Source organism: Dunckerocampus dactyliophorus, chromosome 1 (genome assembly GCF_027744805.1).
Source record: "Dunckerocampus dactyliophorus isolate RoL2022-P2 chromosome 1, RoL_Ddac_1.1, whole genome shotgun sequence".
Lineage (NCBI taxonomy): Eukaryota > Metazoa > Chordata > Actinopteri > Syngnathiformes > Syngnathidae > Dunckerocampus > Dunckerocampus dactyliophorus.
In genome coordinates, this window is record NC_072819.1 from 20,156,760 (window position 1) to 20,445,117 (window position 288,358).

The 288,358-nt window shown below is 41.1% G+C and overlaps 5 protein-coding genes across 8 annotated transcripts; 4 read left to right on the plus strand and 1 right to left on the minus strand.

The window, feature by feature from the left end:
* The first annotated feature begins 1,580 nt into the window (after positions 1–1,580).
* On the plus strand, positions 1,581–20,584 carry tmem115 (transmembrane protein 115). Of its 2 annotated transcripts, XM_054785499.1 has the most exons (5): positions 1,594–1,651; positions 1,788–1,903; positions 4,632–5,244; positions 9,766–10,130; positions 18,756–20,584. In XM_054785499.1, exons 3-5 carry the CDS (start codon positions 4,753–4,755, stop codon positions 19,036–19,038), a joined length of 1,140 nt encoding a protein of 379 aa, XP_054641474.1. In that variant the 5' UTR covers positions 1,594–1,651; positions 1,788–1,903; positions 4,632–4,752; the 3' UTR covers positions 19,039–20,584. The 2 variants fall into 2 exon arrangements, with proteins under 2 accessions (XP_054641464.1, XP_054641474.1); XM_054785489.1 differs by having other exon boundaries at positions 1,581–1,903.
* A 4,003-nt stretch (positions 20,585–24,587) lies between these two features.
* On the plus strand, positions 24,588–52,749 carry rhoab (ras homolog gene family, member Ab). The gene is made up of 5 exons (XM_054772904.1): positions 24,588–24,756; positions 44,243–44,407; positions 46,397–46,517; positions 47,589–47,719; positions 50,293–52,749. The coding sequence occupies exons 2-5, from the start codon at positions 44,252–44,254 to the stop codon at positions 50,464–50,466; spliced, it is 582 nt and encodes a 193-aa protein (XP_054628879.1). The 5' UTR covers positions 24,588–24,756; positions 44,243–44,251; the 3' UTR covers positions 50,467–52,749.
* Positions 52,750–70,353: 17,604 nt separating this feature from the next.
* sema3h (sema domain, immunoglobulin domain (Ig), short basic domain, secreted, (semaphorin) 3H) lies at positions 70,354–156,058 on the plus strand. The gene is made up of 18 exons (XM_054774850.1): positions 70,354–70,953; positions 110,598–110,752; positions 116,113–116,175; positions 116,834–116,953; positions 118,544–118,637; positions 118,709–118,828; positions 119,993–120,138; positions 121,052–121,166; positions 140,397–140,466; positions 145,566–145,710; positions 148,782–148,871; positions 148,948–149,077; positions 149,142–149,230; positions 149,460–149,501; positions 149,804–149,961; positions 150,400–150,461; positions 151,610–151,752; positions 153,719–156,058. The coding sequence occupies exons 1-18, from the start codon at positions 70,854–70,856 to the stop codon at positions 154,163–154,165; spliced, it is 2,289 nt and encodes a 762-aa protein (XP_054630825.1). The 5' UTR covers positions 70,354–70,853; the 3' UTR covers positions 154,166–156,058.
* A 4,831-nt stretch (positions 156,059–160,889) lies between these two features.
* Positions 160,890–177,640, plus strand: borcs6 (BLOC-1 related complex subunit 6). Of its 2 annotated transcripts, none has more exons than XM_054781375.1 (7): positions 160,890–161,132; positions 161,817–162,334; positions 164,105–164,294; positions 164,591–164,773; positions 172,192–172,355; positions 174,217–174,300; positions 176,991–177,640. In XM_054781375.1, the coding sequence occupies exons 2-7, from the start codon at positions 161,825–161,827 to the stop codon at positions 177,114–177,116; spliced, it is 1,257 nt and encodes a 418-aa protein (XP_054637350.1). In that variant the 5' UTR covers positions 160,890–161,132; positions 161,817–161,824; the 3' UTR covers positions 177,117–177,640. The 2 variants fall into 2 exon arrangements, with proteins under 2 accessions (XP_054637350.1, XP_054637341.1); XM_054781366.1 differs by having other exon boundaries at positions 160,892–161,132; positions 161,814–162,334.
* On the minus strand, positions 177,372–211,773 carry si:dkey-72l14.3 (Glyco_hydro_56 domain-containing protein). Of its 2 annotated transcripts, XM_054781348.1 has the most exons (7): positions 211,380–211,767; positions 193,951–194,573; positions 184,841–185,089; positions 184,125–184,271; positions 183,299–183,385; positions 182,360–182,554; positions 177,372–180,126 (listed from the first exon to the last, which is right to left on the minus strand). In XM_054781348.1, exons 2-7 carry the CDS (start codon positions 194,545–194,547, stop codon positions 179,788–179,790), a joined length of 1,614 nt encoding a protein of 537 aa, XP_054637323.1. In that variant the 5' UTR covers positions 194,548–194,573; positions 211,380–211,767; the 3' UTR covers positions 177,372–179,787. The 2 variants fall into 2 exon arrangements, with proteins under 2 accessions (XP_054637323.1, XP_054637329.1); XM_054781354.1 differs by lacking the exon at positions 182,360–182,554 and having other exon boundaries at positions 211,380–211,773.
* Between the last annotated feature and the right edge of the window lie 76,585 nt (positions 211,774–288,358).

Consider the following 288,358-nt stretch of genomic DNA (forward strand, 5'->3'; position numbering starts at 1 on the left):
TGAATTTCTCTTGGAGATGAATAAAGTATCTTGCGATATATCTACTGGACAAGGTTTATGGTGTCATTACTTTAACTCCTAATTGCTTCTTGATTTTTTAACACCATCCTTCATACAGGAAGTGGAAAAAAATGTTAATGCTAAATGTCAGAAAGAGAAATATTAAAAGTGTCAACAAGTAAAAGTTATGGTGTGAATGACTTATCAGTAGTAGGTGAGGGGTAGGATTAAGTATAAGGTCTACTTCTTCCTACTCTTTTTCAGACATGTTGAATTGTGCAAATGTAACCATGTGATGATGTTCCTTTGTGTAACTTGTTACACATGTCTGAAACAAATAAACATACCATACCATATCATACCATACCATACCATACCATACCATGCCATGCCATGCCATGCCATGCCATTTCCAGCATGTTCATGTTTTTTTCATGTCATGTCCAATCAAGGAAAAGGCTTCTTGAGACGTCATCTGTACTTCTGTGAAGAAGGTGTCGGACGTTTCGCTCCTCATCTGAAGAGCTTCGTCAGCGAACTAATAAGTGCTGGTAGCCTAGGCCTTAAATACAGTAAGACTGGGCGGAATTGGTGTGCCAACACCCTCCTCCTATTGGTTCCTTACACTAAGCCTGGGCAGAGTAGTGGTATAATCCTATGTCATGTCCAATGTTAATCCAATTATTTTATATGTTTTATTGTTACATTTGTTATATTGTTTTTTTGTTGACTGGTACATGGCATACTACAATACTAGAATTTTGAACTATTTTGGTGCTTCCCTGACTACACTTCACGAGCACAAGATCAGAACAGCTTGCCCCCAACTTTAACTCAGATAGGCGAGAGGTACAGATTCCTTGAAATAAACTAGTTACAAGTGCTGAGTACTGACAGCTGCTAGCAAGCCAAGCTAACTGGCTAAGTTCAAAGCGGTTGCCTAGCAACAATGTCAAACACAAAGTAAAATGATACCGGCCCTGGAAATCCGGATTCAGAATCAGAAGAAGGGCCAGTCTGGCTGTTGGATGAGGAGGATGGCGCCTCGAATGTAAAACCAGTTCCGGAATTTGACGATATTCTTGAGAGCAAAAATTTAATTTTATAACACATCCTCACAGGGCTCCGAATTTAATTAAATAAGCTCCACTTTTTCCTACTTTTTTTCGGACATGTGGAATTGTGAATTGTAACATGAAACATTCAATGTAAACTGTGTGCATGTTCGAAATAAATTAAACCGTTACCATTACCATTTATTTGTTTTATTATTTGATACGATAGTTTTCTTTGATGTTTTGAAAAGGAAAGAATGATTGTTCATTTAGGACTAGTCCACTGGAAAGGACACCCCATAAATTAATAAATACTGTAACGCCACACAAGTCACAGATATTACAATACATTATCTGAAAAATACACTACTGCGTCATATTGAGTTTACTCAAGACAATTATTTAATTCTCAAAAAATGCAAGTCAAATTTAGTTTATGAAGAAAAATATGTGCAAATTATTGGGCAGTTTACCGTTATGGAACACCATTTCCCAGTTTGCTTTGGTGTTACGTGACTTGACGCTTTTTGTGGCAGCAGACTGTGCAGGTCTGCTACCCAGTGCGGTTTATGACAGGAGGCGTACTTGTCAAGCTGGTATTTATATTTCCACCGTCATTCAAGAGACAAATGACATATTAAATAAACAAATAAGACCGAGGAAACGTTAAGAATATATTGACTACACCACCATTGTCGCTGGTTTTCAAGTGTGTCCCGCGTTGTTTTGAAGGCCTGTTGCTGGCTACGGGGAATCCTCGGGCTTGCCAGGGTAGATGTCGCCGGGCCGAGAGGGCGTAGAAGACTACGACCGGAGCTCCGTGGACGAGTTGGTTCCACCAGGATAAAGTGAGTTGTTTGCTTCATCTCCTAACTTAACTAAGACGTAACATTGTAGCCCTCCATGGCGGACAGCTCACACGCTCACTTAGCCGACTAGCTAACATTAGCTTCCCCCTTATTGACGTGCTAACTCTTTTCAAGATAGCTCAAGAACAAGCAGATTTGGAACTATTTTCCATAAGTATTGATACCTGTGCTCGTCACTACATTTTTTTAATTTTTAACTTATTACTGCTATTTGTTCAAAAAGTGCGACTATTAAGGTGGCAATCGTACGTATGGTAAGTTACATTCACATGATGTTTACACTGGCACAAGTCAACCGAAAAGGAGTAGGAAGAAGAAGAGCTTATTTATCCCTATGCCCCTTCTCCATGTTTGCAGTGCATTGACAGATAGTGTAGATACTTGCTGTGTTTTAACTTTAACGTGTTACCATTTTGTAATAATTGGGAATGAAAAGAACAATGAATGTGTAATCGTTGAGCTAGCAAAGTTAGTACCTAGCTTATTCAGCAGGGGCTCAACTAATGATTATTTTAAGAGTCGACTACCAGCGATTGTTTTGTGGTTTAGTCGATAAATGAAAGGATTACTGTTGACCTGCTGTACGCGTTTGAGTCCACGACTTCATTTTAACTCATTGTCAATTTTAACTCATTGTCAAAACCTATTATAATAAATTATGACAAAATAAACATAAATTAATTAGAAAACAATTGATTATAAATAGAGAATACGGTATAAAACCACAGTGGAAAAATAAACAAGCAGACTTAAAGTGCAAAATGTCTTGTAAACATGACAGACAGTGCAAAAGAAGCTGACAATTATTGTTTATCCCATATTGTTAGGATTATTTAGCTGCCATTGTTTACATAAATGAATAAAAGTGTAAACATGAGCATTCCTTATCATAGCCAAAGCATTAACAGCCTGCTTTATTTTTTAGCTGCTATTATTTATCAACATATGCACAATGCATGTAGAATAGTAAAAGTAAAGTAGATGCTACTTAAGAGACGCGTTGTTTATTGTCTGGATCGTTCCGCGACCGGGATGAGAATCAGCCCCTCCAAGTCCGAGTCCATGGTTCTCGTCCAGAAAAGGATAGAGTGCCATCTCTGGTTCGGAATGAGATCCTGCCCCAAGTGGGAGTTTAAGTACCTCATAGTCTTCAGGGTTTCCCCTACGATTTTTCGAAGCTGTGGTGGTGGTCTGCATGGGAGGCGGACCGCCGCTACTCCGTCATGCCACTGTGGCAGGAATTAAAAAAAAAAATAATAATAATGTATTGTCGGTAATAATGTCAACATTAGGTTCATTTCCACATGCTTAAACAACAAATGCATTAATTAACTTAAAATGCTTTTCTTGCTGCCTTTTCTTCCACTCCTTATCTGTCAAGTAATTCCGGCGCATGTTTTTCAAAATAAAGTGTAGTGAAACATTTTTCTGATATTTGATAGATATTTAATTTCAAATTAAGTGTGGTCAACATGTAAATAATATTCTATGCAAGTATCTCTATAGCACAGGGGTGCTCACATTTTTACAGTCTGAGGGCTACTTTGTCCCAAAGATCTACCTCTTATAAACATACAGAATATATATGAGTATTTATGTACATTGTACACGTATATCAGGGGTGCACACAATGTACCTCTTACTATGAAAATCACACACTATAAAACATATAGCGTATATAAAATCTAAGCAGTAAACTTTGCAACAACTATACTAAATACTAATGATTAGTATTTCACATTCACAGTTTCAAAGTTTACAGGTCATCAATAGTTGATATCATTCAGTAATTCACATTTCAAACCAATATGGCAGTAATGATAATTACATAATTGTGTACATAAACTGAGTAATATGTATGTGAAAATAGCTACGTAGCGTTCATCATTTATAATGTCCAGTTAGCATTTGCTATACAACATTACAGATACTGTATACGCAAAATTAAAAGGATTATGCAAAAGACAATGCAGCCGTAGTCAAGGCAACATATTAAAGAGCTTTCAGCAATGGGCACATATTCCAGTTCATTGTGAAATAGTAGTTTAACAAACGAAAACACATATTGCTATAGTCGTAGAGATAGGACGTGAAGCGCAGCCATGAAACAAGACATTTTTTTTAGCCGCTACAAGTGAACGGATAATTTTTCTTATAGATATAGGCATCTTAATGCTGAGTTGGTTTATTCCTAATCGGAATAATAAAGATGAAAGTTGCATTATCCGTGTGTGCCTGCCGACATCTGTTGTCCACTTTTTTTTTTTATGCCGTGCCGTGGCACAAGGCGAATGAGGAGGGGGCTTAATGTCACCTGATTGATGTTATATGACATCTACAAAGTGACAGTTATGATGCAGGTGTTGCTAGGCCGTAATGGGCACCCTTAATATATCATATATGTCCATGCTTACACTGTATTACTTAATATTATTTTCACGTTTAAAACAAAAAAATAAAATTCCAAGATGTGGCGGCATTTACTGAGCCGTGGTGCCCCGCCACGATCCATTATATGTAGCGGAAACCCTGGTCTTGTTCACGAGTGGGGGAAGGGATTGAATATATTGTATATATTGTATATATTTGGTTATATCACTGTAGTCTGTGTGTCATGCGCCTGTTAGTTTTCCCCATTAAAGTGTTTTCTGTTTAACAATGTAATTAAATTAGCTTTACAGCTAACTTTGTAATTTGCTTTCCAAAGGTCTCTCCCAGAGAAATGAGGCTTGTGATGGTGTCTGGACCTTCAAGTCTCACTTGCCTCACCTGCCATTAACCTCATTCCAACGCCACTTGATCATCTCTGGAGGGATCTTCCTCAAAAAATGAATCGTTACCTACCTGTGGCGAGACAACACTTTCTGGCCACACTAGCCAGCACTAGTGTGGTTGTGAAGGCCATAAGTGCCCTGGTGGTTCTCCTCTACCTGCTCTCCTGGGCTGTGAACACGTCGTATTCACTGGGGGTCACCCCGGGTTATCTATTTCCTCCTAACTTTTGGGTGTGGACACTGGTCACCCATGGGCTCGTAGAGCAGCATGTGTGGGGTGTGGCGGCCAATGTGGGGACGGTGATGGCTTGTGGGCGCCTGCTGGAGCCTTTGTGGGGCGCCCTGGAACTGCTGATCTTTTTTGCCGTGGTAAATGTATCAGCAGGCCTTCTAGCGGGCCTCTCCTACCTCCTCACCTACGTGGCCACCTTTGACCTAGTCTTCTTGTTTGCTGTCCGTGTCCATGGAGCTGCTGGCTTCCTGGGAGGCGTCCTCGTGGCACTGAAGCAGACAATGGGGGATACAACTGTGCTCAGAGTTCCACAGGTGAGGCCATCAATATCAGACATACCCTGATGCTAATTGCTTACAGGAATACAATTAACAAAATTTCTCAATTAATTTCTCATATGGCATGTTCTAAACTCCTCTTTCTGTACCAGTGTCCTGCTGAGTAGAATTCATTCAGTCATTTTCTATACCGCTTAATCATCACCAGGGTCGCAGGAGTATGCTGTAGCCTATCCCAGCTGACTTTGGGTGAGATGTAGGGTACATCTTGAACTGGTCGCCAGCCAGTCGCAGGGCACATATAGCCAAACAACCATTCACACTCACATTCATACCTATGGACAATTTAGTCTCCAATTAACCTAACATGCATGTTTTTGGCCATGTGGGAGGAAACCGGAGTACCCGGAGAAAACCCACGAATGGGGAGAACATGCAAACTCCACACAGAGATGCCCAATGGAGATTTGCACCCAGATCTTCCAGATCTCCTGAGTGTGGGGCCAGCATGATAACTATTTAGCCACCGTGCCAAAATACCCATGGATGTAGCTTAACTCCCCACAACTGACATCATGTCGTTCTCCTTTATATTGCAATGATAATTAGTTAACGTTGAATTAACAGCGCCTCTGTTGGTTGCAGCCAAGTAATACACACCATTTTGGCTCTAATGTTTCAAAGCACAAATAAATGAAGTGTGCACTATTGATAGAATTGAATTTTGTTGACTTGCACACAAACAAAAGTAATTAAAACAAACCCTCCTTGATAATTTATGGCAAAAACGGTGTATCATATATTCCGCTCATTAAGTCGCACCAATGCATAAGCCGCATCTGCTAAATTTGGAGAAAAAACATATTGGTACATATATAAGACGCACTGGACTTTAAGCTGCACGTGTCCAGGCCACAAAAAGACATATTGTGGCGAGCACGAGTCTGTGAGGCATAAGCAGCTCTTTATTTGACAGGAGCCAATCATGAGCTATGAGAAAACTCAACAAGTTTGTCCACCCATCGGAAATCGCAGGAGGTCTAACTATATAAAACATATAATGTAACGGTCTGGCTTATGGTGCTATATCTTAGATAAAAGGCTAAACTCATCACACAGTAACTTAACACTTAAAAGGTATACCTGTGAAATAGATGAGTACCAATTAACATTAAAAAAACTAACTATTTTGACATCTTCCCATAATGCATTATTCCCAGCGAGTAGTTAATTGGCCAATGACTGCCAAGCTGCCCAGCAGCACTGTTGCCAACTTTTCAGTAAGAAAACTAGCTATTGGCTGTCCTACCTTTTCTTTATTAGTTTTATTAGACCTTACTGCAGCATTTGATGCAGTTGATCACCAAATCCTAATAGGGAGATTAGAACATGCCCTTGGCATGAAAGGAACTGCATTAAAATGGTTTCAGTCCTACTTTTCAGATCGCCAGTAGTTTGTATCCATTGGTAATAAAGAATCCAGACACGTGACGGTCTGTCAAGTCATACAACAGGGTTCTTTGCTACGACCTGTATTGTTCAGCCCATATATGTCCCCCCTGGGCAATACCATTAGAAAACACTCCCATCAAATTCCACTTCTATGCGGATGAAACACAACTCTATTTATCAATGAAACCTAACCAAACTATCAGCTGTCCAAACTCCAGGCGTGTCTTTACGACATAAAGAGCTCGATGACCTCAAACTTTTTACTGTTAAACTCAGATAAGACTGAAAGCATAGTCCTTGGTTCCCAGCACCTTAGAGACAAATTTGCAAATGATATTACTACCCTAGGTGGTCTTGTGCTCACCCCCCACAATACAGTGAGAAACCTCGGTGTCATCTTTGATCAGGATGTTTCCTTTAGTTCCCAAGCATTTTTCCATTTATGAAAAATGAAGAAAATCAGAAAATTCCTGCCACTACCAGATGCAGAAAAACTTGTTTATGCTTTTGTGGCCTCCAGGGTGGATTATTGTAACTCTCTTTTAATAGGTTGCCCTAAGAATATTTAAAGACCCTTCAATTAGTCCAAAATACTGCCGCACAAATCTTAACCGGAACCAGACGAAGAGGTCGTGTCTCACCCGTATTAGCCTCACTGCACTGGTTACCTATAAAATTTAGAAAATTCTCCGTCTTAGATATAATGCACTACACGGTCAGGCACCGGTATATCTCAAAAGATCTCCTAGAACCCCATCAATCCAGGAGAACGCTGCACACCCAGAATTTACAGTTACTTGCCACTTCCATCATTTTTAGAAGTAGAATGGGAGGTAGAGCCTTTAGTTGTCAGACTCCTCTGTTGTGGAACTATCTCCCCTACTCAATGTGAGGGGCAGACACTCTCTCTCTAAAGCAAATAGTTAGAACTGACCCCTGTTATGCTGATATGCAGAGACACTCCTCTATGTTCCTTGGACTAAGACTAAGACCTCTGGCTTGATCTACCATCTAACCCGCTACTCTATTTTCATATCTTAATCCAACCGGTCGAGACAGACACCCGCCCCAAAGAGCCTGGGTTCTGTTCAAGGTTTCTTCCCCAGAGTGGCCAAGTGCTTGCTCATGTGGGGTTTCAGTTGGTTCTGTGCTTTCATTTATGAATGTGACCTTGATGTGTAAAGTGCCATGAGATAACTGCTGTTTCAATTCGGCACTATATAAATTAATTGAATTGAATTGATGAAGAAAAGATTCTTTGGTGATCTACTCAAAAACACCTGGTGAGCTAGGAGGCCCCTGTGATGGTATCACCATGATAAGGCTGGACACACTATCTGTTTACGTATGTTCATTAGACAATGACACAGAAATAGTGTTTTAAGGTCAAGGCATAATTAGTAAAATGACAAGACAGAGAAATTGGGCAGTGACACTTGAAAAGTTAGTACATAGCCCATGAACACCGTGTGACAAAAATGAGCTCAGACCTCATCGCATTGCTTGCTTGTTTTAAAAACAAAATGTCACTGGTAAAAAATCACATTTGGACTCTGAAGATGAGAGGCTGGGCAGATAACTGCAGCTAGCTAGCTAGGTGCTGCCAGTGACGGCTAGGCAAAGCGTGTAAACAAAGATGCAAGAAAAGTCGAACAGCAATAGGTTTGATAGGGGAGTTATCAAACACGCTGGCATCAATTGGCGTAGCCAGTGTCAAGCTGTCAAACTTAAGCCATTGAGGTTTTACAGCCTAGTTTTGATTCTCGTGGCAATACGGGACAAAGTGTGTCCCTTGTCTGCTCAATACCGGTGGTGGCAACCCTTCGTGACGCAGCACACATTTAGAGTTTGCACACCGATAGTTTTTTGTTATACGCTTTGAAAGGCATTTAACGGCATATGGCGATCACGTTTTTTACGGAAATTGTCCAATATTAATCGGTGGCTGATTGATCGAATCATCCCTAATAAAAACATACTTTTTAAAAAGAAATGTCTTACTGCAACCAAGACACAGAATGGTATGCTAATTTCAATTTATAGGTCACATGAATATAGTGTCATCTTTGCTCTAGCTAGAGCAAGGATCACTAACCTGTCGATCACGAGCTACTGGTCGATCTTTGGGACTTTGCCGGTCGATCGCGAGAATGTTGGAAAAATGTTGGCTTTGCCGCCTTCTAGGCAGCAAGCTGCAAGCTACAGCCAAAAGCCCAGTCCCCAAAACCTGGCTGGAGATACTAGTACACCGGCTCCCCTCGTCACACTGCGCAGAGTGAGACACGTGCAGAAGGGTTGACCGAGAGGGAAAGACCGAGAGGAGACAGCGCAGTGATGTGCTTGAGCACACAACAGTAGTTGTTGCATGTTAATATGACTCAAAACCTGCCTTTGCTACCTCAAAATTAGGGCACGTCTCCATAGACGTGGGAGACAGAGTGGAGGTAGCAGAGATGAAGATGCTGAGGTTCTCTCCGGGAGTGACCAGAAAGGATAGGATCAGGAATGAGTACATCAGAGGGACAGCACATGTTAGAGGTTTTGGAGATAAAGTCAGAGAGGCCAGACTGAGATGGTTTGGACATGTCCAGAGGAGAGATAGGGAATATATAGGTAGAAGGATGCTGAGTTTGGAACTGCCAGGCAGGAGGCCTAGAGGAAGACTAAAGAGGAGGTTTATGGATGTAGTGAAAGAGGACATGAAGGTAGTTGGTGTGAGAGAAGAGGATGCAGAAGACAGGGTTAAATGGAGACAATTAAGTCGCTGTGGCGACCCCTGAAGGGAAAAGCCGAAACAATATATATATATACACACACACACACACACACACACACACACACACACACACACACACACACTGTATATTTGGTTTGGGGGTAGATCTAGGTTCACGGCCAAGCCCAGGGATCTTGAGCTCAAAAAGGTTGGTGACCACTGTGCTCGAGAATGTTAAGTGGAAGTCCTGCTTCTGCTATTTAGTTAACTTGATTCTTTCTCTATTTCTAAATCTTTATTGAATTGAAACCAGCCTCTTTGCTTGTTAAGCTGCCACATCCTTGAGCAGTCCTCATAAGAATTCTAATCTTTATTGTCTCAATTACCAGATAAGGCTCAAAGCAGCACCAGCTTTGGTCCTCCTCCTCCTGGCCTTACTGCGCCTCTCGGGGTTGCTGGAGAGCTCCGCCCCCCTGGCCGCGTACAGCTACGGTGCCCTCTCTGGCTGGGTCTACCTGCGCTTCTACCAGAGGCACAGCCGGGGCCGTGGGGACATGTCGGACCACTTCGCTTTTGCAAGCTTCTTCCCTGAGGCACTGCAGCCGGCAGTGGGTCTGCTGGCGGGGTTTGTCCATGCCGCCCTGGTCAAGGTGAAGGTGTGTCGGAAGATGGTGAAGAGGTATGATGTGGGGGCACCATCCTCTATCACCATCAGCCTGCCAGGGACGGACCCACAGGATGCAGAGAGGAGGAGGTGAGGAAACGTTACTCCTCTGCATTTACAGTATCTCCCAAAAGTGAGTACACCCTCACATTTTAGCAACAATTTTGTTATATTTTCTCAAGTGACAATACTAGACAGAAATTAAGCTTGGTTATAACTTAGGGTTGTCAGTGTACAGCCTTTGTTTACTATCCTTTGAAAATGACTCAACGCACAGCCATTACTGTTTAAATAGCTGCACAAGTCCTTTTGAGAATGGAATTCGCCAGAGACGATAGGTTGTTACTTTAATTCTTTTCCACTCCTCGATGGTGACATCACTGGTGGATCTAGTGCATGTTAGACTACATGCGCTCCTCTACCTTCCTTCCTTCCTTCTGCTTGAAGATGCCCCCCTCCCCAGGTGCTCAATTGGGTTCATGTCTGGAGGAGACATACTTGGCCATTCCATCACATTCTTTCAGTTTACTTCAGCAAGGCACTTGTCATCTTGTAGGTATGTTTAGGCTCCACGTCATGTTGGAAAACTGCCTTGTGAGATGGTGTCTGCTTAACAATGACGTGTTGGAATTAATGTTTCCCTCAATGAACCACAGCTGCCTAATGCCGGCAGCTTTCTTGCAGCCCCATACCATGACACTACCACCACTGTGCTTGACTGGAGGGCAGAAAGATTTATATGGCTCCTTACTTGTGTTGCCAGCTATTTAGATGACAATGGCTGCGTATTGAGTCAGTTCAGTGGATAGTAAATCTATACTGCTCTACAAGCTGTACACTGACTACTCATATCTTTGGTATAGTATTGTCCCTTGAAGTTGTAATAAAATGCTTGCTGAAATGTTAGGGCCTTACTTACTTACAGTGGTGTGAAAAAGTGTTTGGCCCCTTCCTGATTTTTGCATGTTAGTCACACTTAAATGTTTCAGATCATCAAACTAATTTAAATATTAGTCAATGACAACACAATTGAACACAAAATGCAGTTTTTAAATGAAACTTTTTATTAAGGGAGAAAAAAATCCAACCCTATATGGCCCTGTGTGAAAAAGTGATGCCTAAGTTCCCCCTAAACCTAATAACTGGTTGGGCCACCAGCAAAAAACTGCAATCAAGTGTTTGCGATAACTTGGAATGAGTCTCTTACAGCGCTGTGGAGGAATTTTCGCACATTCAGGGGCAGACCTACCATTAATGCAAAGTAGGCAATCTCCTTAGGCCCCCAACCAGCACAGGCTAGGGCCACCACAGCCAACAGCACCCCCATACTATATTCATTTATAATTATGTTAGCATACTAAACAAATAACAGAACAAAAAAGAAAGCCATTTCAATATAATTGCATAATTGATTTCTTCCAATTTCCATGCCTTCCTCCTGACACTGTATAGTTATGTCTGTTGGCATATATTGTTTAGTAATTGCTTTTGTTACATTCTAATTGTTCATCTTCACCCTCAATACATACAACGCCCTCCATAATTATTGGCACCCCTGGTTAAGATGTGTTCTTTAGCTTCTGATAAATTTTTTTTTTTCTAAAAAATATAGGACCACAATGAAAAAAAGAGAAAAATCCAAACTTTAATTCAAGTGCATTTTAAGAAAATAAAAAAAATCACACTTTAAGAAATAATTATTTTACATCAAATCATGTGAGCCACAATTATTAGCACCCCTGATGTTAATACTTTGTACAACCTCCTTTTGCCAACAAAATGGCACCTAATTTTCTCCTGTAATGTTTCACAAGATGCAAGAATACAGAAAGAGGGATCTTCGACCATTCCTCATTGCACAGTCTCTCTAAATCATCCAGCGACCTGGGTCCTCTCCTCTTCAGCTCACTTCACAGGTTTTCAATGGGGTTGAGGTCTGGGGACAGAGATAGCCATGGTAGGAGCTTGATTCTGTGTCTGGTGAACCATTTCTGTGTAGATTGGGCCACATGTTTAGGGTCATTATCTTGCTGAAAGACCCAGTGATGACCCATCTTCAGCATTGGGCAGAGGCCACCAGATTTGCTTTAAAATGTCCTGGAATTTCAGAGCGTTCATGATGCCATGCACCCTCACAACTTTCCCAGGGCCTTTGGAAGAGAAACAGGCCCACAGCCTCCTCCGTGAATCACCACCTTACCGTGGTGGAGGGGTTTGTGTGCCCGAGTGATCCTAGGAGCTATGTTGTCTGGGGCTATATGCCCCTGGTAGGGTCTCCCAAGGCAAACAGGTCCTGGGTGACGGGCCAGACCAAGAGTGATTCAGAAGACCCCTATGAATAAACACACGAGGAGAGACCGCACCTCGCCCGGAAGTGGGATACCGGGGCCTCACCCTGGAGCCAGGCCTGGGGGAGGGGCTCGCAGGCGAGAGTCTGGTGGTCGGGCTTTCACCCGTGGGACCCGGCCAGGCTCAGCCCGAAGAAGCCACACGGGATCTCCCCCCCGTAGACCCACCACCTGCGGGGGCAAGCATAAGGGTCCGGTGCATTGCGTTTTGGGTGGCGGTCGAGGGCGGGCACCTAGGCGACCTGGTCTTCGGCGGCAAAATCTGGTTCTTGGGACATGGAACGTCACTTCTCTGGCGGGGAAGGAGCTCGAACTTGTGAGAGAAGTTGAGACATTCCGACTAGATATAGTCGGACTCACCTCGACCCACAGTTTGGGTTCTGGATCCAAACTCCTCGAGAGGGGCTGGACCTTGTTTTACTCTGGAGTTGCTGCAGGGGAGAGGCGGCGAGCTGGTGTGGGCTTATTAATAGCCCCCCGGCTCGGTGCCTCTGTGTTGGAGTCATCCCCGGTAAACGAGAGGGTCATTTCCCTACGCCTTCGGGTTGGGGAAAGGGTCCTGACTGTCGGTTGTGCGTACGCGCCAAACGGCAGTTCAGAGTACCCAGCCTTCCTGGAGTCCATCAGAGGGGTGCTGGAGAGCACCCCAACTGGTGACTCTGTCGTTTTGCTGGGAGACTTCAACGCCCATGTGGGCAATGACAGTGTGACCTGGAGGGGCGTGGTTGGGAGGAATGGCCTCCCCGATCTGAACCCGTGCGGTGTGATGTTGTTGGACTTCTGTGCGAACCACAGTTTGTCCATCACAAACACCATGTTCCAGCATAAGGATGTCCATAAGTGCACATGGCACCAGGACACCCTAGGCCGCAGGTCTATGATCGACTTTGTAGTCGTATCATCAGACCTGCGTCCGCATGTTTTGGACACACGGGTAAAGAGAGGGGCTGAGCTGTCAACTGATCACCACCTGGTGATGAGTTGGATTAGATGGCGGAGGAGGATGCCGGACAGACCCGGGAGACCCAAACGTGTAGTGAGGGTGTGCTGGGAACGTTTGGCAGAGTCTCCTGTTTGTCGAGTCTTCAGCTCTCACCTCCGGCAGAGCTTCTCCTGCATCCCGGGGGAGGACGAGGATATCGAGTCCGAATGGGCTCTATTCCGTGCCTCCATTGCTGAGGCAGCCGATCGGAGCTGCGGCCGCAAGGTGGTCGGTGCCAGTCGTGGCGGCAAGCCCCGAACCCGATGGTGGACACCAGAGGTCAGGGCTGCCGTCAAGCTGAAGAAGGAGTCCTATCGAGCATGGATGGCTTGTGGGACTCCTGAAGCAGCTGACGGGTACTGGCAGGCCAAGCGGCACGCGGCTTCGGCGGTGGTCGAGGCAAAAACTCGGGTGTGGGAGGAGTTCGGTGAGGCCATTGAACACGACTTTCGGTCGGCCTCGAAGAGGTTCTGGCAAACCGTCCGGCGCCTCAGAAAGGGGAAGTAGTGCCTGGTCCACACTGTTTACAGTGGGGACGGGAGCCTGCTGACCTCGACTGAGGATATAGTTGGGCGGTGGAAGGAATACTTTGAGGCCCTTCTCAATCCCACTGACATACCTTCCATAGAGGAAGCAGAGACTGAGGATACGAACGCGGACAGTTCCATCACCGTGGCTGAGGTATCTGGGGTAATCAAAATGCTCCCCAGTGGCAAAGCTCCGGGGGTGGACGAGTTTCGCCCTGAATTCCTCAAGGCTTTGGATGTTGCGGGACTGTCTTGGCTGACACGTCTCTTCAACATTGCGTGGAAGTCGGGAACAGTACCTCTGGATTGGCAGACTGGGGTGGTGGTCCCCCTTTTCAAGAAGGGTGACCGGAGAGTGTGTTCCAACTATAGGGGGATCACACTCCTCAGCCTCCCTGGGAAAGTCTATTCCAGGGTGCTGGAGAGAAGGGTACGACCGTTAATCGAACCTCGGCTACAGGAGGTGCAATGTGGTTTTCGTCCTGGTCGCGGAACACTGGACCAGCTCTACACCCTTGCAAGGGTCCTGGAGGGTACTTGGGAGTTTGCCCAACGGGTCTACATGTGCTTTGTGGACCTGGAAAAGGCATTCGACCGTGTCCCTCGTGGTGTCCTGTGGGGGGTGCTCCGGGAGTATGGGATTGGTGGCACGCTACTACGTGCCATTCAGTCCTTGTACAACTGGAGCAGTAGCCTGGTTTGCATTGCCAGCAGTAAGTCGAGCTTGTTTCTGATGAAGATTGGCCTCCGCCAAGGCTGCCCTTTGTCACTGATTTGGTGACTGATTTTGATGGATACAATTTGTAGGCGCAGCCAAGGCGTTGAGGGAGTCCAGTGGGTGGTGGTGCATGGCCGTTCTCAGTTGGTGGAGCGATTTGTCTGGTTAGTTCCGATAACGAACGAGACTCCGGCATGTCATTCATAGTAGCGATTGAAGATTCAAGAGTTTTATTGTCATATGCACAGTAAAACAGGTAGTTCTGCTATGCAATGAAATTCTTGTTCTGTTCATTCTCCCAAAGAAAGAAAGAAAGAAAAACACAAGAAAATGAATAAGAACAGAAGAAACATTAATACCAATAAATTAAGCAACAACAACAGAAGAGACATTAGCTTTTCCAAAATGGGGACTTGGAACAGCCTTCAAAGCACCTTTCATCTTGCTGTAGACTTGGTACAGGATGCTACTTGCCCTCGTGGGAAAGCCTACATGCTGGTAACATTCGGGGAGAACAGTCCCGATGCTCTGTGTCCACAAGACATTGCCAGCAGTAAGTCAAGCCTGTTTCCGGTGAACGTTGGCCTCCGCCAAGGCTGCCCTTTGTCACCGATTCTGTTCATAATTTTCATGGACAGAATTTCTAGGCGCAGCCAAGGTGTCGAGGGAGTCCAGTTCGGGGGCACTAGGATCTCATCTCTGCTATTTGCAGACGATGTGGTCCTGATGGCCTCATCGGGCTGTGACCTGCAGCGTTTACTGGGACGGTTTGCATCTGAGTGTGAAGCTTCTGGGATGAGACTCAGCACCTCCAAATCCGAGGCCATGGTTCTCAGTCGGAAAAGGGTGGATTGCTCCCTCCGGGTTGGGAATGAGGTCCTGCCCCAGGTGGAGGAGTTCAAGTATCTCGGGGTCTTGTTCACGAGTGAGGGAAGGTTGGAGCGTGAGGTCGATAGGCGGATCGGCGCAGCGTCTGCAGTAATGCGGTCGCTGTACCGGACCGTCGTGGTGAAGAGAGAGCTGAGCCGGAAGGCAAACCTCTCAATTTACCGTTCGATCTATGTTCCCACCCTCACCTATGGTCATGAGCTTTGGGTCATGACCGAAAGAATGAGATCGCAGATACAAGCGGCTGAAATGAGTTTTCTTCGTAGGGTAGCGGGACTCACCCTAAGAGACAGGGTGAGGAGCTCGGTTATCCGGGAGGAGCTCAGAGTAGAGCCGCTGCTCCTTCACATCGAGAGGAGCCAGCTGAGGTGGCTCGGGCATCTAGTCCGGATGCCTCCCGGACGCCTCCCTGGTGAGGTGTTTCGGGCATGCCCAGCCGGGAGAAGGCCCCGGGGAAGACCTACAGTAGGACACGCTGGAGGGATTATGTCTCACAGCTGGCCTGGGAACGTCTTGGTGTCCTCCTGGTGGAGCTGGAGGAGGTGGTCGGGGACCGGGAAGTCTGGGCTTCCCTACTGAGACTGCTGCCCCCGCGACCCGGACCCGGATAAGCGGAGGAAAATGGAATGGAATGGAACAGGCCCACAGCATCACCTATCCTCCCCCATACTTCACAGTGGGCATGAGGTGCTTTTCTGCATACTCCTCTTTTGCGTTACACCAGACCCACTTAGAGTGTTTGTTGCCAAAAAGCTCTATCTTGGTCTCATCTGACCAAAGCACACGGTCCCACTTGAAGCTTAGCAAATTGCACATGTTTACATTTATGATCGGGAGTGAGAAAATGTTTTTTCCGTGTATGTCTCCCAAACAGCTTCTTGGCATGTAGATAGCACCTGGTGGTTGTTTTGGAGACTTTGTGACCCCAAGATGCTACCATTTGTTGCAATTCTTGAACAGTGAGCTTTGGAGTATTTTTTAGTTCTCTTACCATTCTCCTTACTGAGCGTGGTGGCAAAATAAACTTGCATTCTCGTCCAGGCTTGTTTACCACTGCTCTAGTGGTTTTAAACTTGTTAATGATTCCTCTGACAGATATGGGCAGGTGCAGGTGAGTGGCTATTTTCTTGTAGCCATTGCCTGACTTGTGGAGGTCGACGTAAGTAAGGCAGATGTGGCCTTACTTAAATGGTGTGTTCCTTTTTCTTTCCAACGTTGAAGAGTTGATAAGAGAAATGGCTTCTGTGTCACGTGATACTTATACCCCAAAGAAACAGGAAGTGATGAATTACTACAGTAATTAAATGTTCCTCGATACTCTGATCAACTTTGTAAACTACTGTAGAAATGACAGAAATACTTCAATTGCATTTATTTCCTAGGAATTGTTAGGGGTGCCGAAAATTGTGGGATATGTCATTTTATGAAAAATTATTTCTTAGTCTGGGATTTTTTTATTTTCTTAAAATTCACTTGAGATGAAGGTTACATTTTTCTCTAATTTTCAGTATGGTCCTATATTTTTTAGAAAATAAAATAAAATTATTAGAAGCTAAAGAACAAATCTTAACTAGGGGTGCCAATAATTCTGGAGGGCGCTGTACACAGTCTCTTTCTCTCTGAAACACACACACATGCAAACATCTGTTGTGATGATGTCTGGGTTGGTTTTGTTCAAAAATAAATATCTGGCATTTTGACATACACTGGTTTTATATCTGAAACTTTAATATTCTCTCATTCGGTTCACCTCGTATTTAGTGCAAGGTTGTGTATTAATAGGATCCTTTGAGGCTGCCTCTCCTGCTTTTTTGTGTTAAAAGAACATATGACGAGGGCCCCTGGCTATGTTCGCCTTAGGCCCCCAAATTCCGCCACTGGCCACATGGGGTTTTTGAGCATGAACCACCTTTTTAAGGTCATGCCACAGCATCTCAACAGGATTCAGGTCAGGATTGACTAGGCCACTCCCACGTCTGCATTTTGTTTTTCTTTAGCCATTCACGTCTGCATTTTGTTTTTCTTTAGCCATTCAGGGATGGACTTGATGGTGTGTTTTGGATCATTGTCCTGCTGCAGAACCCAAATTTGTTTCAGCTTGACATCATGAACAGATGGCTGAACATTCTCCTTCAGGTTTTTTTGGTAGACAGCAGAATTCATGGTACCATTTATCACAGCAAGTCAAGAGGAGCCCCAGACCATCACACTACCACCACCATATTTTACTGTTGGTATGATGTTCTTTTTCTGAAATGCGGCGTTACTTTTACGCCAGATGTAATGGGACACACACCTTCCAAAAAGTTCAACTTTTGTCTTGTCAGACCACAGAGTATTTTCTGAAAGGTCTTGGGCATCATCACAATGTTTTCTGGCAAAATTGAGACGAGCCTTAATGTTTTGTTCAGCCGTGGTTTTCGCCTTGGAACTCTGCCATACAGGCCATTTTATGCCCAGTGTCTTTCTTATGGTGGAGTCTTACTTTGGATGTTGTTGTGGGGTCTTTTGTGACCCTTGGAGGAGTCGTCGCTGCGCTGTTGGGGTATTTTGTTTGGCCGGCCTCTCCTGGGAAGGTTCACCACAGTTCCATGTGCCTTTTGTGGATAATGGCTCTCCCAAAGTTTCAGAAATGGCTTTATAACCTTTTCCAGACTGATTGATCTCAATCTCAATGAAGTTATGTTTGAACGGGGGGGGAGCAATCAATTTTTCACACAGAGCCATGTAGCTTTGGATTTTTTTTTTTAATTTTCACACCACTTTATGTGAGATTCTGAATATGTAAAGGTACGTCATTCAGTGATGACTGAAAAAATTAGATGAAGTGTTTCTGGTACGATAGGTGGCTAAAAGCAGATTTTTTTCACATTTTTAGGAAATAGTGTAAAAGTGTTTTTTATTGTTTCAATAAAAGGGGAAATTTGACTGCTTGTGACAGCGACAGTTTGTTCTTATGTGATGCTCTACAAACAATGGTCTTTATTTCATGTTTTTATGAGGTTAGCTCACATGTACTGAACACCAAAGGCATCAAAATGGTACTGCGCTGTTGCTAATAGTTAATCTTCTTTGCATGTGTACAGGCTTAATGTCCTAATGACGGGTGGGGGATTTACTCACTTTGTCTCTTTGCAATGACAGAAGCTCTCGTGTGTTCTTTGTTTTCCCACGTGAGACTTGGCAAACTGAGGCCTGCAAGTTTTTCTGGTACGAGTGAAGAAATAACCGTTTCTGTAATCTTCCTCCCAGACAATTGGCCCTCAAGGCTCTGAACGAACGTCTAAAGCGTGTGGAAGACCAGTCCACTTGGCCCAGCATGGATGATGAAGAAGACGACGAGGACGACGAGGTCAGGGCAGACAGGCAGCCGCTCCTCCCAGGTGACCCTCCCTCTTCTATACCCAGATCAGGGGGACCCATCGGCATGTCCCTCTCCTCCACCCCCCCGTCCTCCATGTTGCAGAGCGCTGGAGCACAGTCCAACCCGGAGTCAAGCATCATCAGCTTTGAGGACGCACCGTCCAGATCGTAACCTATTTAATGCACATGATTGCGCTGATTTAAGGGAGCATCCCTGACTGGGATCTATTCAGTGACATGTTGGACCTGTTTATACACTCTCTGAATCTGTGTCATCGTAAAAACAAGACACGGGAACGTTGAACATTCAGTCTTTTCACTTTTACACGTGTTGGATGTCAATTAGTGTCATCATTTAGGCCAAGTTGACACAAGTCCTTCTTCCTTGGAAGTAAAGCCGACTGTATCCTCCTGGTTTAATTCCAAGTGGCAGGAGGTGTGTGGACGGCACCATGCATCTCCTTCTCTTGCTTTTTCAAATAACTAGCAAATTGGATGTACACTTTCTGTCTTTTTCAGAGGAGCCACAAGAGAAAGCTTGTGCCAGAGACTCCCTCCCAAAAAGACAGACTTTGCGCTTTGACTTGGTGTTTTTTGGTGATTTGGCAACACAATGAAGAGTGCAGGAAGTAAAGGAAAGAGAGATGCTGTTGCTGTTGAACTATGACTAACAAATGTGCCAGCTGAGAATATTCTGGACCAAGTCTCCTTTGCTGCCTGTTCTCTGGAGAGGCAGGCTTCAACTAAACCAGGCACCCTTCACTGTCCTTCAACAGAGAACTGCTTGTGTTTCTTTTGCTCTAAGTTTGTTTACCTGCTCCTGGACAACATTTTAGGTTGACTCCATGTCTAATCCTGGACTATGTTCCTGTGTGCTCAATGTTTAAGCTCTTTAATGGTGCCAGATTTAGATAGAGCTGTGTGAAATATTGCAGCCCTTCTCTGTCCATTTACAGTTTGTTATTTTGGCTTAATACAAACACGGGAAATGAAAAGTACGGTTGCATTTTTTTTTTTTTTTAAACGACGGATTTAGTTGAGTCTTTGATAGAGAGCTACACTGATCACTAGTCAGCCTTGTTTGCTTTATTTGCACTCGTTCATTTGTAAAGTTACAGTGCTAGACAGCTGGTCAATCATGTTTCAGCTTCTAGAATATACACTGTTCCATATGTGTGGAGTGCAGGCTGAAACTGATGTGTGGTAAGGTTAAGGTTTTACCTCTGACAAACAGATACATGTAGAAATTTGATGGGCTGTGCTCTGATCTAACTTTCTAATTATGATTTTCTTGGTTTTGTTTGCTTTTTCATTAGAATTATGTCAGGTTGAAAACGGACAGGGGTCGGCAAAAAAAAATAACTAAAGCCACATGTTTAGCTTTTTTAATGGTGTCGTGTGCAAAGAAATTCAGATTGCACAAAAAGAAGAAAGGCTCTCCATTCAAAAGTATCCTATCCTTAATAGTTTGAAAAGTTTTTTATTTGGGATTTTGAATGTGTGCACTAGAGAATGATGTTTTTTGTTTTGTTTTTTTTGGTCAAACTGACTTTTGATCATTGTTTTTTTTTGTTTTTTTCCCCCATGGTGAACAACTCCATCTTAGGAATTCTGGGGGAGAACTGTGGACCTTTTTTTTGTCAGATACAGCCACAAGCGCTACTTGGAAAAACATTGTTAAACACTGAAATGAAATAAATTGTTTGGACTGATTTAAACATGAGGGAGGATATAAGCCATTGAAACTGTTAAGTCGATATTCTTGTTCAACCTCCCGAATTTGCTGTGCTTTTTTGGCCTGCAGAGAAACACACTGGTCATTGTTTATTCATGAACAGTTGCCCTTTTGTATCTTCTAAAATGAACCACCAAGAGCTAATGGAGGACGTATTAATGGGAATGTGTCTAAACAGACCCAACAACCTTCAGTAGCAATTGCAGTTCAATTGTGCCAAGTTTTTTAAATATTGCGTGATGTTCATGAGGTAATTGGTAGAAAGCAATGTAATTTCACTTCTCTGTTCTGGATTTCAGTGGAAAAACAAAGCAATGCAATCACATACCATATATTTGAAAAATAATGTACAAACACAAAGTTGCTAATAAAGGGAAAGACGACTATCCCAAAGTAAAAGGCTTTCATTGTGATAAAGCAGTAAGAGGCTTATGACACTTCATTTGCATTTGTTGAAAATTGAAAACCACAGCAAAGGACGTTGTGTCTTAACAGTTATTTAAAGGTGTTGTATGTCTTTGGCTCCAAATTAAAAACAATTTTCAACCAAAAAAAATAACACCACCGGCCAGCGTATGTTACCAAAAGTGGTTTAAGAGAACAAATAGTACAAATTGTCTATATTTTTCACAATTACGAGTTCAACCACATCAAAATGGGCATAAATTGTCATTCAGCCCGAATAAGATGATTGGTCACTTGACTTCCTGGAATTCATGTACGTGTGTAGAATGTGCACACACACACACAACAGCAGTCTCAGAGAACCATCCATCCATTTTCTATGCCGCTTGTCCTCACTAGGGTCACGGGTGTATGCTGGATTAAACTTGGTGAAATCGCTATCATTACCTGACAACAATGTAACTAGTGCGCGCAGGTGTGTTATGTCGGGCTAGCTTACGTACTCAAAACAGGAAGAGGGTGGGATATAATGCTTGCAGTACATTGGAACGTGAGCGCCCCCAGGGCAGCTGTGTAATCAAGGCTGATGGCGCTTTTGGGGATTTTGTATGTTGGCTCATCAAACCAGCATGGCAACAGTGCAATATTGGGTAAGGGAAAGTTTTTCTCATCTCTGTCATGTTCACCACAATATTTTTAGCAGTTTTAACTGTCATTTTCCTATCTGCATCTCACCTTAATGGCAGTTTATCTCTGTGTGTTGCACACTTTGCAGTTTTAGTTTACGATATATTTCTGTATATAAAATAAAAAGATGATTGTATAAGATGTGTGTTGCAGTTTATGTTGTGTGGATTGCACAGTGAGGACACACCTTATGCAGTAGTACAGTATGTTTACCTTGAATTAAGCATTGTATCTGTTTGAATGGCACTATATTTTTGTTGTAGGCCCTGCATTGACAGACCCTTGTTAATCCTTATCACAATGCTATGTTCTTACTGTAGCTGTCCTCAGGAGGACACATTAGTACACTGTGTTCCAAATTATGATGCAAGTTATATTTTTCTCTGATTTTGCTATATCGTCAATATAAATTACAGTCATAATTTTCAAGTCATCAACCTTTAGAGTACACTTTGAATGGTATTGAACAAACCTCCCAATGATAACGGTATTTTTTGTTTAAATAAAAACTTAAAACGCACTGTTCCACATTATTATGCACAACAGAGTTTCAACGCATTTCACTGGTTGCTAAGAACTGAAAATGGTAATTTGTTGAATTTGCCCCATAAGGAGGTCATATTTACTGAATGCAAAAGCTATTTCAATCACTAACATTTTAACAGACCAAGTTACATGTTAACATAAGATCCCTTACCTTCACAATTCTTACATTGTACTTGTGAGTTTTTGGAGTGTTTCTGCTTGAATTTCTGTGCAAGATGTCAGAATAGCCTCCCACAGCTGCTGTTTAGCTGTGATCTGCCTCCCACCCTCAGATGATGCTCCATAGGTTCTCATAGGTTGAGGTCAGGAGAAAAAAGGGGGTCAAACCATGAGTTTCACTCCTTTTATGCCAATACCAGCCAATGACAGAGAGGTAGGTATTCTGTACATCATGAGATGGTGCATTGTCATGCATGAAGGTTATTTTGCTACAGACGGTATGGTTCTTCATACTGTACCATGGAAGAACGTGGTCAGTCAGAAACTCTACATACTTTGCTAAGGTCATTTTCACACCTTCAATGACCATAAAGGGCCTACCAGCTCTCTCCCAATGATTCCGATCCAAAACATGACTCAGCCACCTCCTTGCTGATATCACAGCCTTGTTGAGATATGCTGGCCATACTCTACTTCATCCATCTGGACCACACAAGGTTGCACGGCCCTCAGCAGTAAACGGGATTGTTTGAAAATTAATCTTCATGTATTTGTTGTCCCACTGCAACCGTTTCTGCTTGTGAGTATTGGTTAGGGGTGGCTAAACAGTAGGTTAATGCATAACTGCGAGCCTGTGCAGGATCCTACACCTTGAGATTCATGGCACTTCACAGGCACCAACAGCTTCAAATACCTCTTTGCTGCTTTGGTATGTTTTTTAGCAAGTGCTCTCTTGATTCCTTAAATTTGTCTGGCAGAAACCTTTGTCATTATGCCATTATCGGCACAATCTTGGCTGTCATTTGAATCAGCCACAAATTTCTTCACCGTACGAAAGTTTTTGTGAATTATTGAACGTTTTCATGCCTTGTCCATTGCATTGCAATATTTGACGCTTTTTTGTCAGCAGAGAGATCCTTTTTCTTTCCCATATTGCTTGAAATCTGTGGCATGTTTAAGAATGTGCAACATCATTTTTCAGTAGTTTTCTTTTAAGTGGGCTCACCTGGCAAACTAACTATGACAGTTGTCCGAGACTGATATCAGTAATCCAAAGAGCTCCGAGACACAATGCCATCCATGAATTTCATTGAAAAACAAAAAAAAAATTATGTTTATGATACTAAAATCCTATTTGCATAATAGTTTGGAACACAGTGTACAGTAACCCTTTAGATAGAGCCAAGTGAAAAAATTGAGACACCTATTGAAAATCTTTGAAAGACTTGCTAGAGTACACGGTATATGGATATCTTCAAAGTTGCACAGTATAATGACTAGACAAATAGTCAATGACTTATGGACAATTAGTAGCTAAGTGCCACCTGTGTCCCTGCAAAGACGTTCTGCTTGGTGGTGGCCATGTTTTTCAACCAGTCTTGCTCAAATTGTACACACGTGCTTGTCAGTGCCCTAAAGGTATGAATTTTTTGGTGAGTTGGCTAAACACCCTAAAGTTATAGTGGGTTGGGTTTTTTTTCAAGTGCATTGAACTGCGTGAGAAATTTCAAATTAACCCAACTTATGGGGTCAAACTTTGGGAACCAATTACAGCATATGTCAGATAAATAACAGCACAAGCAACACATTAAGGGTGCATGTTTTGACAAATTTTGATTGACTGGTGATCAGCCTAAGGACTTGTCTTCCTTTTGCCCGAAATCAGCTGGGATAGGCTCCAGCTCACTGTGACTCTGGACAGGATAAGCGGTATACAAAATGATATTACATTACACACTTTAATATGTTCAATTATAATAAATAATAACTGTTTATTTATGTGGCGATTTGTGGTGAATTGTGACTTGAATAAACAAATAACATTGAAATGAAATATTACATTTAATTAAAATTGAAATTGCTTGCTTTTTGCACCTGCTTCTATTGCCAAACTTGATTTAAAAGTGACGTTCACTGAATATTGTGAAAAAATGACCGATAATGACCACCAGGTGGGGCAGTAAGCTCAAAGTTAAAGTACCACTGAAAAAGTTACATTTGTTCTGGTAGGAAATACAGAGTATTTTTAAAAGCCATTATATTTTAGTTGTTTAGAATATACGGTATGTAACAAATAAAATAGATGGACACATAATCATGATCGCATTCGAATAGTATAGTTTTAACGTGTACGAGCGCCTTCACCATCGTCAACTTTATCGTGCTCGCGCAGGTGTGGCTCTTGAGCGCGTGCCCGCCACCCCTCCCCCCACCTTCCGAGTTCGGAGTTTCAAACCCTTGCTTGAGCGCTCGCGACAAGCAGTTCAATTGTATCACAGTAGTGAGTGGGGCTGGTGGTTGGCAGCAGCGAGCGACGCTTCTCCATCGAACGCACAACTTTGTCCACACAAACCGCAGGTAAACTTACTTTCACGATAATTTGGAGAGATGGGTATTTGTATTGTCGTGTACAGAACAGGAGGGGATTGCTGTTATGCGAGGGCTTTGTAAGCCTCGGCTAACCGATGCTAACGTCGCTAGCTCCCCACCGAACGACCTCCATTGCTAATGCCGCTTCCGCACTTTCCAGCCAGTTATACTCTTGGGGGAAAGCTGCTCTAGTTTGGATGCCAGACCCGCGGTGACCTAAACAACATTTATTCAAATAAATAAGTGTGAAATTGTATTTAATTTTCGGTTGTAAAATGTAATTTGACTGTTGGCCTAGATTGGCGAAACGACTGTAGCCAAACAAAGAGGCTCTTTTCTCGACTGAACAGGCGGGTCGTTGACTTTTCGCTAAAGTCTAAAGTTACATTCAAACTTAATTTTTTCTGATATCAAACATAAATCCTATTCTTTAAATCCTGACAATACAGGATGGCAATCGGCGGTGAGGCCAACTAATATTTTTAAATGTAACGCCTGTCACATGTTAGGCTTGCTGTCCTAAGGTTGCCTCCAGTTGGTAATAAGTCATAGGCGTGTTTAATGTGGCTTTCTTCGGGTGTTGAATTTTAATTGAGGCCACCCACACGTTCTTCCACTGCAGACACACTAACCATCTGTTGCCTCTGTGATGACGCCATCTTTCTGGTGACCCACCCAGTGGCAGGCTGCTTTAAAAACACTGGTTTATACTGGGAGCTCTCCTAGGATGAGACACACAGTTCTCTCTCTGTGCTACAGACCACTTTTTTGACTTTAAATCTGCGCTATGGCAGACTGGGTAGTGGATGAAATCATCGGGAGTGGATTGATTTTTTTTTTATGTATCAGTGGTTGTCAAACAATGGACACCAATTCAAGTTCAGACTACTAAAGTCTTCCTTTTGGACAGCATAGCCTTTTGACGTAGTGTTGTTTACAGTAATACAGTGAATTTAGGAAGGAACAACATGGGTAGCTCGGTAAGGCAATCAAGTCTTACATTGGACTGGTTATACATAACATAGTACAGTTGACTAATAGTGTAATATTGTTGGAATGTCATAGATAAGTCAATGCAAATGTACAATATTGTGTATTCGACTGAAAATTCCTTTGATTATTTAAGTAATCTGATAAAAACGTTTTTGATTGGTTAAAGAGCAATTATAAATGCACAAGAGAAAATAAGACAAATTAGGATAAGCGGCATAGAAAAAGAATGGATGGATGGTGTATGTTAGAGGTGGACGATTTTGGCAAAAATCTAAATCACGATTAATTAAACCTCGATTTCGGTGAATGTATGATTATTTCACTCAACTATTGAATATTAAATATTTGTATAATTTTGTATCATGTTAAATGACTATGCACCAATGAACGATTTAGGGTTACTTATTGGAACAATGGACCTGAAAACTAGTAGGAACGTTAAAACACTGTAATATGCACTCTAAAATTTGTGTGAAAAAAAACTAGACTGTTCTCCTTGACAGGCCCTGACAGCGTGGCACTAAAGTGTAGTGTTATATTGTTTTACAAAGCCACAGCTGACCATGGTGTAAAAAAGAATGCAGTTTCTTCAGCCGTTTCTCTCTTATTCTCTGCTGCAGTCGAGTGAGTGAGACAGAAAGAACTGCGCCTCGCTGTGCTTGTGTGTGAGGGGAGGGACCAGGTACTCGGGCAGGGAGCGACAGAATCTCTGTGCAGCCAAAATAAATTAATATATCTGTTACATATTGACACCACTGCTGAACTGTGAACAAGGCAAAATTACCGAATCAAATTTTGAACGCATTGTCTTTTGTCACAAAGTTGAGCACCCTGGGGAGAGGGGGCCAAAATAACCTACACGGCAGCTTTGTCGATTAGAAGCTCTAAATGTCGATTTCGGTTATTTTTCAATTAATCACCCAGCCAATTGGTCACTTGTTGAAATATCATGTTTTTTGTTTTTTATAATTGCTCTTTAATCAAGCAGAAATATTACTTGATTAATCAAAGGGATTTTCAGTAGAATACCCAATCACTAAAATATTTGATAGCTGTGGCGCTTAAGGAAACTATACCCCACATGCGTAAATAGATCTGTTTTTCTCATACCTACTTTAATGACTATTCGGTTTGAGTAATATCACTTGTTCAAGCATTTTCTATCATTCCACATGACAATAAGTAATAAAGTATGTATGATTCGTGCTGTTATCGGATCAATATTGGTATCGGCTAATATTCAAGGCTACAATATTGGTATTATTGGAAGTGAAAACGTTGTATTGAGACACCCCTAACCTCAGGCATCCTCTTCAACATGTATGTTAAAACAGGTTGTCAACATGTCAGATAGTGCTCAGATCTTCAGCTTGTGTCCACAATAGTGCTTGCTGGTCACAGTACATGCTATACAAATGAATATTAGGAGCACCCGGGGCAAGAATCTGCCTTGTTGTCATCAATTATTGTGTCAGCATCATGCATTTACTTGTAGATTAGAAATTGTTAAACCCTAGGGATGGCTGATATTGGCATAAAAATAGGACATCGGATCGGATCTATCAGTTTTTCTGCAAATATTGATATTGGCGTGCAAGTAAGACCTCATCACACAGCGCCATGCTCCACAGAGCAACAAAGCTTGCTAACGCCATATGTCCTCAATCTAGAATTATTTTGAAGTTTCGCCTTTCAATTGTAAATGTACAATTTATAATGACTATAAAGGGCTGGTTATGCGAGGGGGGAGTAAGGCGTCCTGGCTGTGCCCACTTTATAATTTCACTGATTGTAATAGTCTAGAGAGTTTCATACTTTGCTGTATACTTTGTTTTTGTCCAGATGTTTGTGATAGAAATGTGCAGCTTTTCTGAATTGTATCATTGCTGTTGATAACAGGACATGTTATAATAGTTGACTATTGGTCATGATTTAAATGACTGTTTTGTTGAGACCAAATGTTAAGATAAATCCGGCGCTCTTTTCCGTATTGCTGTATTTGTCTTCTGCAGAAACGTGTTTATTTGTGAAATGCATCAAGTGGTATCACAGTAAAAGAAACATAATGTGTTCATTTATTACACGGCATTAGTTTGACGAAAGAGCTGCTGCCGTTATCGGTACGTGACCTCAAATCTCACAAAACGCTCGGCGTTATGTCTCCTGCCGTATCCCTGCGCACTGTCGCCTATGTACTCAAGTGTGCTGTATGTGACGAAGACACAGCATCATCTTCTGCTGTGGAACACATATACGTAAACAAGATGACTGCGGCATTCCGTCACGGAAGTAGATGGGAGCGTCTTCGTCACATACACAAGAATGCACAGGCGAAAGTGCGCAGGAATACGGCGGGAGACAAATATGATGCCGAGTGTGAGGTCTGAATTTTTTGTTTTTGTTTTTTGAGAAGGCATATTTGTGATGCAAATGTATTAATCTTTTGAACCCATATTGTTTTGAGAAGCCAAACTCTTTACTTACGGTAATTGTCCCCAGCAACTAAGCGGAGCTGCGTTCTTCATCACAGAAATCTGACCAGAGCTGGACTTAGGAGACGTGGGGGCTAAGTCGCTGTCAATGGACTACAATGCTGATGGGGATGTTATACAAGTTCATCCATCCATTTTCTACGCCGTTTCTCCTCATTAGGGTCGCAGGGGTATGCTCGAGCCTATCCCAGCTGACTTCGGACTGGTTGCCAGCAAAACACTAGTTGTGCACCTGAAGGGTTTCTGGTACATGTAATTGATGGTGGTTGTGCACTACTAAAAAATAAAAGCCGCTAAACCTTAAAAATGAGGGTGCTTTTAAAACTTGAAAACAATTTTAAGTAATATTGTATTAATGGATATTTTTGCTATATAAATACATATAGGTTATTATTTATGCACTTATTGAGCACAATTATTTTGCAAACAATTTAAAATATCATAAAACTGTTTCACTGTGCTTTATTTTGATAAGCATGCACCGGAAATGCCTGTCTGCATTGCTGGCACATGCGCACTATGTGACCAGACACGCGAAACGTCTTGTGTTGACTTTCCCTTTGTTTCGTCATACTTATGGCTATCTTCAAAACACTGGTTGTGTGTCGAAGTTGTTCAACAGAAACACGTAGTGTACAGGGAAGCTTTAGACGGTGACGATTGTAAAAGTGCAATTTAAATGCTGGCAGTCACATAAAACACAAATACCTCACCTTTCTTTTTGTAAAAGTAGCTTTAATAGTGCTTCAAGTTGGATACACCTGTGCTATCATAACCCTGCACTCTGAATTTATGCTGTTTATGCAGGATATATTTCTGTATTTAAGTTATTTTGTTAATTGTGTTATTTTGAACTAAATTTATTATTGAACAATGAATTTACTGTGTATTCATATTCCTTAAAACCGGCATCAAATTAAATGTAGGTTTGTATCAAGTAGTACAAAATGTTGTACTTTACAAATAGTCACATTGTATTATTTGACTAAATAGGTTGAGTAATAAAAGAAGGCTCAATAGTTTAGACTCGCTTTAAGTGCTCTCAGCAACTTTGCCATTAAATTAAAAGTTTTGCAATGTTCTCGGTTCATGTTCTGCTGGTTGTTTCAATTAAATAAGTTAATAAATAAATAAGTCATAAAAAATTGCTATTTCTAATTTTTTTAAAAATGCAGACGCAGCAGCGGCACGATACAGCGTTGCAGGCCCATGCAGCCTGCCACCACAGCTTCAAAGAATGCTCGGGTGAAGTGTGTACCGCTTTCGACAGTGACACTATAACAGGAGTCTCCAACTAGAGGTGGGAATCTCTGGCCACCTCACGATTCGATGAGATTACGATTCAGAGGCCTGTGATGCAATGATAAAACGGTTATCTATGCATCTCGATGCATCATTTTATGTGTAATTTTTTTTACACAATTTAAAATAGATGAATATACTTCCATTATCTTAATAATTGGATGGTTACATCTACCAACATATTGCTCATTGTACAGAACCATTAGGAAAAGTAAATTGCGCCACTAGCCGCATGTATAAAATTAACACAAACTTCAGCATATTCTGAATAACCAACATAAAAAAATCTGCCATTCATCAATAAATAACAAAATAAATGACATATTTTTGTTGTTTAGCAAAGTCAAAAACAGCTTTCATGCAAAACATAGTTTTCTGTACTGTCTAGCAGCTCTCATACATGAATAATGCTTGCAGACTTCAGTATATTATGAATTACCCAAAAAAAAACAGGCTGCTTTATTAACAAATACAAATGAATAGGCCACAACAAATCTGCATGCCTCTGCAACATTATTTAACAGCTCAGCCATATTCACACACATATGGCTCTCATTCACTCCTCTCGTTTGTAGCACATGAGACGCTAGCTTCCAGTCATTAGTAGTGAAGTGCGCTGTTACGGTGACACAACAGCGTCTTTTCCGAGTTGGGTGGAAAATTAGTTATCACCTGCTCGATGGCTCTCTTGCCGGCAGCAACATCAGCTGGCTGTTTTTCCTTCTCGTTTGAGTGGAAACGTGTTTTTCATATTTGTCGTGTCCAAAATATTTTGAGCTTTTATGACCAAGCTTGCATAGCTCATTTTTACCTTCAACTATGTGAAAGCCAAAGTGCTTCCATGCGCTGGCTTTAAATGCTGATGGTGTGGGTCGGAGTTTACGCTCAGCCGTTAGGTAGTGTCTTAGGTGCACCACCATAAACTATCCGGGCGGCACTTCTGCTTTCCGTCTTTTTGTTCCGTCTTTTTGTTTTGTCAGCATCGATTATCGACATTGATGAATCAATTAATAATCGTCAATGTCTGCATAACGATGCGTATAAGAGTAGATTTACCCCACCTCTATCTCGAACAGGCAGCTCCTATGCTAGCAGTAGCTCACCAGCTGATGTGGAGTAGTTTGCCAAAGAATATTTGATGAACGCTACGTAGCTATTTTCAATGGCAAATTACTCAGTTTATGTACACAGCTATTGAGGAATTACGTGTAATTATCTTTACCATATTGGTTTGGATTGTACTTAATGATATCAACTATTTTGATCTGTAAACTTTGAAACTGTGACTGTGAAATACTAATCATTAGTATTTAGTATAGTACTTGCAAAGTTTACGACTTGGGTATTATGTATGCTATATGTTTTATAGTGTGTGATTTGCAAAGTAAGAGGTAGATCATTTTGATTGTGTGCACCCCTCATATACATTTACGATGTACATAAATACTCTTATTTATAAGTAAAATAAATAAATATATATTGTCTATGTTTATAGTAGGAATTAAATCTTCGGGACAAAGCATCCCAAAGGCTGAAAAAGTGTGAGCACCCCCTGTGCTAGATAGATACATGTACAGCCTATTTTAAATATTGACCACAATTAATTTGAAATGAAATAACTGTCAAATGAAAAACATGCACCGTAGTGGAAGAAAAGGCAGAGAGAAAGGCACTTAAAGTTAATTAATGCATTTGTTCAAGCCTTTAAAAACAACCCTAATGTTGACATTATCACAGACAGTAAATTTAAATACAGTAGACTCCTCAACAACGTAAATAATTCGTTCCGAGAACCTTTATGTTATAGGGATTTTATGTTATACGAATTGTAAAATACATGTAAATCCGTTCCAAGATCTTCCCAAACTCACCCCTTTGGCACTTCAAAATAATCAAAGTCCATCAAATATGGTAGGAAAATATAAGAAAACGTTAGCATAAACATAGTACAGTAACATTCCAATATAAAATAAGGTAAAAAAAATAAGATTACTGTAAATGAATAAGACTTAAAAACAAAAACAATCTTACCGTTCACGAGATGTCTTGATCAGGAGCGCAAGTGGAGGCAGGAAGGAGGAGGAGGACTAGCCTGAGTCGAAACGCGACTCTAAGAGTCAGCTGGTCACACAGACTAACGCACACGCACTACATGATAATGCTGTGTGCAAAATTTTAATTTGTAACTTAACTTAATTGTTTAAGTTAGTTTCAGGGGGACTACGAAGAGGAAGGAGTTTGAAGGGACAAGCCTGTCTCTCTCAAACACACGTACGTGCTGTATAACTCCGCCAATGAGATGAGAGCGTAGGCGGTGCCCTGATAATCAGCCAATGAGATGAGAGCGGAGGCAGTGCCCCGAAAATCAGCCAATGAGAGCGTGATGCGTCAGAAGGCGTCACCAAGTGTTAGTCTGAACTTGCACCGATTTGAAGCATTAATAAAGTTGATTGGAGAAAAAAAAAGACTTGCACTGACTTGACGCTTTGTTATATGGAATTTCTTCTGTAATACGAAGCAAAAACTTTACATAAATTCTTTATGTTCCATGGAATTTATGTAAAAGGAGGTTTATGTTATGCAAGGTACTACTGGATAAAAAAAATCCTGACAAAGCAGCGGCAGTTCGCCTCCCACGCATCCCACCACCACAGCTTCAAAAAATCCTAGAGGAAACCCTAAAGTGTTTTATTCAAACATGACACCTGTATTTAATGACAAATGAGCACACTGAGTGGAGATGTGCTTTGTAAATAAACTACAATTAAATGTTGGCAGTGCTCTCAGCAACTTTGCCATTAAATTAACAGTTTTGCTATGTTTTTGGTTCATGTTTGGCTAGTTGTTGAAAAAAGTTAAATAATAAATAAGTCATTTACAAAATTGCTATTTGTCAATAAAAAAAAATCCAGAGGCAGCAGTGGCATGACAGCAGCTTCAAAAAATCCTAGGGGAAACCCTGCTATTGTTCTCCAGTTTGTTGTTATCACTATAACTTGCCTTTCAAGATGAAATGTCTGTTCTTGGTCTTTGATTTTATAAAACAAATTTCCTCCAAAATGTGACTTATATATGTTTTTCTCCTCTTCATCGTGCATTTTTGGCTGCTGTAATTTATACTCCGGAGCGATTTATAGTCTGGAAAATACAGTACTCTGAAACAGTCATCAGATTAAATTCAAGTTTGTGTCAAATAGTACATTTATTTCACACAATCAACAAGGTGCACCTTATTTATTTTTACAGAAGTTGGCAATCTTACCAGTTAATTTGCCAATTTTATTTAATCATTGAGTATTTGTTGTTGCTGACAAACTTGTGCTCCACACTTCAGCCCATTAGTTGAGTAACGTGCAAATGAGCTAGTTTGCCAACCCACATTAACTCATGAAGAGGAGGAAAGGAGACACGCCAAAGGAAAGAGGGAACGAGGGAGGTATTTGAGTTATAATGTATATGATGCCACCAATGAGGCCTTCCAGAAGCTAGGTACAGAAACAGGGTGGATAGAGAAGACAGTTGCCATTTATTGTTTATTTATCAGTAATACAGTGAAAACGATAGGAAATGTGAATATTTACTTTGTAAGTCGATTTCGGTGTGTGTCCCTGTGTGCGTCACTGTGCTCAGAGTAAAAATATGTATATGTATGTGTATATATATATATATATTAAAAAGTTTGTCTGAAGTCCTTTATATCTGTATATCGGATATTGGTATAAAGGCAATCATCTACAGGTATATTAAGCTTCTAAAGACTTCAGGATGATGCTTCCTTTTTGTGGAAAGAACAGACTAGTTGTCTGCAAAATGTTCTGATACCTTATTAATCTTACATGTGAATTTGACACGTCTTTACCTGCCATGTGTAATTTGACCTGGTTTTTGTCTTTGTCATGTCTTTGTCGACTTTAAGATTGAGAATCTTGGGCTGAGATTAAAGTTTGGGAGGGAAATGACTTGAGTTCAGACACAACAAACTCCTTTGTTATGATAATGGTCATTTTCCTGTTGCCGCCTTTCTTGTGTCATGCTTTTTCTTGTGTGTCCTGTGCTGCCTCTTTTCTGTTAACACAAAACCATGCAGATTGACTGGTTACAGACATTGATAGTCACCTTTTATAATGCCTTGTGGCGTGCCTTTCCTCAGTATTCTTATCAGCTCTAAGGCATGCATTAGTGTCTAATGACTTTCCTTTCAGCAATGAGGTGGCATTTGTTAAAGTGAGGGCACATTGTTAGCTAGACTTTTTACCCGGTGGCTGGTCAAACATTGACTGTGCATGTGCCTCCAGGCGGCCGCTGCCCCATTTTTTTGTCTTTTCTTCTTCAAGTCATCCAGGGAATGGGCTAATATTTTTGACAGCACTGTCCTACTTAGATTATTCATTGACCATTTATAGGACGCTTGCAGCATTGCACAGGGCTTTTCGTAATGGTCAGTTTGTTGGAGAGGGGGGAATTTAATCGTAAGATCAGAATAAAATATTAAAACTGTGCAGTATAGTAGTATAGAAAAGGAAGGATGCTAACGTGCACATCCACCAAATTTGGTTTGGTTGATAATGTTGATAATTATAAGGACACACTACAATACACTAGCAAATAGTTGAGTGCACTGTAAGGGGATGTCCTGCAATCAAACAGCTAACTTGCTAAACATGTTTCTGTATTCCGGGTTTCCCTTAGGATTTTCTGAAGCTGTGGTGGTGGGCTGCATGTGACTGCTGCCACTGTGTTGTACCCCTGCTGCATCTGCATTTTTTTTTTTAAATTATGACATAATTTTTATGACTTATTTATTACCTTATTTATTCACCGTTTTTCAACAACCAGCAGAACATGACCCTTGAACATGAATAAGCTTTGCTTTTGCCTACTCCTTTTTGGACATGCGAAACTGTGAATTGTGCTATGTGACGTGCTCCAATGTAAATATGCACGTTCAGGATGAATTAAACCATCACATTACCATTGCAAAACTTAATTTAATGGCAGAGTTGCTAAGAACACTAAAAGTGAGTCTAAAATATTGAGCCTCTTTTTGTTACCTGACCTATTTAATCCAAGAGTACTATGTGACTATTACAAAAGTACAACATTTTGTACTATTTGACACAAAACTACATTTCATTTGATGCCTGTTTTACAGTAAAATTAATACATGAGAAATGTAGGCCTGTAATGATTTGTATTAATAATTATTTGATTTGTATCACGATTCGTGGTTGCCGATACAATTCAAGGACGATGTTGGTTCATTTAGAACGATAAGATACGAAACGATTCAGTAACTGTAAATCGGTTCCGTAACTTTTTAGCCAAAAATTCAACCAGTGTGACTGTGAAATAAATACCTGGATCCTGGACAGTGCAGGTGAAGTTTCCTAGATTCCCGTTGTTTTTTGTAAGGGAATCCGGTATAAATTATCAATAATGCTGACATACTTAAGAATAAATTATCAATGAGTACAAAAAATCAGTTAAAAATGCAATACAAAATTAAGGATGAACAGGATGGTATAACTTGTCATGATTCATTATTTACTTTACATAGTGCAAGCCGAACCTGCACTTTGAGAGGACGTTATGCAAATTCCAGAGCAAAATGTGGTATGGTATCCTCAATTAGGTGTTGAAACTTTCTCGCCTGTATGGGCCAAATGAAATGTTATAACGCATGCTTATATTACACTTAGTCAGTCACCCAGTCACTCAGTCACATCTTTGCTAGTACAAAGTGATGTCAACTATCCCGCATTCTTAATCTCATCACTCCACATTTGTTCTGCCAGCACTGTGTGTGCCTGTGTATGCGTGTGTGTCATGACTGACATGTTTTGTGTATGTGCACATGTGTACGTGAGAGTGTCTGAAAATAGTGACACAGTGGGAGATGACATTGAATGAATTGTGCGTGGAATTGTGCACTTTTCCACAACGTCGACAAATTATGCTCTCAAAACGATGTTATAATGGCCAATTCATGTAGTCTATGGGCCAAATACTATCAAAGGTAATTGTTAAGTTTTACCTGTAAAAGGTTATTCCCTGGGATTTGGTTTGGGCGGTAAAACGAGTTTTGCCACAGCCAGTATGGCGGCGATGTAGACGTATGGCACAGCGTGAGAAGAAGCAAATCAGCTGTGTTTCATAGGTCCACTATAACTCCCATGACGATGACGTCACAGACAGGCAGACTGAATCAAGTAACGTTTAATGTCTTTATCATGAAAAGTACGAGGAAAAAAAACACATATGAAGCCTACCGTGCTTAAATCCAACGCTTTATTTCATAGTGTTGATTGAGTCGATTGATTACCTTTAAATGATGTTAGATCGATATACTGTATATGTCGTCCTGAATGGAAACTTGACAACCCAGAGCAATGTAGTTGAATCGTAGGAATATAAAGCAATGCATTGATGTAGTGAATGAATCGTTATACCCCTAGAGGAAGTAATTGTTCAGTAATATATTTTTTAGTTAAAAATAACACAACAAAATAAAAGAATATACAGATATATACAGATTTCTAGAAGAAAAATATTTTCTTCTAGAAATCTGTCCTGTATAAACAGTTTAAATTCAGAGTCCAGGGTTATGATAGCACAGGTGTATCCAACTTGCAGCATTATTAAATCTACTTTGACAAAAAGGCACCACGTTTGAATAGAACACCTATAAAAATACTAAGGTGACGCTAGGGCTGGCCAATATACCTATTTTTAGTATATCAATATTTACTTTAAGCATGATATCAAAAACAACCATATCGTTCATAACGATAGAGACTGGATTTGCGCTGTATCCCCTCATCTCTCTGTACTGCGTGTGAGCTCCTGGCCCGTTCCCCCTTCGGGCATGCAAGAAGAGGGAGGAGGGGTGAAGCAGAAACCCAGCTGCTCAGTCGAAGCGTCTGCGATGGAAGAATTAGTCAGAAAGTGGCCCTAATACTTCGTCGTAGCTCAGTAATTTTGAGGTACTTCGAATTCTGAGCATTAAAAAAATCTTTTTCACCTCCTTAAAACTTGGCACAAACTCCAATACAAGGAATGTGTGAAGCTGCGCACTGGCTGCACAACTCTTGCCACAACACAAAGTGGTGTCCTACCACATTGCTAAAGATATGATTCCCGTTGCATCAGTGAAAAAAATGGCTTTAAAAACCTGCTGAAAACAATGGACTCGCGATTTCCAGCAAGCTTCGCAATCACAATTATTTACTGTAGCACGACAAGCTCGACCACAAATGTACAAGGAAGTCCCAGTTGCAAAGCCTGGGACCGTTGCATACTTGGCTTTGATTTTGTCTAAACTCACGTTGTGGAAAAAATATTGGGATATGCAGTCATGGAAATAAAATATTAGACCACCCTTGTTTACTGATCCATTTTAAAGCCTGGTACAACTAAAGGTACATTTGTTTGCACAAATATAATAACAAATATAGCTCATAAGAGTTGAATTTAAGAGCTGATATCTAGCAGCTTCCATGGTTTTCTTAATAATAACCAAAATCATTTACAGTAAGTTGTTACATGAATAACTATAGTGTTGCACTGCCAAAAAATGTAACTCTTATGAGCTATTTTTGTTGTCATTGTTATATTTGTCCAAACAAAGGTACCTTTAGTTGTATCGGGCATTAAAATGGACAAGAAACTGAAGAAACAAGGGTGGTCTAATCATTTTTCCATGATGGTATATCGTATATCGATATTCAACCTTATTATATCGCGATATGAGTTTTGGTTGCCCAGCTCGGGTTGAAGTTCTTTGGTAAACTATCCAACATCAGCTGGTGAGCTACTGCTAGCTTACAAGCTACCTGTTGGAGACCCCTGTGATAGTACTGTATAAAGCTGGACACACTACGTGTTGTTGAACAACTCAGACACACATCTAGTGTTTTGAAGACAAGCCATAAGTATTATAATGATAACAAGAGTGCAAGATTTTTAAGTGACACTTGAAAAGGTAACCATCGAGGAAAAGGTTTCTTGAGACGTCATCTGTACTTCTGTGAAGAAGGTGTCGGACGTTTCGCTCCTCATCCGAAGAGCTTCGTCAGCGAACTAATAAGTGCTGGTAGCTTAGGCCTTAAATACAGTAAGAGTGGGCGGAATTGGTGTGCCAACACCCTCCTCCTATTGGTGCTGGTAGCCTAAGCTACTAGTTCGCTGACAAAGCTCTTCGGATGAGGAGCGAAATGTCCGACACCTTCCTCACAGAAGTACAGATGACGTCTCAAGAAGCCTTTTCCTCGATGGACAACTCCTGTACGACTGAGAGCCTACACAGACACTTGAAAAGGTAAGTTAGCACGAACACGATAGCCACTTCTAGCTTGCCTGTGATGTAGCTAGATACTGCCAGAGAGCCAGTGCGAAATGGGTTAAAAGACACCAAAATGTCAAATAGGATTGAAACGTGATTGATCACATACGCTGGCATAGATAGGCTTCGCATGTGACAAGCTGTCGTCAATTGACTACATATTTTACATATTTTTTATTTACACCGTAAAAAGGAACAAAGTGACGTCGACACAACATGCATACTTTTTTCTGGTCACACGTGAGCAAGTGCCAACACGGCAGACAGGTGATTCCGGTGCATGTTTATCAAAATAAAGCACAGTGAAACATTTTTGATATTTTAAATTGCTTTCAAACTAATTGTGGTCAATATGTGCATAAATAATTATCTATGTATCTACATACAGTATATCCATTCATACAATATAATATATATTACTTAACATTGTTTTCAAGAACAATAATTTTTAAGGCGGCTTTTATTTTGTAGTGGCGGGCCGCCACGATCAATTATATGTAGCGGAAACCCTGATATTATAATCGGGTGATCACGATACCACAGTTTCAGTTGTTGATACCAATACCTATGAATTTCCACCATTCTTGATACTGGTTTTATACCTTGATAAATATGCACTCAACAAAGAATAGCAGTGGCCTGTAGCCTCCCAGTACAGTGATGCATTTTTCTTGTCATTAATCCATTCCAGAAGGTCCAACTAAAACGGACTCTAACCAGATTTTCCCATAGAAAATAATGTAAATTCAATTAATCGGTTCCAGAGACAAACATAATGACGAATGGACAACTGAACAGTTAACATCGGTTTTACCTAGTTTTGCAAACTGAGGGGGGTGGAGGTTATGCTTGGAGGGCAATCTTTTCTTTTCTTTTTTTTTAAATAACTGTTTCTGCACTCATGCCACCAAAAATCTATGCAGCGAGGTCTGTTAAAGGCTTTTTAAAAAGCACAGTTTTACATTCAAAACAATTTCGCAAACATGACATGAAATGGAGAAGTGAACATTTAACATATTACCTGTGGACCAGTGGACACCCTTGGACAAAAAAAGGACAACAATTTAACAACAACTTGTTCACCAAAAACACAATGCTGCTGTTAAATTTGACTAATGTAAAATACATAAAAGCGCCTCATTGACATGAATGGATTAACTTTTGCACCACCTCTTGGAGCAAGCCGGGGGGGATTCTCAAGTAGGTCCTTTGCAAATAATGGAATTAATGAAGCTAAGGATAATGCCTGCTGTTGCGTGGTGTCACAGCCGGGACACAGCATCACTGAATAACAGCGCTACTGCTTAACGGATGTGGGAAGTGGTGGCGACAATGCATACCGATTCGGGAACAATGGCCGTTGTGTGTACTATTGTCGTGCGCTAGACATGACAAGGTGCGGGAGCGTGATCATTTCGTGCTGAAACAGCGCGGCTGTGTGTTGTTTACATACCTCTGAAATGACGACTGCTTTCTCTCTAAGCCGCAAAATTCAGAGGTCTCGCACCCTTGTCTCCATCCATCCTTTTTCTATGCCGCTTATCCTCACTAGGGTCACGGGTATGCTGGAGCCTATCCCAGCTGGCTTCGCACGAGAGGAGGGGTACACCCTTGCCTGGTCACCAGCCAATCGCAGGGCACATATAGATAATCATTCACACTCACATTCATACCTGTGGACAAGCACGCACGGGAAGAACATGAAAACTCCACACAAAGATGCCCAACGGAGATTCAAATCCTGATCTTCCAGATCTCCTGACATGCTAACCACTAGGCCACCATGCAGCTCCACCCTTGTCTCTTTGCGATCAATTGCCTTTCTTTTTTGTGCGGTCCATAAGTTTTTTTTTACGCCGTGTATTGCTCTACAACTCTGATATAAGCAAACGGTGTTGCTCTAAAATGCCGCCTGTGGCCCATAATGCATTTGCAAGTACCACAAGATTTTGGCTTAGTTGCATGGTCCAAGATTGCGGCGTAAACAATTTTTTGTGCACTAAACAAGCAGTTAAGCGCAATCCAAGGCAAAGTTTTAGATTATAAAAATTCAAATCACGTTGGGGGGGGAGGGGGACCTGCCGTCCTTTTAAGCAAGCCAAAGTTGCCTCTCACCTTCTCTCCATGGAGCGGGCTGCACTGATGCTAAACTTTGAGACATGGCCACAGCATTTGGTGTCACAGCCGCAAATGGTCCACCGGCAGCGAGTTTGAGGAAATGTTTTTTTTTTTTCCAAATAACACAATCTCATAATGTCACGTCCTGCATAATGACTGTATCATTACTTTGTTAATTGACCGTCTTTGTTAACGTAAGCGACCAAATGAGTATTGCAAGCCTTTACAAACACAGTAAGCTGCTTTTCAAGCCAAAAAACACAACATATATTCAGGTCATGTATAACTTGACACAAGTAATAGTAAACTGAAACGTACTCATCATGAATTCTTTAAACAAGTTGGGGTATCTGTCTTGTCTTGGCACTTGGTTTTTCACAGCGGCTGTGAGATGGGCGCGTATGGAGTCACATATCAACAGGGACAGTGACGCGTGGGAAAAAAAAACTTCCGGTGTCTTTACGTACACGTCACTTAGCCATTTCCTCCTCGTCCATCCAGCCCTTCTGATTGGTCTTAACGATGACTCCAGCTGGAAACTTTTCTTTAGGCAGCGTCTTCCTCTTAAAAATCACCACAGGTGGCAGTTTCTGGCCATTACCATGGCAACCAAGCACAACAGTAAAAGCCGACTTCTCGTGCCTCGTTGTGTGTACCGCTACCGTGCTGGTCCCCTTCTTCTCTACAGTGTGGGTCACCGTGATGTCGAAAGTGAGCAGCACGTCGTCCATGTTACCTTTTGTAGTTGGGCTGGATGTGTTTGTCGGCATTTTTTTTTTTACTGCAGTAGGAGTTGCTGCGCCACGGCAGTCCTTGCCCGGATGGATAGATGGTGCCGTTTCGTTGATCTTGAATTCTCCTGCGGCTGCTCGATTCCTATGTTCCTCCGCGTAACTGATAGCTTGCAGTTTAAACTGTGCTTTATAAGCCTGTCTCTTTGTAGGTGGCATTTTCGTGGGTCCTTAGCCAAACCGATGTTTTTTCATGTACTACCTACTGGGGGCGTGCCTTTAGCGTCCTCTTTCACGCCCACCCTTCCCCCTTTAACGTCCGCATGCTGTCCTCAGTCACGTCCGCCTTTGCTTTGCTGTCCTCGGTCACGTCCGCCTTTCGTCTATATAAACAGCGTGTTGGCAAGAAATGCTTATAGTGAGTCAGGCGGAGCGCTCATCAAAGTCACACAACATTAACAGATTTTGGAACTCGGTGCACACATAAAGCGCAGCGCATTATAAGACGCCCCTCCATTTTGGAGAGAATTTAAGACTTAAGTGCGCCTTATGGTCGTGAAAATACAGTAGTCTAAATCTTAGGTTCCCAAAGTGGGGTATGCGTACACCCAGGGGTATGCCAATTGTAATAGCGGTATGTCAATAAAAATGAAAAACAAGTGCACCTGAATGCCTCATGGCACAAGGAGAACGGTATGGAATCACAGGAGTGCCAAAATTAAAAGGGAATACGTGCGGAAATACAAAGAGAATCAATAATACAAAAATATACAAATGTGGAAATACAAAGAGAATCAATAATAAAAGAAAATATACAAATGTAGTCATATTTGTTACTATGTTTTTGTTTTTTCTGTATTGTCTTTGTTCTTTCCAATTTGCCGTTGTTTTTCCTGTTTTGTATTTGTCTTTTCCACTTGCGTTTTGTCATTGCATTTGATAATACCATGCAAATGCAGAAGAAAGTAAACGGCGGAAATAAGATAAAATAAGGCATTTACCTCTTAAAGATTGCGCCACACAGCTTCATCCATATCTACATTCATCTACGCAGATATAGCCTTTAAAGACTTTTTTAAAATCAAAACTTTCCATGACATTTTCCACCAACCAAGCAATTTGCTCATAATTCTCGTTGAACACCTCTTCTCAATTCGTCCACGTCCACCATATTTAAATTTCCCCGTTTAGTTTTGATAAACATGTACAGTCAAACCTGTCTTAGTGGCCACCTGTATAGAACGGCCACCTGCCTATAGCGGCCACTGGAAGAAAAAAAAACCCCTTTAAAAAGCACTTTAATCCCTTTATTAACAGCGGTTTATTAACCTAGTAGTTCTTTACAACTTCTATCCGCAGTCCCACAGTGCCCTCTACTGGTCAACATGTAACAGTATAATTATATGTATCTGCAAAGACAACAAGCTTCTAATCACAGACATGTTAATATGTGCGTGCACAAATTCAAAATGGCCGCCAACCTGTCTATAACGGCCACCTGCCTATAGCGGCCACCAATGCGAAACGGCAAAAGTGGCAGGTTTGACTGTATTTGCGTCTACTTTCTGTCCGTGACATTATTTCCGGGCTCCTGAGCTTCCTTAACTACATAGCCACTGCAAGCAGAAATCGTGTAATCACGTATGGAGTAGTCATCATCCTGGCAGAATGACCCGCCCACAGCCTTTGCTGGGTCATTCTTCTGCATTTACATGGTATTATCAAATGCAATGACAAAATGCAAATGACAAATACAAAACAGGAAAAACAACAGCAAATTGGAAAAAACAAAGACAATACAGAAAAAACAAAGACAAAATAGTAAAAAAAATATGAGTACATTTGTATATTTTTTTTATTATTGATTCTCTTTGTATTTCCACATTTGTATATTTTTGTATTATCGATTCTCATTGTATTTCCACACGTATTGCCTTTTAATTTTGGCACTCCTGTGATTCCATAGAACGCAGCAGAAAAGATACACAGCACAATGTTGGTAATTGCTCAGTGTGCATCATATGAACAAATAAGTACCTTTGATTATTTTGTGCATTAAGAGTGTTTATCTTGAAGATTTCATTTATTGGTGTTCCAATCCCGCATGGGGACTGGAACTGGACACTGTGAGGCTTTATCGCTGGTTGTATGTATTTTTGTACTTTAGTTACTGCTTTATCATGATTATTAAACTTTCCCCTTCAATTTGGTATTGAAGGGATTGTTTGGATTTTTTGACATGAAGTTGTATGACATCCCCATCAGCACTGATCAGTGTACTACACCAACAGTGACTTACCCCACAATTTGTCCCGCGAGTCCAGTTGTGGTCGGAGGTCTGTGACGAGGAACTCCACACTCTTTTAAAGAGTGTGGAGTGTCAAAACAATATGCGTTCAAAAGAGTAATATATTTGCATCACAGAAATGCCTCCTCAAAAAAATCAGACCTCACACAACGCTTGGCGTTATATTTTTCTCCTGCCGTGTCCCTGCGCACTGTTGCCTCTCCATTCGTACGTATGTGATGAAGACGCTCGCATCATCTTCTGCTGTGGAACACACGTGAACAAGATGGTCGCGGTGCTCCGTCACGGAAGAAGAGTGGCATTACTGCAACTGTCTTCATCACACACACACATGTATGCACAGGCAACAGTGGACAGGGATACGGCGGGAGACAAGTAAGGGAGTACATGGCTTCAGGTCTGATGTCTGAAGGGGTATGCAACTCTAAAGTTTTGGAAGCACTCTTCTAAATCACACCACAAATGTATCTATAACCATGTAAAATGATTATTCCTACCCTAAAAGTGTTTTGCACACCCATTTTGTCCAATTTTAACCTATTATTGGATGGATCTGGTATTAGATTAGGGACCTGACTCACAGAGGTTTGTTAGAAAAGTCAAAAAATATATTGTCATGCTGTGTAACAAAAAAGTAAATACAGCAATACTTGAGTTGCATTATTTTTAATGCTTTGAAGAGCTATTTTCATAACCTTATTCAATTTCACAAGTTCATGTTTAACTTAAGCTTGTTTAAGAAAGAGCATCAGGATCAAATCGCCAAGTCTATTTAAAAAAATAATAAAAAATTGGATCGGAAGCCAAAAATGTGGATCAGGACATTCCTAGTTATAACTTTTTTCTGCCTGTAGTTACATCAAATGTGATAACTTCATTTGTCAGTGAATCAGATCCGTGTGACAACCCGTTCCTTTGAATAATTGTCAAGATTGAGTCAAATTCAAGAGAACCATACATTTTCCCAATAACTTCCTCTTACTTTGTTGCACAACTCACTTCCTCAAAGCTACATCCACTGTAGTTGGTACGTAATAACCATGAGAATTTTCCTCCCATGTTTTCTATCCATATGCTCTAGTTTTGTGGCCATTATATCACAGGAATGCCTTGAGGAAACGGTGTCCCATTTCATGACCAGGTGTGTTGGCGGCATTTGTTTTAATATATTGCCATGTACTTTCCCCAGCCTGTCGGGATGGCAGCCATCCGTAAGAAACTGGTCATAGTCGGGGATGGAGCTTGTGGGAAGACCTGTCTCCTGATTGTCTTTAGCAAAGACCAATTCCCTGAGGTTTACGTCCCCACAGTGTTTGAGAACTATGTGGCTGACATAGAGGTGGACAGCAAACAGGTAAGAGACTTACTTCATACTTACTACATTATGTCACTATTGCACACTGTTTGTCATGTTGACAGAAGGTACAGTGGAACTTAATGACGTTAAACAATTTATGCTGTACGATATAATATAAATACTGTTATATTTATTTTATGTTCCCAAGTGACCATAAAGCAACTTTTATTCACTGTTCAGCAGGGCTTTTTATATGTACTCGGTGTACATATACAGTAGTTCTACGCTATTCGCAGTGCGTTAGATTCCAAGATCAGCCAGGAATAGCAAAAAAACTTAATGCTGCTATATTGAGGTGCCACTGTATTGTATGCTGGCTACTACTAACACTCCTGCTAGTTTGACGTTAAATGTTCTCCGCCGATTTTGGATTAACATTTACAGTTAAAAGGATGTTGTAATTAGGGATACTCTATCATCCAGCAATCAATATCGGACGATTTCCATAAAAAAATCACATGATCTGCATATGCCGGCAACGCCGATCACCTATGGCTAGCACTATTGTAGCCCACAGCGACCCTTTCGTGCAGTTAAGTGTCTTTCCCTAACTTAAGTCTTTGACAGTGTCGTCCTCCTTAGCCATTAAAAGCTTTTATACGGCATTTGAAGAACACTTGACAGAATTTGGTGAGTTTTAGAGGCCCATGGTCACAGCAGCTAACACTCGCATGTGTGTATCTGACAGTCAGACGGCTAAGCTAATAACCCGAAAAATAATTGATTTAATCGGATGAGATGAGCAGCCTTTCTCAGCCGTGTAAGACACGAGGTTTGCCAAAGTCTCCTTAAAGAAGACATTTCATCATCTGAAAATTTCAGAGTGCTATATGTGGTCTTCAAAAAGTAAGTAAAATATGTTTTTGTCTAAATGAAGGTGATTTTATGGTTTCTTTTTTGCATATCATATAGCTAGTAGCATATGTGCAGCCGGGAATTCTGGGACCCATGGGGAAAAAAAATAATGTCATGAGATTCAAACCCAGATCTTCCCGATCTCCCGACTGTGTTGCCAACATGCACTCGGCCACTGTGCGGCCCAAGTTCAATTCATTCAACCTTTTGATTGATTGATTGATTACACCAATTGTAATCGGGGGTACATGACTAAAAATGGAAAAATAATTAGCGCCTAACACTCACAATTACGAATGCGCCTGAACACCTTCCGTCACAAGGAGAACGAACAGAAAGGAGACGGAGCATTAAGTTAATTGCTGTGTGTGCATTATATGAACAAATAAGTAAGTTTGATTATTATTTTGTGCATTGAGTGTTTAATCTTGAAGAGTTCATTTGTAATGGTGTTCCAATCCCCGCACGCCGCAAAAACCTGTCACGGTGAGTGAGGAATCCACTGAAAATGAGGCTTTATAGTTGGTTGGTTGTATTTTTGTGCTTTGGATACTGCTTTATCTTGATTGTTAAATGTTTCCCTTCAATTTGATATTAAATTAATTTAATTTAAGTTAAACCATACCCATCGTGAGTGGACAAAAAATGTGAAGCTCATTCAACCCATTCATACGGAAGGATGTCAACATCAGACTGGATGATTACTTACCTATTAGTATGTGAAACTATCAAAGTGCTACCATGCAAAATATACATTTTAACCCCGGGGTACATGGCTTCACAAATGTGTGAACGGGTACGCGACTGCAAAAAGTTTGGGAACCACCGACTTGCCATAAATGCTGTAATTAAGCTGTTTTTTATTTCCTCAACTGGTTGTAAACTGGACTGGGTGTTAATTAGAAACACTGAAGTTATGAAAGATTTCGGCGGTTGTTTGCTTTTTTTGACCACTCATCCTGTGGCTATCGGTGATACCGAGGTTAATTGAATTGCGGCATTAATATAGCATTTACAGTATATGTATGTTGCAGCGTAATTTAAAAAATATTAGTTCTAAACTGACAGCAGACCACAATCTTTCCACTGCCTTTACTGTATAACTGTATTATACATTGATGTATGTTTCAGGTGGAGTTGGCTCTGTGGGACACAGCTGGTCAGGAGGACTATGACAGGCTCCGACCTCTCTCCTATCCAGACACTGATGTTATTCTCATGTGCTTTTCCATAGACAGCCCTGACAGCTTGGGTGAGAGCGAACACCACACACACAGTCATACGTAACAATTAATCACGTATACTCTCCTTCTTTCCCGCCATTTTGATAAGTAAAATAATGTGTAGTTTCTGGGCTTTTCAATTAATTTTTCTGTGCGGTCATTCATGGAGCCACGGTAGTTGTGCGCTTGCAGGCAGTCACTCAGCAAAATTATACATAATGCACTTTCTTTTATTAGGATTATGAACGGCTCTTTTCCTCGCACCATGGGAATGGGTTCGCATAAAATCAGGTGATAAAAGTGCAGGATGATTTAAATGCCTTGCATTAATTTGATTAAATGACAGCGAAATGTATTAATAAAACAAAGGCTGAAGTACTGTGCTATGTTCCTGCTCTTTTCTTGACCAATAAATGTCAGACTTTTGTTTGCGAAAAAGAATGGGAGCATTTTGTAATGTTTAGCACAATGATGATCTATATGTCCAATCTTTAAGTGAGCTAGCTTTACACAGGTGTTATTTTGTGAGCAACTGTGGTTTTTCAAAGGTGCCACAGAAACGTCCCGTGTCTAATAACACACACTCACACCTATATATATATCTATATATACACACACACACACACACACACACACACTCCTGATGAAAATCTTAAGACCAGTTGAAAAATTGCTAGAATTTGCATTTTGCACATTTGGATCTTAATGAGGTTTTAAGTAGACCTACAATATCCAAAAGCAAGAAGGGGGAGTGAGACAAAAAGCACTTTTGAAAAAGTAATTTATTGAAAACAATTAAACTGAAATAGGCTGTTTATCAGCTGATCAAAAGTTTATGACCATCGCTAAGTGATTAACAAGAACGGTGGAGCTACTCATTACTGAGTCCTACTGAGAACATTTTTTGTTCTGGTTTGGAGAGTTTTTTTGTTACTTTTTGAGCGATGTTCTTAAACTTTTGATCAGCTGATAATGCTTTAAGCAAGTTTATCTTATATCAGGGAACCCCATATGTAAGTGTTTATGAAAATGGTCTTATCGAACACAGATCCAACTGACAGATGATCTCTCGCTTTCTCTCTTTCTTTTTTTTAACCCAGAAAACATTCCAGAGAAGTGGACACCTGAGGTGAAACACTTCTGTCCCAATGTTCCCATTATTCTGGTCGGGAACAAGAAAGACCTGCGCAATGATGAGCACACACGCCGCGAACTGGCTAAGATGAAACAGGTACAGTGATAAATAAAAACAGACAAAAATAAAGACAACCCATGGTTTAACTCCTCTACTTTTGATACTGTATCTGTGCACAGCCAATTGCTGGGTTTCACGTGATGCCACATCCTGTTACTGGCAAAGTTAAGTTAAAACTTGTTGGAACTCGAGAATGTGAAACGCAAAAAGAATTGCCTCATAACAGCAAACTATAGATTACATTTCCTCATGCCGCTTCATCTAAATGCTCCAACTGTATATCGTAATTTCCGAACTATCGAGAGCACCGTTATGTATTTAGCCGCACCGACTAAATTTAAAGAGGATAAAAAGATTTGTGCATATAGAGGCCACACCTATCTGTAAGCCGCAGGTGTCCATGTCATAACATGGGATATTTAGTGTACAGAATGATGTTCCACTGAAAGATTTCTTTTTTTTTTTTTTTTTTACTTTTCATTGCATAAATGCTTTTTTCCAAATGGTGCGTTGTAACATGGTTAGGTAAACAGTGTCGAACAGTGAGTCTAAGACGACTAATCAAACAGTAGCCTACCAGAAAAGTAATTTATCGCCGTCCTCCTGGGAACTAAAACCACTCAAGTCGTCTTGACAAGCATCACAATTGAACAGCCTCATAATTCCTGCATCACACTCTGTCAGTCTCGCTCTGTCTCTCTCTCTGTGTCTTTGTCTCTCTCTCTCTCTCTGTGTGTCTCTGTCTCTGTCTTAAAGCAAATTAGCCATTTAGCTATCCTCTTCATTCGGTCCAGGCTTTCGAAACCTGTGATACCGGTGATAGCGGAAATGTCCAAGTAGTTCAAACAGAAGCTTCTAGTAATTCAACACTTGTTCAAACTTACTTAACACATTAGGCATCAGAATTTCAGTATTGACATTACTGTTTGAAAATGTTGTAGCTTGAAAATGGTAAAGATAAAGACACATTGTAAATTTGAAAAATATCATTAGTTGGCAGTAGTACCGTATTTTCATGACCATAAAGCGCACCGTATTAAAAGGCGCAGTCTCAGTTACAGGTGCTATTTTTGTATTTAACACATACTCAAGGCGCACCGTACTATTGGGTGCAGGTATGAACGCTACAACATATAGTGACGCTCAGAAGTCAGTGAGGAAGCGACAATGCTTTATTTCTTTAGATAACTTCAGAGCAGAACTCTCATTCAGAGTATCAAAGCCACTTGAAATCAGGATGGTCATCACTCAACACAACAGTTTGTCATGGTGCACAACTAAAAACATCACACAGCAACGCAAACACAGACAAGACACTACCGCTACTTTTGCAGAACAATAACTAACAACTATGTAGCTCAAACATGTAACTTTAAGAGCATTTGCACCAAAACAGTACCACAAAGCACGCTGGGGAATAGGAAGTGCTCCCAGCGACACTACAATATGCTAGCATGCATGCTATTGTGTGGTTTTAAAAAGCCAGCGAGAGTAAAACTGAGTTCGGTTGTACTTTAAGTATTTAACAATGTACTCACGTTATTTTTGATCAATTCTCATCCACAAATCCATCAAAGTCCTCATCTTTTGTATCCCAAATGAAGAGCGGGGCAAGTTCTCCATCAGACACGCCAGGTTTCCTGTCGTCATTGTCAGTCAGTCTCGTTGCCGTGCGGCGCCTCAGAAATGATGCTGGCTTTTGTGAAGGCTCGAACAGTGCATCAGACATGTTAGCCCAAGCATCCACAATCCATTAGTGAAGCTGTGTTCGCTGCCTGTCATCTATCGCTCCCACACTGCTGGCAACTTAACTTTGAACGCCGTGTTTACATCCATTCACAAATAGTGGCGAAACTCGCACGGCGCTACCTCCCAGTGTTAGTGAAACTGTGTTTGCTAGCTGTCATCTATCGCTCCCACGCCGCTCGCGACTTCAATTTAAACGCCGTGTTTACACCGATGTCCAGCGGTTGGAGTCCCCTCATCAAGCCTCCCGGAATGATGTTAAGCTCCAAGTTCATTTGCTTCATTTGTGGTGACGCGCGTGAAAAAAACATCTAATCTCTTTCCATACACGTCATTCATTCATCAGTCATTTTCTCATCGTCCTTCCAGCCCCTTTGGTCCAGCTGGAAACTTTTATATTAACTAACGTCAGGCTGACACTGCCGGTGAGTTGTACAATCATGGCAAAAAATATTGGGACTTTTTATGCATTCAATAACTTTGCTTTATTTTCATGTGTTAACTTTGTGTTTTAATTTGAAAGTTTGCTTTCTGAGTTATATACTTAGGTACATGGCAATAGCATTTGACTACCATGACGTCTGGAGTGTACTTTTCCAGTTTCTTTTTGTTTTTTGTTTTTTTAACCAGTCCATTAAGAAATTTGACAGAAATTAGCCCGTCTGTGGGCTCCAAAAGGTTGGGTACCGCTGACTTAGTCATGTGAAATACGATTTTCACACGGCTGGACTTACTTTCCTTTTACGCATCCTTTTTTTACATAATTATTTTACATGTTGCTTTTTAGCGTGTCATATTAGCATTTTAACAAGCTTTGGACAGTGCACTGATTAGATTTGTAATTATGTCACATTTACCAACAGGAGCCTGTGAAGTCTGAGGAGGGCCGGGAAATGGCGGTCCGGATTGCAGCTTTTGGTTACATGGAGTGTTCCGCCAAGACCAAGGACGGCGTACGAGAGGTGTTTGAGATGGCCACAAGGGCAGCGCTGCAGGCTCGCCGCGGAAAGAAAAACAGCAAATGTGCGCTGCTGTAACGCGGCGCATATCTTGGGACTGTTTGTGGGAATGGAGACATTACTAGACGGGAGTGGGAGGGAGGGATGGCCGGGGGAAGAAGAGAATGCTGTTAATGACCATCAGACTGAATTTACCCTGGTTGGTTTGGGCGGCTTTGGTGGAGAGGGATTGGGGTGGGGTTGGAAATGTAAACCATTGGACTCTTTGTGGGCATGCCACAAAAAGTGAGCAATGCATACCAGCCAAAGACAGGTACAGCATATCTGCCCCCTGACCTCTCCTTAGGGCCCATAAAGGTCATTAAGAGATTCATGCTTATTGAAGGTTAGTTTCCTTCCTGGATGACTTGACAGGTCAGGGTGTGTGCTGTGAGTGTCGTTTAGAATGGCTGTGTAACTCCAAATGTGTAACTAATCACATTTAAATTCAGTTTATGAGCCTAAGTGGACAAATTAATGGAGATCCAAGATTGGGACATGTTTGGGGCTTACACCTAGAGTTTTGATACAAGATTTGTCTGTAAACCTTTTTCAAGTCTTTCTTGGGGTTCTCTTCTGCTTCAGGTGTGAGGGTCTTACGTGTAGTGCTCAAATGTCTGAGAGCCGAGAAGTCTGTCAGTGAGGCTAATGTTGTGCTTCCAGACTCAGTATGTCTGTGCACTAGGCCCTCAGCCCATGCTGCAAGCCCTCTTTCACCTACACTGCTATTACTCAGTTATTCTATTTTTCAATTGACAGATCGTTATCATTTAATGTTAGGATGCAACTTCCATTTGAACCCCGCAGTATAATAAGATATGCTTTTACAATGGGTGTTGCCAATTTAAAGCTATTAAATCACGACAACCTGCCTCAAATCTCTTCTCATGGCCCCGTCCCTCACACCCATCCCTCCCTTCTTTTCCACAAGTCCGACTACTGGTGCTGATCTCCTGGTTTTATACCTGGATCAACAACAAGGAGAGGAGAGTCTTGCATTTACACGCACACCATTGGTCTCTTTACCCAGGAGGATATCTTTGTTTTCATTTCTCCAAAAACTCCAAAATTGACAACCTGGTTAATTAAAAAAAAATGCTAATGGTGGCCTGTTAAGTAGTCAGGCTCTCTTCCAATTGTTCTTCATCCTGGCTGACATGGAGCAGTTTGATCCAGAAAGCTACTCTTGTATTGTTATATACTACTTTAAAAATGTCCTAAATATGTCTGTCAGTATTTAAAGGTGTAGTTCGGATTTTTTGACATGAATTTGTATGACATCCCCATCAGCATTGTAGTCCAATGACAGCTACCTACCCCCCCACTTGGTCTTTTAAGTCCAGTTCTGGTCAGATTTCTGTGATGAAGAAGGTAGTTCCGCTTAGTTGCTGGGGACAATTAAGAGTTTGGCTTCTCAAAACAATATGCGTTCAAAAGATTAAAACATTTGCATCACAAAAATACCTTCTCAAAGTCAAACCTCGCAAAACGTTCAGCGTTATATCTGTCTCTCGCCATGTCCTTGCGCACTGTCGCCTGTGCGTTCATCTGAATGTGACGAAGACACTCGCATGTTCTTCCGCGTCTTCGTGACATACACATGAACGCACAGGCGACAGTGCGCAGGAATATGGCGGGAGACAAATATATCACACCAAGCGTTTTGTGAGGACTTTTTTTTTGAGAAGGCATTTTAGTGATGTAAATGTTTTAATCTTTTGAATGCATATTGTTTTGAGAAGCCAAAGTCTTTACTTAATTGTCCCTAGCAAGTAAGTGGAAGTACGTTCTTCATCACAGCAATCTGGCCAGAACTGGATTTAGGAGACCAACTGGGGGGTAAGTGGCTGTTATTGGACTACAATGCTGATGGGGATGTCATACAACTTCGTCAAAAAATCCAAACTATCTCTTTTAAGGGGGGGGGGGGAGCAGGAATTGGGACATGAGTTGTTTTTGCTTGCTTTACCTGAATTTTCCTGAGATTTACACTTGTTGGCCTGTCAGTCATCCCAGGAGAAAGACTGGATTACTGGAAGGGCCAAATTTTTGTTTTGAAACTGAAAAGACAGAAGGGTTTTTTTTTTAAGGCCTCCTTACAAATCCTTGTACAAATTACTTTTATTTCTTGTTTTATTGAATGTTCAAAATCTTAAAATTTTTTGGATGCTGAAGTTGAAAAAACAGGAAAACCAAGCTGTATGCAATGTCTGTAAATATGAATTATGGGTTTTGTTCCTACTTGACTACACACATGCACAGGACTGGAAACTGTATTTGTAAACTTGCTTTGGTTTGTGTAATAAATTACTTTCTATAACACCCTGCTCTTCTTCATGATGTGAGTCGGGGATGGGAAGAGGCACTAAAAGTCAGTCAATGTCCATGCAAGTCATACCAGTGGAGTGATGGATGAGAGGATTTATGATGCTGCAATAAAATGTTCCCTGTGGAGGCTGATTGAATAGCAACTGAAGATGCAAAGAAGAGAAAGGGAGTCTCAGTGGAAGGAAAATATTTATTTTTGACCCATAGTACACCTTGGTTCACAGCAGAGGCTGTAAAATGTTGAGCCTATATGGGGAAATTAATCCACTGCATCCTCCTGGTTACAGTTCTACCTATTTAATTTTTCTGGGGTCCTGAATTGTCCTTACATTTCCCCCTTCACGGCGCCCTGGATTGGTGGCACAACCAGTGCAGTGCTTGCTCAGGAATGGCAGCAGGCAGGTGTGAGTGAATCTCCTCGCACAGTGAGGCGAGACTTGGAAAATAGCTTGGTGTCAAAAGGGTGCATAAAAGCCACTTCTCTCCAGGAAAAACATCAGAGACAGACTGATACTCCGCAAAAGGTACAGGAATTGGACTCCTGAAGACTGGGGTCAAGTCATTTTTTTCCTGATGAATTGCCTTTCAGATTGTTTGGGGCATCCAGAAATAAGCTTGTCTGCAGAAACGGTGAATGCTACCAGTCTCATGCCAACAGTCAAGCAAAGGTATCCGAAACATTTACAACACTTGATGTCTAAGAGCTCAACAGATCATCAACATTAAAACATGGGGAGTTTTCAAACCTAATCCTTGCCATAAACTCTGTCCTTGTGCTGTCATTAGTCTTCCCTGAACAACTGCAGACCCAACTGCTGGTTTGGGTTTAACAGACAAGTCAAAGAAAACACAAACACCCTCAGTAATGATTAAATTAACATTAACATTTCAAGGACAGCAGTGAGTTCTTAAGCATGCCTGTCATTCGATACATCCACATGCACATTGAAGTCCCTTGTAATGACCAAACAGTCAAAATCAGTGCACACAACAAAGTAATTTGGTAAAATTGTCAATAAAGCAAATCTGTGGTGTTTTGTAAATCCGGGGGGTAGACACCCTCTCTCTATTTTAAAGTCAACTCAAAATTTACCTCTTTGCTATAGCATATAGCTGACCCCAGATACGCTGATATGTATCAGAGACACTCCTCTATGTTCCTTGGACTAAGACTAAGACTTCTGGCTTGATCTACCATCTACCCCTCAACTCTATTTTTATATCTTAACCCAACCTATCGAGACAGATGGCCGCCCCACAGAGCCAGGGTTCTGTTCAAGGTTTCTTCCCCAGGGGGAGATTTTCCTTGCCTCCATCGCCAAGTGCTTGCTCATGTGGGGTTTCAGTTGGTTCTCTGTTTTCATTTATGAATGTGACCTCCAAGTGTAAAGTGCCATGAGATAACTGCTGTTGTGATTTGGCGCTATATAAATAAATTGAATTGAATAGAATTAAATGGTAAAATAAAGTATAGAAGTATTTTTTAACACCATTTTGAATGACACATACTCAAAAGAATAAAAATGCCCAAATGACAATTTTCGGGTGTCCCTGAATAAGGCACAAAGATCCCCACCCCTCTGGTTTTGTCGCGTTTCAGATATAAAGTTGAAATAAGAACTATTCTCAATCAGGACGGCATTAGCTGTGCTTTTGTCGAGCCATGTCTCATTTAAAAAACATAAAAACAAGATTGTAAAAGGAAATAAAGCGATTAATTAAAAATGATTTGTTACTTAAAGATCTGACATTGAGTAGAGCATGTTTAAGATTAGCTAGAGTTGAACTGGGCGCTGTGTTCTTGCAAGGGATGTGGATTAGATTGCTTTGATCAGACAGTCTAACTGTCTGTCTCTTAACTAATCGATGTGGTTTGACAGTATTTATTTTTTTAGGCGAGAACACTCCCTCCCTGGCCTCTGGTTGATATGAGCTTTAGCAACGCAGAGACCCTTAGTGTCCTAGACAACAGCATTGACGGTGCTGGGAATAACAGCTACGGGCACCAATAGTGGAGCTTTGGTTGGTGGAGTGGGCTGAGGAGGGAAGAGCCCGTTTCTTTTTTGGGGATAGAATCCTTGATCTTGCCATGTCCGTAGTGAGGGGAACCATTTTAATCCCTGATTTCACTAAGCTTTCAAGATGGTCAAATCTCATAGGTAATGGTGTAGGCAGGAAGAGTAGTGAAGCATCTGTGGAAGGTGTAGATGCAGCAGGTGGGTCCCAGGCCTGTGCTGAAGGTGAGGGAGGAGCTGCTGCATCTGAAAACTGACTTCTGGATTCTGGAGGAGCGGCTGTGGTTGCTGTGGCTGAATCCTTTGCTGAATCTCTCCTTTCTTTCCGCCATCTTGTCTGTTTACGCCACTCTTAGGCTTCTTAAAATTCTCCTCACCACTCCTAACACTTTGCCACTTTGTCAATGAAATGGGCATGTGAATGAGGTACGATAAAACATTTTGAAACTCAGTCATAATTAATTTAATTTGGAGTTTCATCGTCGTGATCACAGTTGCGCTCAGGAACTTCCTTAACCACTCTTAAGCTCTGAAGTACAAGGAAGAAGACACCTGAACCACTGTGGACATAGAATGCTATATCTAACCAGTTTTACATTGACGAAAAACTCTTCATTTTCGGTGGGAACATTCTCTGTACTCACTCACCATCAAACTGTGTCTCTGTCAACTATTTCATCAGCTATTAGCAATTTCTTACCATGATAAAGTCAGTTGTACATTGAACAAATGCATTGCGACTGATGTGAAACTGATGAGGGGTAGCATTAAATAAGCTTTGCTTCTTCCGACTCCTTCTTGGACATGCAGAATTTGGAATTGTGTTATGTGATGAGCTCCACTGCACGTTCAAGATGAATAAAACCATTAACGTTACCATTAGCTAAGATTGGTTGCAAGGAATTTTCATTTGACAGCCCTAATTATTACACAACTTCCCTTGCCTCTGTCGCCAAAGTGCTCGTAAATCTTTACCTGCTGCATATGTCACACCATTGCAGTTCCGTGTTCAGTCATATTCATAGGCCCTACATGTAAAATGGAGTTATTTTACAAGCCTGAAGAGTGTAAGAAAATAAGTGACCACAGACAGAGAAGGCTTTTATCAGAGGATTTCTGCTTGAAGAGCATAACGAAACACCAGCGCTCATGACAGTGGCCTCCTCGCACTATACGTCACTGCACTACTCTGTGGGATGCTGAGGTGAGCCAATTTGCTCCTGTGTGGTATGCTTGGTAAGGATACAGTAATATCTAGAAGCTTCTGGGAGGAAGGGAGCGTGTGCAAGAGAGCGTGGAGTTACAGGTGTTTTAGAAGACACCACAAGTGGACATACAAGTATGATCATGACACATGGAGGCCTTCTCTGTAAAACCACAGTTTCCACAATATGGATAAAGTTGGATTCAAGGGCATAACATGCAGACTTTTAATTATGACCCATTAGATCCTACAGAATGGGGATGTTTGTCATTCTTCCTAATCGGCATTTTATACTTAATACAGAGAAGTGATTTACTTGAACAATATGTTCATTGGACAATGGGGCAGTCATGATAGAGCCCCACAAATTCTGCCAATAGACCAAGCAAACTTTGAACTTTATAAAGGATTTTTTTTCAGTCCGCGTTTGATTGGTCATTTGTTGCTAGGTAGAATTCGTTGATGGTTTTACCACCACATGGTCCTTACTGGGCTCGACTCGCTTATGTCGCTTTTACATCGGCATACGGTCCAGCCACAGCATGCTAAGCCGGTTGAATAGATTTGTAACTTTTGAGGACACATACTGTAGCTAGAAATGACAAATGGACACAAATGAGAAGATCAGCTTACCTCGAGATGGTGCAGTACTACACTCCACGGTCTCCACCCTCAGTCTCCTCTCATATAACTGCATAAACTACCTTTTTTTTGTTTTACTTTTTTTTTTCCGAGTGATGCATTCAATGCACTCTCCACTTTGCTGTTTTCTGGCTGCTGTCCGTCTCCTTTTGGATGGCTACTGCATGCAACTTCTCCTCAATTGGTGTTGGTTATTGGCGAGTTGTTCCCATTGAGGTGTTCAATACAGCCTCTACCGGACTAGACTGGAAGGGACGTACCTGGCAAGAGGTCTGCTGTCGATACTCGAGCTTTTGAACTATTTTGGTGTTTTCCTGACGACACTTTGGGAAGATCAGAGCAGATTGCTGACAACCTCAACTTGAACTCGGACAGGCGAGCGGTACAGATTCTTTGAAATAAACAAGTTACAAGTGCTGATAGCTACTGGCAAGCCAAGCTAACCGGCTAACCAAATGCGTTTGCCTAGCAACAATGCAAAACAAAAAGCAAAATGATACCAGTCCTGGAAATCTGGGTCCACAATCAGAAACAGGGCCATTCAGGCTAATGGATGAGGAGGATTTGATATTAGATGCCGCCTCGAAGAATGTAAATCTGGATTAAGAAGTATACAAACATGTAGATGACAAATACTGGATGTTATTTCTCACCTTGAAGGAGGAGATGAAAGAGCAACAGGAGGAAACTGTAGCACAAATAAGGCAAAATCTAAGAGGCCTGCTAACACAGATTTGAAATGTAAGGAGGAAATATAGAGCAGGAGGAAGGAGGAAAATAGAGTACTGTGCAAAGGATACCAAGGCACTACGAGATATCAAGGTACTACGAGATGATAATGCTGCCTTGTACGCTGCCCTTAAGGAGGTTATAAATCCTATGGAGGAAAAGAGAGCACTACGGCAATGATATGAAGGTACTACAGGATGATATAAAAGTACGACCGGATGATAACACTACCTTGTGCACCACTCTTGAGGAAGAGAACGAAGATACCACTGAGCAAATGAAAAATATAATTGATGAGATGGATCAGAATGCACAAGTGAATGTTGTGATCCTCACGGGGCTTCGAATTATACCCAGGACAAAAGCCAGGGCAGCCCAGAACAGAGAACCAGATGAAATGGCGAATGGTATAGATCCGGACAAGGGAAAAGAAAAAACTTTTTTTGTGTGTTTACAAACGAATGCTTTTATTGCATGGAAGAATAAAATTAAAAAAAATTTTTTTTATAAAAATAAAATAAAAAATTAAAAGAATAAAATTGTGAATTAGTGCATGTTGAATACATTAAGTGAACAAATGTATTAGCAATTGATGTGAAACAGAGAGGGAGTAGGATTAAATAAACTTTGCTTCTTCCTACTCCTTTTCGACATGTGGAATTGTGAATTGTAACGTGAAACATTTCAATGTAAACTATATGCATGCTCGAAATAAATTGTTCCATAACAATACTTTGCTGCCATGACCTGTTTTCTTGCTTCCTTCTGTGCCCTCTCGGATAACTAGACAACCTATTCCCCATTTTTGTTGTGTGTTAGCGAGTTGTTCACACTGATGCATCCAGTGCAGTCTCCGTTTTGCTGCCCTTTGTATCCTCTCAGATAAGCACACACATAGCAAGAAGTAATTACAGGGGACCCTCATTCTTCTCAGTTGCTGTTTTTGCTTGTTAGTGAGATGTTCCTATCAATGCATGCACAATGCCACGTTGCTTTTCTTATAGTATACTATTTATTCTGTACTGTAGTACATGGAAGTTAACTATTGTGTTGTCCCCTACTTTCCCTTGGGTGTTTAAACTAACTCAAGTGGTCAGTGCCCCACCTTCCCACACCATATGGAAACACCACTTAATGACTGCTAGATAATAAAGATAATTCATAAAGACTCCTCAGTCCTTATCTACAGGAGCCAGTGTACATTCTAATGTTGTACTAACAGAAATGACTGAGGGCTCTTACGAGTTGAAACCACAGTCAGGAAGGAAGCTCGTCACTGCCTACTCCACCCAAAGCGGTGGCCAGACACTGTAAAATAGGCAGCACAGCCCTCCTGAGTATAGAGGGGAGGGAACACTGCAGAGATTGCTGTGTTCATTTTTTTTAAGCTTCTTTTTCGTTCTCTTTGCGCCTCCTCCTCCTCCTCCTACTCGTCATGCTCCTGCTTGTACTTCTTCAGTGTGCGGGTCCACATGCTAGCAAACGCCGGGTTTATATACCGCTCTATTTTTAGCCCGGTGGTAGCCAACTATTTTTAACCAATATGTGCTCACCGCATGCTCGAATCATCCAATGAACTAAGATCAACTGGACACAAACAGACCAATGGAAAGGCGGAGAAGTAGAGAAGGGGGCGGGGGTTATAACAAACTGCAATTGGAAAGAAAAAAAAATCGCTGTTTGAAAGTCTGAAAATATGACATATCACTCTGCTGTTTTTCCAAGCTCGCATTAATTTAGACACATTATATATAATTTGATAAGACTCAGTACAAGACGTTTTATTTAACATTTTATGTTATTTATATTTAATGCTGCTGTTGCAAAAAAAGATTTACCGAATGTTTTAATTGTAATTGTGCACGTCCACTTTCACAATAAACGATCTTTGACGATGACGTGATCGATGGCCCTCCAATATGTCTTTGTCGGAGGCATACAGAATAGTACAGTCGTGATGGAAATTTCAGCTCTTTTTAGAGAGCTGTCTATTTTAGCTCGGCTCACTAAAAAGTGCTGTGTCTTCGGCTCTCAAATGGCTGTTCTGATTTTTTTTTTGTCTTAAATTAATGTATTACCAAATTATGTGTATTGTGTAAAATGAATTACTAATGTAAAATTACATGATATGTTGTTTATTATTATTATTATTATCATACATATTTTTTATATTTATAATTGAAATGGATTTATTTAAACCTCAATGAACAGCTACAAAAATACATTATAATGTTATATTATCAATAAAATACAAAAACAAAGAGCCATCTCAATAGAAAAATTAAGTCGAAATAGGTCAAATCTGCGGTGTAAATTTGTAAAAAAAAACCAACAAAAAAACAACCCTAATCGGCTCCCCATTGGTCCCCCAAAGACGCGAGCCGGCTCTTGTCGTTCATTGCCGGTTCTTAAAGCCGATTCGTTCGCGACCGACACATCACTATAGTACAGTATTAGTTTTGTTATGATTTTGCGTGAAGACTACAACAGGGACTGCCCACGTGTGTGACTCACCTCTACACCCATCTATTCTGTTGTTTCCCAACGTGTTATTTTTAGGCTTTATACATACCGAAACACAATTAACGCCACCAGCCTAGTCTGTGTTTAGTCGGACAAGATACACATTGGGTTTCCCCTCCATCCCAGATTTCTTATCAACTATGCAACGGTTACTCATCCACATAAAAAAATAGAGCTCAACATAAGCAAGGTGCAATCTAATACTAAAAAGGAAGAAAGTCGGTCATACGAGGAACAGATTCAATTATTAACTCCACTGTGAAATAACTTTGTTTCCAAAAAAACACTAACGAGAAAAACACGTTGTTAATTAATGAATTAAATGGGAGTTAGGAAAGAACAGCATTTTCTAAAAGTAGCATTAGATAGCCAAAATGCATATTAAACAACTTCAAATTACATCATCTTGACAAACCTGCCACTTGTCCGCGTAAGCTCACGTTATATTACATTTTACATGACACTACACTGACCTCTAGCGCTACAGATGGCACATTACATAACAGTGCAGTCAACGTAAATGATGTCGTCACATTGCGGAAGCAGCACCGACATATGGCGTAAGATGGCAGCACCGGTTCACCTGTTAGATCATCTTCTTGCTTTTTAGGAGACAACTTAAGGATTTTGGTAAGTTTTCACGTCGCACAGGAGTTATGTTTCTTGACCAATGCATTTCTAATAGCCCTATGATGCTATGGTAGAAAAAAGATAAATTATGTCGTTAACTTAACAGTGTGTTCCCAGTAGAACCGACTAAAATCACTCAAAACTGTTAAAATTCCATCATCAAAGCTAGAACATCTTCTTATACACTATTGTAGGACCTCTGAGACTAGAAATGTGCAATATAAATGATGTACACTCCTGAGCAAAATCTTAAGACCAGTTGACAAATTGCTAGAATTTGCATTTTGCACATTTGGATCTTAATGAGGTTTTAAGTAGAGCTACAATATGCAAAAGAAAGAAGGGGGGTGAGACAAAAAGCACTTTGAAAAAGTGATTTCTTGAAAACAACAATTAAACTGAAATAGACTGTTTATCAGCTGATCAAAAGTTTAAGACCATCGCAAAAAACTCTCCAAACCGGAACAAAAAATGTTCTCAGTAGGACTCAGTAATGAGTAGCTCCACCGTTCTTGTTAATCACTTCAAAAATTGGTTTGGGCATGCTTGATGCAAGTGTTTCCAGGAGGCTAGTGGGAACATTGCTCCAAGTGGTGAAGATGGCTTCACGAAGGGCATCAACTGTCTGGAACTGATGGCCATTTTTATAAACTTCCCTTGCCATCCATCCCCAAATGTTCTCTATGGGATTTAAATGAGGGGAACATGCAGGATGGTCCAAAAGAGTGATGTTATTCTCCCTGAAGAAGTCCTTGGTCAAGCGAGCATTGTGAACTGCAGCGTTGTCCTGTTGAAAAACCCAGCTGTTACCACACAGACGAGGACCCTCAGTCAGGAGGGATCCCCGCTGCAACATCTGCACGTAAGCATCCACCGTTTGACGACCCTGCACCACCTGAAGCTCCAGTATTCCACTGAATGAAAAAGCACCCCAGATCATGATGGACCCCCCTCCACTGTGCCGGGTAGAAAACATCTCAGGTGGGATCTCCTTGTCATGCCAGTAACGTTGGAAGCCATCTGGACCGTCAAGGTTACATTTTTTCACATCAGAGAATAAAACTTTTTTCCACCTTTCAATGTCCCATGTTTGATGCTCCCTGGCAAAGTCTAAACGGGCAGTTTTGTGGCGTTGAAGGAGACGAGGTCTTTGAATTGTTGTTTTGTTTTTTAAACCCTTTTCCCGCAGATGCCGTCTGATGGTTATTGCGCTGCAGTCGGCTCCAGTAAGGGCCTTAATTTGTAATAGTGGTAATAAAATAAGGGTGTCTTAAAAATAGCTTACATTAACAAAACGATTGCAATTGCATCTGCAACTACATCGTCTTTAACCACAAGCACCGATACGATCGTTTGTTGAGGATTCTGTAGCAATGAAAACTAAGAAAAATATTAGGCAAAATTGTCCAGTGATGCATTGCATCAATAAATGTAAGGATTTTTGCATTTATCTATTCATTTATTGATTCACGGACACAAGTAAACACACAATGTGTGATTTGGTTTGGTTTGGTTTAATTTGATTTGAACATGCATGAAGGTTACAATGGAATACATCTCATGAATCATTTCACAGTTCCACATGTCCAAAAGGACTAGGAAGAAGCAAAGCTTATTTAATCCTACCCCCCATCCATTCCACATCTTGTACAGTACATATTATTCACTTCCTGCATTCCATGGAATATTATTTCATATGTCATAATAAATAAATAAAAAATAAAAACAAGCATGACAGAACAATCAGTATAATGATCAAGACTCTTCTGCCTTATATTTAGCAAACATCAACTGCTTTTATTGGTTTTTATTTTATTCACTCATCTTGGTACATTGTTTGAGTTCCTTAATCAATCCGTTCCATAATTTAATTCCACATACAGAAATGCTGTGGGTTTTCAGCGTAGTTCTCGCATATAAATGTTTTAAGTTTAATTTTCCTCTAAGATCATATTTCTCCTCTCTTATAGAGAAATACTGTATAACATTTTTGGGTAACAAGTTATTGATAACTTTATGCATTACTTTAGCTGTTTGAAAATATAGTAAATCAGCAAATTTTGATATCTGTAATAAAGCGTTTGTATGTTCTCTATACTTGGCATTATGAATGATCCTCACCGATCTTTTTGCAGTACAGTGAGTGAGTGAAGATTGCTTTTATAATTATTACCTCATATCTCCACACAATAAGTTAGATATGGTAATACCAAAGAACAGTAAAGAGTGTGGAATGATTTTTGATCAAGAACATATTTTGCTTTATTCAATACTGAAGTATTTCTCGCCACCTTTTGTTGTATATTTTTGATATGAGATTTCCAACTCATTTTTTCGTCTATTATGATCCCCAATAATTTATTTTCTTTCACTCTTTCAATGTCCACTCTGTTTATTTGTATTTGACCGTACGTGTCCTTTTTGCTATTTTCAAATAGCATTATTTTAGTTTTACTTAAGTTCAAGGATCATCTGTTTTTAATCAAACCATGACTTTAATATGACCATTTCATCCTTGACCTTTTAATTAGTTCTTGTGTGCTTTCCCCATCACAAAAGGCAGTGGTATCATCCGCAAATAATACAAACTTTAAGTTCTTTGTCACTTTACAAATGTCGTTGATATACAAATTGAACAGCTTTGGTCCCGATATTGACCCCTGGGGTACTCCACATGTGATATTTAAACTCCCAGATGTGTATTCTCCTAGCTTTACAAATTGCTTCCTGTTTGCTCGGTAGCTTTTAACCCAATTAAAGACTAATCCTCTGATTCGTACCTTTCTAATTTTGTTGTTAAAATATTGTGATTAAACGAAGGCTTGTATCGAAGGCTTTTGTAAAATCCATAAATACTGCAACTGCACACCTTCTGTGGTCTATAGCATTAGGGATTTCCTCCGTGATTTCAATCAGTGCCATAGAAGTTGAAATGTATCCATATTGACTACCTGCTAGTAATTCATTGTTATTAATACATTTGTCCAACCTGTTATAAAGTAGCTTCTCCATAATTTGGGGTTAATAAGAAAATTGGGGAAATAAGTATACTGGTCGGTAATTTGTAAATTGATGTTTATCTCCATTTTTGAAAATTGGAACCACTTAAGCTATTTTCATTTTGTTATGAAATTTTCTAGTCTGAAATGATAAGTTACTAATATATGTTAACAGTTCTACGATCTCATTGATGACCCTTTTAATTGTTTCCATTTCGATTCCATTACAATCAGTTGATGTTTTTGCTTTAAAATTTTTGACAATGTCAGTGATTTCCTTTTTAGTTACAGTGAGAAACATGGAATTGAGATTCCTATCTTTGGTTTCTTTCCATTCATCCATTGTCCACAGTTTTGGAATTTCTTCTTCCAGTTTTGGTCCAATATTTACTAAATAATTGTTAAACATTTCAACTACCTCATTCATGTCATCCTTCTTAGTGTTTCCAACCATCAAATAATGACGGTAGTCTGCTTTCTTACTGCTGTTCCTTATATTACTATATAAGATAACCCAAGTTGCTCTAATGTTATTTTTATTCATATCTAAAAGATTATAATATTCCCTCTTGCACGCTCTCAAGATTGTTGTCAACTTATTTTTATAAGTCTTATATGTTTTTTCTGCTTCTTTAGTTTGTTGAATGATGAATGTCCTGTATAATGTATTCTTCTTCTTGCAGGCGTTTTTTTAGTCCTTTTGTCATCCATGGCTGGTTGTTTTTCTTTTGCTTCTTGGACTTTTCTTGCCAGGGACAGTTCTTATCATAGAGCTCCATATAAGTGCATAGAGAGTGATCATATGTTCATCCACATCTTTACATTGTAGACACTCTCCCATCTTTGATCTTCTAGATCTTTCTCGAAAGTGCTGACGCTGTCCTCTGTGCGCAGACTTTGAAAAGTCTTTTTAGCCACCACCTGTCTTTTATTATAATGTTCTTTGTAAATTGTAAACACTGGAAGATGATCACTGATCAACAGTCCACTAGTTGTGTTATTATCAAAGTCATTGGTGAATATATTATCGATGAGGGTGGCACAGTGGTCTGTTATTCTACTTGGTCTAATAATTTTAGCATATAAACTCAAACTGTACATTGTGTCTATGAAGTCATCTATTTCCTTGTTCTTATGTGGATTCAAAAGATCAATATTGACGTCTCCACATATAAAAATAGTTTTTTGACTTATGTCTGTAAAGGTTGTCTTAATCCAGTACTCAAACATTCCAATCCTTGACTTTGGAGTTCTATATGAACAACTTATTAACACATTAACACATGCATGTTAGGTTAATTGGTGACTCTAAATTGTCTTATTAAATTATGAATGCGAGTGTGAATGGTTGTTTGTCTATATGTGCCCTGTGATTGGCTGGCGACCAGTCCAGGGCGTACCCCACCTCTTTCCCGAAGTCAGCTGGGATAGACTCAAGCATGCCCTTGCGACCCAAATGAGGAGAAGCGGTACAGAATATGGATGGATATTTATATTACATAAAAAAATAATAAAAAAGGCTTTCTTGTTAAGTATATTTGTTCTGTCCATTTTGACAGAAAGTTTTTGTACTGAATGAAATTGGAGTTTCTTATTTTTTTGTTGTCAAACCCCATTGAAAATGAATTACATAATAGTTGGATACTCGATACCTTGACTCTGATTTCAGTGTAAGTAAATAATGTTAGTAAATAATCAACTAGAAGAAGAATCAAAGTAATAACTGCAGATCAAGTAGCACTCAATAAACTTGCACAATCAAAGTGGAGACTTTTGGTTTCATATCAGCCCAAAGCAGAGACACAAACCTCATGCTTCTGAACAAACAGAATAACTCGGTGACAATGACGGCTCATTAACTGCAGCGTTCACACTCAATCCATGCAACACAGGGCCACCAGTGTGCACTGTGGTGTCATGCAGAACGGGACCGGCGAGATGTGAGGCTGGTAATGATCTCTACGGCCAGAACTCACACACCAGTTGACTAGTGGACATCACTTGTCAGAGAGAAAATCAGAGGCTTTTTGTTCCAGATAGTAGGGAGGTTTTTCTGTTGTAATTAAGAGGCCCCGCTGGTCAGGTCTCAAATTATCCTGCCGTGATGACCCTGATGGCTAAGGAGATGCTAGTTCCACAGCCCAAATCTCTCTCCTCTCCCTCCGCAGGTGTGGGATACTTATGGCAACTGGACCATCATGATATTGTTGGAGCCTCTCCATAAAAAGTACCTTAGTGTGAGATACTGATTTAACCAACTTGCATTTGTGAAGTTGAGCTGCTATCAAGAGCAATGAATGAGAACTTTATGCATGAATCAGTGAGCAAAATGGAAAAACTGCCCCGGCCTTTGACCCATTCATCAATTTTCTGTATTGCTCGTCCTTGCTAGCGTCGTGGGTATGCTGGAGTCTATCCCAGCTGTCTTCTCGCAAGCAGCACAGTACACCCTGGACTGGCCATCAGTCAATCGCAGGGCACATATAGAAAAACAAAAATTCACACTCTCATCTTGCATGCGTATTTTTGGAATGTGGGAGGAAGCCAGAGTACCTGGAGAGAAACCACGCACGCACGGGGAGAACATGCAAACTCCACACAGACATGTGATCTGAACCCATTGTCTCCTAACTGCTAGACCAACATGCTCTGGCCTTTGACCACTTTTTACAATTCCAGATAATGTAACGATATAACTGTTCCGGCCGCTGGCACAGGTGCCAGGTATTGTGGACCCCAGAGCAGAGACAAAGGCAGGATGGTGTAAAAAGGTATTTAACAAAAACAAAAAGCGCTCACGAGGGAGGAAAAACAAAGTAAACAGAAGACGCTGGTGACATATGGTCACCGGGAAGTAAAAAGTTACAAACAAAATACAAAGTAGCAAATAAGATATACAGAAAATGCTCAACAACTTACTGAACTGTAGTTGGCAGCAGGGCAAAAGCCATACAAGGAATTCTAGCCATGTGGCAGGAGGAAAATGAAGCGTGCGTGATGCTGGCAAGGTCAGACAACAATCTGACAAAGGATTAGCTAGACCGCATGGCTTAAGAAGGCCTAATTGCAGATGTGGTGCAGGTGTGCTGGTCAAACGAGCAGGAGAGAGGAGTCCTCTGCAGGACTGTAACGAGACAGCAGAGGGCAGCAGACAAAGCAGAGTGCAAATCATGACACTAACAAGCTATGCTCTAACCTATTCAGGTCGTTCGTTTTTCTCTGTCCTCAATAATAGCGTTTTAAAGCATTTGTACGCTGTCAAGCAAATGTCAGTGCAACAGAAGGTGGCGCTACAACACATATTACCAAGGAAGGTCGTTTCAGCCAATCAGACGCCTGAAGAAAGTTATCACTGGAAAAACAACATGAACGGCAAAATAATATTGACTGATAAGTGGAAACTGGACAAGAACATTTGTAATTATACTGGTATGTTTTTTATTGTAACCGTACAACTGCATTGCATCATCCATCCATCCATTTTCCATACCGCTTCTCCTCTTTCGGGTCACGGGGGCATACTGGAGCCTATCCCAGCTGACTTTGGGCATAGAGAGGTGAATTGTGTACCTACCACACCAGTTATGAGCATATTGCAATATAAATACCTCAACCAAAATCCAGCATTATTATCTTTGTTAAGGGAGAATATTTGATACAGCTCTTGTACGTGCTTCAGTAGCATCTTACTCGCTTTCCTCACAGGAGTAGACTTAGCAGTCTAATGGCACAGCCAGCAGGCAGCCTCTTCATCTGCTCTTACATCAAATTCATTTCATTCATGAGGAGCTGCCTTGCCCGGGATCGATTCAATGTTGTCTGGACTTCTGTACACACCGCATTTTAATTGGAGAATATTTGGGACAAAACAAGCAAGCCTTAATTATAATACAGCAAATAAGTGTGTTGAATAAATCATTCGTGATTCAGATGTCTGTGGCGAGAAAGAGCATATACTTCTTCATTGGTACGCAACCTAAATTCATTATTTATCCCAGAGAATTGAATAAATTCTCCCTGCTAGCCTGTGATTGAACTTGAAAAAAAATTATTAACAACCCCAGCCCCCCACCCCCCCACCCTCCGCCCCCGCAAAAGAGATGGTTTCTAATGGAAATAACAGCAGCAGAAAAGCAGGCACAGGTTTTAATGATTGCATTTGGGTTAGCCGCAAACATGGGGTATGATGACAAAAACACTTGTATTGAATTCAAACAGGGGCAGCATGGTGGAGCAGTATTTAGCATATCTGCCTCACAGTCAGGAGTTCTGGATTCTAATCTCTTTGTGCAGTTTGGAAGTCCTTCCAGTGCTTGAGTGGGTTTTCTCCAGGTACTCCAGTACTTCTTCCCAAAATCTCCAAAACATGCACGTTCGGCTAATTGGAGACTCTAAATCGGGTGGGGTTTGCCATTTGCAGCCCATGGCTCATTTTTTATTGGCCCCTGGCACATTGTAGTAATGAAATTGAACAAAAAAATGCATAAAAATGGGAAAAATGGAGCACAATGAAAGAGAAAAAGCTGAAATGTTTATGCCACCTTGACACTAGCACGAATTTTGCCTCCACATCGTCATGGCAATGCGTGTCATTTAGATGCTATGCCTGAAACGTGAAACGTGAAGACTATTTTGCGCACTGTTTACACATAAGTTAGGCACTCGGCACGTAATTCGTGGTGTGCCTTGGCACGGAATGCCACACTCCCGCACGACTTCTTTACATCTACAGTAAGGGGCTATCCACACGGAAATATTTTTAAGTCAAAATGGCCGCACGGTCGTTAGCATGTTGGCCAACACAGTAACAGTCTGGAGATTGGGAAGACCTGGGTTCGATTCTCCCTTGGGCATTTCTCCCCGTGCGTGTGTGGGTTTTCTCCGGGTACTCCAGTTTCCTCCCACATTCCAAAAACATGCATGTTAAATTAATTGGAGACTCTAAATTGTCCATAGGTATGAATGTGAGTGTGAATGGTTGTTTGTCTATATGTGCCCTGCCATTGGCTGGAGTCCAGGGTGTACCCCGCCTGTCACCCAAAGTCAGCTGGGATAGGCTCCAGCATGCCCCAGCGACCCTAATGAGGAGAAGCGGTAAAGAAAATGGATGGATGGACGGCAGAGTATTTTATGGTTTCAGCCTGCCATCCATTCTGGGTGACCTGAAATGCTATTTTTTGAAAACGGCTTCCAGAGTGGGGAAATTTGTGAATGACGGCTTGTCGTTGCCGTGTGTACAAGCAAGACGAAAACGATGAAGTCACCGACTCACCGCCGCCCCTTCGCCGTCGACATTTCCCTGATATTTTGTTACTCCATAACTACTCGCAGGAGTAATTCCACATCTCGTAAGTCTTGAAAAGTGGAAGACGACAGACTTATGCGCGTGCGTTCTTTCTTCTTCTATGGTTTGGTGTGTCACTTGGTTTCGCCCTCGTGTTTGTTCACATCGCCACACGTACAGTATGTGTGATTGTGTATTACATCGTTTTCACTCAGTGATTTGTTTCAGTCTGGAGGCAACAATTTACTAATCCGGCACAGTATAGACAAGACTTTTTTTCAACACACCAAAAAAAAACATAGGAATGTTCCCGTGTGGACAGGGCCTAAGTCCAGTACTGTTTACGTCTAGTGTACCACATGGTATTGGGTACTGCACTGGGTTTGCATTGTCACCATCACTTCCTGCATCCGTAAAGCAGTGGTGGTATTATTTGTCCCATGTTGTTATTATTGTTCCTCATGACGCCCTGCAACAGCAGGCATCACCCCTAGCTTCATTACTTCCTCTATGTGCAAGGGACCTCCAAGACGTTGAACTCCAGAGAAGACGCTCTCACAAAAGAAAGCACGGACAGTTTGGGTATAGGAATTGCTGACTAGAAGACATTACTGTGGGCATTATGACCAGTTTTGAACAGAACTTCACGAGAAAGATCCAAGAGGCTACAGAAATTACTTGAGAATTCTTCCTGACTTATTCCAAGAGGTGGTGGAAAAGTTAACCCATTCATATGAACGAGAGATGTCTTAATACGCACCGCTTGCATTGGTTGCACATACGTTGCGGTGCATTCACGTTGGATTCACGACTAGTTCACGAAGATTATGTGTACCAGAAATTTTGAACATTTGACATTTTTCTTTGCGCACTGGCACACCTCCCTGCACGGTTTACAAATATCAAAGTCACCGCAAGATTTGATTTTTCAGTATGTGACCCTCAAGGGAAAAAGTTTGGACACCCCTGCTCTTATGGTGCGAATGTGAATGCTTGATTTTCTGTATGTGCCCTGTAATTGCCTAAAGTCTTCTGGGATAGGCTCCAACTCACCCACGACCCTAATGAGACAAGCCCGGGAGAAAATGCAAATGCAGAGTGGGGAAATGCAAATAATTTCAAGTGTGGGGGAAAAATATAAAAAAATGAAACTACCCTCACATTTGGACTCATACGAAATGTTGCAGTTTCTCACAAAACTTCGGCTCAACAAGCATGAAAGGATATTGGGGGTTTTTCTTGGCTTTTTGCAACTTTTGTAACTACTCCTAACGATGACACGTGGGAAATGTATGCTTTGTGCTGGTGTCCAAGCTTGCTGATCACATTTGCTTTTACAGTTTCATGAATTATTGAGTTATTTTTACAGTGACCCTTCTTGAATTTCTCTGCAAAGCTTTTAGTTTGGACAAGTGCACGACATGAGAAAGTTGATTAAGATTAAGAATATGCTATGAAAAGAGACACTCAACTATCTTCTCCCAGAGCCGTGAATGGGCATGATCGTTTATCTATACACATGTGTGTGTGCGTGCGTGTGTGCGTGCGAGAAAGAGAGAGAGAGAGTGTGAGTGTGAGTGCGAGAGCTAGAGAAAGCAGTCACATGCAGAGAGGAGCTGGAATGAGAGACAGAGCAGAAGAGAGCTGTCAAGCTGTAAGGAGGCAGTGGAGAGACGACTTTTGTTTTCTTTTTTACCCCTTGGAATACATTCTCTTCACATCTCCTGACACCCACCGACACACTCACAATTCAAAGACGCAAACCTCACAGATGGTGCTGCTCTACTGCTTTCAAGGAGCGCTAAATTATTTTCAGGATCTGGACTCTCGCCCTGCACACTTGGACTGGTTTAATTTAGCATCTTCGTGACTTGGACTCCCATTCCTTTTGGATTTGTTTTTATATATATTTATTTCTACAGTGCACCACTTTGCACTACACGAGTGTGCTGCAGCGTGTGCACCTGAACACACCATCAAGACAGTGTGGCTACTTGTAAGTTGCTGGAATTTGTCAAATCTTGACTCAAGACTCAGTGGGTGTCGGTGTGTTAAAAAGAAGAAGAAGGAGGATGTGTGGGCCAGTGACAGTTGTGCTTCTAATCCACCTCGGAGCCACCTTAGGAGGGGCCTGGAAAGCATCTCAGCCAAGACTGCAGTTCACACACACTGGTAAGAAGAAACACAACTCTATCAAATACATCAGCCATTCCCTCACTACACAAAACACTACTTGATGATTTTTTTGTTTTACCTCTCTCTTACTATTTTTACCACATTGTTAACCTTTTTAAAAAATGTTTTTTGGTCTGAATTCATGTTTCTTGGAGTGTGTTGGAGTTTGAAAGCTTTGTCTATAAACACTACCTTCTCCTGGCAATATCACTATTATTATTGGTTATGAATTAAATTAATTGAAACCTGCTTAAAAAGTCACATTTACACTTGCACAATTCAATGCAGATCTTATTTAATAGTACCCCTCTCAATTACTAACGATAATTTCACTTTAACGTGTACCACTTTTTTTGTTTGAAGTAAAGGAATGATGAAAGTGTAGTAGTAAAGTTAATTTTGTAGATAACTTATTCAATATTAAAGAAAAATTGTCTTCAGCATTTCAAAGCAGCTGCATGGTGGCCGAGTGGTTAGATCTGGAAGATCTGGGTTCGAACCTCCGTTGGGTATCTCTGTGTGGAGTTTGCGTGTTCTCCCTGTGTGGGGGGGTGGGGGGTGGGGTGGGGGGTCATCCTCCTCCGGTTTACTCCCACATTCCGGAAACATGCATGTTAGGTTAATTGGAGATAGGTATGAATGTGAGTGTGAATGGTTGTTGTATGTGCCCTGCGATTGGCTGGTGACCAGTCCTGGGTGTACCGAGCCTCTCACCCGAAGTCAGCTGGGATAGGCTCCAGCATACCCACAAGACCCCAGGAGGATAAGCTGCATAGAAAAAGAATGGATGACATTTCAAATCAGGATCACAAAAATCAGATTTTGCTTTCATTTAATTCATATTCTTTTAGCAATGATGCTCGACACCCAATGTCTTTTTGACAGCTCCCACACACCTTCAGGATTCAGAGTCAAGCGTCTGTGACCATTTCAGAGCATTTGACAAAGAAATAATTATCTGATGGCACAAATCCCAGCCACAGATTGCCACCAAATTCATTATTTCTTGGCCCCATGCCCTATCCATAACACTTTGCTGCCAAAGCCCAACGGAGGGGGATGCGCAATTGAATCTCAGACCCAATGCTTTTGATCAAGCATGTCAGACACGAAACCACATGTTTTTTTTGTGCCAGTGTGTTGCATGCTGCACAAGTTGTTGAATCATCATGCGGGTGTGACCCAGAAGAACATACTCCATTGGTTGAACTGTAGTCCAGTGTTCCCTGGAAAGTGTGAGATGTTGCTGCATACACATTTTGCAACCTTGTGCGAGCAATAACTGTTCGGTTTGGGCGCCGCTTGCCAAAAGATTTAAGTGGAGACATTTGAGTGATACAGTCATTTCATCTTGCAGTTATGTTGACGCTCAAAGGACCGCCTGTGATTTGTTGAGCGATGGATAAGCAACCTTGCGTTCTTCTGATTAAAATTCAATGTGATTTATGTTGTAATCTCGGTTCTATTTGTGTAAATCAAATAAAAACTCATTGATTAGTTGTCAAGATAAGCTCATCGTCCTTTTTCCACACCTCTTGTAGATGTCTTTACCAGAGCCCCCCTCCATGAGTAATTAGTTGGATTTTTACAAAAAAATGTTTGGATTACAGTGGAACCTAAAGTCCAGCCGGTCTGTTCCAGGATTATAGTTGAATTCCAATTCCAGAATAATTATAATTTATAGTTTTACATGCAGAAAACAATGTGAAATAATTATAAATGACGAATGAATGCAAGTTGCTGTTGAGGCGGACTTCAATAGCGTTTCTCATCTTCTTTATCAAATTGCAGGAATCTGCAACTGTATTTGGCCCCATGGCGGGTTATTTAGCTGTCACATTAAACTAGAAAAGCCCTCGGCGAGCGCAGACCTCCGCCAAGCGCCATAGTCCCCCCATATTGTGATTCACACCATAAATATTAGTCCTACATTTACTTTATCTACATAACGTAGTCCTTGACCATGAAAACATACCATTAACAATTGGATTCATAGTGATATCAATATTAGTCCAGTAGTTATTCACAAAAATCGCACTTTCCGTAATGGCAGTTTTTTTCTGGATCTATCGCCGTATCTTTTGAAGATACAACAAATCCGTTGGCACACCCCAAATTCCACAGTGTCTAGCATATATAATTTATACATAATGGTGTTTGTTGCATGTTTATAGCTTCATTTGTTGTCTTCCTATCATGAAAATTCCAAAGTCCCCATTTTTTTCACATTCTGGATCTGGAATTATTCCATTATGTGGATCAGTCTTTGATATTTTTTAGAACCTGTTGGAAACTTTTTTGTCCAAGTGCTCTGACCATTTTTTGAGTCGTTATATGCACAAATGACGAAAATGGTCCTATCTCACAATGTTAAAGAATCCTTTAAAAAATTCCTGGATCCTGACGGTGATGCGGATAACCCCTAAAATGTAATCAGTTCTCCCATATCTCATTTCCGACAATTCCTGAAAATTTCATCCAAATCCATTCGGACCTTTTTTACTTGGTGGAGGTAAAAATGCAACGAGCCAGCAATGCGTAGAGGTGCTTTGTTTGGGCACTCGATTTCACGGAACGATAAAGTACAGGGCAAACCGACTAGCTTGTTACTTGCAGCACTGTAAGAAAACTGAGACAGTGAATTAACTTTTTTACAAAAATCCCAATCATACAAAAACTGGGGCGTACGAAAACTGAAGCTTGACTGTCATATAAAGTGCATTAATTTGTTCCAAAATGAAAGAGTTGCTATGTAATGTTTTCATGAACACTTTAATTGTCATACAAGTGTAAAAACTAGATGAAAGATGTAAAAGCACTGAGCCTTGTCAACCAATGTCAAAGGTGTAATAATTCACGCCTGTCACAATAAACTCATCTCCTGGTCGGCATGTTGGACTTAGACATGTATTACACATTCTCACACAAACTATAAACACAAAGAGGACGGCATGTTAAGGAGTCAGCCAGTGGTGACCTAGAAAGAACTGTACGTAGGGATGGTTAGGTTCTCCCACATGGGAATTAAGCTTTAATGAAACCTCAATGTGAACATGAACATGACGCGTGTACATGTCCTCCAGTATAAGTGGGGTTGAACGGAGTGTGTGTGCACATATGAGCTTGTGTATACATACAGTATTTTGTGCCCACTGTGCTCTTTATTGTAAATAATTATTTTTTTGAGTGACTGGTATGTGTGTGAAACAAGTGAACTCATCTTTGCAAAGATGACAAGTAGAGAATAGATGTTGTGATTTGTGTTGGCATAGTTGAGTGTGTGCGTGTGTGTGTGTGTGTGTGGGTGTGGATGTGTTCTATCACTCTCTGTGGGAGCTCTATGTTGTGGTCATTTCCCTTCCCATCATTGCTTTTCGTTTCATGCTTTTTCCCTCCAACAAATGGAATATATTTTTGTTGGGGATCCACAGTAATTAGTGGACAGTTGCAAGACTTTTAGATTCTTTTTTTGCCAGACAGGGGATACATTTGGTTATTTCTCTAAAACACTTTCACCTTATGAGAAGCGGCTCCTGAAAGGCTGTGGTAAGCAGAGACCCAACCCACAGCAGCGCATTCAAATTGGCAAAAGCCAAATACCAAACACTGAATTGCAACAGTGATTATCCCCCCTGTACACATGTGAACGCATCCAATGCAATGCTTTTCATATTCACATTTTCTTTAGCTGACCACAATGTCAAAGAAGAATGTTAAAAAACACAAAACATTCGTGAAAATGTGAAGTGTGTCAAGAATGAGACATTTTGCACCTGCCTGCAGCAGGAAACAATTGAATCCTGAAAAACTGCAGCAGTTGGAAGTGGGATGGGACTTTGTAGAAATCAGGGATTTTACTAGATTCAGATCATGTCAGATAAAGTCATGCTGATGTGATATTTCTAATTAATCTCTGCAAGTGATTTAGCGACCACGTGACCATGTAGTGACAGGCACATGTAGCAGCAGGCACTTTCATGATAACATGTAATATTTACAGTATGTTGCTGTATTTTGTTCATTTTATGCATTACTGTAACGTCTTTCCTGGGCACATTGATTTAACAGAGCCCATAGCAACGAACGCTACTTCAGTCAACAACAACAGCATAGAAAGTGCATTTGCTACTGCTAATCATGGCAGACTTTGTGAGAGCCAACGGCGACTACTACTTTTTTTATTTCACTTCCCCTTTGGTGGAGAATAACGTCGTTAAATGCTATAGTGTAACGCCAACCCGTTCTTGTAGCGTTTTCCTGTCACACTACTGTAGTGCTCAGTGGTTTTATAGGCGGAATTGGTGAAACCTTTTTACCGGCATTGTTAGCTGCCTCGGGCTAGTAGTTTTTCTCTATGTAGAACGCACAGAATTCGGAAAGAACATGTGTGTTCATATCTCATATAAGAATTGTGGATGATGGGCAAAATAAAAAAAAAGTGCAGTTTTCCCTTAAGCAGGCTGACTGTATTTGAATTGAATGGGTGCTATAGTTTTATACCGCACATTGCACAAGAGAAATGGAAAATTCTCACAATTTGTGGATGACAATCAACAGAGAGAACATTCCCAGAGTAATGCGGCGTGAAAACCTTTTTGTGCCCTGGGCTGCCCATGCCCAGGTTAAACCACAGCGAGGCAATTGAGGCATTTCGTCTACCCTTTGTTCACGACAAAGGTGGAGCTCAATTGTTTCTGGTTATATTGCTAGTTTCGTCCTGATCTTCGGGAGACAGAAACTTGAGTCCGTATAAGACCTCAACAAAAGTGTGCGTTCCAGCCCAAACCATCCGTTTTCTCCAGACCATGACCATCTCGTGGATGCAGTGGAAAACAACATCAGTATGTGGAGTCTTCCAGCAAAACAATCAACCGCAGCACGGAATGTAAAGCAACCATTCAACTAACAAGCAAAATATGTGGCGACAATGGCAAACCTCCCTGCAGTCGAGTTGAAAGTTGAAAACACTCACATTTCAGAGCTACTTGCTTCTTGACATCCTTGTTGGTAAAGTTTACATAATTGATTACATCACATGAACAAGCATACACACAGAGCTTCTTCACACACACAATGTGCATTTCTGTGCCACGTCACGTCAATGAGAAGCTCCTATAGACACACGCACAGATCAGCACAGACTCCATGCAGACACACAAATGCACATAGAGGAAGTCCTGCTGATTACAGGCATCGCATGAGAATATAGTGATGACCTCAGCATTTCTGAAGAGGTTCATTAGGATATTCATTATTTTGTGTCCGTTAAAATAATCCTGTCACCCTTGACCTCCTGTCTGCTTCTCATGCAGGTGCTTAAACTAAGCCGGTGGTTTGTTTGCTCGACGCCCAAATTTGCAATGTAAATGTAAATGAGCGATTGTGTTCTGTAGCATTCAAATTGCTTGGGCAGGATGCACGGTGGTTGGGTTTGAGCTCTTTTCGTTCACAAGCGATTCTTGTGAAATTCCAATTCTTTGATATATCTGCGTCATTTACCGAGTAATGTCATTTATGGATAAAGTCATAATGGAGGTATAACATAGCTTTAGAGAGACCAACGTATGGAAGAAAGAACAGCTGCTTCCATACATATACACAGCACGCCTACAGATGGACTGTTGTGATTAAGTAGAAGGACTTCATGAACTTCTCTTCTCCTTGAGAGCAAACCTGTCGGACACACAACCCAGCTGCTGTCTGCTGATTGTGGCACCATCACTAAAAATGAAACCAGCTCCATCACATACAAGTCAAATATGGAGTCAAAAATAGAAATGAATTTGCATTTAAAAGAAAACAGGACCAAATTTCACATAAACAATAAAACGTTTGACTGTGCAAACAACGAATGAACACGGAGGCTTATTTTTAAGTTAAATAAAACTGCACCGGTTTCTGTGAAAAAAATAATATTCAATAACATTCACACAATAACATTGGCTCATTTTGAGCGACATCACCGCGTTTGCTGTCACGTAACCGTAATAACTGAAGTAATTACGGCCGCAAACTGCGATCGCTCCGCAAGCATGATTATATGTTATCATATTCCCATTCACTTTAATAGGTCATGGGTCCGTAAAGGGCCATCACTGTGTCCGGATCCAGACCAAGGTCCACCATTTGCTGAGTACTGATCTAAAAGATTAACCCTGTCAGTGCCTTTTGCTCTTTCTTTGGCCCTTTTGTGTTGAACAGGAAGGGCTCTAAATACACAGTACGTTAGCAGCAATTAGTAGTGATACTTTCGAAATCTAGCGGTAACTGTACAACGTGATGGTATCACACTGCAAACACCATTCATTTCCCTATTCCTTATGTGTTAGTACTTTTATTTGATATTAGTTTGTTTAGTTAGTTATGAATCTATGGTAGTTGTGTTGACATCTGGAGGTTCCGTGTAATTGTGATTTTTATTCCTAAATACTTCAATAGGGTAATTGGATTTGAAGATATCTCTCTGAATGTTCTATACTCCTGTTTTCGTGACAGTATCACATTCAGCTCGATACTTCCCAGAGGAGTAATACCACAGCAGAGACCTAACAGAATTCCTTACAATCAATTAGTTGATTATTATACTCATACCTAATAGCATTTTGAATTGTTTAATTCACGTCTCCATCATTGTCCAAGCTCTTCCCTGTGTCTCCTATTAAGGCACAAAAGCTTTCAGAGTGTATATCAAGTCGTTTCATTATTCATTTATTCTTTCAGATGTGTTTCTATCTAGGCCACTTCTTCGCAGGCTCTGTGCTGCAAATGACTGAATTGCACAATTGACTTGGATGGTGAAGTGACACCGCAACATCACCAATACACAACTCTCTATTATTCATTCTAATGGTTGCAGTTCCTAGTCGCACGGGCATCTCTCATCCCAGTTGAAGTGCCCATTCAAGTCCAACCCAGCTGTTGGCTCAACACAAAAGTTATGTAATGAAGACGGCCTCGTTTAGAGGATGTCCTGTACTTGTATAACCAAATACAAAATGTAGAGACTCTTGTTATAGTGAAATCTCTAAGGTCAGACACAATCTGTTCCGGGACGTTGGTTGACCTCTGACTTGTTCAAAACCGTTTTCCATTCATCCAACCATTCATTTTCCTCCGCTTATCCGGGTCCGGGTGGTAGGGACAGCAGTCTCAGTAGGGAAGGCCAAACTTCCCGGTCCCCGGCCACCTCTTCCAGTTCCAGGCGAGCTGTGAGACGTAATCCCTCAAGCATGTCCTAGGTCTGCTTTCTCCTGGCTTGGCATACCTGCAACACCTCACCAGGGAGGCGTCCGGGAGGCATCTGGACTAGATGCCCGAGCCACCTCAACTGGCTCCTCTTGATGTGAAGGCGCAGCAGCTCTAGTCTGAGCCCCTCCCGGATGACCAAGCCCCTCACCCTATCTCTTAGGCTGAGTCCAGCCACCCTATGAAGGAAACTCATTTCAGCCGCTTGTATCCGTGATCTCGTTCTTTCGGTCATGACCCAAACCTCATGACCATAGGTGAGGGTGGGAACATAGATCGACAGGTAAATTGAGAGCTTTGCCTTCCGGCTCAGCTTTCTCTTCACGACGACGATCCGGTGCAGACGCTGAGCCGATCAGTCTTACGCTTCAACCTTCCTTCACTCGTGAACAAGACCCCGACATACATTTCCGACTGAGAACCTCAGATTTGGAGGTGCTGAGTCTCATCCCAGAAGCTTCCCACTTAGCTGCAAACCGCCGGAATGCAGGCGAACCTCTGCCGGAGGTGAGAGTTGAAGACTCGACTAACGGGAGACTCTGCCAGACGTTCCCAGCACACCCTCACTACTCTCACTACACTTTGGGTCTCCCAGGTCTGTCCAGTATCCTCCTCCACCATCTAATCCTACTCAGATTAGATGGTGAAGTCCAGACTTCCCGGTCTTCAGCCAGCTCCACCAGAGGGGACACCGAAGCGGTCGCAGGCCAGCTGTGAGACATAATTCCTCAAACCTGTCCTAGATCTGTCCTGGGACCTCCTACCGGCTGGGCATACCTGGAACACCTCGCCGGGGAGGTGTCTAGGATGCATCTGGACTAGATTCCTGAGCCACCTCAACTCTACTCTGAGCTTCTCCTGTATGACTGAGCTCCTCACCCCATCTCTGTCATTATGCCACTTTTCTTTGTTGTCATCACTACTAGCCGTCCATGGTGGTATTACAGAAACACAAAAATCCAAAGTAAAAGCAAACACACACTTGTGGATGCTCACTGAACTGAAGTTTCACAGTGTATTCTGGCAATAGTTGACCTTTGTAGGACTTTTCAGGCTTATTTTTCAAGAAAATGTTGTTTGAACACCAAATTGCATGGTTTTAGGGCCATTTAACAAAATTATTTTGGAACCCTTTTTCTTTTTCCCCCTATTCATTAGAAACACTAAGCATTAAGCGTGACTGCACTCTTGCTTTGGCAACAACAACCTGAGACAACAGTGGACATGCTGTAAATATACACTGTGGAGCTGTCTGGTGTTCATATTGGAGGCTATCTTTAGCCTGCAGCATGTAATTAAGAAAAATCTTCACGTTTTTTCAGTTTCCTTATGTATCAATTTAGTACAACCCCCACCTCGGTAATCTTGAGTCCACCTCTTTCTATCTCCAGTGCTTTACAAATTTTTTTTACTTCTAAGTCAAAGACTTGACTGTAAACAATGGAGTGCCTTTTTATATTCATATTCATATATTTATATTCAGTCATATTTTCCATGGCCTTACAATGCAACAGAGGTAAATGCTAATAGAAGTGATGTATTTAAAACACCGCGGTTGCAATCTGTGATCTGTTTGTTGTACAACCTCATCTTGCAAATGCAAATCAGATCAGTCTTTTCCCATTTGGTTCTCTGGATACATAATATTTTTGCGAAGCAATATCAGAATTCTGCTCACTTTAAAGCCAAACAAATATTTGCTCGGATCCATTTAAGCCTGAGAATACCAGTAAATGCCAATCTGACATTCCTATGTCTGTGTAAACACCAGGGAACTCTCAGTGATGGCAAGATCTGCCAAGTGACACAAAAGGTTGGAAGTAGGAGTTCCCTTTCCTGTTTAAAAAGAGACCAGTTTATCAGAAGTTGTAGTATACAGTGATAGTGTTTTTTTTATCTAGTGTCTTTTTAAAGCAAACATTCATAATAATCGCTTTAGTTAAAAAAAAAAAAAAATCTGACCGACTACAGTCTTCATTCGACAGCTTTGCAAATGTCCATGTAGTGCACTATCTCGCTCTCGCCCTCAACTGTGCTTTGAGGCTGAGCCAAGATGTAGATCATTATCACCCTGATAGCTGCGGGTATTCATGTTTTTGCTCTTAATAGCGTATAAACATAGAGACAAGATGAGCCATGCTCCGTTAGGATGGAACGTTCACCTCCACAGTTTGTGGGCACACGAACACATTTCTCCCACACCAGTGTAAAATGTCAAAATGGACCAAGTACTTTGGAACCTCGGTGAAACGTTCCTTCCTTTACATTAAAATCCTATTGAAAGAAACTTACTGTGCTACAATGTCTTTCTAGAATTCAATAGTGGTTGTCACTTTATTTATCAAAGCTCTGTTACTTGCAACTTTTTTTGCAGCCGTATTTAATAAAAAGAAGCACGGTGGCTTAGTGGTTAGCATGTTGGCCACACAGTCAGGAGACTGTGAAGATCTGGGTTTGAATCAACGTTGGACAGCTCTGTGTGGAGTTTGCATGTTCTCCCCGTGCGTGCGTGGGTTTTTTCCGGTTGGTCCGGTTTCCTCCCACATCCCAAAAACATGCATGCTAGGTTAACTGACGACTCTAAATTGTCCATAGGTATGAATGTGAGTGTGAGTGTGTTTGTCCATATGTGCTCTGCGATTGGCTGGCGACCAGTCCAGGGTGTACCCTGTCTCTCGCCCGAAGTTAGATGGGATAGGCTCCAGCATACCCACACGACCGTAATGAGGACAAGTGGCATAGAAAATGGATGAATGAATGAATGATATTAATAAAAAAAAAAGCACAGATTTATCTAAATCTGCAGAGCTCTTGAAGGCCTCATTAGTGTACAGTGCACTGTGCTTATTGGAGGAAGGAAGGCACAAGGTGTTCATTATTATGAAAAAACTCAAAACCAAGACATATCTTTCTTTAGCAATAATTTTAGTCCAAAACCCGAATCATCACATTTCACTGTGCCTCCTTATTATGTACGTATTGTATTCGCAAGGGTTTTAATAAGTGAGATGCTCCCACGCAAGCCCATATATAGTATAACCGTTACTGTGTGAGACAAAGAAAACAATACGTGTTCTTCCTCAACCTCCTCTTAGATACACAACAGATACCCTATAATGCAAAATTTACTTTGTAATGGTGTTCTAACAGAAATATGTGCCCCTAGAGCCTGTTTATGAGCACCAAACATGACACAAATGTACCTTCTCCTTGACCTTTTGCTGTACTTTTGAGATAATGGGCTCCCAAATGGTTGCTTTGGAAGTACTGAGTTTTCATGATATCATGAATAGGCTACAGTTTTATAAAAAAAATCAGGCATCACTACACATCTTAAAATAAACCCTGGATCTCTGCCAACTATCCGTCAGTCATCTGCAGACATGGAAGCTATAAGTTTGATCATTTTGTTTGTCCAGCGTATAGGCTAACCTAGCAGGATGCTATGCTTAGTCTATTGCAGTTTTTCAAAAATAAATAAGTTAATAAACGTTTGCAGTTTCGTGGCTGAATATGGCCTATTATTAGTAAAAAAAAAATACATATTTAAGCAAACTGTATGTATTCCTGGCCTAAATTAAGCAATTTCAAGCATAAAAATGGCTAAATGAACGAAAATACAAATATAAGGCAATCAAAAGATGTGATCTGTAGTGTAATATCTGTGACTTGTTTGTGCCTTAAAAGAGTGGGGCCTGGGAAGTGGCGTGTGTGACTTCAACTAGCTAGAGTTCACTGTGTTAGCTGAGTGTTACCAGTGTGGAGAGTGCAGTGACTGGCGTGAGTTGTGACCGACAGCAGCTACTGTGTGAATATTCACTGCATATCTGTTCTCTGCTTGTTAATAAAGTCATTGAAGTGCATCGTGAGACTCGCCTTAACCACAAACAGCATGACAGTACTATTATACACCGGTCACTAGGTGTCAGTAACATTACATTAATGAGACAATAGCCACCGCAGGAGTGCGCTGTCAATGCAAAGATGTCTTATTTTCCATTGTTACATTTACTATATTGGGTAATACGAGTGTGAAAGTGACTATAGGGGTGTTATTTCACGTATAGAGGGCTCTACTACTGTAATGCTAAAAAACATATTTAGAAGGTCATTAACAAAAAAAACCCTTTCACACATACTCACAAATACACATTCCACACTTGCGCGCACATATCTGCAAATACACGTACAGTCAAACCTGTCTTAGCGGCCACCTTTATAGAACGGCCACCTGCCTATAGCGGCCACTGAAAAATCCCACCGCAGAAAATGTACGTGTTATAGATCCTGTGTATAGCGGTCACCTGTCTAACGCGGCCAGCGGCCACCCATTTTGTATCCCTTGGTCAATATCTGACCGCATATAGCGGCCAAAATGCCGACTCAAGCAGAAGCTTCATGCACAAAAAAGTTTTGTTTTTTAAGCAATGAAGCCGTCGTGTGTAGACTTTAATTACTGAGTCTTAGCTCAGTCACAATCATTTACAAGATCCACACAAACTGTCAGTTGTTTGACATAAAAAAAAGTCCTCTTCTTTGGAGCTTGTTGCAGACAGTGACACCATTTATTTCCTGGTGTGAGACAATGTGCACTGGTCAATCGCTTTATTAACAGCGGTTTATTAACCTAGTAGTTCTTTACAACTTTTATCCACAGTCCCACAGTGCACTCTACTGGTCAACATTCAAAATGGCCGCCAACCTGTCTATAACGGCCACCTGCATATAGCGGCCACTTTTGCCGTCTCCCTTTAGTGGCCGCTATAGACAGGTTTGACTGTATACTTTTTCTTATTAAGGGAGACAAAAAATCCAAACCTACATGGCCCTGTGTGAAAAAGTGATTGCCCCCTAAACTTAATAACTGGTTGGGTCACCCTTACCAGCAACAACTACAATCAAGCATTTACAATAACTTGCAATGAGTTTCTTACAGCGCTGTGGAGGAATTTTGGCCAAATTATCTTCGCAGAATAGTTGTAATTCAGCCACATTGGAGGGCTTTCCAGCATGAACTGCCTTTTTAAGGTTATGTCACAGCATCTCAGTATAATTCAGGTCAGGACTTCTGTTTTTCTTCAGCCATTCAGAGGTGGACATACTGGTGTGTTTTGGATCATTGTCCTGCTGCAGAACCCAAGTTGGTTTCAGTTTGAGGTCACAAACAGATGGCCGGACATTCTCCGTCAGGATTTTTTGGTAGACAGCAGAATTCATTGTTCAATTTATCACAGCAAGTCTTCCAGGTCTTGAAGCAGCAAAACAGCCCCAGACCATCATACTACCACCACCATATTTTACTGTTAGTATGATGTTCTTTTTCTGAAATGTGGCGTTACTTTTATGCCAGATGTAATGGGACACACACCGTCCAAAAAGTTTAAACTTTTGTCTCGTCAGACCACAGAGTATATTTCCAAAGGTCTTGGGGATCATCAAGATGTTTTCTGGCAAAATTAAAATGAGCCTTAATGTTGTTTTTGTTCAGCAGTTCTTTTCGCCTTGGAACTTTGCCACAGAGGCTGTTTTTGCCCAGTGTCTTTCTTATGGTGGAGTCATGAGCGCAACTTTAACTGAGGCAAGTGAGGCCTACAGTTCTTTGGATGTTGTTGTGGGGTCTTTTGTGACCTCTTGCATGAGTTGTCGCTCCTGGGAAGGTTCAAAACTGTTCCACGTTTTCACCATTTGTGGATAATGGCTCTCACTGTGGTTCGCTGGAGTCCCAAAGCTTTGGAAATGGCTTTTTTTCCTTTTACAGACTCTCAATTAATGTCAATTAAGTTATGTTATGTTATAATGGGGTGGGACAATCACTTTTTCACATCGGGCCAGGTGGGTAGGTGTTTTTTTTTCTTCCTTAATAATCAAAAGTTTCATTTCAAAACTGCTTGACTAAGAGTACAAAACATCTAAGTCCTGCTATGATGGCACCAGATGCCAGCTTGACCTGTCAGCCACAAGGACCTTCGTGATAGCCTTCTCTTGCTCGAGCAGCAGTTGAATCATCCTCTGCCTCGACCCCCATCGGGTTACTGATTCAGTCACTAACTTGTGCTGTGGAAGGCCAAATTCATCTTGTACCTTCCTGAGTGCCCGCCGTCTTTTCCAGCTATGGGAGAATCCACCAACAAGTTCCCACAGTTTTGTCTATCCTGAGATCCTTCATGCTTGTCTCTGCAAAACAAAGTGAAAATAATTGTAAAAATACTTTAACCCTACATATAATCTGCTACAGCTATTGTTATCCAAGACTATGGCTGTAAGATGTTGCCATTTTTGTATACTTGTGTTTTTATTGTGTCGTCCAACTGAATTGTATTTTATATACTCAACTATAGCAAAATGCCAAAACAAATGTATAATTTTATCTAAACTTGAAAAGTAAAACATTCATATATTTCAAAATTACATTCATATATTTCAAAATTATATTCCTTATTCCTTTCTTTTTTCCTCTTGTTAGGTATTTCTAATGTGTGTATGTTATATGTAATTTCTTTTATTTTGTAATTGATTATTTTGTATCAAAGAATGCCAATTAACTATGACAATTGTGACAAGTGCACTTATGTTCATGACAGAAAAGTGAGTTTGCCTATGGCGCTGCGTAGAGAGTGTCCAAAGCCAGCCAGTCTATTCCACTTGTTCAGGGCAGCTGCTTTCACAACATTAGAGCCAATGTCAGTAGTTACACACGCTTGCTTTTTCTCATTCCTGGAGAAACTCCTTCAACTCACTTGCAATGTTTTCACCTGTGTGTTCCTCTGGAAAAAAAAGTTGTCTGGAAACAGGACGACTTGAAAGTCCTGTTGCTGGGTATGTAGTGGACCGTGGAGCTAATATGGTTGAGTCGGTCGGCCTCTCCACATGTCTGTAGTCGAGGCAAAAAACTCCACTGTAGTCATGATGTTTTCAGTTTTTCACGGAAGTCCTGATACAGGGCTGGTATTGCGGTTTTTGAGGAATACTTGAGGAATAAGGCATCGTGTATCTTGGGTCAAATATGCGGAGGAGGCAATTAAATCCTTCCTTTTCGATTGACTATAAAGGCAACAAGTCTTTGGCTAAATAATATGACACTACATCATTCAGGTCATGCCATTGTTTACTTTTCTTGTCGTAAGGAAGGCCATGTGCAAAAGCGTTTTGTATTTTTGACTGGGAAAGTGTACACGTGCTCATGCTTCATTACACTTGGTACTCAACTGTGTGTTTGCGCTACAGATGGTAGAACTCATTTGTCATGTTCCCACCTTTTGCCGTCACCGTTGCTTTGCAAACTTTGCATATTACGGTCTCTTGCTGCACATCTGCTCTATCAAAACCAAACCACCATATTACAGAGGTACCTCACCGTTTAGCAATAATTTCTTCGTTTATAGTCTCCGCTTCTCCTCCGCCTTCAGCCATGCTCATTTTCTCTCTTTTGTTGTCTCTGCTCTGCCATTGCTGGACCATGCTGGGGTACACGTGAGGCACTTTTTTGTGTTTTAAATGATCATTTATACCAGTGCAAGTCATTTTCTTATCATTGGAAGGATTAATACCGGTATACTGGTATATAAAACTTATGTCCCAACCCTAGAACATATGCAAACTCACAATAAATATGTACATCCACACATAACGCTTTTGTATTGTCATGTTATTTTCATTATAATGATGGTGATGTAGGCAATAAGATTATTAACAGTTATTGTTAATGTTATTACTGTTATCAGGCCTCTGCAAAATTCAGAATTTCAGAATTATCCTCACTAGGGTCGTGGCTATGCTGGAGCCTATCCCAGCTGACTTGCTGACAGTCCAGGGTACACCCTGTGATTGGTCGCCAGCCAATCGCAGGGCACATATAGACAAACAAACATTCACACTCACATTCATACCTATGGACAATTTAGAGTCTCCAATTAACCTCAAACTCCACACAGAGATCCCCAACAGAGAATCAAACCCAGATCTTCCCGATCTCCTGACTGTGTGGCCAACATGCTAACCACGAGGCCACTGTGCAGCCCTCAATTCAGTTCAATGAATGAATTTGTATTTGAATTTGATTTTAATTTTGAATTTGAATCCACCCCACAGGATGTTGAATTGCATTTGGAATTGAATTCAATGCAATTCAGAGAAATTCATCCTCATCACATATCAGTGGACAATTTGATACTTTTAACATACATTTTTTGCAGACTCGTAACACTAACACTCCTTAATGTTGGGCCTAGCCTGGCTCTCCTGCTCGGGATGCCCACCGTCACTTTCCGTCACTTCCTGATGAACTAAAACTGTAATGACACTTTGCCGTATAAAAAGTAAAATATAAAAAACAAGCGTAAGACATTAATTACTAGCACAGCTTTGTTCTGTGGGTCGTGGATATATTCTATCAGTTATTATTAAGCCTCTAGCTTCCTTTTAGTAAGTAAAAACCTTGGCTATGATTGCACTACATTGTCATATAGACCTACAAAGTACACTTGGAAGAACAAGAGGTGAATAAATGTATTGCAACTGATGTGAAACTGATGAGGGGTAGGATTAAATAAGCTTTGCTTCTTCCTACTCCTTTTTGGACATGCAAAATTGTGAATTGTACTATGTGATGTGCTACTGTTGTTGTACTCATGCATGTTCAGGATTAAAACCATGAACCATGATAATAACAAGCCTAGTAGTGCTGAACTTTTATCCGCAGTCCGCAGTGCCCTCTACTGGTCAACATTATTATTATTATTATTTTCCCTTTTTTTCTTTTTTTTCCTCTACTGGTCAACATTCAAACTGGACACCAACCTGTCTATAGAGGCCACCTGTCTATAGCGGCCACTTTTGCAGACTCCCTCTAGTGGCTGCTATAGACAAGTTTGACTGTATATTTAAAAATTTTGTAAAAAGTTATTATATGTAAATTGACAAATACAAAGTATTGTGTTATTATTAGCTATTAGCATCAGCATTTCACATTCATCTATTTACATTGTGCCTTTTTGCTCTATTTTTCCCATTATAGTGTGTGTTGCGGGCCAATAAAAATGTGCTGTAAATGGCCGCCGGGCCACACTTTGGACCCGTCTGAATTAAAAATTGTTAATATGAAAACCTAAAAAAATTGACAAAAGCTTCTTGTCATTCTTTAATCATAATCGATAATCGATATCGTTAACTTGTGATTAAAAAAACAATTACTAAACTATCTACAATAATAAAGTGTTGCGCACATAAAGTCCATGCAATCATATTTTTGATAAAATTCATGTTTTAAATATATACTGTAAAGCTTCATTGTAACATACACCTTAATTATGCATCATGATTTTCTTTGAATTCCATGGAATTTCAGTTCTACTCATAATTCAAATTCAAATTCAAGAGCTGAATTGGAATTTAGAGGTCATTCTCAATTCAGTTCTGAATTTTGTACAGCCCTGGCTGTTATGGTTGTTATTTTTATTATTACTATTACTTCCAATAAGTATTACTGTCTCAATAAATTATTATCTGCGGCTGTTGATGTTGTTGTCGTCTCTTTCCCTAGCATGTCTCCCTTCTTGTCCACACACTCCACCTTCTGTTTCTGTTTCTCGTCTTCTCTATCCTCTCCTGCCACTCCAAATGCGCATCATAATAAAACATCAAATAAAGCCAAATACAAACTATATAACAGGAAAAGAGTATCTTGCACTTTTCCCGAGCAGAGCAAATCTGTTTAGCGTGCAAGGGCATCTACATCAACAATACTATTTGTCCTATTGGCTGGACAGGACAGGTTAAAAAACAAGGTCGTAAACAGGTTTTCTACGCTCTATACAGTATATGACAATATTCTTTTTATAAAGAAGGAATCCTACTTTGCGGGAATTCACTTATCATAGTCGGTCTGGAACCAATTAACTGCCATAGACTGCATAAACTGCATAAGGGAAAATAGTGGAGTGCACAAAAGCACTTTTTGGAGCCACACACACTGTTGGAGACAGGCGTGGACAAAAACAGCTTAACATTAAAGCAACTAAAAGCACTTTTAAATGGTCTAAATTCGGGCATCAAGGCTAGATTTTAGCCAACACATTTCCATAATAGACTGTTGTGGGACCTCTCAGTCTTACTTCAAATTGTTGAAAAATACTATAATATGGGACCTTTAAACAATAATTAAGACTTAGAGTAAACTTTGTGCAAGTGTATGAAGCTGGATTGGGAGCCAGCCTGAGCCTTGTGATGATGATGATGATAAATAATCATACCGGCTGAGGTTAAAGTTCAAGCTGTGCACATGGGTCTGGTCTTTTGGTGACACAGCCCAGATGCTGTGCCTGTTGGTTTTTACTTCAGTGTGTGCGTGTGTGCGTGTGTGTGCACCGATGTGCGAATGTTCTGAGAGTTTTGCTTTTGCAGGACAGTAAGAACCAATCAGTTGATATCCTGCAGTTTTCTTATTTCTCCTTATTTCCTTGTTTTGCTCCCTTTCCTCTTACTTTTGTTGAACTCAGTGTGAGGATGGGCACAGGACTTCAAAATGCATCATGTCGGCAATTAGACGGACATTCAAAGCATTGCACGTACAGAGAAACGATCAAGCTTTGTTAATGTTAGTCTTACATAAGGCAGCACTGAGCAAAACAAATCGGACAGTTGAAACGGCGCTGCAAATTTTGCAAAAATGGAACTCAGCAGGATGCCAGTTAGATAGGCACAACAGTCCTCATGTGAAACAACACATTCATAGATATCGTATATACCAGTGGTCGCCAACCTGACCATCGTGAGCTATTAGTCGACCTTTGGTACTTTGCCGGTCGATCACGAGAACATTTTGGAAAAAAATGCATTACTACATCAGTGCCCTCACCTCCCGGAGAGTGACCAACAGGCACACATTTTGTCCACTGAACACGTCCTTACGCCTTGCCGCTATCCAGCAAGGAGCCCAGTCCCCAAAAGCCGGAGGTACACTAGTACACTGGCTCGCCTCGTACACCGACTCGCCCCCCCACGCTAGCAAAAAGGTTGAGCGAGAGAGGAATGGAGTGACAGAGCTCATGCAGCGATGTGCCTGTGCACACAACAGTAATTATTGCACGTTAATAGGGCTGCGAATCTGCCTTTGCTACCTCAAAGTTAAGGCACAAATATAACACCATAGACGTGCACCTCCAAAAAAAGTCTTTGAGCTGAGATGACGCCGCCCATTAAGGGCTGACTGTTGTAGTGCTTTATTACATATTTTATATAAGAATACATTTGTGTTTCGCAGTTTCACATCCATCCATTCAACATCATGGTCTCAAAAAGGTTGATGACCACTGGTAATATACAAACCTGAATTTTTTCATTAAGATGCGTGCCCTTTTTTTGGTCCATGTCCTTCCCTTTTTTGGTGTAACATCATTGAAAAAAGCCATAGAAGTTCACTGTAGAGTATTTACTAAATGTACTGTGTATTGGTGCGTGGCCTACAGTATGTTAAGCAATTGAGAAGGTCCACAGACAACATTCCCAAGCTTCTTCTGCAAGCCTTCTGTTGTAATTGCTCTGTTAATAGCCAAGTGATAACCCCATTTCCACAGGAAATGTGCCCTGGTTTCCTCACCCCTGCTACTAGTACCCCCTTAGTAGTGGCGCAGCCAACAAATTCCACCCCCTGGGAACGCTGCACCAAAGAGTTAAGTTCCCTCAGGCTCAGTGAGAAGACAGACAAACAACGACATGGAGGCAAATACACACACACACGCACACATAAAGTTAAAAATACTGAATGTAGTTACTCTAATTTCACTGATTAGTGATAAGTGTGTCTGCACAGATGTGTAAAACAGGAAATAGGAAGTCCTTGTGTCTAAAGAAGTGAATCATTATATATATACTGTATATATATATAGACAGTATACAGTATATATATACAGTATATATACTGTATGTATATATATGTGTATATATATGTATATATATTTATATATATATATATACATACTGTATATATGTATACTGTATATACATATTTTTTGCCTAAAATTCAACCAGTGTGACTAAATACCTGGATACTGGACAGTGCAGGGGAAGTTTCCTAGATTCCCGTTGTTTTTTGTCAGGGATGTCATGTCATGTATAAATTACTAATAATGCTGACATACTTAAGAATAAATGATCAATAACTACAAAAATGTGTTAAAAATGCAATACAAAATCAGGATGAACAGAGGGTGGCATAGCTTCTCATGATGAATTATTTACTTTAAAAAGTGCAATCCAAACCTGAACTTTGCACCCAAAGGTGAGGGATGGTATCTTCAATTAGGTGTTGAAACTTTCTCACCTGTGTGGTCCGATGGAAGCAGGGCCTTTTTTGGGCTGACAATCCTGATCAGAGCAGCCATTTGAAAGAATGGTGCAGCAACGAGCAAGAATACAATGACAGAAGTTTTGCAGCACACATATGTTAGGAATGTTACAAAATGTTGAAATATGTAAAATCAAATGTGTGAATAATTCTGTCTGATGAAATATGACTTGAACTTTAATTTGATACCTCATTCACTTCTCTACCCCAAATATCAAATAAGTTAGAGCAGAGTTTATAGTGGAAAATAGTGCCTTTGGTTCTCATTGCTTTAACATTGAGTCAATACAAAAGCTGTGATCGACCCACAGACCTTGGCAAGTACAACCATACTAGAAAATATATCATAACTTAGGCCGTGACATTTGTTTTACAAGTCAACAATCACATTTTAATGAAATTTCATCTGCAGATAGACATTAAAATGAATTTATATCCTGCATCCCTTTTATCTTGTCCAGAAGCTCCGATCTATGAGTTTGAAAGGCTTAAAGTTGGACTTAACTTTTAAATATACGAATGAAAATACACCCGGTATCATATGAAAAATAACATTTTTAAGGACGTTCCCACGGATTCTCCTAATCAAGCGTACACACACAGTGTTAGATTTTTGCCTTGCTAAAATACAGGGATTGTATATAGCCTGCCGTGCTTAAATCCAATGCTTAATGTCCTAGTATCAATTTAATCGATTGATTACCTTTTAAATGGTGTTGATCGATATATATGTCATCTGGAATGGAAATTTCAGAACTCAGATTGATGTAGTTGAATCATAGGAATGTACAGTATATCAATGCAATGATGTAGTGAATGAATTGTTACACTCCTAGTAATTATCATGCAACTTTGGAGGTTCTCCTGCTGGTATTCCCTGTGAAATTTCCTAAAAGCTCCTATTTATGTTTAGTTGTCCATTTCATGTACCTGTGTGTCACTTATGAAACCCCCTGCAGCTGGAGAAAAACTAGTCTCTATCTTTCTAACTTATGTTGAAAGGTGTCCTTTCTGATTCAGTTGCAAACTTTCCGCCCTAAAATGTGTCACTGTTGATAAAATCAAAAGGAATGGAGCATTGCCAGCCCGCTAACCAAATTAGGAAACAACCCACTTGGTCTTGACTGTGTTGATAAAGTCGTCAAATCAGCTTTGATGCGTTCATGCGATGCCAGCATGGAAAAGCAGTGCTGACACTAGCCATATGCTTTATTTAGATTCTTAGCCCAGTTGTTTCTGCCTCATTGCTTTATTATTGCCATCGCTGTGACATCCCTTCACTTTGACTACCAGCATCTGCATCTGACAGTCACAGATGACTTCCAAACTTGTCTCAAATAGAATTGGATATCATTTACATAATATCTGATAATCGTGCCAAATCAGTATTTTTGAAACAGTGCGGATGCTTAAAGGTGCCTGAACTGTTACTTCGATACTAAAAATCTAAATTGTGAGACGCAAACTGAACAGATTATAGATAATTTCAATACTTTGATAATATCAATAAAATGATATCTACATAATAAATCCACCACTATGAAACAAAATTCACCACAAATTGTCATAAATATGACAGCAAAACCAGTACGGATTATGCAAAAAATAGTACTTTGAGTACTTTGAGTGCATGCATTCTGCACAATTCGAATAAAAATAGATAACAGATCAACAATTGTGGCAATGTGAGGCCCTATCCACAAGGGAACGCTCCTGGTTTTTTCTTGGATTGAAAAAAATTAGTGTCAGATCAGTAAATAGCCACATCCACACGGGAATGGATGACTGAGTGAAAACGATGTAATACATAAGGCGCACCTACATGTGACACACCATGTGACACACCAAAACAATAGAAATGATAAAATACTTCACCGTGTGGACAGGCTCTTAGAGTACTGTTACAACCATTTTCTACTACTACTACAAAATGAAGTTATTTACACATTACTTGCACAATATCACCTTCAAGTACTTGTTGCGGGTGTCTGAGTCTGCATCTTTTTTGCCTCATTTCAGTGCCACTTTAATAGTAGCTTCATTTAACACCGAAATGAGGCACCATTAGCTGCTTAGTTTTTCAATCTGTTTAGTACCGTTTCCAACAGCACTGGTGCCATTATGGTACGGAGTTTTGGTACGCATTCCTAGTCAATGTCAGCCTTTATGTCAGAGGACTAAAGTACTTCACATTACGAAGTGGGCTATCTGCTTCTTTTTAAGGCAGTTAGAGCTCTTTTATTTCATTGGAATTTACAGATATTCTCATGTATGCCATTTCTGTAATGCTATTGTAGAAAGTTTGCTTGATAGAAGTTGCAAACCCAGCAAGTGCTGCCATCTTTAACGTCAAGCCTGGCCAGTAATTTGCGTTGCCTTCACAGACCTCATTACACAGAAGAGTATTTGGTGGCATCCTGCAGCTCTCACAACTAACTTTTATGATTTTTTCTTTTTTAAATAACAGTTGCTATGGTTACTTGGGTTACCTTTATCCTAATGTAGGCTGAGCAAGTGTTTTCTCTCACCTGAATCCATCTGCCGCAGCAGCCTTAAGCTTGTTTATCTGGACATTAGTTTGACATAAAGTTGACATGGTGGACCATACGTTGACCATATTGTGGTCATCATACAGCCTTTAACTCTTGCAATAACATTTGGCAATAACTGTCCTGCAAGTGTAAAAATAAATTAGCCACTAGTGTAATGTAACCTTGTTGGTGGTTATCGCTAGCCATCTACTACACTGCCCAACCTTGTCAGTCTCTTGAGCATCACAATCGGTAAATGGAAAAAAAGCATACAGTAATCCCTCGTTTATCGGAGTTAGTTGATTCCAGAACTGATCGTGATAAGTGAACTTCCGCAAAGTAGGATTTCTTATTTATAAATGGAATATTTTCATAGTTAGAGCTTAGAAAACCTGTTTACGACCTTCTGAATATGTTTTTTTAACATTAGTGGAACCCTCTAGTAAAGGCCGCAAAAGTAGACCGTGTTTTCATTCGGGATTTTTATTAGGGATTATTGTGCCTGTTGTGAGATAATGCAAACCTGCAATAAAAGACTGTTGTTCCAATGATCAAGTCAGGTGCTTATGTGTCTCACCAAACATTCCAGTAACATTACTGACACCTAGCGACCAGAATACTACATATCATTCACAGCGTCTTTGAATGTGTCTTCTGAATTCGTATTTTAATTCGTATTTTAATTCATTTGGCAATTTTTATCCTTCACAATTTTTAATTTAGGCAAAAAATACGTAACATATCCTTAAATATATAATTTTTTTTACTAATAATAGGCCGCATTCAATTACAATACAGTACGATTTATTGCTTATTATATTTTTGAAGAACTGCTAAATTTGAAAGGCGATGTGGCGAGGGACAACTGTACTGAGGTTTGAAGACATTTAGCGAAATCTTGCATGAGGTCTCTTATGGTGATGATTGGATCTTGTTGTCCAACCTTAGAGGCATATTTTCCTCAGATATTTTTCCAAATTATTCAACCAAACTTATTAAAAATAACGTGTTGCCTTACTATTTTTTTTATACTTTTATACGAATAAATGCTTAAAGTCAACCCATGTCTACTGAATTTTAGTCCACCTTTTGCCAAAAGTCAGCTGGGATAGGCTCTAGCTCACCCATGACTCTGAACAGGGTAACAGTGAGTTCTTGTCAATTCTAAAGTCATGTAAAGTAAATGTCGTGATGATGTGGACATGTTGTCTGTCTGGTAGAACTGTAATTGACCAGCTTTGTGACTGATTAGCTTTACATCATTGGTAGCCCTGTCCTCTCACGCAGTCTTATCTGGGATTGATCCTGGCCTTCCGCAACCTTGCCCAGGTTTGTCACGATAGGTGATGGAATGGTGGCTCTTGGGTGTCATGTGTTTGATGCGGTCAATGACATCATATCGAATTGAAATCATTGTGTCATGCCCTTGTAGAGAGTCTTGGAACATAAGACTTTTTTGCCAGCATCTGTGTTGTGGGATGAGCACAAACCAGGAGTGTCATTTGAGGTCAGGCAGCAAGTGCAGATTTGTTTGTTCCAGAGTTGAATAATAAAGCCAAGAGCCATAAAACCAAGAGCCATAATCGAAATAGCGGTCGTGCAACATGTGACGTAGTGGACTAGCAATAGAAACAAAGCACTGTTGAGCCACTTACACTTGCAAATCATCTTTACCAGAACAGGTTTTATTTTCAATAAAAATCAATGCCATAAAAATGAAAAACACTTTAGGACAATATTACTTTAGTTTTTCCTTCAGAATGCCAACAGTACTTGTGTGTGTGTGTGTGGTGGTGGTGGGGATTTGGGCGGGGGGGCGTGTGGTGTGTGTGTACGCCATGCAGGAATGCTCTTAGCTGTATCACACGCCACACATTTGCTCTAATCATGTCGAGGCCCATCAAGAGTTCCCATGACCAACAGTCAATGATACCCAAGGTTAAAAATATTGACCACTAAAGTGAAATAAACACACATCACACATAGAAACAAGTGAGCATAGCGAAGATACTCATGGAGGTACACATAGACAGGGACACTTGAACGAATATAAAGTGGCCATTCATGCGTTTTCCACTGTGTCTGTCTGCCTTTTGTGTGCTCGCATGTCCTAATAGGCGATTGCCTTTGGGATTATGTCTCGCTGCGTCTGTTCTTTTATATCCCAGCTTTGATTCACATTGACAGGGGTCGGAGGCCAATTGGCTCGGATCAGAGGTCATGGCCCTCATTGACCCCGCTGTCAACTTGAAGCTGATAAGAATGGCTGCACTTGCTGTGCATATTTGTGTGGAGTGCGAGCAGACAGTCAGTTTGGTTTGTGTACATACACAGTACATCCACGCTTTTTGTTGGGTTACGGTCTGGGACCACCAGCAAATAATTAAGTAATTGCCCATAAAAAACATATTTTTGACACATGGCTCGTCCACCCAAACTGTCCTGCTAGCTTGATGCATAACATTCTCCGCAGATTTCAGCTCAACATTTGCATTAAGAGTGACTGCTGTAAGTATTAGATTTGATTCAACTCCAGATCCAGCTCTCTTCAATATTTCTCACATACTGTACTTATTAAACTGATTTTAAGATATAAAAGGTATAGGTAGTAGCCACTAATGAATGGTACTGGAAGATAATCAACGAACAGACTGAATCGGAGTGATGGTGTAGAAGTTATATATAAGTTCAAATTTCGCGTCTCACTCCATGGTGCGTTCAAAGACACCTAACAAAGTGTGAAATCTCAACGCTTGATGAAAAACATGATCGAAGCAGAAAGACACAAACATGTAAAGATTGCGGGCGGGGTTTAACAGTGTATGCTGTATATTTTACCTTTATTATCATAAATTATTATAAATATCATACAGTATATTTAGAATTAATTACTGACTTATTGTGAATGAGATTATTACTTAAATAATCAAAATAAAAAATAACAATTTGACCAGAAATCCACAAATTTTCCTGGCCGTGAATGCTGAATCGTGAATGTCCCGCAATCCTTTTTTTTTCATGTTAACTCCGTCAGGTTTCTGTTAATTTTGTCTGTGTGCAAATACACTTACTCAAATAACTACAAGATAGTATGAGGATAGACTACTGCTCCAGATAAACATACCTGACCTTGTTTCTTACGTTAACATTTCTATATTTGACCTTTAACCCAATAAAACCTTGAACCGTGCTCTAAATAGACTTAGCGAGTCTTGTGACACTTCAACTCACTTAGTATCTAAAGGATTAACTCCACAAGTGTTTATGCTTTTTATTTGGCTTTTTTTGTAATGCCGCCCGTGACGGTTACCAGTCATGGCAAAGAGGAAATGTGTGATTATAACCATGGACCCAGAAATGTGACATAAGAAAGGTTCTGTCTACACAACAAACTCTACAATATGAGCAATACAAGTAGTTCAACATCAATTAAATATGCAAATCAGTTTTACCAAGCAGATGGTAATGTATTTAGCATGGAGCTTAAATCATAATAGTTAATATGTCACACTCCACATGACAACGTTCTTTATTGGAAGACGTGTAACAGGTGGCAAAACAACAACACACGAAAAACTACTTCCACAGTTGCATTGAGGTCCCATCTGGAATATGAAAAGGGAATACTGCAACACACTCCCGGAACACGACAGTACTTGAACCTACCCGTTTCCATGAACTTCACTCCTTTCTGGGAAAGGGCTTGTTTAATATTACTGAAGGAGGCTCGTTTCTTAGTGGTAGCAGCACTGAAGTCCGAGTACACACGCAGCGTCGCCACACCATATTTTAGCTTGTGTTGTCGGGACAATCAAAGCACCCTCTTCTTCTTTCGAAAACTGTGGAAACATATCACAAACGGCCTAGGTTTCCCACCCGAACCCGGTTTTGGTACAAGGGAGCCATGAGCTCCCTCGAGCTCCGGGGGCCTGGGAAGCTGGTGTAAGGCGGCCATTAAAGTCATTCACCATCTTGGGGAAGGTGTCCACCGAAGGCTGCAAATGTTTAGCAGACTTTTGGATTAGTAGTTACATGTCTTTCCTGAGCGAGAATTGTTGTTTCTCCATCTCGGCAACCAGTTGTCTCATGGATAGAATGTCTGGAGGGGCCTCGGCAGCAGCCAGTGAGTAGTCAGCATCGGAGCCAGCGGTGGCCATTTTAGCATGTCTGCTAGCTCCAGTAGTCGTGCCACCATGAGTAGTTGGGCGGCTCGTTGTGCACCTTGAGCTATTCATTGGATGTCCACATAGAAACTATACCTTTAGGGTGTCGTCAAGTGCACTTTTCTGCGACAGTTGTGGTGTTTATAAAGGAAGTTGAAGGAAAGTAGTTCAACTGGGAGCCACACCACACACGACTTTCTCCTACATCATCCACACCGGAAGTCCAAGAGCTACTCATTTTTGTAACATTTATTTTCATAGCTTATTTCACAGTCCCGTGTTGTTAGATGTGTGCTCGAATGTTTATAAATAAATAGTATATATATATAGTTTATATATTTAATTATTTATTTTTAAAAACATTTTCGTCACTTCTTCCGGGTCCGCAGGAGGCGGAGCGAGTAACGTCTAAACCAGACGGTTGCACCCAGACCTTCCTCTTCAATAAAACGCGTTCCCTGTTCTGCTCCAGTCTTCTGTGAATTTCTGTTGTTTATTATGTATTGCTTATAGTATGCGCGCTCCTTTTGTTGACAGCTTTTGCTGGAACACTCGAGGAGACGGGGCAAGCTTGTTTCATTTCTAAAAGACACCATTTGCCTCGTCAGATGATCAGCAAACTTTGGGGACAAATGTTTTAATACTGCCCCGCAGATGGAAATGAAAACTCAAATAGCCACAAGACGTTCAACTGTGGAAAAGCGTGCCAACTTGGCAGTATGTCCATTCACATTTCTCCTGCTAATAGCCACCCTAGTGTTCATGGTGGCTAATGCAGTGACTGCTAGCTGGGTGACTAATGTGCTATCTATTGTGGCTATCACTGGCAGTAAAACATATCATACTCGTCACAACACAATATTAGTAAATGTTATTATTGTTGTGAATATATCACTTTCTTTATGTGCGTTCATAGCTGTGCTTGTTTGCACCTGGTTGCCGGTGTCACCCGCAAGTGTTTTCAACATGTTGAGACTTGTCGCTCTGTCTTTCCAGCCTATTTTGCAGTCAGTTTGAGTAAGTAAATCCATGTTTTTTTGACTAGATCTATTCTAGGATTATAATAATATTATGGCCTTTAATTCCAGGGCGAAATAATCAACGATCACTGCTCACATGCCTTTTATTTTGCAGCTGTGTGACTTACTGACAGTCAACAAAACATTTATGGCCATTTTTTGTTGCGCGTTATATCATGGTCATGAAATCACAGTGAATGTTATTATTGTGTTATTGTTGTGAATGTGTCACTTTCTTGGCTTTGCTGTGAGTTCATGGCTGCATGTGTTTGAATCTGGTTCCAAGAACGTATTCTGGCAGCGACGTCACAGCCAAACTGCCGTTGGTTCAGAAAACTTGCCGCGGTCGTGTTAAAATTGTGTCAAAATCACCTATTCATTTCAGTCCTATTTCGTCCTTAATTATTTACATATGACAGCAGTATGACAGCAATCTTTTGTTTAGTGATTACTTTCATTTTGTTATTGTTTTTTAATTTTTTTTTTGTGTCATGAGCACTTTTAAGAGCTGCGCTGGACAATGAGTTGACAGGCCGGGCTTTTATAGCTGATTTGTCTAGCGTTGCTCAACTTAAGTCTCAATCAATCAATCCGTCAATCAGTGGGGATGTGTGGTCACTGGTTTGAGCCCGGCATGTGCAGGGCTGGACTGCACGGCTGACCCTTGTTAAGGGTTTATTGCCTCTCAGGTGGTTTTCCATTTAAAGAAGGACAACATGATGTCAGCTATGGGAAGCTGAGTGCATCACACTATGGCACTCCATGACACGAGAAAAAGGAGTTCAGAACATTCAGAAAAGAATAATATTAGGATACATATCCAAATGTCATCTATATTTGCCAGTGCCTTGGAGGCAGATTACATTTTTTGTAACTTTAAATATATGCCGTCCCATTTCTTAAGTAAAGAGCTTTGATGTCTTGTAAAAGCACTCAATATTCCAAACAGTGTTGATGGGAGGTGTTGGAGGTCAAATCCTTCATCTCATGCATGAGAGTGTATGCATGTGTGTTAAGGGCTTGGGGAGGTTTTGGGGGGCAAGGGAGGGAGTTTGCAAGACCAAGAGACACCCTTCGACCCACCATACACACACAGACACACACATGCTCACAAATTATGCCGGCATGGCTGCTGTTGCCACGGCAACTTTCCCAAGAGTAAGGGTGGGGCGGGTGCAGCTGGTGGTTTTGCGTCTGAGTCAGTGGCGTGTGTGTGTGCGCAGGGTGGAGGAAAGAATGTGTTTTTTTCTTTCTGAATAAGGGCCATTCATGGTTGGGAGCTTAAGATGGGAGACATTTGAGCGAGCCAAATTGTTGTCTGAAATCTGTGTGTTTAGGATAAAGAGGGCCAGTCGGATCGGAACCAATCAGACAAATTTGGCTCTGGCTTGTGTCCGATACTAAGATCTGAATGTATTCTTGGACATGTGGACACTTCAGTGGACATGTGCTTCTGACTCACTTTGGCACATCTCAATGCAGTACATACTACTGTACAGTGGATCCCTGCACATTTGCGATTCATCATTCACTGTCCCGCAAATTTACGGATTTTTGGTCCGAAGGATAATTTTATTTCTGTGTATTTTTGTATTTGTATTTTTATATATTTGTATTTTTGTTTTCTCTGCATCTCTGTGTGGAGTTTGCATGTTCTCCCCGTGCGTGCGTGGGTTTTCTTCGGGTACTCCGGTTTCCTCCCACATTCCAAAAACATGCATGTTAGGTTAATTGGACTCTAAATTGTCCATAGGTATGAATGTGAGTGTGAATAAATTGTTAGTCTATATGTGCCCTGCGATTGGCTGGCGACCAGTCTAGGGTGTACCCCGCCTCTCGCCCGAAGTCAGCTGGGATAGGCTCTAGCATACTACCGCAAATTTTCTCTGCAGAAAACTGAATCTCATTCACTCTAAGTTGGTAATAATTTATAAATATGATAATTAGGGCTATCGAATATTTTAGTATTCAACTAAAAATGTTTTGATTAATCATATATAAAACATATTTTTGCTTGGTTAAAGAGTAATTATAAATACATAAGGAATTAAAATATTTCACTAAATAATGAATGACCAATTGGTTTAATTTTTTAGATAATCAACCGTTTTATTTCTTAAATTCACATTTCTGCATAGGAACAAACTGTATTTTCTTGGGTCTTATGGAATACATGATGGTGCTTTTGTAGATGAATTTCTCCATCCCAGACTGTAACTATTAGGGATGAGCGAGTACACCACTATATGTATCTGTATCTGTTCACCCATCTAAATGATCTGTATCTGTATCTGTACTCGAAGTGGGTGGGGCATAAACCGGAAGTGAGTATGGTTTAACCAGAAATGGGTGGGGCTTAAATCAGTACATTATTTTAAGTCTGAAATTGACATGGATTGATCAGAAGTTTATATTTATTGTTTATTATGCAGCTATATGTGTACTGTGTATGTGTGTAAGTGATCTGTAAGACTTTATCATTTAACTATTTCTAATGAGCTATGTGAAGTTGGCGATTCATGCAAACATCCAGTGATGGCAAACAGGGAAATAATCTGTCAGCATTGGGTACTACGAGCAAAGTTTTCCAACTGACTTTATATCACCAGCCAAATTAGAAGCAAGCAGACGAAAAAAAAACCCACTGGCTGTGGCCAACGCGACATGAGCCGTTTTCAACTCTGTCTTGTCAAATGCACCGCATACGTACAAGTACTTTATACAAGTCTGCCAACTAACTTTAAATATCATACAAACCGAAATATAGCAAAATAGAGAACGTGAGCGAGAGTCGAGCCAAGCAAGCAGAGAGTTACTGTGTCTGTTGTGTCTGTGTGTGAAAGAGTGACAGGCATGGCTCCTCTCTCTGGCTGTAGCGAGTTTGTCTAGGGAGGGGCGGTCGCAGTGTGTGACTGGCCAATCACAGAGCGTGAAGTGTGAATACATAAGTAGTTACGCAATGAGGATTTTCCTTCATCACGATTACGGATAATGATGAGCTGTACTCGTTTTATGCTCGTACTTGGCAAAAATGCATTAAAAATGTGGATACTCTAAAAACTTTCACACTCTAAAACAAGTATCCGGCTCATCCCTAGTAACTATTTACTGGAAAAGGAGAGAAATAATAATTACTAAGGCATTACTATGACTAAATTACATATTACATTATGGTAATGGCTGTGCATTTATAAATCCTAAACTTAGACAGGCTGACTAGAAATATTCAAATATTCTTTATAAGGTAGAGTTTTGGCAGTAAAATGAAGATCCTGCCATGTAAACCCTGCGAAAAGCGGGCTTCTTAAATTACAGACAAAAGGATTTGTGTTATTTTTGGGAGCCAGGATTTTATTCACTTCAGTTAACATTGACAGTAAAATAATGGGCCTTTTTCAACAGGTTTATTATTTTTTCCCTTAGTTAAGGATGCATGTTTATTCAGGTCAAATTCAGGAATATCTTGCTGCGCAATAGAATAAGAATGATCGTGTTCCACAGGCTTAGAGGAAACCCTGCACATGTTCAGCCATCCTTTTCCAAAGGAAATGGCTAATCAGTGGTATCTTTTTCCAGAAGATTTTGATCAAACTCTTATTTGTATGAATGCCTTGCAGGCATTCAACGCCATTCCGCGATATACAAATACATTTGTCTGTATTGACAAAGCCATTTCTGTCACTTGACTTGCCATATTGCAGTTTTATCTCACCCATTAGGATTTTGTTGTGATATTGCTGATATTTCCACTGCAGTGGTGGTTTCAGGTTCGATTAAGCCGAGCTTTTATATCGAATAAAGCAAGGTCATGCTGCTCTTGTGGCATTTGCATTGTAATTCAGATGACTTGCTGGATGCTTGTGTATTCAGATCCACTATGGTCCCCTGTCAAGAGGATGGCTCTCATAAGTGCCTTCAGATGGGAAGGTGAAGCTGTTCTGAAGAATAGGCTTTGGTTATTGAAAACAGTGGTGACAGTCAAAAAAAAAAAAACTGTACTCTTAATGGAAACTAGTAACGTCTGAAAATACCAACAAACTTCAACATTTGACTGCAAACCATGTTGTGACAGCCAAAAAAAAAACCTGTACTCTTAATGGAAACTAGTAATGTCTGAAAATACCAACAAACTTCGACATTTGACTGCAAACCATGTTGTGACAGCCAAAAAAAAAACCTGTACTCTTAATGGAAACTAGTAACGTCTGAAAATACCAACAAACTTCGACATTTGACTGCAAACCATGTTGTTTACCAGAAAGAAGACTGTCTCCAGCCCATCATTATGCTGTTTTAGGTTGAAGTGTTAAACATGCTGACTCACTGACATGACTTTGGCTTGCTTACTTATACCCAAAAGTGAACGAAGCCATTATAAATGTTCCACTTGTGTTTATTTCCTGCTATTACAAACAGTCTCTTATGGAGAAGGCCTGCTTGAGCATATATTCGTTTTGGGTGGGACTCCATTTCCATTACAAGATGGTGATTTATTCTTCGAAGGCAATTGTCATCACCATTTATTGGTTAGTTTGTGCAATTAGAGTTGAAATAGGCGATGAAAAAAAATGCTTTGCAGGTTTACTAAGGTCAAAATTTGAATACGCAGGAGGTTGGTATCTATGACGGTGTATGGTATCAACAGACTTATGAATAGGGAAACATTGTAAATTTTTTGAGTCACAGTACCAACACTTTTTCATTGTGCTGCTGATTCCCCCACTGAGCGTAATGAATCTGAAACAGCGTGCAACCGAACAATTTACCTCTCTCACCATTTGCTAGAGTACCCTGCGAGTTTTCCCCCACTGAGCTGAAGAAAAGCATCTGCTACAGTATATAGTTTTTCTCTCTCTTTATCTCTCCATTTGTTCTGTCATCTTTGTTACCTTATTTATTTGTGCTTGTTATTACAGTATATCTTGGATGTGATTGTAGTTGCACTATGTTCTCAAAGAAACTGATCTGTGATGATCCGAACCTCACCCCCTTTTAGGTGGTCTCAGACCCAAGTTTGATAACTGGGTTCTCATCTGACCAAATGAACCACACCGACAACTAAAGTTTGGTTTGAAAGCACCCTAAATTAGCAGAATTATGCAAAAGCGACATTGCTATGAAACTTTGTGGAAGCGCTACACATGTGACCAGGAAGAACCCATTTAAATATCTTGTCCATCTATTCTTCATATCATTTTCCATGAACCACAAAGTAGTAGCTAGCAACAAAATAACAAACATATACGAGTGACGCGCCAAGGTTTTTCGCTTTGTACAGTGGAACTTGTCTTAAGTCGACCAACTCATCAAGTCTTGGTCCACCATGTTTTTCTTATTACTAAAATGTTCACCTATATTGTTGACTGCTTTTGTTGCCATAAAATGAGAGAACAAAAAAGGTCATTTCTTAGTAAAATTGGTCCATCCATGGCAACATATGTATAGCATTGTTAACTTCATCATTATTGCAAAAGCAGATTTGTGGTTGTCAAAATCAATAAAAAACAAACAAAGAATGGTGAAAGGGCAACAGGAAAGTAACTGCCACTTACCTTAAAAGCTTTGGCATAGGACCAAAGGTCCTTTCTTCTTTTGCCGTAGACTTCTCAGCTGTTCTTTTATCCCCCTTCCCATAACTAACAAAATGCACCCATTAAAATTGTGCAGAAATGACAGAAATGGAGGAAAAAAAGGTCAACAACCTGCCGTAGGTTATTGCTCATTGTCCTTATGTCTCTGGCAAAAATGTGCAAGCAACGCCTATTTCAAATTATGTCGACAGCCGTTTATGTCAACATGAGTCAGCCAGCCAATTGGAGGGATGTCGACATAAACGGGTTCCACTGCATAAAGGAACACAGAACAACAAACACTAACATTGCCTTCCAGGATAGTTTGGGGTAGTTTTTGCTGAAAGGCTGGACCTAGACCAACACAGAGTCTGGGTTTCTTTCAAGGTCTCTTCCTCAGAGGGAGTTTTTCCTAGCCTCCATCACTAAAGTGCTTGTTTATGTGAGGTTCAGTTGATCTGCCTTGAGATGTCGGTTGTTAATTGGCAACAAAGAAATACAACTAACTTGACTTGACTTGTAGAGGCCTGCGCTCCACTGAGTGCCATCCTGGTTTTGTTCTGTTATGAAAATATGTTTTTCACTTCCTTCTGCATTATGTTTTGTCACAAAGTTTCCCATTTCTAACTTTTTCTAGCTTTTTGTATCACTTTTGTCGTTTCCACAATCATTTTATCCTTCCTCACCTGTCATCCATCCAATCATCCTGCCATCTTATCATTTCTCCCACTCTCACTTTTATGCCATTTCATTTCTTTATCAGCCTTTGTCCGTCCCTCTCTTTCTCCTACCCAATCTGTCAATCTATGCATCACTTCCTGCTCTGTTATTACCCCACAATATCCACCCACTGTTCGTCTTTGGCTTCATCCCCGCGGTTCCCCTGTCCTCCTCAATCCATCTCGACGCCCATCATTCCGCTTCATGGTATCTCCTCCACAATAACCCTGTCATCTCCCATTCCTATCCAACCAGCTCATCGTTATCCATCACTATTTCATCATTTCTCTCATCAGGATTGCTTTCTCTTTGCCCGTCCTCTCTATCCTCCTTCCCCTCATCTGCCCATCACCGTGTCATGTTTTGACATCCTACCCATTCCCATCTCATAACTGCTTCAACCATCGGACCAATTTCATCTGGCCGTCACTTTTCTCCTGCCATTTTTCTCATCTTCTCTCCCTGCTGTGTCTCCACCTCCTCTTGACCCTCCTCTTGAATGCATTTCACTCACTTTTATGAGCACAATGACAAAAGAGGTGCGCACGTTTTTGACATAATTTAATTATGAAAGACAATAAGCAATTCCCATGCTTGGTTCAATCACAGAAGATCTAAAAGGAAATTGTCGACTCCCGCAGGTTCTGATTATTTATTCTGTGAGTGACAAAATTACATCACAGCTAGGAATAGTAAACAAACTCACATGGGCTCACAGCTTGTGGCCGCTTAATTGGACGGAGATGTGGAAGTCTGTCTTTCCGCCACGTTAGACATTATGATGGATTTGGCAAGGTGTCTGGCGATAACAACTATTTTAAGCTTTGTGAATTAACTTGAGCTTCACGTTTTTGTTTTGATAACAGTAGCAGTTGAATAAAGAAGTCATCCGTGACAATGCAACAAATGAACAAGTGGACATCCAACCTGCAAAGAGCAAGCAATGATATTTGTTACTGCTCCTTTTTTAATTTAAGACAATATTTCATATGGAGCAATCAGTATCAGATTTATGAATTAATGGTGATATTTATCATGCACCCAAATTACCCCAAGAAGTTTGTTTTCATCGTCATTTGTTTGGTGCTTTTAGTTAGCAGGGTTTATTTATTTATTGTTTATTTGATGTGGACATCACAATTACATTGGACAGACCAGATGCATTGTTTGCGTGTTTAGCACAGGTGCTAATTCGCGACACTTGTGCACAGGAGGCTTTTGAAATTATAATGACATTAAAAGTATTGAGTAGAAAAAGAGAAAAGAAAATAGAAAAAGAAAATACAGTGTGCAATAACACTACAACACTAAAAAAGAAGCAGATTTTATATTTTTTTATTTTATATATATATTTATTTATTTATTTATATTTTATTATTATTATTATTCTTTTTTAATATTTATATTATTATTTGGCATTTGGATGCTAATCAAATTGGAACAGTTTGACCTTATTTGCAGCCCACACGCCTGTCTACCTATTGTCTTTCTGGAATAAACCCGAGGCATTTTCCAATCAATATTTAATCCCCCCTGTATGCCCTGCTTTTGCCCTAAAGGTCTCCGTGTACAAATAGGCCCTTGTTGTCTATGAGGGAATACATTCTAGAAGAGAACAACTGAGAGAGACAAAAGTAAAAGTGTTCCCACAATGTCGCTATAAGTCTGAAATCAATTATTGTATTTCATATCTAGCGTGTCATTTTTGTTTCTTCCTTAGGTGTCACTTACTTTTTTCTCAGATGATCAGATCAGTATTCCCCATCTCTGATACATTATATACCACCTCTCCATCTCTGTCAATCTCTCACATATTTTTTTCCCTTGTTCCTCTGTCGTCATTTTGTCATGTCTTCTACTGTAATTGAATCTACCTATGTTAAACGCATGCTTGCAAACCCTACATACAATTCTGCTAACGCTGTTAAACGATGTTGTGTGTAATTGTTAGGGCGTGAGTGTAATTATTAAGAGCGGTAACTAATTTATTTCATTAATTATGTTAAAATGTTTTAGTGTAATTAACACATGTGCATCATGTCAAGCCAAACCTCTCTGTTATGATGGCAGACGGAAGAACAATAACATCCCCACACAGAGGCTGACACTCTTTTACAGTATAACTTTATTCTGACCAGAACACATCAACAGCAGTTTAATTCCAACACCATATACAGACCTGATCAAAATCTTAAGACCAGTTGGCAAATTGCTAGAATTTGCATTTTGCACATTTGGATCTTAATGAGGTTTTAAGTAGAGCTACAATATGCAAAATCAAGAAGGGGGAGTGGGACAAAAAACATTTGGAACTCTCAACAACAACAAAAAAAAAGTGAAATAAAAACTGAAATAAGTTTATCACCTGATCAAAAGTTTAAAACCACAGGCTATAAAAACCAAAGTCTGCTCAAAATGTTAATTTTTGTGTCAGGCATTCACACTGTCATGCCCTCCTGATGGCTAAAGCTAAGAAGCTTTCTCTTTTTGAACATGGTCGGATTGTGGAGCTGCATAAGCAAGGCCTCTCGTAGTGTGCCATTGCTGCTGAGGTTGGGTGCAGTAAATCAGTCATTCTACATTTTCTGAAAGATCCTGAGCATTATGGAACAAAAAAGTCAAGTGGTAGACCCAAAAAAATCACACCAGAGGATCCGATTGGCTGTCCATCAAGACACAGGGCGGTCTTCGACCCAAATTAAGGCCCTTGCTGGTGTCGAGTGCAGTGCAATAACGATCAGACGGCATCTGCGGGAAAAGGCTTTAAAAAACAAAAACGAATTCAAAGACCTCGTCTCCTTCAACGCCACAAAACTGCCCGTTTAGACTTTGCCAGGGAGCATCAAACATGGGACTTTGAAAGGTGAAAAAAGTTTTATTCTCTGATGAGAAAAAATGTAACCTTGACGGTCTGGATGGCTTCCAACGTTACTGGCATGACAAGGAGATCCCACCTGAGATGTTTTCTATCCGGCACAGTGGAGGGGGGTCCATCATGATCTGGGGTGCTTTTTCCATTCAGTGGAACACTGGAGCTTCAGGTGGTGCAGCTTCGTCAAACGCCGGCTGTTTACGTGCAGATGTTGCAGCGGGCATCCCGCATGACTGAGGGATGTCTCGTCTGTGTGGTAACAGCTGGGTTTTTCAACAGGACAACGCTGCAGTTCACAGTGCTCGCTTGACGAAGTAAAATAACATCACTCTTTTGGACCATCCTGCATGTTCCCCTCATTTAAATCCCATAGAGAACATTTGGGGATGGATGGCAAGGGAAGTTTATAAAAATGGCCATCAGTTCCAGACAGTTGATGCCCTTCGTGAAGCCATCTTCACTACTTGGAGCAATGTTCCCACTAGCCTCCTGGAAACACTCACAACAAGCATGCCCAAACCAATTTTTGAAGTGATTAACAAGAACGGTGGAGCTACTCATTACTGAGTCCTACTGAGAATTTTTTTTTGCTCTGAGTTGGAGAGTTTTTTGTTATTTTTTGAGCTATGGTCTTAAACTTTTGATCAGCTGATAAACAGCCTATTTCAGTTTAATTGTTGTTTTCAAGAAATCACTTTTTCAAAGTGCTTTTTGTCTCACTCCCCCTTCTTGTTTTTGCATATTGTAGCTCTACTTAAAACCTCATTAAGATCCAAATGTGCAAAATGCAAATTCTAGCAATTTGTCAACTGGTCTTAAGATTTTGATCAGGAGTGTATGTATCTCCAACTCACAACATATCTCTCGTCTGCTCGTCATTACAACGGTAGTTCTCATTGTCACCAGACGACCGCAAGGTGCGTGCGTTCATGGACTCTACGAACAACACAACAATGTCTATTATGCTTGTTTGTGTGGTCTAGGTAAACAGATAGACAAAGAAAAACAGTAAGTGGATATTTTTTATCACTCACTAACGTATAGTAACTCTTACTGTGGAAGTAAAAATTGCTGCATTTAAGAATGCTTGGAAATCCCAGAATATACATCTACACTCAAAACGTGAATTCACTTTAAATTACGTGGCGTCTTTGAATGCAACCCCTCATGGCTCATGGTAACACGATTAAAGTGTGAGCCAAATGTTCTACTTATTAAAGAGACTAATGTTAGGCAAATAGGCAACATTTCTCTTGGAAATGAATTAAGTAGTATTAAGAAGTATCTATCTAAATACATTTTCAGACATGTGCAGTATCTTTTAGCTGTTAAATTTTAGGGTCATTTGGAACTGTTAATATGTACAAATGTTTTATCTTTCTGCACATAAAATACAATAAAAATTTGGCATATTTCACACATAGTTTGAAATGGTGATTAATCATGATTAATTAATTTGAAAACAGTGATTAATTTGATTAAATTTTTTGACAGCCCTAGTAATTATGTGATCTATAAACCTCTCACTGCTATGTGGAGCTGCTAGGGCCTGGTGAGGTTATCGAGCTTATGTACCATACATGTAATTTTATGCTACAGTGTTACATGCTGATGCCAAGTGGAATATGGTGAAAAACACATAGTAGCGGATATGTAAAGTGGTAAAGTCTACACAAGACAGATGAGTGGGCCACTCCTGCCCTCGCCCTGGTAGCAGCTGAACTCCAGTGCCATATTTCTCATAGTTGGCATGGTGCAAGAATCCATCATGTCCAAAAGAGGAACAAACACAGCTGTGTGGAGATGTACTGTATACTGTTTTGCCATTTGTGTTTGTATCATTATAATGGTTTGCTTCACAAGGACAACATACAGCAATGACTGTATGTATTTGTTTGTGCAAGCTCAGTCTTGTGCTCATTAACCGCTGCACACAAAAGGGTTAACATTTGTCAAGATGTGCACCCCTACTGTGTTGTCTGTGCTGTTATTTCTCTGACAAATACACTATATGGTGGTGCTGTTATTAAACCCCAAAGTTTGAGCCCATGAATCGGATTGACTTGAAATTTCTCACACAGCTCAGTGCGTGCTACAAAACTAAACTCACCCACTGTAACTTTAGGGTGTTGAGCTGAATCACCGTGGAATTTGGGCCACACCTTCAGGGGAGTGACAAGCATGTGGTCGCCATAAAGCAAAACACTGTTGCAGAGACATGGGAAGGAATGTAATTGTCTTTAAGTCATTGCCCATTTGTCTAATAATTATAAAACTTTGAGGATATCTGTAATACATGGATAATAGCATGTCTTCCAAAGTATTTCTAGCACATCCCATAGGGGGAACCACAAATGTCAAGCATGTGAAAAAAGCCATGGTGCCCCAGTCTATTGCTTTATGACATTTTTGGTAGATGTCAGAGATGTGACACGTGACTTAAACCCAAGTCAGACTAGAGTGACAATTTTGATGACTTTGGACTCGACTTGACAATATCATGAAAGACTTGCAACTCTACTTGGTCTTTGACATCATTGACTCGGGTCTTGACTCGGACTTTAGTGTCATGACTTGAAACTAATATGTCCTCATTCAAAGTATTCAACTAACTTGACCATTATTATATCATTTCCAGCAAGACAACAACTTTTCCCACAGAATCTACCGCATTGAATGCCTCTATTAACGTCCAATCATGTTTAAGAACGAACAATGAGGGTGGGGCTTTAGAAAGTTTTGCATGCACTCACTGTTCATAAGGTAAAATGAATATATCTTAAATGTCTTCAGAAGTTCATTTGTTGTTGTCCTGTTTTGCACTGACTAAATCCCGAATGGTATGTTAGCACTCTTTTTCTGTGACTAAGTCTTGTTAAAAAGACAAAATTTCAAAATGCATTCATTGTATTTGTCAAATTTAATAGATTCTTACATTGTTAAAATTGCATTTTATTTGGTAAACACTGTGCTTATGACTTGTAAGGACTTGAACATTTCAAGCCTATGACTTGGGACTTGACCTGACCTGTCTTGCCTTGAGACTTGACTTGAATTTGCACATTTGTACTTGAGGCTTGACTCGAGATTTGGGATTAAAGACTTGAGACTTACTTGAGACTTGCAAAACACTGGCTTTCTCTCACCTCTGGTTAATGTCATTCTCTTCCTTCTCCTACAGAACTGATCCAGAATGGTCGCTTGCTAACCCTGCCCCTGGTGGCGGGAGACCTACACTCCCTTCTGCCCGATGATGACGGCATGCGCCTGTATGTGGCCATGAAAGATAATTTGCTTTCTACCAGCATGGATGACATCACGCAGAACCCCCGCAAGGTATGCACATGATTTTCTATAGCAACTGGTTGTTTACATTGTAATGTAGGATGACGCATGCACAATCATGCACACTGACTGCAGATTTAAAATAATGTGTGAGTCAGGACTTTGACGTATTGATTTGATTGACCTTCTGACTAGTACCATTTTTTCTCCAGTCATCAATGTTCTGTTTCCTGCTGTCTTGTTTGCACATTCTACATAGTCATAGAAACAATATTGATTGTAGAATTCTTGTGATGTTTTTTTTTTACATTTTCAGCTTTCCCGCTTGGCTCCCAGTCATCTTTGACTGTAACAGTGTTACTGTTTCATAAAATGATGCCTGGTACCAGTTGTGGTGCCTCTTTTGATCTGTTTTTCTATCTTTAGAATGCACAGAAAAGAGAAAGATGTGTGTTCATGTCTCACATAAGGACTGTGGATGATGGGTAAAATTCCCAAAAAGTGCACTTTTCCTTTAAATATGAATGTTTTTGGACTAATAATGGGCCATATTCAACCACAAAACAGCATGATTTATTAATTAGATAGATAAATCTCCGCGTGTGTGTGTGTGGGTTTTCTCCGGGTACTCCGGTTTCCTCCCACATTCCAAAAACATGCATGTTAGGTTAATTGGAGACTCTAAATTGTCCATAGGTATGAATGTGAGTGTGAATGGTTGTTTGTCTATATGTGCCCTGCGATTGGCTGGCGACCAGTCCAGGGTGTATCCCGCCTCTCGCCCTATGTCAGCTGGGATAGGCTCCAGCATGCCCCCTGCGACCCTAATGAGGAGAAGCGGTATAGACAATGGATGGATGTCTTGCTAAAATGAATTATTAAGATTTAGATGTTTTGCACAAGCGTTGATTTATTAATTCATGTCCACACCCACATTTGGAATAAACTAGAAACAATTCAATTATTTTTCAAGTCTGTGAATGTTGTTGTTTATTTTCACTGATTTGTAGCTTTTCTTTAGCTTTACTAAAATATTGCACGTACAACCTTTGGGGCAATATTTTCAATTTCAATGAATGATATGACACCAATAGTGTACATCCTAACACCCTTTAGACAGGAAGTGCCGAGTGAGCCCTGCCCTTTCCTGACTGAGATAGGGAAGATCACATTCCTCTTTCTCTCACTCATGAGGCTGCACTAATATCATGTCACCATAGATCTGTAATGCTATGACCCTATCAAAAATTTACACAAAGAGTAAGTGCACCAGCAAATGAACTTTGGGCTGACATCAGTTCCACTTGACAGTTATATTTGTGTCAATATTTAGCCTTATGCTGCCAAATCGCAAACATAGCAGACAGACATTGTGATGATGGCTGTGCCAGCCCGTCTCGATGAGTGCAGGGTCACATCAAGGACAGAGACGATGCTGCACTGTCCCATCCAATCAATACATTCATCAGTGAGACGTGCATGCGGGCGGAGGGCTAAGCAAGCAGGTAGACAGGCAGCAGTTACTGTAGCTGACCAGCCACCCACTCTGCCAGGCAGCCAGCCAGCACCCGGACAGATAGTCACATTCAAGACATAACTCAGCCCTGTGCTGCCTAGAAAGTCATGTTCCGTATTTATAGTCTGGTACTAAGATGTTCCAACTTGTCTGCAGTAGTTTTTTCCTCCCTCCCATATGGCAGGGTGTTTTACTGTTTATTTTCTCTGCTAACGTCCAAATCTTTTAATCTCTTCAGACCACAATGAAATGATTGCTGCTACTTTTTGCAAGATGTGCAGTTGATCACAAAACAAAGAAACTTTCATCTGAAATCTAAAAAGTAATAGTTCAGTTTTTCATCTCCATTAAGCAGGCTGAGTTTGTTTGTTTGGGAGAAACATTTTTTAATTATAAAGATGGAGTTTATAAGATGTGTAGGTATTCTTCTAGGAATGGTTCCATTCAGTTTTGATTAGTATAGTAGAGAGAGAAAATTGCAAATAAATAAAAAAGGTCAAAATTATTTTCTATCTGTGATTTGTGAAATGTATTCTAATCTGATTTGAAGGACCTTTTATTTTAAATGTTAAATCAGAGTTCATACAAATCTGACGCAGATTAGAAATTAGAATCGAAATACTTGGCGCACAGGGTGAAATTTGTTGTATTATAATGACATATATAGCGCATGTAATATATAATTTAATATATATAACAAGGTGAGGCTAGTACCCGGACCACCAACACTGGCACCCCCCAAGGTTCTATACTCTCTCCACTGCTCTTCTCCCTCAATACTAATGAATGCACCTCAGGGGACCCTTCTGTGAAACTCCTGAAGTTTGCAGACGATACAACAGTCATTGGTCTCATACGGGACAGTGAGGAGTCTGCATTCAGATGGGAGGTGGACCAACTGGTCCTCTGGTGTGGTCAGAACCATCTAGAACAGTGTCTAATATGGACACTTTCAGGTTTCTGGGAACCACAATCTTTCGGGACCTGAAGTGGGCCTTCCACCCAGTCACTGTACAGAAAAAGTCCCAGCAGAAGTTGTTCTTCCTACAACAACTCAGGAAGTTCAATCTGCCCCAGGAGCTGCTGATCCAGTTCTACACCACAATTATTCAGTCTGTTCTGTGCCCTTCCATCACTGTCTGGTTTGGAACTGCAACCAAACAGGACAGGAACAGACTCCAAAGGACCATCGAGTCTGCAGAAAAAATAATTGGAGCCAACCTGCCCTTCATATGTGACCTGTACCGGTCCAGGGCCAGGAAGCGAGCAGGGAACATCACTGCAGGGAGCTCACACCCCGGACACAAACTGTTCAAACTCCTTTCCTCAGGTAGGCGCTACAGAGCACTGTAAGCCAAAACAACCAGGCACAGAGACATTTTGTTCCCCCAGGCCATCGGTCTGATCAACACTTGCCATTAGTCCATCAGTCTGATCAACACATCAGTGTTGACCCCCCCCCAAAAATAAAAAAAAAATCAGTGACTATAAATCCTGTTTTTTTTTTTCTTCTAAATACTATCTTTTGTATAAATGCATATAATGTCCTGGTTTATTAATCACACACCCACTTACTTTAATTGCACTGTCATTATATTATTATCCCTTTTGCACATCTCAATCTTTAATTACTTCTTAATTCTTTATGTATTTCTTAAGTGTTTTATGTATGTACAGCGAGAGCTAATTTAACGGACGTTTGCGTTGTGTGTTTGTGTAAGCATACTTGGCCAATAAAGCTGACTCTAATTCTGATTCTGATATTCAGCACCAGCCAAACATTTTGTGACACGTTCTCATGTTAATCAATAACAAAGTGTGTCCAAACGTTGGACGGGTACTGTATAAATAGTGTAAAATACTGTAGCTCAAGATAAAATCAATTAAAATAAAAAAACAAATAATGAAAAAACAGTTTAATAATTTAAAATGAAATATAAAATGAATAAAAACTTACAAATCTGAATTGAATATACTATACAAAGAGTAACTACATTTTACAATACTGATTTGAAAAGGAAGCTGTTTTGCTGGTCATGACTTCAATTTTTGTGTGTAATGAATGATAAAGTAGTTCCGCTGACAAACAATCCATACCTGATAACAAGACTATTGACATATGGTGTGAGAAATTCACATTCAGAAATAATTTGGCAGCTATATAAAATTGAACATGGAAATGACCAGTAAACATTTTCGAGTCTATTTGGTACTTGTTGTGCTTATGTTGGATCTTAATACATTTTGTTTCTTTAGATAATTACTAATTTTTTCTGGTGACAAATGCTCCCTACGGCCTCTTCTTTAGCTCTGTTAACTATAGTTTGCCACATGCTAGTCCTAGTTTACATTGACAAACAGCCTTTTTCATAGAGAAGAACATTTCCATGAAATGAAATGTTGACATGGTGAGAATTCTTTGGCGGTGGTCCATGCCTGTTCCTGTCAGTGTGTGGTATTTGGAGATAAGGCTGACTGCGGTTTCTAATCTAATCTGTTATACTCATCAGGCACTGACTGCAGTAGGCACTACTACATCAGGGAACCATTACTTGACATCCATCGCTTGTCATGATGACGTCACTTTGGCTACATTTTCTGTTGTTAAGATGATTTTTAAAAATGAAAATCCATTGATGGTGTTGAGCAAGTTACTGTTCTTTACTTGCTTATCTACACATATAAAATTATTTACAGCACTCGATTCTTCTTTTAAACTCATTTGTCTCATATGTATATATCATGTTGCCATGTAAAGAAATGTGAACCATAGACTTCTGTGTAGTTAAGCTGTAGCACAAAAACATTAAATCAGCCAACATTTTTGCTTCCAGGCCATACAAAATTGAATTCCACGCCGCCTTGTGTCCAGTGAAATATTATCTGCATGACTTATACTAAAAACTTGTGGCAAGTAATATAATCTCACTTAACTTACCTTGAGCTCAGTCAGGTTCCTTCTGTTCTTGCTATTCTGTATTTTATTTTTATTTTTTTTACCCCGATTACTGTTAAGATTTAGAAAGTGCTTGAATTGTGAGTAAACAATGACATGCTTGAAAATGTAACTTCCCTGAATGACAAATAGCATTCTGCTTGGAATAACTCACTTCTAAATGAAGAAGTGGCATCATTTGTTGCCAAAAGTTTGCATTTTACTAACTTTGCTGCTTTTATTCCACTATACATGCAAAACAATAACATGTATGAAGGACTTTTATCGGAAAGTACATCAACTTTGTGCAATAACTCAATATTTACAATGTTGACAAGACAGAATTGTTGTTGTTTCATTCATTCAAATTCATTCAAATTCATTTAACAGTATGTTTATTATTGCAGTTTGTTGTCTAATATTTTGGCTCGTGGTTAATTGAGGTAACCAAAATATTACAAAGTCTCACAACGCAAATTATCACCAAATAATAATGCTTCTCTGATCCTCAATCATGTTTATCTTTGTAAAAGTAGAATTTGTCATACAGCTCTTGCATTGGATCTCATTGGATTGTGCAGGTAGTCGTGCTGTTGCGGCTAGTTAGTGTATGCAAAGCACACAATTAGAATGACTAATTAGAAATAATGTAGTCATTAATACACACAAAGAAGTGTTGATTCAGTATGTGATACTTGAAGCAAGTAATCGTAATGAGCCAATTAGTCAGTGGGGCCAGTCAATCAGTAGATGAATTAGTCGTTGCTGCTGGGACAGAGTTGGCTCTCAGCCCTGCCTCTCCTCCTCCTGACCTCTTTCTTCGAGATTACTGTTCCTCTTATGCTGACCCCCCTCTCCCCTCCCCTTTTATAAAGCACCTGCCACTGGCCCGGGCCTCTTATCTCAAATGTAAAGTGAGCAGTGAAAGCGGTCGTTAAATCTCTTTTTCACTCTCTACAGTTGCATTGGCCTTCCAGTCGAGACCGAGTCCAAGAATGCCTCATGGCTGGAAAAGACCCAGAGGTGATTCAGCACACACGCACGCACACATACATAAAGAACAGTGTATACATTTTTATTACTTACCGTTGCTTTTACACACTCCGGTGCTGATATGAATCAAGAGTCGCTTGAGATATTTTTCGTCTTCGCACTTTTTTTCCCCCCTAATAGTAACACAGAATATCTAAAGTTTCAACTGTATTCAGGAAGAAAAACAACTCCTGAAGTGCTCACAATAGGGAATTAAAAACAGGTGATGTGCCTCCGCTCTTTAAAGCCCCTATTCATGTGAACTGAAAGGTGAACATGCATTATTGTATGAAAAACATATGTTATTTGATGATAATATATTATTTTAATAACAAAATGTCCACATGGCTCTCTGCTTTCATTTTTCCCCCAAAGTTTATTTTTGGCTGTTTGAGGTCAACAATTTTACTCAGTAAAAGCTCTTGATTGTTTGATCAGATAACCAATCACAGGAGTCAATTCACAGGGGGCCCCTTTACATAGTGTCACTGCTGTAAACGTTCAAAGTTTGTCAGCCCTCGGAGGCCCCCAACTGGACTGGGGCCCCAAGCATTTCCCTGCCTTGCCTGGTGGAAAGCAGCGCCCCCATATGTGATGAACCAGAGAACACGCCACATCAATGTCTCACACTCTCTCTCCCCCTGTCCAGACTGAGTGCGCTAACTTCCTGCGAGTCCTGCAACCTTTTAACCAGACTCACCTGTACGTGTGCGGTACTGGAGCTTTCAACCCCAGGTGTGCTTTCATTGCCACCAACGTTTTCCAACAGGTACTACTGCGCACACACTCTGAATATTGTTATTGTTTGACACTGAGGCTTTCTACTCCTTTTTTTAAACCCCAGACAGGAAATTTCCTTCTTTTATTTTTAGTGGTAGGAATCACAGAGTAATATACTGTATAACATTAGAATATAATGCCTAAAATGGCGGTAGTGTCATGATATACTACACCACATATAATCTGCACATGCATTTTATACAAAACGTGTGGAATTGAAGAAGGAAAACCATATTTTTTTCTAAAATAGAAACACCTGTATCACACTTGGCCACTTCTCTCGGACCATGGGTTCAGTTAGCTTCCCTGTCCTCAGTCCCCTGCTGAGCCACACTCATGCAACGCTGTCATCACTTCATGACACAAAACTTCATTACTACAGCAATTTTGTGGCTTATTATGAGTCATTCTCTTTATTTTCTCATATGTAAGGTAATTAATATTAATAAATCATCTTCCAAACTTGTTGTGTCCAGGGAAGTGTACCATGCTTGATCATGGCTCAGAGCGCTCACAGTACAGTAGTCAGATTTTAGGTGTACGGGTGGCGTGGTTTGCCACGGTCTAATGGTGTCCACCATTAGATTTGTTGTTTTAGCAATGAAGAGCAGTAACTGTGCACAGACCTCCACCAAGGCAGAAATTGTTGTTTTTTTTCAAAGCAGGTAGTCAGGGTATCTCATTTTCATATAACTCATTATTTTAAAAGTTAGCCTAGTAAATAAGGCAACTTAATACAAATTACAGCGCATTACATTTTGAGGTAAATCCTCATGAGAATGGGTTCAGCTATGATCAGTGTGCAGATGTCAATGATGATATTGTGAAACCAGCTTTATGTAAAGAAGTTGACCCCAGCAGGCTGTTTTTTTGACAAACGATGTGAAAGTGAGCCCACCCATAATTGGGTATCATCGAGTGTGTGTGGGTGTGTGTGGGTGTGTGTGTGTGTGTGTGTGTGTGTGTGTGTGTGTGTATTCTGTCTCCGAGGCATGGCCCCTATGCACAGGCCTTTAGTAAGAGTGAGTGTGGTGTCTGCCCCCATGCCCATATATGTACCAGAGTTCATCCTGTCTCAGCGATCAGTAAAATAAACAATGCGCCCACCATTTTTATTTGTGCATTACAGTGTGACAGTTACTCCCTTACTCCTTGTGTCTAATTTTATGTTATACTGTATTCTGGCGTCTCATAATTCACTCACAAAGTAATGTGATGTTTTTACCCCCTTTTTGATGGAAATGCCTTCCTGCGTTTTGTGATTTTCTTTAGGTTGCATGCAGGCCTTTCGGGTGTGTGCATGTGTGTGTCTTGTAACAGCTAATCCTCTGAAAGGCCAAGATCAGAGCAGGTGTGTAGACGTGGTGCTTAGAGGAGCTGGTGGCACTGGCTGGCTTAAGACTGGACTTAACACGTTTTCAAATCCCTCCACTTCAGTCTGATTACCCTCAATTTGACATGCGGGAGGTTGTGTGTGTGTGTGGTATATGAATCAGTGAGTGAAAACAAACCAGCCACTTCCCAAAAACACCTCTCATACATAGAGCTGAATTTCACATGTCTCCGTTTTGGTCCCCAGTTAGGACACCAGACCCTGTCCTATAGCCAGACAGAATGTGGAAAGGGCAAATGTCCCTACGATCCCTTTCAGAAAACAGCATCTGCAGTTGTGGGTAAGTTAGCCCCTCAAACCACAAATTCAAATTATAGATGTGATTTCAATCTTTTCTTTTACGTTGTGCAGATGGAGAGCTCTATGCTGGCATTACCTCAGACTTCATGAGCAGGGACTCTGCCTTCTTCCGTAGCCTTGGCAACCGTCATGTCATCCGCACAGAGCAGTACGACTCCACCTGGATGCAGGGTAAGAGGGAAACTGTTCTAATTGTGTCTGAGACACACTTGAGATCTCGAAGACATTCAATGTAATTCAAAAGGCAGTTAACCATTTTATTTTGCGCGCCTTATTAGTGGAATTGTTTTGTTTTTGAAAAAGTTTTATGATACATGTAGCATCACAATCAGTTGGCAGATGCTCGATGGAGTACGTTGTCGTCATCTACAGCCATGCATTTTCGGTTTTATCTGTCACATTTTTCTTCTCTTGTATGACTTCCATGTTCATGTTATATTCAAGTGTAATATGCAGGAGTTTGGCCAAATGTATGAATCTCTTTTTTTCTCCCTAATTAGTCAATGCTGTTATTATACCGTTCACAGAGATGGCTTTCTTCAGGCTTCTGATTGGGTGAAATAGCCTCACGGTTTGGCATTATAGTGTCAACTGTTGCTGGAAAAGCTTTTGTTTTTGTTTACCCTGGAATGGAGAAAAAATACATACTGTACCCCAAGAAAAAGTATAATATAGCCAAATAAAAATGGTCACAGCAAGATATTTGATGCCATTAATGGGCATTCAGATGCAAGACACTCTTCCGAGGCAAGAATACTATCTAATCCGTGAGGATAACCACTAATCAGCCCGGCTAATCAGAAAAAAAAAGTTTCTGTTTGTAAAGTAATGTAAGGCTTGAACTCTGAAGCAATGGAAAAACCTCGGTAAGACAATGGAATAGTCCATTCTGACCATGATTCAGTGGTGTGGAGGCCTAGGTTCATCTATATTATGTGAAACCACAAAAAAGGTCAATACAAGATTTTGGCAAAACGTCTATACCACTCTTGAAGTAAATTGCTGTTGTGCTATTGCATAAGCTTATCCAAACATTGCCATAGGAACATTTGAGCTCCAACCATTGTATTCATCATCCACTGCGCATCAGATATTGAACGTCCTATGGGATGGAACGCATTCCCAGAGCACCTCTTGAATGATGTTTGGTGTTATATTGTCTGCGCCTGGTAACATAAGATAACAACATACATGCTGAGCCTCTGCTGCGTATGAACCAATCCTCTCTCATCCCGTCTTTTGCCTGTGCACTCTTACATGTACCTGTGCAATCAGCAGCAGGTTGCACAACACATTTTAGCATTTTGCTCTGCTCACACCCTCCTCGTTCTCCAGATGCCCAGTTTGTGCGGGTCGCGCCGCTGTCTGAAACAGATAACCCAGAAGACGATAAGGTCTACGTGTTTTTCACCGAGCGTGCTCAGGAGGCCGAGGGGACTGCTGGGAAGGTGCTCTACTCCAGAGTGGCCCGAGTGTGCAAGGTAAAGCTGGTGTTTGGGAATGTTTGTGCCCTGAAAAGATAGATGCCAGCTGTGTTAGCTTGCATGTTGATGTCAGACTGAGACCTGTCTGCTTGTAGTTTATTTTAAAATGTGTGCCTGCACAGGTAGAATACGTGCTCATCAGTGCTTGCGTGTGTTTATGTAGAGTTTTGTTTGGACATTCCTGACGCATCGTATAGATAATCACTTGCGCATTGGGACTGTTTATGTTTGTCACTATCTCTGTGTCAGCCGCCCCTCTGTGGCTATTTAATGTTGATATTTATGTATGCAGACTTGTATGGTGCAGCATGACAATGTTAGCTTTTTATGAATACAGTAGAACCTCTGCTCGAGGACACACGTCAACCTCTGATTTGTTCATATTTTGTTTTCTTATTGGAAATAACAGAAAAATAATCAACCTGATGCCATCATAAAACCTTTATAGCTGTACAGGCAATGCTTTAAGTAACATGCGGTTTAATAAAACTTGAAAACAAACATACAGAGGGAGGATTACTGAATTTTCCCGGAAGGTACATTTCTACATAAAAATAAATGTAATAAATGCAAATGTACATACTTTCTTCTTCTTTTAATATTACTGATATAAACTTGCTGTCAACTCAGCCATACAGTAGCAACCAGGACGGAGATGTGAGAACAGCCCTCTAAAGTTCCATTTGTGGTCCTATGGCCATCAACACACTTTTTTGCTTTGTCATCACTGCCACACATCTCAAATACAAAAAAAGTCAAAGAAAAAAGCAAAAAGAGTCTCAAGAGATTTGCTGAAGTCTTCTAAGAGCTGGTGTCTTGTTGCAAATTAAGAGGTGTATTTTCCTTGAAAAATGTATATGGATTTGAAATTGTACATACATTTTATTTTACGCTTTTTCGGTGTATGTAGAATGACATTGGAGGCCAGAGGAGTCTGGTGAACAAGTGGAGCACTTTCCAAAAGGCTCGTCTGTTGTGCTCAGTCCCTGGACCAGATGGCCTTCAGACACACTTTGACCAACTGCGTGAGTACAAAGGCTCATAAAATCTTATAGAAAAACCAGCATTTGTCAGACCTCGACCGCTTCATCACTTTATCATCTGCGTCATCATGACAGGAAAAGTCATGAAGAATGTTGTTTTGTGTGTGTTTATGAGCGATTGAGGAAAGCAGCGCTTGAAAGAACTGTACAAGTGCACAAGCACCAGCCCCGGTGTGTCTGAATGGCTGTGCTGTTACCACGGTGATCAACAACCCTGTCGGTCACCTTGCGTCCTTCGATGCTCCTCAGCCATGGTAACCATGGCAACTGGGCTCAACAGTTAGTTGCTGTGGGTTTGTTCATTATCAAAGGTGTCCTCCGGGTGTGTGTGTGTGTGTGTTGGGGAGCGTGTCTATGTTGGTGTGTCTTCACTCTGTAAAGTTCACTTCATATTTAGAGTTCAGTTCATTGCGTGTGCGGTAGAAGTGAAATAAGAACATTTTCTAGTTTTATAGTTGGCTGATTGGTTGCATGTTAGTCCCCCAAATGGAACTCAAACATACAATCCTTAACTCAGAAGGGAAATTACGCTTGCACATGCTTGCTTCTCACGCTTGCACGGTTTTATTATGAACTTTGAGTGGGGATTTCCACGGTTACTACAATAGCTCTCGCACATCAAAAACCATAGAATGAGCCATATTTCAAAACAAGTTAGGAGTACTAACTGCTTACATGGAAGGTTGGACGCGATCAGTTGCAGGGAGCTGCACCGCTTTGTTTCGATTTGGAAACAGATTTTCCATAACAGCCATGCAATTGGAACTCAACTCCAAATTACAACTCCAAGTTGGGAGTTGAGGGAATTGAAGGGGTTTCCAAGGGAATTGAAACCCCTCAAATATGGCAACAGTTACAGTGTGCCAATGGAGCTTAGCTGCTGAGTATAATTATGACTATAACGTGACATTTTGGATGGTTACATTTTTTTCCTATGGAATGTATGATTTGGAGGTTTCAACATCCATTAGTCAATGCACCTCCATAAAGTCTTTCAACTTCCTTCAGGGTGTCTTTACGAGCCACTATCTGCCAATAAAATACTTAACCTGAAATCTGGTTTGATTCAATCAGGCTTGGAAGAAATAACATACACTGTACGTCATACCGTATAGCAGGAGTCACCAATGCAGTGCCCACGGCATCAGGTAGCCCCCACGACCATGGGGCACCCCAAGCCTGTTTTCCATTTTCAGTCAATAATGTGAGATACACTAGAGAGAAATACATTTTGAAATACAAAATGCTGATGGACATATTTGTGTTGATGTTTTAATACAAAATGTGAGTTGGTGATACCAACATTTTGTTAATCTTCTGGTAAAACGATTAGTTTGGGTTGAAATTAGCTATGAAATGAAATGTTACAAAAATGAGTAACTCTCGGCCAATTTCATTTTGTAAAAGTAGTTCTCACAACAAAAAAGGTTGGAGACCTCTGCTGTATAGCAAGTTTACATAGCCTTCACTTTGAACCTTTTTATACTGTGTCATTCGATTGCTTTCAAGAAGCACACTCTAGTTTCATATACACAGATTAATATCTGATTAATGGCTGTCTTTCAATAAATTTAAGTATCAACTTTAAGACTTACATATTGTATTACTTATTTTAGGGTAGCACTCAATAGTGACTGACTCGAGTTCTTATGAGTGACTCAGTGAAGTGATTTGGGTACGTGATTATATCTATACCCATCCATCTATTTTCTATGCCGCTTATCCTCACCATGGTCGCTGACTTCGGGCGAGAGGTGGGGTACGCCCTGGACTGTTCGCCAGTCAGTCGCAGGGCACATATAAACAAACAACCATTCACACCTATGGACAATTTACCTAACATTTATTACCTACCTAACATGCAGTGTTTTTGGAATGTGGGAGGAAACCAGAGTACCCGGAGAAAACCCACGCACACACGGGGAGAACATGCAAACTCCACACAGAAATGTCCAACGGAGATTCGAACCCAGATCTTCCCGATCTCTTGACTGTGGGCAGTTAATTTTTTTGTTTTAACAAATTGATCCTCAGTGTCTCTCTCTCTATGTGTCTGTCGGCCCCCTATGCAGACATCCTTGCCCTATTGACTCGCCCTAAACCTGCAGATTCAGGACAAGACAGTGGAAACATGCAGATAGAGAACATGGGAATATTGAGAGTGTGGAGTCAGGACTGGTTTCTTATCGCTGCTGTTTTTGTTAACAGAGGATGCACAAAGTAAACAGTGGGACCCCTCTGTTTGTTGAAAACTGTAAACGTGCCTGCACACATTCACACTCTCGCATAGTTACCATGTGAATGAACATGCTGTGTGCATTAAGACAAAGAATAAATCATGGGTCTGTTTTTTGCACATTGTCAAACCCTTATGTGGGCATGCTTCTAACACAAGTGATTTCTGGACTTAAACCCATTGCATTACTTCTGTGCAGTTCACGGTGTATACTTGTTCGAAACAGTTCTTCCCAGCAGGCATGTGGCTTTGTTTTACACATCTGATAAGCGTGTGCTGAAATTTGTTTGTGAACACACAAAACAAACACGCAGACACACTTGCAAAAATTAAAAAAACACATATCCCAGGTGATGAATCCTGTCAGTGCTGTGTTTATGACACGCTTGACCACACAGAAACTACTACAAATCCCACGAAGCCTTGAGGGTTCTGGGGGTCCCTCATGGAGTGGGTGCGGTGCTTGACACCTGGCCATGTGTGCATGAGTGGAGTTGTGTAAGGTTGTGAGGTGGTCAGGTGGCACAAAACAGTCAATCATAAGAATTCCCATAACTCTTTTCTTCAGAAGTCAAGGTCATTAGCATGTTAAGGCCATGCGGGCGAGCCACACTTTTAAGTTTGTTTCCCTAATAAGTATGAACATGTCTAAAGCCAATGTTTGAAGTCCTCTTACTTTTAACGACACTGTCAACCCTCCCGGGTTTCCCTTAGTTCTCACAGTTTTGGGGGTTTTCACCTTTGCATGTGTTAATTGGTATTTGCATGCGCTTCACCATTATTATTTTCACAATAATTAACTGTCATACAAAAACTTATTTCTATAATGGAATAGGACTATTTTAAATGTACCAGAGCATCACTTTAAAAAAAAATCCACCCTTTAAAAAAATATATCTATTTTTCCCATACATAATAATATATTGATTTAATCCATTCCTGAGCCAAGAGGTCTTATTTTAAGTAAAAATTTTAACAATTTAATAATTAATAATAATTTTATTTCTTAAATGTCATACAGGTGTTAAAGTTGAACTGTATAAAATTAAAAAGTAAGAAATTATTTGAAATTGGAAAACGAAAGAAAAAGCAAAACACACTTGAGGAGTTGATCGTTTCGATGCTGCCAGAGTTGAAATTTTACGAGATAAAATTGCACACAATATCATGTGCTTTGAAGTCTTTAGAGCCACATTCGATATACAGTGTTCCCTCGCTATAACGCGGTTCACTTTACACGATCTCGCTATTACACGGACATTTTGTGTGCAATTTTTTACAGTGTAGCATGTTTTTTACAGTGTATGAACGCGTTGTGTTCTGCGTACCAATTGGCAGAATACGTTCAGATTGCCGAATTTGCATAATTGTTTGATCGCTAGCAGTGTGGCTCTTTAGTGCTGTATGTTTGCAAGTTTGCTCCCCGGCAAACCTCACAATGTTGACGAAACAACAAAGGCACCAACAAAGCACCCAAAAGGCAGAGGAAGATGCGAACGATTGCACACAGAGTTGGAATTCTGGACATGCTGATGGAAGGTAAAACTTACACAGCTAGGGCGCTATTACAGAATAAACGAATCTTCGATTTGTACCATAAAGAAGGAGGAAAATAAAATAAGGAGGTAATACATTTTAACAACGATGCAAAAAGGGCTTTGCTGGGGTAGAGGCATACATAAACAAATTTAAAGCCATCATCAAGGAAGGGGGATATAAGCCTGACCGAGTTTTTATTATGGATGAGACAGGCTTATTTTGGAAACCCCATGGACCAAGGCCCTGTATATGCGCAACATATATATTTTCTTATGTGTGAAAAAAATGTATAAAGTGTGTGGCTTGTGGGGTTTTACAGCCTTAATACATATATAATAAACGAAAAAACATATCCTGTAAACAAAAAAACATATACACTAAGTCCCCAACTAACGAACACAATTGGTTCCAGACGACCGTTCTTATGTCGAATTGTTCTTAAGTAGCGGAAAAGGTAATATTACCAATGATATAGGTACTACATGTACGTGTATACATATACATTTAGCTTTATCTCCCCAGCGTCTAGTCTAATTCTCCCTCTGTTGGTTTCATTAGCTCTAAGGCTTCCTTTGTTGGTCCCATTAGCAGTGTCACAGTGCCCTCTACTGGTCAGGCATGTACAGTAGCAGTATAAATACTGATTGAGCGACTACAAGGCAAAATAAAATAAAATATAGACCAGTCGGCTTGTGTTCGTATCCGCGAGTGTTCGCTAGTCGGATGTTTGTAAGTTGGGGACCTAGTGTACTCTAAACGAAAAAAACATATACAGTATAATAAACAAAAAAACATATTCTGTAAACAAAAAAACATGCAACTCCCCCCCCCAAGAAACATATATAATAAATGAAAAAAGATATCCTGTAAACTAAAAAATATATAATGAACAAAAAAAACATATATAAAAAAACAAAAGAAAAAAAAAACTTCTACGACACGGATTTCACTTAACACTGGTATTTTTTGGACCCTAACCCTCGCGTTAAACGAGGGAACACTGTATCCCTATTTTACCGAAAATTTGGGTCAAATAACTAGGGCTGCTAAAGTTAATTTTAGCGTTACTAGCGCGCCAATACAAATTCTGTTCAATGATACACATTTTTTAAACGCTCTACTACTGCTTACGTGTCCTATATTGGGGACAAATAGGAAGTCTTGCAGTCCAGAAGTCTGGAACATGTGCAATAATTGTAAGTTTACTATGCAAAACTTGCGATTAGTTGTGATTTAAAAAATACAATTGATTGATTGCCCTACAAATTACATATTGTACAACTTCAGGGGAATTTGAATTTCACGGTTCAACTGTATTTTGTGACGAGTGGAGATGGGGTTGGGGCCCCAGAAGCAGAGGCAGGGAGCTTTAGACGTAGTTTAACACTTTAATGCAAGTGTGCAGGCAAAATCCAACAGAGTAACAGAAGGCGATGGTGCAGAAAAGGCAAAACTAAGAGTCACCATGAAATAGTCCAAGAACACAATAGAAGGAGCTGGCTGGGTAGCTGGGTAACAGCTGGGCTAGCCTGGCTAAAAACCAGAAACAGGGAATAGGCTGGCAGCGTGGTAGGAGTCCACGTGTGAGCAGGCGGCGGTTGTCAAAACCAAAGAACCAGCAGCGTCCAGCTGTAAGCAGTCAGCTTAAATGGATGGCGAGTAATCAGTAACAGGTGTGCCCAGCGTCCCCGCCTCCAGCCCGCTCAAGGTGTGACTGCAAGGGAAAAAAACACAGGCCAGGAGAAGGCAGGAACTAGAGCAACATAGAGCACGAAGACCGGTCACTGACGAATGTGACAGTACCCCCCCCTTAATGGACGCCACCTGGCGGCTTACCTGGCTTCTCAGGGAATTGACTATAAAAGTCCGAGAGAAGAGTGGGGTCCAGGATGAGAGACCGGGAGATCCACGAGCGATCCTCAGGGCCGTACCCCTCCCAGTCCACTAAATACTGGAAACCCCTGCCCCTTCTTCTCACATCCAAAATGGCCTTGACCGTAAATGCTGGGTGGCCGTCAACCAACCTGGGAGGAGGAGGAGGAGGCACCTCCGGAGGGCTAAGGGCGCTGGAGGAGACGGGCTTCAGGAGGGAGACGTGGAAAGCCGGGTGTATCTTGAGGGATTCAGGGAGGCGGAGCAGGACCGAGGAGGGGTTCAGGACACGTTCAATGGGGTAAGGGCCGATGTATCTGGGTTGAAGCTTCTTAGATTCGGTGTGGAGAGGTAAGTCGCGGGATGATAGCCACACCCTTTGTCCCGGCTTGTACTCAGGAGCAATCGAGCGGTGGCGGTTGGCTAAACGCTGATTGCGTGTAGAAGTCCGTGCGAGGGCAGCTCGCGTGTTGCGCCAGGCCCGGCGAGCGCGGCGCAGGTGTGCATCAACGGAGGGGACTGCCACTTCCGACTCTAGCGAGGGGAACGCCGGGGGTTGGTATCCATAAGCCACGTGAAATGGAGAGAGGCCCGTGGCAGCGCTGATAAGGGTGTTGCGTGCATATTCGATCCATGGTAAGTTGAAGGACCAGGAGGCGGGTTGTAGATGGCAGACGCAGCGGATGGCGGCCTCCAAATCCTGGTTGGCTCGTTCAGTTTGACCATTGGTCTGGGGGTGATAGCCTGAGGACAAGCTGGGCGAGGCTCCAAGGGATTTACAGAAAGCCTTCCAGACTGCCGATGTAAATTGCGGTCACCTGTCCGAGACCACGTCCAGGGGGATACCGTGGAGTCGGAAGGCATGGGAAACAAGTAGGTCCGAAGTTTCGAGTGCTGAAGGGAGCTTGGGGAGTGCGACGAAGTGAGCCATCTTGGAGAAGCGGTCCACTATAGTGAGGATGACTGTCTTGCCGTTGGATGGGGGTAGTCCTGTAACAAAATCCAGTGCAATGTGGGACCAAGGGCGGGAGGGGATGGGAAGCGGCCGGAGAAGGCCCGCCGGGGCCTGGTGAGACGACTTGTTCCGGGCGCAAATGGGACAGGCGGCCACGAATTCCCGGACATCAGCTCGAAGGGAGGGCCACCAGAATCGCTGCGACAGGAGGAACGTGGTGCGGGAGACTCCAGGGTGGCACGCCATCTTTGACTCGTGTGCCCACTGAAGGACATCGGGGCGAAGTTTCGGGATGACAAACAGCCGGTTAGCAGGGCATCCTTCAGGAGCAGTGACTTCCTTGATAGCGTTGGCCACCTGCTTCTCAATATCCCACTGAAGGGCACCAAGAATACGGGACTGTGGGATGATAAATTCCTGGCGGGGTTCCTCTGGGAGAGGAGAATGTAGTCGGGAGAGAGCGTCTGGTTTGCTGTTCAGAGAGCCCGGGCGGTAAGTCAGGGTGAAGTTAAACCGGGTGAGGAAAAGGGCCCACCGTGCCTGTCGGGGGTTGAGGCGCTGGGCCGCGCGCAGGTATGCCAGGTTCTTGTGGTCCGTGTGCACAATAAAGGGGAGCTCCGAGCCCTCCAGCCAGTGCCTCCACTCCTGCAGCGCTAAGATAACGGCCAATAACTCCCTGTTGCCAATGTCATAGTTGTGTTCCGCAGGGGTCAGGCGACGAGAGAAGAAGGCGCAGGGGTGCAGCTTCTGGTCGGTGGTCGAGCGTTGGGAGAGGACGGCCCCTACGCCTGTGTCAGAGGCGTCAACCTCGACGACAAATTGAGAAGAGGGGTTGGGGTGAATGAGCACAGGAGCAGTAGTAAATAAAGATTTTAGCTTAGTAAATGCTGAATCAGCCTCTGGGGACCATGTAAAAGGGGTTTTAACAGATGTGAGCTTCGTCAAAGGTTCTGTGACACGGCTGAAGTTTCTAATGAACCGACGATAGAAGTTGGCAAAGCCTAGGAACCTTTGAAGGAGCTTCCTTGATGTAGGAACGGGCCAATCGACCACAGCCTGAATCTTGGCCGGGTCGGGACTAAGTTGACCACGTTCCACAATGAAGCCCAGGAAGGAAACTGTAGGGGTGTGGAAAGAGCACTTTTCTGCCTTGACATATAATTTGTTTTCTAGTAGCCTTTGGAGGACCAACCGAACGTGTTGAATGTGTTCCTCAAGTGAGGAGGAGAAAATGAGTATGTCGTCTAAATAGACAAAAATAAATCGGCCAAGCATATCCCGAAGGACATCATTTATAAAACTCTGAAAAACGGCAGGGGCGTTGGTGAGCCCAAAGGGCATGACTAAATACTCAAAATGTCCGAGGGGAGTATTAAACGCAGTTTTCCATTCATCCCCCTCTCGGATGCGAACCAGATGGTAGGCGCAACGGAGATCGAGCTTGGAAAATATTTTAGCAGTATGAAGGGGGTTAAAGGCAGAGTCCAGTAATGGCAGAGGGTATTTGTTCTTAACAGTAATATCATTGAGTGAGCGGTAGTCGACACAATGTCGTAGAGATTTGTCCTTTTTATCAACAAAAAAAAATCCAGCAGCTAATGGTGACGAGGAGGGGCGAATGAGGCCGGCCGCAAGAGAGGTGGAGATGTATTGCTCCAAGGCTTCCCTCTCAGGTTTGGAGATGTTATATAGCCGAGCGGATGGCAACGCGGCACCTGGGAGGAGTTCAATGGCGCAGTCATATGGCCGGTGAGGAGGAAGTGACTGGGCTCTCTCACTGCTAAATACCTCCCGAAGGTCGTGATAAACAGGGGGAATGGAGGAAAGGTCAATCTTTTCAGGTGGCCTTACATGCGCGGGCGAAGAGCGTGGGCATGCGGATTTAAGACAGTGAGAATGACAGAAAACACTCCAGTTAATAATGGTAGACTTAGCCCAGTCAATGTGTGGGTTATGTTTAAGTAGCCATGTAAGCCCGAGCACAACGGGTGCCGCGCGGGAGGGAATGACGTAAAAGTGCATAGATTCAAGATGATTACCTGAGATACGGAGAAAAAGTGGAACGGTTTGGTGTGTAACGGTCGCTAGGTGGCGCCCATCAAGGGAGTGCACTACTTTGGACACAGGTAATTTAGTTACAGGAATGCTAAATTGTGTAACAAAGGACTCGTCAACAAAGCTATCATCTGCTCCGGAATCAATGAAAGTGTAAACATCTATTTGTCCGTCAGACCAGGAGAGTGTACCTGGGAGTTGTAGTCTGCCCGCCGTGTCCGATGAGGAAGTAGTGCCAGGGGGCGTGTCCATGGGAGAGCGTGGAGGGCTGGGATGGGAAGCTTGAGTGCGTGGGCTGTCGGGGCGGACGGGACAGCGGGAAATGGTATGACCATCCTGGCCGCAGTAGATGCATAGACGTAGAAGTCTACGTCGGTTCCTCTCGGCGGGTGTGAGGCGACTTCCTCCCAGCTGCATGGGCTCGTCAAACCTTGGTGCCGGAGGAGAGTCGAGAGTGGACTGCCGAGGCGGGTTCTGGTGAGCAGGGTATCCGCCATGGCCGTGTCCAGGAGTTGAGCGTCCCTTGTCCGCCTTGCGATCGTTGAGTCGCTTCTCAATGCGGATCGCCAACGCGATGAGGTCATCGAGGTTCGCAGGAGCCTCCAGAGGGATCATCTGGTCCTTGATGGTGTCGGCGAGCCCGTCGAAGAAGACGTCTAGCAGAGCAGGGGCGTTCCAGTCGCTCTCCGCCGCGAGCGCGCGGAACTCGATGGCGTAATCCATTGCGCTGCGGCGTCCCTGCCGTAGGCGTAGCAGAGAGCGCGCCGCTTCGCGGCCGGGGGGGGTCCGCTGGAATACCTGTTCCATGGCTTTGGCGAAGGCGGCGTAGGATGAGCAGATGGAAGATCGGCGACTCCACTCCGCCGTGGCCCACGCTCCTGCCCTTCCGGTTAGGTGGGACGTGACGAAGGCGACCCGGGCTCGCTCGGAGCGGAAGGCTGCCGCTTGAAGCTCGAAGTGTAATTCACATTGAGTGAGGAAAGATCTTACGTCGCCAGAATCTCCGGAGAACCTTTCAGGCTTGGACAGCAGCGGGCCGCATGCAGGTGAGTTGGCGTCGGACGTGGGTGGGAGGTCGGTGGGTGTTTCTGAGTTAGCTGGCGGCGCCGTGGCTGAGGCGTCGTGTTGCAGGACAGTCAAGACAGCGGAAAGTTGAGCCTCCAGAGCATGCATACGGGCGTCTTGTCTGTCTGACATGTCTTTTACACATGCACCCAAAGCGTTTAACTGTTCTTCCTGCTTGCCCAGGCGTTGCGCCTGGTGGCGTAGTGCCAGTTTTACGGGCTCAGACTCTGCGGGGTCCATAATCCTCTTGGCTGGTTCTTTCTGTGACGAGTGGAGATGGGGTTGGGGCCCCAGAAGCAGAGGCAGGGAGCTTTAGACGTAGTTTAACACTTTAATGCAAGTGTGCAGGCAAAATCCAACAGAGTAACAGAAGGCGATGGTGCAGAAAAGGCAAAACTAAGAGTCACCATGAAATAGTCCAAGAACACAATAGAAGGAGCTGGCTGGGTAGCTGGGTAACAGCTGGGCTAGCCTGGCTAAAAACCAGAAACAGGGAATAGGCTGGCAGCGTGGTAGGAGTCCACGTGTGAGCAGGCGGCGGTTGTCAAAACCAAAGAACCAGCAGCGTCCAGCTGTAAGCAGTCAGCTTAAATGGATGGCGAGTAATCAGTAACAGGTGTGCCCAGCGTCCCCGCCTCCAGCCCGCTCAAGGTGTGACTGCAAGGGAAAAAAACACAGGCCAGGAGAAGGCAGGAACTAGAGCAACATAGAGCACGAAGACCGGTCACTGACGAATGTGACAGTATTTTAAAAAAAGGAGTATTTATTTGCGTTAATTTACATTTTATGTCATCTTGTGAGTTCTAATTTTGTCAATAGTGTACTCAACACAAACCATACATTAGCAATTTTAATTTCAGTACATAGTATGGCAGCAAGGTGGTCATCTCAAAGTTTCGAGCTTTATTAGCATTGGCTATGTTCAGGAATGATCGCCCCTTTGACTCATAAGACAGGATTGCTATGAGTCCTCCCGCATTCATACTGCATGCACTCACTTTCTTGTGGTTCATGTGGTGTTGATGCAGCATGTGAAATTGGGAGTCATTCCTCAGTGAACCATAAACAGACCTTTGGGTGTATTTACTTGTTTAATGTCTTGCTGCCTTTTCCTATATACTCTTCTTCTGGATGAAGCCAGCAAAGACAAAGTTGTTGTGGAGATATTTTATGTAGCCTTTGGAGTTGTTTTCAACACGGTGTGGCGATATGAGCTCTGTCAAGTCTGACAAACACGAGTGTAATGGTGAAACCAAGTCAAGAAAAACAGAGCTGTAATGTTGTGATGTACAGTACTTACCAATGCAAAGTCCTCAATTCAACTCCAGAACAGTGAAAAACACCCTAAAACCTGAATACACAAAGATTCTTATTTCATGTACTGTATACTGTTCTATAGGAACATTTGATTGTTGAATGAATGACCAGCACAGGGGTAAAAAGAAATCGAAATCCATGAGTTTCCCGTGTGGCTCATCCGATGTATGACGCCAAAACCTGTCAGATTATTCAGTCAAGTGTTTAATGCTTTATTACCTCAGCGACTAAACACCATCCACATGAAGGAGACATGAAAAGATGCTTTGTTACAAAGAAGATTGATTGCCCTTGAGGCCTCCATTCAGCTTCTCCTATCCATCATCTTAGCAGAGTTTTTCAGAGGGCAAAGACGAGCATAGAGGGATGGAAGAAAGAGGAGGATGAGGAAGATGGCAGATTGCCAGAAGAGGAGGTGAAGAAGGGAAACAATGAAGCAGGACAAGAGGGAGAGGGCGGAGGTTAAAGCAAGGGGTGTTGACCACACCAGAGGAGGAAGGAGGAGGGGAGATGAGTCAAAGCTTTAGTGGGGGATTGGAGAGGGGGTATGACGATGAAGTTTAGGGTGGGGAGTTGAGGCTGTTATCTCCGCTACACAGTGATAGAGGAGAAGGAGGGGAGAGCTGATTATGTAGCGGGTCAGCAGTGCAATCTAACTTAAGACGAGAAGAGGAGGGATGGATGATGAGGACAAGGTTAGAGGAGGGAGGGGGTGATAAATCAAGAAAACTTTGTAGATCTTCCAAAGTAGATGGTGAGGAAGAAACCACAGTGAAGGACCAGGATGAAAGAAGAGGTTTGAAAAGCCAGACAATGCACCACCCACATTTTCCCCTAAAATAACACAGTGCGAGAGGTGATGGTGAGGCGACAAGGGGTTTGGACTTCATTGGGACACAAGCTGGAGCTAATGTTGAGGAACAAGAGAACAACAAGGAGATGTTATGGTGGAAGTTAGGGTGATAGTACTTGGGCATAACAATCGGTTAAATCATCCCGAATCATTATTTATGATTGATGAAGTGCACTCCTGGCTGCAACCAGAAGAGATGCTATCATATTTGTTTATTTATATATTATAATACATTTACATATGATCACATATTGTCGTTACGCTATGGCATTTTATCTCTAATTTGCTTTTCTCTTTCTTAAAATCAAGGAATTTAATTTGATTGAATTTTCCACAATGGAAAAAAATTATAAAAAATTAATTGGACAGAAATCATTATAAGAAGTAATATCAGTTATTTGGACAGCAACTGTATTTTATATTTAAAAAACAAAACATTGGACCATTACAAAGGTTTTACCTAAAATTTGGCCCTATTTAAAAAATTGGAACTGTTATGATCCAAGGGTTGATGAATATTTTATGATTAGAATAAAAGTGACATACTTTGAGACATAATACATAAGAAACACTTTTAGACCAGCTGACTTCCTCAGCTCGCAGTCTGTATTTTATTTTTTGCATTTTTTGGCTTTTTTGTGTGTACTCTACTGTGACGATAAGAGGAAAGAGGTAATAATTATGACAGACCTTTTAACGTAAAAAATAATAAGGTTCTATGGGTAGCTTTTATAGTTTGGATATTTTATTCTTACTAGGTACTCGCATAATGTTTTTTTACATGGCAATCTGTACTCAATAGATTTATAGATTTAGTTAAATAGATTTATTTTTAAAAAATTCAAAATCCATTAATCCATTTTTATGGTCATAATGTATAGAAATAAAAAACGACAATAATCATACAGCCTCATGAAACTTGTATCAGTTGGTATTGGTATCCTTGGGAAGTGGTCTGAAAGCTAGTGAAGGTCATGATTAGGAGGATGTCATTGATGGCCACAGGGCACACAAACGTGTCAGACAAAAAAGATTAAGCAATGGAAGAAATAAGGCCAATAGCCAGGAGGGTTCAAGGAGCAGACGAGATAGAAGTGAGACTATTAATGGAACAATAAGACAATGGGAGCAAGCATTAACAGCGTGTTCACAAAGGTGACAAAGGGAAGAAGGTATGTTGGCATTCAGGGTTAGAAAGAGGATGAGGGGTCTTTGCCTTGGGGGCTATGGCGAGACAATTATGAGGAGAAGGAGGAGGAAGATAGGGGTCGATACTGCAGGTCTGCGGGCTAGACAACACTATCTTCCCCTCAGGGGGGGAAACTGGCTTTTTTTTTGTTTAGGGAAGAAGACACACACAATCCTCTAGAGAAAATAGGCCAGACAGACAGATGGACGGGGGTGATAGAAGGATGGAGACAGACAGAGAGGAGCGATGGAGGACACAGTGAAAGTGAGAAACAAAGAAAAACGAGATCAGCCCAGAGGGGTCCTCAGAAGCCCAGGTGGGTTCGAGCAGGAAGGGATTGTGGGCTGAGTACCTGATCAGAAGATAATGAGGCAGGAAGAAAAAGACTGAGAGAAAACTCTACTGAGGGTGTCACGCTCCGTGCTTCAGCCAGTGTGACAGCTCGTTCATTTTCCCATATAGGCCTTAGTTCCAGTTTCCATGCCCTTATTTTGTTGTACTTCCTGTTTTGTTCCATCTAGTTTTCTGCTGCCTTGACTGACACTTTCGCACACCTGCGTCGAATTTGTGTTGGGATTATTTAGTTCAGCCGTTGACGTCTGCCTTGTCGGAGCATGATATATTTTTGGACGTTGTGCATGTCTTGCATGTTCTGTTGGCTGCTGCATGTATTAATTAAAAGATTCTAATCTGCACTGGGGGGGTCCCGTCTCTGCATCCTGGGATCGTCGCCACAACAACACCATGCCACGTCGTGACAGAGGGTGTACAAATATACGCTGTGGAACATTAGGTATGCTTGCCCAATCTAATAAGAGCAAATGAAAAAGCTTTGTCATAAAAATATGCATATCATTGTGGTAGTATATTGAAGTAGTGTATAGGATCATAAAGCAGACATGTCTAATATTTTTGACCGCTCATGTCACTAAATTATATATCCCAAACATTCTCTGTTTTCTTTTTTCTCATGCATTGCCGTACACAAATGGATGGGACGATGGCAAATTAAAGTTTCATCAACCTCAGTAAACTTTTATAATAAGTAACCTTATATTGGAACCTGATTGCAGTTGGAGGTGTCTAGTGGGATACACTGATTTCCATGCAATTTCAGTTATCACTGTAAAAGGCAGGATTTGGGGAGTTTTTTTTAACATTTCATTTGATTGTGGAAGTGTGCCTAATAAAGTGTAGAAATTGCGTCATACTGTATATGTATCACAAGCTACAAAACAATGACACATTCACTGGTCCACTTTTCCGATTTATAAGACTGAAGCAAAAGGACTTAAAATTCAGACTTTGCGATGAATGTCTCTGTGTGTGTTTAGCTTTCTCTCCTTTAAGGGTTATGGACATTACATTTAACTTGGCTTTCATAAATCACCGGAACGAGAGCAGAGGCAGAACTCAGGCAGAGCCGCACTAAATCAGTCTTGATTTTAAACTTATCACACGGTGATAAGTGTTTTTTTTTTTCCAGACTGAGCTGTAAATAACTGAGATGTCTTCTTCAAAGTCTGAGAGAGAGAGAAATGTGGTTCTCCCTGCGTCTTCCCAGTTGAATGCACAGGGAGGAGCGGAGACTGAAAGATACATTGAAGCAGCTGAGATGTTCCTTTCACTTTCAGGGCTGTACAAGTTTACACAATACAAGCAGATGTGTGTTTACTTTTTTTTTTGTTTGTTTTTTTACAGTACTGCCGGCTTCACCACTGGACTATAAGCATCTCATTGTCGTACATGTAGTTTCATTCCTCAGCAAGTTGTGCACCTTTAAATTCATGCAGTGTGACACAGGAAGTACTTAAGTGCTTTACAATTTCAAAGGGTTTTATAACAAAACATTCTGACAAAGTAAACCTAGGATTAGCCCTTATCAAAGCTAAGATAGTGTGTTCTGTTGATTTTAGGTTTTGTAATCTGCATATGAGTTGATTTTAGGTTTTGTAATCTGCATATGAAAAGATGCATGAGACACATCTGCAAACGTTCAAATTAAATAACAAAAGACGCCATCTCTCCTTGGCTCCAAATGACACTAATTTCACCAAAAAAAAAAAAAAACAATACCACCACTGGCTACCATATGTTACCAGTAGTAGTTTCAGGGAACAGATTGTACACAAAAATTATATATTCTTCGCAATTACGAGGTACAGCACGTCGACAAAGGTGCTATATAAATCCAATCAAGGATTTATTTATTTTTTTCTTTACGTCTGTGGCCAAAGTCAAAAGTCAATGTGTACGCAATGGCTATTGTCAGTTTTGATTTCGGTTATGGCAACAATCGTTAATTTCGACATCGGTCAGCCTTTCCGAGGGGAATATACGACTGTAGAAATATACATAAATGGATTGTACTGTACATCTGATGTTTCAGATGTTTCAGCTGATAGTCATCCTAAAAACATTCGACAGTGGAACCTGGAAGGTCAAATACAACAAACAATTTATTTGGATTTGAAAAGCATTTTGCCCCTTAGAAATAAAGGAAATAGAAACTGTGTCATCACATTGTTGCCATCATAAAACTTAACTGCACGGGCACATCAAACAGGTGTAAAAATAAGATAACCACTGTTAAACGTAATAATAATAATAAAAAAAAACACTGTCTTAATCGCACTCGTCTTAAAAGTGCTGTCTGCCGTGGTTAGGAACTGCAATGGGGTGCTAGCGTTCAAGCGTACTATATCCCGCCCTCTTCCTGCTCAGCCATGACTAATTGTCGATAGCTTCTCTAAGACTGTGTATGTGCCTGTGCATGAGCATGCATGATGAAGTTACTGTAGCAACACTACAACACATGTCATCATGAACTGAGCCATTTTTCATAGAAATGACCCCTTCGGGTCTCAAATGTTATGTTGACTAAAGCGGTATATGTATGCCACGTATGTTTGTGAGCTGACATCAACTTAAGTGGGCACGTTTTAGTAATAAGAAGAACATTGCGGGCCAGGACTTGATGAGTTGGTCGACATAGACGTGTTGTTGACATGAGCGGGACTGACTTAAGTGGGTTTCACTGTAATGCACAGTTGACAAGATTTTCTGAGTCAAAATATTATGATTAGAATTGTCTTGCCATGTTTGTAGAGTATTGATGCAGAAGTCACAATAGTCACACCCCCATTTTGCTGGTCATATAGGCCAGATAGAAAGTATTGTAGTACGTAATTTGTGAAACAGCAGTCATTTATATTTACATTTAGTGCATACACCCTACAATTTTGCTCCAGAGCTTTACTATTAAATTGAACTTTTCAGCCATGGTAAAGAAGTATGTAATGCATGTGTTAGTGTGGACACCATTATTATGGCAACTTGCATCATCACTGTGTTTGTTAAAATAGTCATATATGGATACAGCATGTGTGGCTCCACTGTTTGAAAACATTGGAATGCCTTTGATCTGGTCTTTGGTTTATTTGATCCCAACCTAGATGAGGTAAAGCGAGTCTGTCTTTCATCCGTACTCTAATGGACTCCATCGTACTGGTATGTGTGTCCGTATGTAAACTCCACTTTAAGATAGAAATCTTTCCATGTCCTTGTTTGACTCTTGGAAAAATGGAGAGAGGGAGAAAGTCAAATGATAAGAGACGCGAGCATGAAAGAATTATGACCATGAGCGACCAAAGTGGAGAGAAGGCATGAGAGGAAGATGGAGGACAGAAACATTTGCCTTGACGTTGTTTGTGTTTAACAGAAAATCTAATGAGAACGTAATGATGGAGTGTGTGTGTGTGTGTGTGTGTGTGTGTATTCAGATAAGATTAGTTTTAATGCAGGGGCATAGTACCATGGAGGCTACCTGAAACAGAAGGAACGACAGGAATGCAGGGAATAGTGATGCACTGTCTCCCACGGGGGGGTGGGGGTGCGGGGCACTTTTGAAATACCTCCAAAAACCTCCAACAGGGTTTTATGGTTTTATATACATGCTGTGACCATGTAGTAACAGCTGGATGATGGGCAAAACTAAAATTAACTTATTAAGTGTGTATTAACTAATTGGTAAGCAACATGAAAGGACAACATACAGTAACTACTACAGTACAAACAGTAACTATTACATGGTGACCTGTTCAGTGCAAAGTAAGCTTCAAAATAAAACATGGCAGTATTAACGTGGACTCTACCACAGCATTGCTAACATTAGCATGTTAGCAATGCTCGCATGATAACAATAGCATAGCAGCATTTTTATCCATTTTCAAAGCCAGACACGTGTATAAACACTTACCACTATTATGCTAGGTAATGTTAGCATTGCTATCATGCTAAGATTAGCAATATAAATATGTAGATAAAATAAATGTAGGAATAATAATTATGGTGTGAATCACAATATGGGGGGAACTATGGCGCTTGGTCTGCACTCTCTTGAGTGCTTGTATTTTCATAAGAATATTAAAAAAAAGCCAAGAAACCAATAAAATTGTCTCTTTTCTACTAATACTAAAGTGCATTGTTTTTGTATGAAATCCTACAAAATTCTGGTGAGAACAGCTTGCAGGTGTTGACAGGCAGACAGATGGAATGAATGTAAATGTAGTGAGAACAACATGTCGATCGACTTGAATCCGCTGTGCTTGAAATGAAAAGCGAAGACCGAGGTGTGGTGCCAGCGCGCGCGCGTGTACGTGTGTGTGTGCGTGCGTGCGTGTGCGTGTGTGTGTGTGTGTGCGTGTGTGTGTGTGTGTATGGCAGCAGGTGTTGGTTCTCCTGTGGTGGCCCTGGCGCTTGGCTCACCCACTGTGGTTGGATATTAATGGCCACAGATTCATTCCAAGTATCATTAGTCACACAGTCAGACTGATAGATAGCACACATAATGAATAGCAAATGCCACCATCACCACCCGCACACACACTTTCACATACAGACTCACAAACATGCTTCCCAATATACGTTTTCAACAAACAAAACATTTTTCCCCATAGGAAATAATGGAAGGAGTCAAGCTGTCCCATCATAAAACCTTTATTGACTGTCTAAGCCAGCGGGGTCCAAAGTGTTGCCCGAAGCTCATTTTTTTAATTGGACCTTGGCATATTCTGAAAATAAATTCATAATAATTCATAATTTAATTATTAATGAGATACATTATTAAATGTTACACAATTTTACTTGGTCACCTATAACACAAAGTTAAGCTGTTTGCTCAGATATGTTCACATCTGTTGACCTACAACAGATTTTCAATTAGTGTTCGAAATGTATCACAGTGGCCCCTCGCTTCTTTCAACTTTTCTCTATGCAGCCTTCGGTGGAAAAAGTTTGGACACCCCTGGTCAAGGCAATGTTTGGCCCCTCGCTTCTTTCAATTTTTCTCTATGCAGCCTTCGGTGGAAAAAGTTTGGACACCCCCGGTCAAGGCAATGTTTTAAGTAACTACATGATATTTGTAACTGTCATACAAGTGTAAAAACAAGTTAACCACTGGGGGAACCACTATCAAAATCTAAAATTAAACTTCTTTTCTTTTCTTTTCTTTTTTTTTTTTTTACGAATAAGGCAAATGTGAGTGGCTTGGTAGATGGGCATCACATATTGTTTTTATCTCGATCTGTAAGTGCAAGAAAAAGTTAACCACCGTAAAAACAACAAAACACCGACTTCTCATGTTCTTCTCTCAACATCCCTTGTTGAAGTGGCTCTGTCTTTCCGAAGAAGTGTCAGAAAAACTAAAGAAAAAGCAAACCACAGGCGTAGAGTTAATCCTTTAATGCTCGCACCACTGAGCTCTCGTGAAGTACACTGACATTTTGCATGATGCATGATGCATGATGCATGAAGCATGAAGCATGATAGCGTTTGTACAAGTCTATGGGAAGGATTTAACAACCAAAGTGTGGTCAAATTCTGAATTTTATGACCTTGGGTGCGTTTGATCCATGACGTAGACAATAAGACTGTAGCTGAATCCAATTATTGCAATACTTCTAAGTTAAAATGCATGACTGGACATTTCCATCAATGAATTCGTATTTCAAGAGTTGCATTTATATTGAAATTCTTTACCTTAAAAACATGCAGTAAACCAGCTGCCAGTTGAGATTCGAGTATTTTTACATGCTCTGCTAACATTGCTCTTCTTCATTCTTTCACTGCAGAGGACGTCTTCATTCTGCATGGCAAAGACAAGAAGAACCCTCTCATCTACGGCCTGTTCACCACGTCCAGGTTAGCAGGCGATGCTGTTTTGTAATGGTGTTGAGCAGCCATGTTGGAAAATGCCAGCATGGTGGTGGGTGGAAGGCAGCAGGGAAATCACACTGGGAGGCTAGATCTAATATTACACATGGTAGAAAGAAAAAAAAAACACTCAGTCATGGTATTGATCTGCTGCTGCTATTATATTTAGCCTGAGATCAGGACCCTAAAAAAGAATAAATGTTGAAGAAAACAATATGACAGTAGAAGAAATGAGAGGAGATTTGTAGGGGGAAATAGGACACAGCATTGGAGTCAAGTATCATTTGTGGCACTTGAGTGTCTGTGACACATGGATGACCATGCAACATATTGTGGGATCACGCCGGCCGCAGGACCTTCTGCCACTGTGACTCGTGAATGGAACACATTCACGCTAAGAGATGAGGCTCACATGAGTTTTCATCATCTTATCATGACTCTTCCTGCTGTGAAACACTAGCTTTTTGTGATCACACCATTTTGCTTTTGCAAAAGTTATTCTGGGCATTTGAATCAGCTACCGTAAATTCTGGACTATTGAGCGCACCTGAATGTAAACCGCACCCACCAAATTTAAAGAGAAAAAAAAGTGTATAATTTGTACCGCACTTGTGTATAAGCCGCAGGTGTCCCTGTTGTAACATGGGATATTTACACAGGTAGACACACTGTAAACCTTGCAATCCTACCTAAACTCCCAGTGTCACTTGTTAGCTCCGATGAGTGAGACTTGAGATGCTTTTTTCCATCAGCTGAGTTCAACTGCTGCCGCAGTCCAAGCAGAAGCTGTAGTAATTCTACACTTGATCAAACTTTGTGAAGATTTGTCAGATCAAAACATGATCACTGCATAAACTTCAAAACGTGGTATTAGCATCCACTTGATTACTCCAATTCACTTCCTGAATTGCACTCTAAGCATCATGGGAACTGTTCTTTTAGCCATGAATTTGCTTTGTCATTGTTTAAGCCGCAGCGTTCAAAGTGGTATGGTATGGTTTAATTTATTTCGAACATGCATACAGGTTACGTTGGAATACTTTGTTACAATTCACAATTAGCAATTAGGAGTAGGAAGAAGCAGACCTTAATTAATCTTAATTAATCCTACCCCGTCTTCGTTTCACATCAATTGCTAAGACATTAGTTCACTTCCTGTGTTCAACATGTACGCTTTACCAAATGTGAAATAACGTAACATAATTATCATGATGTATTGCAATGTGTTCCGGTAGAGTTAAGGTTTGTGGATCAATTTATTGTCACACTTAAATGTTTCAGATCATCAAATAATTGAATAATTGAAATATTAGTCAATGACAACACACCTGAACACAAAACTCAGTTTTTAAATGAAACTTTTTATTAAGGAACAAAAACAAGTCTACACCTACATGGCCCTGTGTGAAAAAGTGATTGCCCCCCTGTTAAAACATAACGTAACTGAGATTTATTGAGCTCTATCAGTCTGGAAAAGGCTATAAAGCCATTTCTAAAGCTTTGGGACTCCAGAGAACTACAGTGAGAGCCATTGTCCACAAATGGCGAAAACATGGAACAGTGGTGAACCTTCCCGGGAGTGGCTGGCCAACCAAAATTACCCCAAGGGCACAGGGACAACTCATGCACAACTGCAGGCCTCACTTGCCTCAGTTAAGGTTAGTGTTCACGACTCCACCATAAGAAAGACGCTGGGCAAAAACAGCCTGCATGGCAGAGTTCCAAGACGAAAACCACTGCTACCAACACCTTTGGGAAAGACCTGTGGTCTTACAAGACAAAAGTTGAACTTTTTGGAGGGTGTGTGTCCCATTACATCTGACGTAGAAGTATTTATTTTTATTTTTTACTAAACCTTTATTTAACCAGGTGAAACTTATTGAGATATCGAATCTCATTTTCAAAAGTGACCTGGCCAAGAGGCAGCAAAAAGTAACAATGCTGCATTTCAGAAAAAGAACATCATACCAACAGTCAAATATGGTGGTGGTAGTGTGATGGTCTGGGGCTGTTTTGCTCCTTCAAGACCTGGAAGACTTACTGTGATAAATGGAACCATAAATTCTGCTGTCTACCAAAAAATCCTGAAGGAGAATGTCTGGTCATCTGTCCGTGACCTCAAGCTGACACCAACTTGGGTTCTACAGCAGGACAATGATCCAAAATACACCAGCAAGTTCACCTCTGACTGGCTGAAGAAAAACAAAATTAAGACTTTGGAGTGGCCTAGTCAAAGTCCTGACCTGAATCCTTGAATCCTATTGAGATGCTGTGGCATGACCTTAAAAAGGAGCTTTAGGCTGTAAAACCCTCCAGTGTGGCTGAATTACAACAATTCTGCAAAGATGAGTGGGACAAAATTCCTCCAGAGCGCTGTCAGAGACTCTTTGCAAGTTATCGCAAACGCTTGATTGCAGTTGCTGCTGCTAAGGGTGACTCAACCAGTTATTAGGTTTAGGGGGCAATCACTTTTTCACACAGAGCCATGTAGGTTTAGACTTGTTTTTTCTCCCTTTATAATAAAAACTTTCATTTAAAAATTGCATTTTGTATTCAGTTGTGTTGTCATTGACTAATATTTCAATTTGTTTGATGATCTGAAACATTTAAGTGTGGCAAACATGCGAAAAGATAAGAAATCTGGAAGGGGGCAAACACTTTTTCACACCACTGTACAATTTAACGTTCCCTCGGTGTGACGTTGTGTGCCGTTGTTTCGGCCGTACAGTGGAATGCAGGTTTCGACCTTCTTTAAGTGTAGAAAATTGACAATTTGTTGCTCCGTTGATGCAACATTCATTCATTCATCATTCATTTCTCTGTTCACGACTGCTCTGGCATTTGACCTGCGTATAATTCAGAGACCCGTCAGGATCACATCGTTCGTTTGTGCATTCTGAGCAATCTCATCAATTGTATTCTTCATTTGCTCAATAATTTTTTCCTTTGCTTATTTCTCTTCAAGAGAGCAGCATGCAAGGCAGCGTTACCATCCTGTAGTACCTTGATTTTATTGCGCAGTGCTCTATTTTCCTCCCTAAGGTTTTTAGCTGTATCATGGATCTCAGAGAACCTCCTCTTGAAGCTTGAAGTCATTCTGTAATTGTACATTTCCAATCTGTGTTTACAGGCCTCTTTGATCTTGCCCTGCTTGCGGCTGTCAGCACTTGTAACTCGTTTATTTTAAGGAATCTGTATCTCTTGCCGGCCCGAGTTCAGTTTGAGTGTGTCAGCAAGCTGTTCTGATCTTGTGCTCCCGAAGTGTATTCAGGGAAGTGCCAAAGTAGTTCAAAACTCCAGTAGCGACAGCAGAAAAAAAGAAGTGGCGTATAGTCTGGAATTTACAGTAACTTACAGTACTTTACAGTAATTTACAGTATCTTATGCTGTTAAATGAGAGGGTGTCTCCAAACTTTTGTCTAGTCATGTAAGTGATGTTTTAATGTTGTCACGGCAGTTTAAGCACTAAAAATGTGTAGTTTTCTTTTGGAAACGGTCATTTTCACAGGTCATGTTATTGGAAGAGTCCAACAACTAGATGAAGAATTGAGAAAAAAAAGCTCTCATTACAGTTAGCTGTTGCTAATGTAACATTTGGCACCTGGCTGAGCACTTGTTGCACTTGATACCGCTCCAAATGTTGGGGGTTTGAGGGTGTGTTGTCCAGTCAGCCTCCCCCAGTCTATTTTTTGGCGATTCACATCTCACATCTCAACTTTTGCACTGGACATGATGTGTTGGAGGATCTAGCAACTAACGTTATACTGTAACTGACAACACATTAACAATGTAGAGCAGCCCTAAAGTAGACTCAAGTCCAAAGACAGCATGCCTTTTGTTATTTTTTAGAAGAGGCTGAAGTGATGACACAAACAAGCTGAACTTCACTCAGACATGAGAAGCAGACATGAGAAAGTCACACGTGGCTGAAATGGTGCAGCAGCAAGATGATCTCTCGTAATTTCTGTCATTGACTTAAAAGTACTTCATTGTAACCGTGGGCCATTCTGATCTGTGCTTCTTTCTCCCTCAGTTTTCTCTCACTCATTCTTAGAATTAACAGTAGCAATCACAAGTGTGAGGACAGGTGACGCAGGGGGGGAAGGAGTGGGTCTGTTTCAGGGGTTTTGGAGTGGAAGCTCAGCAGGATTTGACAGAAACCGGAGTGGAACTGTATCGCTTCAGGAAGGTTATTGCGTCAGTTGAATTGAAAAGTCTTTATTTATGCCCATACACACACAGTACATGAGTCAAGTGAAGGGTTGGCGATCACATTTGTATTTATTTATATAAATAATTTTTACATTTTTATATCTCTTAAATAATGCAACCAGCTAATTGTGCAACGTTTATGTTGTATATTTTCCCCAATGAATTGTACAAGTTGTAATTTATATATAAAGTCATGAAAAATGATTAGACCACACATGTTTCTTAATTTTCTTGTCCATTTTAATGCCTGGTACAACTAAAGGTACATTTATTTGGACAAATATGATGACAACAAAAATAGCTCATAAGAGGTACATCTTATGGAGTTAGAATGCTGTAGCTCTTAAAGTAAACCCTTATGAGCTATTTTTGTCGTCATCATCATATTTGTCCAAACAAATGTAGCTTTAGTTTACCGGTTATTAAAATGAACAAGAAACTGAAGAAACAAGGGTTTCCATTACTTTTTTCTATGACTGTATATGTAGACTGTATATATTTTTCATATAAATATGCAATTATTATTATATATAATTAGTATTTATTGTACATTTTGTATTTATTGTACAATTTTGTTATTTTGTCCAATAATTTTTTTGCATTACAAAAACCTGGTGTTTTAACAGAGGTGTGTTCACTTCCTACAAGCATCAAAGGTGAAACGCTCGTTGTTTCTGGCTCCTGTGCCCATTAAAACGAATACACTGTCCATCCTCCCAATATAATTGCAGCTTAATAGCCACATTGTAGACTGATGTGTTGTAAGTAGAACCCTGCTTTCAAGGTTTAGATTCAGTGGATGCCTTTAATAATGTGTAAAAATACTGCAGCATCTGATCCTACTTTAAATGTCATCTTTCTTTCTTTGTTCACAGCGATATACTCAATGGCTCGGCCGTGTGTGTTTACCGAATGGAGGATGTGGTTCGGGCTTTTAAGGGCAACTTTTTGCACAAGGAGGGGCCTCAGTACAAGTGGGCAGAGTTTACTGGCAAGGTGCCGTACCCACGTCCTGGAACTGTGAGTTCATAGTCCAAAACCTCAATCCTCATGTAGCCATCATATAATTAGAATGCCACTCAGTAAAGTTCAGACCTCTGCCAAGGCCCAACAACCCTAATTCAGATCAGTGTCAAAGTGTTGATACCCTCTTCCTTTTTTCTCTTTTTTTGTATATCGCTGTTCTGTGTAAAGTTTCCAGAGGTAGAACCAAAGCCGTAACAGAGGCGGGACACCACCTGTGTTGTCATGATGCACAGTTAAGACAATATCCTGCTTTGATGGGTTCTGTATAGAAACACAGGCAAACAAATTGACTGTTACGCCTCAAATTTGGCTAATTTGTGGGATCACTGTGTGAAAGTGTATTATTTAGTGTCTTATATTCACTAATAACCTTTTCCTTTGCATAGCTCGCAACAACTTGCTATATAAGCGTCATATACTTTTCATTTCACTTTTCATTTGTTTATTTTAGGGGCGGACTCTAACCGAAACAGATGCAAACCGAATCAATTTTTCCTATAAGAAATAATGTAAATCAAATTAATCTGTTCCAGAAAGCCAAAAATGTTAACACAAAAGATGTTTTTTAAATTTTACAATTATAGTTTTACATGCAGAAAACAATTTGAAATGCATGTAAATACACATAAATGATGAATGAACGGGATAAATTAATGTTTAAGTTTACTTTTACCTTAATTGAAGATGTGATTCTTGATGTGACTGTTCCCAAAGACACAATGTGCCATTGAGACAACACACGGACACCACCTTCCTCTTTTGCCATGAGTTATTTCTTGAATTCAATAGTGTTTCTCTCCTCACTAACCCAAAATGGAGCCAAAGACGTGCCAGCATTTTGATAAAGAAGATGAGAAACAAAAATACCAGTCTTCAATGAAGGTAAAAGTAACTTTACATATTCGTTTATGTCTTTCATTGTCATTTATATGCATTTACAATTCTTTTATGCATAACTAGAATTGTAAAACTATAAAAACATTTTTTGTGTTAACATTTTTGAGAGTCAACCACTGATGACATCATAGACGGGCGATGTAGCTGACTTCCTCTTCTGGTTGCCATCTTGTTTGCAAGCTATGTTAACAATGACATTTGTGCTAAAAAAATGTATAAACATATATTAAAACCACAGTTGGACTCAGGCAGTGTAGTAATAACAAGACAAGACATGCAGCAAAACCAAATGTATTGTTTGGATCTAATTTGTTCACGAGTGTTGTTCCTGATCTGGGCTCTCTTGCCCCCTATTGTAAACCTGTGGTTTAAGTCGTGTTAAGTCGCTGCAGTTAGAGATGTAATGCCCTGTATGCTGATATTAACTAGTCTTCAATCAACCGTCTGCAACTGGTACAAAAATACTGTAGTCCAGTTTTGCGGTTTCTGCACTGGCTTCCTGTCCGTTTTAGAGTTGATGTTAAACTTTTAATGTTTGTTTTTAAAGGAAAATGTATTTTGGAATTTTGCCCATTATCCACAATCCTTATGTGACACGTGACCACACATGTCTTTCCCTTTTCTGTGTGTTCTAAAGAGAGAAAAACAGCTAACATGTGGGAGCTAGCAATGCATGTAAGGGGACACGCATATTTTGAATATAAAGCACTAAAAAACCCCTAAAAAAAACACTAACAATGTTCTATTCACATAACTAACGTTTATATAAACCAAACTATAACAACATTGTTATTGTAGCAGCTAACACATAGAATTATTTTTCTGACTTAGTGACGCAGCGCCTCACAGTACTACCGAGAGGTAACGGCCCACTGCAAAACAATACAATAGGACACCAATTTGTACTGACTTGGAAACAAGAACAAGCATGTTAACAACTACGAATACATTAGCCCACATTCCATGTTTTGTTTATACACAGCTATATGGACTGTGTATATTGCTGTGATATCAAGCACTATGTGCAGCATGTATCAAAATCAATATCATGGGGACATACTCGATGGACAGTTGTCCGGCTTGTCCAGCTGGCCTGGAGTGTCTTTTCCAGTTTATTTTGTGTAGGTGTTCTTCGTTCATTGTGAGGCAGTCTCTCAGCGGTGGTGGCCCTGACAAAGTTTGCCATGATTAGTAGTTGCAAACAGACACAAGCTTTCTATGCTATTATTGACTGAAGTAGCGTTAGTTCCTGTCCATGGGCTCGGTGAAATCAATGCGCCCAGAAAAGAAGTTCCTGTTAAAATGATAAAAATACGCAAAACACTAAGTATTATTAAGTTATCATGAATGTACCTGTTATTGCATGGTCACAGCATGTATATAAAACAAAATGTTGTTGGAAGTGTTTTAGAGGGCTTTATACTGTTGTTGAAATAGGTGTGTCCCATTATGTGCATTGTTAGTTCCCTCATGCTAACTGTTTTTCTGTCTTTAGAACACACAGAAAAGGGAAAGTTCATGTTACACAGAAGAATTGTGGATGATGGGCAAAATTCCCCCAAAAGTGCAGTTTTCCTTTAAGGCAATTCATGGTACTGCGCCTTATTTATGTGAGCTTTTACACAATCATCGCCCAAGCAGAACTTTATGGTCTGCCAACCAACAACTGCGTGAGGTTCCACGGCCCAAATACAAACTGTGGCGTGATTGGTCCTTTTCTGTATATGGTCCTAGGCATTGGAATGTCTTACCTGTTGAATTGTGGACTATAACAGACTTACAGTACATTTGTTCAAGACTAAATTTAAGACTAATTTATTCCAAACTCCTTTTGCCACATAAGAGCACCATGACACTTTTGTTGTACATTTTAATTATTGTTTTATCATTTTATTATTTTATTGTTTTACTGTGTGCTCTGTTGATCTTGCACTGTTGTTCATCACTTTGGTTCAGCTATAGCTGATGTAAGGGGCTATATAATTCAAGATTGATGGATTGAAAATTTGTTTAATAGTATTTAATAGTATTTAATAGTATTATACAGTATAGAGACACACATGGACAAAACATTACCTTCTTGGCAGAGGTGACGAGTAGAATGTAACCGTTTAAAGAGTAGAAGTGATAAATGGGAATCTATGACCTACCTTTGTTTGCTCCCTCAGTGTCCCAGCAGCACATATGGAAGCTACAGCTCCACCAGGGAGTACCCTGATGATGTCATCTTCTTCAGCAGAACTCACCCGCTGCTGGAGGTTCCGCTCATGTTTTATTTCAGTACACTAACTCTGTTTCACATCAACCCACCATTTTAAACTAAATCTTTTGTAGGAAAATGTGCTGCCCCTGGGAGAGCGCCCCCTCCTTGTCAGAGTGGGCGTTCACTACAAGTTCAGCAAACTGCTGGTGGACAGAGTGGAAGCCGTGGACAGCACATACGACGTCCTGTTCATCGGCACAGGTACACTGAACCTCATCCCTTAATGTCTGCACTTGATGTTTTTAACATGGTCTTTCCATTGCAGACTCTGGCTTGGTCCTGAAAGCCATTCATCTGCCCAGAGAACATGATCAGAGTCAGGAGGTGACGCTGGAGCAGCTGGAAGTCTTTCAGGTACTACACAGAATGCCAATATGTTGCTTTTTTTATGTTCTTGCAGCTAAGCACTTTCCCATTATGTGCTGCCATGTCTGCTCAATTTAACAACATAACAGCCTCTTTTCACCCAGCAGTCCAGTTTAGTCCAATTTGAAAAAGAAATGGAGAAACATTCGGAGACTGATAGGAAGCAATCCTTTCAAAATATCTCTCTCATCTGTTTTATTTCCTCTGCTCCTCACAGCACAAATCCCCTGTGACGGCCATGACACTCTCAAAGAAAAAGGTAACAGATGAGATAAACTTGAAACTTGATGACAGAATCTTGACACACACACACACACACACACACACACACACACATACATACACACAGATACATGCACAATGTCACCGGCATCTCTTCACCTCCAAGGACAGTTGCTATGGTTACCCAACCCGAGTCACAGCAGTCATAAAGAGATGACACACACACAAACACACACACACGCACGCACACAAACATTACTAAAGTAATGTGTGTTTGCTGCAAGTCAAAAGATGGTTCTAAAGCCTCACAGTGACGCTACCTTGTCGTCGCCATTGCAGCAGTGGCTGTTTGTGGGCTCCAGGGAGGGGGTGTCCCAGCTGGCCCTGTACCAATGTGAGCTCTACGGTCAAGCCTGTGCCGAGTGCTGCCTGGCCAGAGACCCCTACTGTACTTGGGACGGATACGCCTGCAGCCCCTACATGCCCACCGTGCGCAGGTACGAGCGAAACCTACAATCTTGTCTGTATTTAAAAAGCAAACAATATTCTATTCAAAGTCTGATGAGCAAAGGAGAAACACATGCTTAAAATCCAGACTTGGTCTTATGAAGCATGGTTTAGATTAGATCGCTCTGCTTTCCCATCACCACAGACCTCCTCCCCTCTCTGCACCCCCATCTTAACTATCCTTGCACTTTGCCAACTCCCAATCTAATAATGTAAGAGGGCTGTAAAAAATGTGCTGAGCAAATTGATGCTCCTGATGCGACCTCCTCTGTCTCCCCCTTGGACTCATCTAGCGCCACCATGAGGTCACACAGTACACGCCAATCAACTCAGGCCTCCAGGAAAAGAATGGAATGGAGAATGCACAAATACATCAGTAATTCCCAACCTTTGGAATGTCCTTACTATTGTTATTGTTCCTCTTCCAGGAGGAATGCTCGTCATCTTGGCGAGGATGAGGATCCGTTAACTCAGTGTGTCAGGCAAGGAGGTGAGACTCCAAGTCATGTTGAGTAAACATGCAACACATTAGAGTAGAACCCCTTTAAGTCCACGCCAGTTGGACTGGCTCACTCATGTCGACATAAGCAAAATTAAAATAAATAAACAAACAATATATTTCTTTATTTAATCAAGACAGTGCACATTAATGAAGAATCATACTTTTGTACATGTAAATGCAGTCCGCATTTAAGGTCATGCCACAGCGTAAGGACCTTGACTAGGCCACTCCAAAGTCTTTTTGGTTTTTTTCCGACATTCAGAGGTGGATTTGCTGGTGTGTTTTAAATTATTGTCCTGCTGAAGAACCCAAGTTGGTTTCAGCTTGAGGTTACGAACAGATGCAGATGGCCGGACATTCTCCTTCAGGATTTTTTGGTAGACAGTAGAATTCATGGTTCCAATTGGGGGTTGGATTTGTTTTTCTCCCTTAATAATAAGTTCAGTCAGGTTGTCATTGACTAATATTTAAATTTGTTTGATCTTAAACATTTAAGTGTGAAAGAGATGCAAAAAAATAAGAAATCAGGAAGGGGGCAAACACCACTGTAGGCATCTTATCGCTGAGTTAGGTTACACGTAATTGAAATAATAAAGATGAAAGTTGCATTACCCGTGTGTGGCTGCAGACGTCTGTTCTCCATGAAGGCACAAAAGCATATCAGGATGGATTAGCTGACTGATGTCATACGACAGCTACAAAGCTGGCCAACATAAACTCATTGTCAATATAAGCGGGACCGATTTAAGCGACCTCCACTCTATGTTGTTAACTGTAAAAACTCAGATTGGTAAAAGACAGAAATGCAAACCACCGCCCCCTACAGGACTAACGTGGAGCAACAGCTTACAACATTCACAACTACAGTAGTACTGACTTTGCTGTTAACCAATGAACACATTTAAAGCTTAAACTTTTAGCAAGAGGGAAGCCTCATTTACGGTGGGTTTTGAAAAGTATTAGTAAGTAAGTAAGTGGCATTAAAATATAAAAATATAACTATCCAAATACCCTATTACAGGCCAAATTCATCTCTTGTCATCTTGCCAGAATTGGATGCAGACACAGTGCTGTAGATCTTATAAAACACCAACCTTATTTCACCTTTGAACACCTTTTGCCTTGCTTTCCGTCAGCCGGGCTGCAGGTGGAGGCGGAGCATAGGGTGATGATGGTTGCCGAGGGCAACAGCACCTACCTGGAGTGTCTCCCCCGATCCAGACACGCTGCTGTCACGTGGTACAAGCAGGCTGGAGAGAACAGTCCTGAGCTAAACCAGGTACACATGTTCGTCAACTTGAAGAAATACAGTGGAATGTCCAAAGTCCAATGTCAACATTTTCTAGAAAATATGCCTCAAAAGTCGCACTAAAAAGTCGCACTAAAAGTCACACTAAACAAAACAACGTAAACCATATTCGTGCGTGTATTCGCGAAGAAGAAGGCAAAGTGTGATGATAGCCATGGAACATGAAGTGGAACTTGCGCAGAAAAGTAGTCCACACAGTTGCTTAGTTAGTTTAGTTTAGAGCAGCGATTCTCAACTTGTGGCCAGACTTGCCAAAAAAAAATTTCAATGATTTCAGCCAAGCTTGAGCAGTAGGGGAAGGACATCGAGTGTGAACTTAATGTGCCGTCCGTCCGACACACCGCTAGATTGCCGTTATATCTGATGGAGGAGAAAGGACAATAAAGACACGTCTCACCTCTCCAGCACACATTGTGTTGCGTGGGGAATCCCGCCCAGGTATAGTTTACAATAAAAGTTACAGTTTTATGTCCAGTTTGATCGATTGATGCCCATTTAGATCTACTGACCCAGGCACAAGGTACAGTGGTGCCTTGGTTAACGTCATGAAGCCGTTCCAGAAGGTCTGACTCAAACCAAAACGGACTCTAAGCAAAGCAAATTTTGCTATAGAAAATAATGTAAATCCAACTAATCCGTTCCAGGCACCCATAAATGTTAACACAAAACAATTTTATAGACAATAATTATAGTTGTACATGCAGAAAATGATGCAACAATAATTAGAAATGATAAATGAATGGACACCTGAAAATTTAACATCACTTTTACCTAATTTCCCACAAAACCAACAATTAACAAAATAAACACATTATTCTGCTACAACCACAAGTTGCTAAAATGTAAACAATATCTCAAACTAAATATCAATGTTCTAGAACCAATAAACATGTACCTTGCCATTTATTATAGAAAATGAAACAAAAAGTGACGGAAGTGACGTGTGCTATGTTTGACTGTGGATGATGCAAACATGCTGTGAACATGCTACAGTAAGTTTAAATAGTTATGTGTAGTTGTTGGAAGTAGAAATGAGTGTTATGACTGTAAAATGAGACAGGCAGAAACGCTGAGTGTCACATGCATGCATGTGTGTGTGCACGCAGCCGATGACTGAGCCTCGCTGCCACATTTACATACCTCTGAAATGCCGACGGTCGTCTCTTTAAGCCGTACAATTCTGAGATCTTACATCCTTGTCTCCGTATGGTCCATTGCCTTTCTCTTTTGTGCGGCCCATGTGTTAGTTATGTCGTGTATGTCTCTACAGCTATGATACAAACGTCCTAAAATGGCGCCCGAAGCCCACAATGCATTGCAGAATCACGTGGAAGTATCGCGACGTATCCGGCGGCAAAAAACTAACTGGACAGTATTTTGGACACTACACACACAAGGAAAAATGTTTGCAAACATTTTGGTTGTTAACCGAAAAACGTGCTAACCTGGGCGGTTGTTAACCGAGGTACCACTGTGTAAGATGTAAACACACACATAAGACACGCCGTGTCGTGCATCCATGTCTGCTGCACATTGTCAAGTTAATGTTGAGGTCATCAACTGAGTTTTACCCAACAGCACTTGACTTATTTTTACACTTTTATGACTTCCAAGATTGTGTAAAAAAACCTGATGCACAAACTTCGCTGGCCTTCTGCAATCCTCTTCTCTTCTTGCTTCCTTGTTTGTTGGGCCTGTGTCATATGATGGCTGCGGTTTGACCCTGGAATGGATTATATGAATTTCTATTGTAGTTATGAGAAAGAATTGTGTTTAATGTATTTTAGTCTACTTTGGAGGATCCACTATATTGGATGTACTGATTAATATGCTGTCACCATGAATGAGGGGAACACCACTTTTCTCCTCCACAAGTGACCTTCGACACTGGAAAGCTCTTCCTCCTACGTTGAGTAATACTAGCCTCTCTGTCCAGGTGCTCACAGGTGAGCAGGTGGTGGTGATCGAGCGAGGCGTCCTCATCCGTCGAGCCGAGCTGTCTCACGGCGGTGTCTACCACTGCCAGGTGGAGGAGCACGGCTACCACTGGACCGCCGTCACCGTCCACCTGGCGGTCTGGAGCCCCTACCCCAGCCGACTCATAACTTCCTGGTCAGGCTCTCCCCATCCGGGTGCAGCCGGAGGCCAGCCTTGGCACAGAGACACCATGGCGCTGGTCCACCCGAGGAACCTGGGCCAGCACTGCCGCGCTCTCGGGTACCGCCCGCCTCGCAACCACCGACGCCACAGCGACATGGCGGTGCAGGCCGACAAGGAGAAGGAGAGGCACAAGAATGGTGGGGGTAGGGGAGGAGGGGGAGGAAGGGTAGCTGGTAGGAAGAGCAGGAGTAAGCCTCAGCAGAGGGCGCCAAGGAGCGCTTGAATGTGTCATTGCACACACATACATGTCCACGCACACACAAACCCACACACAAACACACACACATTGTAAATAGAAGCCATCCGCATGCACTTATTGTCTTTTTATTACACTTCAGTGTCAAGAACATTTGTACAGCAGGGTGGTGACAAAACGTTATGGTGGGCAAGCTGAATGAAGGACAAAAAGATATTCCACATGTACAAATTCCACCAAGTGTTTGCTGCCTTCAAGGATCAATTATTGTGATTTTGCATGTTCTCAACTCATTTCCACACTTTCATCAGAGACAATCAGACTGGACAGCAGAAGTGTTTAGCTTGGTCACATATAGAGCGTATGATGCAACGCTAAAATGTAAGCACCATCACGGTGAACATTGCTGCTTATATTGTTTCTTGTCTTGCAGTCATAAGCCCATGTAAATATTTAAAGGTCTCCTATTATGAAAAAGTGACTTTTTAATGATGCTCGAACAGTATGTGTCCCTAGAGCCTGCTTATGAGCATCATAAGGGAGAAAAATATCTCAAAACCTCTCCCTCACTTGTTTGCTCCACTTTCGAAAGAAGAGGCGCTCAAACAGGCATATGCAGGCTTCTCTTCACATCTTAAAATAAAGCCTGGAGCTTTGCCAGCTATCCGTCAGTCAGCTACAGATGTGGGATTTGTATGTTTGATCATTTTGTTTTTCTTCAGTGAATAGGCTGACCTAGCATGGTGTTGCTGTTAAAATGTGAGTGTAATGTTAGCACTGTAACTCACATAGCGATGCCAGTGTTGCTAATGTATGTGTCCTCCTGTCCCACTCCTTAATGTTACGTTGCTGTATGTGATATGTGGCATCTATTATGCACAATGAATAGTGGATAAAGTGCACAGTAGCACTTGTTGGAGACACACTCTGATGACAAACACAGTTCATTAGTGTTAAAGCTACGGACACACACAATGCCGAGTTCCCAGGAGGGCTTACTAAAATCACCTTTAAGCTAAATTCCAGCATCACGGATAGATTTTTGCCAGTCAACTTCTATTACGCTGTTGTGAGGCTTTGTTGAAAATAGTATAATATGGGACCTTTAAAGTGGTGACATGCTTGACTGTGATTGACTGTGTTGTGGATGCTTGATTTTTTTTTTTATCCTAAATTGAGGAGCCAGAAGATCAAATCCAACAATGGCTTACAGGGGAAAAACAAGAGCTATGGTTCTTTAAAAGGGATTTAAATGTGAGAACACAAGCAGAAAGCACTTCTGTCTTACTGTTTGTACTGAGGAGTATTATTTCAAGGCACTTAAATAAGGTGCATTGAAAAATACCTTTTTCAAGAGGGCTTTCCAAGATGTGGACTTTGTACAGAACATGCATGTTTCTCTTACTCCTTCACACATTAAAAAAAAAAAACCTTCCGGCAGAGGAGGAAACAAAATCGCTAGTCATCCATCCAGTGTACATTTTGTAAAAATAAAGCAGTCTTGTTGTGATGGAACCCAGAGAGGTATGACATCATTTACAGTGGCACTTTTCTCCAATTTTAAAAAGTGTTAAACCAACAAACGTCTCTTTTTTTTGCCAAGGTAATTATTTCTCTGTTTTGGAAAGGCTTCCAGTTCTTAATGAGGTCACCAACTGGAAACTTATTCAGCACACAAGCACTGTGTTTTCTCGTAGGGAAGCAAAGAGACATTTTTAAAAATATCTTCTGTTTTCTGGGATGATTTCTCACATGTTAAAAGAATTTAAATGTACGGTCAGTAGCTGAATGCTTTCATTTTATGTTTGGGACTGGACTTGACTGGACTGGACTGGACTGGACCAGCAGCATTCTGGGGCAGGGGGAGGAACGCTTCTATTGTGAATAAAACATTTAAAAACAGACAAATAATTTCACGTCTTCACATTTTTATTTTTATTTGCCCCCAAGAGAACCTGCACTCAAAAGGTTTAATATATTTTTTTGTTGGAATATTGCATTATTTTAAAATAGAAAATGCTTTTTTGAATTCACACTTGCCAAAAGCGATTAAGAATTTTATTTTTCACGGACATTAAATAAAGAAATCTGCCATTGAATACATAAGTAAATTGATTAAGAACGACATAAATAGGTTGAATACAAAAAATATTTCACAAATAATAAAAAAAACCCATTGATGTCACATATAATTACAATTTGAATGACTTATTTGACTTTATGAAATTGTCTTCCTTTTCACCGTGGTACAATATAAATGTGTTTTTCATGATAAAATCAAATAAAAATCAGACCCAAATGCGCTTTACATTAAAAAAAAACCCTTATTTTAACTTGAATTTATATTTTAATTTCACATACAATTCACATTCAATTAACAATTTTTTTTTATTTTTAATTAAAATGTATTTAAAAATAAAATAAAGTGTCAATTATGTGTAATTGACTTACATAAATTAATAAAATCAATAAAAAGTAAAATTAGAACTGAGGTTTATATTAACAGTGATACCAATTGTCCTTAATTTCTGGATTGTAAATTCCATATTTTAATGAAACCTTTTAAATCAAAGCTGTAAGTCCACACTTTAATCACATGTTGATGGTGTTCTTAAAAACCAATTGTGGTCTTAAACGCTTTCTTCAACCTTCCTTCCATGCTGCAAACTTGGCCATTGATAGTTTTTTGGCGGGGTGGAACTGTGAAAAATGATTTATTGGTCCTATTTGAGAGCTCTAATTGTGTTTGGTTAATAGTCGCAGGCTTTTGAGGCTTGTCAGAGAACTGGAAAGAGAGCAAATGGGATCGAGTGGTTCTTGGTGTTCTCTCATACAGACAGCTGGGTTACATTAAACATTATCACAAGGCCTTCACATGTGGTGACATCCTCCTCGTCTTCAGTCAGGGTGACCACAGACGCAGGCCCAGGCTGCACGATGTGCCAAGCTGCTCTACGCCTGCTTTCCACTCTACTTGGATCACAAATGATGTCATTCAGTCTGATTTATGGTGTGCACACATGTAACTTATTTCAAGGAGCTGATGGAAGTTATTAAGGCAGCCATACTTGCTATGTCACATAAGGGGGAGTTTATGGCTATAATTATTATTTACACCTCTTATTTTGGGACTCAACAGCCAATCATCAGTTCCGTATATTGCAAGGTTGAAGTTATTGTGCCATTGCATTCTAATCAATCACACTGGAATGATGTCATCCTAGCTATGGCACAAACAGTGATGCACTAAACTGTACAGAAGGAGAAGCTGAGTGCAAACATTTCTCTCCAATAATTACCACCCCAAAATGCTGCATTTGACATATTTATCTTATAAAACAGTGTGATTTATCATCTTGTTGCTGTAAAGTGAGAATTGTCCGTTTTTGTCATAATACAATAGTAAAGTGGCGCGTCTGTATTTTTAAAAGTTATTGCATGTGCTGTGTCAGTACTGCCACACAGTGGTCACATTGTAGTACTGCATTATTACTTGAATGAACGCTTTCTAAATCAATGTACAATTGACGTTTGGAAATACAAGGTAATGAAAATGTAATAATAAGAAAATAATAACATAATAAGTAGATAAAGAATAAGGTTTTTTCTCCCCTCAAAAAAAAAATGCGAGCTGAATATATTTAAAATTAGAATTAGTAGATCATCCATCCATCCATTTTCTATACCGCTTCTTCCTCATTAGGGTCGCGGGGGCATGCTGGAGCCTATCCCAGCTGACGTCGGGCGACAGGCGGGGTACACCCTGGACTGGTCGCCAGCCAATGGCAGGGCACATATAGACAAACAACCATTCACACTCACATTCATACCTATGGACAATTTAGAGTCACCAATTAACCTAACATGCATGTTTTTGGAATGTGGGAGGAAACCGGAGTACCCGGTTATGTAAATATCACAGACAGAAAATATGCACCACTTATGAACACATTCATGATTAACATCCCAAGAATGTTATCTCAAGATCTAGTTGTAAAATTATTTAAATGTGATTACATTTCACGTACACATGATAAAAGTGTGTGTGGGGGGGAGGGGGGGTTACATGTCAACTTTACTTGAACGTCATATAATTATTTTATGTGTTTATTTTAGGAAAAGTTTTTTTTATGGAATTACATTTGTAATGGACAATATTTACGATTCCATAATTTCTTGGCTAATTCGATCAAATACAGTCAAACCTGTCTTAGTGGCCACCTTTATAGAATGGCCACCTGCCTATAGCAGCCACTGAAAAATCCCCCCCAGCAAATTTACATGTTGTAGACCCTGTGTATAGCAGTCACCTGTCCAACGCAGCCAGCAGCCACCCATTTTGTCTCCCTTGGTCAATATCTGACTGCATATAGCGGCCAAATTACCAACTCAAGTAGAAGCTTCATGCACGAAAAAGTTTTGTTTTTCAATCAATGAAGGCGTCGTGTGTAGACTTTAATTACTGAGTCCTAGCTCAGTCACAATCATTCACAAGATCCACACAAACTGTCAGTTGTTCCACATAAAAAAGCCGTCTTCTTTTGAGCTTGCTATTTCCTGGTCAAACATGTAACTTTAAGAGCATTTGCACCAAAACATTACCGCAAAGTAGGCTGGGAACAGGACGTGCTCCCAGCGATGCTACAATAAAAAAAAAACATATGCTAGCATGCATGCGGCAGCGGGAGCAAAACTGAGTTCGGTTGTACTTAACCGAAGTATTTTATCAGTTATCAGTTATTATTAAGCCTCTAGCTTCCTTTTAGTAAGTAAAAACCTTGGCTATGATTGCACTACATTGTCATGTAGACCTACAAAGTACACTTGGAAGAACAAGAGGTGAATAAATGTATTGCAACTGATGTGAAACTGATGAGAGGTAGGATTAAATAAGCTTTGCTTCTTCCTACTCCTTTTTGGACATGCAAAATTGTGAATTGTACTATGTGATGTGCTACTGTTTGACTCATGCATGTTCAGGATTAAAACCATGAACCATGATAATAACAAGCCGAGTAGTGCAGTACAACTTTTATCAGCAGTCCGCAGTGCCATCTACTGGTCAACATTATTATTATTATTTTTTCCCCCTTTTTTTCCTCTACTGGTCAACATTCAAACTGGACGCCAACCTGTCTATAGAGGTCACCTGTCTATAGCGGCCACTTTTGCAGACTCCCTCTAGTGGCCGCTATAGACAAGTTTGACTGTATTGTTCATTTGGGGGTACGGGTTGTTTTGCCACTAGGGGTCACCCGTGAGTGAATGCCAAAATAACAATACCAACGAAGAAGTTCCATACAGCGGAGGAAACTTGGGGGACGACACAGCGGGAAGCAAGTTTTTTGGGTCAGCGAGATGTGTTGAGTGTAAAGCCGGACTTGAAGGTAGCTCTCGTTTAAGCAGCTGTATCACCATGGTAACTTACACTAAACTCATAAGGCTTTCTTCTTAAAATGGGATAAAGTGCCACTGTTTCACCGTTTACCTAATTCGGAGATGGTGTCACTATTATTGGGGACATGGAGAAAAAGGGAAAAAAGGGCATTCCCTAATGATACTGTATTATCCATCTATAAGAGAGATAGAGTATCAGCTGAGGGAGTACGCTAGATATGATCACGTGAGCACAAGGAATAAAATGCAACATGAAATACTAATTCATGCAAGCAAATGTAAATATCACCGGAGTCCTTGCGTGAGTTTTCAACCAGTTAGTCTTCTTTTATTTCAATATTTTATGGAGGAATAAACACTCTGAGGCAGCAATCAACTGGAACAAAACACTTGTTTTATTATAAAAAGGAAAACATGTTAAAAGTCACCACAAAACACGTCACTCGCAGAACACTGCCATCTAGTGGTCACAACGAGATACAGCAATTTAAAATATTTCATGGAAATATAACGTGAAAAATGAAAGTTGTTGCTCCAATTTATTTACTTTTTAAAATAACTGTTAATATGTCAAAGTTGTGCAATGTTGAGTGTCTATAAATCAAAAGACTAGTAGAGTATAATTAGTGTAGTAATTAGTGTTAACTTATGCATTCACACGCTGCATGCTGGCATGCCAGCGGTCCACCCTCGCTCCATTGGCGGCGACAATGTTGCTTTTAGCAGTCATAAGCTTTTGGGAACTCTTCGTAACCCTCCATAGTAATTACTTGCTCATTTTTTGTAAAATACACCATCCGGGATGACTACATTTTGGAGCGGAAGCAGAATAATATGTCAAACGGCGCCTTTCACGTGAACGCACGCTTAACACAAAGCCGAAAACCAGACTTCACAACGTAGGTTGATAACCACCGTTGAAGTACCGTTCAATTTTGTTTGTGGAATTTAGGTTTTGTTGAGTTGCATCTTGAGCACAAAACCTGGGTCAGTTGAGCCACTTTTGCAGAGTACCCCCTAAGCAGTCATAATCAAAGACACTATAAGGTCGTTGGTTGTAATACAGTAGTAGAAAATAAAAGAACTACACAGTACACTGTTTTTTACAATAGCAGTAAAGTACTGTAGTAAATACTATTCTGTATTAAAACTGTGCTCGTACTGGCAGAAATGTTATACTGTCAGTATATTTATATTGCTTATACATTTGGAAAAGTGTAAACAAACAGCGTTAAATTCATAGAAAGTAACATTTCGCTGCCATCTGTGTTTCCGGGTCGAACTCCAGGTTCAATCACTTCCGGTGCATATGTTGCGCCGTTTTGGAACTCTGAGAAATTATTTAAATCACCGTTTTGACGTGTAATGCTTTCAAATGTATTTCAGTACACATTTTGTTGTATTGCTTCTTTCAACTGTTTTACCACCATTCATATATAATCGGAAACATGTTTGCATGTTTTAAGCGGAACCACCGTGAGTCTCTTCGCGGGGAAACATTTTACAAAGGGACTTTACGTTTGGTCACAGTTTTGTTTTGAAGACAGCGTCAACTCTGAGAGTGATTGTTTACCCTGTCGAATAGAGTGCAGAATTGGTATGTACACGTTTTAATATTGTCATATACGCTATAGAGAATGCACTGTTTACCTAAGTATGTCCCGCAATCCAAGGCGAGTTTTAAAACGGTTGTGTTGTGTAGGCCTTTGACAGCTGAGCTAGAGCTGCTCACTGAACAGCACCCACGGTTGACAGGCAGGGAGCTAGCAGGGCGGCTACATTGTGTGTATATATACATATTCTACAATTAACAGTCACTTTTTTGTGTTCACGTTTCCCTCCTAATAATGCTATTCTTTCACTCATCGTAGTTTTTATTTCACCTGTTTGTTTTTTTTTTTACTTGTGTGCGTGCCGGAGGATATTGTGTCATGTGATTTCATGCTAGTGCTAATAAAGTTGGCAGTATTTAAAATAGTGCTTAGCTTAATAACAACTGGCACCTGTAAAATAAAAAACCTAAAAAAAAAATCAACACTGTCTATTACAGTAGACTAGAATTAAGTATTGATAACTACACGAAGAGCATGATAAATCGTTGTTAAATCGTTTTGTTGACAATTGGGCGGTTTCAGTTTTACAGTTGTTACTGTTAGGTAGGAAAACATCCAAAGTAATTTAATATGATATGATTGTCGTATATAATACATTAGCAAGTGGGTGAAAGTACTTTCTATAGTACATATATTACAACTGTAACATACTGTCCTTCCTCCAGCAGGTGGAGGGATGAGTCTCTCCCCTGTGGTGGGCACAGAAGTGCCAGAAACAGCAAACGGAATAGCGACACTTCCTTGTTCGGAAAACGGTCCTCATGTTCCAGTCGTGAAATGTGTAGGAGGGAAAGAGGATTTTCCAAGAGAGGATACCTACCTCAGACACACAGAGAACCGCCTAGGTGGAGAAAAAACAGTCCAAGATTGCCATTTTTTGGACACAGAAATGGAGGACAATGTGAGAACAAGCAGTTTGTCTCTATACCCCTCTCATGAGATGGCCCTCTCGACCTCTGAAGACTCATGCACAGCAGACTACTCAGTTGGAGTCCGTCCTGGAGACTCGAGTAGGCCTGCAGGTCTGCAGCAGGACTTGCCGTCCAATCATTCTTTATATAGGAGTGGACGCCCTGTTACCACAGACTTTGACAGTGGAGAGGAGGAGGAGAAAGAGAAACAGGACAAGGAGGAGGATGAAAAGATGTGGCGGACTGAGGTTGCTGGAGAGAGAAAAGAAGTTGAGGTGAGTGGACAGCATTTACCCTGAGATTCCCAGCCCTAGTACATAGTATCATGAACAATTGGAGCAGTCCTGAGGCCTGTACTACGAATCATGCTTAACTTATCCAATTAATCCAAACATTCAAGGTGTGGGATAAGTGGTACTACGAAGCTGGATACCAGCTTGATTAGTCAAGTCAGGATTTTCTAGGCTTGTCGTGAGTGCGGTCACGTACAAGGGGTTAGCAGCAGATGACCAATCACAAACATGAACAATCTACTGGCAGCACAGCAGCTAACTTCACTCAGGAGGAACCATGATATTAAATGTGAAGATGAAACATGACTGCAGGTGCTGAATGCAGGAAGGAAGACTGGCACCAACTAAATGCGTAAGTTTGCCACGTCATTAACGGCACACATTGACACACTGTACATGCAGAATGAACTACTACAGTACTTTATTTAATTGCTGTAGTTGACTGTTTTTGTTTACTTTTTTCGGCTGCAACCTGGGTGGTGTCAGGTGAGCATTGGAGCAAATAAAAATGAAATATTAAAATATTTAAAGCTGTAAGTTACGTCATATGAGTACGATGCTTAAGTGTGTCCGTGGTAGTGGTCACACTTAAATGACATGTACATTGATGGAGCTAACAGAAATATAAAATAATAATAAATAAAAAAAAATAAATACCCTGCAGCACTGAAATTCAGAGAAGCTTATGAGCTGCCAAGACAGCAGTAATGAGGAGCGACAAATGGAAGAGATCTGAGTTTCATTTCAGTTTTGTTAACAGAAACAACACAACAGATACTGCATCTGTAAAAGAAAAAAGAAAAGAAAATACTCGAAAAGGAAACTAGTGTCTGTCCTTTTTATGGTCACTGCAAGCACAGCGTGTCACTTTAACATACAACCCCAGAAGCTGTTTCCAAGTTTTGGTGAAAACTAAATGGGTTTTGCAGCCCAGTCTTGTCAAATCCTTGCTTTTAAAGCCTGAATTAGTCATACTATCTGGGCTGAATCGGTGTGGTCGTGCGGTAATTTTCACACAACTGATTGGTGAGTGGCCGCATGTTGGTCACACAGTGAGGAGAACGTGAAGACCTCGGTTCTGCTTGGGCATCTCAGTGTGGAGTTTGCATGTTCTCCCTGTGTGTGCGCGTGCGTTTTCTCTGGGTACTCCGGTTTCCTCCCACATTCCAAAAACATGCATGTTAGCTTAATTAAAGACTCTAAATTGTCCATAAGTATGAATGTGAGTGTGAATGGTTATTTGTCTATATGTGCCCTGCCATTGGCTGGCGACCAGACCAGCCTCTCGCCCAAAGTCATCTGGGATAGGCTCCAGCATACCCCCGCGACACTAATGAGGATAAGCGGCATAGAAAATGGATGGATAATTGGTGAGTGGGCGGGGCTTTTATAGGTTGTGGTCTCTTATTGGTCAGTGGGCGATACTGTTTTTGGCTCTTATCTTGTATCTCAAAACCTATCCTGCTCTTGAGCAGGTACGCTCCGGCGTATGAGTTACCGTGGCCATGTATCCTCTTAAAAAGTGAACTAGCTTCGTAGTACGGCATATCCTCAAGCCCATCCAGGAGGAGGAGAAATTCCGCTTCATAGTACAGGCCCCTAGTGAGATGCGTTATGGTTGTCTATGACCATACATTTTTTTGTTTTTCTTTTCCCCCCAGTGTTTTTGTCAGTGTCAGTGCAAGTGATAATTTTTTTTTCAAATGTGACCAGCTAATTTCACTTTTTCTCCCTTCTCGGTTGACCCTCCAGTCTTTACGTCACTACTCCTCCTCAGCGCCAGGTCCTAGCACCTCCACCTCATCCTCCTCGCCGCCACCTCCTCTTCTCCCCTCAGATGATGCCCCCTGCCCCCCGCACGTCATGGCCCAGGTATGGGTCCGCAACGTCCGAGGGATGCAGGACAGCAAGAGCCTGGATGAGATCAGCCAAGCGTGTGGAGGTTGACAGTGGCGCTGATGTGCCAAGATTTGTATCTAATGCAGTACATTTCATGTTTTACTATCACATATTTATAAACTATTACCAACTTGGGGCATATGAGAAGAGGTCTCTGCCAAAGAAAACTGTCTATTTTTGGAGCCAAAAAGCACAAATGGGCAGGTTTTCCCACAAATAAAAGTATTTTTTTTAATTAAAAAAATGCACGAATTTACTGAATTGCAAATGCAGAATTGTGAATATGTGGGATACATTGTAATTGAACAGACCTTGTGTGTTGGTTACACTTGTCAACAGGTGGAGCGGGGGCCCGTGGAGCAGGCAAAGGGGGGCAGTCCGAGGGAAGACGGGCAACGATCTCCTCGGCCCTCGAGCTGGAGGGCACGGTCAGCCATGATGGAGACCTGACGAACTTCATCACCAAGAACCTAGAGCAGAAGATCAAGATGAGCTCCAAGCCGAGTCTGGACTGCAGTGATTGTGAGTACCAGAGTGAACTAACAAGTTATTTTTCTTTTAGCTGCTCACCAGAATTTAGTTGGAAATAGTGGAAAAAAAAAAAAGTTCTGCAATTTTCTATACTGATGTACTACTGAGGCGTGGTACATCCTGTCACCAGTCAATGACAGGGCACATATAGACAGGCAATTTTATTTATATAGCGCCAATTCACAAAAAAAGTCTCACGGCACTTTACACATAAGCTTTATCTATGATCATGCACCTCATAAATGAAAAGAGAAACCAACTGAACCCCACATGAGCAAGCGTTTGCCGACAGAGGCAAGGAAAAACTGCCTCTGGGGAAGAAACCTTGAACAGACCCCAGGCTCTGTGGGTTAGCTGTCTGTCTCGACCGGTTGGGTTAAGATATTAAAAAAAGAAAAATAGAGTAGAGGGATAGATGGTATGTCAAGTGAGAAAATAGGAGCGTCTTTATCTTCGTCCAAGGGACAAGGAGGCGTGTCAGGAGAAAGGGGTCGGTCTAACTATATGCTTTAGCAAAAAGGTCAGTTTTGAGTTTACTATTAGACAACAAACAACCATTCACACCTATGTACTATTTATAGTATACAATTATTATGCCTAACATTCATGTTTTTGGAATGTGGGAGGAAGCCGGAGTACTCAGAGAAAACCCCCACATGGAGAAAAATGCTCCACACAGAGATGCCCAGGCAGAGATTGGAACCCTCAATCTCCTGCTTTTGATGCCAACATGCTAACCACTTGTCCACCATGCGGCCACTAGCTCACACTACTGCGTGAGTAAGCAACCGTATGACTGGAACTATAAATAACATAATGTCATAACATGACACTTTTTTTTTTTTTTTTTTAAGCATGCTACCTGACATCTCAAAATAGGCTTGCAATTTTATGATCTCCTTTGTTAATTTGACAAAATGTGTGATGGTTTTCTGCCAAGGTGTAACTAATTCATCAGTTTCCAGTAATACTGCACATGTGCATGTGCATGTTCATTTTCAGAGAACGTCCAGTGGCATACTACATAGATTGTGGTCAGCTACAATCACACATTTCATAATTTCGTCATTATCTGTTATTATTTTCCTTTAATCAAAGACTCAGAAACAAGTCAATGTAGCGCATTCCTTTTTTTGGTACAAAATCTGAGAATATTCTTGTGAGAAAAAGAGTGGCTTCTATATAAAGTGAAAGCTCGTCATCTGCTAAGCATGCGTCGCAAGCTAATAGTCCATGTATTATGGGGTCAGGGGCCTCTAATAGATACACTTTTTATCGGTTGCGGTGGTGAATGTGCAGTGTGTCAGACAGTAACATGCATGTCTTTCCTATCTGCGGGGCCTTGAAGAGGTGCAGAAAAACTCTGTACTGATCCCAAATGCATAGCCTACGACTTGTGCACACAATTACCAGTAATGATCTTTGTAATGAGTCTTTGTGCTATCTTTAGCTAGTGATCTCATTGTCCTCCTGTTAGAAGACTTGATGTCTGCCTCACCCTGCAGTACAGCAGCACTTTTGAGTCCGTGCCATCTCATCTCATTTTAAGATTGTCTTTAAAAGTGCAGTGGAGCTAAGCGTGGTAACTATTAACTATGTTTTAAGGTGAGATAGGTGATGGTATTATGTTTTTTTAAATTGGCTTTTATGCATATTTTTGAGTTGTTAAATGCATTTTGAAGCATAGCATATTAATTGTAGAAACATGTTACAAGAAAATCCTTGCTATATCGGCTGAATCCCATCCGGCTTCTTCACTTTCTCCTCTCAGTGATATTCTTAGCTGAATAATTAATGTGTCGAGGCATCACTCTCCCTCCTACCTTTCTCACATTTCTGCCTCATTAAACACACAGCTGCCCATCTTCACTCTAGACATAAACCCTCCTGGATTAAACTGGCCTACTGCTTTAAACACAGGAAGATGTGGAAGTTGTCTTCCTGTTCATTCATTTAAGACGGTTGAGTCAGACTTAACAGTCCCACTGCTGCTTGAAACCTAATAGGAAGAGGTTACACTCACTGGCCTTTGTTAGCTACCAGCTATCTGTTTATATTGTAAGAGTCAATTACTTTATTGATATAGATCAGGGGTGTCCAAACTTTTTCTAGTGAGAGGATATTAAAAAATGAACATGAAAAATGAAAGGATGAAAGGGCCAAGAAAAAACTGCATCTCAGCTTTGTGATGGAAATGAAAAAGCGTAGTATTAGTATCAACTTTACTCTTTGCTCTTTTTTTTCCCATTTTTGCAGTTAAAAATTTATATTTCAGCAAAATCTTCACAAGATCTGGCAAGATTAAAACGTGACTAGATTTCACGTTCAGAAAAAAAAAGTCTCGTGGGCACTCGGCCTGGGACAATAATAAATACATTAATTAATCACATCACACAATAAATGAAAATGAACTTGATCATTTTGTCGGCCTCAATATTTTGCCATGTGCATGCGTGTCTCTTTTCCTCGGCTCTCGCCTCCAAACAGACAGGAAGAGGTTTCAATCTGTGCATTGGTGCAAATTGGCTTTAAAGAACAAGGGCTTCAATGGCGTAAGCCCTTTTGTCAGTCATACAGTCTCTTTGTCTCGGTGGGTGGAGATGGGGCCCATAGCATACACGAAGTGCAGAAGAGTGTAACATAATAGAAATTAAATTAGTAGATTGAATTGTATTGTCATATTTTTTTCATTGTACTTTTCTTAAAAGTAATGTTAAAATGTCATCTAATTTCGTAGACCCAATCTCGTGTATTGTCTCGTCTCGTGAACTCATGTCTCGTGTCACCTCTTTTCTTAAATAATCTTCGTAAATTTTTCTTTTCGTAATATAACTACTGTATTCTCATAATATTTTGACTTTAGTGCCATAACATTATAACTTTTTCCCCAGCCTAATATTCCAAAAATTACAACTTGGATTCTGTTTTGTTTGTTTCTCATCATTTTAAAACTTTTGAAAATAAAATATATGTATTTTTTTTATATTTCAACTCTGTGCAACTAAAATGACATTTTTTCTCATAAAAGTAAGAGTTTATTCTCGTGAAATTACGAATTTTCTTCTCGTTAGAATACACTTTTTTTCTCTTTATTTTGACTTTATTCTTGTAAAATTACAGCTGTTTTTTCAGTTTTTTAAAAAATTTTCCAACTATTTCAGCTATCTGCTTGTAATTTTTTTTTTTGTAATTATGACTTTATTCCCATAATATTTTGACTTTATTCTTGTGACGTAACTTTTTCCGCAATGTAATTTTCCAAAAATTTTGTTTCTCATAATATTACGACTTAAAAAAAAAAAGATCTTTTTTCTTCAATATTTCAACTTTTTGCTGCTAAAATGACATTATTTTTCCTCATATTATATTATTCTTGGAAAATTGTATCAACTGTATCGGCAACTTTTTCTTAAAGCGATACGCGCACCGACACGGGGCTTCGCTCTTTGAGTTCGACACATGCACCGATGCATCGGTGTTCCTGGACCCATCACTACCGAACGCTTCTCCAGAATTCTGAGTCTGAACACCTGGCTTCTGTCCGCCTGCATAACTCGACATATTGCCGTTCTAGACCTCTTCAATCTGTTTTGGAACCGCTTCTCTGTGTATAAGCAAGATTGTATCCATCCAAACCACAAAGGACGCTACATGCTACCAGCTAACCTTCAGTTTGCCATACAAAGCCACCTGAACTAACTGTTTACTTCGGCTAGCCACGCCCCCTCCTCTCTCTAGCTACCACGTCATGCACTGCTCTCCTCTGACAGCGCCCCCTGCAGGATTTGTTTTATGAATTAATAAATTAAATTAATTGATTAAAAATAAATTTTGTAAATATAGTTAATAATAATCTTATTGAGACTGTCTGTTCTCCGGCCCTATAAATTGATACCTTTTATACTCGAAAGAATACGTTAGCTTAAATGAATCCACTCCTCCCATTCACATTAACTTCCACAAGCCCAGAGAATCTGGTTGAGGAGAAGGAGTAGAAGCCATCTTTGACTCAACTTTACCAGTATACCACAATACTGGTATACAACAGTATACCACAATACACATGCCAAAATTGCATCCATATATTCCCGCCACAAGGCATTCTTGGTAGCTTGTGGTACTCTCTCCCAACATTTTGCCGTGTTTGTCGCATTTTTGGTTGATTGCAAAATATGTTCAGGAGGTCATCAGCCAAATAAACAAGGAGGGACATTATCATACTCTTGATAGTAGTTCATATTTTTGTTGTTATCACAAGGCTACCCAGCATGCCTTGCTGGGTGATAAACAGCAACTAAGCGCTAAACATATCACCCACGTAGAAATAGCAGTTGATTTATGTGATGCGTTAACTTGCTGTGGATGTGTTGTTTTCGTTTTGGTGCACCGTAAGTACATTGTACTGTTTGATGACCACCTATATATAGACAGCTCCTCGTACAAATTTTTAACCCAATGTGGCCTGCGAGTCAAAAAGTTTGCTCGCCCCGGTATAGATAAAATAATCATAGTGGATGACTTTAACATTCAGACGGACGCAAACATGGACAGCCTAGCCTCCTCATTTCCTTCACTATTAGATGCAACTGGGTTCTCCCAGGTAGTGGGTGAAGTTACCCACTGTCATAATCACACGCTTGATCTCGTCCTGACATATGGTATTGTTGTAAACACTTAACAATATTTCCACAAAATCCTGTTCTGTCTGACCATTTTCTAATCACATTTGAATTCCAAATAGATAACTACACACTAGTAGACAAAACCATACTTACCAGATGCCTATCAGATAACAGTATCAATAAATTCAAAGATACTATTGCCCCCCTCCTCAACTCACTGCCCTTCATTAACCGAATAAATACTAATTATAGTCAAACACAGATTGATGAGCTTGTAGATAGCACTACCTCCCTCCTACGGGAAACTCTCAACTCTGTCGCCCCGTTAAAACTAAAAAAGAGGAACCCAAAGAAATCTGCCCCATGGTAAGATCCCCATACCCATGAGCTGAAACGTAAAATACAACATTTTGAAAGAAAATGGCGTTCCACCCACTCACAACAAAATCGTTCAGCCTGGAAAGAGAACCTTAAAAATTATATAAAGGCCCTGTGTAATGCCAGAACAGCTTACTACTCATCTTTAATTGAACAAAGCAAAAATAACCAAAAATTCCTCTCCAGCACTGTGGCTACATTAACAAAGTGTCGTAGCACCATGAACCCATCCAACCCTACCACTCTTAGCAGTGATGATTTCATGTCATTTTTTTGACAGTAAAATTGCCACTATTTGACACTAAATAAACCACCTCCCCCATTAACTGATGTTGTACATCCCTCCAACATGGTGGCCAGTTTTTACTCAAAATAATCAATATGTCGCTAGTGACAGGCTACGTACCACAAGCATTCAAAGTGGCTGTAATCAAACCGCTTCTTAAAAAAACCTAACCTTGATCCACGTCTTAGCTAATTACAGACCAATATCCAACCTTCCATTTTCTCCAAGATCATAAAGAATGCAGTTGCCAATCAGTTATACCATTTCCTTCAAAACAATCATCTACTTGAGGTCTTTCAGACAGGATTTAGGATGCACCACAGTACAGAAAGCGCTCGTGAAAATTACGAACGACCTCCTCGTTTTAGTATTAGTTTTATTAGACTTTGCAGCAGCATTCGACAGAATTGATCACCAAATCCTAATATGGAGATTAGAGCATGCCCTTGGCATGAAAGGAACTGCATTAAAATGGTTTTAGTCCTACTTGTCAGATAACCTGCAGTTTTTATCCATTAGTAATAAAGAATTCAGACATGTGACGGTCAGTCATGGCATCCCACAGGGTTCTGTGCTAGGACATGTATTGTTCAGCCTTTCTATGTCCCCCTTGGGCAATACCATTAGAAAACACTCCATTAACTTCCACTGCTATGCAGATGACACACAGCTGTACTTATCAATGAAAGCTTACCAAACTAGTCAGCTGTCCCAACTCCAGGAGTTTCTTAACGACATAAAGAACTGGATGTTTTTACTGTTAAACTTCGTTAAGACTGAAATCGTAGTCATTGGTTCCCAGCGCCTCGGAGACAAGATTGCAAATAATATTACTGCCCTAGATGGTCTTGCACTCACCCCCCACAATAGTGTCAGAAACCTTGGTGCCATCTTCAATCAGGACGTTTCCTTTAGTTCCCAAATACGATAAGGGTTTTTCCATTTATGAAACATGAAGAAAATCAGAAAGTGTCTGCCTCTACCAGATGCAGAAAAACTTGTTCATGCTTCTGTGGCCTCCAGGTTGGATTATTGTAACTCTCTTTTAATAGGTTGCCCTGAGAAATCTTGAAAGACCCTTCAGTTAGACCAAAATACTGCTGCACGAGTCTTATCCGGAACCAGAAGAAGATATTATATCTCATAGAATTGAGTGTAAAATTCTCCTCCTTACATATTAAGCACTACACGGTCAGGTACCAGTATATCTCAAAGATCTCCTAGAACCCCATCAACCCAGGAGAACACTACACTCCCAGAATTTACAATTACTTGCCACTCCTATAATTCTTAGAAGTAGAGTGGGATTTAGAGCCTTTAGTCATCAGGCTCCTCTGTTATGGAGCCATCTCCCCTACTCAATCCGGGGAGCAGACACCCTCTCTCTATTTAAAAGTCAACTCAAAACTTAGCTCTTTGCTAGCATATAGTTAGAACTGACCCCTGTTATGCTGATATGCAGAGACACTCCTCTATGTTCCTTGGTCTAAGACTAAGACCTCTGGCTTGATCTACCACCTATCCCTCTACTCTATTTTTTATATCTCAATCCAACCGGTCGAGACAGACACCCACCCCACAGAGTCTGGGTTCTGTTCAAGGTTTCTTCTCCAGAGGGAGTTTTTCTTACCTCTGTTGCCAAGTGCTTGCTCATGTGAGGTTTCAGTTGGATCTCTGTTTTCATTTATGAATGTGACCTTGATGTGTAAAGTGTCATGCGATAACTGCTGTTGTGATTTATAAAAATATAAATATAAATAAAATAATATAAATATATAAACTATATAAATTGAATTGAATTGAATTGAATCGTTGCACCCCTATTTCATATTTTTATTTTTTTAAATTTAGTAATGTGAGGGTAAAAATATTGTTAAAGTGCTGTTATCTAATGTGATTGTATTGTTTCTGGAAACAATTAGTAGTCAGCATGGTAAATGCATGTACAGTATTTCCAATTATTGTTGGGTAAACAGTACTAAAGTACTGAGCGGCAACAGCAGAGGGTGCAGATAATCCAGGCCCCAAGCAATTTGCTCACCAAATGGGATGCAGTCATAATTACAATACAATGCTCCATATTCATATTTTCTCCATCTAATCTCTGGATTGTGTTTTCCCAGCCGACTGTTCAGGTCCCATCTACCACAGTAGAGGATTGTCACGGAGACCAGCAGATATCCCGCCCATTGATCCTACCGTCTTGGTGGACCTGCAGAGGCACACCCAGGAAGTGGCACACAGTGTGGAAATGATGATGCGCAGCCTCAATGGAACCATCCAGAATGTAGGTCTTCACAAAACGGTGACTTTACTGTTTGTGTGTGGTTTTTGTGTTCCTACACAAAACATCTTTTATCAGCATCTTTCCTTTAGTTCCCAAATACAACAAGTGTCAAGAACCGCATACACCGAACACTGTGCTCCCAAAAAGTAAACACACTGCAACTCCTTAAAGTTTTAAAAGTAGAATGGCAGGTAGAGTCTCCTCTGTTATGGAACCATCTCCCCGACTCAATCCGGGGAGCAGACATCCTCTCTATTTAAAAGTAAACTCAAAACTCACCTTTTTACCAAAGCATATACCGTATGCTTCCGGACTATAAGTCACTTGGGAGTACAAGTCGCACCAGCCTAAAATGCATAATGAAGAGGACAAAAAAAACCATATAAGTTGCACTGGACTATAAGTCGCATTTTGGGGGGAGAATTTATTTTATTTTAAAATCAGGGACCAAGAACAGACATTTCATCTTGAAAGGCAAGTTATAGTAATAAAAATAAAATGGTGAGCAACAGGTTAAATAGGCGTATGTTAATGTAACATGAATAGGTGGTATGTTAACATAACATGTAGTTATTCAGATAACTATAGCCTAAACAACCCGCAACGTCATCTACTGTATATTCATCGCCATTGCACCTACAGTACCTGGATGTGGAGACGGAACTGCACTGTTGACGAGCCTCTCCCGGCAGCACGTTGTTCAAGCACCCATTTGTAAACTTGTTCCTCTAGCTGTGGCCATCTAGCCTTTAGCTCATGATTAGCTCTGTTTGTTTTCTTCATTGTAGTTTGAGTATCCTCCGCTTTTTGCCAATCCCTCACAAGTTTCTCGTTTACTCCAAACTTTCTTCCTGCTGCTTGATTACCGCTTTCTTGCAGCTTGTAATCTGCAGAATATGATTTTCTTTTTGGGGGCATTTGTTTTCCGTCTTTCTCAGTCTTTATAAGCCTCGTATGGCGCTGTGAACATGCACGCATACGGAACCACGTGAGACGCCAAACCATACAAGAAAGAACGGAGGAGCATAAGTCAGACGTCTTCCGCTTACTAGAAGTGGAAATATTCAGATATTACAGTATGTTGGCTTGTGGTCAGAGCTCACTTCTGGTCACATGACGGCGACGAGGCGGTGGTGGGTCGGTGATGTCATCGTTCTTGTATTGCCTGTATCAACGCGCACTCTGGAAGCCGTTTTCAAAAAATACCTTTTCAGGTCACCCAGAACGCTGTTTTCCCGTGTTGATGAGAGGCTGAAATGATAAAATACTTTGCCGTGTTGACCTGAAAAAGTTTTCGTGTGGATAGCCACTCAGTTGTCTTTATAAGTTGATGTTTACATTGTAAATTTTCAATGGTACAGAAGAGACAGGAGTAGCAGATACTGGCACACAAGCCTAGAATGCCCTTTTGTGGCTGTCAGTGGGAAAAAAAAACATGTATCACTCGCTCTGGAGTACAAGTCGCAGGACCAGCCAAACCATGAAAAAAAAAAAGTGTGACTTACAGAAAATACGGTAGTTAGACAAACCCCTTTTCTCTCCGAATGGCCCGTTTGTCCTGATACGCCTCCTTGTTCCCTGGACAAAGACTTCTGTTTTCTCACTTGATCTACCATCTATCCCTGTACTCTATTTGTCTATCCAAACCCAACCAGTAGACAGACAAGTGCCCCACAGAGCCTGGGTTCTGTTGGGCTCAGTTGGTTTCTCTTTTCATTTCTGAGGAGCGTGATCATAGACTGACCTCATGTGTAAAGTGCCTTGAGATAACCTTTACTGTGATTTGACGCTATATAAATAAAATTCAATTGTATTGAATTACATGGCGTTACATGATGCCTCTTTCTGCTTCTCTTACCAGATGACAGCCTTGAGTGTGGGCTATATTCAGACCTACAGAGACTCTGTGGACAGTCTGGGAGAGTCTGTGGATATGAGTATAAAGGTACCAGACTTATGGACATCCATATTGTCACATGACATATTGCATTATACAGTGAAACTTTAAGTCTTATTATATTTTGGTACTACATGTGATGGATCAGGGAATATTGTACTTTTTGTACAATTGTTTTGGCCTTCTGAAAACACTGTGTGTTTATTTGGACAGTATTTTTCTGTTAGAATTAATCTGGGTAACATCAGTTGTTGCTTATTGGGCCGTAGTTTGCACTGTTAGGCTTTCAGGGTATCTTTTAATGCAGTAGCCTACTATAATGTATTTATGTCAGGGGTGTCCAGATTGTTCCCCCGCATTTTGGCCCTCGGCATATTGTAAAAATAAAACTAATTCATTATTACTGTTGAATGTATCATGTGATACATTATTAGATGTTGCGCTCATTGTCTTTGTAACCTATGGATGTTGCATTCAGATACCTTTAGCACAGGGGTGCTCACACTTTTTTAGCCTGCGAGCTACTTTTAAAATGACCAAGTCCCAAAGTTCTACCTACTACTATAAATATAGAAAGTATATATATTTACTATATTTATTTGAAAAAAAAAATGCATACGTATTTCTGTACGTATATACACTAAGTACCCAACTAACGAACACAATTGGTTCCAGACGACTGTTCTTAAGTCGAATTGTTCTTAAGTAGGGGAAAAGGTAATATTACCAATTATATAGGTATTACATGTACGTTTATACATATACAGTATATGCATATGTATGTAAATATGAGTTTGGATGCAGTAGTAATATTAAACGAGGATAATTAATGAAAAAAGACAATAATAATAAAAATTATATAATAATACGTACTGATAAATGTTATTTACCTTTTGAAGAGGAGTGGTCGAGCATACGTCGTTGGTTGTGGTGGAGGAGGAGGAGATATTGGGGAAAAAAAGGACAAATGGTTGTCATCGTTAGACTCTTCTAAAAGAGGTAGTGTTCTGTGGGTGCTGTAGAATTAAGCAGGCCCATTACCTCTTCATAAACTTTAATCACACGCTCTGTCCGGGTTGTATCATAAAACTTTTGTCTTCCTGTATCTGTTGGTCCCAGTAGCAGTGTCACAGTGCCCTCTGCTGGTCAAGCATGTACCAGTACCAAGGCAAAACACATGAAAATATAGACCAGTCGGCTTGTGTTCGTATCTCCGAATGTTCGCACGTCGGATGTTCGTTAGTAGGGGACTTAGTGTACATGTATATCAGGAGTGCACACACTTTCTCAGCATGCAAGTACAAGTCAAAATTATCTACCTCTTTCTATAAAACATACGTATACATTATACAAAATGTAACCAGTAAACTCTGAAATTCTGTTGTAAATATTAATGATTAGTATTTCACATTCACATTTTCAAAGTTTACAGGTAATCAAAGTAGTTGCTGTCATAATTCACTTCAATATGGAAATAAAGATAATTCCACATAACTCCTAAATAGTTGTGTACATAACCTGAGTACTGGTAATACGTCAGTCACATTAGCTATGTAACGTTCATTAGGGCACACACTTCATGTATTACATCCAGTTAGTATTTGCTATCAAACATTACCGATATACCTGTACAAGAATTTAAAATGATGATGCAAAAGTCAATGCAGCCGAAGTCAAGGCAACATATTGAAAAGGTTTCACCAATGGACACATTTTTAATTTCATCATGAAATAACAGTTTAAGAAGCAAACGTGTAGAAAACACTGATTTCTGTAGGAGAGTTCATGACGCCAAGCAAAGCCAGCAAACAATACACGTTTTTTCTACGTAACTCGCCGCTACAAGTGAACAGATAACTTTTGTTATAGATATAGACATCTTACCGCAGAGTTAGTTCATCCATAATCACAATAATAAAGATGAAACTTGCATCTTCGTGTGTAGCTTGAAACACTGCAGGGGAGCAAGCACGAATCAGGAGGGAAGCTTAATGTCAGCTGACTGATGTCACATGACAACTACAAAGTGACGTTTACGCAATCTACCCAAACTACCTTGGCGATCTACCGGTAGCTCGCGATCGACGTAATGGCCACCCCTGCCTTAGCATATATTGATCTACAATGGATTGGTTTAACACCTTGAATGCACAAAATCTATCAAATCCCTGGTTGAAATATTATGCACAACATTCTGGAAAAATGTGTTATTCTTCTGGATGATTTACTATAATAAAACGACTGTAATTGCAGTCTGTAATTGTCTGCTCCTGGATTATAGTAATGTGAAAAAATACCTCTAAGATAAAAGGGAACCGGGAAAAAAACCCACTCAAAACACAATTCATTATAAGCATGAAAACTTGCAATCCATTGCAGTTTAAATTTTGTTTTTTTTTAATTACTCAGACAGCCCTAGTTTTTGATTAGTTTTAGCATTGGTTTTCAGACATGTTTAAGATTGTACCTTGATTAGGATCTGTACTAAGGAAGGGCCAAAAAGCATCCCCTGCATGTTTCCACTTCAGTGTGACTGGTTGATACAAGGCAGCATGTTTTTTTAAATGCCAAATGTTGACCTTACCACTTGAATGTCACCGCAGACTCAAAAGTAACGGGACCGTACAATGGTCTTCCAAACTGTGACAGTCTTTCAACTTCCAGAAGGCAGACATATAACCACACATTTCATTGTGTTGTTTCATTACAGACGTCATCTTTGTGCTTTCTCCCTGCAGGGCATGTACACACTGATGGCTCGATGCGAGGAGTTGGACCGCTCCATGCAGCCCATAAACGTCTTAGCGGCACAGATCCGAGACATCAAGCGCACCCTGGATGCACTGGAGGCCATTTGCAAGTAACCCCCTGCCCATCACTTTTTTGTAGTGAAGACACGACAGTACCAAGCAGGTCATCTGCAAGTAATCAGTACACTCTTTTTATTCTTAACCCCTGGGTAAATTACCAGGCATACGGGATTATTCCCCTCATCTCATATGCTTGTATGTTATTTAAAGATGATTTGTGTTTTGTGTGTCATTCATTTGATCGATGGTATCCGTCCAGCCAGCTTTGATGAGGGTGCACTAACCTCTCCTTCCCACATGGTGGCGATGTTTCTTTTTTCCCCACTGTACTGCTCCAAGGACTTTTTTTGGGACTGAAACAAAGTCTATTTTTATTAAAATGCAATAACGGCACATTCTTTCATCGCTGAGGGAAGGTGAGCATCGTGTATAGCTTCGTGTATAGCATCTTTTATTTATCTTTTGTTATTTATTTGGTTACTCTGCAAAATTGTGGAACATGTTGCGTGATTGCTACATGATGGACAAATCAAAACTAGTGGTTCATGTTACCTGTTTATTAAATTGGCATCCCTGGACTTTGCTTGTTTATATTTTGTCAGTCAAGGACCACAATTGTTGCAGCCATTCACCACTGAAACTGTCAAAAAAGGGCAGTTTATACAACAAGTAGACCACCCCTTTTTAAACTACTCAGCTACGTAATATAAATTGCAGTGTCCCTTTGGTTAATTGGTCATTAACTTCGAGTTATACAGTAGGTATTCAGAACTGCAGAACTGAAAGACACAAGGGCACGAGGCTTATTTTCCCTCATTATATCTACTATATTGGGTAATGTGTGTGTAAAGGTGACTATAGAGTGCTCTAATAATGTAAATATTCAATGTAGAAGTCATAAACAGGTTTTCTATCCTGTAACTACAAAAATGTCACTTATTCAGATTGAATCCTATTTGGCAGAAATTCACATATCCTGGTCGAGTTTGGAAGCAATTACTCGTGATTAACGAGGGATTACTGTACTTATGAAACAAATGATCATGAATAGGGATGCTCCCATCAGGGTTTTATGCTGCCGATTCCAGTACTGATCATCCATGAGTGAAATCGTCCGATATCGAGCACATGGATTAATTATACATTTTTCTATTTATTTATGATGAGTGCTATTGGCCAACGGTGCTGTATAACATGGAAAAGTCAGGACAATTCCAAGGTCCCCTGACTGCCATGGAACCCAAAAGAGAGGTAATTGTTAATACAAATTAATATCTAATGGGGGGGGGGCTTTTATTTTTATTTTTTTTCATGGGGCCCAGAATTCCTGGCTGAACCCCTTCTATTGGCAAAATGATATGATAAAAATAAAGGAACCATAAAATGACCTTAATTTAGACAAAAACTTGACTTCCTTTTTCAAGAGAAAATACTGTATAACAGGGGTGTCAAACTCGTGCCATGGAGGGCCGAGACACTGCAGGTTTTCTTTCCAGCCAATCACTAAAGCAGGTGATTTTAATGATCAACACCTTCAGTTTGAGGGAAGGAGCTCATCAATTAAATCACCTGCTGAAGAAACTGGTTGGAGAGAAAACCTGCAGCGTCTCGGCCCTCCAGGGCACGAGTTTGACACATGTGGTTTATATCATTGGTCAAACTTACAGAGAATGAGACGCCTTCTGCCGTTGACTGATGATCACACCGTGAGCCTCGAAAACAAGTGTTTGTTCTTCAAATGCTTTTTAACGTGCTACGCCGTGAGATAATTTTCATGGCATGTGTTGGCAGGTAAGTTCCACATGGCAGACATGCTTGTTTTTGTTTTGGCACGTAGTGTGGCGCAGTGTGAAGGAAAGTGGGAGGAGGACGTTGCCCAAGATGTTAGGATAAGACACTACACTGCACACAGGGATCGCTATGGGCTGCAAGTAGTACTAGCCACAGATGATCGGCGTTGAAAGGCATTTATTGGCATAAGCCAATCGCATGCTTTTTCACAGAAATCAGCTGATACCGATGGGTGGCCGATCCATCGGAGCATCCCTAATCATGAATGATCAGCGTGCTGAGCGGTCAACCTGCAAATAGTTTTTTTCTGTTTCCTGTCACTACTATGTGGCCTAAGTGGCATTAGGATCTCTTCAAGGTGGGTCTTTCATTGCACTCGAGGTTTGGTTAAGATCTCACCTTGTGTAAGTGAGTTATGTTGAGTTTTATGTCAAAGTCAAACTTAGGCACTCTGCTCAGCCCATGTCCTATTGCGTAGGCAAAACTGCTTGATAATCTAGCATCACCCATATGTCTATTATTCATGGCTCAAATTTAGAAGCAATTCGATGAAAAGCTTAGGGCGAGTTTATAAATGTATTTAACATGTATATATTAAAATGCTAAAATAGTTTGCACTCTCAGCCTTTTAATGTAGCGATAACAAAATTCACAAACCTACAAAAAACTTGGCTGACTGCAGGTGGGCACAAACTGCTATTATATGATGTTTATAATGTCCTTTACTGTATGTAAAGCTTGCTTGTAAACCAATTTACAGCAGTGGAATTCCCTAAAAGTGACAAGTGTTTCAGCGCTGCTGTGCATTGGCACATCCAGATAACATTCTATGCAGACTTGAATGACATCAGCAGGCCAGAGGTTATGGTACAGAGCAGCACTGGTCAACAGTCTCTTCCTCAAAGGCACTTCAACAAGGGTCCAAACGTGTGCTTTAGTCCACAGTCAAACAAGCAGTCACCAGCAGCAGCAGGATTATGTAACGGTTCGCAGCCGTCAGTGCCGAGCCGCTTCCGCTTGGTTTGATCACAGAGGCACCTTTTGTTATGGAGTCTACTGTAAAAGTGGCTGAAGTCCCTCTTAGATCTGTGGAAATTTGTTCTAGCATCCCACCGACAGAGGTTCCGTCTTTGGGGGACTGCTGATCTGAGACATCCCTGTCTGTTGTCTTGTACCACTGACACTGGAAGTCTTTCTTCCATATCTCGGCTGGGTCCGGTTCAGCTGCCTTAGCGTCAGGGTCGGGCTGGCTTGTGGCTTTTACTGCTTCCGCCTTCAGGGAGGAGAAAAAAATGTAATGTAAAAGTCAAGCAAATGGAAGGCTAACAGTGCTTAGTATGCTATGTGCTATGCGAATACCCATTTAGAATAGCAATGGAAGTTAGCAAAAGAAAAGTGTTAGACTTGCTAAAAGATGCAAAATACATGTACATCCCTTCTGTTGTTTGTTCCTATGACTGCAAACTCCAAAGACAAAATAAGAAAATGGGACAGTGAATTTATGTACCCTCTATCATATTTTGGACAAATTTGTGGTCAAAATCAATATCAATTGTGACAAATAAACATAGCAGAAAGCGGCATATCATGTCGCTTCTTCACTATAGAAGCCCGTTTCCATGGCGGTGACATTAATGTACATCTAGTAGGGGTGTCATAATGCACGAGACGAGACAATATTTTAACCTCACTTTTAAGAAAACTACAATGAAAAAATATACTAATGGACAAACGGACTCTTTTATTTAACTGAGTCTCAAAACAATGCAGGTACATTTTTAAACGTTTTATGAATTTTAACTGTCAGACTTCTTTCCACAAATTGAAAGAAAAACTAAACTATAAAGTGATAAAAGTTCAAATAATGACAGCAGTCATACCTGCTGCTAATAATCATTTATGTTGATGTGTTATGTGAAGACACATGTAAAATAGATTTCAGATGGCAGTAGATACGTTTTATGTTTACACGAAAAGAACTACAGTTCCCACTACTTCCTGGTTCCATGATGCTTACATGGAACAAGGAAGTAGTGAATTTCCGAAATAGTATCACATGTTATGACGTCGATCATGATGATCGATCTTGTTTGATCTGACAAGTCTGAAGTTTGATCAAATGTAAAATTAACACCGCGACAGCTGTCTGACTGTTGAGAGAGAGAAAAAAAAAAAGCATCTGCCAAGTGACAGTTGACGTGCGGGAAACACAAGGCCAGCTTGCATTACAATGTTTCTAGTGTGCTTAAAGCACTTAAAAGGAAAACTGCACTTTTTGGACACTGGTGAATTTCAACTAAAAACGTCATGGTTGAAAAATGACGTCAATTGAGGCACAAATAATAATAATGGATTCGATTTTTATATAGCTCTTTTTCAAGGCACCCACAGCGCTTCACGATGAAGTGACCCCATTATTCATTCACTCCTCCATCACACACTGGTGGTGGTAATCTACATCTGCCCAGGGCACAGCTGCCCTGTGGTAGTCTGACGGAAACGTGGCTGCTAATTTGAGCCTACAGCCTCTCCGACCACCACCAAACATTCAAACACCTGTGTGGGCACCACTGGAGGCAAGGTGAGTGAAGTGTGTGGATGGAGGGAGCAAGGATGGAACTACCAACCTTCGGATTTCTAGACGCCCTGCTCTACCTCCTGAGCCATTGCCGCCCAAAGACTTTCACTGACTCCTTCTTCTGCCAAGACATTAGGCCAGCATAGTGACCTGATATGTCAGCAGATTTTGGGAAAACTGGGGTCAAATTCAATCTCGATTTAAAAAGAAATAAATAAAATAAGAAGCTTGGCATCGAGTCTCAACTGTAGAAGCATATCTCTAGCCACACATTGTGCATGCAATATGACAAAAAGCGAGACATAATGAATTTAATCTACTCCGTCCTTCAGCAAGGAGCATAGCATGCATTTTCTTGAAATGACCTCTTTTTCCCATGACAACATCCGTATGTATTATCTATATTGCAAACATGTGATCTGACCTAAAGCTAGTTCGCATGGCTTCTATCTACCCCTTTCGTAGTTTTACCACGCAACACCAGCAGAGGGTCCTAATTTGTTTGCAAAGTTGGAGCCCAAATTAATCCAAATTTTGAAAAAATAGGCCGATCTTCAGCAAGGCATAGCAGCAACATCATATCATGCACTCTCTTGACCATCCATCCATCCATTTTCTATGCCGTTTATCCTGACTAGGGTTGCGGGTAATGCTCCAGCCTGTCCCAGCTGACTTTGTGTGAGAGGCGGGGTACACCCTGGACTGGTCGCCAGCCAATCGCAGCTATCTAAACTAAAGAAGCTTATTAATCTGTTTACTCCATCAATAAAATAATTCTTATTAAGAGCCAGTGTACCATCACAGTGAACTGGAAGATTTAAGATATAAAAACAATGGTTCCCTTGGTGATTTTTCGATGTTCTATTTTGGAATCTATTGTTAGTTGATGGTCAAGATTAAAACATAACTGTGTGTAAACATCCTTCACCTTCTCTGTCACCTTCTCCGTCATGTCAGGCGGCGGTGGGAGATGGAGGTAGGCGGAGCTGTCTGGATTTTGACGAACACATCTGCCTTTTCCCTGGCAAAGGGAGGCTGAGCAGAGCCTGGTTGCCGTGGTTACATTAATGGAGTAAGGTCCCAAGACCTTGCGGATGAACTCTGCCAGGTCTTGACATTCTCTCTGGGAACAGGCAGACAAACATGTCAGCACACTCTTCCTTTTGTATTCTTTTATTGAGTTACTGGCTTTTCAAACCGATTCCATGCACCTATCGGTATTGATCAAAGCACAAATTGTTCATTTGTAGCGCATCACCAGTCACAATATCCAGATCTTCTTAAAAATGTTTAGGATTTGTTTTTCCTACAAGGCAGGAACTCTACTGATTTCCAAATCAGAGAAGTTTACAGATATTTTTGTTTTTTATTGTCCCACACAGGGTGTTTGAGGTAGCAGGGTGTTTTGTCAAATCAAATAAAGTTATTGATTTCATAGGACGACCAAAAAACAAAGCAAGATAGCTGAGGTAGATGAGGTCAAAAAAATCAATTTCACCCTCTCTTCAAAACGTGGTTCACTCTAGTCCAAATTAAAGAACTCGGTTGATTTTATAGCATGTTCAGAACAAGATAATGGATAATGAGGTCCTTACATAAGTAACATGTTTCTTGTTAGCACAGTGTCCCTTGTCATGGCTTAGTTTCGCAAATCACACCTTTAAGGAGGTCCAATAGCTCATGTAGATTAGGTCTAAGGTTATATCTTCTAATGTTCATGCTCGCCGTTCCATCTCAAAGCAAATAATTCGACTGATTTTAAAGAATGTCCAACATGATCGTACATTACACTTGTCAACACTTTAAAAGTGATTATTATTGGTGTTGGAGCAATAACCATATTGATAAGTGAGAGACAATGTCTAACCTCTGTCTTGGTGTCAGTTCTCTGCCAGATGACCACTCCAGCTGTTCCCATGGCAGCGCTCTCTCCAATGCTGCTTACCAAGTCTGCCTGGAGGAGGACAACGTGTGAAAATGTCTCTCGTCTTGGATCACTGAGCACCTTTTGTTTCCCAGTGGAGGCAATACATGTTCCTTTAAAAGTACTGTCCGTAGGTAGCGAGCTACTGCTGGAGAGTTTATCTAAGCTGCAAAGGGGATGGGATGTTAACTGGAAGCAGGAGGTAAACTGGAGAGATATTGAAAACTCATTATAGTATATATGAAAGCTAAATATAATAATTTATTATATTACAACAGAACCAATGTTGTAATAGCAGTGAGGAGCAAACTACTCAGCCAGCTTGAATACAATTGATGAGTTCATTGTAAACAACAGAATGGCAAGTGAGTTTTACACCAAGAGCTGAGTAGCGCAACCAGCATTTTAAAGCGCAAGCCGAGGTAGATAAAGCTGCTGGATGCTGACCACTCGTGATACTTCAAATTTAGCCTGCCATCTTGTGGCATGAATAAATTACATCTGGAGGTTGCCTCTATCCACAGCTGCTAATGCCAAAGTTTTTTGACTCCTAATTAGAGACCCTGGTGGTTATTTGCTTTTGGAGACAATACACCCGGTAACTATAGGAGACTTTGCTGTTAATTAAATAGATGCATTAATTAAAACATTGACAGTATCTGCAGATCACCTCACACTGTTCAGCTCGAATTACAAAACAAATAATTTTTAACAATTGTGAGTTTATGACCTCGGTGCTAAGACGCCAGCAAGCACACTCATATCCCACCTGTGACAAGAAAGTGTTGGTCGAGGCGTACACACTGTTGACCAGTGGGAATACGGGAAGATTGAACGCTGCTCCAGCCAGAGAAGACACTCTGAGAGCTTCCTGGATTTCACTGGACAAATAAAGTCTCCCTCCGGATGTTCCACCCTGTAAAAAACGGGGTCAGGACAACACAATTTTTACCTGCGTTTGTGGTTAGGCTATGTCCTGTTTTTGTCACATGACATGACAAGCTAGCATACGTGTACAAATATTCACAATGTTTTATAATCATAAGGCAAATGGTCCCACCTGTGCCCATGCAAAGCTGTTTTATGCTGTATGGCATGTTTTTCAACCAATCTTACTCAAATTCTACAAACGTGTGCTTGTCAGTCCCCTTAACGTGTGTACCAAATTTTGCGGTGGTTTGTCTAAACATCCTAAAGTTACAGTGGGCGGTATGTCGAGTGCGTTAAACTGTGTGAAAAATCAGACTTGTGGAGTTGAACTGTGCGGCCTTGTGGTGTATTTGTCTTAAAAATAATACCACAGGTAACACAGTAGCGGTCCATGTCTTGACAAATTTTCACCCTTTTGTGTGCAATGGCTAAGGACTAGAAGAGTTAGCTTTCACGAACAAATACCTATAAATGTGAACAAGTGATGACAGCCTAATTACTCTAGTCCTGCTGAAGACATTATGGATAACACATGTCCCAAGTAGTACCACCCACCTGTAGCTTCTCCAGGGACAGTAGAGGGTAAAGGGCGGAGGATCGTCTCCACAGCCACAAAAGCTCGTCATTTAGAGCCTTTTCAGCAGGAGGGCACTGGCTGGTGTAGTTGGCGAAAGCAGTTTGGGCGGCATCCCCGTTGTAGCAGCTAGGGTAAGGAGAAACGCCCCATAATGCTTTGGGACGTAAGCGTTTGACCTCCCTCAGGGTTTCCATTATTACTGACTGTGCAGCTGCCTCGAAGTCCACCTGGGTTAACAACATAGAAATTAATCATCAGTCGAGAGGTCCAGAGAAATCCTGGACCCCTTGCAGTCTTTTGTTTTGGTTGGTGCTTGCGTGCTGAACTTACTGTGTTGAATAGCTTAACAGTGGTGTGGTTGTGGTGTACAGCTTGCATTTGGAGGCAAAGTAACATTTGAGTCAAGACCTTGTATGTTCTATTGATTGCCGCTCTGCCGCACTAAAGACTGGCTTATTTTTGTCACATATTGAATGTATGACATGTGGCTGGTTGGACGTCAATTCCATTGTCCCAGAAATAAGCTTACTTAGTGAACACACTGGATGATATTCTGTTTACCGCTGTATGCCTTGATGAAAATTACACATTTATGACATGATGTTGCCTGGCTGCAGGGTCTTGGTGATGAAGTGCCACCAATATTGTCATCTATGAGTGAATAGTACACTCAAAAATATAATCACAGCACTTTTGTTTTCCCCATTTTTCCTGAGCTGAACTCAAAGATGTAAAACTTTTTCTATGTACACAAAAGGGCTCTCTAAAATATTGTTCACAAATCTGTCTAATTCTGTTAGTGAGCACTTCTTCTTTGCCGAGATAGTCCATCCACTTCACAGGTGTGGCATATCAAGATGCTGATGAGACAGCATTATTTTTTCCCACAGGTGTGCTTTAGGCTGGCCACAAAAAAAGGCCACTCCGGTTTTGTCATACAGCACAATGCAACAGATGTTGGAAATGTTGCGGGGGCGTGCAGTAGGCTTGCAGACTGCAGGAATGTTCACCAGTGCTGTTGCCCGTGAATTGAATGTTCATTTCTCTACCATAAACGTTGCAGAGAATTTGGCAGTACATCCAAATGGCCTGGCAACCACAGACCACCTGGAACCACACCAGCCCAGGACCTCCACATCCAGCATCTTCACCTCCAAGATCGTCTGAGACCAGCCACTTGGACAATCGGAATTCGGAATCGAATTTCTGCACAAACTGTCAGAAGCCATCAGCTCGCTCATTGTCCTCATTGGGGTCTCGGACTGCCTGCAGTTTGTTGTTGAAACCAACTTGAGTGGTCAAATGCTCACATTTGATAGCGTCTGCCACTTTGGAGAGGTGTTGTCTTCAAGGATGAATCCCGGTTTTCACTGTGCAGGGCAGATGGCAGACAGCGTGTATGACGTCTTGTTTGCTGATGCCAACGTTGCAGATCAAATGGCCCATGGTGGTGGCGGGGTTTGGCACAACAAACACAGGTGCATTTTATTAAAGGCAATTTGAATGCACAGAGATAGCGTGACAAAATCCCGAAGCCCATTGTTGTGCTATTCATCCACGACCATCACCTCATGTTGCAGCATGATAATGCACAGCCCCAAGTTGCAAAGCTCTGTACACAATTCATGGAAGTTGAAAACATCCCTGTTCTTGCATGGCCAACCCCATTCAACAAAACTGCATATTTTTGGAGCGTTCTTATATTGTGGCCACACCTGTGCTGTAATCATGCCGTTTAATCAGCATCTTGATATGCCACACCTGTGGGGTGGCTGGATTATCTCGGCAAAGGAGAAGCACTCACTAACATAGATTCTGACAGATTTGTTGTTTGACATCTTTGAGTTTGTTGATATTTCGTTGATATTTTTGGGGAGTGTATGTACAGTATATAGTAGTATGTCCCATTAACATTAATAGTACTACCGATTAAAATAATGACTGTTGATTATGTATAAAAGGCAGTGGTCAGGGGAGGCAGGTGAGGCTCATGAAAAATACCACAAAAAAAACACCGAAAAATTATAACATAAAATAAATAATATTTTCTTTTGAACTGTGTTATAAATGTATTTTCTTTATGATTTCAATTATTTTTGCTTAAGTTAAACTCACTGAATTTGTACATTTCCAGAACAAATTCAGGGCGGAAACCTGACAAAACTCTGCTCTCTTCTTAAGTGCACATTTGAGCAACTGTCTGAGTGCACCTCACTCAGTTCACTGAAATCCCATTTCTGTTTTTCAGCGTATCGCCAAGATAACGTCCTTGATCAAATGCAGAGAAATCATGTGGAGAGGAGTGCAGTTCCACTTCAGTGCCACATGTGAGCTGGCAGGTGCTTGTTGCTGCTGTCTTTCTACAGCGAGGTACAGCTACGGCGGCCCGGAAGTGCAAAATCATATTGCGAAGCAAATGACAGACTATTCAAATTTGAGTTTTTCCTGGAGAATGGGCACTTATATAAATATAATGTAAGACCACACATGATTTTCAGATTTATATATAAAAACATGTAATGGGTTTCAGAAGGACTTGAAAATGTTTTTATCTAAAGTAAATTCTTTGAGAATTCTTCTATTCTTGTTCTTGTTATCCTCTCAATGCGGAATTTATGTTCACATTAAGTAGTGCACAAAAACGTAAAGTTAAACAAAACAAAGTCAGTGCCTCACCAGCCATTAACCTCACTGCACATCCCAAAACCAGATGGATGAATTTACTTATTTACTCACTTCCAATTTACTTAGTGGGAATGCTCATGTAACTAACCCTGCTGAAAAAGGCTGCATCATGAAACAACGCCGACCTGCCTGTCAACAAATTAAATATATTTTGATCCATAAAGTCAAAGCAACTTTTTTCCTTTCCCAACTTTTTTCCTCCTGATACTCTCTGTTCCAGTGACCTCACGTTTAATTTTGCAGAGCCAAACAGAGATCATCAGATAACGGGATCAGTTTGGATTACTCTGCAAGGTGCCGGCAGCGGAGAGACAGACTTTTCTCTAAATAACCACTGTGGGTAGACTTTGCACACACACACACACACACACACACAAACAAAATGAAGCTGAGCCACATTTACTTGAATGCATATTTGTACCGTGGTGTCTTGCTGCATAAATTCACATTATGCAAATTATGTATTATTTTGTATCAGACCGAGTCTTGTTGACTTTGCCATTATGCGTATTGTTTATATTATAATTTCACAACTGTAATTTCAACACACCTATTTGTGACAACTCCTTGTGTGCTTTCTGCCACCTTTTTATGCTACAACACTAACATGGGCTATTAGCACAAACAGTAAGGAGTTTGCAGACAAGACATTAGATACACAAAATAATGGCCATGTACACGTACTGTACCACTGTTGTATTAATCACAGGGGAATTAACTGAAGAACCTAGAAATGAGGACATTGTCATAACACATCACAAGGCTTGTTTTTATGTCAGTAATTGTAAAAACTTTTTGATAATTATCATTCAACGTGATAATTACAGTATATACAGTGGAACCTCAGTTAGCGTATGCCCTGGTTTGCATGTTTTTCGGTTAACGTTGCAAATTTACACCAAAATGTTGCCTTGGTTTGCAGTTGTTTTTTTTTGTTTTTGTTTTTTATCACAAAATGTCCTTGTTAGCAGCTTGTTAATACATGGAAACAGGAACTGGAAGTCGCCCATCTATGTTGTCATCAGCAGCTGACTCTGTAATTCTTTGCTAACTAACACAGTTTACGTCACAAGGCGACGTGATTGTTGACAAAAGACACGATGTGCCAGCGAGATCAATATAGTGTTTCTCATCTTCTTTATCAAAATGCCGGCACTTGCAACTTTCTTTGGCTCCATTTGGGGTTATTTTACAGGCGTAATCAACAGACAGGTTGACTCATTCGATAACATTTATTTTCATAGCTTATTTCAACCAATAGAAACTGATTTTGCTTGTTTGACCAGAACATTACCAAAATGTTGGTATTAAACACTCAAACGTATTAAAACCTCTTCATTTTGTATTTTCAAGATGCATTTCTAAAATCCTAAATGAAAACCAGGCTTGCGGGTGCCTCGTTTTTGCAGGGGGACTACCAGGTGTTCGTGGGCACCACGTTGATGACCACTGAGCATAAGTTACCAAAAATGGTTCCTTACCCTAAAAAGTGCAGTGTCATTATTACATAGCACCCATTCTGTGGTACAAAAGACTTTGGAGTGTGCCTCCATTATTTCCATTTGCATTTGTCCTTTATTTATTATTTATTTGTCCTTTTTTAATCTTATTGATTTTTTAAAATATATAAAAAACTGAACAAGCTATCTATAAACCCTGTTGAATTTACTACTACACATTGTATCCTTTTATCTGACTAATAAAATAAAAATTAATACATGTTAAACACAGGAAGTGACATCGAGGGAAAGGCTTCTTGAGACATCATCTGTACTTCTGTGAAGAAGGTGTCAGACGTTTCGCTCCTCATCCGAAGAGCTTCGTCAGCGAACTAACAAGTGCTGGCAGCCTAGGCCTTAAATACAGTAAGAGTGGGCGGAATTGGTGTGCCAAAACACTCCTCCTATTGGTTCCTTACACTAAGCCTGGGCGGAGTTGTGGTCTAATCCTCTCCTGCCATTAGCACCTCTGATCAAAGGGAAGTGTCGCTCCCTGTAGTTGGGTATGAATGACTCTGATACTGGCTCGTTAGCATCTATTGTTCTGGCAAGACTAAGAGCTGTGGGTTTTGGTCTCAGTAACCTGCTGAACACAGGGTCCAAATTAAACCTCAAACCACCATTCCGATTCAATGATGGGTTCTGTTGTTTGACAAAAATAGCTTTCTTTACTCTTTCAAACCATCTGTTCTCTTTGGCCAAAATCTTTACCTCGCTGTCCTCAAAAGAGTGATTGGTTGCTTTAAGGTGTAGATGTACTGCTGATTGAGGACCACTAGAATTGTCCCTGCGATGTTGAGCATTGCTGAAAGTACAGAGATGTTACGCAGACTCTGATCGCTGGTGTCAAGGGCAGTGTTGGCGCTCTGGTTCAGCACCTGGCCAGCCGAACCAAGAGCAGAAGATACAGAAGCGGAACTTGGCTGCTGCGTGGTGTGATGACTCGGCTGGAACCCATGCTGAGGAGGAGGTGTCATCCACTGGTATTGAGGTTGCTGCTGATGGTACCGTGGCAGCAGTGGCTGCTGCATGTACTGCTCCACATACTGTAGTCAGCGCTCTGCAAACCCCAGAGTGACGCAGCTGGTGCCTTGTGCCTCCACATGTGGGGAGGTGGCTGGTACATCTCTGAAGCCGTGGGGGTGTAGGTAGCTGGTGCTGAACTGCATCGCACGGAAGCACGAGGAGAAAAGGTGGTGAATCTGGGAGGTTCTTCCTCATCACTCTCCCCGTCCATCAGTTCACTGAGGATGGCGTTGATGCGCGACCGTGCCTTCCGGAACTTGCGCTTGGACATGCTGACCAGGCTGTCACGCATGTAGTTGGCAAAGGCTGCAGTGGCTGTGATGGGCTGAGGCTGTGTGAGACCTTTGAAGATCTCCCCAGACTCATGCAGCCTCTTCTGGAGTGACTGCAGCAACGGGTAATCGTCTTGGCCACGCTTGCCCTTGCCCTATGAGGATGCAGTGGGGACTGGGGAGGGTGTGCTGTCGTCATCAACCACGATGTCTGCACAGGCAGCCTTGGCGGCCTCGATGTCCCCGCTATGAGCTCCAATGGTTGCCTTCACCTGCGATTAATGACAATTGATTAGTAAAAAATACTAAGGCAAATTCAATAATTTGCAATCACAATAAAAATAATATAAACAAATATTAATATTAATGTTTGTTTATACTTACACTGTTGACGGGCTCAGGGCGATGGCGGACCACAGGCTTGAGGAAGCAGAAATTTGCCTTTACCCACTGCTCCCTCTCTGTCAGTTCCGGGGCGCCGTCACCGCGCCGTCATCGCTCTTTTTCTTGTCAAGATGGGTGTGGGTATCTCGCAGGGATATGAACCACCCTTGAAGGTGCTCGACAGTCTTCTCCATGGCTTTGGCTTGATCCTCCCAGAGCTTTGCCTTCTTGTCCACTCTCCGGTAGTCAGTCTTCTCGATGTCCCACAGAGGATGGTGTTCTCACTAAGGAAATCACACATCAGCTGCTCCTCTTGGACATCGAGACAAACCTGGGTCTTCTTTGCTCTCTTCCTGGCAAGGGTTGGCTGAGAGCACATGGAGGCCACTGGGGAAGCAGCTACCGACAGCATTGACGATGCCTTAAAGGCGTTTGAACCCGCGTCGCCATCAGAGTGAGAGTGGGAGGGGGAGGCTATGGGTGGTGATGGATCCTTCTTACGTCCACGTCCTCGCCCTCCGTCACTGCCCTGATACTTCTTGGCAGCGGTCTGTGCAACTTTCTTCGGCATGATGGTGATGCTGACACTGCGATGTCTAGTGAGGTTATGACTTGAGTCATCAAGTGGCAGCCTTTTTATAGGCTACGGCACGTGATCGTCGGCCATACGCTGCCGCGCGGTTTGCATAAGTTAGACTGGTGTTGGGCATAAGTTGTGAACGCCAGCAACACACTATGTTGGTATAAGTTGTCTATAAGTTATAGAAACGTTCTATATAAGTTACTAATACGTCATGTATATGTCAAACTCTTTATGAATACGCTATGTATACGCCCAAAATTGAAAAAAACGTTGACAGTTCAATGTATGCCATCAAAATGAATGGTCGAGCATGCGCTGGCTAAATCAACAAGGTGTGACAGGGCCTTTACACTCCTCCACGCTCTCTCACTTCCTCCTTCCTGTCATGTGTGATTCTTCCATTCACATGACGCCGAGCTCTTATCAAATGCACTTCTACCACCTTGTGGCCGTTTTTATGGCTTAAAATAGCTCTGAAGTGAAACGTATTAGCGCATAGATGCGTCATCACCTCTTTTTCATCATCACTTCTCGCACAAAAAAATGTAAAAAAAAGTACAAATACGTTGTTGGGATTGGGTGTTCGGGTTTATAAAAACGTATAACTACGCCTTTGGTATTGGATAAGTTAATAATTACCTATTTTTGGGGGCCACTGTCAATTGTCCTAACTTTCCCCTTACCATTACCTTTACCATAATTTAATCTATATTTAGTTATCTGTTATATGGACCTTTTCACTTCACCCCTGATTTTTTTCAGCACTTGGCTTAGGTAATGGCAAAGTGGTTGTCTTTTAGCCTGAAGGTTTTGGGACTGATCCCCACATCCTTCTGTCAAAGTGTCCTTTAGCATACTTAACGACTAGTTGAGTGAATTAGCTGTTAAGTTTCCCTCCATGGCAACACACACCACCTCTATTAATCACTTTGTGTGCTACAGCCTGAGTACTATTCTAGCACAGCCTTAAGCTTTGTTGTTACATGAATGTCATGATTTATCTGCTGGGAAAATCATGCAAACACACACTTTGTCACAAGGTCTTCTTTCCCACTGCTGTGCTACCTGTGGTGCATCACTCTGAAGTCACATCACAATAGAACAGCAGATGGGACCACAGCAACATGAAGAGAATGTATACCGTCATGTGGAAAAGTGTTTGCCTCCTTCCTGATTTCTTATTTTTTGCATGTTTGTCACACTTAAACGTTTCAGATCATCAACAAATGTAAATATTAGTCAATGACTACACAACTGAACACAAAATGCACTTTTTAAATGAATTTTTTTATTATTTAGGAAGAAAAAATTCAAACCTATGAGGCCCTGTTTGAAAAAGTGATTGCCCCCTCACCCTAATAACTGGTTGAGTCACCCTAAGAAGCAACAACTGCAATCAAGCGTTTGCGATAACTTGCAATGAGTCTCTTACAGCGCTGTGGAAGAATTTTGGCCCACTAATTTTTGCAGAATTGTTGCAATTCAGCCACATTGGAGGGTTTTCCAGCATGAAGCACCTTTTTAAGGTCATGCCACAGTATCTCAATAGGATTCAGGTCAGGACTTTGACTAGGCCACTCCAAAGTCTTCATTTTGTTTTTCTTCAGCCATTCAGAGGTGGACGTGCTGGTGTGTTTTGGATCATTGTCCTGCTGCAGAACCCAAGTTGGTTTCAGCTTGAGGTCACAAACAGAAGTCCGGACATTCTCTTTCAGGATTTTTTGGTAGACAGCAGAATTCATGGTTCCATTTATTACAGCAAGTCCTCCAGGTCATGAAGCAGCAAAACGGCCCCAGACCATCACACTGCCACCACCATATTTTACTGTTGGTGTGATGAACTTTTTCTGAAATGCAGCGTTACTTTTACACCAGATTTAATGGGACACACACCTTCCAAAAGGTTCAACTTTTGTGTTGTCAAACCGCAGATATTTTCCAAAAGGTCTCACGGATCATCAAGTTGTTTTCTGGCAATTGACACAAGCTTTAACGTTCTTTTTGTTCAGCAGTGGTTTTCGTCTTGGAACTCTGCCATGCAGACTGTTTTTGCCCAGTGTCTTTCTTATGGTGGAGTCATGAAGACTGACCTTAACTGAGGCAAGTGAGGCCTGCAGTTCATTGGATGTTGTTGTGGGGTCTTTTGTGACCTCTTGGATGAATCGTCACTGCACTCTTGGGGTAATTTTGGTTGGCTGGCCACTCCTGGGAAGGTTCATCACTGTTCCATGTTTTTGCCATTTGTGGCTAATGGCTCTCACTGTGGTTCGCTGGAGTCCCAAAGCTAGAAATCACTTTATAACCTTTTCCAGACTGACAGATCTCAAATGATTACAGTTAAGTTATGTTTTAACAGGGGTGGCAATCACTTTTTCACACAGGGCCATGTAGGTTTGGATTTTTTTTCTCCCTTAATAATAAAAAGTTTCAATTAAAAATTGCATTTTTTGTTCAGTTGTGTTGTCAATGACTAATATTTACATTTGTTTGGTGATCTGAAACATTTACGTGTGGCAAACATGCAAAAAGATAAATCAGGAAGGGGACAGACACTTTTTCATACCACAGTATTTGCATGATTTTACCAAACACTTGATTCAAACTTTTTCTTTTTGTTTTCTGCCAGCTTTATTCCTTACCCTTGACCACTTCTCCACTTCTTCAGGCGTCCAGTTAGGGAAGAACGCCTTCAGGAGGTTCCTGGAAGCCTCCTGATACACAGCCTTCTTCTCCTTGTTTCTCAACCACTGGGGAAGCCACGCAGACCATCTTAGCACCCCCAGCCCGAGGTACCTGGGGGCAGGCAAACCTGCATCTAGGTCCAACTGAGTTTTCTGAAGATGGTTGTCCAACCGTGTGTGTTGTGGTAAACCCCCATTGATCCTTGTGTCTTTGTCCAGGAAATATGGGTAGTTTCCTAGTGTGTCCTCGTAGAAGACCACCACCCGGCCTTCACGTTCCATCCCAAAAGATCCAGGATCTGGCCTGGTGGCGCAGGAGGAATCTGAGATGGCCCAGAAGATGATAAAAGGCTGTCCGGACAGGAGAGGCGGACGTGCTGGCTGGGGTGGACCAGCTGTGCTGAGGCCAGCAAGCAGTAAGACAAGGAGGCTCAGTGGAACAGTCGAGCACCATGTGACTGATAGCTTAGTCCTGCATTTACAAAGTGTCACTTTTGGCTTTAATGGTGGGATGCTCCACGCCATTGAAGCTGATAGCTTCAGCCTGTCACTCATTCAAGTCCCAGCCGGCAATCATGTTTCTGAAAAATAGGAATACAAAAATTTTAAATTGCAGTCATGATTAAGGAATTGTGAATAATGCACCAAACATGCAGTGCCACTAGCATTGTGGGTCATTTGATTGTGATGGAGTTGATTCATGCAGGACTGAAACATTTCAATCACAAATAGTCACACACTAAAAGGCCAACTGATGTACAAAAAACCCCCAGCAGTAAAGCCACTCATCGTTGCTACTGTACATATGTCTGGGCCAGGGCTGCTGCCAGGAATTCTGGACCCCATGAAAAAAAAAAAATCACATTGCCCCGCCCCTTGGCAGCTGTGGATATGGTCACCACATCTCTATTACAGTTGTTCTAATTTATACGGTGCCCCTCGTCTGGACTGTTCATCTGGCTTGAATGTTAATAGTAATTCTCCATCAAACACAAAACACAACAAATACAAACACATTAAAAACACCAACAAAGTACTGGAATGCAAACCCAAATTAAATACCTCTACTATTTTAAAAATCAATTTGTTTATTTATTCATCAAAAAACAAGTTATATCAATTCTTACCAATAACAAACAGGTTGGACATTTCGAGGGCATGCGATTGACAGGGGATAGCACAGTACCGGTACTTGTTTTAGACAAAATAATGTGTAAGTAACTGATATTTCATCTGGAATAACATCTGTTATATCAATGGAATATGTTGATGTCGACAATCCTGTCTTGGTCTGTCATTTGTAAAAACAAATATCAAACTTGTGCATATTAAACGAATGAAGATGTAAGATGACTGTGACAAAAAGAAGGCCGTATGTCAACAAATTGTCCCCCAAAAAGACGGGTGAAGTATGCGAGTATAGCACAAATTAAAGCCTGTTACCATCATGGCTAGTGTGTTATAGACTAATGGCAGTTTTCACATTCTTGTTAAACAGCAACTACAGATGTAATGTACTGCATGTATTTGTGTTACAAGTTACTAAATAACTTGTCAATTTCCCTTTAGTACCATAAGCAAAACAAGCGTTATGTATTCACACCATGGCAAGAAGAAGGTGAGCAACATCATGTTAGGTTAGCATCATCATTAAGGGCTTGGTCATGTCATATTAATACTATTGTGTCACCAGTAAATTCAATGTTTAAATTACCATTATTTTCACAGGAGCCAGTTACGATAATATAACAATAGCTGGTAAGACTGACAGCAAAATAACAACAACAACACAGAGTTCCACAAGACTTTGTAGATCGGTGGTGCAAGGAAGTGCCTCTTCGATTTTGGTGAGGATGTGGATAAAAGTGCAGCTACAAGAATAGATGTACTCCTTTTGAGTCACCTCAGTACCATCAACGGGACAAACCAAGTGAGGAATATTCATTAGGAGGGTGTACGTTTTGGCGTGTCAGATGCAATCAGTGACAAAGCAGTTTCTAAGGAAGAAGAAGTAGAATTTTGTTACATTTGGATGGATTCGGATGGATTCTGATCAGTCGCAAGGTGTGGATTATTATCACATGATTTGCCCCAGTGAAACCCATTACGCTCACGACATTATCCCTTTAGATCATGCTCTGAAAAATGGCTCTGGACACACAAACTGCTTTTTACCTGCAATAGGGTTTGCTTTTCATTGACTTCCCTGATTTGTGATTTAGGATTTTTCTGTGCTCTCTAATGGCTCGCCACGGGATGAAAATGTAATTTTTCCATGCTGAAAGGTGATTTCAAAGACCACATATGATTTAGTAATTGCGGGGGACTGTTTATTTTTATTCCCTTGTTCTTTTATTTCTGAATTGTGTAGAAATAGTCAAAATGTCATCCTGGCATGAAATGGAGCTTAGTTTTATGCAGTGGTTGTTTTGACCTTTTCTCTCATGTACAGCGTTCTTACAAGATGGACTTTCTTTAACTTTCAAAATATTCTTCAACAGTCGCTGGGAGTTTAAAGCACCAGTGTATGATTTCAAGTACAATATGTGCAGGGAGATGACGAGAGACTTCAGCATCTTAAAGGATCTATCCTGCTCATTTCAGGCTCCTTTAAAATGATATTGGATCCCAGCAGGGCACTAGTTTAAGTTTCTTTTAATAAAAATACTCCATAAATCCCAAATTGTTGTGTACAGGGTAAGCCTAGCTCATATGAATATCAAATATAATGAAACCTTGCACATCACCCTATTGTTTCAACAATTAAAAACAATTCTCTTTAAAAGAAAACTGGACCAAATTTCACATAAATAATCCGATGTTTAAACAGAGATGCAAAATGAACTTTATTTAATATTTTGTAAATGTGTGAATTTTATAATTCAGGAATTGTTTTGCATATTTAGAATTTGATCTCAATGAGTTCTTTATTCTTACCTCCGCCAAGTGCAAGCAGCAGAAGTTATGTTTTTGCTGGCATTTATCTGTTTGTTTGTTTGTGTTCAAAATAACTTGTTGGAAATGGGATATGGAAGAATTGATTACATTCTGGTGGTGATCCGGATCACCGTCTGGATCCTGGAATTGTTGAAATGATTCTTTAACATTGCGAGATAGGACCATTTTCTGCATTTGTGCATGTAACTCCACAAAAAAATGGCCAGAACACTTGGGAAAAAAATACAGGACAAGTTTCCAACAGGTTCTACAAAATATCAAAGACTGATCCAAAAAATGTAGGATTATTTAGGATTATTTTGGGGTGAATCACATTACAACTATGGAGCTTGGTGGAGGTCTGCGCTCTCCGAGTGCTTTTCTAGTTGTTAATTTATTTAGTCAGGTTTATTTTCCTTGTATTTTACTTTATTTCATTCTGTCCCTTCTGCTGCTCCCGCAAAATAGCAAAATAGGAGACTTAAGAAAAATAAGAAAATAGAATAAGAATAAATAAATATGTAACAGATCACTTCAATTTAAATAATGCATAATAAATAATACTAATACACAATTATGTATTATTATTATTATTATTATTATTATTATTATTATTATTATTATTATTATTATTTATGTATCATATGTATTTATCATACATAAGTTAAGTTAAGTCCAGTCCTGTGTATGTTTTTACCACTCCTCCTCTGTTGTGTTGAAAAGTCGCATGGCATGGGGAAGGAATGATCCGCTCATTCTATCAGTGGAGCAGGGCGGGAGATGATGCTGTGCATTGGATGATGCTGGTTGTCCATGATGGAAAGGCGCCTCCTCAGTGTCCTTTGCTCTGCCACACATGTCAGGCTGTCCAGCTCAGTGCCAATCACAGAGGCTGTCTTCCTCACCAATTTGTCCAGGCATGTGGAGTCCTTCTTCTTGAGGCTGCTCTCCCAGCACACTACTGCATACAGGAGGGTACTAGCTACCACAGTCTGGTAGAAGATCTGTAGCAGCTTCTTGCATACATTGAAGGACGCCAGCCTTCTGAGGAAGTACAGACGCCTCTGCCCTTTCCTGCACAGAGCATCTATGTTGGCAGTCCAGTCGGGTTTATCATCCAGATGCATTCCCAGGTATTTGTAGGTGTGAACCACCTTCGCACTGTCACCTTAAATGAGAACAGGCACTGGGTGTGTCCGTTTTCTCCTAAAGTCCACCCCCATTTCCATCCAGCCCGTCGCATCAGTTGACAAAGTCCTGGATCAGTTTTCTGTACTCATACTCCTGTCCATTCCTGATATATCCCTCAGAGAGTTGTACTGAAAGTCGGACGTGTACAGGGTAAACAGAACAGGAGAGAGCACAGTTCCCTGTGGTGCTCCCATGCTGCTGGTCACAGTGTCAGACCTGCAGTTTCCCAGTCGCACGTACTGAGGTCTGCCAGTCAGGTAGTCTATGATCCATGCCACCAGGTGTGATCCTACTCCCATCTGTGTCAGTTTGTCCCTAAAGAGCTGAGGCTGGATGCTGTTAAAGGCGTTGGAGAAGTCCAAAAATGTAATCCCAACAGCACCAGTATCTCTGTCCAGGTGAGCGAGAGATCGGTAGAGCAAGAAGATGATGGCATACTCAGTTCCCACTTTCTGCAAACTGCAGAGGGTCAAGTGCGTGGTGGGCCTGTGGCCTCAGGTGATAGAGCAGCAGCCATTTCCTGGTCTTCATCACATGTGATGCAATGTCAGGGCTACCGGCCTGAAGTCATTCAGCTCAGTAGGATGTGGTGTCTTTGGGACTGTAACAATGCAGATAGCCTTCCATATCTGTGGAACCTTTCCCAACCCCAAGCTGAGGTTGAAGATGCGCTGTAGAGGGTCTCCTAGCTCCCACTCGCAGGCTTTCAGTAGTCGAGGTGATACTCCATCCCGACCTGCTACTTTGCTGGGGCGCAGCCTCCTTTGCGAGTTGCTGTTATTGTGGGTTGTGTAAGGGGGGTTCGGTGGGGGGTGGGGGGGGGCCTTGGGGGGGGGTTGTCCGTGCTGGTGACTTGTGTGGGGCCTGATGTGTGTGGGATGGGCTGGTCAAAGCTGTTAAAAAACTGGTTTAACTGGTTCGCACTTCTCACATCTCACATGTGGGCACCTATCTTTGAGATGCAACCCCTGATGGTCTTCATTTCCTGCCATACCTCCTTCATGTCATTGTTCTGCATCATCTCTTCTATTTCCCTTGTGTACTGCTCCTTTGCTTCCCTTAGCTGGACTCTTAGTTCTTAGATAACTTAGTGTTATCCAGGGCTTGTTGTTAGCAAAGCAATGTACAGTCCTTGCTGGCACAACAACATCCATGCAGAGGTTGACGTAGTCTATGGTGCAGGTGATCATTTCTTCTATATTCTAGTATTCTTCCAAGATGGCACTGCGGACGGCCGCCTCAGTGTTTAGTTATCTTGTGCTTTTGGTGTCTTTGTCTATCTGTTCTGTTTATTGTGAGCCCTCACTGCTCAAATACTTCAGAGAGGAACTTATAAACATCAGACAGTCCTCTGCTGGAGTTTTTTTGCCGTTTTTCATTGATCTGGAAAGTTTTGTGGAGATTCTTGTTGGATGCGCAGAAGCTATCTATGGGATGCATAAGAGACGGAGACGGGGTAAGCACATAGGAGCACTCGTCAAGCTGAGGCAGCGGGGATAACGCACGGCGCTTCCATCAATACATCTAGCAAATGTCCGCTCCCTGGCAAACAAGATGGACGAACTGCTGCTTCTCCTGAACTCAAAGATCAACACAGACTTTCGTAGATCCATCCATTTGTGTTTCACTGAAACCTGCGTCAGTGAACACATCCCGGACAGCCCGCTACAGCTGCCGGGCTTTCAAATTTTACGAGTGGACAACATCACGGAGCTCTCTGGGAAGACGAGAGGTGGCGACATCTGCTTCTACATAAAGTAGCAGTACAAATGTCACAATGTTAAAGAGATCATGCAGCCCCCATTTAGAGTTTCTTTTTTATTAATTGAAAACCCTTTTATTATCCACAGGAGTTCTCCTCGTATGTGCTGGTAGGTGTCTACATTCCACCTCAAGCCTGCGTATCGGAGGCACTACAACACCTGGCTGATCAGATAACAGACGTGGAGGAAAAATATCCGGACTATCTCACCCACAAACTACCAAAATACAGACAGCACATAAAGTCTCCCATCAGGGACACTAATGTATTTAGACCACTGTCACTGTAGGACTCTCTGATCACTGTCTGCTCCATCTCATACCAACCTATAAGCAGAAATAAAAAGCTTCTAAGCCTGTGGTGAGGACTCTGTGACACTGTGACATCCTACAGTTTTGTGAGGACATGTGTGTGCAGACCAAGACCTTCCGCCCATACAACAACAACAAACCCTGGTTCACACCCAAACTCAGGCAGCTGCGTCAGGCCAAGGAGGAGGTCTACAGAACTGGGGATCGGATCCTGTACAGGCAGGCCAGAAATTCCCCGACAAAGGAGATCAAGGTAAGAGGAGCTACACTGAGAAGCCAAAAAGCAGCCAACAACCCTGCATCAGTTTGGAAAGGCCTACAGGACATCACCAACTTCAGGAGACCATCCCTCCACTTTGTGGAAAACCCCGACTGGCTAAGGACCTTAACACCTTCCACACCAGGTTTGAAAGGAATTCTTTCACACCCCTCACCCACTTACCAGCAAATGAGGCTGGTGGGCATCACATCTAGCACCCGGACCAACACCACTGGCGCCCCTCCAAGGGTGTGTTCTCTCTCTACTGCTCTTCTCCCTTTATACCAGGGGTCACCAAGGTTTTTCCTTGTGAGAGCTACTTTTACAAAATGAAAATGGCCAAGAGCTACTCATTTTTGTAACATTTATTTTCAGAGCCAAACAAAGCGAATACCGCACAAACAAACCGCACTTTTTTTCCACTGGTGAGAAGCAAAAAATCGGGGTGCGGTTTATACACGATGACAAGTCTGTAACCAGACTTGGTACGGGGAGAAATTGACTAAAAGCCCATTTTAGAATAGCCCTCTGTGGGTCAGACAGTTGCTATGACTTTAGCGCCCTCTGCTGTACAGTTGCTGAAAATGCTTGTGTATGCAACTAACTTATCTGACGGCTGTCTGTATTTTCACACAGTGAAATGATCTCTATATACACTGAAGCTAACCTAAGCTTCCATTAAAACATTGCAAATGTAAAATACAATACAACGTCTGAGTTTATTCAAATTCACACTGAAGCAATGCAGCGTTATGTGTTATGTACAATACATGGATAACTGATCCGCATGCGCAGAACGCCGCTCTATCACCGCTCGCGTCACCACTAAACCAACATTCGCTACCGTTAAATCAAGGCTAAAGCAACACCGGCTTCAGTGGTGCACCGCTAGGACAACGCCCGTGTTTTCTATTTTTTTTTCCATTTTGTGCGCGGTGACGAGCGTTGTCGAAATTCTGCCCCCTCTTCCTACCGTTCAAGGGAAGCTACAGCAAAGTTTGGGCGGTGTGACCGGGCCTGTACCCTCTCAAAATGCCACGACGATCTTTCACCGCAGCGTTCAAACTGTCCGTCTGCTGGTATGCAGAAGACTTTGGGTACCGGGCAGCAGGACGGCAGCAAGGTGTGGACGAGTCAGTCATCCGGCGTTGGAGAACGAACATCATCGGCAAGTTGACGGCAAACTTTTCTTACATGAATTCCATTGCAGATGAATTGATGGACGGCAGATTTCTCCTTTCTTCTTCTTTTTGAAATTGCTTAGTACCTTTACGCATGTTAATTTGAGATGAAAGAGTTGGCAAGCATTTATGAACTAAAAAAAAATTTTTCCCCGCCGTGAGCCTGAAAATGGGGGTGCGGTTTATACACGGGTGCGGTTTATACACGGTGATTTACGGTATGCTTGTTTTACCAGAACATTAACAAAATGCTGGTGTCCACAACTCACATTTTGTATTTCAGAATGCATTTCTTTCTACTGTTCTTTCATTATTAACTGAAAACCTGAATGAAAAGCAGGCTTGCGGGCACCTCATGTGGTTGTGGGGGGCTACCTGGTGCCCACGGGCACCACGTTGGTGACCCCTGCTCTATAGTAATGACTGCACCTCAAGGGACCCTTCTGAGAAACTCTTGAAGTTTACAGACGACACAGCAGTCATCAGTACAGCGAGGAGTCCGCATAAAGACGGAAGGTGGACCAGTTGGTCCTCTGGTATGGTCAAAACCATCTAGAGCTGAACTTTCTCAACACTGTGGAGATGACAGTGGTCTTCAGGAGAAACACCCCTGCACCCCCCCTCCTCAAAAACCTCAACGGCACAGTGTCTAATGTGGGCACCTACAGGTTTCTGGGAACCACAATCTCTCAGGACCTGAAGTGGTCCTCCCACAAAAAGGCCTACGACAAGGAAGTCCAGTCTTCCCCAGGAGCTGCTGATCCAGTTCTATACTGCAATTATTCAGTCTGTTCTGTGCACTTCCATCACTATCTGGTTGGGATCTGCAACCAAACAGGTCAGGAACAGACAAAGACAAAGGACCATCAAGTCTGCAGAAAAAAAATAATTGGAGCTAACGTTCCCTCCATATGTGACCTGTGTTGGTCCAGGACTAGGAAGCGGGCAGGGAACATCACTGCAGACATCTCACACCCAAGACACAAACTGTTCAAACTCCTCCCTTCAGGTAGGCGCTACAGAGCACTGTACACCAAAACTTTGAGGCACAGAGAAAGTTTGTTCCCCCAGGCCATCATTCTGATCAACACTTGAACACATCTTGTTTGTGTAAGCATACTTGGCCAATAAAGCTGATTCTGATATTGTCACTGTGGGGTGGTAGGTAGTCTAAGTGCTAATGTTGCTGCTGCTGCTGTGTTGACATTCACGCGGAGTGAATCAAAAATGCAACATTCATTCAGCATTATTGCATGCTGTGCATGCAAATGTTTCTGCATATTGGTAGTATTTCCTCCTTTAATGAAATAACCACTTGGCAAGTATTGCAACTTAGCGTGTTGTCATCCCGTCTCGTGAAATGTAATCAAACTTTTGAGCGTTTATGTTGCTTGGGTGCACATCAGTGCAGCCAGAAGGAATCGATAAGGGAATTGTTTGCAAAATTGCCAAACAATTCAATGGAATTGAAACACTGGAAACTGGTTCTTGTTGAAGAGGATTTCAGAGGCAACCTGTGAAAGCTTTAGCGAACTCACAACAACAAATGAGCTAAGACAGTCTTGAAAACTAACTAGTAATCAGAAACCTACAACACAGAGCTGCTAATGTTCCCACCAGTCCACAGGCCAAAAAGAGAGCATAAGCACCAGAAGAATGCCCTCAAAACATAGTGGGTGTGACTTATACACCGGAATTTACGATACATATTCTGGACAGAGAAGATAGACAGTTTGTCAGTGGAGTGAGGAAGGCCATCTATGTTAAAGTTGAGAAACCATATCTAAACAGAAGGAGAGGGAGGACCACGACATAATCGCTCCCTCACATACAATGATGGCCTTTCATCCTTTTCTAAAAGATTCATTCAGATCATTTAGCTTCTAACAGGCACAGCTCCCTTGGTTTCAGACATGCCCATGATCATGATTACATCTGAATGGAATGCTAAAGAGGGTGATACCACCCAAACGACTGTCGGTGGCTGGCAGAGGCCCCACTTCATTGCATCTGAACGACTGTCATTCCTGTCTGGACTGGCTGACAGCTGACATTTGCTGTTCAAGTGTTTATCAGCAATACAGTGAAAATGAGAAGAAATGTAAATATTTACTTTACAAGTCGATTTCATTGTGCACCCCTAAATTTCAGAACATGCAGAAGACGTGATGTAGTGTAACATTTGAGACTTGTTGTGTGCGCCTTTAAAGAGCCTGGAAAGTGACGTGTGTGTGACGTCAGCGAGTTTAGCCGAGTGTTAGCAGCAGGTTGGCAGTGTGGAGAGTGTAGTGACTGGCGTGAGTTGTGGCCAACAGCAGCTCCTGTGTGAAGGTCCTGCATATGTGTTCTCTATATCTTCAGAAAGCAACTGAAGCGCACGCAAGTCTTTCCTTAACCACAAACAGCGGCATTACTGTAGTATTATACACTGGTGTTACATTGATATGACAATAGCCATCGCAGGACGTACACACTTATTTTCTTTTATTATAATAATAATGGATTACATTTTATATATCACTTTTCAAGGTAGCCAAAGTGCTTTACAGTGAAGTCAATCCATTATTCATTCACTCCTCAGTCACACACTGGTGGTGGTAATCTACATTTGTATCCACAGCTGCCCTCGGGTAGACTGATGGAAACGTGGCTGCCAATTCACGTCTACGGCCTCTCTGACCACCACCAAACATTAATTCACGGTACATACAGTATGTCTACTACAATGGGTAATTTGAGTATAAAAGTGACTATAGGAGTGTTGTTTCATATCTAGATGGCTTTAATAATGCTAAAAACATTATTTAGAAGGTCGTAAACAGGTTTTCTATGCTCTAACTACAAAAATATTCAATTTTTAAGAAGGAATCCTACTTTGTGGAAATTCACTTACATGATCTGGTCTGGAACCAATTAACAGGGATAAATGAGGGATTACGTTATTGGTAAATTCGCCATGTTGTGCTTGCTGTGCTAAAGTAGTGTGTTGTTTTTTTCTTCTTTGCTCGTTTGCTATTTTCTTCTTCTTTGTGTTTTCCAGTCAGTATCAGCATCCTAGTTATTTTGAAGGCGGATGTTTCTGAAGAAAAATATAGGCAAAACCAGACTGCGACTAAATGGTGGTATTTTGCGACTAAAATATTAGACATGGCAAGTGAATTTTTCATCTACTCGCACATGTGCAACCAGATAAAAGTATGTGTCCTGTATTGAGTTGACAGGGGACGTCCCTTGTTGCTGTTAGAATGAAAAATAGTCTGTGAAATGTGGTCAATTGCGGAGAAGTTGTCACAGTCTAAGCCTATCGATGCCAGCGCTCACGTTTGACTCGCATTGAAGTTTAACTATCCTACCATCTTTGTTTACACATTTGTCCTGGCTCAAACCTGGACATTCAATTTATACTCTTTTTATATTAAGCAGGACAAATTTCTATAAGAAAGATATTTAAATTGTCATTTTATTCTGGTAGTTGTGTTATTTTTAACTAAAAAAATATATTACTAAACAATTAACTTCCCATGTATTAGTATTACTCTAAAACAGGCATCAAATTAAATTCGGGTTTGTATCAAATAGTACAACATTTGTTTCAAACAATTGAAGGCAAAAAAAACAACAGGCGTGTTGGTTGGCCCTGCCAACCTTACCAGTTAATTTGCTGATTTTATTTTATTATGATTGACTATTCTTTGGAACACGCAAATGAGCTAATTTGCCAACCCACACTAACTCTTGAAGAGGAGGAAAGGAGACAAACACCAAAGAAAAAGGAAAGAGGGCGGTATTGGAGTTATGATGTATATCCTAGGTTCCCAAAGTGGGGTACGTGTACCAACAGGGGTATGCCAATTGTAATCTGGGGTACGTGAATAAAAATGAAAAACAATTAGCGCCTAACGCTCTTAATTACGAGTGCGCATGAACGCATCTTGGCACAATGGAGAACGGAGCAAAAAGCAGGAAGGAAACCACACACAATGTTGTTTATTGCTCTGTGTGCATCATATGAACAAATAAGTAAGTTTGATGATTATTGTGTGCATTCATAGTTTAATCTCAAAGATTTTATTTATATCAGTGTTCCCATCCCCGAAGGGTGCAGCGGTGAAAACCTGTCACCGTGAGTGGGGCTTTATCGTTGGTTGTATGTATTTTTGTACTTCAGATACTGCTTTATCGTGATTGTGAAACTTTCTCCCTCAATTTGGTATTACATTATTATGCAGATTTAAACCGTAGCCATCATCAATGGACAAAAAAAGTGATGCTCAAATTCAAGCCATTCAAACGGAAGAATGCCAACATCAGACTGGAATAAAAGATATGTAGGATGATTACTTTTTCATTTATCAGGGCTCATGTGAAACTTTAGCAAAATGTAACCATGCAAAATACGCAATTTTTGATACAAAATGACTATAAAATTAATACCAATTAATTGTGTTCAATATTTCAAGTTAATTAATATCAAACGATGTAGTGTGCAGGAGTAGGGGGTACATGGCTTCAGGTCAAATGTCTGAAGGGGTACACAACTGTAAAAGTATGGCAACCACTGATGCATGTGATGCCACCCATGAGGCCTTCCAGGAGCTAGGGACAGAAACAGGGAGGATAGAGAAGCCAGTTGTGGTTGTTTGAGTATTTATCGGTAATACAGTGAAAATGAGAGGAAATATGAATATTTACTTTGCAAGTCGATTTACATTATCTGCTTGCGCTCCTAAAATTTTAAGTTAGGGGTCACTGTGCTCTTAGTAAAAAAAGTTAGTCTGGAGCCCTGAAACCTAAAAAAACAATCCTTATCCATGCATTTAAACTCCTGTTCCTTAGGCCTGATCCACAGGGGAATGCTCCTGAGATTCTTTTTTTTGGCGTGTTGAAAAAATTTTGCATCCACACTGTACCGGATCAGTAAACACTTGCATCCACACTGGATCGGATCAGTAAACACTTGCATCCAGACGGGAACGGATCAGTAAACACTTGCATCCACACTGGACCGGATCAGTAAACACTTGCATCCAGACGGGAACGGATCAGACGGAAAACAAGGCTCATCTAGACTTACGAGAATTGGAATTACTTCTGTGAGTCATTATGGAGTATAAGACAACAAAATATCAGGAGAATGTCGACTGGGGTGACTGGGTCAGTCAAAACATGAGATAATATGTTGGCTTGTCATCAAAGCTGGTCAGGGTTGGTGACGTTTTCGTGTCGTGTAGACAGCCGACAGGAACACGACAAGATGGCGTTTTCCCACTTTTTTTCCCACTCTGGAAGCCATTTTTGAAAAATACAGTTTCAGGGCCACATTGAAGAATGCCGTTTCCGTTTAGATGAAAAGCTGAAACGATCAATACTTTGCCATTTTGGCCTGAAAACATTTCTGTGTGTATAGCCGCTTGGTGTCAGTAGCACTTAGTCCGATTCTGACTGTTGGGAAGAAAAATTGTTAGCTTTCGAAAGAGCCACGCCGCTATTACAAATGATTCAAGGACAGCTTTACAATTTACTTTAGGTATGACTTTTTTTTAGATGTTTTAGCTACAAAAAAGTTAAGGATTCACTTTATAAACTCATCCTTCTAAGGTATTGACAATGTTTCTGCTTTTTCTTTGGCTTTTTTCATTTCACCACAGCAGGGTATCAGTGATGGCAAAGAGGAAAAGGCTGATGTTGACCCAAAGAACTTGAAATGGTACTTTTTGCGCCTCTGACCTGGCTGCTCAGTACAGTATGACGAATGCAATAATAAGTCTGCTGGAAGAATGTCTTTCTGCGCTGTGTATATTAAAGGTTCAGCACCTTGACTTAATTTAAAGTATTTATCTGATGAGTTTAACCACGGTGACTTCTAAAGAACACCTGAATAATCTCCCAGATCACCTCCTCGCTAATTCTAAGAGGGTTAAAGGGCGTGGAATGTATAGTATTTTGTAAGGAAAGGCTTCTTAATCCTGAAGCATATGTGCCAGACGGAAGAGGTTTCCTATTTATTGCTTTGTTGCTTGGTTGCTGGAATGAACACAATCATTTTGTGAACTTTCAAGTGAACACCACTGTGACTAAAGCAACGGTGTAAAGTGATGCTACTGTATAAGGTTCAGTATTTTGGCTTACTGTCTGCGCTTTGTCAGGTAACGCGTGATTAGTCAGGTTCTGCTAATTACGCAGCATTGCTTTTTGTACCAAATTGTACGAAGAGACTCATTTTATTCCAGAGAATGAACAGAGAGGTCTGACGAGAGCACAGATCATCCAGTGTGTAACTGAAGCACTACAACAAACCGGTTTTACCCAAGCATAAGTTGCCATTCTTCATTGGTCTCTTGATCTGAACTGAATGTACGATGTCCAAGTGAAATAATCAGCTAATATCTTTTGGATATAGTCATAGTCCCTGACTCTACGAGTGTGTCAGAGGTGAAAGGACAACGCGATGGCTGCTTAATCTGTTGAGACGAAGCTGACGGTCAGTGTTTACATGTCTGTCTGGACTGAGGCTCATCCTAAGCCCACCTCTCCTCCTCTACTTAAGTCAAAGCAGACACTTATCTACATATTGCCAACACAAACCATAAACTACCAGCATCAAGTTTTTTGTGTGGGCGTTGCTGGATTACAATGTTATTCCGTTTTCTCATGCTTTGATGGTGCTGTTGGCTGCCATTATTAATTGATGCTCAGTGATGTGCAGTTAAGGAAGGCAGGTGAGGCAGAGTGATAAACGGAATAACATTGTAATCCACAATCCAGTCATTGTAATGAACAAATGATAACATTTGGCGTTATCAAAATAGAAACAAATAATGTTAACATCAAATATTATCATTTATCCATTGAACTGTATTAGGAAATTATTTTCTGTATGATTCCAATCGTTAAACATTTTCTGGAGAAAAAAAATCAGTGAATCGCATATTTCCTGATCAAATACATGGCAGAAACCTAAGATGAGGCTGCGCGAGTGTCTCTTCTCGGCTTAGTGCACACGCCCTGCCGGCTGTCTCAGTGTTGGAGAGTTGGATCATGGTGCCTGCCACTTTCTGCTTGTCAGCATGTCGCCATTAATATAATGTTGCAGAAATATTTATCAGAAACTTTCTACAGCCTGTGTAATATCTTTAGTATAACTGTGACATCATTATTCTTGCTAATTGACAATATATATATATATATATATATATATATTTTTTTTTTTAAAAAAGCTAATTGACAATAAAATACATGGAAATGTCGTAAGGCAGTGGTTCCCAAACTTTTTACTGTGGCGAACCCCGTCAGACATTTGACCTGAAGCCATTTTACAATTGGCATACCCCTGGGAGTACACGTACCCCACTTTGAGAACTTTGATCATAAAGAGGGAAAGGCTTCTTGAGACGTCATCTGTACTTCTGTGAAGAAGGTGCCGGACGTTTGATCGGACAACAACAACTGATTTTCAAGGTGTGGCGGCTTTTATTTTGCTGCAGCGGTCCGCCACGATCAATTCCATGTAGCGGAAACCCTGCCCAAGTTTACCAGGACATGATCAGACTTTTACAACACAGTATCAGAGCTTTTCCTGGGGAAGGAGAAGGGGCATGTACTTCACATACTCACAAAAGTTAAGAACACAAATGTTTTTCAGTTAACAGAAATACATAAACGGGACTAACAAGTACTGAAACAATTGAAGTGAAAACAATTTGAAAACCTTTTTTTTTTAACCAAAGTGAACTATTCTCTTGATTTTCTTGTCATCTTCTTAATGAGCAACCTGTATTAACATGAAGACTAACTCCCAAGGAGTCAGTGCCTCACCAGTCATGAACCTCAGCGCACGTCACTGGTGTTGCTGCCTAATAGACACACATGTTGGGATCCAATCAGGAAGTGAGATTAGCACGATAAGTACTGTATGTCACACCAATCTGATTCCCTGAAAAGTGCCCATGCTGACGTGGTACACCCGCAACCTCGTATGTTTGCTTCATCTGTGCGTCCCTTCATAATGAATGCGATTTAACCTCTTAAACCCCAGTGTAAGAGAGCCATTTTACTCAAAAAAGACATATCCAAAATAAGTAACATTTATCTCTGCATCTACAAGGTGTACAAGGATGATCATAGTACTGAAGTAAAGCAGAGATTTTTAGGATTACCATAGAATGTGTTTTTATTTATTTTTACATGCAGTAACGATGCTGGTGGATAACTACCAACTTTGTTTATAAAGCCCTTTAACAACCACAGATTAGCAAAAAAGGGCTGTACTGTACATCCAGAATAAGTAAAATATAGGAAAAACATTAAAACATACTGTAGTTAGGAAACAAAAATAAAAACACATGAATTAGTGCAACTGATTATTGACATTCATCATTTAGTGAAGTTAGCAGTCGAGGAACGATACTTACGTACTGTGGGAACAGCTTTTAAATGTTGCCAAGTTTGTTGCATTAGTCTTTTATTTTTTAAATTATTCATGAACATATTCTGGTCTCTGCCCGTTTGCTTATTTTGTTCATGCGCCCATTTAAGTGCTTGGGTTTTTAATTGTGCCCTATTGCCCTGTACTCTTATAGATTTAAGTCAAATTACATGAGGCTTCCTAATATTAATCAGCGCATTGACTGAGCATTTCATGGATGTCAAAATATTATGGGTTGACTTAAATGAAACCATATTTTTGCACTGATGAGGATGTCGACATTACAGTTTTTACCATAAACAATACATCTTTGGTCACCGAGATTTGTTTCCCTGACTTTCACAAGTATAGAGTGAATTTTCTTTAGCTTTAATTAAAAACCTTAGTTATTTACTTTTCCTGTTGGCGGCGTCACGGTCAAGACTAATTGCTACTGTACACTCGAACATCTAAAAGCCAACACAATTCACTCTGGAATTCTGGTCGACCTGAAATCGTTGTTTGTCATACAATTAATGGTAATACAAATGACCCATTCGAGGGTCAAACTGTATTCATCATAGAGCTTTTATTCACTGTAAGGGCAGTATTGACATTTAATTATTTGTATTGTTAACTGCTACACAAGTGTAAAAAGAAGTTAAGCACTCTTTATGTTAAAATGTCAAAACAAACCCAATTTAATGACAAATGAGGGCGTACTGTTTGGGTGATGCACAGATGAATGTCATGACTGTAATTGTGTTTAGCATTCTTGATGGTTACACAAGTATAAAAAAAAAGTTAAAAAAGCAAACCACTAGCTTTTTATAACATGTAGACGGTCAAGCCATGACTAGGACTTCCAGATATTGTTGATTTGTGGGGTATAGTCTCCTTTTCTTAAAACGTATTTTGTAAAAAAAAAAAAAGTGTCACAAACAAAGAAAAGGCAAAAGCAAAAAAGTTATTCTTGCGATGCTCGCTGAACAGACTTGTCATGAAGTATGGTGAGGTCTCATGTGATAGGCTGACCTCTCTTGTGACGTTGTCCATGATGGCAGTCCATTTTCTTTTGGCTGAGAAAGCCACAAAACATCCAAAGAAAAAATGTAGTGTGCCCAGAGTTCATTTTTTTTACGCCTGCTGAGCTGAGGTGTGACGTCATTCACGATGGTGGTTCAAACTACTGAAATTGTTCCACCTTGGTTGCATTCAAATGTAGTTATTTCAAGGCATCTCCTTACATACTGTATAGAACGTATAGCTCAAAACCTTAAAAATAAACCAAGCAGTCCAAACAAAACCTTAGTAGCCGATGTCAAGAGGTTGCGAGACTTACCGAAGCCAAGCTGGTTCTCTCCTCACTGTCGGGACATTGTTTTTCCTCCCGCCTGCTCCATCAATCCTCGCTTTACGAAAGTCAAGAGTGTTACCCTGGATTTGTGAAGGCATGGAAGAGCTGCACACTTACAAGATGTAGCAAAAGTAGCCTAACATCCATAAGAGAGAGGGGAAGGGTGACAGAAAATGAAGGTTGGCAGAAGAAATGAAGAGACAGAAAGAAAGAAAAAAGAAAGAAAGAAAGAAAGAAAGAAAGAAGAGGAGAAATTCAGAATAGCTGATAGAAGAGGTGGAAAGATGTGTGGGCAGCAGTGTGTGTGTGTGTGTGTGTGTCAGGCTAAGCTTCCTTACTGCGAGATGCTAAGTGAGGTCAGCGATGACCATGGCGGCTCACATGACCATCGACACCGGCCGTAATCCCATAATCCTCTGCTCTACCGCTGCTGCTCTTGTCCAAACACTTGACATGTTGGATTATCTCACCTGCCCTCCTCTACCTGCTTACACTCACTTCCTCTTTCTCTTCCTCTCTTATTCCTCGACTTGTCACCCTCTCTCTTCCTAACATGTTATTTTTAATCTACACTGTATGATTGCCTCCTCTTCTTTTTCAGCCATCATGTGCGGTCTTTCACCTTTGGTCGTCTGCTATGTTGATCTACTCAATGATCAATTCGGGGTTGGCCCACTTTAGCCCCCTATTTTACCAAAAATGCATTCTCATTCTCATTCTCATCTAATCCTGAACAACTCCACAAAAAAGGGTGAACATTTGTCAAAATATACACCGTGTTGTCGCTGCTATTATCCATCCATCCGTTTTCTATACCGCTTCTTCCTCATTAGGGTCGCGGAGGCATGCTGGAGCCTATCCCAGCTGACTTCGGGCGACAGGCGGGGTACACCCTGGATTGGTCGCCAGCCAATGACATATAGACAAACAACCATTCACACTCACATTCATACCTATGGACAATTTAGAGTCGCCAATTAACCTCACCTGCATGTTTTTGGAATGTGGGAGGAAGCCGGAGTACCCGGAGAAAACCCACGCGCACACATGGGGAGAACATGCAAACTCCACACAGAAATGCCCAGGGGAGAATCGAACCCAGGTCTTCCCGATCTCCAAGCTGTTACTGTGTTGGCCAACGTGCTAACCACTAGACCACCGTGCGGCCGCTGCTATTATTTTTCTGACAAATATTATTTTAATATTATTCAATTTGGGGTTATTAAACCCCAATTTTTTACCCCATGAGTCAGACTGACTCCCCTTTAGGGGACTAACAAGCACGTCTGTCAAATTTGAGCAAGATTGGTTGAAAAAACATGGCTGCCATCAACCAAAACGTCTTTAGGGGCACTGGTGGGATTTAGTACCTAATTGTTCATTGACCATTGGTCTAATGATTATAAAACTTTAAGGATATCTGTACTACATTTATGCTAACACATCTTTGAAAACATTCTAAGCACAACCCTTTTTTTGTAAAAGGGCCAAAGACTCTCAACAGTATATGATAATGCAGATTCATCCACATTCTGCAGAAGACTCACGAAAATTGCTCTTATCTACCATCGTCCCGACTGATGTTAAAAATCTCTCGGATTGTGATTGTGGATCTGTGTAACTTTTGGTCATTTCATAGTTTTTTTTTTTCATGACTGGGAATTAAAAAACAAAAGCAATTGGCTTATTCAGATTTAATTTTAACATACAAAAATAGCATTTAAATACACAGTGTTCCTTTTCAGTGTCAAAAAACAATAACTAGATATAAATACACAATATATACAATACAAATCAAACCGATTTTTATTGTATATTTCATATAACAAAAAATAAGTCTACAGAAAGGAAAAATCTGACCATATTTGGACACTGGAAGTTGCCATTTAAAAAGGAAAGACCGCGGACTGGCCTGGACGTGATGCTGTACAACAATAGAAGAGTATTTGTGGGAGATTTCTGTATATGTTAGGCCTTTGGTTGTGTCTAAAATCGTTTCTGAGTCAGGCTCCAAAGACATTTTAGCCTCCAAAACCACAGGCAAAGCTGTGTTGTAACCAACTTGGAGTTTCCTGGCTTGCTTTTATTTTGAAGACTGGACTTTACTGGATACAGAAAGAGTTGTGCCAAAATGACCCATTTGCTGCCGAACAGACCTGGAGATCGCTGTTGTTGCATTGAGTTGCGAATCATGAAAGCTTACATGTGCAATACGCATATGAGAAATACGACACAGGCGTGTATGTAATCATTCACCCTCTTACTTTGAAAATAAAAACTTCCAGTATCCGAATTTGAAAATATATTATTCTTAAGATGATTTTGGTCTGTTTTTTCTTTTTTGTTGACTGGTGTTTTTATTGTTTGTGATATGAAATATACCCTTTTGTCCGGACGGTGAAAGGATGATGAGGAGGTACGCACACACACACACACACACACACACACACACACACAAACACAGTGAATCCCCCTCCTCTTTCCATGCATTCCCTGAGCTCATCCAATCACCAGTCAGGACTCGGCCTGTTTATGTTCACAGCCTCACAGACGGTCAGAAATTAGAACTCTAATGGCATGTCCACACGAATACGTATATTTTCAAATATGTACATTTCCCCCACTCCGATGCAAAAAAGAAAAAAAACTCCATCCACACAAGTGGATTTAAAAACAAATGTCCACATAAAAACACATTCACTGGCTGTCATGAACATTTTGTCCAACCAGAAGGCTGAAAAAAAGCAACCACAGCTGACTTGCTTGCACATTATAAGGCTTCTGTTCATCATTAGTGATATATTAGATGTACTGTACAATGATGTGTACATTACAAAATCACGGCACACTTCCACAGAAGCCAGAAAACATCATGAATGTATTTTTAATTGCCCGTGTGTATTATAAGGTCTGGTGATGATATTGTTATTGTTCTTGACAACATCTGGTCTCCAATTCCCTCCCAAAATCAATTCTGCACTAACCTCATCTTCTCCTTCATTGTGTGTGCCTTGTCTCATTTGTCCTCATACACTATTTCTACCTTTCCACACCTTTTACGTTCTATCTCTTCCCTGCAGAAGGCCTGTCATTTTTCCCATTCGACCTGTCACTCCACACTCTATTTGGTCAAGGAATCACACCTGTACCCCTGCATTTCTTTTCCCATACATTTGCCCTTTCCTCGGTGTTGTTTCTTCAGAACTCTTCCACCTGCAGCCACCGGGCTTCCTCTTTGTGCTGAATGTAGCATTTTATGTTTATTAAAATCAAGACTGTGATGGATGAATGCGGCCGTCTATTTTTGAGTATCCTCTACATATTCCTCATGCTGATGATTCATAACAGTGTGCAAACCATTTTAAGATGTTCAAAATCCTTTTATCCCTGCATGCCTTAAAGTGCATCGTATCTCCACAGGAAGTTCATGATAGAAGCATCTGCTGCGTGCTAGGAGGCTATACATTGCATAAATACTTGATTTACCTGTGCTCGACAGCATCACAATGGTCCCTGCATGACTTCTGCTGTACTGTATCATCTTGAAAATAACTTATAATTATTTCCAGGTGAAATTAGCCAGTATACTTTAAGAGTTTCTACATTTGGTCTTTAAGGGGAACCTTCACGTGGAGATGTGCTTGTAGGGATTTATATGGGCGTTGCAACACTTGTTTTGTCTGCTGCTTTTGTGGGCTGGTTTAAGTGGAGCAGATGGAACATACAAAATAGGTGGATTAGCAAAAGGTCAACAAGCACATGTTTATGGTAAATATATTTGCATCCACACCAACACAATAGAAAGCTTATACCTTAAAGTCATCTGATGTGCTCTGAGGTCCTGTTTCCCCTGAAACAGATGAGCAAGGGCTTTTGAAGATGCTAGACATATTGTTTAGAAGGTGATAAAGATTATTGATTATCTACACAAAAGTTAGGCAGTCAACCCCTAATGTGATCAGTCTATGTGACAGCTCCCTCTAATGGCAGGAGAAGAAAAAAAGTGCCTTGCCACACGCTCTAGTAAGTGGTATTACAGTTTGGCTGACACTGCGGCTCTGAGCGAAAAGATTTGCAATGTGAAAGCACCTCTTTTGTGCTCCGGGACAGTGTGACAGTATCCGACAGGAATGTGCCGCTTGCACAGGCTGCCCAAAGGGATGGCCCCTGCATTGTTATCGCAAACTGACCAAAATTGAACCCAAAAGTTGAGAGAGAGTCTGAAAGTGTTAAATAATGCATAAACACAATCAAAAGGTGTATGTGATTATCTGCAACTTTTATGCTTTTTTATAAAAAATTCATTTACCAAGGTCAAATATGTGAATTGTGTGTGTGTGTCTGTGTTTATTGTGTTTGCACGCAATGGGGGTTTCTTCATTGCAGAGGCAAGACCGCAAAAGCTCTGAACAGGATTTGAACTGGTCCGATAATCCCCAAGACTCTTCAGGTGGCTTGTCCCCATGGAAGCACTGTGTGTGTGTGTGTGTGTGAGTGGGTACATGCGTGTATGTGTGTGGGGCTCACTTGGTTTCAGTGGGAGGGGACATAGTGGACAGGCCATGAAACCAGAAAACAGCTCCTAAGAAAAGATGGCGAAAAGACAAAACAATGGGACTGACGATTATGGAGGGGAGGGAGTATTTGTGTTACTACAGCCTCTATTTGTGTGGGTGGTGTCAGGGCCATGTGTGTAAAGTTACTTTCATTAGTAGGGATGCACGATAATTATTAGGAATGATGACCGATAAATTCGATAACACTAAAAAAATGCTCCGATGAGGCGAGATTACACGTACTGTGCTCTAGGTGGGTTAACGTGAGCAAATTAAGCGCTCCTTTTCTGTGACATTTTGCAGATGGCCTGTTGTATCTTCCCCTGTGGTCTTTTGTAAACATGCCGCTGATCGTGTGGGATTTTTCGCAGTTTCAGAGGAAGACATTTTGCCAAATGCTCCGCAAACAATCCACAATGAGGGAAAAAACAGTGACCTTCACCATGTCAAACCTCATCAGCCACCTGAAACGGCTGCATCAATACGACGTCCAGGGCTTGTTCCTTTCGCCGCAGCATTTGAAAATTGCCAAAAAGCTTGCCAGAGGCAAACCAAGGGCTCTAACTATCCGTGATGTCATCATGGAAATGATGGCACTGGAAGACCAGCCCTTTACCATCATTGACAATACCGGTTTTTGTCGGCTAGTAAACCTTTGTACTTCTGAGCCACCGCTATTTTTTTTATGTTTTATTAATAGTGGTATCATGATATTTGGTAAGGATAAATCTACACCTAGTTTGTCAAATCCAACTTTGAGTCATTCTTACCTCCAGGTGGGCACAATCTACAGTCAAACCTAAATTTAAAAAGCAGACACAAAAAGTTATCATTAACAGTATCGGTCTTGTGCATCCCTACTTATTAGTTTTCGTTTTCCATAAATGAGTTTGCTAATTTTGTTTTGTTGTGACTCACTATCACTATCGCTAACTAATACACAAAATTAGTACCTAACACTGTAATAATAATATTCCTACTGGTCACAAGTAAGGGCAAATTCTTCAGCAGGATAGCGCTGCTTCTCACACCTCACCCTCCACATCAAAATTCCTGAAAGTGAGGGTCAAGATGCTCCAAAATTGCCCAGCCCAGTCACCAGACATGAACGTTATTGAGCATTGCGTTTAAGATGGAGGACGTTTGGAAGATGAAACTAAAGGATCTTGATGAACTCTGGGAGTCGTGCAATACTGCTTTCTTTGATATTCAAGATTTTCTCAAATTATTTGAGCCATTGCTGAGATGTATGGATGCAGTCTTCCAAGCTCATGGGAGTCATATACCATATTACCGTAATTTCCGGTGTGTAAACTGCTACTTTTTCTTAAACTTTGAACCCTGCATGATACACAGCGGTGTGGCTAATTTATGGCTGTGTTCTAATCTTGTGACATCTCCTTTACTTCAGAACTACTACTAATCGTTTAAATACTGTGCCGCTCGCAAGTCAATGAGGAAACGGTAGCGCTTCCTTTAAAAGGATCCTATCACGAGCTATAAGGGAACTCACGATGAGTTTGTCAAAAAAAAAAAAAACGTGGGGGGTCATTACTCAATATAACAATCTGGCTCACGAGGTCATCTTAGAACAAAAGCTAAAATCATCACACAGTAACTTAACACTCAAAAGGTAGCTAAGAAATATACAAGAAAAGTACCAATACAAGTTTAGAATAAAAAACAACTATTTTATCTTCTTCCCATCATGCATTGCTTCCCAGCAAAGCAGTTCATTGCAATGATTCATGCAGCTGCCTGTGAATTTTGAGTGTTAAGCTGCAGTGTGATGATTTTAGCATTCTTCCTAAGATGACACCGTGAGTCAGACTGTTATATTAAGTAATGACCTCCTGCAATTTCCGATGGATTGATAAGGTCGTTGTGAGTTTTGTCATAGCTTATGATTGACTCCTGTCAAATAAAGAGCTACCTGGACTCATGTGCGCCACAATATTCCATTTTATGATGTGGACATGTGTGGCTTATAGTCCGGTGCGGCATTGAAGTCCAATAACAGCGACTTACCCCCCATTTGATCTTTTAAGTCCAGTTCCAGTCAGTCCAGTCAGATTTCCGTGATGCGGACAATTAAGTAAAGACTTTGGTTTCTCAAAAACAATGCGTTCAAAAGATTAATACATTTGCATCACAAAAAGTGCGTCTCAAAAAAATCCGACCTCACAAAACGCTCGGCGTTATATCTGTCTCCCGCCGTATCCCTCCGCACTTTCACCTGTGCGTTCATGTGAATGAATAAGTATAAAGAAGAAAAATAACTGAAGCACAGTCTATCTACTATCATTATGAAAAAACTTATTATGGGACAGGGGTAGGATCAGACAACTTCTGCTTCTTCCTACTCCTGATACGTTGATATGTATGAGAGATTTTATTGTGCTCTAAATATGTTAACATGATCTAAATAAACCACACAGGAAAATGTCCAACCTGTCATGTGGAACATGGCACTGAACGCGAAACAGAAAACGCAGAAATGCAACAAAATGCGTAGATGGAGCCTTAGCGTATTCAAGGGGCAAAAATGCGTGCAGAGTACGAAAATGTGTACATGTTGGCGGGTCTGTGTTTACGAGCGAGATCGAATAAGTAGGCCAAAATATATGTGGCGGTCTAAATTTATTGGTGGTGGCCTGCCACAAATAAATAAATGCATGGGAAACACTCTATATGGGCCAGTTATGTTCGGATTGTTTCTTGGTTGTTTTTTTGGCTAATTGGTTAGCAGGATCACGCATTATCTACACTCAGATTGCCATAAATCTATGTAGATGCATAGTGGAAAGAATAACCCGTTAAACTTTAATGCAGGTCCAGATAAAAGCATGGAACACTTGCATGGAACACTTGAACAAATAAAAGCATGGAACAAATTGAACAGACATTTGCAGGGATGGTACTTCCTCGAGTTAAAAGATACTTTTCCCTACTTTATACAACGTGAAAAATGTGTGCATCCTTGTATGTGTGTTTGAGTGTGTGTGTGTGTGAAGGTCTCAGCAGATGTACTCTGAGGCCGGCAGCCGAGTGGGGGTAAGGACAGAGAAATGTAGGTGTAAACGTGGTTTAAAAAAAAAGTCTGGGGGGAAGAAAAAAAGTGTGCCTCAGGAATTTACAAATGAAAAGAGAAGGTTTTTCTCTTAATGCGATTAAATTATTCCATTTCGCTGCTTTTCCAGCCGCCAGTTTGAGCTCCTTCAGAGCGCACAGTGGCAGCACAACAGGGCGGCGGGGGGTGAGGACGAGGGCGAGGGAAACAGTAATGGCAAGAAAGAGAGCACAAGAAAATGGGAATACTTTTTTATGTTTCATAATACATCGGCACGTTTTTAAACTGATGTAACCGTTCTCAATGGCCGAACTGAGGCCAAATATGAAAAGTCAAATCTACCTGGAACTTTTTCACATTGGCTGTATCACAAGTACTGCAATCACATTTTAGCCATCAGTCAATAGATTTGTAAATGCAGTATTGCACTATGAAATCTATGCAAAAGGTGTTAAGACTGCCGCAAGCCAATAGTTGGACCCCAATACAGAGAGTACAAAAGACCAGGTGTGAATAAAAAGTTAAATACAAAAAACAGCTCTCCACTAGAGCGAGAAAAACATACAGGAAACACTACAAAGTACAAAAAAAATAGTCGGGCAAAGTCACACAAAAATTAATAACAAAAAGCGCTGCTGAAAAACACAAGAAGGGGAAAAAAAAGTCAAAAAATAATACAGGAAACAGAAAACGCTGCTGGAGAAACCAAGCAGGGAGGAAAAGCTAACTGCGCTGCTCGAATCTAAAGGAGCTGCCTGAATATGCCAAGCAGGAACTAGTACCCACAGAATACTAGGAGTGCAAGTCACCAAAAAGCACAACACAAGGAAGTAGTTGAGCAGGGAGCGAGTGAAGTCCAAGAAAACAATCTGACAACGAGTGAGTCCCACAGCATGGCTTATGAAGGTCTGATGACTAATTGCACTCAGGTGTGCACAGGTGGCTCTGCCCCGGCAGGACCAGCAGTGCGCTGCAAAAGACAACAGACAGGCGGCAGCAGCAGCAGAACATAACAAAAGATAAATAATGAACTATTAATTAACTAATGAATGTTATTGTAAGGATGTGACGACTATTCAGTGAGTCACACACTGAAAAGAAAAATGACGGAAAGTGCCATTTAAAAAAAACCCATTGCACCCCGATTCCAGGAAGTTGAATTAGTTAGGCCTGGTGCATGCCACACAAACAAACCAACAAATTTCAACGTCATTGGCAAAAGTACCAACTACCAAAATTAAACCCACACAGGTTTCCAGCATCAGCGCCATCTTTTTTTAGTAAATGAACCACTATATTTCCTTGCATGCCTCTTGTATGTTTCCAGCAGCGTAGACACAGGAGTTTGAGCTCATTGTGTTGCTGAATTGAAGGTGGCTCTCCATTCCCAACCTTATTAAAATCCACTTTTGGCGGTCAGCAGAAAACCCGTGCAGCACTCTTGTTTGTAAGAACCTCGTTGGTCATTTTTCCCCAACCTCTGCAGTTTTGGACACTGCGCCCAGCTCTGCTGTTAGATCGAAGCCACTTATCTGTCAAGTATAATGCTGTGTTTTTGTCAGTTTTTGGTGATCACAAGGTCACATGGGAAATATAGCTACCCTCATCTTTTACCAGTGGGCAGGCCTTTTTGGATTCACATAAAATAACTTCCAACTTCAGTTTTACTCGTATAGTCCCAATTTATAACAGGTTTCCTGTCATATTAAAACAGTTGAGGACCACATTTCTTTGAAGGGGCTGTTTATGTCACATTTTTTTGTCTTGGCTGTTGATTAAATGACAACTGTTTACTGCAGAGAACACATTTCGCTGTGCATTGTACATGTGGTAATTACGAAAATGCTTTTCTTTTTTAATGAAATCGCTGTTCAGTGTAAGCAAGACAGCAATTGTGGACCACAATGCATTCGTGCTTTTGAATCTTTTAGTGTACATTTACTATACTGCTACTGCTTTATTACAAGGTAGGTCAGACACGAAGAAGCTAACAAGTCGAGCATGTGATTGTGTAAATCCACTTGTTGGCAGTGAAGCTAGTGTGAGCAACTTCCATCTTGTTGTAGAAGCGGCAAATGTTGTATGGGACTTTGACAGCTTTCTAAAGATTCTTTGCTCTTTACAGCCCAGCTCAGAGCGAGGAACTGGGCACAATCCTCTAATTACAAACAGTCCAGTTTCACGCCAGAATATTCTGGCACTCTTCATGCTAATCAGTGTAAGCGCCCACACTTTGGCTTTTGTAGCATCATGCATCTGCCATCTTAGCTACAGAGTCCTGCTCTTTGGATGTTGTTCAGAAACGTCAGTCTCTGTGTGAGGAGAAAAACGCATCTTTGCTGCCAGGAATTTGTCGATATTGTGAAGTGTTAGGCTAAGGCTAAAACATGCTGCTGCGGAACAGCACCGGCGTAAGTGACATTGGGTGACTCCTCCCCTAACCCTCCAACCCTCTGCTTGATGCGCACCTCTCAAAAAATTCAGACTTTGACGTGGATCGCAGAGCTGTGATGGGTCGCCTTTTTTTAGTACATCATTTTGAGTTTTTCCCCTTGCAAAAGAGCCAATAAGTCCACCAAAACAAAAGAAACAACGGTGTAAACCGAGGAGCCTCTCAGTGAACAAATATGCAAATTAGGGCTGTCAAAGTTAAAGCGATAATAACGAGTTAGTGGAAATTGCCTTTAATGCCTCGGCCCACACCGTTTGAGAAAAGGCAGCGGTGACGCAGTTGATGTTGAGCTACAAGTGTAAACAAAGAAACAACAAAGAAAAGAGTATTTTAAATGGTAAGTTTAGCCTCAAAGCACTGGCAAATGGCTCTCTCAACAAGACTGGTTATTTGCTTCTACTGTTGCTGTCAGTTGATTTGCCACCGGAGTATGTCGAGTCTCAAATGTCACTTGACTGAGTACTGAAGGTATGTTTTATTGTCTTGTATATAGTGGTACCTTGGCATACAAGTGTCCCTACTAACGAGTGTTTTTATGTACGAGCCATCCCCCGGCTGATTTTTTTGCTTTGAGCTACGAGCTAAAATTGAGATTACGAGCTGCTAGTTACTGGCAGGCATAGCCAAAGACAGCTATTTGGAAAGCTTGTGACACCTTAGTATGTGGGGACAAAGGCGGAAGTGAGCAAGCACACACACAGCGCAAATTGAAATGGCAGTTATTATTTATTAGCGATTTATTAGCATTTGTGTTTGAACTGGTGTGTTTGTCAAAGAGGACAGAATAAAACATGCATGTTGTGTCACACTTCCACGCTGTTCAAGTCGCCAGACCAAGAAAAGTGTGATGAAGTGTGTAAAAGTGTTTGTGTGTATGTATGTGTCTGTAAAAGACTGTTTCAAAGAGAAGTATAAGCCTGACTCAGGCGCACCGGCAGGAATTCTAAATTTAGCGAAAAAGTCGCCAAGTTGGCAACACAGTGAGGGAGGGACAACTGATTTTATAATACATGGTAAACATTTACCTGTGCTGATTAAATGTTGGTTAAAATGGAGTGAGATGTAGGCTAACACAACATGCTAACACTCTGCTATCCTATTTCATTGTGGACATTTAAGCTAACAGGTTCATTTCTGGGTCGCACGGCAGCCTAGTGGTTGGCCACACAGTCAGGTGATCGAGAAGAACGAATTTCAAATTGCCGTTGGGCATTTCTGTGTGGAGTTTGCATGTTCTCCCCGTGCGTGGGTTTTCTCCAGGCACTCCGGTTTCCTCCCACATTCCAAAAACATGCATGTTAGGTTAATTGCCGACTCTAAATTGTCCATAAGTATGAATGTGAGTGTGAATGACTGTCTCTATGTTCCCTGCGATTGGCCGAAGTCAGCTGGGATAGGCTCCTGCATACCCGTGACCCTAATGAGGATAAGCGGCATAGAAAATGAATAGATGGAGGTTCATTTCTATGACACAAAGCCTGGCGAGGCTACAAAAAAAACGGGTCACACATTGACACCTTTTTTGTTTGCCTTTCCTCTCTCTCCTTTATCTCTTTCCTTTTTTCAATCCCAGACATTATTTTAGTAGGCACTGGCAGCATTGTTTTACTCTGCTCTGCCGCAACTGCCGACTGACAATCAACACGCTGCAGCTACAAAGCACGGTGAAGGTAGTAGTGGACCAAACCATTTCATGTAGCTATGTGTGGTCAGTCAATATGGAAGTTTACTTTTGGTCACTGTGGATATTTAACCGTTTTATACATTGAGGTCTATTTTGTGTTGAGCCCTTTAAAAAAACAGAATGTAAACAAACATTTGCATAAAGCAAACATATTATCCAGTCTCATGTTGATAGGTATATTAAACATTTTTAAATGATCCTCAATGTTACACTTATTATAGATAAAAACTTCGATCTGTGATTAATTGTGATTAATTAGTAGTTAACATGGACAAAATGTGATTAATCATGAATAAATATTTTAATCAATTGACAGCCCTAATGCTAATATAAGCAGTTATATAAATATGATACTAATTTGAGCGGTTTCATAGCAACACTAAAAGTGACTAATGTGTCATGTTCTGTAGTGCTGCTCTGCTGCCGCCTATCTGTGCTTTATTGCAGCACACCTCTGGTCTGGGGGGAGTCACCTGGTCACACCTGCAGCCAATTAATCCTGGGACGTCTTTAGCTGTGCCTGTTTGTCACTCAATTGCCAGATTGTTCCCTGCTGCAAGCATGACTCCTGTAATCCTCTCCCCTGTACTTTCTGGTCCACCTCGTGTTACCCTAAGTCTTGTTTCTCCCTGCTTGGTTTCCCCAGCAGTGGTTACCCAAGCTAGTTTAGCTCTTATCCTGCTCGTTTTCCAGCAGTGTTTTTCGTTTTACTTCTAGTTTTGTCCAGCACGCACCAGCTGTGATTTTTTTGTTACTGTTTTGTCGCCTGCGTGTTTTCCCTGCAGTGCCCTGTATATCTTTTCTGCTACTGTCCTGTCTAGCAGCTCTTTTAGTGTATTTTCTCCCGTGGCTCGGCCCGGTGTATTTCTGTTTGTATTTTTGTCCACTCTGCATTTTGGGATCCTGTACTTTGGCACTGGCCACCCGTGACATGATGTTCCACATCAACTAGTTCCAGCTCCAACAACGATTTGGATGTGACCTCAGTCGCCATTGTTCACTACTACTACTGTGGTTGCTCACTCTTAGGAAAAAACTGCCCCTAGTTTGAACCTGTCCAATGTCAGTGGACTTCTCGCTGGCTCTGTTTAGGGATTGCAAGTTACTCGTTCAGCCCCGGCCGAAGATAACAGGCTAAAGATGTCATTAGAAGGGCCGGTGTCGGGACTTCGCTGGAGCATAGTTCAGCCTTTTGTATGTCTTCTCGCTTTTTCAGAAAGTTTCAATTTCTATTCTGTTGCTTCGATGGTTCGTTTAATGAGTGTAACTAACAAAAATTGATACAATCTGGACCGCACAGAGTGACCAGAATTTAGAATACGCAGAAATTGTTTCCGCACGGCTGCTGCAATAAAGCGCACATGAGCGCGATGGTGTGGGTGTCGTGTTCTTTGCGGCGAGGAACAGCGGAGAGTGGTGATGGAGACAGGTGGGAGCGTGAAAGAGAGGAAAGGGCCCAAAGGAAATGATAGAAGCTGTCAAAAGTTTGGGATCGTTTCAAACTCAAAAAGACAGACAACGTGGTGCAAAGGCACTGTCAAACAGAGCTGGTATTCCACAACCGTACTACATGGGTGCTGCAGCACATAACCAGAAAGCACCCTGTGTATTAACAGAGCAACAAGCTCAAACAAGGTAAAAGTCTATTTTGGCAGCTGCTTATTTATTTACTACCTGGTTTTAGGCCACACTCGTAATTTTTTTTCTTATATTTTTCATTATTAATGCTCTCATGTTATAGAAATGCAATTTCAATGTTGATATGCATTTACAAGAACAAAGAATAGAGATTATCACTGCAGAAACATATTTTTACTTTTTTTTCCTATTTTTCCTACAATATACATTGAGGCTATAAATAAGTTGTCTGCAATATCACATCTGGCCCATCAAAGCTTTTCATTTGACCAACCAAACATCACCCAAACCATTCAGTCTAACCAGAAAAGTGCTCATTCATGCAGTACTTCTGCTCTGCAGAGTGCAACAGAAAGGCACAATGAAGCAGCAGTAGAAGATGACTGCGTGCATTTAAACAAATATGGCGCTATGAGTCTTTTAGCACCGACAAAGGCTAAAAAATACAACATATATTTTTAAACAATCTGATTGTTTTTTTACAATACGATTTGGTCCTCACAGTATCTGCGCAGAACAATTCTCGTCGTGTTTTTTACAAATGTAATTATGGGGCACTGCTATAAGGTGTGTTTTGTCTAATCACTCGATTAATCAAACAAAATAATCAATGGATTTCTCGATTATTAAAATAATTGATCACGACAGTATGATAAAGGAGTACCCTATGGATTTCACTCAAATAACCAGTTTAAATTATAATAAAACTGAAAAAGGCACTACATTGAAAAGATTTTGCATTTCCAGTTATTTCAGTGTAAGCCCTTTTAGGGATCTTTTGAGTTATTATTTTTAAATTGTCGCACCCAATAAATACAAAACTATCATGATCTAATCAACCCAATATAAATATCATTGGATTCTTCAAGGGACCACAAGGTGGACTCGTGATTAACGCCTGAGACTCACAGTCTGGCAATCCAGATTTGAATCTCCATTGGAGCATCTCTGCGTGGAGTTTGCTTGTTCTCACTGTGCTTGCGTGGGTTTTCTCAGGGTATGGCGATAGTTCCTCCCATATCCCCAAAAAATGCATTATAGGCTAATTGGATACTCTAAATTGTCACGTAGGTGTGAATGTGAATGGTTGTTTGTCTATATGTACCGTGTGATTGATTGGCGACCAGTCCAGGATGTACCCTGCCTCTCAACCAGAGTCAGGAACCATTGAACCTTGGCCAACTGTCTGTGATGCAAATAGTTAAAAGTTATGTTGCGATTGTGCTATTGTCAAAAACTAAACAAATTGTCGTCACTGGATAATGCTTTCATGCAGTCAAGGATGCACAGGCGCACTTTTTACAGAGCGTTGGCATGTTTGAGTGATTTATGGAGCTCAGATGTGTAACACACGTCTCATTACCTCCTGAAGACCAGCCTCCATCAGGGCTGTTATTGTCAGCAGAAGAGCATCCCAGACAGCACCAAGTCAAAAGTTTGTAAAAGTGACACAGACCCTCTTTGTATGATACCTCATTGTGTGGCCCTTCAAAGCTTTTCCATGCCGGCTGTTTTGCTTCTACCTAGAGTGTTTCAGACGGCCATTGAGCCAATGAACCAGCTTGCATCTGCAGGCTAATGGTTTATGCTCTGCTCTCCAAGGCTGAAAATGAATAGGAATGTTGTTTACGTCCAAAGCAGCAGGCCTTCACAATAAGCAACTGATAAAAACAGGCATTGCAAGTTTCAGGTAATTTTCTTCCAAGGGACGAGACATGCTGAAGTAAAATAATCTCATTGAATCATTCGGATGATTTATTTGATTTTGCACCATTTTTCAGATAAAATAAAACCTGACCAAGTGTGACAGCGTCTAAAATAGATTCTGATGTAATTATGGGCATGGTGTGTATGAGGTTTAAAAAAGAATAGACCGTAAATAAATCAACAACGCTACATTAAATAAACCAGCAGTGGAGCTGATCACATGACGCTGGATTATTAAAACACCCTTATATGTGGCTCAGTGACTACAAACAGAATATTAAGTCACTTCAGTTGACTTGAGGATCACACAACTGTGACACTGACAATTTTATGTGTTTTTTTTAAATCTTTTTGCCAAGAAAGACAAGGGAGTCATCTTGGCATCACAAGTGACATTTGACTAGAATTCCTGATCAGATTTCACAGAAAGTGTGCATTCATTATGACTTTATTAAAATAATTAACAATATCTGCCATGTGGGTTGACCCTTCTATCAAAAAAGCTGCCAGAGAAACAATGGAGTTGAGGTATTTGTCCAGGTTTTCATTGGGGGAGCCTCAAGTAACATTCAGTACCAACTGGAGCATTTTGAGAAAGACGCTTGATGCCTGTGTTGATGTATTTAATGCCTTTCAGTTAGGCCATGTTTTCACACAAGGGACCCAACATATGTAATAGTGACAATAAAGTTGAGGTGGCGTTGTGGTGGCTTGGGGTTGCTGCGCCGTGGTGGCTACTGGGGGGCCGGGCTGTCTGGTGGGGTTGGGCTTGGTCCTGCTTGTCGGGACTGTGGGCCTGGGTGACGGGCGGGGGGTGGAGAGTGTGCGCCCTGGGGCCGGTCTGCCTTTGTCGCCGCTGGTCTTTGTGCTTTGCTGGGTCTCTGTCTGTGTCTTTGCCTCCCTCATGTCTGTCTGTGGGCTTGTTGGGGGTGGTGCTCCGGTGCGCGGGTGGTGCAGCATCGGTTCTGGGGGCGGGTGGGTGGTCTGACTTCCGGTGGCTAGTGGGGTCTGGCGGCTGGTCTGCTGCTGGTCTCGTCTTCTCGGCTCTGGTGCTCGGCCTCCCTGCAGCTTGGGGGAGCGGCACTCCCTCTCCGGGGATTTGCTGCCCCGCGGGTGTCGGGTGGCGCTGTGTGGTGGGTTGCCCTGCTACTGACCCGTTTGCCCACCCGCTTGCTCATTTGATGGCTTTCCTCCTCGCCTGGTCCTCTGTCTGCCGTGCTGGTAACGTTCTGCCGTTGGGAAGGGTGGGGGTGTTCTTGCTCCCTAGTGGTCCGCGGGATCTGAGCTGTGGGTCTGGGACTCCAAGGTCCCCTACTGGCTTTTGGAGGGCTGGTGTTTGTGCTGCCTGCCCTTGTGGGCCCGGTGGCTTTCTGGCGGTGGGGCTCGGCCTGGCTATGTGGGGCGGGGCTTGCTGGGTGGTGGGAGGCAGTCCCTCTCCTTTCATGCATTCTCAGTGACAATTACACACTCACACATTCGCGCACCTTTATGTACATGAAGACTTGCACACATACAGAGATACCTGAACACACGTACATATGCACACTCACAGTACATACGTACTTCCCCACATTACTCACTGAGTTAACTAAGGTGTTATAACAGGTGTATGTTGTTGGTTTTATTACAGCGACAGTGATGTCGGTAAAATGATTATAGTTTTTACAATTGTGTGCATTACAGTTATTGTCATTCTGTTCACTATCATAGTTATAATATTATAATGTAATGAAATAATTTCATTACTACTATTACTACTAATAGGTATGACTGTTTCAATGCAATATTACCATTGTGGTTGTTTATATTATTTTGTCCTTTCCGTCATGGTCTTGATAGCCATCAGAGACATTTGCTGATGTAATCCTGTTTGTTTCTGTTGTTTTGTCATTGTTGTCACAATTGTTGTTGTTGCTGTTGTCTTTGTCTCTCTTTTTTGTCCTCCTCTTATCCCCGCAATCCCTTCTTTGTTTTCTTTTCTCTTCTTCTCTATCCCCTCCTGCTCCGGTCCAGCCGCTCCAAATATACATAACAACAAAACATCAAAGTCAAATAAATTCTGTATAACAGGGGTATAACAGGTATAACAGGTGGGGTACACCCTGGACTGGTCGCCAGCCAATCGCAGGTCACATACAGACAAACAACCATTTACACTCACTTTCATACCTATGGACAATTTAGAGTAGGGGTGTCAAACTCATTTTCACTTAGGGCCATATCGACATAATGGCTGTCCTCAAAGGGCCAGATGTAACTTATAAATAAAACAAAATGTAATCGAATGTAATGTAAAATAAACGTAACAACTCCTTAATGTTAAATAACTCTAAATTTATGACTTATTCAAGTGACAAACATTACAGTTGCACAGAAAAAAAGATCTTTACTTGTTGCTCTGTTACAACATAAATCATTTGAATTTGTCAGCTTATGTAACCCACACTACTCTAATCAAGGATCAAACTATCCAAGTGAATTAAGAAAAATAACATAAAACACAAGTTATGACATTAACTTTGTTCAAAACGTTTTTGTCAAAGTTAAAATGGGCTTAATTACTGTAAAATCAACAATTGTGAGCTGCTAACAATATGTATGACAGATGTAGCATTTTACAAAAAAAGGGCTGCACAGTCTTGCATCCAACTTATGGTTTGACTACAATAATTTGTCTGCATACACACATAAAACCTGCAAATACTAAATAATTGCAACAGCAGCTACACATAAATAATATGTAATCAACTAAAAATTACAAAATAAAAGTTGACTCAGTACATGGGTCAAGTTTTTAGGTAAGTAACTAACCTAAAAACTGATATTTTTAAAGTCTGTAATTGGTCGGGACACACCTGCTCACAGATCTTCAGGATGCACTGCTTCAAAAAACGCTCCCTCTGAAAAACACTTGGAAGTGTAGCCATTTTGGGATCATTATTTGTCAATTCAACTCGTTGGCACTGATGTGGAGGCACTGCCGTTTAGTGGCGGTGAGCCGTCACTTCATATTGTAGTTGATAGGCATTGTCGGACATGTAGTTTTTGATCAAAGCACGCTTTTGACCTATTTAATTGCTCTCGCGGGCCACATAAAATGACGTGGCGGGTCACATTTGGCCCGCGGGCCTTGAGTTTGACACCTGTGATTTAGAGTCTCCAATTTACCTAACATGCATGTTTTTGGAATGTGGGAGAAAACCAGAGTACCCGGAGAAATCCCACGCACTGGGAGAACATGCAAACTCCACACAGAAATGCCCAACAGAGATTTGATCCCATCTCCACACTGTGACTGTGTGACCAACATGCTAACCACTAGACCACCGGCCTCAATAAGATCCAAATGTGCAAATTGGAAATTCTAGCAATTTTTCAACTGGTCTTAAGATTTTGATCAGGAGTGTATAGGTTGAACAGTATCAGTCTCAGTATTGACTGCTGGGTACGCCGCACAATATATTTCAGCATACTGAAGTATATTCTCCCAGCTTCACATATTGCTTCCTGTTAACTAGATAACTTTGAACCCAATTCAACACTAACCCTCTTATTCCATACTTTTCTAATTTTGTAATTAGGATGTTGTGACTGATTGTATCAAAAGCCTTTGTCAAATCCATAAATACTGCAGCTGTGCACTTTCTGTGATCTACAGCGTTGGTAATTTCCTCAGTAATTTCGATCAGTGCCATGGAAGTTGAAATGTTAGCTCTGTATTCGTATTGGCTGTCCGCAAGTAATTTATTCTTATTAATAAATTTGTCCAACCTATTCTTGAATAATTTTGGAAAATTGTAGTAACAACAAAAGTGGGCAATAGTTCGTAAATTGATGTTTGTCTCCATTTTTTAAAATTTGAACTACTTTAGCTGTTTTCATTTTTGTTTTTGAAATTTACCGGTCTGAAGGGTTCCTTGAATTGATTCAAATATTGTCTGATGTTGTTTGCATACATGCTTCTGCTGTTTATGTGGATAATTGACAACTTATTGCCGACATTAAGATTATTATTATATTGTTCCTCCGTGTAGTAATAGCAGTCGTTTCTGATGTGAGAAAAAAAAGTCTGTGTCCGGTTATGTCTTTTTCCAAGTCCAGTTGTTCTGGAAAGCAAAAGGTTTCCAATTGTAGAACTTATTGTCCTAAATCCTGTACTTTTTGATGATTTTGGCATGCTGATGAAGCTGTCTAATGATGATGAATGTGATCCTTCCTTCTATGTCGTTCTTCTTTGTGAATTGTGTTGCTTTTCCATGTTGTCTTGTTGATGTGGTCTTTTTTATTGGTCCAGATCTTCAATGTCTTTGACAACAAGCACTCTGGCTTCTGGTCCTCCATTTGATGTAAATTTTGCAGTTGGCACTCCCAACACACACATCGCTCCCTCACTCTATCGTAGATTTTCAAAAATGTATTATTAAATTATTTGTGGCCGTCAATAATGTTGAAAGACAAGTTACATGTAGTACTCTGGTCACTTGGAGTCAGTAATGTTACATTGATGAGACATGACATTATTTTACACATTACCTTCACACTGCATGTAGTCATTGTTATTGATTTGCTGTGGCTGTCAAAGCTAAAATCTGAGTTCATTATTACCCCTAGATTTCTAACTTGATGATTAGGTTTTAGAGAAAGAGTCTCAAGGCGTCTAATAACACTTTCACTTTGTGTCTGTGGGTCACAGACAATGATTTTAGTTTTGTCTAAGTTTAGCTGGAGAAGGTTCACATCTGTTTGATGCAGTAACAAAGTAAATCTGCAGGACCCCATTCACCTGCCATCAGTGACACGTAGAGCTGAGTGTCACCTGCATAGTTGTGGTAGAATACATTGGAGCTAAGTATTAGCTGGCCTAAAGGAAGCATGTACAGATTGAACAATAGTGGCCCCAGGATTGACCCCTGGGGAACGCCACAGGTCATAGTCGTTTGGTCTGAGACACAGTTACCAATTCCAACAAAGTACTTCCTGTCCTCCAGATAGGACAGTTTAGAGCAGTACCAGAGATTCCCACAGTTTTCTAATCAAAATCAATAAAGTGAAGTCAATATTTAGTGAGTGTCAAAGTCATAGTAAGGACTAGAACGCTGGCTAGCTTTTCCTGGCAAGTTTTACCTTGTCAGTTGTGATGCTGATCATTCCTATCTTTTTCTGGCCATATTGTGGCAGATGGACTGACAATCACATAATTTACAGATCTGGAAGGAACATATGACACAAGGACACAGTGTGGCCCACAATACTCTTGACTAGGTCCTGCATATAAATTGAATATTCTATAAAGCAGGGATTTTCAAAGCACCCCCTCAGAGAACATATAGTATAACCTTTTTTTCTATTTTTGTTAAGCTACTGCTCCTCCCCAAACTCATTTTGAAAACCACTGCTTTAAAGAACAGATGTAAATGCCATAACTGGTGAAATATGGTCTCATTAGAATAAGCTAAACAGTCAGCAAGGATATCTCCTTGTAATTGTGGGTGTTGATCAATTCCACTGAGGTATATAATATTGTCTGGTAGTTTTTTATACCTTTGGAGAAACCATATGAAGAACAACAGGAAATCCCCAGTCTCAGTAAGCACAGATAAGCCTTTGTCTGGACCTTCATCATCCCATTATATCATTACCTTCACGTTCTTGCTAGTAAACAGGTCAAATATATAGGATGGCCATTTCAGCGTTAACTTTAGACTCTGCTTTAAACAAGTAAACTTGGCTCTATGAAAGCTCTTGTAACGTTAAAATGCAAATGTGAGCATGTTGGCAAAGCCCCAAGGTAACTCTGACATTAGCAAATCGGTGTGAATATAATTAGCATATCTTCCTTTGGCCCGCTTTACTAAATTGGCTGCAAATTGGTGAGTAGGATATTGAAGCATGAGCACATTTATCATACTGATTATTACTGCAGTGTGAAATTTGGAAAAAACTAAATGTGTGTCAGTGTTTTTAGGCATCTATCCAGTGTGACTGGGTTAGTATACATAGAAACCCTGGTTCAATGGAAGGTACAGTCATTGTTCATGCATCTAAACAGAGGCGGGCAGGTTAGATCAATGTCATGTGTCACAGTAACGATGTGAATTACATTTGAAGTCAAAATGTAGTGGAAAGAGGCTGGGAAAATAGTGAGTGAATTTTTTGCTTCAACTTCTGATTTTGTGCTCAGGTGAGCGTGTCCAGAGGCACAGGCCTGCCTGCATGTGTTCAACCACCACTTGCAAAAGAATTTGGATCATTTTTGGTTCGGAAATGGCAGCACAGCAGTGAATGTTGGTTAACTTGTGCGCTGTGCTGAGAACACACACTCACAAAAACACACAGCCAGCCAGTCGTCCACACAGGGGCCGCTTCAGTTGAGTCACCGTCGCCCCTCCTCTCGATATGAACCTATTTGGCCCAGCCACGCGCGCACACACACACACGCTTACACAAACAGAACACACTGTCACATGGAAACAAGTATTTTTAGCCCTGCAAGGATGTAAAGAACAATAAATAACCCACCGTGTTTCTGGCTCACATTCAACACACACACCTCTTACCCCCTAAAGAGTACACACTCACACCCCTCTGTGACTCTCACAACAGGGTTCATCTGTCACCACACACACAACATGGCCATGAAAAATAATGTGTTTAGGTGTGTACGCACGCGCAAATGCCATGCACATTCCTTGAGCTGCTGACCCGGGCTCTGTGAGTCACCATGACAACCATTTCTTCACCATGGTTACTAGAACCCCTCTCCTACTACTTCATCGTTTAACCCCCCAACCCCCACCCTTCTGCCTTAGTCTGTTTTCCCCGTCAATCCTCTTTAAATTCAGTCACACAACTTAGAACAAATTCAAAAGTGAAGGTAATGAGACTTCTAACACTTTGAACCCTGCGGCTTGTACAGTCGTGCGGCCAATATATGGCTAAAAATTACATTTCCCATGATGCTTGGTGTGGTCATGTTCTAATCTCGTGATATCTCCTATACTTCAGAACTACTACTAATTGTAGTCCATCATAAGGGCAAAAAATAGTTCAGGAAACAACCAAAAATCCTAGAGAAGCCACCATTCTCAGCGTTTGCTAAGCCTGTCACTAGTTGAACTGGGTATGTACACGCTGCATTTTACAGTGAGCAACAACAAGCACAATTTATACTAAAACCAAAAATAAAACATTGTTGGATTTGTATTACGGTATTCAATAAAGACCATAAATATACCGCCAAATTGTAAAGCCTGTTATGTTGAATGAAAACAAAAAAAGAGGGGATGTATTGGAATTTGTGCAGCGATCACGTTGACACATACCTGCATCTGCCGAGGGGTTCCACGCACTATGATGACTCAATGGTGGCCACAAAGGTGCCACTGTACCGTAGTCCAGAGGATAACTCCAGCAAATAATGTGTAATATCCAGCAACTTCCCAAGTGACCCTTTGTAAACCTAACGCAATGTACATAGCGCCACAGGCATAGACTTATTCTATACATCAATAAATAGAAATACAGATACAAATACATATAAAACAAAACAAAAAATTCAGTGTTGTTCTCTTGGAGATGACATCCCAGAATGCCCTCTATAAACAGTCTGGCTTCCTCTCCCAACACAGTACTGAAACCGCACTCCTCAAGATCACCAACGACCTCCTCATCGCAGCAGATTCCGGCCTACTTACCATCCTCATCCTCCTCGATCTGAGTGCAGCCTTTGGCACAATCTCTCACTCCATCCTCCTCAATAGACTTTCCTCTTTCAGCTCAGCCACACCCCCCTCAGCTGGTTTCATTGTTATCTCTCAGGCCGCACTCAGTTCATCCAGCTCAAGTCCCACAGATCCCAAATACTCCTTTGTTACTACAGGCGTGCCTCAAGGCTGTGTCCTCTGTCCACAACGGACCGATGTAGAGTCCGCATCACTGCAGACGCCGCACCAATTTGCCTGCTGATCTCGCGTTCCCTAACTCGTGAACAAGACCCCGAGGTACCTAAACTCCTCCACTTGGGGCAGGATCTCATGCCCGACCCAGAGATGGCGCTCAACACTTTTCAGGGCGAGAACCATGGACTCGGAGTTGGACGTGCTGATTCTCATCCTGGCCGCTTCACACTCGGCTGCGAACCGATCCAGTGAAAGTTGAAGTTCACAGCTCGATGAAGCCAGCAGGACCATATCATTTGCAAAAAGCAGAGACGCAGTCCTGCAGCCACCAAATCAGAACCCCTCAATGCCCTGGATGCACCTAGAAATTCTGTTCATAAAAATAATGAACAAAATCGGTGACAAAGGGCAGCCCTGGCGGAGTCCAACCCTCACTGGAAACAGGTCCGACTTATTGCCGGCAATGCGAACCAAACTCTGACACTGGTCATACAGGGAACGAACAGTCTGAATTAGCTGATCCACAACACGCCGAGCCGAGGTCAGCAGCACACCATCCCCACCATACACTGTGTTGACTGTGCACTGCTTCTCCCTCCTGAGATGCCGGATGGTGGTCCAGAATCTCTTCGAAGCCGTCCGAAAGTCGTTCTCTATGGCTTCTCCATACTCCTCCCATGTCCGAGTTTTTGCCTCAGCAACTGCCAGAGCTGCAGACCGCTTGGCTTGCCAATACCTGCTGCTTCAGCTGCTTCCGGAGTCCCATGAGCCAAAAAGGCCAAATAGGACTCCTTCTTCATCTTGACGGCATCCCTCACCACTGGTGTCCACCAACGGGTTCTGGTATTACCGCCACGACAGGCACCGACCACCTTACGGCCACAGCTCCCTCAGCAATGGAGGCTTGGAACATTGCCCATTCAGACTCAATGTCTGCCACCTCCCTCGGAACATGGTCGAAGCTCTCCCGGAGGTGAGAGTTGAAACTCCTTCTGACAGGGACTCTGCCAGTTGTTCCCAGCAGACCCTCACAATACGTTTGGGCTTGCCAAGTATGACTGGCATCCTCCCTCACCATCGGAGCCACCTTACCCCCAGGTGGTGATCGGTTGACAGCTCTGCCCCTCTCTTTACCCAAGTGTCCAAAACATATGGCCGCAGGTCCGATGATATGACCACAAAGTCAATCATCGAAGTGTGGCCTCGGGTTTCCTGGTGCCAAGTGCACATGTAGACACCCTTATACTTCAACATAGTGTTTGTTATCGACAATCTTTGATGAGCAGAGAAGTCCAATAACAAAGCACCGCTCGGGTTCAGATCAGGGGGTCCGTTCCTCCCAATCACACCTCTCCAGGTCTCACTGTCACTGCCAACGTGAGCGTTGAAGTCCCCAAGCAGAACAAGGGAATCCCCTGAGAGAGCACTCACCAGTACTCCCTCTGGAGACTCCAAAAAGGGTTGGTATTCTGAACTGCTGTTTGGTGCATAAGCACAAACAACAGTCAGGACCTGTCCCCCCCACCCGAAGGTGGAGGGAAACTACCCTCTCGTTCACCAGGTTAGTATGTGGGAGAATTGCCACCCCTGCCCATCGCCTCTCACTGCTAGAGTGGAACAAAGTCCATCCCCTCTCGAGAGGACTGGTTCTAGAGCCCTTGCTGTGCGTTGAGGTAAGTCCAGCTATATCTAGCCGGAACTTCTCAACCTTCAGTTTTGACACATGAATGACGTGTTTTGGGAGAGATATCATCTTTTGCAGGTGAACCATGGTGTTGTGCTGAACCATCCAGGTTGATTTTGCTAAAAGAACAAAAAGTGGTGAGAAAGTCCAGTTTGTTTCAACAAATGAGCCAAAGCAATGAGAATGATCTTTGCATTTTGGTGGTACTGACAATTTACATGGAAAAGAATTAGCTTTGAAGCATTAGTGAACAGTTTTGGGGGCGATATGAGCTTTTGCAGGTGAGTTCAAGTGTTGTGCTTGACTGTAAAACTGTTTGGCCAAATGATCTTAGAGTAATTTCTGTTTCAAGTCAAACCATCGGACAACTATCGGCTGTCCATTGCTGTGTATGTGATGAAAATGGCTGAGACCGTTGCATCTCCATTCGCTGTAAAACACATACGTAAACAAGATGGCTGCGACGTCGCGATGGATGCATCTTTATCACACACATAACAATGGACAGCTGATAGTGCCCATTAATATGACGTCAGAGAAAGTAAAACCGAGCCGATTTATGAAGTCAGATTTTTTCAAGAAGGCATTTTTGTCATGCAAATGTATTACTCTTTCAAACGCATATTGTTTTGAGAAGCCCAAATGTTTACTTAAGTAACCCCAATAACTAACTAATTACCTTTCTCATCACCGAAATCCGACTAGAACTGGGCTCATGGGGCCAAGTGGGGGCTAAGTCACTATCAAAGGACTACAATGCTGATGGGGATGTCATAAAAGTTAATGTAAAAAAATCTGAACTATGCCATTAAAGGCAATGGATTTGAGGATAAGCGGCATCGAAGATGGATGGATGGATGGATGGATGGCAAAGGATTTGGCTGTCAAGACAAGGAAACATGGCTGCTTTGCGTAGGACTACAGCCAGTTGACCATTACCATGCTGCTACATGACCACGGCGTTCACAGACACCCCACCTCGTCTCTGTTCCTCATCAGCTTGAGAATTTTTCTCCATTTCCAATGCACTTCTTCCAAACCTGCTGCTCCTCCACCACCTCACTTTCGCCACCCGCTTCAGTCCACCTTCTCCACCTTCCAATACCGAAAGAGAGCGAGAGCCGACAACATCGGATTTACGACAAAGGAATTAGGAAGCTGTTCAATTCTGACATGGAAGAGAGTAGGCTATTGTTATGTACTGTATGTTACGTGCACTATTCAGCACTATTTTTAACTAGTTGTGTACTGTTCTGCACTGTTAATTAGCAGTGTTGCACCACTGTATGGCACACTCATTTATTTTTGTAAAAGTAAAAAAAATATTTCTGTGTAACGTCTTTCTTTGCACTAAATAGCGCATTTTATGAGGTGCACACCTACGGCTTATACACCGGTGCAGATTATACAAGAACAAATTGTTTTTTCCTCTAAATTTAGTATGTGCGGCTTATACATCGGAATTGACAGTAGTGCAGCTCGGCCTTTTGGCAACTGTGATAGTTATTTATTGGGGAATTAAGCGCTACAAGTGTGCAGTTTTTTATGTTGGATTTTGAAAATGTATATTTTGCATTTTCTTTCCTTACTGCACCAAAAATGAAACATACCCTAACCTTAAAACAGGTGTGTGTAATGAATCATGATTTTGGCGGACCATTACAGCTTTCATCTGACTTTTTCTCCAACTTTCTTTCTAGGAGTCCTCAAGTTTCCCCACTAGTTCCCCTGAAGCAGGTGACTGCAAAGTGTTTTAATCAGCGGCAGGAGGTCGCTGCTCTCAATTTACCCAGCTGATGAAATTTGTCTTTGGGAAAATTGATTCACAGGTTTATTTTTTCTGACAGGTAATCAGGAACATTAATGTTTTTTCTTTTTTTTTCCAAAGACACCAGATCTATTTTCTACTCCTACTTGTTCACCTTCACCTGATTGGTTAGTTGCAATGAGAAAGAATAAAATAAAATTGCAAAAAAGAAAAGAAAACATAAACATAACCAACTCCTATATTTGGCCGTAAATGCAGTCAGTGTTGATCAGCGTTTCTCTACTTTGTGAGCATTTTACAATGTCTAATTTAACTTTTCACTTTCACTTTCCTTTTCTTTGACGCGCTGCGATCAGAAGAGTTTGCCTCACTCTTGGAAGTTATAATGACGGAAAAAAGAAAGAACGAGCGAAAGTGACATTCTTCTTCAGTGTAGCAACGCGTGACTACGTATTCTTCGGCCGCCCACGCATATCTACAGTGGAATGGGGTTAGCATCATTAATTTCTTCCAGATGGGCCGACTTCCCGTAAGAAATAATGTAAATCCAATTAATTCGTTCCAGAAAGCCAAAAATGTTAACACAAACCCTTTTTTTTGTTTTACATTTATTGTTTTACATGCATAAAACAATTTGAAATGCATATAAATATGTATAAATAATGAATGAAAGGGATAAATGAACATTTAAGGTTTCATTGAAGACGTGATTCTTGACGTGACTGTTCCCAAAGACAAGATGTGGCAGCAAGATCAACACAGACGCAACCTTCCTGTTTTGCCATGAGTTATTTCTTGAATTCTATAGAGTTTCTCACCTTGATAACCCAAAATAGAGACAAAGAAAGTTGTAAATGCCAGCATTTGATAAAGAAGGTGAGAAACACTATTGAATTCAAGAAATAGCTTGTGACAAAACAGGAAGGTAGTGTCTTTGGGAACAGTCATGTCTTCAATGAAGGTAAAAGTAACCTTAAATGTGAATTTATCCTTGTCATTCATCATTTATATGCATTTAGAATTAGTGTATGCACGTAAAACTATAATTATAAAACTATAAAAACGTGTTTTGTGTTAACATTCTTGAGAGTCAACCACTGATGACATCATAGACGTGTAGTTGCAAGCTAATAAGATACCAACAAGGACGTGTTGTGTTAGAAAATACATTAAGAATATAGTTGGAGTCATGAAGTGTATTAATAACACGACAAGACAAGCGCTTTATTGTTTGCTAACCAGAGAATGTATGCAAACCAAAGCAAAATTGTGGTGTAAATTTTCAATGTTAACCGAAAAATACTTAGCTGACGTTCCACTGTAGTTATGTTCTTCTTTTTGTACTGTATTCATTATTTATGGGTGTGTGTACGTAACCATAAAACAGCACACCGCAAAACGTAACACAAGGACTGTCTGTATACTATTTGTAAACAAGTTTATCTAAAGTTTATCAAGTTTATCATGCACACATATTGTATATACTCTGTGGCTGTTGGTAGGAAGGGCAGTGAGAGGAGAGAGTAAAGATACTGTAATGCCTCTGACCTTTTAGTGTGATGTTTATCTGACCTCAACTCAGTGTGGCTTCAGACAGGATGTCCGAGAAGTGTGTTCACAACAAAGACAGGACAGATAGTCGAAGGTGGCCAATGATCCTACAGTTAAAAACAGGCCTTGCATGTGTTAAATGAATGGGGGAACTAAGAGATGTTTCATCAGCTGTCCCCTAAATTGAATTGTTGAGAAGAGTGATGAGCTATTCCTTTGTGTGTCGACAGAGGTGGACACCCTCTCTCTTCGCCCGCTGTTTGCTCCGCTTTCAAAAAGTCAATTTTTCTAAAATGGAGAAAGGCAGGCTCATTTTAAGATTGATGGCAGTGGATCTGTGAAATCTCATTAAAGATACCGAATGGATTCTGGGGCCCCCGGAGGCAGAAAACTTGCTGTAGCTATAAAATAACCCCCCCCACACACACACACACACAGCCACACACACACACAAAAGCACCCAAGTAAAAAGACACAAAAATCGAGAATGTGAAGTTTGTTTCCTGCAAAAGCACTTGACTCAAACACATATTTTGGAAATGAAGGATTCTGCCTTTCATGCATGAAAAATGTAATATTAAGATCATTGAGGGTCTGCAGTGTCAAAACAAATTGCAGATATGTAATAAATCCATTCTGACTGTGGCCTCTTAAGCTCTCAATGACACACGCTGCGTTGATGTCTGCTGACATTGACATGTCCTCTCTACCTCTGCGCTGCAGATGAAATTGAACGGCAACATGTCACAAAGGGAAGAAGCCTCCATTCTAGTCCAGCCAGTGTCACATCATCACAGCACTACAGGTCAGATTCCAGCCCACTTCTTTTCTTTCACGCTATTTTGTGGTGACATTGTTGCTCTGATTAGTATTTGTGTCCTTGTAGCGACACCCCTTGCACAATATAACGTTTCTGCTGCTATCTTGGCCTCATAAAGTCCATGTTCAGGGTTCTTTCTACACAGCAGGTGACTTTTGCTTTACAGTAAACATGTTTTTCTCTTTCTCAAATGACGCATTCTGAAAATGGTTAATTTGGTTATTGACATTTTGCTCAGTTCATTCATTCATTTTTTTCCTCAATTCACTCATACGCAACACTGTCATCTGTACTTAAGAGTCACACGTGGATGTGTGCTTGTTTGTCCTTTTCAAAAAGGACATTAGCCTGTTCATCTGTTTTGAGGAGATAGGGTAATCTTATTTTCTCAGTACTAGTAATGAATTAATAAAATGTCCCTGAACACATGCATGGTGCAACCAAATTTCAGGTAAGGAAATAACCAACATTGTCTTACATATTATTGCATATGATTGCAGTGTCAAGTGTCTTCATCTTCCAGCGCTGTTGTTTTGTATTTCATGCCATCGTCACTCTTCGCCTGCATTCACCGTCCCCGTGGTTATCAGTGCCGCTGCGCTCCTTATCACCTCCTTCCTTCATCTCCTGTCAGATGATCTCTGATCGCAGTTTGATCCACCAGACCACCTCCTCCATTCACCTGCTCATCTGGCAGCCCTTTTTTTTTTAACTCTGTCTTTTCTGTTTGTTCCTGTCTTCTTTCCTCAACACCTTACACGTCTTCCTCTCCGCTACCCCCTCCACTGCCTTTTTCATTTATTTTTTATCCACCTAGTCATTAAGCAACATTTAGCGTTACTTTTGGTCAACAGAAAATTGGCTCACCAACTTAAAAAATGGGAATGTACTGCTTAGAACAGTGGTGTGCAAAGTCCAGCCTCGTGGCCATTTTCAGCCGAGGGCTGTTTTTATTTTGGCCCTCGGCATATTCTAAAAAACGTTAATTCGTTATTAATAATATTATTAGATATTACACTCAGGGATGCTCCGATCGATCGGCCATCAATCAGTGTCGGCCGATTTCCATGACAAAGCAAGTGATTGGCATATGCCGATAAATGCCTTTCAACACCTTTCACAAAAGCCGATCACCTGTAGCTCGTACTATTGCAGCCTGTGGCGATCCCTGCGTGCAAGTGTAGTGTCTTGCCCTAACCAACATGTTGGGTAGCGTCCTCCTCCGACTTTCCTTCACACTGTGCAGGGGTGCACACAAAAAAAAAACATGTCTACCATGTGGAACTTACCTGCCAACACATGCGATGAAAGCTGTCTTCCGGTGGTAGCACATTGAAAAGTTTTAATTGAATACGCCATTTGAAGAATAAACACTTGATGTGAGTTTTCGAGGCTCACGGTGTGATCATTAGTCAAACAGCAGCTAATGCAGCCAAAACGCTGGACAGCACTCGCCCATATGTGCGTGACAGTCAGGCCCAGCAAATAACTCCAAAAATAATTGAATTAATTGGACGAGATGACCAGTCTTTGTCATCGATGGAAGACACCGGGTTTGCCAACTGCGCTCCTCACGTGGAACCCACCTACATGCTACTGGAAGCCATGCTATAGGGTTCCACCAATGTAGTCAATCTCACATCCAAAGTCTCCTTAAAGAAGGCGTCTCATACTCTGTAAGTTTCACGACTGATATGTGTTCCCTTGAAAAAGTAAGTGAAATATGTTTTTGTCTAAAACTACCAGGAGGAGTAAAATAATACAACAGGAGCAATATGTTTTAACAAGGATACAAAAATGCTACAGCCGAACGGCACCAGGACGAGGCACATCAGAGGAGTGAATACGGTGAGTCACTTGATAATTTCGTGTGTCCAAGTGATTGATCATTAAAATTCAAACAAAATTTGAACTTTGAGATTGTTTAAAGAGAGAAATATGAGAAAATGTTAATGCCTGTCTGAGACAAGAGTATAATGTGTATGGTGATGGGTTTTACAGCCTTAAAACATATATAATAATTGCAAACAAATAAAGTAGGCTACTTTGCGAATTTCACTTATTGCGGACTATTTTGGGAACCTATGCCCCGTGATAAACGAGGGAACAGTGTACTCTTAAAATGTGGAAAGAAGCAGAGTAAAGCAGAAGAGCTCAACAACGATCTTTGCTTTCACACGAGGACCCTGGCAGTCATGATCCTCATTCATAAGCTGCCTGGTACCTTTGCCAGGGATGCACTGCAGTAACTGAATGAATGCTGCAATGATGCAAAGCTACAGCATTTTGGAAGGTAAATGTAAAACTAACCCTAACCCTAACCTTAACCCTTATTGTAAACAGATCAGCTTGGCCGATTGACCAATAGCGAAATCTTTTGAAGCAATCACGTGAAAGTCTCAGTATCTGAGGATGCACTTATCCCAGGCAAATCATGCCAGGCTTTTACCAGACTATTACCAGCACTCCGCACGGTAATGATTGCTCATACACGTGTACCGTAAATTCTGGTGTATAAGCCGCTCCGGTGTATAAGCAGGTGTGCACGTCATAAAATGGGATTTTTTTAAACTTTGAATAAAATAGATGCTTTTTTCTCCAAACAGTGCATGCCAGACAGTGGTGCAACACTGCTAATTAACTGTGCAGATCAGTACACAGTTAGTTAAAAACACTGCCGAATAGTGCATGTAACATACAGTAGACAACAATGTAGTTTGTCACTACATAAAACAACGTAGACATTATTGTCAGTGTTGGTATACATTTTTTTTTTACAAAGCTCAGAATTACTATTGCAACAACACATCATCAGTAAAATAAAAGTAACCTGTTTCACGACAGTCTAATCCCTGCTCACGTTCCCTATTAGTGGGTGAACAATCCAACACTTGGTGAATCTGTGTTCAAATTGAACAGCATCCTAATTCCTTCGTCACACATGTCACCGCTCTCTCGCTTTCGGTGAGCTGTGTCCTCCTTCAACTGTTGAAACTGTGAATGTGCATAACGCGTCTACATTCCAGTACAGTAGGTGGCGGTGTGCACCTAAAAGTTGGTTGCGACCCACCATAAACACGAAGAAGAACAATCTACATCCCGTCATTTATTTTCGGTAGTCAGTGTTTTATACGCTTTATTGTATCTGCATTTCTGTTTATTGATGTATAGGATACATCAGCGGACATGACGTGTACGCCTGTAGCGCTACGTACATTGCGTAAGGGTCACTTGTGAAATTGCTGGATATTACACATTATTTCTGCTGGAGTTATCCTCTGGACTTTATAGGAACCACGGTATAGTAGCACCTTTGTGGCCGCCTTTGAGTCATCATAGTGCGTGGATGCTCCCGGCAGATGCAGGCATGTGTCAATGCGATTGCGGCACAAATTCCAGGAGAGGAGAGGTGAGCTATTTTATGTGACTGCCAACATTTAATTGTAGTTTATCTACAAAGTACATCTCCACTCAGTGTGTTCATTTGTCATTAAATACAGGTGTCATGTTTGAATAGAACACTTAGAAAACTACTAAGAGGCGAAGCAAATATTCTTTGGTGAACTACTCAACATCAGCTGGTGAGCTACTGCTAGCATACAAGATACCTGTTGGAGACCCCTGTGATAGCATCACTGTCTAAAGCTGGACACACTACGTGTTTGTTGAATAACTCAGACACACATCTGGTGTTTTGAAGACAAGCCATAAGTATTATAATGATAACAAAAGAGCAAGATTGTTAAGTGACACTTTAAAAAGTAAGCTAGCATGAATGTGATAGCCACTTCTAGCTCGCCCGTGGTCTAGCTAGCTACCGCCAGAGAGGCAGTGCAAATGGGTAAAAGACACCAGAAAGTTGAACGAGATTGAAACGTGAGCGAACACGCACGCTGTCATAGATAGGCTTCACATGTGACAAGCTGTCATCAATTGACCACACATTTTACAGACTATTTTTTATTTGCACGATAATAAGGAACACAGTGAACGTCAGTCAACACAAGACGCTAGTGCCAGGACATGAGCAAGTGCTGACACGGCAGAGACGTGATTCCGGTCTGTTTTTCAAAATAAAGCAATATTTAAAAAAAAAAATTAAAACTAATTGTGGTCAATATGTGTGTAAATAATAAGCTATATACACTCCTGATCAAAATTTTAAGACCAGTTGAAAAATTGCTAGAATTTGCATTTTGCACATTTTGATCTTAATGATGTTTTAAGTAGAGCTACAACATGCAAAAGCAAGAAGGGGCAGTGAGACAAAAAAACATTTGGAACTTGCAATTTAAACAAAACAAAAAAAAACAGAATTGGTTGTTTACCACCTGATCAAAAATTTAAGACCACAGGCTATAAAAGCCAAAATCTGCTCAAAATGTTGATTTTCTGTCAGGCATTCACACTGTCATGCCCTCCTGATGGCTAAAGCTAAGAAGCTTCTCTATTTGAACGTGGTCGGATTGTCGAGCTGCATAAGCAAGGCCTCTCGCAGCGTGCCATTGCTGCTGAGTTTGGGTGCAGTAAGACAGTCATTCTACATTTTTTTTAAAGATCCTGAGCATTATAGAACAAAAAAGTCAAGTAGTAGACCCAAAAAATCACACCTGAGCCGGAGGATCCGATTGGCTGTCCATCAAGACACAGGGTGGTCTTCGACCCACATTAAGGTCCTTACTGGAGCCGACTGCAGCGCAATAACCATCAGACGGCATCTGCGTGAAAAGGGTTTAAAAAACAAATTCAAAGACCTCGCCTCCTTCAACGCCACAAAACTGTCTGTTTAGACTTTGCCAGGGAGCATTAAACATGGGACTTTGAAAGGTGAAAAAAGTTTTATTCTCTGATGAGAAAAAATGTAACCTTGACGGTCCAGATGGCTTCCAACGTTACTGGCATGACAAGGAGATCCCACCTGAGATGTTTTCTACCCGGCACAGTGGAGGGGTAGTTTTATCTTGGTTGGCCCGCTCTGTCTGGCCGTTGGTTTGAGGGTGGTAACCCGATTATAGGCTGACCTCTGATCTAAGGTCTGCTGGCACCAACAGTCTATCCGGAGGGTATCCTTCCGGTGGCTCCACTCCCTAATTGGTGTCTGTCTGACATCCTCCTTTCCACCTCCTACTGGAGCGTCGCCAGCACCAGGCCACAGGTACGTTGGGACCGAACACTCGAGAGGGCGTCAGGCTTCACGTTGTGCGATCCAGGTCTACAAGTAATGGAAAAATTGAATCTGGTCAGGAACAGGGACCAACGTCCCTTGCCTGGAGTTCAGTCTTTGAGCCGTTCTGATATAGGCAACGTTCTTATGGTCAGTGACTACCACAAAAGGAAGGGCTGCGCCCTCCAACCAATGCTTCCACTCCCGCAGCGCCAGAACAATGGCCAGCAGCTCTTTATTACCCACGTCAAAGTTACCCTCCGCTTTAGAGAGGCGACGTGAGAAGGGTGGGTGGAGCTTCTGGTCGACCGGGGGCCGCTGGGACTCCTGTATCCGACGCGTCGACTTCTACGAGAAACTGAAAAGCAGGATCAAGATGAGATAACACAGGAGCAGACGTGAATAATGACTTGAGTTTGACAAAAGCCGCTTCTGTCTCTGGGGTCCATACAAACGGTATCCTCGCCGATGTCAGCCTCATCAGAGGTTCCGCCCTGCTACTAAAATTGCGAATAAAGTGTCTGTAGAAATTTGCAAACCCAAGGAAACTCTGCAGATGCTTTCTTGATGTCGTAGAAGGCCAATTGACCACCACTTGGATCTTGGCGGGATCAGCTCATAGCTGGCCCTTCTCCACAATGTACCCCAAAAACGTGAATGAAAATCACACTTCTCAGCCCTTACAAAGAGTCGATTCTCCAAAAGCCGCTGGAGTACGAGGCAGACGTGGCGGACATGCTCCTTGAGACCTCAGAAAAAAATTTACATATCATCAAGATAGATGACCACAAAGCCATGCCCTAGATTTTGTATAACCCGAGCAAAATCCTTTACATCAACAAGTAAATTTCCCCGCTGTGGGATAAATAAAGTACATACATACATACATACATACATACATCAATTGCCTTCAACCTGAAAGCCACATCACATGCACCTCTCCACACATGCTCCATGATGAGTAGTGATGTGCGAATTTACACTGAAATATCAACACCTCTGATACCAGTTCTTTAAGCTCTGAAGCCGCTTCTCAAATCACTTTGATACTTCAGTCATTTAAGGTAATGTATATCGTTAACAGGAACACAGTGACAAGTAACTAATCATTGAGACTTTGTCTTTGAGACTTTGTCTCAATGATATGCAGTTGTATGAAATTCTTATATTCTTTATTTTATGAGCTACGCTATCGGATCGGTATTGCCGATACCAGTCTTAATTTCACTCAGTATCGATGAGGGCGTGCGCACAAAGCACAAAATGGCTGCTCCAAAGCACACCAGATGTCTCGAGACCAGAACGTGACCACAAATGAGCCAAATCACTGTATAAGCCGCAGGGTTCAAAGCATGAGAAAAAAGTAGCAGTTTACATAGAAATTACGGTAATAAAGATGTGGTGGACGTGCTATCTCAGCATTGCTTGTTGATTCAGCCATCTTGCATCACACACCCAACACCAAATCTCGAAATACTTAGTTTACACAAGACTATGGTATTCTGTAAGGCTCATTCATTTGGCAAACTCAAATGAGAATGTTACACAAACTAATTTGTTTGCTGCATCAATAGTAAGTTCCATCCTAGCAAAGAAATAAGAAATGAAGGAAACCAATGTTGCAAAATGGGTAAAGGTGATTGCAAACCATTTGAAGACGTTGAGAAGTTGTTATTGGTGTAGAGCCCCTCCTCTCTTTCTCCCCCCTCCTCCCTAACTGCCGTCTTAACAAGTCTTCAGAAAATGTTAAAATTAGAAGTCCCTGGGTTTTCTTACCCCTACTACAATGCCCAGATGACAGCCAAAAGGCTGTGTGGTTTAAAATTAAAAAGTCAGTGGCCTACAATTACCCACCGTTTTGTAAACGCAGCCATATTACCTGCCAGATTAGCAGTTCACCAGGGCATTGGAATGTGGTTCCACAAGAGTGCGCAGATCAAGTAGGGGAAAGGGTTATGTGTCAAAAGAGCTTGCATGGACACTTCAAACATCTACTGAAAAAAGCAGGCCTACTGGGTGTGGTGTGATGGAAGATTATGGCGGACGCATAAGAGTGTCATCTATTTTTTTTCTTTAGTTATTTATTATATCTTATTCTTGGGCCGCACGGTGGCCTAGTGACTATCATGTTGGCCACACTGTCAGGAGATCTGGAAGATCTGGGTTTGAATCTTCGTTGGGCATCTTTCTCTGTGTGGAGTTTACATGTTCTCCTCATGTGTGCGTGGGTTTTCTCCGGGTACTCCGGTTTCCTCCCACATTCCAAAAACATGCATGTTAGCTTAATTGGAGACTCTAAATTGTCCGTAGGTATGAATGTGAGTGTGAATGATTGTTTATATGTGCCATGTGATTGACTGGTGACCAGTCCAGGGTGTACCCCGCCTCTCGCCCGAAGTCAGCTGGAATAGGCTCCAGCATACCCGCAACCCTAGCGAGGACAAGCGGCATAGAAGATGGATGGATATCTTATTCTTCCACTTGTTTTGCGATTAATGCAGAACAAAACCATCAGATTCATGCGGTTCGGGAGCAGAGTGGACATTCCGTGTAACCATGGCAACGGTATTAACGAAAGAGTAAAAAAATGGGCCAATTGATTGGGTACACCGGGCCAGTTGATTAGGTACACCACATTTCCCATAGGGAATTTTAGACATATGTTCACACAGAAGTTCACAACACGGGGCATGTCCATCAAAATTTCGCCTGGGAATGTTCTAGTTAACCTTTATTGCTGACCAACACAGACAATCCTGGTGAAAACAACAAAATAAAGAAAAGAAATAAACAAAAAATACATTTAAAAATTTATGGAAAAAAAAGTGGAAATGCCATTACTAATTGTAGCCCAGGTGTGCCCATCACGAGCGATTGTGAAAGGATGATTCATGAAAGGATGTGTATTCATGAAAGGATGTGTAAACCAAAGGTAGTTTGGGTCCATCGTACAAACGTCACTTTGTAGATGTCATATGACATCAGTCAGCTGACATTAAACTCCCCTCCTGATTCGCTATTGGCAAAGATGAAGGCGTGAACAGGCGTTGCAAGCTACACACGGAGACGTAATGTTCATTTTTATCATTTGGACTACAGATAAACTAACTCAGCGGTAAGATGCCAATAGCTATAACAAAAGTTATCTATATTTATAACAATGTTATCCGTTATATCATTGGTCCCCAACCCCCGGGTCATTTGGTACCGGGGCGCACAGAAAAAAAATTATTTCCATTATTTCTTTTTTTATGTTTTATTTTGAAAAGTGGCCGGATTCCCTCTGTTACATCCGTCTCACTTGACGCATGGCCATTGTGCGTGTGCTAACTTTATCTCATGCCGCACAGATAGACTACTACTGTATTTGTACCATTTTTCTTTCACCTCATATTTGGTGTCAAATGCTGATACTATGTGGGAATGCATAAAGGTAAGTTTTGATGACTTATTGAGTGCTAATGTGCACATTTGTCTCAAGTTCATTCATGCTAGTGTACTGCCTTGTACTGCACATGTCAAACAGAGATGTAATAATCTCTCTGGAAAAACTTGGCTGGAACTTGAACAGGTGGATGGTGGGTCGGCATTCATTTTGTACTTTTAATTTGATGTTATTCATGTCTTAGTTTTACACAATACATAATAAATAAGATAAATTAGATCGCTATAATGGAGCGGGTGAACCGTGTGACAAAAATTGACATTTTTTTATGGGCATATCAATTACAGTCACTCACTGGTGTCCCGGATCGTAACCCCCGTAACCACCAAAAGCGAGGAGCTACTGTATTAGATAAGCTACATTTTCAAAATGTATAACTTTTCAATAGCTATCAAAACTGAAAAAAAATGTATTGTTCGTATTAGATGTGTTGAGATATTTATATAGTTTTTGTTTCGATTGCAGGGGTGTCCAAAGTGCGGCTGGGGCCAATTTTGGCCCAAAACTCATTTTTTATTGGCCCTCAGTATATTGTAAAATTAAATTGATAAAAAGTTATATTATTAGATATTACACTAATTTGCTTTGTCACCTATAACACAAAGTTAAGATGTCATTGTTATATTCAGATAGCTTGGCATAAATTGACATATCTAAGTGGATGCTTGCCACATCCTTTAGGTTTTTTGTATGTGGTCCTTGGTAGAAAAGGTTTGGACACCCCTGGTTTATTGAAAACTCCTGCAAGTTAATACAGTTTGCAAACAAATATAATTTACAATGAGGTTTGGATCATTCTGAGTACAAGTTTAATTTTTTTTCCCCTAAACCATGTTTGGAGCATGTTCAACACATGAAAATTGTTGTGATAAACAATGTAAAAGCCAAATCACAAGGGACTGTGTGGGAATGGTTGGGTTGTTTGCGTCATCTGGTGTGTACTCCTTCTCCTGAACAGCCTTCATATTATTTTTGATGAAAGCCTTTTCCCCTCTCGTGCCAGGCACCCTCTGTTCATTTCTTATCAATAATACACCTTTTGTCTCTCTTCTTATTGTCTTCAGCCAGTCTGTCTCCTCGCACCTCCTTCACAACCATTTTTCTTTCCGTGTGCACTTCACTGTATACATTTGCATTTTGCGCCTCTCACTTTGTGTATCATTGACATTTCTTTCTCTCTCTTATGCCGCCCCGTGGTTTCCCTATCTTGGTCTCTTTACCACCTTCCAGTCACCCCAACACACACTCACACACTCCTCCTCATTCATATTCCACCTGTGTCAGTCTCCTTGGGCTTGTCAGAGGGAATCAAATCCTCCTTCAAATTCATCTTTTATTCTTCTTATTCGCTCGCCTACTCAAGGTTCTCTCTTCTTCTCTTCTCTTGACTTTGGGCGTGAGTGATATGTTCTTCACAGCATGTTGTTTATGCAGCCACACTTAATCGGGAAAACACTCACATAATAGTGTTGTTCAGGCACAATCACTAGACAAGGAGATGACGTTTCTACATGACATAAAATTGCATTAGGTGTCTGATTCCCAAAGGCATCTCGTTATAAGGAGAGGCATGCACAGCAGACGCAAGGTGATATGTGAGAGAAAGAGAGCAAACAGAAGCGAAAATCCCATCTCGTTTGTGCAGAGGACAGTCAAGGATGCTTGTAGCTTTAAAGGTAGCACCAGTAGTGTCGGATCATTATTTTGTTATTTTGCCATCTCTAAGCACCGTTATGTAGCCCTAAGGGGTGTAATGGTCATGTATACCCCAGATCAAAAGGCCAGTTGAGAAATTGCAAGAATTTACATTTTTTGCAAATGTCAAATCTGGTCAATCAAGTGAATGGAGTGGAGAAAAGCCCTAGTTCTGTGAACAATGCTACAGAGAGCCTCACTGAGTTTTCTGCGAATGGAAATGTGTTTAAGGAGGTTCTAAGTAGCACTTCAAAATGCAAAAAGAAGAAATGGAGTGATACACAATTTTGAGTTAGCACCTTATTGCAAACAAGCATCACAGTGAAATAGGCTGTTTGACAGCTGATCAAAAGTTTAAGACCACAGCCTTTTGAAAGACAAATTATCATTTTCTGTCAGGTATTCACACTGTCATAATCTCTTCGTGGTAAAAGCAAAAAAAAAAAAAGCCAAAAAAATGCACGAGAGCATCAAACATGGGCCATTGAAAGGTTGAAAGAAAGTTTTATTCTCTGATGTGAAAAAATGTAAGCTTGACGGTCCAGATGGCTTCCAATGTTACTGGCATGACAAGGAGATCCCACCTGAGATGTTTCCACACGGCACAGTGGAGGGGGCGCCATCATGATCTGGGTTGCTTTTTCCTTCAATGGAACAATCGCGGTTCAGATTGTGCAGGGGCGTCAAACGAAAGCTGGCTATGGAGATTTTGCGGGGGGAATCCCTCATGACTGAAGACCCTCGTCTCTGTGGTAATGACTGGGTTTTTCAACAGGACAACGCAGCAGTTCACAATGCCCGCTTGACAATGCCCGTTTTGCAGAGGAATAACGTCACTCTTTTGAACCATCCCGCGTGTTCCCCTGATGTAAATCCAATTGAGAACATTTGGGGATGGATGGCAAGGAAAGTTTACAAAAGTGGATATCAGTTCCAGACAGTGGATGCCCTCCATAAAGCCGTCATCACCACCTGGAGTAACATTCCCACTAGCCTCCTGGAAACACTGGCATCAAGCATACCCAAACCAATTTTTGAGGTGATTAACAAGAAGGGCACAGCTACTCATTACTGAGTCCTTTTTTGAACATTTCTATTTCAGAGGGGTTTCAAGTTTTTTTGAGCTATGGTCTTGAACTTTTGATCAGCTGACGAACAGCCAATTTCACTTTTATGCTTGTTTGCAATAAATTACTTGCTCGCATTTTTTTGTCTCACTCCCATTTCTTCTTTTTGCATTTTGAAGCTCTACTTAGAATCTCCTTAAGATCCATTCCATCCATCCATATTCTATGCTGCTTATCCTCACTAGGCTTCCGAGGGCATGCTGGAGCCTATCCCAGCTGACTTCGGGCGAGAGGCGGGGTACAACCTAGACTGATCGCCAGCCAATGGCAGGGCACATATAAACAAACAACCATTCACACTCACATTCATACCTATGGACAATTTAGAGTCTCCAGTTAACCTAACATGCATGTTTTTGGAATGTGGGAGGAAACCGGAGTACCCGGGGAAAACCCACGCGCGCATGCTCAGAACATGCAAACTCCACACAGAGATGCCAAACGGAGATTCTAACACAGATCTTCCCGATCTCCTGTGTGGCCAACATGCTATCCAATGCAAAATATAAATGGTGGCCATTTTTCAACCGGTCTTAAAATTTTCATCAGGAATATATTTAGAATGTGATTTTTTGGTATGGTACAGAGGAGTACCAATTTCGCACATGGGGCACATTGAGTGAGGGACAAGAAGTGGAACTGTCTTGTAATATACTGTAAACCTGTGGAGTTCATCTTTTAATCCTGTAACTTAAAGTTATTTTTGACTTTTGAGGCATACCTATCTGAGAGTTTTGGGTTAAACTCCAAATTGTATCTTTTTTGGGGCATTCAAGTGTTTGAAGAGGTTCCTTTGCACATAATATATCTTCTGTAGTACATTTACTGTATATAGCACTGTTGTCCCATTGTGCAATTTCTCCCTTATTCAGCCTCTCACACATTCATCATCTGTGTCATGACAAGAGGAAAGTGTCCCTTATATCAACTTAATTGTCCTGACAACAATGTAAAATGTGTTGGAGGCAGAAGTGTGCATAATTTTCCCAGTAAATGGACTTTTGCAATGAGTAAATGAGTGTGAACTGGACTGGGATTCGACCTCCCGCTCCTTCTTGTCTCTAATAGGCTGCTGGTTCGTCTCCTGGTGGGAGCTGACCTTTCTCCTGAAGGAGAGAGTGAGACGGGCAGCAAACGAAGCGAGAGGGAACGATGTGTGTAAATGGGTCAATGATAACTTTGCCAAAATAGGAAGATGACAGTGTGTGTGTGTGTGTGTGTGTGTGTGTGCAGTGATGTATGTGTTGTTTGCGTCAGGTGGGTGATGTGTGTGTGCTGATGTCTGATATGGGTCACACTGAAAACTGAGTGAGAAAAGTGTGTGTGTGTGTGTGTGTGTGTGTGTTTGCGTGTTGTGCTGATGTATATTGAGATATTTACAGAATCCTGTCTCCATTCGCCATGTGGTAACCATGACAACATTACTGTGGGAGAGGCTGTCTCTGTACATTATGCCATAAATGTTACACATACACACACACGCACACACGCACGCACACACGCACACACACACACACACACACACACACACACACACACACACACCCCCACACACACACACACACACACTTCATCGAGACAGCATACATACACAGTTGCTCTTGGTTACACAAACCCTGCATTTACATGGATATGCTAACACAATGCAGAACCACACGTTTATATGGCACTACAAGTCTCAAGAGGCAAAACATGAGCGGCTTTTATCCTCACACACACGCATGCACACAAGCATTCAAGTCAAGTAGGAAGAAAATCTATTGACACGTTCTGGCAAAATGGTGTAGTCCGAAAACCTATCAACTGGCATCTATATTTCCCTTGTAGCCTAACTAGAATAAAATAGTTCACCTGATCTGGTAATAATTTAAATTGACTTGAAATGGTACCATGCTCAACAAGCCAGCTTCTTCATTGTTGCTCTCTTGTGGCCGCTGAATTAAAGCGGCACGCACACGAATAACAGTGCAGAATAACAGACCTCTTTGGAAAATACTACAGCGCAAGTAGTTATTATTTCAACACTTTAATTAGGACGAGTTACCACTTAAAAATGAAATAGCATCAACAAATTGAGAAGGGTCAGCACAGGTCAAGATACTGTATACAGTGATTATTGTGTGCAATGTGTGAACCTTTAAAGCAGGAGAGTTCTAATCACCCACACATGTAACTTCACACAAGACCTCAGCGTACCTCACAAGCTCTCATTTTAGTGAGTGTCAAAGGATGTGGGAGTGTGTTGTGCTTTTTTGGGGGCTTTTTGTGGTTCTAAAACATGGACCAGGCTCAACAAGAGAAGACAAACATGAAATATTCACCATCCCATGGTGGTCAACGTTGAAGCAGGTTTTATTGTGCTGCAGGGCTGGGCGATATGGACCAAAACTCATATCCCAATATATTTAGGTTGAATATCGATCTATGATATATATCCCGATATTTTTTTAGCATAGTGAGTTTAGACAAAATCAAAGCCAAATATTGATTAAAATAAATACTTAACATAAGGATGTTTTCTGACATTTTAATGCTTCATGCAAGACGCTCATAAAAAAATAGCCTCTAAAATAAAGTAAAATATTCTCCTTTTGAAATAAATATAGAAAAAGTAAAATATAATCTTTTTTTTATAACAAACCTTTAGCTATGCTCAAATCCTCAGCTAATAACAGAAGAACAAAATATGAAGGAGTGCCTGGTTTAAGAGGAAATTTTGAAATGTCAGCAACTCAAAAATACTTTCAATTGAACAGTAGTATTTTTTAGGTAAACATTTTTAGAAGACACAAGCATGTTTTTATTTTGTGCCAGGAACACCAACCTGTCGACTGCATCCGGCTTAGCAACTGTCTGTCTGACTACCTTACATTTGTGGTAGCGCTTGTCTTGCTAAATACAGTTTACATTGAATGTTTCATGTTACAATTCACAATTCCACATGTCCAAAAAGGAGTAGGAAGAAGCAGAGCTTAATTGAATCCTACCCCCTCTCTATCAATTGCTAATACATATGTTCACTTCCTGTATTTGACATACACTAATTCACTGTGTACTTATTCTTCCATACAATCAAAGCAGATAATTAAATTATTATTATTATTATTATTACTATCGTTGCTATTATAATTACTTTTTTTTTTTTTAAACAAAAACACAAAACAAACCAAAAAGTTCGTCCTTTTCCCCTGTTGATATCCAAATCCACTTCCTGCTGTCTTTCATGTTGCATGTGAGTGTCATTGAATGGGTTGCTAATATCAGTACCTCATTGAGCAGACCCTTGCAACGATGATATCAAAAGCCATATGTTATTCAATGTAATCCTTCTAACTGCTTGGTTCATTCTTTGTGGGTTGTAGCCTCCATTTTCCTTGTAGTCATGGTGATGTGCTCTTTGGTATTTACCTGTTGATGATGTTGATATCTACCATCCACCTCATTTGATTGTAGGAAGTTGGTCATTTGTTGCTTTGTTGAAGGAACATCCGTTCCACCTGGTTCTCCTCTGTTTTGAACTGCCCTATCTTTTGACTTGGGTTGAATAAGGAGCCCTGTGAGGATCACATCGTTCATTCGTGCATTCTGATCCATCTCATCAATTGTGTTTAACATCACTGGCTCCATTGTACAGTGGAACTTCGGTTAGCATGCGCCCCACGTATTTTTCCTTTTTTCAGGTATTAACAATTTTGCCTCGGTTTGCATACATTTCCCGGTTAGTGTCAATAATCATAATGCCCAAAGTTATGTCTTCTAGCCAGCAATTCCCTCGCCCACACTGCCTGTGTTGTTAGGGTTATGTCTTCTTCCTGCTCTTTCTGCATTCCCTTTCTGCAGCTGAGAGATAATATTGACTTATCTTTTCTTTTCTGCAATGCAAGCTTCTTCTCTGGAGTTCAACTTCTTGTAGATCCTTTGCAAATAGAGGAATTAGTGAAGCTCGGGTGATGCCTGCTATAGCGTGGCGTCACACGGGACAAAGTTGGACCAAATAATGCCATGACTGCTTCACGGATGTGGGAAGTGGTGGTGACAATGCATACCCATGCGGAAACAATGTGCATCGTCCGTACTATGTTGTACACTAGACGTAAACAGTACTTGACTTAGTTGTAAAGAAGTGGAATTTCGTACCAATGCGCACCATTTTTGGTCACAAACTGCGTGCCAAGTGCGTAACTTATGCATAAACAGTGCTCAAAGTAGTCTCTACGCTTTTCAGGCGTATCATCTAAATCAGTGGTCCCCAAACCCCGGGCCGCGGCCCGGTACCGGGCCATGGGTCATTTGGTACAGAAAGAAAAAATAATTTCCATTATTTCATTTTTTTGTATGTTTTATTTTGAAAAGTGGCCGGATTCTCGCATGTCCATTGTGTGTGTGCTAACTTTATCTCATGACGCACAGATAGACTACTACTGTATTTTTACCATTTTTCTTTCACCTCATATTTGGTGTCAAATGCTGATACTATGTGGGAATGCATAAAGGTAAGTTTTGATGACTTATTGAGTGCTAATGTGCACATTTGTCTCAAGTTCATTCATGCTAGCACACTGCCTTTTACCACACACGTCAAACAGCGATGTAATAATCTCTCTGGAAAAGCTTGGCTGAAACTTGAGCAGGTGGATGGTGGGTCGGCATTCATTTTGTGCTTTTAATTTCATGTTATTCATGTCTTAGTTTTACACAATACATAATAAATAAAATAAATTAGATCGCTATCATGTACAAACCCCGCCCGGGGAACACAATTTTGGGACATTGTGGGGGCAAAATTCATGCAAGTGTCAAGGTGGCATTATGAAAAAATATGATTGCTAACCGACACACTGCTGCATCATTGTTTGCTATTATAGACTGTGTTATATGCACGTGAAATTAATCTAACAGTTTGGATGGAAAAAAGTGTTTTGTAAAAGGCATTAAACGGCTGGAAGATTGTGAAATCCATCAGCCACAGCGACACTTGAACAAAAAGTTAATTACCGACTGTACAATCTTTGTTTTGTGGGGGAGTAAAAGACAAGGAAGGCAGCGCAAGGAAGACAAAGAGCCATGAACATCTCAGATTGATGATATCGAACAGGGGAGGAAAAGTGAAAGGATTTTTTTTATTCTCCTTTGGTGACATTGAGCTAGTCGTGTTTCCAAATACGATCCATCACCACAATGGTGTGTGTGTGTGTGTGTTGTGTGTGTGAGAGAGAGATAGTATGAGTGTGTAGTTGTGTGACTGAGAAAGTGAAGAACCCAGAAAGAGAGAGAGTGAATCATTCCCTGAACAGACCACCTTGACAGCGTGATATCAGATGCATTATTTGATGATTGGATCGCTTGCTACAAAAGCTGATAGATCTCTGCCTGAAATTGATTTCAGTCTGGATGTGACACACCAACACGCACACGTACGTACACGCGCACACGCACAAGCACACACACACACACACACACGCACACACGCACACACAGTGGCTATGAGACAGACAGCCAGGAGAAACTAATTACCAGTTCACAGGCTGTCTGAGAAATCCAAACCTGGATGAAAACACCTGAAGGACTGGCAGGCTGGCAAGCACAGACATAATAAATTGGGAAATTAATGCTCCATTATTGGGTCGCACTGGAAATTCTCAAAGATAGATGATTTGATTGCCTGTGGGGGTCACGGTTGGTCATTTGAAAAGTGTCAAAAGGTTACATCTGTGTGATAAAATACCAAATTATAACTTGGAGCAAGTGTTTTTCTGTTCATTTAGGATATTCTCTTGTGTAGATTGTAATTTGGGCTCTAAAAACAATGAAATTAATCAATTCCAAATTTTAAGAAAATGTTTTTGTATAGGTTTTTCTCCATTGTATTACACTACATTACAATCGTCCCTCGCCACGTTGTGGTTCAAATATAGCGGCTTCACTCTATCACCACTTTTCAAAAATATATGAATTAGTAAATCATGCTGTTTCGTGGTTTTGTGGCTTATTATTAGTGAAATTTTTTTTTTGCATATTTAAGAAAATGTTAGGTATTTTTTGGCCAAAATTAAGCATTTCAAGCAGAAAAATGTCAAAATTAACTAAAATTCAAATATAAGGCATTCAGAAGGTGCATTCAAAAACGTGATGCTATGTGGTATTCTACACTGGTCACTCGCTGTCAGTAATATTAATGTAATGTTTGGTGAGCTACACAAGTGCCAGACTTCACTGCTGGAAAAACAGGCTTTATAATACAATAATTGTGTCTTGCAAGATCTTGCAAGATTAAAACGTGACAAGAAAAAAAGTTTCGTGGGCACTAGGTCTGCGACGGTGAATTAATTACAAATAAATTAATTATTTAATGTAACTAGAAAATGCTAAAATGTTGATACTAATAACTAGTTTAACAGACAAATTGCCTGTGAGAAAATACAGGTCACAAACACCAAAGATGACATATTAAAGGAAAATATTGCATTATTATGTTATTATTTTTTATTAATATATTTATTAGTATTTATTATCCTAAAAGTGGCTTATTTGGTCTGAAAAAATGTTGACAGTAATATTGTTTAGCGTCAATTTGTGGGACAATAAACATTTCAAAACACACCTGCATTGTTTTGTGACTCGGTTAAATAAAAAAGTTTGGTTGTCCAGTCATAATTTTTCATTGTACTTTTCTTAAAATTAATGTTACAGGGTCCCTGACATATTCATCAAGTTTGCTTAAATATGTTATATATTGTTATCGTATTGTATATTGTAATTATATTCTACATCGTAGGTTCTGAAAATGGGGTACGCGTACTTCTGGGGTACGCCAATTGTAATAGGAGGTACGTGAATAAAAAATAAAAACTCTCTCAATTAGTGTTTAGGCGCGGATTTAGGGGGAGGTGTAGGGGGGTGTACACCCCCCCCGTTTTGAGGCACCCACATTGTTTTTTGCTAATAAAATGATAAACCATCCTGGATTCATTTAATTATGGGTGCGTGGTGGATGCATATGCCAGAATGCAACCGAGAAGCATGCTATTCCTGAACCCACTGTCAGGCTGATCATTTACTTTGGACATTGAACGTGTGCTGTACATGGCTATTCAGGTGGAGGTGCAAAATAAAGGTTCTGGCATCATGACTATAAGGAAAACTGTTGTCTATTCTCAATGAAAATTAACCAGAAAAGCAATCCCCAGTGACATAAAATTATACTCAAATCCTTGGAATTTACAGCTGCTTCAAATTGGAAAATATTTTAGGAAATTGAGCTAAAATGGGTTTCTCCTGGTACCGGTAATTTTATAAATAGAATGTTTTGGCTTAAACGATATATTCCAAGGATAAAAATAACAACAAACTCTTGAAATTAAGGACATAAAATTGGCCTCAGATATCACCAGATTGCAGGAAATGAGGTCTAATTTTAAAAAATTTTCCCCAGACCCCCTGCTCAATTTCCAGCGCCTCACCCTACGGCCTCGGCCACACCCCCCCGTTTTAAAAAAGCTAGATCCGGCCCTGACGAGTGCACCTGAATGCCTCACAGCGCAACGAAAAGCAGGAAAGGAGACGGCACTCCATGTTGTTCATTGCTCTGTGTGCATCATATGAACAAATAAGTAAGTTTGATGATTATTGTGTGCAGTCATAGAGTTTAATCTCAAAGATTTTATTTATATTTTACTTCAGATACTGCGTTATTGTGATTGTTAAACTTTCCCCTTCAATTTGGTAATACATTATTATGCAAATTTAAACCATAGCCATCGTCAGTGGACAAAAAAACGTGATTCAAGCCATTCACACGGAACAATGCCAAAATCAGACTGGAATAAAATATATGTATAATGATTACTTATTTATTTATCAGTGCTCATGTGAAACTTTATCAAAATGTGGCAGTGCAAAATTCGCAATTTTGACCCAAAATTACTAAAAAATTAATACCAATTAATTGTGTTCAATATTTCAAGTTAATTAATATCAAAAGATGTGTGTTTTTTTAAGTGTACAGGAGTAGGGAGTACATGGCTTCAGGTCAAATGGCTGAAGGTGTACGCTGCTGTAAAAAGTTTGAGAACCACTGATTTACATTCTTCAATTTTTCAAAGCGAACGGTAAATTCGCAAAAATTACATTTGTAGGTCATGGCACCACAAGCTAGCTCTCGTTCAGTTTCATTTCCAAAAGTGACGCGATCGGAGTACAATCACTCAGCTACACAAACATAACGGTGTACGAGACAGAGGATGTTTACAGTGATTATAGCAAAGATTTGAGTGATGTGTCAATAGTTTTTGAGGAAAAAACAAGGGAGAAACATTTGGAAATGAAATAGTGAATTTGCAGAACATGGACTAAAGCGTTTAAACATGGAGATGAAGAGTGGTCGCCTTCTAAACAAAATAATAAGTGTAAATTACTCTGGAGTTGCTTATCCTTCTATTATTGTTTTATATTGGCTTATTAATGACAGAAGCCTGATTTACTTCATGTATCGTCACCGTCGCAGCTGCCGCCCCTGCCACCCACCGTCAACATATCGCTGTGAAAAGATGTTTATGTAAATATATCATGCTTTGTAGCCTTGTTGTTGTGGTGGAATAGTGTTTAGATTACCACAAGACAAGACATGACTTACTCTATGGCAACTTTGACGTAGTGGTCCTTCTTGTCTTGTTTTTTTCCTGTGTACTGGCCAGTACCATTCCGCCGGCGGAATAACATTCTTTTTCAAAATGCGTTTATACCGTACTTTCAAGCAGTCATCAGTAAAATGAACACTGCGCAAAAATCCATTTGTCTTAAACCAGGCGTCAGGAACCTATGGCTTGTAGATGGCTCTTTTAATGCTGCATCTGGCTCGCACACAGTTTTTAATTTTCTTTTTTTTGCTGACATTTTAAAGTAACATGTTACAGAAATGAAAAATCCATCTGTTCATGCCATGTGAATGGCTAGAGCCAATGCCAACTGTCCTTCCGTTATTTTCCGGGTCAGACGCCAAAACACTATTACAGTTAGATAACGCGGTAGCCTGCCGGGTCATTGAAATATCAAGAAGTAAATGTCCTGCCTTTAGTCAGTCAGCCCGCTAATTCTGTAGCGCAAACACACAGACGAGGGCCCTCAGTCATGAGGGATGCCCGCTGCAACATCTGCACGTAAGCATCCACCGTTTGACGACCCTGCACCACTGAAACTCCAGTGTTTAACTGAATAAAAAACATTCCATTGAAGGAAAAAGCACCCCAGATCATGATGGACCCCCCCCTCCACTGTGCCGGGTAGAAAACATCTCAGGTGGGATCTCCTTGTCATGCCAGTAACGTTGGAAGCCATCTGGACCGTCAAGGTTACATTTTTTCTCATCAAAGAATAAAACATTTTTCCACCTTTCAATGTCCCATGTTTGATGCTCCCTGGCAAAGTCTAAACGGGCAGTTTTGTGGCGTTGAAGGAGACGATGTCTTTGAATTTGTCTTTGAAACCCTTTTCCCGCAGATGCCGTCTGATGGTTATTGCGCTGCAGTCAGCCCCAGTAAGGACCTTAATGTAGGTGGAAGACCACCCTGTGTCTTGATAGACAGCCAATTGCATCCTCCGGCTCAGCGCATGTGTGTTTTTTTTGGGTCTACCGCTTTACTTTTTTGTTCCATAATGCTCAGGATCTTTAAAAAAATTTAGAATGATTGATTTACTGCTCCCAACCTCAGCAGCAATGGCACACTGCGACAGGCCCTGCTTATGCAGCTCAATAAACCGACCACGTTCAGAAAGGGAGGGCATGACCAGGTGAATGCCTGACAGAAAATGAACATTTTATAGCCTGTGGTCTTTTGATCAACTGATAAACAGCCTATTTCAGTTTAATTGTTGTTTTCAATAAATTACTTTTTCAAAATGCTTTTTGTCTCACTCCCCCTTCTTGCTTTTGCATATTGCAGCTGAAAACCTCATTAAGATCCATCCATCCATTTTCTATACCGCTTCTCCTCACTAGGGTCGCGGGGGCTGGCTGGAGCCTATCCCAGCTGACAGGCGGGGTACACCCTGGACTGGTCGCCAGTCAATCGCAGGGCACATATAGACAAACAACCATTCACACTCACATTCATACCTATGGACAATTTAGAGTGCCTATTAACCTCACCTTCATGTTTTTGGAATGTGGGAGGAAGCCGGAGTACCCGGAGAAAACCCATGCACGCAAAGGGAAAACATGCAAACTCCACACAGAGATGCCCAAGGGAGAATCAAACCCAGGTCTTCCCGATGTTCAGGCTGTTCCTGTGTTGGCCAACGTGCTCACAACTAGTCCACAGTGCGGCCTCATTAAGATCCAAATGTGCAAAATGCAAATTCTAGCAATTTTTCAACTGGTCTTAAGATTTTGATCAGGAGTGTATGTATACATATATAGATGTGTGTGTATATATATATATATATATATATATATATATATATATATATATATATATTAAGGATTAGGTTTTTATGCTAACAATACCAATGACATAGATTAGGTGTAAATATAAACATAAAAGAAACATTTATTTTCCTTTATTACTTTGTTTGTTTTACCAGAACATTAACAAAATGCTGGTATCCACAACTCACATTTTGTATTTCAGAATACATTTCTTTCTAGTGTTCTCACATTATTAACTGAAAACTTGAATGAAAAGCAGGCTTGCAGGCGTCTCGTGGGAAGCTCCCTGGTGCTGCGGGCACGACTTTGGTGACCACTGGGCTATATGATATGAAAGGGGAACCATAAAATTTACACAAAAACACATTTGACTTACTTTTTCAAAATCACTAGTGAAACTTAAAGGATCAGGCGCCTCCTTTAAGGAGACTTTGGATGCAACAGCATCCTGCAGGACGGTTTCCTCCACCGCCGCCAACGTCTGGCCATCCAGTCCAACGGATCCAACCACTGTTTGCTGCCGCCCGACCGACAATCGTATCGCGAGCCGCAAAAACTCACCATACCCTGCCTAGTGCCCACCCACCTAATGCCGCACCAAGTTAAAGCTTTTTAAGGCGTGTTTTGCAGGGTGCAAAACTTATATCACTCTCACAACAACAGGAAGTCGGACATGGCAGACATGCTTGTTTTGGCTTTGTGAAGAGAAAGTGGGCAGGAGATGGCATTTAAAAGCAAGTGTTGGCATTTGCCAATACCATATATACATATATATATATATATATATATATACATATATTTATGCATATATAATATTCTCAATTGGATTTAGATCAGTGGAACATGCAGGATGGTCCAAAAGAGTGATGTTATTCTCCCTGAAGAAGTCCTTTGTCAGGTGGGCCTTGTAAACTGCAGCGTTGTCATGAAAAAAAACCTGGTCATTACCACACAGACGAGGGTCATGAGGGATGCCCCCCCAACATCTCCACATAGCCAGCTGACGTTTGATGCCCCTGCACAACCTGAAGCGCCATTGTTCCATCGAAGGAAAAAGCACCCCAGATCATGATGGCGCCCCTCCACTGTGCCGTGTGGAAAACATCTCAGGTGGGATCTCCTTGTCATGCCAGTAACGTTGGACGCCATCGTGCTGTGCCTCTTCCATATTAAGTATTATCATTCACAGTCCCAATGCTATAGTGCTATAGCTATAGACGTCTGGCTGCCTTCTTCCCGCAAGACAGCTTTTTCTCTAATTGAGAAATATTGTCACGTGTTATTTTGCAAGGTCTTGTGTCACTGTAATGTTCGGTTGAGCCGTCCGCCACTCAGCTCCCCTAGGGAACACATTTATAGCAACACACACAAGCACAAGTCTTATTTATTTATGTCTTAAATGGCTTATTTACTCTTATTATGTCTACTATATTGGGTAATACGAGTGTAGAGTCAACTGTAGGGGTGTTTTTTTATGTATAGAGGGCTCTAATAATGTTAAAGGGTCACTGAGATGATTTTTCAAATTTTCTTCAATATTTTCTATATGGTTTGTAGTTATGTTCTATGTTCTATGCGACCCTTCACAGGAGCCATAATGAATCATATGGTTTTTGGCAAAACAATAAAACCCTATTTCAAACTGGCAAAATATAGTGCGCTTACACATGGCATGTCAGCCATATTTGAATAAACCGACATTTTTGGGGCTGTATGTCCCAGCAGAGTTTTTATTACTTACAGCTTCTTAGCTCCAGCCTCCAGGTATAAATAACCTAGCACTCTCTGCTATATCCCTGCATGTGCCTGCTGTAAAGCGGTGACTTTAGTGCTTATGTCCGTGTTGTTTCTGGTGTATGCGTGTATGTGTGTGTGTATGTGCTGTACTGAATGTGTGTGTGTCAGGTTAGGGCAGGGTGGTGGTGGTGTATGTGTGTGGGGGGGTTACCTCTCTGTCAAAACTCCTCTGTCACACTCGGTAATGATCAAAGCTCTCACGAGGACCCCCTACCGTACACACTCCCACAAGCAGCCAACTGGACAGGAATTGCTCAGCCATGCAGCCCTCACCCCACATGGCTCATGCGGGATCTCGTTCGCTCTCACACACTTTGCACGGCGCACATTACTGCTTGGTGGCTGTCATACCACCATCTTTTTATTTATTTCCCCCTGTTTTATATACTCCAGGCCAGGGATCGCAAACTCATTTTTTATTCTAGGCCACATTACCATTATAGTTGCGTTCAGGGACATGGTACGTAAAACTACATGAACGTGTATATGCTACTCATGTTAATAGTAGATAACTGCCACTGCATTAGGGATTTTAGCATCAAATTAAAGAATGTTAGTGTTCACAAATTGTTCTAAATCTGGAGGAGAAATATGACCTCATGGAAAAATGAAAACATTTATAGTGGTGTGAAAAAGTGTTTGCCCTTTCTTGACTTTTTTTTTCATGATTGGCACAGTTAAATGTTTCAGATCATCAAACAAATTTAAATTGTCAGTGACAAGACAACTGAACACAAAATGCAGTTTTTAAATTAAACATTTTATTTTTAAGGGAGAAAAAAAATCCAAGCCGACACGGCCCTGTGTGAAAAAATGATTTTGCCAACATTACTTAACTGAGATTAATTGAGATTTATCATTCTGGGAAAGGTTATAAAGCTATTTCTAAAGCTTTGGGACTCCAGTGAACCACAGTGAGAGCCATTATCCACAAATGGCGAAAACATGGAACAGTGGTCAAACATCTCGGGAGTGGCCGGCCAAACAAAATTACCCCAAGAGGTGCCAAAAGATCCCACAACAACATCCAAAGAACTGCAGGCCTCACTGGCCCCAGTTAAGGTCAGCCATTAGAAGGACGCTGGGCAAAAACGGCCTGCATGACAAAGGCTCATCTCAATTTTGGCAGACAACATATTGACAATTCCCAAGACCTTTGTGAAAATACTATGTGGCCTGACGAGACAAAAGTTTAACTTTTTGGAAGGTGTGTCCCATTACATCTGGCGTAAAAGTAACTCCGCATTTCAAAAAAAGTCTCATTCGAACAGTAAAATATGGTGGTGGTAGTGTGATGGTCTGGGGCTGTTTTGCTGCTTCAGTATCTGGAAGACTTGTTGTGATAAATGTAACCATAAATTCTGCTGTCTACCAAAAAATCCTCAAGGAGAATGCCCGGACTTCTGTTCAGCTTTACTGTGTTACTGAAAAGAAGGGTGGCTACATTGGTCACTGATTCATTTTTGGAAATGTTACAAGTATTTATTTGTAAAGAGTGTGTTGTTTGTTTATCATTCTGACTGAAAAAAAATTAAAATAAAGTAATGAGATAGGAATATTTTTGTTTTTCATTGAGTTGCCTAATCATTCTGCACCCTAATAGTTGCCTACAGCCAAAACCTCACTTTCACTTACTTAAATATTCAAGTTTGAAGTTTATTAACATTTTTGGATTGACCAAGAGCACTGTTTGTGTTTGTTAAATAATAAAACTCAAAGTCAATAATGCAAATTGCCTAATGATAGTGGACGCAGTGTATATTTACCACATTGTTATATTACCTTGTCATTTTCCTATATATTTTAAACAAGCCAAGAATATATTTGGAATACAGGAAGTGAACAGTATTGCAACTGATGTGAAACGGATGCGTGGTAAGATTAAACTACTCCTTTTTGAACATGTGGAGCTGTGAATTGTAATATGTGATCTATTCCAATGTAACTTGTATGCATGGACAAAACAAAGTAAACCATTATCATTACAAAATCTGTGTTAGTGAGCACTTCTCCTTTGCTAAGATAATCAATCCACCTCACAGCTGTGGCATATCAGGATGCTTATTAGACAGTATGATTATCACACAAGTGCCTTGGGCTGGCCGCAATAAAAGGCCACTCCAAAATGTGAGGTTTTATCACACAGCACAATGTCACAGATGCTGCAAGTGTTGAGGGAGCGTGCAATAGGCATGCTGACCGCAGGAATGTTCACCAGTGCTATTGCCCGTGAATTGACTGTTCATTTCTGTACCATAAGCAGTCTTCAAAGGCGGTTTCACAGAGATGCTGTGACAAAATCCTGAGTCCCATCGTTGTGCCGTTCATCCACGACCATCACCTCGTGTTGCAGCACGATAATGCATGGCCCCATGTTGCAAGAATCTGTGCACGATTTCTGGAAACTGAAAACATGGCCAAGCATGGCCAGCAGTACACGTCACCCACTAAGCATGTTTGGGATACTCTGGATCAGAATGTTCCACTTCCTGCCAATATCAAGCAACTTGCAACAGCCATTGAAGAGGAGTGGACCAACATTCCACAGGCCACATCATCACAATCATGTGAAAAAATAAGGACATCCCGTGACATTGACGACCATTGTGTCTTTTACTGAAAGCACAATAAAAATTAAAAAACACAACAATGATATGTCAGTCTGGTTTTGATTCTTAAACCATATTTTTTTCTGCTTTTCTTAATGGCAGAAGTTTGCAAACCTTGCTCCGTGATTGGCATAGATTGGTAGCACCGACACGGTTCTGTAGCTTAGACGACATAATGTTTTGTCGCCTTAGCACAAATCACTCTGTAGATCTAGGCTCTCTAGTCACTTTAATCTAGTAAGTCAATTTGTCTTTTTAGTTTAGCCCATATGCTGTTTTTCAGTGTTCCAACTCAACATATTGCCTCTCTCTCCATTGCTTGCTTATAGATTGTGTTGTGCGTGTTTACATACAGTATACGCTATGTGAATGTTGCACAAAGCATGTCAAGAATGGTGAATGTAAAAGGAATTTCCCCCTTGGGGGGATTATTAACAACTTCTTCTTGTCACTCCCCCAACTACATAAGATTGAAAGGTTTTAGGTTTACATATCTGTGAAATTACTTGAAATTATAGATTAACAGATTTTCTTTCCTTTTAACTGTGACGACTTGTACCTGGTTTTAAGTGGGCATAAGGATTTTTTCAAATCCAAATCATATTCACATGAAGATTGACCTTTGTCTTTAATGGAGTCATGAGATACTGCAGCGTAGAACAGTAATTCTTCAGTATCTCTGAAGAACTTGCTATTATGATGTAAAATTGGTATTTGTAATCAACAAATTGTCTGTGTGAATGAGGCTTCATTAGAGATTGAAGCAAGATTGGCCTCACAGTCAAATTTTGCTTGTTTGACTGATTGAGATGTTGATTAAATGTGGGGCAGAACAATTACCATTTTGCATCATTTTGAACGCAGACTCTACAGTTATTAATATATACCCAGATACAAGGTAGCATTGTTGATTTTCCATCAGTATCATCAAAATGGTTGAAATTTAAATTTAATTGCAAAACAGATGTTGAATCAGTATTGCCAAACTGATGAAACTTGACATGTGATATTGAAACAACGTTGATACATAGTTATCCATAGTTGAGCAGGAAAGATGATTGATAAATCATGGATTTGTAGTTGTATTTGTTGTATTTATAGCATCTTGTGGTAGCCAAATGTGGTAACCACCCCAACTCATCCATGTTGGATTGGATTTCACATAAAGGCCCTGTCACACCTTGACGATTTAGCCAGCGTACGCCGACGTATGAAAAATTTGGCCAATACGCTGGCGTACGTCGAATAAGTTATTGGTACGTTTTGTATAAGTTAAGAGCACGCTTAAGCACGCCGGCATACGTCGTAGTATGTCTAAGTCGTCCAAAAATTTTGTGCATGCACAAAACTTTTCGATGTATGTCAACGTATGATTCATATGTCCCGCATGCGCAGGCAATAAGTTATGCGATCGTTGACGCCCGTTCACACACGTTATTTGTAAGTTACGCACAAGTCGTAATACGTCAACATACCTTGAGACAAAACTGTGTCTTCTTGGCTCTCTTCTTGGCAAGAGTTGGCTGAGAGGAGATGGAGGCTGTTGTGTTTGCAGATACAGTATGTTATGCTATGCCTTGTGAACTCCTTATTTATACAGTACATGCTTCACCAGTAGAGGGCACTGTGACACTGGGAATGGAACCAACAGGAGGGGAAGTGGCGTTATAACCTGCGTCATCTCCATCAGAGTGAGAGTTGGAGGGGGAGGCTGTGGGTGGTGATGGATCCTTCTTTCGTCCACGTCCTCGCAGTCGGCTTCCGTCACTGCCCTGATGCTTCTTGACAACGGTCTTCGAAATTGTCTTCGACATGATGGTGATGTTGACACTGCGATGTCTAGTGAGGTGAGTCATCAAGTGGCAGCCTTTTTATAGGCTACGGCACGTGATCGACGGCTATACGCTGCCGTGCGGTTTGCATAAGTTAGACGTGAGTTGGGCATAAGTTGAGAACGCCGGCAACACGCTACGCATTTGTTGGTATAAGTTGTCTATAAGTTATACAAACGTTCTATATAAGTTACTAATACGTCATGTATACGTCAAACTTGTTATGAATACGCTATGTATATGCTCAAAATTGAAAAAAACGTCGACAGTTCAACGTATGCCATCAAAATGGTCACGTCGGGCTAAATCGTCAAGGTGTGACAGGGCCTTAAAAAAAAATTCTTTCAACCTATCTTTAAATGATAAACTTCACTCTATAGTTGAATTTTGGTGTACGCTTGCTAGACGAAGCATGCTGTTGCCACTTAATTTATAATATACCATCTAATCAACATTTTACTGTCAAGCAATTTAGCCTTATTAAGCTAACTCCATGCTTCATTAACAACTGTTAGCTAACAATCCATAGTTCACCAATGTACTTAGCTGTTGCAGGGTCGAGCTGGGTTCTTTGAAGTTGTGTGGCTAGATCAAATCATTGTAGTTGTTCGAAGAGTGTATGTTCTCTGTAACACAAAGTGTGTGTTTTGTGTTTTTTGTTTCGGATGTCCTCACCTAACAGCTTGGCACTGCTATGAATGATTATGCTTTTTTTCAGGCACTGCAAAAGTGGCTCCGCTATGCACCAGACCAGATAGGAGGGGTTAGGTGTGGTCATACATGAAAGGAAGTAAAGATGTTTTACAATGAAATGAAATAAACTCTGTTTGATTTCTGTTGTAAGTGTGTGTGATAAAACCATATGGCTGTCATTCTGAAAGGGGTACCAAAAGCGTGACATAGCAAGCAAAAATTTTCCAACCAATTTGCATATTAAAATAAAGTAGCACTTGTTCTGTTTCAGTTTATGAAAAAAAACATGCAAGAAAATATCCCATTTTGGCATATTTTATGGCAACAGACATTTCAATTGTAACATTTACATTAAAAATTCTCAAATTGATTTACTTATTATTATTTATGATAAATGCTTGATTTGCACTTTGTGTGAGTAAATAAATGAGTTTTACGTTTTAAAAGTTTTATTTAAAAAAAAACAATTTTGCCATTTTTACATGTCCATTTCAAATTTTCACTGTGATTAACAAGTGCCTCAGCGTTTCTCTATGCATACACATTACAGTGTATGCAGTAATGTAGCAGTAACAGTAATGGAAAAATTAAATCGCACTATTTATTGCAATTTGTGATGGTGAGGCTTTTTCTGTTTGCTGGGCTGACCACGACATGACGTACTGGCGACATAAATACATGTAACACGGAGCTAGTGGATGGACCCTGCTTGAAACTCGTGTGCGAGACTCAACACTGTGTTCTTCAAAGCATCGTTAGTTAGCACAAGGGTAACACACTACACCTCACGTGGAAACATGATGTAAAAAAACAGTTGCCAATGTAATGATTGGAAAAAGGAAAAAAATAGATCAGTAGAAATCCTAAAGGTAACACATATCCTGGACATTGCGCCATATTTCAGATTTTGAATCAGTGTCACTTTTGTTACTGTCGGAAAAAAACTGAGAAATAACACGCAAACACTCTGAAGTTCACATTGTGTGTCAATGCAGAGGTCAGCTCATTTGCATATAGTCTTCAATTTTAGTTACGCTGGTTACGTATGCGACGCTTACACTTTTTGTCAGAGTTTAGTCAAAGTACACGTTTTGGATGCTGCAAAATGCACAGTGCGGTGTTATACTTCGGAAATCACAGCAGCTGAAACATGAGTTCCACCGTTTTGTATGATTTATTTCGACTTTGTGACAAACTTTTGCATGTCACAAAATGGCAATGCGCAAATGGGCTGAAATTGACATCAGATCGTGTTTTATACACAACAGACACAAATACACACACAAATAAAGTTCAGTAGACGCCCCTACAATGTAAATAATCTGTTCCGAGAACCTTTATGTTATAGGGATTTTATGTTACACGAAGCGTAAAATACATGTAAATAGCCTAATCCGTTCCAAGATCTTCCCAAACTCACCCCCTTGGCCCTTCAAAATATTCAAAGTCCACCAAATATGGTGGGAAAATATAAGAAAACGTTAGCATAAACATAGTACAGTAACATTCCAATATAAAATAAGGTAATAAATAAGATTACTGTAAATGAATACAACTGAAAAACAAAAACAATCTTACCGTTCACGAGATGTCTTGATCAGGAGCACAAGTGGAGGCAGGAAGGAGGAGGAGGGCTAGCCTGAGTCGAAACGCGACTCAAAGAGACTAAGAGTCAGCTGGTTTTACAGACAAACGCACACGCACTACACGATAATGCTGTGTGCAAAATTTTAATTTGTAACTTAACCTAATTGTTTAAGTTAGTTTCAGGGGGACTACGAAGAGGAAGGAGTTTAAAGGGAGAAGCCTGTCTCTCACACAAACTCACGTACGTGCTGTATAACTCAGCCAATGAAATGAGAGCGTAGGCGGTGCCCCGATAATCAGCCAATGAGAGCGTGAAGCGTCAGAAGGCGTCACCAAGTGTACTCTGTTAGTCTGAACTTGCACCGACTTATTAATAAAGTTGATTGAAAAAAAAAACTTGCACCGATTTGACGCTTTACGTTATATGGAATTTCTTACGTAATACGAAGCAAAAACTTTACATAAATTCTTTACGTTCAGTGGAATTTACGCAAAAGCAGGTTTACGTTATGCGAGGTACTACTGTATTCAAAACTGTTTCCCCTGTTTATTCATATGTTTGCAGTATATTTTTATGTGGTTATGTCTTCAAATCACTGTAGTCTGTGCGCCATGCCCCTCGAAGTGACGGCAACCTCTCTGGTACCCCTTTCAGGCAAATCAACAATATCGTTTAAGCCTATGAATTTGAATGAAATGCTGCTATTGAACAGTATTAGATGCGCCCTAATTCTTCTGGTGTTATCATTTAAATAGCACAATTATATATAATATAATATCACATCGTAATATAATAAAACTTTTAGTTATGTAAAAATTTCAATGTTGTTTCATTGTTCACATTAGTTGAAGTACAAGTGAAATTGTGTTGGTCTATGGTAATCAAATCTGCATTCAGTATTAGAGGGTGCAAGCTGATGCCGAATCAATACTGAAATCTGACGACTGAATGATGTTGACAATTCAATGTTGATTTTACATCGTTTCAGTGTCACCTTGCTATCTGGGCATCGTGTTTGTGTGCAGCATTGTAGTGGTCGATACACCCAACCGCCTTCTCCACTCTGAATCTGAAGACCGCTCTGCTTTTTGAAGACTTTACAGAATATGTTGTTTGCCGCAGAAGTAAAGTTAGGAAAACTGCTGACAAGCTCCCTATGCTTGCACCTTGCATGGCACCTGGGAGCTGGCCAATCAGCAGAGGGTGATTGTTTCAGGTGGAGGGGAGCCCTAATAAACAATATCTAAAATGACATATTGCTGGCAGAGGATAAGCTGAGAGGGCTTTGTAAAGGGATGTGAATACAGATGACTCCAGTGCCATCCTAGAATATAGATCGTGTGCCACCAGATTTTAGATATTTTTGATGGTTATCTAACACCTTATATGATTGCAATATTGAATATTGAATATTGCAATATTGAATTATGAAGCTGTATTACTACTCTGAGAAAAATACAGTAGGTACTGCTTAAAATTAGTTAAAAATGCCAACAATTTCAATTCAGGTATGCAATGCTTTACACCTATATCGCACAATTCATAACTAAAGTTATGACAAAACACATTTTAATATGCAGCAGCCTTCGTCCATACTTTGTTATGCATACAGTATTTTATTCCCTCATTGATTACATATAACTACTAAGACAAATATATGCAGTGCAACTACATAGCTAACCACAGTTGGTTCTCTGATGCTAGTCTACATTAAATGTTTTCTACACCAATCAATCATAATTTAAATAAGTCTGTTCCAGTGTTGCCGTCATAAAACACGCCATAAAGTAAGCAGGTAGTCTCCGATCAGTATTAATGAAGTTGAACAGTATGGGAGACACGCTGAACGCAATAAGAAATAAAGAGCACACTGACACTAAGTACAGTGGAACCTCGGTTAGCGTCCGCACCGGGTAGCATGTTTTTCGGTTAACATAAAAAAATAGGCCACAATTTTTTTCTCGGTTTGAGTGCATTCTCTGGTTAGCATACAATATGCTGGGCGTCTTGCCGTGTTATTAAAATACAAAAATCTTAATGGATTTTTTTTTCATCAAAAAACATTCCTCCTTGTTAGCATCTAATTAGCTACCTAACAAAATGGCCACCGGAACCGAAAGTCAGCTACATTACGTAGCCCGTGTATGATGTCATCATACAATTACAGTTTTACATACATAAAACAATTCTAAATGCATATAAATGATGAATGAAAGGGCTAAATGAACATTTAAGGTTACTTTTACCTTCACTGAAGACGTGACTGTTCCCAAAAACATGATGTGGCAGTGAGATCAACCACCACCACCTTCCTTATTTCTTGAATTTAATAGTGTTTCTCACCTTCTTTATAAAAATGCCGGCACAACTTTCTTTGGCTCCATCTTGCTGCCACATTGTGTCTTTGGAAACAGTCACGTCAAGAATGTCGTCTTCAGTGAAGCTAAAAGTAACCTTAAATTTTAATTTAGCCCTTTCATTCATCAAATATATGTATTTACATGCATTTGAATTGTTTTCTGCACATCAAAATATAATTGGAAAACTAGAAAAACATGTTTGTGTTAACATTTTTGGCTGGAAATTTTGGAATTGTAGAAATTTACATTATTTCTTATGGGAAAACTTGATTCAGTTAGCGTCCGTTTTTGTTACACTCAGACCTAATGGAACAAATTCATGACGCTAACTAAGGTCCCACTGTACTTACAGTAGCAAAATATTAAGGAAATGAAGAATGACACTGCATCACTTCTAAAACACATTGATGGGCTGGAAAAGAAAGTGGATGCTTTATAGAAGCAAAGTGGTGAAAAGGATTGCATTATATTGCAAATGATGTGCAGAATTGATGATTTGGAGCAATCCACAAGCATGAACAATTTGATTGTGGGGCTTCACTGAGCTTCACACTACACGCAGGTCTTACGCTAGAGCAACAGATAACAAAGGAGGATAACAAGATGATGTTGCTTCAACAGGTGGCCAGCTTTCTACAATCAAAGTATTCCGGAGTCTGGCAGGAATAACAGCGCCACACCTGTCATCATCATAACGTTCACATACTAAAAAAACAAGTTAGCATTGCTGAGGCAGGGGTGCAAGCTGAAAGGAACAAATGTCTACATCAATGAGCATCTGGCAAAATGCAACACCGGCATCGCCAGGAAAGCACATGACTTAAAGAAGCAGGGGGACATTCAAGGCACTTGGAGTGCCAACTGCAAAGTCTACACCAGAAGAAGCAAAAGTCCTTGTTTTCAAAGACATGAAGATTACATCATCTTGATTATGAGGAAAAGAAAAGACACGACTGCACAATCACTCTACAATAATAACATAGATTATGCCAAATTCAACAATATTAAGCAATACATGTCATTCATTGAACGTGGTTAATACCTTATTATCCAAAAATGACTCATGAATTGTGAAATTCAGTCATCAACTGAGCAAGTTTTCAGTCTACATTTAATTCTTAAGGATGTCAACGTATGGCCCTTTTGCTATATTGTACTGAGCAGCCAGGAAAGAGACGTGCATCACAGTAATGCATCGATAGTTATCATTACGCAGTTCCTATCTGCTGTTGTGCCATCCAAAAGACACAAAAAATATCCAACAAAAAGAAAAATAGATGAAATCAGTCTTTTATCTGCTCACCGAGCTGAGGTCTCGCAAGGTTTGCTGACGCATATGACGAATGTCACCCATGATGCCAATTTGACATCCAAGATTTGATGTGACTTTAATGCATACTTTTCGAGAATATTTTGGTTGAACTCGAAACTGTACAACTTTGACAAAGCATTTGACTTTGGGGTTTCCACTATATGTGGTATTGCTACATCGCTTCCTCCCCCCCTCCCCAACATCTGTCTCTGCCTCCTCTGTGCTTTGACGAGTGCAATTTGTTTGAAGAATTTTTCCACAGTTCTTGAATATTTTGCATCACGCCATGAAACTCTCAACCATCTTCAGAGGCAGATGCTTAATCATCGCTTTTCCAAAAGCACTGAAAGATTCATCATGTACAAGCAAGTCTTCTCACGGTTCGGTTGTCAAGTTGCACTGTCGGTGTTAAAGCCATAACGGTTTTAATTCTTGTGACAGGGGGCCATTGGAGTCGTTTATCCCACTCTCCTCTGTGCTCGCGGTGAGCCACTGGTTCATGATTCATGTCTCCTTCATTGTAAAGGAGAACATGCCTCTCGTCTCCCCTCCAACCTACATCCCGCTTCTTCAAAGCTACAGTCCACAGCACAAAGAGACAGAGAACAGAGCACAGAGACACCACGGCCCAGCATGAGACAGGAAACAAATGGGGCTTCCTGTCGCTTTTAATGTGTCAGTGCCCATGCTTATATGTGCGTATGTGGTTGCTCACTAGACGACCCAGACAGATGATGTCATATGGCGGCAAGTTCAAACTTTTTGGCCATGGGTGGCAGGGTAATGTCCAAATATGTCTCAGAACCATCTGCTTAAGTTTGAATCATGTTTTCATTCAGCTGAGCTCACCGAATATCCAACGCCTGAGTAACATCTGCTATGAGTAATATAAGAAATGGTTGAAAAATGTCAGAATTACCTCTATCAATGTCCAGTGTGTGTCTTTTCAAAGGCAAAGTGCCGCCCATCGCCTCATCACAACCAGATCACTATTATCTTGGAGTACTATCACACTTGGAGGTCTCGCGCAAGGGCTTGCTGAGTTACATATGAGAACCGCCAATCGCTATCTGAAACTGGCTGTCGGAAATTTTGAACATGTCCAAAGTTTGGAACGACTAGCGTTGTCTGTCACCGTCTACCGACATTGTAAAATCAGCAGAATCAGCAGAAAAACTAATTTAAAAGTCCAAAAAACGTTACGCCTTCACTTTTCAGATGTAATCATTAAAAGGCATAATGGGACTGAGCTTTTACTAACAATTGTCCTCCCTTCTGGTATCTTTCTAAACTGCTGCAAGGAACTACAGCATACATTTATATTGAGATCTAGCACAGAGGCTTCACATTTGATTCGTATGGTCAAGCAGCAGTGATAATGAATGCTGTTTTGGATTTAGGAGCAAGAAATAACTGCTTTACAGTGCAACACATCCCTAATTGCTATCATCCTGAAGGATAAAGGTGGTATCTTTGAGCATGTGAAAGGATCTCCTCCTAGGAAATAGACAGTGATAACTAACCAGCGTATTGGTCTTCCTCCCAATAAGCCTGTTGTCTCCCCCTCCTTTGCAACACCTCTTCCAGTGTGCAAGCATGCAAACCAACCAGGATAAAAGTAAGGAGTTTTGTAATTCCTGTTTTGTTTAAGTCTTCGATTCTTTGTATTACTGTATTTTATATGTTCAGTGTGAGTGATTTAGGTGTTAATTTAGGTATAATTTAGGTGTAAATTCTGATTTAAATTAAAACTCAATTTACATCATAGTCCTAGCAATGGAACTCATTTGTAATGTGAAGACCACCTGTATAGTGTAAATCACAGCAGTGTCCTGCACAGACGATAATTTGTTTCTATAACAATAACCCATCCATCCATTTTCTATACCGCTTCTTCCTCATTAGGGTCGCGGGGGTATGCTGGAGCCTATCCCAGCTGACTTCGGGCGACAGGCGGGGTACACCCTGGACTGGTCGCCAGCCAATCGCAGGGCACATTTAATAGACAAACAACCATTCACACTCACATTCATACCTATGGACAATTTAGAGTCTCCAATTAACCTAACATGCATGTTTTTGGAATGTGGGAGGAAGTCGGAGTGCCCGGAGAAAACCCACGCGCACACGGGGAGAACATGCAAACTCAACAACTCAACAAACAAAATGTCCAGGGGAGAATCAAACCCAGGTCTTCCCGATCTCCAAGCTGTAACTGTCTTGGCCTACGTGCTAACCACTAGACCATCGTGCTATAACAATAGCCAGGACTTTCATAGCGAATAAAAGAGGCTCAAAATAGTTCCTTGTATTTTCCCCAGGCTGCAGCCATGACTTCTAAGTTGCTTTTTGTTCTGCTGCAAAGCCATGTTTCCTCATAAAAATAATATCACTATAAGATGTGGAACTGTCATCTAACTTCTGGAGGGAGTGAATTTAAAGCTCATTGTGTGCTAAATCTATTTTTGCTGCAGTTTTCCCTCCACCGGAAATAGGTGCATCCCTCTGCCTAGAGGCACTGCCAACCCACCTGAAGGAATCTCATTAGAGGCGGATTCAGCTGAACTTGACTAATGTCTGACAGTCGACATGCTGTTTCTCAGGCTTTGCCACGCTTTTGATTTGAAGGGAGCTGCTGTGTGAGTAAAAAGGAGGATAAGTATGGATTTTTGACTGCACAAAAATAGCCTTGTCTACATAAACCCAAGCTTTTTACACTCTTTAACTGAGACAAAATGGGAAGCATAATGAGCTGCAGCACATGCACAGGTGAGTGCATGGCTATAACCTGCTCGCTGCACTATAGCTGGATGGGGCTGACTGTGCAATGCAGCCTAAACAAGCATAGAGACAGACGGGATCAAGGGAGAAGACAATTAAAAAAAAAAAACCTAGTAGTCATCGGCTCTGTGGAGCTGAAATTCCCTCTCTCAGCTCTCTGGCTGGAGAACAAGCAGGGGACCACAATGGCCAGCAGATTCCCCCGGATTTGGAACACAAAGGATGGGCAGTTGTCCACCCAATAACCTTGAAAATGCCATCTCCACCTAGCCACATGCGCTCCATCCACATGGCCATCATCGAACCAGCCTGGTCTCATGAGAATTTTGGCAGGATTTGGAATGAGAAGACCAATTTCTTCCCTTTTACCACTGCCAAGGAGGCTGGTTTATTTGTTAGTCAATAATGACTCAACCGATTTCCACAAAAGAGGGGTGAGGCACGAGCCTCCGAACCATTCCGTTTTCATGCCAATTCATTTTTATTTGGAACTGACATATTAACATTGGCCTTTTTTGGCATTTTAGATTTCTCTATTAACAAAAAGTGTATGAATCCCAGTTACAAAATTCAAGCATGCGACTGCTCACACTGTATATTCAAGTCAGTGCTGTGCTCACTTTAGCTTCATAGATGGTGTTGTGAATGTGTTTTTGACACTATTGCCAAATGTCAAACACCAAGAAGACGTTGCAACACTTTGTGGTTTCAGAATCCATCCATCCATTTTATATATCGCTTCTTCCTCATTAGGGTCGCGGGAGCATGCTGGAGCCTATCCCAGCTGACTTCGGGCGACAGGCGGGGTACACCCTGGACTGGTCGCCAGCCAATTGCAGGGCACATATAGACAAACAACCATTCACACTCACATTCATACCTATGGACAATTTAGAGTCTCCAGTTAACCTAACATGCCTGTTTTTTGGGAATGTGGGAGGAAGCCGGAGTACCCAGAAACCCACGTGCGCACGGAGAGAACATGCAAACTCCACACAGACATGCCCAAGGGAGAATCGAACCCAGATCTTCCTGATCTCCAGGCTGTTCCTCTGTTGGCCAACATGCTAACCACTAGACACCGGTGCGGCCCAAAACTGTTTTATTGTGTTATAATGTTATAAAATACATTTTTTTCAGAGTGTGTACTTTATGCAGTAAATGCAATGCTAATTAAATGCAAAAATCTTTACCATACATTTACTGATGCAACAGATTATTGACCAATTGTGCCCAGTATTTCTGAAATCGATACAATTCCAATTGCGTTATTAATGTACGATATTTTTTGATGACATCCTTATTTTGCGCTCTTATTTTGAAGACCGGAAGTGTGCTGTGTGTGTTGAGAATGTTAAGACGAGCTGGGTGCAAACTAGCGTCCATTCACGTTCCGTAAGAGATGAGTTTCAAAGTTTTTATGTCAAATGTCACCGGTTTCATGTTTAATTTGGGAGGGGGTGGGTTAGTGTTTGTGATGAGATTCCATCACAACTGACAACCCACCAGTGAAATACTTCTCCACACAAACTTTCCTTCTCCTCGCAATGACATTTCATTCTAAAATTTTCAATATCCGCGAGATCCCACGTTCAACAGTAGATTCCATTTTTATTGGCCAAATTCACGGTTCTGCCACGATTCTGTTAACGCGCAAATCAAAGTGCCCTACTAGTATGGGTAGCCACAATACCAACCAGCAAAGATGTAACAGAATGCTCCAACCAGAAGGCGACCTTGCCTCGCAGAGTACAACTATTGGAAAGGGCGGTTCCTCAAGTCAGTGGAAGCGCAGTGCATGCAATATACGCCAGAGGAGCCGGAGACGATGGTGTGGGGACCGGAAGGCAAGCTGGTTCTCAGGGAGTCGGTTTATCCTGGACCTGCCGCTCACAGATCTGCAAGCACACGTCCAGCGAGGGCGCCTCGACATCCAAAGGTGCACCCTTCTCTCCCTCCCTGCTTGACACACCAAGCTGAGGTGCGGCTGATGGCTCAGTCCACGAAGGCCCGAGTTTTTACTGCGTCAGTCCCCGACGCGTCTGGAGCCCGCTACACACGGTCAGAAGCCCCAGATACTCTCGTAGCCTACACCTCGGCTCCTCAAGATTCAGAAACCCCTGAAGCCCGCCCCAGCACCACGTCTCAAGCCACCAGTAGTTCCGACCAGGGGGTCAGAGCGGCAGGAACCAGTGACCCTTTTCCAAGCCTCCTCCCTCCCGTCCCTGGTTTCAGTTTTGGCTGAAAACGGCATCTGGAATCCGCCTTTGCATAGCTTGATCCTCCATCTTCAAGTCAGAATGCAAGGCTCGCTGCAGCAAGCCACGAAGCACAACCCGCTTTTTCTGCTGCTTTTTCGCCATCATGTCAGGTGGACGAGACGCCTCCTGCTACTTCTGTGTCTTCAGTTCATGTCCAGGCTCAGTCCATGCGCCAGCCTGCACTGTCTTCAGTTCGCGTCCTGCTTCACGCCAGCCCAAGACGCTCAACGGCTTTCCTGCGACAAAGGCTCATAACCTGCGGCCATCCGGCTTCAAGTTCCAAGTACTGCAGCGCCTCAGTGTATGACATTTCTCTTTATGTTGTTGTCTGATTAGCAAGACTATTGATGTTACATCTACTTGGCAAAAGTCATGGCGTATAATAAATGTTTCTGCAAACATTTTCTTACCAACATGCTAACAAATAGAATTTCACCATCCAACTCTGAGACCGTAGGCTCAGCTCATGCACTTAAGCCATTAGGAGAGACTCGCCCCTGCCTCGTCTCAGCTTTCTCCCAGGAAATGTGCAAATTCAGCGATTTTTCCTGAAATGGATATTTTGGATTTTTTGCAGGGGTACGGCGGGAGACAAAACGCAGAGGTCTGATTTTTTGTGAGGAGGCATTTTTGTGATGTAAATGTATTACTCTTTTGAACGCATATTGTTTTCAGAAGCCAAACTCTTTACGGAAGTGGCCCCAGCAACTAACCCGAACTACATTCCTTGTCACGGATCTCTGACCAGAACAGGCCTCATGGGACCAATTGGGGGGGTAAGTCACTGCTGATGTAGTACACTGCTGATGGGGATGTCATACAACTTCAATGCAAAAAATCTGAACTATCCCTTTAAGAAAAAGGATAACGTTTGGAATCATACAGAAAATACACGTATAATACAGTTGAATGGACAAATATTAATATTTATTCTTTTTTATTTTTTAATCATGACAGGTGAGACTCTGCCTTAACAGCATCAACCTCAGCGCACAATGTGTTTAAAGTCGTTGACTTCCTCGTTGAACTGCTTTGAAGTAACTGTGTGGGATGTCTTATAACATGTCTTATAACAAACGACCTATATTTAACTCTGAATGTGTTGATTGTCCATTGCATGAAAATTCAGGTCAGCCTTGTCCTTGGTCCATTAAAAGTTACCTGAGGGTAGGGGACAACATGTGGACCCAGCAGAGGACCAGCCCTGACCCATTTAAAGTCCACTTAAGAAACGCTTACGTTTGTCACAGCCAGGTGTTGAGCTCACTTGAGTTTGACAAGATCATTAGGCTGCTCACAGACAATTAAACAATAAGATAATTAAGCTGAATTAATGTCAAGTGTCCCAGGAACTGTTAGACGGATGCCTGAGGCAAAGGTATGGAGATGGCAGCAGGTGGCTGAGTGCAGCATCGTTGTGTAGCATCTGCTTAGGTTAGTTATATCGACCAACTGTGTGTGTGCGTGTGGGTGTGTGTGTGTGTGTGTGTGTGTGTGTGTGTGTGTGTGTGTGTGTGTGAGTGAGTGTGAGACTGATTCTCATCACTCTGATTGTTCCACTTGTGTTTGCCATGACACTGATAGTAATTGCAGCAGCATTTGGCTGCAGTGCAATGGAAGTGTGATGAGCCTTCTGCGGTCACAGAGGACGTTTGCCTCCTCATGAATGGTCATTGAAATGTCTTTAATGTAGGTAATGTAGGGTGGTGTGCACGCTGGAATAAAAGTTTTTTTCTCATGCTTCCCCTGGAACAGAGGCGTCGTCAAATAGTTCTCAGGGAGGAAAGAGGGGGCTGATGCAAAACCACTAAAATGAGTCTGGATACTCAATGTATATGTTTTTGTGTAAGATAACTCTTCTACTTCTGAACCGCTACACGCAAAAAGATGCACATTTGGCAAAACATGCACCCTTACCGTGTTGCCTGTACTGTTATTTTTCTGACAAATACACCACATTGTGGCACTGTTGTTAAACCCCAAACTGGCCATATTGAAGTCATATTGACTTGAAATTCCTCACACAGCTCCTGTAGCTTACCCACTGTAACTTTAGGGCGTTTGGCCGAATCGCCAGGAAATTTAGTACACACCTTTTGGGACTGACAAGCATGTCTGTAAAGCAATTTTGGTTGAAAAATATGGCGGCCATCAAGAAAAGCAAGTTTGCTGTGGCGTAGGCGGATCCAGTAGCTCATTAGCCATAAGTCATTGACCATTTGCCTCATGATTATAAAACGTGGAGGATACATGTATTGCATGTATGCTAACATGCCTTCCAAAGCATTTTGTGCACAACCCATTAGGAGCGCTACAAATGTCATTCACACACATATGAAAAAATTCGGACACCCCATGGGGTTTGTAATCAGTTTTCATTGATTGGTTTCTCTGTATTTACAGTAATGGAGGTGTTTCTGTATTGTAGAGTTTGACTGAATAGCTGATAGTTCTGTTGATGTTGAAAGGGGCTTTTTTATTCTGCCATCATCCAATTTATTTTTCTGTGGTCTTCCCTAAACCGTTGGATGTTGTTGGATTTGGATTTGGATCACAACTTGCTTTCAAATATTGCTCTTACCTAGGGCTGCAACTAATGATTATTTTCTTAGTGGATTAATCTGAAGCTTGTTGTTTCAATTAATCGAGTAATCAGTTAGGCCTTAAACCACTGGTCGGCAACCTGTGGCTGGGGCGCAGCATTCGTCTCTTCAGCCTCTGTTGTGGCTCCCTTCGTAATGCTCCAGAATATTTCAATATACTGTACATGTAATATATTTTAAAGGAAAACTGCACTTTTTTTGGAATTTTGCCCATCATCCACAATCCTTATGTGAAACTTGACGACACGTTTTTCTCTTTTCTGTGCGTTGAAAAGAGAGAAAAACAGTAAGCATGAGGAAGCTAACAATGCACGTCATGGGACTATAAAGCCCTCATGATAACATGTAATCAGTATTTTGTCATATTTTGTCCATTTTAAACATTACCGCAACTTCTTTCCTGGTCATTTTTCTTTACTAGTATAAAAAATACATCATATCAAATGTTTATTTAAATTTATTTATTTAAATCATCAAGACCCATCTCAATAGACTAGGTCAAATTGGCTATTTGTCTGTGCAAATTTCTAACTATTACAATCAAACAGCACAACATCAACAAAACACCAAACAACAAAACATAAATTAAAAAGGTAACAGTTGCGTCTTTATTGAAGATTGGCATTCAAAGACTCTTCCTCCTCGTCGTGCTGTGTGTGTTTAACTCTGCCCTGGCTATGGCGTCAACAGACAAAAGACGAGGAAAAAAATAATCGGCTCTCAAATGGCTCCTAACAACACGAGCCAGCTCCTGTCGTTCATTTCAAAGAGCCGGCTCATAGAGCCGATTCGTTTGCGACCGACACATCACTAGTCTTTTGCCTTGCTGGTAAGCTAACCATGAATGAAATATACATCGTGTGCCTTCTGTATACGATCCTCCCAGGGAACTGTCAGTTCTAACAGAAGCACCTACCTTGAAGAGACTGAAGCTAGCACGATGTCTGGCCTCAGGGAAGTTGCTGTAATGTGGTCTGGGAACTTGAGCTGCTTATCTAGGTCAACTCGGAGATCCCAGTCCACTGCTGAGGTGAGATAGCCAGCTGGTTTGGGCTGTGGCAGTGGTTGCTCTCCAGCCCTGACAAAGGCAATGTTCCTCTTGCCAAGCTGTTGCTTGTGGCTGATGTTTTTGGCCACGGCCTTGGAGATGGTTTCAGCAACAGTCTTCAGCACCTGGTCGTGCCTCCAACGGTAACGACCCTCCCAGAGGGCTTTTGAACAGCTGCTTAGGATGTGCTCCAGAGAGCCTTTCCTGGAGCACAGGGCACATGCTGGAGAGTCACCCATGCCCCAGAGATGGAGATTGGCTGGGCTAGGCAGGACATCATAAACAGCATGGACCATGAACCCGATGCGCTGGGGTTCTGCCTTCCAGATCTCAGACCAGGTCACCCTCCTCTCCAGCACCCCCTCCCACTTTGTCCATGCTCCCTGCTGCTGCATGCCCACCATCCTGCTGGTCCGTTCCTCCTCGACCCCTGCCCGCACCTCCTTCAGGACTAGCTCTCGTTTGTCCTTTCCATGTGCCTGCTCATAGCAAGGTTGAGGAATCGCACCCAGCCCAGATCGACCCATTGCCACCGTGCCCACCAGAGCCCTGTGTCTCAGCCGGGACTCAGCCACCACCAGATCATCTTGAGCCCTGCATTTCCTGCCAGTTTGCACCACGATGCCCGCTGATGCTACTTTAGAGTCCTTGGAGTTAATATTAATATATTCCCCCAAAAAATAAAAATCTCAGTTTTTAGTTGTTTTTTTTTGCAGGTTCAGTTTTTAATTCTGAATAGACAGATTCTTTTGTCTTCTCCGCCAACGATGCTAGCTTACCTGTATGCTTGATATGTATGTATGCTTGATATACATTTTACTCTGTTGTAACCGATAAAATTAAGAAAGATTAAAACTTTGAAAAGTTTGTAAGCTGTTATGTTAGTTTTGCGGTTCCAGACTATTTTTCTTTAGTGAGCGAGGGGGCAAAATTGCTCTTTTGATAGTGAAAGTTGCCCACCCCTGCTTGGACCAAATCAATATGAACACAAACAGTAAGTGGTTTGGTCCGCAACATATCAGAAAAGAGGCAAAAATGTTGCTCACTTTCAAAGCTGATGCGGAGGCCTTGTTGGATGATAATTGTCCTACAAATTATTGTTGATAATCGATATTATTGAAAAATTTGTTCTATGGATATATAAACATGGACCCTACCAAAAGAAAGATTAGACTCCCGTCTTTCATCAAAAACAAGGGTTTGTTTCTACCTTTGTCCGTTCTTTATTAATCAGCAGTAGAACATAGGTAAGATTCAGGAAAATATCAGTCCAGTCTTTTTAGTGCGCTGAGCCAAAAGAACCCATCACTAGTGTGAATAAAGATAAATAAAGGTCTGCTTTCATGGATGACTAAAGAAAATATATTCCCATTTGAGAGGCTGAACTCAGAGAATATTTACATATTTGAATAAAAAATGATGAGTCAAATACCAAAATAGTCGTTGATTAATCGGATAATCCATAAATCATGGACTAATTATTGCAGCGTTTTTTTGAGTCTAACGATGGCCAATGATTGGCTTTTGTAATTGGCCTATGCCTTAAAACTTTTACATTTGTCTTGAAGTAATAAGGGAATGGACTACACTCTGACTGAGTCAGATGTCTAAGTACATTTTAGCCCGTGAAAATGGAGGAACTCTGCATAAAATGGTTTAGAATTCCTAAATAGTAAATGTCACATTTTGTGTGAAACCTTTAAAGATGAAAGTCAATACTTTTTACCCTACTTAAAATCCATTGTGGCAGTAAATCATTGCAAAATCATTCAAAACTTATTACCATTGTCCAAATACTTTTGTATACCACAAATAGTAGGTTTTATCTCACACACAGCTTAATAGAGCACAGATGCTCATTTTCGCTCTGAGATTTTATATACCCCATTTCATGCAGCTCCAAATACTTAATCAGTGCGACACTCACTCCTGTGCTCAGAAATGTCACACGATTTATTTTTACTGTGGTATTATCAATCAAGAAGTCGGAGGATACAGACTGTTTATGGGCTTTTTTTTTTTTTTTTTTTTACAATCAATCCCAACTTTTTTATAGCAGTTCTTTTCAAGGCTGTGGAAATATGGAGGGGCCTTTCAGTTTCTCATTCACCACAGTTGAGGAAGCAAGTGGCGGATCAGAGGCTCAGTAGAGCCACACATTTAAAAATCAGATTTTCTGCTCTGGTGTCAACGTACTCTGTGACTCACAGAGAATGCATTTGTAGAGCTGGATCCTGTTTCTAAACAGTTTCTGGGCAACTGACCAATGCTATCAAAGAGAGAAAAAAGCCTTTTAATTCCCATGGCATGTTTATTGATCATAACACTGCCTTTTGATATGTGCTGCTAGAAGGAGCGCTCTTCCTGAATATCAATGAAGCCCCATTGACAGGCAGATAGAGTGGGAATATTGTCAAGGGCTTGTTCCTATTGTACGTTTTTTCTCGGTTGTCTTCTCTTTTGCCTCGCACCATTCATTATATGCTGTTTTTTGCTCTTGCCAATTTTTCACATTCTCCCCTCTCTCTCGCTTGCTCACCCCACTCATACTTTGTTTATCATCATGTCACAATCAGCTCGACAGTGTGGGCAACATGTCAACATTTTCCTCCTTGTGCTATTTTAAAAATGCCAAGAGCACTGTTGTTTCCATGCAGGGTGATTTTGTCATCACACAAAGGAGCCCCGCTATGTTAATATTTTGGTTGAGGTCAGCACCTCTGTTTGTTATTTCATCATGTTGATGCACAAGTTAAAAAATAGGCCTAAAGAACAACGGACTGTATGTATTATAAATGAGCTTAAACTTTACATATATTGTACAGTAAAAAAACGACACTCGCTGTAAAGTCTAGGTGTTTAGCTGAATCAGCATGAAATTTGGTACACGCCGTAAGGGGACTGACAAGCACTTGAGCAAGATTGGTTGAAAAACATGGCCGCCATCACGCAAAACGTTCTTGCAGGAGCAGGACCATGGGTGGGACTTAGCAACTAAATGGCCATCAGTCACTGACCATTTGTCTAACGATTATAAAACTTTGAGGATATCTGTATTAAATGTATGCTAGCATGCCTTACAAAGCATTTTGAGAATAACCCATAGGGCAGCCATCACCAAATAGCGGACCTCGGTCCAGATACAGTGATGGCCTTTTACGGACCCATGACCAATTAAAGTGAATGGGAACTATAATATAATAATATTAACATATAATCATGCTAGCGGACAGATCGCAGTGGCGGATTTTGGCCGTAATGACTTCAGTTATTACGATTACATGAATGCCAATGTGGTGACGTCACTCAAAATGAGCCAATGAAATTGTTTGTTTACTTCCCAAGATGTGAAAGAGAGAACCATGGCTTGCTTCATAGTGACAAAAGTTGATCGAGAAAAACAAACATTTAAAAGTGAAAGGACGGACCAGTATGTTCATTTTTCCAGAATCCAGTGCCAAACCCTTGTGTCTGATCTGAAACTGTAGCGCTGGTGAAAAAGCGGGACTGCAACGTGACATTACCTGAAAAAAAACACAAATCATTTGAAGGTAAGCGTCCACCGAAGTCTGATTTGAGCGCGTGGATAATAACGCAGCTTAGATCCCCGTGTGAAAAATCTACGACAGTCATAACACATTCATTTACAGCCCAGCAACGTGCAAAGGAGTGTTTACGAAGGATTGTGTGGATATTGGGACAAAACACAAAAGTTGTGAAGGACTTGTGAAGGAGAGCTTCTGCTGCAGTGACCTTACTCAAATGTAACTAAAAGAGGAATTGTGTGGCAAAATCAAGCAAATCCCAATATCAGCTACAACAATAACAAGAACATCTTAAACTTTAACAAATGATTTACAGCAGCTTTTATTTTAAAGTGACACTTATTCAATTATTATTTTTTAGTATTATTTTATGGATTGTAATGTTTGTACAGTTAAACCTTCTACTATTTTTGTGACATTTGGTCCTGTTTTCTTTTAAACACAATGTAGGTGCCAAGTGAATTGTGTTGTTGTGTTGAAACAATAGGGAGATGTGAAAAAATGTGCATAAACGGACCTTACCCAATTTTAATTGAAGACCCCTGCCATAGGGGGGTCGTATGATTATTGATTGATCATTTATAGTCGTGAAAAAAAACAGAACACCAAGGGGGGCTGTTACTTTCTGTAGGGATGTTAGAACACTGGCAAATTAAAACATGCAGCTTTTTTCTATGAAGAGTAGCTACAAAGACTTTGATTAAAAATGTGAAATCCCAGCTATACATAACATGATTTACAACCACTGTTCACAATACAGCTCTACAGTTCACATTATGGCTTTTTGTTGTTGTCCCTCTGCGCTGAATAATAATAACACATCACCAGAATTCATACATATTCAAACATTAAACTCAAAACAAAAATGTTTGGCTGTAAGTAATGGCTGACACTGTTGGAAATGATTTCTATTCAAGGTTTCCCAGGGGATAAATTATGAATTATAGTGTTTTGAGTGCATTGCTGAAATAACGTTTGGAATATTGTGCATATAATCATGGCTCCCAAAGGTCCTGCTGGTTATTCTTACTCTTTTCTGACAGTCACAATTGGAAGATTATAGCGATGGGCAAATGCAACAAACACTCAAGAGTCAGTAGAGCCCAGACCCCCACAAAGGCTAAACCGGCGGTCCCCACCCTTTTTTGACCCACGGACCGGCTTGTGTGTCGTCCAACATCATAGCGATCGAATGTGTCTTATTTATTATGTATAAGACAGTAACAACATCAAATCCACGAGTACAAGCCTGGAGTTTGATTTAAGAGAGAATATTATTACGCCGTTTGATGTGTGTGGTAAAAGGCAGTGTGCCAGCATGAATTAACTTGAAGTTGTGCACCAACAAATGTGCCCATTAGCACTCAATAACATCATCAAAACGTACCTTTATGCATTCAAACATAGTATCAGCATTTCAGACCAAATATGAGGTGAAAGGAAAATGGTAAAAATACAGTAGTAGTCTATCTGTGCAGCTGGACAAAGTTAGCACACGCAAAATGGTGCTTTCAAGGACCGTCACATACAAATGCACATGAAACTTGCAACTGCATATCCATCCATCCATTTTCTATACCGCTTCATCCTCATTAGGGTCGCGGGGGCATGCTGGAGCCTATCCCAGCTGACTTTGGGCGACAGGCGGGGTACACCCTGGACTGGTCGCCAGCCAATCGCAGGGCACATATAGACAAACACCCATACCTATGGACAATTTAGAGTCGCCAATTAACCTCACCTGCATGTTTTTGGGAATGTGGGAGGAGACCGGAGTGCCCGGAGAAAACCCACACGCACACGGGGAGAACATGCAAACTCCACACAGAAATGCCCAGGGGAGAATCGAACCC

Coding starts and splice junctions, on each gene's coding strand:
- tmem115 (XM_054785489.1), top strand. CDS start 4,753: ATGAATCGTTACCTACCTGTGGCGAGACAACACTTTCTGGCCACACTA. Junction 5,245..9,765: donor CTGTGCTCAGAGTTCCACAG/GTGAGGCCATCA, acceptor CTCAATTACCAG/ATAAGGCTCAAAGCAGCACC. Junction 10,131..18,755: donor CAGGATGCAGAGAGGAGGAG/GTGAGGAAACGT, acceptor TCTTCCTCCCAG/ACAATTGGCCCTCAAGGCTC.
- rhoab (XM_054772904.1), top strand. CDS start 44,252: ATGGCAGCCATCCGTAAGAAACTGGTCATAGTCGGGGATGGAGCTTGT. Junction 44,408..46,396: donor TAGAGGTGGACAGCAAACAG/GTAAGAGACTTA, acceptor TGTATGTTTCAG/GTGGAGTTGGCTCTGTGGGA. Junction 46,518..47,588: donor AGACAGCCCTGACAGCTTGG/GTGAGAGCGAAC, acceptor TTTTTAACCCAG/AAAACATTCCAGAGAAGTGG.
- sema3h (XM_054774850.1), top strand. CDS start 70,854: ATGTGTGGGCCAGTGACAGTTGTGCTTCTAATCCACCTCGGAGCCACC. Junction 145,711..148,781: donor CGTACCCACGTCCTGGAACT/GTGAGTTCATAG, acceptor TTGCTCCCTCAG/TGTCCCAGCAGCACATATGG. Junction 148,872..148,947: donor GAACTCACCCGCTGCTGGAG/GTTCCGCTCATG, acceptor AATCTTTTGTAG/GAAAATGTGCTGCCCCTGGG.
- borcs6 (XM_054781375.1), top strand. CDS start 161,825: ATGAGTCTCTCCCCTGTGGTGGGCACAGAAGTGCCAGAAACAGCAAAC. Junction 162,335..164,104: donor GAGAGAGAAAAGAAGTTGAG/GTGAGTGGACAG, acceptor TTGACCCTCCAG/TCTTTACGTCACTACTCCTC. Junction 164,295..164,590: donor GATCAGCCAAGCGTGTGGAG/GTTGACAGTGGC, acceptor ACTTGTCAACAG/GTGGAGCGGGGGCCCGTGGA.
- si:dkey-72l14.3 (XM_054781348.1), bottom strand. CDS start 194,547: ATGAGTGACAGGCTGAAGCTATCAGCTTCAATGGCGTGGAGCATCCCA. Junction 185,090..193,950: donor AAGTGGAGAAGTGGTCAAGG/GTAAGGAATAAA, acceptor TTGTTAACCCAG/GTGGACTTCGAGGCAGCTGC. Junction 184,272..184,840: donor TGTCCCTGGAGAAGCTACAG/GTGGGTGGTACT, acceptor CGTTTTTTACAG/GGTGGAACATCCGGAGGGAG.